Here is a 288358-nt window from a genome sequence, read left to right as displayed (position 1 = left end):
TTGCCAGCCTCTGATTTAGCACTGAAGTAGCTCCCACCTTATAAATCTCTCTGTTTATCTGCAAGTGCAGAGATAGAGAGGCATGATGGATACGTCTTAATACTATCTTTGTTGTTGCATATAGGTTTTAATTTAATTTTACGTTATATGGCATTTATTTTATCAGTTCCGATTAAACTAATTCTTCAAGGAACACAAGGAAGGTGACTGAAGGTGATCCAGGTAGTCTCCTGCAGTCTGGATCTGCATAGGCAACCTCTTCGAGCCAGCCACAACTGGAGCAGCCAGAGAATGGGATTAGAGGGAGAGCAGCGTCTTCAGTGCTCAGCATTGGGAAGGATTTAAAAACTAAGCGAAAGTAAAGGTAAAACTATAATCTAATTTTGAAAAATGAGGATTAAAGGTTCCATTACTCATGCTGTTTCCACTGTACATATGGAGGCAACAATATGTGATTTTGCTGGATAAAACTATAGGCCCCATGCAAAGCTGGCATGGTGCAAGTAAATCCCTACTGTGTTCGTAATGAGGGAAGGTTAGGATCATGCAGATGTGTGACTGTAAGCCGGTTTAGCATTCGAGCTGGCATAATAGGAAGAGATTGTTTCTTGACTTACTGGCAAGTCTGGATATTCACTACCATCTTGCAACAATAACAACAAAACCACCGGGAGACCGGCATGGCTCCACGCTGCATGTCCCTGCTTATCACCTTCTAATGCACAAATTGGGTGTCGGGGGGGGCTCCCCTCCTGGGGTGGTCCAGGCTTTCTGTCCTGTGGGGCCACTTTAATTTCATATATTTGGTAAACACCTGTTTTTACAGGGCTAGGACAATGTCTAGAAGCATGGAGAAATATATTGTTGATAATTTGTAAGTGGTCAGAGAAGTCTGCCATAGGACTCCAGAGACACCCCAGGGGCAAGGCTGCCTGCCCCATGGGCTTACAGTTTAAACTGGAGAATAAAACAGCCAGGGACACCGGTGTGGGAAGGTGAGGGGGACTTCCCTGCGGAACAAGGAGGTCACTTCACACATGGACAACTGGTTCATCCAACGTCCACGAAGTTTAGTGCAAAAGGAGCAGATGAAGCTAGCAGCAGCGAGCTATCCCAATGAAGGATACTTTGGAGACATGGGAGGAAAAGCTGCTTGAGGTTACCTGATGCACAGGGGCATCACTTCTTCTGCACCACTGAGGAGGGATGGCAGTTTCAGCTAATGGAAGCAGAGCCATAGAGAGGTGCGAGAGAAATTAGAGATGGAGCACCAGCTGCAAGAGGGACAGGAGGGAAGGCTGGCAAAAAAAGAGGGAGAATAGCAGGTGGTCTTGCAGGGGAAACAGAAAGCAAGAGCCAGGAATGGAGTGACAAGGGTAAGGAACATCTTTGCTGTGAGCCTATGTGGACTGCGTGGAGGTTGTAGCAAGGTGGGTGTTGGTCTCTCTTCCCAAGTAAAAAGTGACAGGCTGAGAGGAAATTGCCTCAGGTTGCACTGGGGAGGTTTAGATAGGATGTTAGGAAAAGTTTCTTCACTGAAAGGGTTGTCAAGCACTGGAACAGACTGCCCAGGGAAGTGGTGGAGTCTCCATGCCTGGAGGTAATTAAAAGACATGTAGATGGGGTGCTTTGGGACATGGTTTAATGGTGGACTTGGCAGTGCTAGGTTAACAGTTGGACTTGATGGTCTTAAATGTCTTTTCCAACCTGAATGATTCTATGATTCTGTGATTGAGGAGAGACCAGCAGACCCTAACTCTGAGCTATGAGCTGGTGCAGGGGCTGGGGGCATATGCAAAGGCAGAGCAAAAGCAAAGAAAATTATATATCATTCTAATTTGTAGCATATTCCTTGTTGTCTGGGAATACATAAGTTACGTGGGGACATACCTGTGGAGGTTACTGATATTAATTGTATTTTTACATTTTGCTGTCCCTTTCCCCCTTGCCCCCCGCCCCCCCAGATGCATACACACAAATTTCTATAGGTATAAATGTAACACTGACTTTTCATTATGGTTAGCAGTGTCGCTCGTCTCACATTGCCGTACTAACCATTTTCCATTCCATACCTCCCTTGATTCCCTGAACAGACAAAGAAGTTGAAATTTTCCAGAAGAAAAGGGTGGGGTCTCCAGAAGCATTTCTATGTTAGTCTATGTATTGGATCACCAAGAATTTCCTGAGGTATTACCTGTGGCTGAGTAGATCTGGCTGACCAAGGTTTGAAATTTAAGTCTCTTCATCATTGCTTTACTGCCGTTGTGATTTTTCTCACCTCTACATCCCAGTGTCTTCATCATGCCTGGGAGATAACTAAGCAGGGACACGTTCACCAATGCTGACCAGATAGGCAGAAAATGGATGATGGGCAGGGACCCAAGAAGATGAATCAGAAGAACCACTGTCCAACGCACACGTAGATCCCAGGTGATGGGTGAAGTGGGTCCACAGTAGTATTTTTGTTGCTCTATAAGAAACAATTAATTGTGAAAAAGTAAAAATCATACTGATAATGTACCTCTAACCTGAGGACAAAGCATATCAGAAACAATGACACGTTTACTTCTGTGAATGTACCTGTTCTTTATTGAACACGTTAGCATATTGAATGCTGTATGAAAAGACACAGTACTTGTTCCCCAGAGTTTATAATTTAAATTATAAAAACATTACAGTATCAGAAGGGGTGCCGGAATCAACTCATGCTATGATTCACTGCAGCAGCGTGTCGCCCGCAACGTTGCTGCCACGCTGCCTTTTCCCACAGGTTAAGGGAAAGCACCGAGGGAGATCCAAGTGCCAGTGCCCTCGATGAGAATTTTGCACTGACTTCAGTGGAGGTGGGATTTCATTTGGGGGCTGTTGCAATGCTCCTACCTGGTTCACTCATGTTCTGCATGTCTGCTTCATCCTCCGCTTAGAAAGGCATTTTCCTAATTTTCTTTTAACAATAGCCAGCGCAGGTAAGATTTTAGCCAAAATAAAATGTGTTGCTGTATTGGAGTAAATGGCCATACAGCACTGGGCTGAAAGATTATGTCAGGGTGACTACTTCATCACCAGTCACAGGAACACTTCGCTTTCCAGGTCTGCCACCCAAGCAGCTGTGCACTTGCTCTCCGTCACCCTCCCCAGCAGGCAGGAACCTGGGTGGGTCGACTGGCAGGGGGACAAGGCGTGCCCCAGGGCACCCAGGCTTGCCACAGGGCACACCAGCAGCTACACCAGGGCACGGTGCGGGGGACTCAAAAGATGGCACTCACTTCTATAGTACCATCCTCAAGGTACGAAGGTATGCTATGGGGTTTCCTCCTTTGAACTGGAGCCAGAAATTGTCACCGATTAAAACTATTTTGCCAATATAATGGAGGTTAAAGAAACCCAATTTTACCACTATTATGGATATTTAAAATGTCAGTTATGCCAATATGGGGAATATTTAAAAATTAGGAGTATTTTTGTAAACAAGGATTTTTGGATCCCCCTTGTTTAACCTCTCTTGAGACTTTAAGCTTCCTATTTTCCATTGTTCCTGAAAGCTATCATATCAGACAACCCTTTCTGATGGCATTTTTTCTTTTATCTTTCTTTTTTAATTAATAAAAGCTGAAATGTCTACATTAGTCTAGCATAAACATTTGGGCTCTGAAAAATAAATCTACATTTTTAATAGCTGATGGACAATACTAAGTGATCAACACCAATTTAAAATTCTTAGTAATAATAAATCCATAGTTTGCATTTCAAGAAATTCACTTGAGAAAGTCCAAACTGATAGCTACTTTCCATTTACTAAACAGGTAAATGCTGCCTTTAAAGCAATCATATTATTTTGCAGCATCAGCATAAACTGTTTTCAGCTAGTTCTTGTAAATGGCTAAGATTGTGTTTTCCTCCCCTTTCCTGCTGCAAAATGAACTAGCACAGATTATTTTACACCATTTAAATGGTGCTTAGGGCGTGCACACAAAGCATAAGTCATCCATATCGCTTTTGCCCACCACTGATCGCTGTATTTTCCCTTTAGTGGACAGACGTGTTACTCCCACTCCTCTAAGAGAAAGATTGTAGAGCCATCTCAGGGCTTATTACCCAACAGAGGTGTCACACAGGGGCACTGTCATTAATGACCCTGGCAGAGTTAAATGCAAGAAATCAGTGCTAAAGGGTATGTGGCCATACGAATCATTTCCAGAGGGTTTTTTTTCATACCACGGGATCTGAGCTTTCTCTATTTGACCAATTATTTGATGAGATTATTTTTGTGTGGCCGCCTGAAGCGATAAGAGATTGTTGCCTCTGAATCACAGATTCAAAGGTAGCCTAGGTGCTATCCTTTCAACAACCATTGTAAAATTAGTCAGCGATTTTAGTACCCTCTTCATTTTCACAAAATATTTAATCTAATGGTTGAAATTCTCACCAGATAAAGAAAGTGATGAAAGAGTGAACGAGTCTGTCCTGTGCCCTGGGTCTTCCTGCCTGGGAGAGGACCAGGTAGGTGCAACTGCACCTTGTGACAAAGAAAAGCAAGCCATGTATTTCAGTGACCCAAGAGAAGATGTGTACTGCAGCTGCCAGATGCTGCCTGCTCCTATTGTTCTTCCTGGCTCCGCTGCTTCAGGATGGGCTGCGATCGCTGCCTGCCCTCGCAGTGTGGCCTTTCATCCTGGTGTAGTTCCACCCTCGTGGAGCTGTCTGGAGGCTGTATTGCGGTGGACAAATTCAAAATTACATTGCTGGTTTAGTGGCTGTGTTGGGGAGATACAAAAGATATCCATCTCCAAGCCTATCTGTGTGGCAAGCAGCATGAACAATAAATTCAGAAAATGCCATATTTTGGACAACCAGTTTTGGTTTTTCACCAGTTCCCAAATGAAAAGGTTTAATGTTTTCTAAACCCTGATATTTTAATAAGGAATAATCTGTGGTGCCAGAACAATTCAGTTTTAGACTCATACATGTTTACTGCATATACTGTAAAGCCTCTGAAGATTTATACAATGATCAACTGCTTCAGCATCCTGAATCATTCCAGAGACAGATTGTCTGTATATAGGAGACCTTGAGGGAACAGAAAATGTAAGGAAGAAAGTGCAGTTGCTCTAACAAGCAAAAAAAACTTAAAATAAGGCATGGTCTTCAGTACTCAAAAGCATTTAAAAGAAAAGCTGACAATTTGCTGTACAAAGACATACTGACGAAGCAAGACAAGTCAGAGGAAAGGTAGCTGCCGTATAAAACAAGCCACGACAAACCTCTGCAGCATGGGAGGACCCAGACTGCAGGAGAGGACCCTTCACCCTCGTGCTCCTTCCTAACAACACGTGATCCGTGCATGGGCAGCATGGGCCCCTAAGAGAGCAGGGAGCAATTCTGCCTCTGGCGCTTCCCGCACAGGTTTGCCTCCTCCTTCCAACACAACCTCCTCCAAGGTCACACCTCCTTCAAGACACGGGGACCAGTGGTGGCTGTGACAGAGCCACGCTGCATCCAAACACCCCCAGGCTGAGGGTATGGCAGGGACACAGCAGGGGCACAGTATGTGTAGGCAGGGACAGAGCCAAAATGACAACTGTCTGTTTTTAAGAACAGCGGCAGTGCCTTGTATGGTCATTGGGACAAAGTTTGAAAGCAGCTCCTTGGTTCATCAGTAGCACAGCCATGCCTCACTCTCCCCCAGGCTTGTGTGGGCTGATCTGGGAGGGGGCACATGCACAGGGGATGGTTGGGCTTGTTCATGCCACCTGCTATAAATGCATTAGTAGTGAGATGCTGCAGCCTCAGTGTTTCAAAGATACCTAATTCTGGGTAGATTTTATTGACTTGAAGAAATTGGCTCCAGGCAGCTGGAGAAGAGTCTAAAATAATTCTTCATCATGCAGAAGCTTTTTAGAAGGAAAAGAAGAACTTTCAAGAGTCATCTTTGGGCAAATTCACAGGTCAGTCGAAGCAAGAATAAAATGCTCTTTGCAGATATCATGAGCCACCAGTCTGTGCCCACAACAGGTAGCATGCAACATCTTCCTCTGTGAGAGCCTGATCTGTGCATGGTCTTTTACCTGCGGGAAGTGAGTGCAGAGCATTTCCAAACAGTAGCATGGATGCTTCCACCAGCTCTGCACAGGGCTGAGCGTTTGGAGAGGGCTCTCAAACGTGCCTGAGCTGGCAGTTCTGGAGAAGCCCATGCAAAAGGAGTCTTAAAGTGGGCATAACAAGAAACAGTGTCCTTGTAATCATGCCTAATGTGGGCATCAAAAGTATATACCAGGGCCTCAGTGCAGCGAAGAATCAGACCTTTAAACTCACATGGAGTTTATGCCCTCCACAATTTTGCCGCCTGAAAAGATGAGAGTCTCATCCAAAAGACAGGAAAGTATAACATACCAAAAATGCAGCTAGCAGAAATCTGCAAGGAAATATTGGCTGAAGTAGACCACCTACCACTTTAACTTCTGCCTTTCCTGGGTCAGCAGAGTTAAATCTACTACCTTTTGTGTACTGTAAATGTAAGCAGTGAATCTAGTTTGTACCAGCTTCCCTGGCCCCAAAAGCTGACCCACTGTCTTTACTTTCAAAGGCAGAATTTATAAAGCCTGCATTGCAGTTCAGACTTGAGTTTGGGCTGACATTTGTCTCCTTCCCCAAATGAGTTGCCTGGTTACACTTCAAGCAGACTTCTGAAAGTATACAAATGTACTTCTTCTAAAACTGATAATCATCTTCAAGGGGGGAAGGCTTATATCCTGTTTTTGCTGATGAGAAGGGCCCCAGGCACCCTGATTTAAAAAATGATCTGACAAGGAGCGAAGACTCAAATGCTCCTTGACACATATACATCTGACACCTCAGATAATCAGCATAGTTTCATGGAATTAGCTGAAATTCCATCCTCACCCTCCACCCCACACTTGTCAACTTACAGCAGAAAACATGCTGAATAACAGTGCATCGCACCAGGGCTAGGCTTTTATTATATTTTCAGTCCAGAAAGAAAAAAACCCAGAGGTTCTTTTTTCATACTGTTTCCTTTCCATCAACAGAGCTATTCTTCCCTTGATGCCATATCAAATGTTTAAAAACTTTCCACTGTTAGGTTTTAAAAGCAGTACATGAACCCAAGGAAGGGAGAATGGGAAGAAGAGAACGTAAAATGGGGCTACCTGAGCTCAGTTTGCAAAGGAAGAAGCCTGACCAGGACCTCCGTGCTCCAGAGCTGGAAGCCCCAGTCTGCCTTTGGACAAACACCTTCACTTCCCACTGATTTCAGCGACGTCTGCATAGTGTAGGCATGGGAGAAATTGGGCCTATCTTGATTAAAAAACTATAGAGCTGTGCAAAATTTTGCCCATCAAAAAGAACCTATAGGATGTGTAAGTCATGTGAAAGCACATGGTTTGGAAAAAGAGCACTTCATAGCGTAGAGGAGTGCAATAAAGCCTTCCCCCGATCCCCTTACGTGAAGCATTTTTGCAACTGCTATGGTTACAAGATCCTTTCTTTATTCTCATCCTCTTTGATCTATCCAGTTCCTTTGATGCGAGTGATCAATCCCTGTGTCCTTCCTCCTAAGACTTTCAGAGAGTCTGTGCCCCACTCTCATGACTGCAGTCAGTGTCCCTGAGTGGGTGACTCATCTTCCTCTCCATCCTCCTACTGCTCCACCCATTGGCCAAATTTCCCAGAGTCTTTGCCCATGGCTGTCTCCTTGTTCCTTGGCAGGACACCTCTTAGGTGTCCTCACAAGTGACATCAATGGACAAATGACCTGCAATCCTCTCAGTCCTGCCCAGATCTGCTTGGGTTCCGAGGATGTTGGTGCAGGAGGAGAAGGGGGAGCTCTGAAAGGACTGGCGCAGAGGGTTTTGCTTTCATTCTTTCATCTCCATTTCAAACGTAGCACAACAAAACGTGATTTCCTTCACCTTTCCTGGCACAACTGTTTTTCTGGATGACCAGTATTACTGGTCCTGCTGTCCTATGCCTATCCATACCTATGTGCCTCCTGCCCCTTTTTCTATATGTCACAGTCCAGGGTAGGAACTCTCTTCTTCCATGCTTTTGTAGCCCCTGGAGGGGCCATGTCCCAGCCCATGCCTGGACCTCTCAGCTGTTCAGGTCAGGGCCATACTGCAGGTGAAGGGTTTGGATTTCTAGACATATTTTCCTTTCCATACTTTTTCTTTCAGCAGTGGGCTGTCGGTAACCTTTGAAGAGTGAAATCTTTACCCAGGCTCTGACTCTCTCCCGTCTTACTGCAGGTAGCTTTTCTACCAGCCTTCCAAGTTCTCACCTAAACTGAATCAAACACAGTTTCTTTTTCAGATTTTGCTTTAGCTCACAGAGATTTGAATTCAGGAATAAGTTAGCATCCCCATAATAAGACTAGAAGAATTTCAGCCCATGTTACGTTTTGGCTCCTCAGCTGAGGTCTCTGAGCAACCATGGTTTCCATCAGCTTCAAATGTGGATGCTCAGCAACTGTGGAGAAAAGTAGGTCACTAAATTCAATAAATTTCATTTGAAAAACTGATATAAAACTGTTCTTTTTAAAAATTTCCAGTAGTTTTTGCTTCTAAAAGGCTAAGTATACTTAAAAGGATGGTCTCTTCCCCCATATTTTAGAATTGCAGGTGCCACCAAACACCAAAAAGTGTGGATAGCTGGGACAGGGAAGACAGTGGGGGACTGATGCCTTTACAGGTTTGGCAAGGAAAGTGAAAAAGCCACAGTAAAAGGACATAAAATATGCTGTGAGTAGATAAGATATCTCACCAGCCTTACAGCATTCATAGATAAAGGGTTTGCAATCTAGGCTCATTGTATCCATGTGGGGAGCATTTTGTAAAAGCGCTGGCATCCAGCTACACACATTACCGCACAAGTGTTACTATTAATACTGTTAAGGCTTGTGTTTATTATTCTGGACCAAGGTAGCAACTGTGATAGCTGAGACTGCAAACAATGCACATTTTAACCCCTTTTTAATAATTTTTCACCATACTCATTTCAATACTTGGCTCCATGCCCACGCTGGACAAAAAAAGTGTTTCAGTCAGCCCATTACAGTAATTATTAAGTATAAGAGAGTTAATTTCAATGATTAAATATAAAATATATCTGTAAATGATGCAGCTGTCATCAATATTTTTAATGTACGTATAGTACATGTAATTTTGTGTGTTTACGTGTAACTGTCCATCTATTTTAAGGACTGTCCTGGGCTCGCTGCTGTTATAGAGTGTCTCTACCTTGTGGCATTTGGCATCACCTGGCATTTTATGGTAAAGAAAAGGCAAGGACATAGAAACTTTTATAAATAACAAATCCAGAAGACAGTTGCAGCCCCAGGACTGATTAATGTTCGCTGTGTGCTCTTGCAGGTAAGAGAGACCTGTCTTCTGTGTCCGGGGCAACTCCGTGCCAAGCAGAGGGCACGGCTGCAGCCCCAGCAGCGTGCACTGTACGGGGCGGGAGCGTGCTCAGCCTTGTAAGATTTATACAGTGATCGACGGCTTCAGCATCCTGAATTACTCTGGAGACGGTTTGTTAAGAAGGGGCCTTAGGGAGCGGAAAATAGAAGCAGGGAGTAGATTAACAGTTAAAGGAGGAATTGGTACAAGGCAACTTATAGGTGAAAATTCAGATCCTCTTCCAAATTTCCTAAAAGCTTGAGATGTTTGAGTCCAGGGCTTTGCTCTGGGCCTGTCTCTAAAACTGATTATCAAGTAAATCAGGCTCCTGTATGAAATCTCTCAAAATGTGTTAGGCACCATCAATCAAAAGGTGTATTCAGCTTTCCCCTGCTCAGTCCCTGCAGAGCTATTCTTAGCATGCTGTTGGAAGAAAGCAAAGGCAGAGAGATGCTCTTTTTTTCCCCCTCTGAACATGGTCCTGGTGAGATGGCTGCCCCACATGACAAATGCAGCCAATATCCCCTGTCTGTAAGCCAAGTTTCACAGTGTGTCATCGCCACCTCTGCCAAGGTGAGCAATTCCTGGTGTCTGGGACAGTCGGGTCAGTATCTGGTCCACACTCATCCACAGATATTTCTACCTCATTCGACTGTCAGAAGTTTCCTTCTCATTTCTGGAATATTGTTACCAGCCATGCCCTAAAATTTCATGAGGGAACTGCAGGCCAGCTCCTGCCTCCCCTTTCATGTACATTCAGCTCCACAGTGCACTAGAAGTAACATGAAAGCAGGGCAAATGGAGTCGCGTCCACCAGCGCTCCCCCCTCACACATACGGCTGTGAAGCAGGAGTTGGGAGTCGCTAGGTAGGAGTTTCAGATGCCCTTAACATTAGCAATCGTAGAAAACCTCAGTGTGTTGCTGCCAGCCCCTGAGCTGGGCCACAGCCACAGAGTTTTGCTGTGGCTCTTCTCCAAAACAAGCGCTTTATACTGGGCATCAGGGAACCTTGCTGACACACACACGAGAGCAGAGATATTTTGGTTATAGAACTGTTTTTCAAAACAATTTAAAGGATGTTTGCAGAACCAGGAGGAGATAAAAAGGCAGTAGAGCCTCACAGGAAAGAACGGGGGAGAAGGAGTGCTGGGAATTACCATACCTGGGCAGCAGCACTAAATCCATCCTCTCGGTCCTCCTTGCCATATCGCAGGATTTTATGTCAAGGTTTCCCACACTGATGTTAACCCTCAACCCACACATCGATGGCTGTCTCCCTGCTGGGACAGTTCAGAAGATACACTGCCAAATGAAGGCTTTCAGCAAAGAGCACCGTGGTGAAATCAGACTGACCTCAGAAATTTTCTTCCTTTTTTTTTATGATACAAAAATCTTGCATAAGGGTTACTGCATATTTTGCAATGCCAAGATGCATATCATCCACATATAGAGGTTACACAGGTGTCACTGGGAGAATGTATCCCTTCAAGAATCATTCCAATTAGTGACTTGAGCTTTCATTTAATTACACTCTTTAATGCACATCTTGGAATTACAGAGGTGGGTGTAATTTAATTAGCAAAAAAAAAAAAAAAAAAAGGACACGTTTATATTCCCTTAAAATATAGGTTACACTTAGGACATGACGGGGATGACACAGATTTTTCCCAGGAACCAGGTCCGTACGCCTTCACCTTGAGGCGTATTCAGACACAGCCCTGGGCATGAGAGCGTGAGCGTGGCTGGGGGCTGACAGCTGCTCATTAGGGTCTGCTGGGGGTCTCAGCCCGGCTCCTGGCGGACAGGTGGCCACATGACGAATGAAACCCCTCACAATTAGCACTAATTGACACTCCTGTGGCCGGTCTCCAATGAGAGGTCAGGGAGCGGGTGAGCTCGCAGGCTGAGCATCCCATCCTGGCAGCGAGGGCCTGGGGCAGGGCACCCTGCCACCGCCGCCACCGCCGCCGCCACCGCACTATCGCACGCAAGCACGAGACACAGCGCCAGTATTTTGACAGCCCTGGCATTCACCAGGGCCTCCTGCAGCCACTAACTCAAACTATCCTGGTTTTAGCTGTGCTGTGAATGCCTCAGCCTGGCCTCTTTCCTATACTGGCTCTAGGAATTTGCCTCATCCTCCCTCCTCCCTGCCCTTCATCCCCTCCCCACAGAGGTGCCAGCTTTCTGGGGAAGCAGGTGCAACAGTCTGAGTTTACTACCATCTCCCACCTTTAGTTTTTTTTTCATTTAGAAACATTTCCACATTAAAAATGTGCAGTAAACTGACCAGCTGCCACCCTTGATGCTTAATCCTCTCTAATCTGGTCTGGGAACACTGAAATGTACATCTTTAGCTTATTATGCAGCTTCCAAAAATAATTGAATGTAGCAAGAAGAGAGGGTAACAAGTGAGGAGAAAAGGAAACTAACCCCTCAGCTATTTATTTATCTTTTGCTAAGGGCTTGCATGGCATGCTCACGCCACCAAAAGCAATGTTCACCTCCTTAGAGGGCACACACACTGTTCAGGCTGTGGACTGAAAAATGGCCCCCATCCAACACAGGCCCTCTCCACCCAGGAAAGAGATAGCTCATGCCCCATAGACTTTGCAATCTAACAGCAAACAACATGGTCCTCAGGGACAGAATTAATTGGGAGTTTGGCTTTTATACTAGTTGGCTTGATTGACTTCATCTGAGGCCTCACAAAAGCAGTAAGTCTTTCAGAGGGGCTCCCTATAAATTTATGGCTCACAAGGCAGGAAAAAAAATCTCATGTAAATTATACCCTTTGAAAATGATCATGAGGTATCTAGATGGCCCAGGGGACTGGGGAGGAAGCCTCAAGTTTCATCTCTGGCTCATTTAGCGTAAGTAAGTAGCAATAACTCATTGTTATTCTCTTAAAGCAATGTAAAAGCTTAGGAAAAACAAGTTGGTTTATTGGTCTGCATATACCATGCCCAGTACCAAAATACCCAAATACATTGTTGTCTACAACGAGGTATCTATGAGCATTTTTTGCACATGAAGAACCAGCAGATCTCAGGACTGACTGGTGGGTAGCCACAGAGACAGACATAGATATTTTTGTGAAATGACGACTAGGAAACCCTGCTGTATGGGGAGTGATTGAAAGTATGTCTGGCAGTGCGACAGTGCCACTAGCACGTTGCTCCACGTTGAGCCTAGGTTCATCTGGACCCCCACCACCTAAGTCTTGCCTTCAACAGCCTCCATGGCTCCAGTCACAATTTCTAATTCAAACATCTAACGTGGCCTTTTCTTATGGTGCCAACAGCTTTTTCCCCAGCATACAGCTCTTCTTGACAGAAATATAAAGCCTTATCCTTTGGACAAAGGACTTCTCTCAGGATCTGACTGTCTAACCTGTATAAGAGAGAGTTCCTGGCTAAGGCATCTATAGAGACTGAAGCATTCAGTAAACTTCAGCTTTAAAAAATTCATTTTCCAGTCAGCTGTATCCCCCTTTTGTCTCAGCTCTGAGAAACATTGAGTCTTTGCTTTTACTTGGCCTGGGCCAAACCTTAAAAAAAAGCAATGCAGAAAGCTCTGGAGGTCAGGGTCCTCTCTCAGTTGTCTGCAAAACATCTAACAAAGTCATCAGTTCTTAACAAAGTGCAATATTAAGAGCATATTGTTTCACACATGCTGCTTATCATTTTCCACTTTGAAACAAGCAGCTACAAGCTTTTCTAGAGGGGCATTTTATTTCTAGCAAAGACAATCAACCTGGAAAAAGTGACTGATTGCTATAGTGCTAGTTTGCATTTCATGTCACCTTGCTTTCAAGATCTCATTAATTACATTATATTAATTAATTAATCCTGCTAGCACACCTGTTGTTAAGAATTATCCATACTTTATAGAGACACCATAAGAGGGCTATTAAGAGGATTGCTTAGGGTCTATATTAAAACTGGAAAACCTAGTCCAGTTTTATACTGGACCTAGATTATATCTCGGTAAATATATGCCCTCCCTCTGCCCTTTCCAGCTGTATCTGAAACTTCCTAACTTCTAAAAATAGAGGCAGTATCAAACAAGTCATGCTCTCCCTTCCCAGTATGCAGGAGAAAGCTTGGCTCATTTATGGGGCTGTACGTGTGCAAGAAAATTACTGCAGAACAGCAATAATTGTAAAAACCCCTTCATTTGCACTCCTTTTCTGTTCACCCCGGTTCAGGCAGACCGATGTGGCTGGCCCTTGACTTCTGCCTGGGGCTAAGGCAGAGCCAGTGCAGGTGGCTGAGCCCCCGCCGGAAGGTTGACTGGGTGACAGGTAGAGCTGGACCAGCCCCAGCCATAGGAATGGGCAGAAAGGGCAACCGGTGGAGGTGGCTAACAGCCAAGTCCTCACGCAGCCTTTCCTTTCTGCGGTGCGGAAGGTGGCGGCAGTGCTGGGGGTGCAGGGAGCTGGGTTGGGCTCCCTTTCTCCCAGCTCCCATGCTAGGGGTGGGCAATGGTGCAGAAGACCAGCCCGGCTGGCCAGAATGCTGCACTGTCCTCCTCCACCCATCCACCCGGCACAGCTCAGCTCTGCCCGTGCTCCAGGAAGCCCTGCTGTGGGCTACGGAACTTTGTGCCAGTCGTGTTTCTGCAGGAGTGCCATTTCATTCCTACGTGGGGTGTGACGCCGCAGCCAAGCATCGAGGTGAAGGGAACACAGGCCACTGTGTCCCAGCCTCTGCCTGATGGGGTGAATTACAGATTTCCTGGTAACTCCGGTCAGGGAGAAGTGGAACTTTCCAGGCAGTGCGTTGGGTAGCCAGCGATGTGCAGCCAAGTCCAAAACCCCTTTGGGCTATGGCCCACATTAATCTTGGAGTCTGTGTCCTCAAATAAGGGCCACACAGCCCTTTGCATGACTTCCTCACAAACCAAGCAACCAACACAGGAAAACCAAGGCTCTTTGCTGCTAGGCTGGGTGCTAAGGGTGTCCTCACATCTCGCGAACCTCAAAGAGCCCAGCTTCCCCTCCTTTCCTTATTTCTCCCTCCATCTCCCTTTGCTGCACACGAGGAGGGATTGGGTCACCCTGGGGCATTCCTGTTGCCCAAGTGGCTAGTCAGAGGCAGGACGGAGTTAAGGGGAGGCTAGTGCCAGCAAGCGTGGGCTGGGCATCACGTCCCCACATCCCCTTTCCTCTCCAGCAGTGTTTTAGCATCACTCTGATCCCAGCAACCAAGTACTTCCCAGAGAGTTAATTTGTGAAAAGAAATGGTATCGATTCAAGGGGTGTGCAGCAGTAATTCTGTTGTTCAGCTTCAGCTCCGTGCAATCACACTTCATTTTTAGTCTCCAAACAATAAATAAAGATAAAATGAGTGTTGGCTTAAACAGCATTTAACAGGCGTGAGTTCCCAAAGAGTGGCATGAAAGCAGGATCCATTGCTGCTTTTCCTTATGAGAATCAATAGGAAATGCTGAATGAGTTAAGAAAAGCAGGGAATAAAAAAAAAAATATTACTGTTAGAACAAGGGTCTCTCTGCGTCACTTGTGCTGTGTATCCGTGATCCTTTTGTGTCCTTTTTTTATCCTACCCTGGAATGGAATTAGCTTTCAGCCTTTTTTAAAAAAAAAAAAGAAAAAAAGAAAAAAAGAAAAAATTTGATCTTATTTAAATCAGCCCCTTAGCAGGTTGGCTGAATTCTTGAAAGCCTAACACAGCCTGCAGATGTCTGTCTGTGCAGCCACATGGCAGAACCAGGCTTTGGGGGTCCCCAGAGCATCACACAGGACCGGGAACTTCTTGGTACTGGTTCCAAAAATCCATATCCCTTTCCAGTTCATTACAAACGCCTATTGTTTGCCATATTTATCTGCCATCACTGCTGTTTGTTAGCAAATGGAAAAAGAAATGCCAGGACTAAATTTCAGCCTGCCCTTAGAATAGTGGAAAGGGGCTACAGGAATTGAATGACAGATGGTCTTTGAATGATATACAGAACCTCTGCCCCTGGGCCTGCTTTGGAGGAGCTGTTTTGGATTGTTGCTCAGAAGAGTGGGAGGTTGTTGTGTGATATGTGATTATTCCATAATAATTTTAATTATTTTGCCTGTTTTCAAACAATAGTCTCAGCCTTTTTTAATTTTTACACTCACTGAGTTGTGACACGAGCATTCTTTCCTCTGTGTTAGCAGGGATTAAAATCAAACCCTGTATCCCTTCCCATATTTTTTTTTTTTTTAAATAATCCATGTTTAAATAAATTACCTCAGCCTGGAAAAGTGAGTTACAGGGCATTCTCCTGACGTGCGTGGTGGAGAGAAAAGCGAAAGGCTGGGGAGTGGGGCTGGGGGGATGGGGAAGGCTTTATTGTGTTTTGCAGGATGAGATTGTCACCGTAACAAGTTTCAAGAAGAGGCTGCTCTTTAACTCCTCTTCCTCAGCGCGGAGAGTGCAGCTCTGGGAGCCTCATTTACATGCATATGGGTATCTGATTGGATCTGTTCAAAGGTACAGTAGGAGTCAGTCAGATTGCATATGATGTGCATATAAATGAAGTTCCCAAAGTGGGGTGTGATGCTTCGGGAGAGACAGGGAAAATATGCTGTCTCTGCTTCATCCAAAATCCAATAGAAACATGGGGATTATTTTTTTTTAACTGGCTTCAGATAAGCAAGAGTGCAAGCCAAAAAAAATACATATATATGTACATATATATATATTTATGTATATATTTCCTCCTCCCCACTTTCTGAATTTACATTTTAGACCAAACAGAGCTCATCACTGAAACCCCATAAATCGTCTTAGCTCTGCATTATCAGACCACATGTTGTTTGGATTACAGAACAACTGCACGCACATCCTTTGCATGGGGCAGAGGCACAGGGTTCAGCCTCTTCGCAGCGCATGCATCTCCCCTTTGGCACACCGGCAATGCCTGTGCCTCCATCCCTCTTCTGGCAAGCAGGGATCTGGGGAAAGCTGTTAGGTTTTGCTGGGTCTTGGTCTTTCTCTCAGTACAACAGACCCTGCTCAGCCAAAGCCACAGCTCCATGACTTTTTGGGTAACCACATGGGCACAGGAGCACGTGGCTTCAGCTGAGCTTTGCTTTTGGGTGCAGGTAGGAAGCACAGGGAGTGCAGGGGGCAGGTAGAACTGTTGGGTGAAAAATGCTGCTTAAAAGAAGGCTCAGTCCACCCTCAGCAGCTGGTGTGCTCCGAAAAGGGCAAGGTTTCTCAGAAAAATGAAGCAAAATAATATGCTAAAGGACAAAATGAAACATTTCCCCCAGTGGAATGATCACTAAAGAAAGCTACATTTTTGGGCAATGCTGAATTCAGGTAACGCTGCAGTGCTAAGCCAGGACAGGAAAAAGCACTGTGCCTACAAGCCAGGACCCCTTTGGTCTATGGGGCCTCCTGGACTACACAGTGTGGCAGAGGCTGGGATGGGACCTGGCAGCATGTGGGTGCACATCAGACCCTTGGGAGAGCTGCTTAGCCTCTTGCCACCCCATTCCTGCCTGCACAGCTGGGGTAGCAGGAGGGCCCTGCCTCCTCCCCCAAGCTGGCTGTGAGGAGGAATGCACGGAGGCCAGGAGATGCCATGGGGATGTAAAGATGGGTGCTTTCCTTGAGCATAACTCCTACCCCAAGATGCTGCACCCATGGGGCTGGGGAGGGGGTCTGGGGAGGTGATGCAAGCTGTAGATGGGGGGATCCTGCATCTCATCCAGGGGGGCATGCTCTATAATATCTGCAGTTTTATTTTCGTCAAATCTCAGACTGTCTCTCCACAGAGAGGTGCCTCACTTGTCATGCAGTTAACACCCAGTTGAAATTCAGATTACTCCCATCCCACCAGTGAGGAGAGCCTGGGAAGTGTAGTCTGCCTCCCTGGGGATACATGCTGATGGATGAAATCTAACCCGTCCCTACAGAGTACTCTTGTGCCACCGGTGCCAAAATGAGTAAGCATGTATCTACCCGTGGAGACAAAAATACTCTGTATTCCTGTCTCCTCAGCATTACAGGGAGACCAGAAGAAATAGCTTAGACAGTGATGAGGATGCTCTGGCAAACATCAAGAGTCCCTTGAAGCTAGGTGCGGTGGTTTCAAAACCTTAAAGCCACGATGCGCACCTCTAAGAGAAATGTTTCCAAAGCAATCTGAAAAACTGAACTTAAAAGCTCTGTCTTTTCCTTTTTTTTTTTTTTTTCTTTAACCTGCTGAGACTTGTATTCTGGTCTGGGTGTTTCTCATAAAACATTGGATGATATCAAACACTTCAAGCCATCATTAAAAGGAATTTACTGTACAGCTTTAGGGATACTACCAGACATAAAAGGAGCCAAGCAGAACACTGAGCACAGGTGAATACAACAGAGGGACATTTCCAGTTCTGCAGCTTAAAAAATATTTGTTTCTGCAACTTTGGGCTACTTCCTATTTGCAGTTCAGAATCCAAACAGCTTTGCTTTGCCTTTGCTTTAAAGCTGCACCTTGAACTCCTTTAGAAAGAACCTGTGACAAGCAGGGCAGGTATCAGGTCTTAACAACAGGGCTTAAACGCTGGTGTTTGCAGGGAAATACGAAGGAGAGTCACTGCTACAAGAGAGGACTCGCAGGCAGGAGCCCATTTCAATTTTTATCAGCAACCCAGATGATAAAATGAAATCTTGTAAAACTCAGCGATGACACGAAGATTGGTGGAGTGGTAAACAAGGAGAGCAGCTTATTGTTACAGGCTGACAGGAACTGCCTGGCTGAATGGTCACAAGCCAGCAACATGCATTTTAAGATAGCTGAATACTGTGTAATTCAGGTAATACATTGGGGATCTGAGAGTAGGCTCTGCCTGGAACCAAGGTGCCTCAGAAAAGGATTTAGAGCCCCTGAAGACAAGTGCCTCTACAGAAGGTCTCCCAGCAGTGGTATTGCAGAAGAGAGCAGTGTGGTCTTTGGATGCATAAGGGGGGATATCTGACAGGAATAACAAACTATCTTGTCTCTACAGTCCTAGATACTAATTCCATCTCTGGAGAAGTCCATTAACGGGTTCATGAACATACAAATGAAACATGAAGCAGGGCTGGGAAAGGATTTTCAAATTCTCCAACACAGGCACAACTCAAATGCTGAGCAAGAAGCAAGGCCAAGCGCTGGGACCCCAAGTCTGCACGTTAGATGTCAGGAGACTTTCTGAAGATAAGGAAGCATAAGGGTGTCCCATGCACAGGGGATTTATGCAGTTTAAAGGAGTCTTTTACCCCCTGAAAAACAGCCCTGAATCTAACTCATGGCACTAGCAATCAAAAAGTTACAGTGGCTTCTCAGCACCCTACTAGTGTTCACGGTGAACCTGGAGATCTCGCTGGCAAACCACCCACATGCCAAAACCCTCGGTCAGGTTGCTGATAACAATCCAATGTCATAGGCAATGAAGCACTGGGCAGAGGACCTCATCCTTAAATTTGCTTGAAGATAGGTTACTGTCTCGTATCTTTCCATGCCTCAATCAGGGAGCTATTTAGTCATTTGACCTCCCAAGGCACCTTTCAACCTGAATTATTCCATGGTTCCATCATGATACCTTATAAAAACTGAAGATCAAGTCACAGATCTCACCTCCAGAGTTTGCAGGGCTTTGCTGTCCATCGTCCTTGGGCGATCTTGAAGTTCCCAGCTGGATAACAACACTTACCACTGAAACACTGCAATTGCCTCTGTGAAACATGGAATAGCATGTAAAGAAAACATGAGTTTGGCCAGCTGGGGTTATTTTATAAACCCTTTTAGAAGGAAAAAAAAAAAGTACCTCTGGGAAATAATTGTTGTTCTTCATTCATTCATTATTTAAACCTTCAGAAAAAGCTTTGCAAATATTTATGTATGTTGTTCTTCGTTTAAAAAGTTCAACCATAAGATTCATATATGGTAAGGATTTTATCACTTCCTTGAATTGGCCAAATATAAGAGAGTCTATAAGGTGCGAATATAAGTGGTAGCTTAAGTCAAAATTCATATTAAAGTTTGGGATAGTTAAATACAGATGTAGCTCCCAGCATTGATAATAGCAACAATAATGATTAAGTTTACTTAAGAGGTTTTTCCCAGTCCATCATATCTAAGGTTTAGATTTTAGTGATGTGTAATGCTAATCCACATTGTTTAAATGCCTGCTGCCCTTCGAAGTATAATCCATCTGGAACTACGAGAAAAACAAGAATCGGTACCCAGTGGTGCTATTAATTATCCTTCATGGATTAAATGCTTCAATTTCACCGAGTTATCACCCTATAACACCCCTGCTCAGTAACTTTGCAGTATCTCTCCTCGCCCAAACAAGCTGAATCACATCAGTTTTGCATACTGCTGCTAACATAGTTCAGGGCATCGTCTACATAATGTTGTTACTGGGAGCCGGTGATTGAGAGAGCGCAAAATGTGTGTCCTGAGGGTTTCCACTGAAGGACTTAAATGGAATAGAAAGCCAGAGGTCCTGAGAGGTCTCCTGGTGAGGATTGTTTGCCATGCCTTTGAGCAGAGCCCTAAACTGCAAAAGCAGCAGAGTATTGGAATTTTTTTTTTCTGTTTAAGAAGCACAATCCTCTTGAAGTTCTTCAGCTCTGATTTTGAAACCATTTATTCTGGATGCCATAACAGCAGATTTAACTTCTTACTGCAATAATTTTATTAAACTTCACTGACATTTCACTGGGAGACCAGAGGAAACTAGTATTACTCAGACCATACCCTGGACTTGATCCTGAAGATCAAGTCAGTAGTGTGGTGGCTTGTGTAAAGACTCCAGACAAAGGTCCTTAGTGGAATTAATCAGTATTAAATGCACTAACATTTCTTGCAAGCATTTTGCATGTTTCCTTGTAAATCAATTCAGAAACAGCTGCAATGTCTGGGTGCTCCTGGCTCTGCTTTACTCTTTCTGATTCAGGAGGGGTGATGTGGGGACACATAGATCATGCTAGCAGAAAAGAAAGATCTTTTCCTAACGCTTTCCCAGGCATCCAGGGAGGCCTTCTTCTCTCCCTCTATCAGATCCCATCATCATCTCAGTTCTTAATTTCCTTGGCATACCCAAGCAGTGAGAGCTGGTACTGTGAGAAAATATGTTCTTCCTGAATACCGAACACCTCTATTTTTTTTCAGGAAGCCCTTTCCACCACAGACAAGGTACTGGAATGCTACACTGTGAGGGAGATTTAACTGCAGGCTTCAGGGTCCATCTTCTGCTCCCAACAGAACCTTTTTTCTTTAGTTTTTGCTATTTCAGATAGGACTGCTAAAGAGAGCTATCTTTTCCTAAGTGTTTGCAAAGTCATACATACATATATACACATAGAGATGGAAAAAATATACAAACAGCCTAATTTAATATAGCATATGTACTCTTCCTTTATGAAACTGTGCCCAGTCTGTATTTTAAAAATAAGCTTATTAATCAGTGTGCACATTAAAATAAAAAAAGTTAAAAGGTCAGTATCTACACATGGGTTCTTCAGCAATTCCAGGAAGCTACGAAATAAATGGAAACAGTCTTTTAATGCTTGCTAAGTACAGTATATATCCAGTTAATCAATTCAAAAATACAAAGCATATGGTTAAAATGCAGTTTTTGTTATTAAAAGGTACAAAAGTCTAGCTTCCAATACATATGAGTCACCTCCACTAGAAGCAGAAGTGGTCAGAAAATTTATGGCTTAGGTAAAGCCTGTTTTGACTGCAAATAACTGCAGGTGAAATCATACCGGGTTAAGTGAAATTTCTTTAAAAAATTAAAAAAAATCAGCATTTTGATGTAAGAATGTATTTTTAATATTAATATTTTGCTTTGTGTTTGAATTGCATTTAAATGCAAATATTTACTTACTGTATTATGTATTTACATGGTCAGAGCATGAACGTATATTTTAATTATTATATTCTTTTAATGGCAAATTGACATTTTAAAATGTCACATAAAAGCACAAATCAAAGAGGCTAGCTTAATACAATAAACAAGATATGTGACTGAGAACAGGTACTTTCAATTTTCTTCTGTTAGCCTAGAAATACTTAATTAAGCTGTTTTGGGGATTAATAAAACAGTTTTGAAACAGTTTATTAAAATACAGGCACAGAAGAGAGTCTGATCCAGCAAAAGGAATTTCAATCCCAGTTAAGTAGAAAAACTAGTGATTTCTGTCAAAACTTTACAACGTCACTCAATTCATGTGTTGATATGCTACTCAGTAAAGAGTATAAAAATTTGCAAAATACAAGTAAAATTCAGGAATTTATTTTTCAGAGTGGAAGGGCACAAAATTTGCAAAAGACACTTGAGGTAATTCCTGTTTCATGGAGAAATTAAAGATGTTTGACATGATTACAAGGAAGGCAAGGCAGTGATGGCCTATTACCCACAGCATATTGACGTATCATATTGTGAGTGGAAGAAAATCACTCAGAGTCCACCCCTGATTCCTGCCCCGGTGCTCAGCTGCTCTTGCTGGAAGAAAACTCTTCTTTGTGGTGTCCAGCCTACATCTCCGTGACTTCGCATCTGACCTCAGAAGGATACCCAGATCACTTTAATACCTTCCATTTATGCTTACTGTGCATTAAAACTGGCCTATGTCCTTACTTTTTATCTTCTTCAGATGAAACAAAGTTAATCCTGAAATTTTTCCTTCAGAGGTGGTGTTTGCTGGTGACCATTCCTGCTGCCCTTCCCTGGCCCCTCCAAGTGGCCCTTCTTGCTCTTGAATATATGGTACCCAACATTGGTCTCCAGTGCTGAGCACCATGCTATTTGAACATCTGCATACTAACATCCAATACATAGCTTTAACTATTCTTATATAACGCTGTGGATGTACATTCATCATTACAACCTCCAACTCTGTTGCTGCCAAACTGCTCCCTCGACAGTTATTCCCTTCCTTGGATTTCTGCAGTGAATTATGCTACTGAAGTGTAGGAGCTTGCATTTATCAAAATCTACCCCAATTTTGCAGACAAATTCCTCAAATTTTCAATATAATTCTGAATTCTAGCACCACCCACTAAAGCACTTAGAGTGTTTCGCAGTTTGGTATTTAAATCTGTCTTAGACTGTCCAAATCACAGAGGAAGGGCACTCAGTGCAGCCTTGCAGTTTGGCAGTGAAGAGTTGCCTGCTATTCTTTGGCCAGTTTTCCAGCTAGCTATCCACCCGTCTGACCATAGGTCATGTGTTCCAAATGTGCTCATGAGATTGACACATGAGACATGACATCTAGGAGTCAAGTTCTATCCCACATATCATTCTTCCTTCATCTATAAGGTCCGTCACCTATAAATCAGTTACCTTGGCTTGATGTATTTTATTCGTGACGAGGCCATTACTGGCTGTTGAGCATTTTTTTTTTTTTTTTCATTTTTATCTAGATGGTTACAAATTGCTGATCCATTGGCATGTATGTCCAAGAATTAAGTTAAAATTAGTCTAATTCCTGGGATCCTGCCTTCTTCTCTTTTTAAGAGAAGGCAGACCCCTAGGCTGTCATCACCCACTCTTCTGAAGCTGCGTAGCCCCTTCCCAAAGCTACGCTAATTTTCCAGCTCCTTCAGGCAGATCCCAAGCTACCCAAAGTCAAAGCTAACATGTCCAGCTGATTCAAAATGTCTCAACTTTCATATAAATTTCTTTCTTATTCTACCCAGAGTCCTCAGGCATTAGTTACTAGAATTAATTGTTTTAGCTGTTTCATTTAATCCTTCATGAAATACAAGGAAGTACCAAAAACTTTGCCCTTCTTAGCTTCCTCTTTGTTAGATTTTTTCCTCACCTTTGAAGACTGGACTGACACTTTTTCTGTTCTTCCTCTTACCAGTAGTATGTTTTCAGAATCTTGTATCTTTCATAATTAACTTTGCTTGCTGCACTTCCACTTAACTCAGTAAACACCTTGTAAAAGATCATTTTTATTTTAAGAGGCACACACAAAAGAAAAATGTAATTGCTTTCTGTAACAGAATCAAATAGAGGTTTTTCAAAGTTACCATGTCATTTAAATATCCCGGATCAGTAGTGACATGGTGAATGCCGATGCAAAACCACTTTCATATTACACCAGCATCATTCTGCCAGTAAATTTCCCCATGTAGACAAGTCCTTAGTAGTATTCCCCAATGTTCTCCCATTGTGAGTGACATTTCATAGAGCTGAGAGAATAACATTGAAATGACCCTAAACTGTGATAGAGTGTGGCAAAATTGTAAAAATGCAGAGGCTTTGAATACCAATTATTTTAGATTTTAAATACATCTTTCTCTTATTAATCTAGCGGAATTAGGGAGCTATTAAATACAGCAGACCAAACAAAAAGGAGCCAGGAACCATCGTGCAAAAAAATTATTCCAGTCAAGGCGAGATCACCAGGCTAACAAATCTCACCACAAAATACCTACAAGGTTACAGCTATTTGTACATATAGACCCTAGTCTTACTATTCCATGTGGTGATAAATGCTAAATATGCATATTTTTTTCTGGGAATTGGCCTTTAATAATCATCATAATCATATCTGGCTCTAAAAAGAGGGTAGTTTCTCCAGTCTTGCCAGCCTGTCACCCTTCTAGCTGACTTCTGTGTTTCCTGTGGCAAGCAGTGGCACTGTGGATGTCAAACTGTGCTTGGCAGCTTCACCAGGGAAGCTGGGAAGGGGTCTGAGAACATCGCCAGTCATCAGGCCTTTCCCCTCCAACAGCAACTGCAGAAGGCAAATAAACTTCGCTGAGGAGGCAGCAAGTCAAGACAAGCGTGTCTTTCTGTCAGGTGTCCTACAGGAGTTCTCCCTCAGCTGCGCTGAGGCAGATTGCGTTAGCTCCCATGTGTCGGTCATAGTCAGGATTACAGTAAAACCTCCCTCTTGCAACAAAATGGCCAAACTGTCACACCCTGCTCAATAAGTTCTCAGCAAATGATGCATATGTAGAGAGAGGAAGATCTTGGTCATAAATTAATTCTGCGTCAAAGGACATCACATCTTGAGGATCTGCTCACTGGCAAAACTTCCCAGTGCAAGGGCTTCTCCCCCAAAAACTGGAAATTTATGAAGGTAGGTGATAAGCAAATAGTAATAAGCAGGCCGTGTCCAGTTGGGTTTTGAATACCTCCAAGGATGGAGACTCCACAGCTTCTCTGGGCAGCCTGTGTCAGTGCTTGGTCACCCTCTGGTAAAAAAGTGTTTGCTGATGTTCAGAGGGAACCTCCTGTGTTTCAGTTTGTGTCCGTTGCCTCTGGTCCTGTCACTGGGTGCCACCAAAAAGAGACTGGCTTCTTTACACCATCCCTCCTTTACACTCTCCCTTCTTCACACTCTCCCTCTTATTCAGGCTGAACAGTCCCATCTCTAATTACTGTGTATAGAAAGCTCATCAACTTTAAATCACAGTCTTAAAAATAGGCTTAACTAGGCACTCACCTGGGAAGGGGCCTCTCCAGGATGCCTTTGAGCTACACCAGCAGACCACTACAGAGAGAACTCGGCTGCCATGGGCTCTGCAGTAGCTGTTGGGGGTTTAAATGGGAGGCTTGTAGGTGCAACCGTTTCCATCCAGCATGGTTTAGAAGTGGTAAAATTCCATTTGTTTGAAAGGTTTGTTGCTGTGCTTAATCATGTTCCTTGGTTGCTCTTTGATAATGCTTGTTTTGTTCTCACATCTGTTTTTGCATTATTTTAAAATGGGTGGGGGGAAGATATTTCTCAGAGAAAAAAATATATATATATTAGCAAAAGAGTTTCATGCAACTATAATTCCATTTAGATCACTGTCAGTGACAGGCGGAATTTACTTAAAGATATTTTCTGTGCTTTACGGTTACTCATTCATGCAAATAAAGATAGCCCTTGAAGCCAAGTCACCTTGCCCTCTCAATCATCCACCTTGCCCTCCAGAGCTCTGGGGGGAATGCTAAATTAAAATCTGTCTGCTCTGGCAGAGGTGGGTTTTTTGATATAAAGCCAGAATAATTATTCAGACATATGTTTACAGCTGCAAGGTTATATTTTGCTGAAGATTTTTTAAAGTGAAAATGTTACTTGGTTGCTAAAGGGGTTTCTGTTTAATCGCTGCGGAGGTATGGAAGACAGGGAAATTTGTGAATTTACCCTCTTTCATCTCGCTCCTTGCAGATTTTGTTTGTTTAGCTCACCTTTATTTTTAAATAACCTAAAATTTTGGAAGGTTGAAAACATTTCCAAGTCATAACATTTAAGGAGCTTCATGATATTTTTTGTGCGTAGAAACAAAGTTACGGTTTTCCCCCTTTCTTGGCCTTCTGTGATGACAACAAACACTGGTCAGACTGAAGTAAAAGACTACAGGAAAGTTGTGTTAGTTATGTTAAGAAGTGTTCAATGGAGGACTTCAAAGAATATTTAAAGTTGTTTTACGGCACTCAAAATTAGCTTAAAGGGTGACAAATGCAGATTGAGGAATGCCTAGCTGGAATTTACAAACTCTCCTGTAATGCAAAGAGATCCAGGCTTTAGTTTTTTAACTGTAGTGATCCTTGAAGCAACAAGAAGAACAGAAGAAACAGAAGGGGAAAATTCTCAAAAGGAAGACGTCTCTGTCTGTGATGTTTTAATGTCACTCACATTGCATAACCCTTGCAGGAACAGGTAATATAATACAGAATAAAATGTTCCTCAAATGTGGCAGGATTCCACTTCAGGTATTAAACTCTTGAGTAGTGATGCATCTAAAGAAACCGTCATAGGGCTACCTTAATGAAAGACCTGAAATACCTCCAGATGTTCATCCCCACTTTTTATTTAACCCATGTTTTATATAAGCTTGAGCTTTCAAATGATGCCTGTTGCCAACCAGGTCTGGCCATTTTGGCAGACTGTCCATTTCTACCTCAACAGCTAGAACACGCATGCAATGAATGAGGTACATAGTGCATCCAGATTTTTGTCCCTCTCTTTTGTTAGTGTGTTGCCTAGCTGCTCTAGGAAGAAAATCAGTTATAGTTAGATCAGTGGTTTTCAGCCGTTCACCTGCCTTGAGCTTTCCAGTGCCCTGGAAGCACTATCTCATGAATCTGCAAAGCCAGGAAGATGGTGGTTGTGAATGGTGAGGCTCTGAAAAAGTGGAGGTTGGAAACACTGGGAAAAGACTCGAGTCATAGTAAAAATTCAGAAAATTTGTCTTGTAGTAAAAGACTCCAGAATCTTATTTATACTATTTAAACAAAGAAAAAAATTACTTGAGAAGTGATTGACTGTTGTAAGCAGGCACCTTTATGAGGAAGTGATCTCTGCTGCTGCATGGCTTTTTGATTCAGCAGAAAAAGACATCGAGGAGTTAGAAGCCAAAGGTAGAGAAAAAACTACGAAGAGTTGGGTTTTTTTTAAAGGAGCATTATTAACACCTAAAATAATCATGGGGTGAAGTTTTGTGGATCCCTCAAAGCTTTCATTTCAGGACTGGATAGGTTTCTAAAGATGTAGGACCTACCTGGGTATAGACACCCGAGGGGACACTGGCTTCTGTCCTGAGGGAGGTCACACGAGGTGGTCACTGAGGTTCCTCTGGCCCTGCGGTCCCATGGAAACAGTCAGAGACACCAAGAAAATAGTTTCTAGTTATGAAGCTTGCAGGCAGAAAGAAATTACCTGGAGCCTACAAATCCTTACTTGCAGCCAAGAATCACTTCTAATAAAATAATTTAAATTAGCCCACACTTTATGGGGTGAGAATGAGCTGAAGGAGGAAAAAATTTGCAATTAATCCAGAGGTTTGCTTATTTATTTTCTTCACCTGCCTTTCTCATACTACATTATACATAGTGGTGTTGAAGCCTTTAGTGTAATCTAATAATCAGGAGAGTTTGGGAACAAATTTGTGTACACAGATAAACTTTTTCTGAGTTATAATCTCTAAGACTGGATAATTATATTACATTTTTGAGACACTTAGATCAACATTGTAACTGAGCCCGTTCCAAGACCTATCAGCTTTCATTAACACAGCCATTCATCCCTGCTTTAATCTTTCTTCTTAAACTAATCAAACTATGAATCAAAGAAAATGTCTGCGTCCATATGGCTTAAGTTTTACCAAAGTCTGATATTTAGCTCAGGGTCTGATTTACAAAAGCATCCTCCCGCCAGTCCAGATTTGTACATTAATTTCCAGGTAAGACACCTTTCTTAAAAAGACCGTATTTCATACTGGAATTTAACACTGAGTATAGAAAAAAGCATACTGACATTCAGTTCAAGGGCTTAATGAATCAAACCAGAATGATTCAGGCCTTATTAGCCCCAGTTATGTGTCATTTCATCTCACACAATCATTTTCCCCACCCATTTAATTTAATAATAATCTTTTGTCATGGTTATTTTTTTTAAGACTTAAGAATCAGGTGGACTGCCATTGAGGCCACTTCTCAATATAATTTTTTCTTCTTTAATGAATTGTCAAGATGCTTTCTAGTCTTTCTGAAAGCAGCTCATAAAAGGCGCTTTTCATTTTTAAAGGGGTAGGTTTCTGCTCTTTGTGGATCTTGCAGAGGGTTTGGCCTCCTGTTTAATGGAACAGCAGACATGTTAGATGAAGAAATTCCAACCTGTGGGTTGACTATTGGTCCCAGAATTGGCAGTCTCCTCTCATTCGCCTTCTGCCTCTGAAGTTCCCAAACATGGTGTTGAGTTGACCAACATTTACCAGTAGCATGATTTTTGAATGTCAGGAAAGGCTCATCTGCTCTCTGACACTTTCAAGGTATCTAAAATACCAAGGGTTCTGTTTCAATTGCGTCATGTTGAGAACAGGCAAGAAGCTAGGTTATCTGTAGCAATGCAGAGAGACAGGAGTCATCACCAGCCCTCCTGCATTTCAGGTCGGTGCTGCAGTCCTGTAAACAAGCGCTACTGTTGTTAAACAAAGATCTCTTCTCAGAAAAGTTATTTACAGCACATGCAAGTCCTCAGAGTTTACTTCCATCACATACATCAGAGGAACACTCATTTACAGAGAGTTCACTGAACTTCTAAGTACTATTCCTTGTGAGCATGTGTTGCTGAAAATAAAGGTGAAGGCAGAGGAATCAGGGAGTAGGGTTACACCAAGATGTACAGAGAACACTGAATCCTTGCCTCCCTTTGTGACCCACTCTGGGAATCAATCTTTGAAGTGGTGTTTGCTGTCAGCATGAGTGGCTAAGAGCCACATCCAATCCCTTTCCTCACTGAGAGTAACTCCTCACTCCCCGACTAGCCTTGCTGATGGAGAGGCAACAAAGTGTGGGAAATTTTTGGCTGTATAGCAACCTAAGGAGCTTGTGACTCTCCACGGTTCAAATAACTAAGCAAGGTGGCAAGTCCATTGCAATGATTGTATATGTACATGAGCTGATATATATGCCTGTCTACCTACATATATGGTATATATACGTATATGTGGAATTTACACTCTTATCAAATCCTACTGATAGGGTGGGATGATAAAAAGCAAGCAAGAATTTTTACAAATGGCCATTAAAAAAATATTCTGCACCAGCAGTAAGATTAAGAAAAGGGTCAGAACAAGTCATGATCTGCTATAAAACATCTCTAGTCCAAATCATGACAACTCTATGTAGAGCTACAGCTGTCTCTACAGCCAACCTTAAGTCCTCCACAAGCCACAAACTACAACACGAAACTCTTCACTGGATCCTGACAGCCATCCGGCTCCATCCCAAGGCTGAGTCCCTCTCCTGCAATGGGATTTACCTCCTTCCCAAAGGCCTCACACCCAGGATCTCTGTTGCCATCCCTCCATTCCCTCCCCCAGCCTTCTGCCACTGATGCCAGAGAAGACGAGAGAAGCTGGAGAACTTAGTGCCATGTAGGCAGCTGAGGTATGACCATGAGAAGACACGGGCCAGTGCAGGTGGCATTCATTTCACCGCTGTGCATTGGAAAGGCAGATTTTGGAGCTGTCTGATGTGTGAAGTTACTTTTCTCTTTCCCAGCACATCGCTATATGCTAGCAGGAGAGTTTTCATAGGTATCTGGAGAGAAAGACTCATGACTTTTTGCCATCTTCCTTAATACCACTGGAGGCTTTACTCTCCCTTTTTTGCAGGTAATAACTCCACCTTCTTCCACTGCAACTGGCACTACAGTGCTTGATAGAATTCTAAAACCATAGGTGACTCAAGTTAATATAATCCCTAGGGAATATGGGACTTGCTTGTAACAGGTGTTATTTAGCTTTTAAAGTTCCTGAAATTGCCCAGAAGTTAAGGAAAAGAGAAGAAATTTTAAGAAAATGTGTTCCAATACTTCTGGGGGTGGAAGGAAGGGAAAGATACTGAAACCAGTGTCATGTTGATAATGCTAAAACACTTAAATTTCAACATTTGAAGCTTCAGGTTAGCTTGTTATGGCAAAATTTTTCAGTCTTAGAAGCTAGGTAATATGCTTTAAATGTGGACTTAGTGCAATTAACCCTTTTCTTTGGAAGCCAAAAACACATAGTTGTTAGACACCTCCTGAAATCAGGTGAATGCATGTTTTTAGTACTTACAGATTCTAGTAGGGTCTTGGAGTTATAAGAGTCACAGTAACTCCTGCTTAATCACTCATGTCTTAAATAACTTTGCAAAGATGCCTCAGGTGGACCCCGTGGTCCTCAGAAGAAGATTAACAGGACCCAGATCTGACTTTTAAAGGTACATACACAATCTGGTGCTGCAAACAAAGTTAATACAAAACAGGTGTTAAACAGAGAATTCTGTCTTATCAAGTGATACAGTGGCAGTTAGTCTAAATCAGAATTGTAGCAGCCTTTGCAAAGGAAATATGTTTCCTACAGCAGACAGGAGAGACAACAGAATTTATGTTCTGCATTGATGAAGTCTACGTAAAGGAAACCATAACCAGTAGACCACGAATATATGGATGAATGAGACAAGACCTATTTTGAAGAGGAAATTGTCATAACTACGTAAGGAGACACAGATGGGCATTATAGTTGCCTCCAGTAACCAGGAGCAAATGGAAATTGCAAAATGTGTCTTCATTGTTTGATGAAGAGCCCTCCTGCCAGAGGCCGGATATGTGGTCTCCATACCAAAATGTTGCCCAGCCGACACGTTTCCCAAAGCCCACCCACGAGGATGAACGCTCAGTCAGCTTGCATTAATCAATGTCCCAGTATGCACCGGGCACTGGGAACATGCCTGTCTGGGTGGGACAGAAAGGGCCTTGCAACGGCATGACGGCGTTAAGTGGCTCACCGTCCCCCCCTGAGGCGGAGCAGGATTTTGCGATGATCCCAAGGAGACAGACACCATTTGCTCCTCAAAGACAAATTCACCCTGGATTCCTGCCCTCCACTTAGACCAAGGTAGGCGACCCAGCAAAACTCATTAAGCTTCTAGGCTGTGTTTATCTGCAGTCACGTGGAAGGATGACAAGAAAAATAATGGGAGCATAGCCAAGCTTTTTAATAACTAACACTGTTAGTACAAAACCCTGCCACTTAAAACTTTCAGTTAAAAGCCTACATTAAGCTTCTGGATGACACTTCTATTTTTCCTAATGAAACTTCTCATTCTTGTGTCCAGGACCATGCAGAAACATAAGTGCCTGGGGTATGTTGGTATGCACAAGCTCCCTTGTAACTTCTCCTCCTACAGCTCCGTTCCGTAGCAAGTCTTAGACAAGAAAAGTTTCTTCAACTTTTTCAGCATTTCTGTTACAGCACCTGGCCGAGCCAGCCTGATCACAGAGAAAGAAAGTGACAGTGTTCACTGCCTCATCTCCTTTCGTCTCTCCGCATGGTATAACCAGCCTGGATAACACTGGAAGCCACCAGTCTGGTGTGCATCGGTCTGATATGAACCTTTACTGATCATGTTTATCCAGCACCTACTCAGTTTGATCTGCATACTGAGCCACATGAAAGCTGTGAGGCAGAAAGTGCATTTCAAAAATGTGATTTTCCTTTCAGATAAATGCATTTTACTCAGAGCAAGCTGAATTCTAACCTCTCCCAGATTTTGCATTTAAAAATTGCTCTTGAAAGTTGAGCAGCTAAGCGTCCAAATCTATGGGGAAAGTTTCAGCGTCAGTCTGTAAGGCAGGAACTATCCTCTATCCATGCCCTGTACTTTCTGCTTCAGGTTTTGGCTAGTCTTGAATTTATTTATTTTTTACTGTTATAGTCAGGACAGTTTTGGATGCCCCCAAATGCCCAGAGGACTGCTGGTCAGTTCATATAACTGTAGATCCATCCCTAAAATTACCAGAAATAGAGAAGTTCTTTGTTTTCACTGAAGATACTTGTGGTTACTAAGCTGGACCTCGTTAATTGATGTTAGTTACATCAAAAGTTAAACTGATGACTGGGAGATGCCTGTCCAGCTGTCAGTGCCCAAAGGTGCTGCTATGGCTTACTAACCTGAAATGACTGCTGCTTTTGGGTTAATTTCCTCTATGTAGGACATGATGCTGCATGGGACTACATGGGGGCTTCCTTCAATATTGTAAGTGCAGTCTATAGCAAGACAAGATTTGTTTTTCCTGTGCTTTCTGTGATGTCCCTGTGTAACACTTCAAGGGCAAAGGAGAAATAGCTGCATCTATCAAAAACCATGAAGAGAATAAATGGTGTCAGGGAATCAAAAAGGGACCAAGAGCTAGGGAGGAAAATAAGGCTAGAGCAATAGCTACGCTGCAGTGTGCCAAGACCAAGACAGGAAAACAAGCTGAAACAAAAGCTGGGACAAACAGAGCAAGGAGCTGGGGATCAGAAACTAGCAGAGTGGTGGGCAGAGATTTGCAAGAAAAGACGTGTCAACAGTAACTGTGCATTACATTGTAGATATAGGCTTAAATATAAATACAAGTGGTTTGGGAAAATAAAGCCCAGGACCCACGCATTTCAAACTGGCCACCTGAAAGAAGTCTATTTGCAGCTCCTCCTTGCCTACACCCCTCATCTGTAAGACAGCAACAGCACTGTCACCATCACCACCCTCACTGAAGAGCCATGAAAACGAAACAAGGTTTCTGAAGCACCATGAAACCACAGTGGTGGACAATACAGCAAAACATCAAGAAAATTAACAACTTCTGCCTGCAGAGCTGAGTTTGAATAGTACATAGGGACCACACACAGAATAAGTCAAAAACAAAGGGCTGAAAAATTGCCTGCTAAGTAAGTATTGCCCCTTCCATGTACAGCATAAGGCCAGCCCCATGGGAAAAATATTATGCAAGGCTATGACTAAAGCTTGTTATGCAGGGGGTAAATTAAGGGCTAAATAGAAACTTGAACACTATTGATATATCTCCTCTGAGTGCTTGTCCACATAATAATTTCATTCAAAACATCTTTTAGTGTAATAGATACAAGGGCGGGAAACAAAATTATTCATAGCCACGTGAAGGTCCGGAGAAAAATTAAATACTTGTGCTTTTAGGTGGACTCTCAGATAAGTTCCCTTTGCATGGATTTCTCTGATTTCAGACCCTTTCTGTGAACTTTCCTTAAAAAAAAGAAATCCATAAATTTCTAGAAGCCAAAAGAAACAATTGGTTTGCTAAATTCAAGTTTCCTCCATTTTCTTTTTTATACATCCCCACAGCCAAAGGTAAGTAAATGTCTTTTTTCTGATAGTGTATGTGTAAAAGGTAAATGCAGCTGTTTGGGGACACTTTTTTTCATTCACCAGATTAATTTCTGAAGAACTTGTCTCAGAATTTCTACCCAAGTTCAGGTTTATAATTATGTGATCTCAGATCCTGAGGCATCCCAGCAAAACCTCCCAGGAGAGGAAGCCCAACATGTTTAGGATCCACGTCTCTATCTCTATATCCATGGATCTCTCTATCTCTCTCTCTCTATAAAAACATATGTATATATATGTACTATATATATGGACATACAATTATATTTGGATGTATTTGTATATACATATACACACACACATATATCTGGATATAACAAGTGACACACCAAAGAGCCAGAGAACAAAATATTGAGTCCCCTGTGCAATGCAGACCAAGCCTTAGTGTCTGGGGAAGCAGCAAGGAAAGGGAAACCCCTCGTGCGCTGATGTGGCTGCAGCCTCATCCCATCCCACCACTGGTGGAGGGTGCCTTGGCCGCTGCTGGGGCTCCCGGGGGAGCCAGCGGGGCTGGTGCTGGTGGGAGCAGCGGGACAGGAGCAGGACCAGGACTGGGATGGGGATGGGGGAGGCTATGGCTGGTGCCCTGGCAGTGGGGTCCCCAGCGATGCTGCAGGTATCCCCTGCTGCAACTCAAACTTCCCAGGCAAAGAGGGGCCGGGGGAGAGGAGGAGAGGCTTGGTTCCCCTATTAAATTTTATACATCCCTCCACTGTTTCTCAGGTTGCTTTCAGAATCAGAAAATCCAAGAAATATATTCACAGATGTTCCCTTGTTTATTTGTTGACTCTGTGTAATTTGTTTGCCCTAATTTGTTTTTGTCTGTCATGGGACTTCCCTTTTTAATTTCCCTTTCTCTGTTTACCACTCTTTGTGGAGCAGCGGTCTGTTAAGCTGTGAGAGGCACATGCCAAATTAAAAAAAAAAAAAAAAGGAAAAAAAAAAAGGCGCTGCAGATTGTTTTAAGCATTGGCTGCCCCTTTGGGCCTGAAGGCCTTGCTTGCAGCCTGCACCTGCTCCTCCTCCTCTTGAGACACGGGGCTCCTGATCTTTATCCCCTGCCTTTAAGCTGCCTGATTCCTATTATCCAAAGTCAAACAGCGTTCTCTACATTCACGCCTCCAGCACTTGGCATGAAATTAATAAGCCTGGCTGATATATTTCCCTGGAAGCCTGCCACTCTTTAACAGTGGTGTTAGATTAAAAATTTTGGCATGGTTAATGAACAGGGAAAAGCTGAAGCCAAAAGTTTCATGCAGCAATGCAAAGATTTGGGGGTTATGAAAAGAATACCAACTTTGCTCGCATTTTCTGAATGCCGTCCTAATTACAGGGTTAGATAACAGACACAACAAAATAGTCATGGCTAGAAGAAAGGATGTGTTCTCATCCTTCCCTCGCATTTGATTTTATCTGTAGCCTTTTCAATCGCATCCCATTCTGCTGCATTGTGTAACCTGAAACACAGCGGCGCTCAGTTGGGTTCAAAACTCTGCAGTTATCAGAATTAGCAATGAAAGGGGAGGCCAAACCCAGATACTGCCCTGTTCCCCCTCCCCAGGGCCTGGGAGCAGTACAGTCCTCCTTCAGCCTCTTCTGGAGACTGGGAACAGCCTCTCCCCTGGAAAGCAAAGTCCAGTGCAGATTGCAGGCAGCGGCAGCATTCACAAGTCATTTTGGCATTTGGGCATTTCAGATATTCATCCATTTCTGGTTTTAACGGATTTCATTTAGAGGATGCTGTCAGCATGGTTAGGTTTTTTTCCCTAGAAATAATAATGATCCTAAAAAGAAATGCCATGTGCTTAAGCATGTACACATGTATGTTACATAAATGCTTATGAATATAAATACTTGGGCATATGTATGTGTACGTGCACAATACAAGACATGCTATCTGAGTCTTTCAGGTGCAAGCCTTTTACCCAAATTCGTGTGACACACAGCATTCATTCACTGACTTTCTGTTCTCTTTGAAAAGAAATTATCTTAAAGTTTTGTCATAATAGCCTCTTTCTGCCTCCTGGTTACTACATCACAGCTATATTGGTACTACAAAAGCTATAAAAATACTCTTGAAACATGCAGTATGCCAAACTGAAAGAGACGGAAAAGAAGCTAGTGCTAAAGCATCCTTCACATGTCACCTATGGGTCTGATTTAGTGTTAGGAAGAACAGGAGTCCTGTCTCTTTCCCCAGCTGCCATAGGTCCCATAGCTGCAAAGTCATGGTGTCTTACTAGTGGCAGAAATGCTCCCCTCTCCGTTCCCTATAGGCTCTGGGCTGTGCTCCTGAAAATCCCCTAAAGTACCTTAGCAAGCAGCTGAACTGTATACAAGCAGCCATTCTCTAGTGCAAAGAGGCCAGCTCCAGGGAGATCTCCAGCAGTCATATCGCTCCTGAGAAGCTGTGCAACAGTGCTAATGGCAATGGAAAAGAACAACTTCTCCAGCAGAGTGTTCAGGGGAAACTTGGAGGGAAGGGGCCTTGTATTGCCTTATTATTGTCTTACCTACTTTTTTCTCATCTGCTTTCCCTCCCCTGCCCTTTTTTTCCTCTGTTAGAGAGATGTGTCACCATACCTTGACCAAAGCCATTTATCTCCTGGCTCTTCTGCTGCTCCCAACATCTTCTCTCATTGCCTCTTGCCTCCTGGGATGCATTTCTTTTCTGTCTGTCAAGGTTCCCTTTGAGGCCGTGTTTTCCTGGTCTTTTAATGTGAATTCCCTCCATCAAAATTTCCTTTCCCGTAGCCTGTAATGATTTCCAGCTGACTCAAAGGGACATCTCTTCCACATTAAAAAGTTTTGGCCATTCTGCTGCCATTGAGGCAGCCAAACACTTTTCCTTCTCCTTTGGAGAAATGGCCTGTCCTCAGTACTATTTTTCTGAAGTGAAACATGTCCCTGCCTTAAATTGTGAATATGAGGCACATTGATTGGGCTTTCTGTTAGCTGCTCGCCCACCACACTGTCTGGTTTTGCTCAGAAAGTGATGGTATCACACAGCAGCTAATGCATTAATGGCTAGCTTATACTACCACGTCAGCTGTGGCCTCGGCTGATATTGTAGAAAAGTGTGAAACGATAAGGAAATTGCTAATCTGAGTGATAGGGCATGGCTCTCTGTGCAGCTCCTACCTTTCACAGCTGCTCTTTACACATGCATGCCCTTGGACAGCTTCCCAGGCTGTCTCACTCCGAGGGTCTCCCATAACACTCCTCCTCTCCACCTAGGGTCAAGTCATCTTCTCCTATGCTAGCACCAACAGCTGGAGGCCAATGACATATGAAGTGCATGCCGAACATAATAAGAGTTTACAATGCTAATAACTTAAGCAGGCGACGTTTGACCGAGGCGTAAGTGTGACATGGCAAAACAGTGATATGGAAGTTTAGACAGCACAACTTGTCAGACTTCGCATCTTACATCCAGATGAAAGAGGGCATCTGCAAAACATGACCTTTCCTAAGCTGTCCTGCTTGACCTACCATCGAGCTGTTCCAGGAGTCAGGAGGGACAGACACATGGGGAGCTGATTAGACAGCGGGAGCTTTTGTTCCAGAGTTTTGAAATTTTGCTGAGAATCTAGAAACCATTTTTTCAATTGTCTGCCAAAACAAAAGCAATTTATAGGTTTTAATTGACAAGCAACAATTTCAAGGAAAAAGGCTTTTTTTTTTTTCCATTAAATTGCCAGTTTCCCATTTGAAGAAAAGAGGTTGGAAGAAAGTTTTTGACTAGTCCTTTCCACCAAGCATCACTTTCTTCATTCTGCAATCCTACTTTATGTGTCTCTTGTGCACCATTGAGCTCAATTTTTCCAGCCTACCTAACAGCACCAGGCACAGTGAGCTTCCCTGTACAGTTGGAGCAGGCTGTGTAGAAATGGTGTGCACCTCCATTAGATCATAAGCAAGGTAGCCCAAGCCATATGCTCCAAATATTGGCAAAGCTATGATGTTTTGAATGTCCACCACACCTGATGAGTTACACATGAGTTTATCATCAGTTAAACAGAATCAAAGTCAGTTGATTATGAGTTCACTGTGGATTAATCAGCATTGTCTGCTAGTACTAGAAATAGGAATTAGTCTATGTTATTACTGTGTGAAAAGCAGAAGACTGGTTTAAATATGTGCTAAATCATCATTTGGTATTACGCAGCTCCTGCCATTCTGGTCTCTCTATCCCATATAAGAATGGCAAAATCAAAAAAGATGTAGAGCACAATGATATTGCATCAACTACTGCTGGTAGAAACAATAATAATACAGAAATTATTTGTTTATGTGACATTTTGAAAAGAATGTGACAAAAATGCTAAATATTTCTCTGCATAATCTCACTACATAAGCTGTTTCTAACGTCTGAGTCAGCCACACTACGTGATACTGCAAACTCTTCAGATTACATGAAGTTTGAGAAGTGCGGATAAACACAAATGTTATAATTGCCAAAATAAAAGAGTGTTAAGGCAGGGAGAATCCAGCTTAAAGCCTGGCTTAAGAGACTGGATCCATCCTCCTTCTGAAACAGCTTCAGCGGAACACATTTAGAAATCTCCCTGTAAATCTTCATGGGTAGCTGTGTGTATTTCCTCCATTCTCAGCAGGCAGCCTGATGCCTTCATGGCTTGGAGCCTCCTCTTTATATTACTTCCCCCTCCCCTTGTATTATAGCTGACTAGAAACTTCCCCCCCCCCCTTGATATTTATTATTGTTTCTGTTGATGTATTATTGATTGTAAGGGAAAAATACACTTGTATTTAGACTGGGTTGCAGGAATAGTTGGTGTAGCAAAGAGTGGTTGGGACCCAGTTTGCAGTATTTTCCCAGTAGATGCTCTGAAGAGGGGTGTAGACTAGTGATAGCTGCAGCTTAACAGTCTGCAGAGACCTGTGATGTTAGTCCTCATTTCAGACCTGTTCTGCCACATTCGCTTGTCTGTTCCTACTGTTTACCCTGTCTTCACACTTCTTTCCCAAAGCCTGTGAAAGCAAATCCCAGGCCAATGCTGGCACATGATGGGGCACCAGCAGAACAACTGGTGCACGTCAACATTTGAGGTTGAATGAGCTGGGGAGGTAAACTCCAGTATAATATGGGGCTGTGCTGAGAAATGGGGCTGTGACATTATCTAGTGAATCAGGGAGGGGGTGCAGAAGAAATAGATACTATGTGAGAGAGGTGTACATATGTTTTGGAGACCCACACAAAAGAAAAGTCACAGAGACAATATTCTATAGAAGATATGCCAGAACTGGACCTAAGGACAACTGTCTGCTGTCATTCATTCCCCTGGCCTCTCCCAGATGGTGTCAGATAGTCAGAGGTCAGCTGTAAAGCAGCAAAGATCACAAACCCATGGCAAGGCAGGATCCTGAGGAGGTCACCTGCTCTTCAGCCACCTTCCCATCTCCTTATCTTCTGTATTTACAAGGGGTTGGTTTGACTACCGGTTCTGGTATTTCTCCAGAAACTCCCCAAATCTTCCTTTTGCCCCCAGTGTGTCTCACCAGATTATGATTGGATTGTACTAATTTCAAGATTTTCTCACAATATTTTTCCTAGCAGAGAGAGTGCCAGATACTTCCCATGAGACCTATTCGGCTGGTGCCACCTTCCAGGCAGCAGTGCAGGTGTGCACCACCACCTCTCCTGGTTCCCAGTCTGCATGATGCTCCTCACCACTGGTCACACACAGGTGCTGGGAGAAGCAGCACCAGCGTGGGGCATGAGGAGTGTGTCTCCTGCAGGGTCCTGCTCCCCTGGCCTGTGACCTGGCATATTTAGGGATACAGCTCTTGTATGATACTATGCATGTGACTGCATCCATCATGTGTTTCAATACGCCAGATTTCCACCGCAACAAGTGACCTAAGAAGTGTCATACTACATTCCACACTCGCCTAATTACTGAGATGTAACTACATCTCAGCAGCTCATATTTCCTGTCTTTCTGTGGGTTTTCTTCTCCTAATTTGCTTTTTTTCTTCTTTTTTTTTTTTAAGGCAGCAGATAGTTGTCAAACATGTTATCTGTGCAGATCAGTCCCAGTCAAAACTGGAGCACATCACTGGAGTTTTTCCCTGGGGGTTGCCTGGGAACTGTGCGCACTGCTCTGTGGCAAGCTCTCCCTTGCCCTGCAACTAGCAGAAAGATCTTAAACTACCCCAGGTGCCAGCTGCATCCTGCCAGATGGTCAGGGATTTTTCTTTTTTGGTTTCAAACTGACCCAGCAAAGATGGCACGCTCCCACCAACTCTACGTGACCCACCACAAAACTATGTCCTTATGCTCCGGCAGCTTCGTATGGCTGCTCTCCCATAAATGTGTTACTGTCGCTTTTTTGAGAGGTCTGGGAGGGGGATCAATCTTCATTAATTTGTGGAACAGGGACCTTGCTGTTATCAAATGATTAGTTTCCCTGGCACCTGGGAGCACGGTGCTACCTCCAGCCCTGGAAAACCCTGGTTCCAGGCACCAGAGGCACCTGGTGCAAAACTCTGTGCCACGGGCTCACATCTCGCCACACATTTGCTGGAACACCGAAGGCCAGATATGCTGAAGATGCCGTGCATTATCCTGGGGGCTCTGCTGACACCCTGCCAGAGTCAGGCTGGCAGGAGCTGCCGAGGCAGATGCTTGCCCACATCTCCCAGCAGAAGCGCAGCCGAGCAGTGACTATCCAGGAGAGGGGAAGAGGTACAAATAAATTCCTCAAAGTAAGAGCATGGTGTGCTTGTGAAATCTGATTCTTCCCTAATTATTTCACTTAGCACTCTTAATGTTGCCAATTATACAAGAGGGTGCAATTATTCATGCTATAGGAATTGCAACATGAGAGCAGGTCAGTGGACTTTTTATTATTAGATAAAGTTCATTTCTCCAGAAATATGCTCATGGGCCAGTCTGTGGCAACCGAATGAACTCTCACAGGAGAGATGAACCATTGCTAATTCTCTGCTGCTCTGTATGCCGAGCATATTTCACCATCCTCATCATCTTTAACACTATCAGCAAGGTAGCTTTTAAAAAAATCCGAAAGACCCTACAACAGATGCCTTCACAGTTCTCTGCCCTGGGAAGAATACAAAATTTTTAAAAAATAAAAGTAAAATAGGCACTGCTAACGTAGCATAGGAGAAGCTTAGTATAGACATACTGAAGTTAGTGTTATTGAATTGAATAGAGCAGAATAGGACAGAGCAGAACAGAGCAGAAGTTACTTTTTTGTCCAGATCAATTAGCTTATATTCTGGCAATTAGGAATAGTTAAAATTGATGATGCAGACAGCTACCTCTTTGAATCTTTTTATTTACAGGCATGTACACAAAGCCCTGTTTCCTGAGCAGGGCAGGAATCACGAGGAAAATTTCCTGAGTCCCAGCTCTACACCTCTTCTAGCCCACAGCCTTCCCAGGAAGCGAATTCTCTTCCTCTGTTTTGCAACATCATGTTTCCTGTCCTTTTCTTTCTGTCCCTTGGGTTTTCTTGGCTGTGTAGTTGGTTAAACTCTTCCTCTCCCTCCCCTAAATAAGTTAGTTTCTGATGAGGCTTACAAGCAATCTACATTTTATGCAACTGCTGTATCTATTTTGGTCCTGAATGATGTACAGGTGCTACATTCACCAGTTTTGATCAGGTTTCCCCTAATCTCCATCATAAAAATGCAGTAGCCAAATAACCAATGTTTGGTAATGTCCAGTGACAGATGCCTTGAAGAAAGATGCAAGAAGTCTTCATACATATAATTAAGGAGAAACATGCCCTTTGGAGGAACTGTCTGCTTAACCCCATCTCTTGAATGGCTTCTGTATTCACTGAGGCAAAAAGGTTTATATCCCTTTACATTTTTCATCACAACTAATGTGACTGTAGACTTCTTAGTTAACTGTAATTGCCCTAATAGCAAATGCCTAATCTGTTCTTAATCCTGTTAACCACTTGGAGTTCTATGATATCTAGCCAACATGAGTTTCACAAGTTTATTTTGCATTGTGTTAGAAAAGCATTTCTTTGGATTTTAAGTAGTAATAGCGCTTTTTAGTTTACATAGTCATTTCATCTGGCATTACCAGAAAGAATATGTGATCTATTTACTTTCTCCATTTTCAGTATTTTATATTCTGCCAATATGTTCCCACTTCCTTACCTTCTTTCCAAACTAAGCAGCCTTAGTCATTTCAACCGAAACACAGATGGAAGCACCTTCTATTTTTACAACCACCTCTGCTACCGAGATGGCAGCTTCTGCTTCACACTTCTTTTTGAGACAAAGGAAGCAGAACGCAGACCAGAATTCTGGATGATGTCATACTTTGTGATTTGTGTCTTCATAACATGTCAGATATGACTGTAACATGTTCGGTATTCAGCCCCATTCTTTGTATGGCCAAACCTTCAATCCTTTCACCTATGGCTGCATATTGATCAGCCACTTTCACTGAGCTCTTGGGCTACCCCAATTATTTTCTTAGTTATGCCGAACTGAGATCCCAAAAATATTTACGAGTAGTTTGAATTATTCCTTCCAATGAACTGTATTAGAAGGAATAATTTAAGCTACCTTCTATTCACTAAGAAGAGAAAACTTCACTTTCCACATCACAATCTATTAAGAAGTAGTTTATTTTAATTTTTTTAATCCTCATTTCAAAGCCCGACTGTCAACAACACGGTTTTTGGCATAAAGTCTTTTCTCAGGTCATTGAACGTTTTAGTTTTCAGCGGGTCCCCTGTACTTCTTACCTGAAGTTTACTCTCTGCCCAAGCTGACACGTCCACCCTCCTGCGATGGTTCTTGGCATAAAACAGAGCAGCTGATTTCTCTCCCTGTATATCATGAAACTTTACATTCAAACAAGGAAAAGTTTACAACCTGGGTCAGTAACACTTGACTGTGCATATACTTCCTGGATCTTTTTTAGGACTTTTAACTAGGAGCTATTTTTGCCATCCTTCTCCCAGGAAGACATACTTAAAACTAGTAGTTCGTTATGTCATTCATTTTGTTTTCTGTAAACACAAGGTCCAAAAATACATATTGAATCTGGTTTCCTTTGCTTTAAGCCTGGAGTAAAGTGATATAGAACAAATTCTAACATTGCCACCAAAGGAGAATAGGAAAGAGAGAGAGAAGCATGACCTGCTGATATAAGTAGGACTGAGTATGGCAAATCCTCTGCAGTAGGGGGAAGAATTTCTCTTTTTGGTTTTATAACCATAGACACCACAGGCAATGTCTTAAGCTATTTGTAATGGCATGTCTTAAGCCTGGCTCTTCCAGATTGTAAATTAGTTATAACTACACACATACAAGAGAAAAATGTGTAATTATGCTTGGACCCAAAGATCTTAACAATAAAATAATTCCACTGACCCATCTTCATGACAGCAATAGTGCAGCATAGGCAGTGTCAGAAGACAGGATATAATTATGTAACAAGGAAAGACCAAGATTTTGAAAGAGGGAATGAAATGCGGGAACCTGGTATGCTGACAACAGGATCCATCTGAGGAAGCAGAACTCTCCAGGGGGGATTCATTGCCACCTGTTGTAGGTGTCTGTCTGAGGATGTTATGAAATGCTCTCTGGGGATACCTGTTCTATACATTAGACTCCAAAGGGAGCCTTCATGATATAATTCCAGTGTGGATATCCAAGAGCCATAAGGGAACTAGCTTTGATTTAGACATCTAACTTTAAGACAGCTGAATTAGGTTTCCTTTTTTTTAATGCTACCTTCCCTTTCCAGAAGACAGAGAAGGAAAAGCTTGTGACCCCAGCACATAGTGACCCTGGACAGACACTGTGCAATGGACTCAAAGACGTGCTGAGCACAGCAGGAGACCACAGCATCTGGCATTGCAGTGGCCTAAACTTCAGCAGTAGCTTCGCCAGAGATGAGCTTGGCCACCTGCCTTTTTAGCTTTCCAGCTTATACATAGTTCTGCCTTCTGCTGTAAACCACAGGAAGACTCCAGCTAACAGCTCACCCCCCTGTATTCACAGCAAAGAATCAAAATTGCATGCAGACAGAAAAGAAAAAAAACAAACAAACCAAACCCCGGGATTTTCCCCATTACCCCATTAAACCCACACTGAAGACAAGAAAGGGAAACATGAGCAGCCACGAGAGGTACACTTACATGACTGGGTCCAGATGGATGTAATCTCACTCCAGGATGAAAAACAGAGAGCTGCATTACTGCGTGGATGTCCTTGTGCTAAAAACTTACCCCTATCCCTCCTCAGACCTTAGTTTCAATGCAGGAACCCTGGTGGGGATGGCAGTTGTGAACACCTGCTCGACAGAAATGAGTGTGAATTGCAGTACTGCTTGTTCAGCTCTTCAACTACATTAAGTGCCACTAAAACACTGCAAATGCTACATATATTATTCAACCATTAAAGGGGTAACGGGAACTGGCAATCATTATTGGCTTGGCCAGAGTCTGTGTCAGATTTGTTCTGGATGGAAATAAAAAGCATAGCTGTTACAAGTTGAGTAGGAAAACTTTATCATTAGTTCATATAATTGCCTCATAATATATAAGGACTGGTTTACCTCTCTGTGATTGGACTAGGGAAATAAGCTCATAATTCTCATAGCCAGTGCCACCAGCTTTACTATTGGCCATATACCTGCTGAAAAATCCAGCTCAAATTCTGCTCTGATAGAGACTCCACATAGACCTAGCACAGACAAAAGAGCTGGGTGGGATGTGAACTTTTGTGATAATGACAGGAAATGAGAAAAAACAGAAAACAAAATAAAGAAAGAAATCCACTCCTACCTTAAAAACACAACAACACAACCCTGTCAGTTTTTTTGCCGCTGGGATTCTTTTGCAGTCAGACTTCATCAACCATCCAGACCAAGGCTGTGCATCAGCACCTGCCTTCTTGCCACACAGGGCCAGCAGGCCCATAGTCACAGCTGGATGGGCAAAAGGTATTTAGACCAGAAGGTCCTACAGAACATCTGCTCCAGTGTCACCACACTGCCTAGCCCAGAAAACACTGTCTAAAATGTTATTGTGAGCACTAGCAGGGGCCAAAAGCCATTGCCTCTGCAGCATAAAAAGCCAGCAGGGGATATCCACCGGCACCTAAGACCATGCCTTTTCTGTAATTATATTAATAAATGAGAAAGTAATATAAGTGTTCAAAAGTTAGGAAATTACAAATTAATGTGGCCCTGAAGCTGTCTTGTGTGTAAATTTTACAGTACAGTCCTTAATTACCTTACTGCTGTTTCTTCCCTTTCTTTCAGTACCCAAGATATTGGGTACTGGAATTGCTGTTTTCTCCTTATAATTTACTACTGTAGCACTCAATCTTTCCTGTCAACCCCTTACATCAGTGTAGCTACACAGCCTCCAATGACTGTCCCACACTCATATACTAGATCTGCCACTTCCCAGAGCGTGAGGTTAACTGTAGATATGCAAGGTACCCCATCAGCAGGTTTGACAGCTGGATTTAATGCACTTGCACACAACCAAATAGGCCACATAATACTTCCTCTGAGCACACTCCATAAATCTGAGACTTCTGGGAGTGACTGCATGCACAGCACCAAGTCTTCAGTGGGGTATTGCCATCTCGAGGCACCTTTTCCCTCTCTGATTGTATAGGAGCAACCACATGGCTAACTTAAGCATTAGCTGTTTACAGTTAAGCAAGGCAAATAAGCACCCATGATGCCTGTTTTGTTGGATAGCCAGCATTTTTGCAGAAGCCACTGTGTTTGGGTCAATCTCCATGTATTTCATTTATTGCTGTGTGTTTTGCTACTCTGAGAACCAGGGGCTGAGTGACTCAGGGCAGACAGCCCTAGGAAGGGACCACAAAGGCGTGGCTACTTGTGAATACATGGTCATTTAAATTACTTGTTCAGTATCATCAAAAAACTCTGCCTGGGGCAAGATCCAGTTCTCTAGGATGCTATTAGCCAGCTAAACCACAGTGGTGTCTTTTTTCTCTACTTCAGTTTTCTGTTTTGTTCACTACTCACTCACCAACTTCTTCAAGGGCCACACTGTAGAGGCCCTGCAGGCAATAGTATCTCCCACTACCCAGTCCTGCCGCATCTCCTGCAACCCTCCCAGCTGTGCTCCAGGCTCTGGGGCAGCTCTCTGGGCCCTGATAACCCCATGATTTGAGGAAGGGCTAACTGAACAAAGAAGTTTACAGACTTCCTGGAGAACTTAACTTCCCTTCACTGGAAAAAGTGGAAAACAGGTTCACTGAATTCCATTAGAGTAAAAACAATGGCAAACAGGCTCACAAAGATCACTAGACAAAAGTTTTAAGTGCTCTTAAACTATATTTACAGAGGTCTTTGTCGCCTTTCCTAGAATTACATGTGTCACATGCCTATCTTTCTGAGGAGTAGGCAACATTTTAGGCAGGGTGCACTTTGATAAGCAAAGGAAAAAAAGATAAAAATGAGCCAGCTTTTTCAGGCTGGGCAGTACAAACATGGAGCTCACAAAGGTTTAAAAGAACCAAAATTTAGGGATGCAGTGAAGAAGCTCCAGGACTGACTGCACAGTAAGAAACTAATCTGACAGAGGAGGATCAGAGGGTCTACAGGATGAGGATGTTTTTCAATTTAGAATCAAAGGGAATGTTACAGAGGGGAGGAAGAAAAACTAGTAATGAGGGTAGCTTTTAGATATCACATCAGTACAAACAGCCCAGTTAAATCTGAGACTGTCCAGGTATCTAAATGAAAATTTAAAACAGCCCCCAGCACCAGAAACAAAGAACTGTGCCTGGAGCTCTGACCTGTCTCCAGCAAACAAACATCAGCACTTAAATACTGGGGAGCATAAACAAAAAACTGTTTTAAAAAAAAGGTTAAATGCAATCTTCACTTGAAATGGGATTGGATATATTCAAGATAACAGAAAACCTTATGCATTCTACTGTTCCTCTGCAGCTTTCACCTGTAAAGTTTATCATCAGGGTCTTGAGATGCATCTGTGACTGTTCAAGAACTCATAATAGTCAGCAGGGCCTATTTCTGCACAAGGACAGTCCTCAGAACCCTCTTCAGACGCGAAGACAAAGAGACTGCAAAGCACAAAGCTTTCATCAGCCTTATAAATTTGCTCCATTAAAATTGGGCTTATGTAGAGCAATCAGGTTTGGGAACACTTCGAAAAACTTTTTGAAGGCCCACTGGAAGCCAGGTAACATCACCTTTGCCAGAAGCTGAACAAGGGTTGACACTGCAGGTAAAAATACAGCATAAATTCTGTCAAATGTATCAGAATTCCACTGGCATGCAGCGGGGATGGTCTTGATCTACTGTTTTGACACTATAATTACCTGCTATCTGATTTATCCTCTACCCTTTATAAGATATGACAGTGTTCACTGATCAAACATAGCTTTTTTCTATCAAAAAGGGTCAAAACCTTTTGCTTTGTGAGTGAGTGCCTGACTAACCAGGCCTCTTTGTATTAGTATTCTGACGGTGGTCCAGCAGCAGAGTAGAGTGGAGGGGAGCAGTTGTTCTGGTCTGAGTCCACTTTGTGGTTTTTAGCCCCAAGCATTGCCTCCAGCCACTTGCACTTCCTTAAGAGGATTGTTTGCTAGTGATATTTTCTTGAAAAAAGCATCCACACAATGTGATGCTGTTGCCTTTGCTTAGGAAAATAAGAGAAGTTAATGACCAGCCATATGTCCAGGAGGGATTACTGATGTCATTAATATTTCTTGTTTATTTAGAGGCTTAAAAATAACAACAGCAACAAAAACAGACTTGTCTCAAAACTTCTTTGGTGCAGACTACCTGATCTTGGTCACCCCATGCCCCTCTCTCCCCTTCCACCACCTACTTCCACTGAGTAGCCTGGGAGAAGCATTTGGGTTTCAGCTCTACAGGCAACAGAAACAGCTCTCAGATCCAAAATGTTCCTTTGGGTTGACCCAGATAAATATTTTTTCAGCATTTCTGGTGAATTTAGGCTGCAGTTGGGGACATTTTTGGTAAAGACTAGATCACTGGGGGGAAGTCATTGTCAAAAAATATCTCCTGTGAGGGGAAGTCATGATGGGGAGACTTTGTGTCCTGGTGCTGAAGGCATTGGTGGAGGTTGGGGTGTGATGGTGTAGGGACAGCTGCCCTTCTGTGAGATCAGAGAGCTGAATTGAAACCTCTACTGTTTACAGCAGTGCCCTAAATCCCCAGTGGTCCCTCTTGGCCTTCATTGCCTCTCAGTGGGGGACGCTGTTTTGGGAGGGAAATTGAGTCTGGACCTGCAATCCATTTTCTTTGTCCTCCTCCTGAACCTACAGGCATTGTGCTGGGGACTGTGAAGAGTATATCCCTGCCTCATACGTCTTTGTGGGCCCACAGAGCACTTATGCAAAGCAGAACAGCTTCTGCAAAAGAAGCATCACTCCAGACCACACAGCAGTCCAGTGGAAAACACTTGAGTCTGGATCCGGTTTGAACTAGAGGAGGAATTTGAAGTATCATCTCCCACAGTCCTGACTGTCCCAACTCAGTTGAGAAGATTTGGTGTGTAACTGAACAATTTATAGGTAATACTCAAATAGAAAAGGGTTAAAAGTCATTATGGATTGGGACTGCAAGTCAAAATTAATGTCCTGCTCTGGAAATAACTTGTCATTTCTATTTACTACTTCTTTCCACCTTCACTTGACACAGGCCTACCAGCCATAGGCAATAATTCCCCTTCCATGTGGCAAAAAAACTGGTTCTTATGGGAGAAAATTCAGTACTCTTTCGATGGAAACTGTCTAGGTATGTTTCAGGTGGGACCTTTATGCACTGCAGCAAGTTTCCGTCATTCTACACAGTACTATCTCTCTACGTCCTTACATATGTTCCCCCAACATAACAGCACTCAATGTGAATACTTCAAAAATATCTACTGTAGGCATTCATATGTCTCTGTCTCAGGACATGGGAAATGCACAGTTTCCAGTGGAATTTTCCTTACAAGAGAAAACAATGAGAGAGTATCATTCCTGCTTTATAAACGGGGAATGTGGAGGCCAAGTGGGCTGCCAAGATCTCACAGCAAGGAGCTCAGTTTTTGGAACTGGTTGTTGATATGCTGGTGAAAGCTCCAGATATTAAAAGTATCAAAAAATTATTTTAAAATAAATGTTTACTTATTGGTAGGCAGGTAGGTCACAAGGAACCAACTGACAGTATGCAATATTCAATATTTGAAACAGCTGAAATGGTCACCACCTCCACGCTGCATCTGCTGCTCGGAGGAGTAACACCAACAAGCATCTCAGCAGATGCAGTTTCTCAGTTCCTTCCTGTTGTTACAAAAGTCGTTTAGAACCTACTTTACAGGAAGATGCTTTTGTCAACAAACTTATTGTCCCAAATATTGAGGAAACCAACAGAAAATGGAACACGAATCTAGTAACAGAAATGCTCTCCCTGCTTCCCCCAAAAATGAGTTACTGGTGGGCTGTGCGTGTGCTTGCACACACACGCCGCTGTCGAGAATGAGCCTGGAGGCTTAGTTTGATGTAGGTGAATAGTGAAAGCAACGCAAGTATGGAGGAATCCTGCTTCTTGAAGTTTACATGCAATTTTGGATGTACCATAATACAAGCCTTCATCTGAAAGAAATGTGTTGAAACCCAAGGCTGGTAGCAGACCTGGGAGGCCGTAGTCCTACGCAAAATAAGCCAGATTTGTAAATCCGTGTAAAACCACTGGGAGAGAAATCAAATATGTACCTACACAGCAAGTCCAATCCATTCACAGTGGGCATGTGGAGTCTGACCCAGCAAGCATCAGGCTGGCCAAATAGAGATTTTCATCAGTCACCCCGTTGTTTCTCATCTGCTCGTCATGGTTAAGGGTCAGGCTCCTATTGCTTTTCCAGTGCCATCTGAGCATCCTCTCCTATCTGCATGGGCACGCTGAAACTTGCATCGGGAACTGGTGCCCAGCCAACCTGGCAGAGGAAATGATGGGTCAATAACCTACTGGTATGCATCTGGCCAGTATATTTATACACTATCTATTACATGGAGTCAAAATTACTTCAGTACACTTCACAGAGCTCCTACCTGGTCAGCTACTAGGGGATGTTCTTCTCTAATTAGCTTATGGAGCTTGTACTTGGGGAAATGTGAGGTTTGCCTCCGCTGTGACCTTTTTCTGCAATGCCTCAACACAAAGGCTGGCTACTCTACTGCAAAAATCCAAAAGCTCCAAAATGCTTGAGAGGTGATACCACTCAAATACAGAGACCCTCTCCCCAGCATCAAAACGTTACAGAATCAGGCCCTTGACAGCGATTCGTAGGGACTTTTGTCCCCACTTTTCGATAGGGAAACCGAGGCACGGCAAGCGTGGGTGACTAGCACAAGGTCATACACATCAGTGGGAGTTCTGGGAATAAAGCCCAGAAGCTTCTGGCATATTGAGACACAGGCATATATTTCATACCGCCTTGGCAGGCTGCGGATGCTCTCCTCTCCTCCCCGCACTCAGTGTACCACAGAAACAGCCTTTGTTCTCCCTAACTTGCTTCCAAATGTTTCAAACATCACTTCTGCTGTGAACTATAAAACTCGTATTCAGTCTCTATGGAGTGCTTGTCCAGCCAGTATGTTGCTGTTTCTGCTTGCTGCTAGGCTGGACTTCCTTTGATCCTGAGTATTTGCCAACTTCTATACCTTTGATCGGGGTATGGGGTCAGTCTGGAGAGCTTGTCCTGATGTTTTTATTTGGTTTTGTCCATCCCAGAGACCCTCTGGCCACTAACACTGATCACGAGGAGACCTGTTTTCATTTGTTTTTACAAAAAATGTTTAGTTCTGATTATAGTTGCAACTGCTACCCCTTGCTAGCTTAGCAAAAGCTACAGCAAAAAGATAGACCAGTCCGTTAGCAAACCACAGGAGGGTCTAGCGCTATAATTTTGTTATTCAACTGCTTGTTGGCTGAAACCTGTGCTGAACGTGGGTCAGGTCTTTCAATGAAGAAGGAAGAATTTGACGTGCATCTAGGACAACTTGTGAACACCACAGATAGTCACTAAACTGTTTGTGGGCTCTCTGTTATTTTTTTTTCTTAGAAGGAAGTCCTGACCTTGAAAGTTGTGTAAACACGGGAGTTGTACAAACACGTTTCCGCTGCTCCCCTCTTGCCCTGCGTGCAGTACCAAGGATGGTATCACACGCTCTCCACACACTGATGATAAGCTGAACTAACAAGAATATGAGGAAAATGTGCCAAACCCACAGAGGGAAATGAGAATCAAATCCCCTTTCTCGCATCAGCGTCAGATTTTTATTTCTTGACAAGATAGGGGCTTGGTGAAAGGGAAACGAAACGATTAAAAACCAGATAAAAACTAGAAGGAAACTGCATATCCAAGTCATCCACTGCCCTCCCGTGGCTGCGTGTAAAGCACCTCCAAAGCACTTGGCAGCGGAGGAGGGCCTCATCTTCAAGCCCATTCAAATACATTTGCCAAATTAGTAGATTGTCTTTATGTTGTCTTTCCCCAACAGTTAATGCTTGGCTGTTGGCTGAGAGATCGTTTTTAACTTAAATAGTGGTAGAATATTAATTAAAAAAAAAAAGAAGGTATGTTATGTGTATAATTTAAAAACCATGGGAAAGTATAATGTGTTAATGCTTCTCTACAATTTTTAGAAAAATATAATACTGCGTTCTTGTGACAAATTCAATAAAAACTCTTGCTATAATAGTATTACCCTCCGAGATTAACGCTATATTTTTCCTTAATAAAACGCAAGAGTCATGGAAAAATTCCTGGATCAGGCACAAATAAGATTACACGGCCTTACTCATTTTCCCGTGCTGTTGCCAAAGGGGCAGGATTGGGATTGTCGAGTGCGTTGGAAGTGTTATTTTACAGCTTTTGATCCAGCAGCATTTCTGGCATGTGGTGTATTTGGTGTCAACACATGTATGATTGCCGTTTAAGAGATGTTCAACAATCCTAAATCAAAAATTGACTACATTTTTCTGAATTTCTGCTGTTTGCCTGAGCTATTTCCCACTTTTGCCAATCAGTAATCTACAAATTGCTAAATTACTGCCACACCGCCAACACAGTGCAGGTGTGTCATGTTCCTATGAAAATAACGGGAAGATGTGCTGTCAGCACAGAGGTGAGTGCTGAAGGTCAGATGGAGGACAGGTTGCCAACAGAGGCGGTGTCAGTGAACAACCTGGTTTAGTTGAAGATGTCCCTACTCACTGCAGGGGGGTTGGACTAGATGACCTTTAAAGGTCCCTTCCATCCTAAACCATTCTATGATTCTAAGATGTGATAATTAAGGGCCAGCTTCTCTACTGCGGATGTCCCCGCCGTGGCAGGGTGGCTGGCAGCTGCCCCAAGCAGCGGGAGGGGAATCTGGTGGGGGGCTGTCCCGCGCTGCCTAAACCCACTGTGGCCACCCTGTGAGCTGTTGTGAGGAAACCCCTAAGCAAGGGGATGGAGAGGGAATTTTGAAGAATGTACAAGCCTTTCTATTTAAATATGGCCCCACAGTAAGTAGCCAACACAGAGGAAGAAGGAAGGGCCCTGGTTTCCTCTCTGCCAGAACACAGAAGAGATGTCTGAGTAGGTGACGCATAGCAAAGCCTGGAGGCATTTGTTTCAGCACAATGTAGCATCTCCAGAAAGCAAGTATGCTTGGACAGCTATGTCCACACACCACAAAAGGAAGAGTAGGTGGTCAGGAACTCAGAAAAAGAGAAATTAAAGAGGCAGATTTGTCATCGCAGGGGGATCCAGGAGTCATCTGAGCACGCCAGCAACACTGCATTACCACCACATACCCACCAAGGCAAGCACAGAAGAGGTGTCTGCAGGGGAATGATTCAGGATGCAACAGGGACCTTCCCTGCAGCTGACAGCAACCAATCATCAATGAGGACTCTACAAAAGGAGAAGAAAGGGGCACGAACAACAGAATTATGTACGTTTCCCTGATGTATAAATGCAGCAAGATTAGATGGGATGTCCTGTAAAATCAACAACAGTGCCACACAGGCAACCCCTTGAAGAAAAATGTCAGGGTCTTTTTTGCAGTTTCTTGCAGAAGATCTCTTCAAAGTCTCTTTCAGTTTTCCCCAGGAAAGAAACAGGAATATTTACGGTTGAAACATTCATTGCTGGATTGTCCCCTAGTGAGATGGCAGACTGCACAAACAGGAGGGGGCACATCATCGCACACGGGAGCAGCCGGCTCTGCTGGAGGCTCGTCAGAACAACCTGGAGGAGGTTGAACTGCAGAAGCAAAGTGAAAGCGAATAATATAGAAACCCAACTTCAGTCCTCCACAAAGATGTTTTGCTGAATGCAAAGTGGAGGATTTGTTGCTACTTCCTCATATATGGCTGCCAATGGTGAAGTTACCAAGTAGGAAGCACTAAATGTTTTAGAAGCATGGCATGTCTGCATTAGATGATGTAATTGTGTCGCTGAAAGTTCGTGGCATGACTTACTCAGCTTGAATGTTAAACTGACTGACTATACCTTGTTTAGGATAGGGAGGTTAAAGGAGGGGAAGGATCAGCACTTTAAATTACAAACATTGTTCTCTCATTTAGAGTTCTGGATAAACAAAACCTAATGGTATTTTAAATATGTACAGAACAAAATGCTGACTAAACTAGGCCAGAAGGGGGGCATCTGAGGGGTCTGACATCTCTGGTGTCAGTCAATCACTCATATCTATTTCATTTCATTCAGATGTCAAAGAGAAAAAATACTTACTTACTAACAAAGCTTCATTTGCTTATGTTTGCAGTGGCCTGATGACATGAGCTACCCTCAACTCCAGTACGGAGGCAAATAGGGCTTAGATTACAGTTAAAAACAGCACTTCTGTTTGACAGAGATTACACACAGAGCGAGAATGAAAAACCAGCTAAACAGGGACTGTGTTGGGCCTTTCCTTATTCAGGGCATTGTTATATCAGATCAAAATCAGGGTGATTGACGCCTAAGTTGTCATTTTAACCCCAGCACAGAAGTTTGGGGATGCGCAATTAACAACTGGCCCTGGTGCCTCCCAGCAGCAGGGAATCAGATAAGGGGCATGGTGTGAGGCTGCTGCTTGGGCCACAGCTGCCTCAGACTTGTTTCTCTAAAAAGATTTTTATTTTAAAGCATCCTTCTGTATTGAATCTGTATGGAAACAGGAAAGTTTAATAAGACCTGTAAGCAGAAATGCTGCAGGACGACTCGTTCTGCTTCAACATTTTTTGCCTCATTGAGTGGCATGGTGCGTAAGGAAAGGCTGCCGCGCAGGGCACCATCCAGCAGGCTGCAGGGAAGTACTCAAGCCAAAATAAATGACTTGTGTCTTCTCCAAGTCATTCCAGCCATGTTTTGGCATCTGTGAAATTTAATCATCAAAGTTTGTAATCGGGGCTGTACAAATGATGATTTTATAAACACATTTACCTAAACGTTAAGATTTCATTTGTAATTTCCTTTCTCACCCGTTTCTTCTCCCTCTTCCCATCTCCTCAGCCACCAAAAGACAGTAGAATATAAGATTGTCCTTAGAGCTGAGAAACTGTTTAATTTAGATGATGAATGAACCTCTTTCAATTCAATGTGACAAGTATGCACTTATATTTGTGCAAGTAAATGTTGTCACAGAATCTACTAATGTTTATTCCTGGTGCTAAAAAAAAAAAACTCAAACAGCAGCAGCAAATCCAGAAGTTTCTCACCTTATTAGCACGGAAAATGCTGGATTTTAAGATGATCTCTTAGAAGCTGTTCTGAAGCCTTCAAGATGCCACCGAGTCTAGGACCCTGCTTTTATACTGGTAAAAGTTTATCACAAAATCTACCTGGTTTCTTTGCCAGCATTAACTATTTTAAGAAATGGACTGAACCATCACTGAAATAAAGCATGATGTTTCATGTAGACTTTGTGAACGGGAACCTGCCCACTGCAGCCCCTAGATCTCTACTGTCAGGTATCATCGTGTTAAATATGATGGAGACACCCTCCCGTGGACCTTGTCCCTCTTCCTCCCCGTAAAGTTTTAAAATTCTTCTAGGTAGACTTTTAAATCATTACATATCAAGAATTAGGTTTGCATTTGTAAAATGATTGCTCGTCTTCTGCATCCTCCTCCTCTCAATATCTTCTGGTTTACCCCATTTGTTTAAATGTTTGCTCTTTTTTGCCCACAAGCCGCAGCTATTTGCCAGCATGCATCACATATATGGTCCTTCCTGACATTTTCCTGATGCTGCCTGGATCAGGCAATGGGTGTTTCCAAAGCTCTTTGGAATCTATCTACTGATTAAAAAAAAGTATAATAGACAAGGCAAATCATTACTAAGTACTTGAATTTTATTCTTCTTGTTAGCCAGCTCCAAAAACATGGAGAGATTAGTTAGCAATCATACCATTCGTTCTTGTTTGTCATATTTTTAGGCTCATTGTAGAAGTACTAATATTTTCATGGCTTTCACTAAAAGATTGAAGACTTCTTTCACAGCTTATCTAAGGGATTTGATATTGTGAACCATTTCATTAAGCAGGCTTTAAAAAGATTGCCATTCACTCTGATTCCCCAAGTGGGTTCCAGATTTATCCACAGCTATAGAATTGGTATATAAGGTTTAGCTACTTTTTTCCCCCTCTTCAGTTAAGGTTTGCTTTTGGCCTCACAGCAGAAAGCAAATAAATTAACTAATAGTTACAGCAGCTAGAAATTCTTCATATCATCCTCAAAATTCTACAACCCCTTGGTATTCTGCAGGGGTTTGGTAGCTGGTTATGAGCTACAATGAAATCCAGGCACTTCCCAACTCACGTTTGTTAGGACATGTACATTAAAGTAAATTAAATCCTCTGGATTATTTTAATGGGAATAGCAGGGCTGGCATTGGCTTTCAGAAGATAGCTGGGACAATATTTACTATTCAGATCGTACTAAGCCTGAGAACGCAGAATAGATACAGTCCCACCTTTACAATGTGTAACTGTACTTTACAGCTGAAATATTATAGGAAAGTTGTCCGAAGCTGTAAGAGGAAAATCTTGGGCTGTTCACAGCCTGCACAACAACTCAGGAGAAAGGAGGCACAGACTTCACCCCCTTCTTTTTCAGGAGTAAAAGATGTACACATTTGGGAGCCAACTGCCTTCATGGTGATGCTTTCTTCATCAGCAAACCTTCGCATTTTCCCCTTCTGAATCATTGTGTGACAATGAATCACTGATGATCTTCAGCGATGGGACCAAAAATAGGGCTGGGTGCAGAGAAAGGTAGGGGGAACCTTTCCTATGCTCAGCCCCGGGTCTCCCCAGTGACAGCGAGCATGTCACCCCACCTCCAAGCACTTCGGATCCTCCTGGGAGCAATCACCTTTCCCCACCCCACTGGCTATTTCTGTGACGCTGTATTCACAGGTTAAAAAGGATGCCGAGAAGCTATGATGACGAGCCGCGTTAGCATACGGTGAAGTTTGCACGCTGAGTCACTGCATGTGAAATCACAGCAACTTCTCTGTGCATAGATGTAGTTGACAAATCAAAGTTTCTTATTAGATAATAAATGTGCTTCAGGTGGCTCCCAAACGAATGCTGCCTTTGAAACGATGCCAAAGCATGGCCCAGTGTTAAAGCCTGGGCAGAGAAAACTAAGCTCCTTTCATTATTGTCTAAGGGCAGCACATCCTCAGCTCCAGCAGATTATGCTGTGAAGGACAGAAAAAGGGCCGCTGCCTGGTGACAGCCCATGTCTCCTCTCTCCAAATTTTATTACTTCTGTGTCACATTTCTCCTTTAAATCATTTCCTTCCTGTTTTGACAAACAAGGCTCTATTTTAGACCCCCTTCTTCCATCCTAGAGTAATCAGCACTTCCCTAAGACCCTCCAACCCACATAAAGTGCATCTGCTAAGAACATCTTTGATGCCTATGGCTTGTTTATATCTTTCCGTTCTTTGAGTCCATCCACTGGCTCTTCCTATACCAAATTCCAGTTTCTCACACTTAGTTCCAAGGCTCTTGACAACTCTTTCTATCTTGTCTATTACTGCTTCTCAACAGGGATGTTGTGAAAATAAACTTGTTAGTATTTTTGAAGCATCCAGAAACCATGGTAATGACTGCCACAGAGAAGCTCATGAGGAAATTAATCATTCTGTTGCCATTGTAGGGCTTGAATCCTGCGCAGTAAATAAGGCTTGGGGGTCACACTTCAAATGAAATCACCACCAGCTCATCATTAATTCACTAGTCTCTACCCCCTGCACCAGATGAGGCAGAGGTCTTGAGGAAAACAAAAAATAGTACGAGACTGAAAGAACTGAAATCTGCAGCTCAATACTTACACAAAAAGAGGTGGCATTAAAACTATACAGGCAATTGAACTCCAACCCTGGAGGGCTCAACATTACAGCCGAAGTCGCCTTGAATGACTTCTTGTGTCTGCAGTGCTTCCCAGAAAAAGTATCAAAATAGAGGTGATGGCTGGGCTTTCAGGTTAAGACATAAACATTTTAGGGTGGGATTCATTTTAGGATTAATAGGTGTTAATTTTGATGTCTGACTGTAGGGTACACTTGTGAGCTAAATGTTTGGCTTCCATTATCACCCTCAGAGAGCTGGGCCATACAGTCAGCAAAGCAGAAGCAGTTCAGCTCACCCAAGAGCAGACGCTTCTGCTCCACAGAGGAGCCCGGAGGCTGCGCGGACCACTCTGAGCAGATCTCCACAGATAACAACAATGCAGACACCTAGAGATGCCTAGCAAGTTCTTAATATGAAATCAAACGCACATGGCCAGATCCAGAGCCAAATACTGAAACAACAGCCACTTGCCTGTCTTTCTCTTCTCACTGCTGATGCACCATTATTTTTCCGGGATTGTAAACCTTACGGTAGGCAGTCTGAGCCTCTGAAGAACATTGCATGGAAGGATTCACGCTGGTCCCAACCACAATGTAAACATTGAATAATATTATTTGCAACACTACCATCACTTTCTTCCATTTTCCCTTTAAAGTGGTTATGCAGGGTGGATTCAGTTGTCAAAACACAGGTGTTTAGCCATCAGTTCAGATGCCTTCAGATAGCCTACCTGGCCTCCGGCTGCAGCTCCTGGTCTCAGGTCTCCCCCAGATCCTGCCAGGCTGCTCTGCACTAGATGCCCCAGGGCATCTCAGGAGATACTGGGCACATACTGTGGGCAACTGAACCCCAGTCCCACAACAGACATCAGCGTCGGGACAGAGGCTTCTAATCAGCTGCTATTAACAATTTCACTGGAAAACGAGGAATATTAGACTTATAGAATGGTTTGGGTTTGAAGGGACCTCTAAAGGTCATCTAGCCCAACCCCCTGAAATGAGCAGGGACAATATTCGCACCCAGGATCTGGGTGATAGCTGAACAGCCTTTCAGGAAATGTAATTGTGCGGTTCCCTTATCGGTCCCTTATCCTGGGGCATTCTCCAACCACTCACCTCCATCTCCTCACATGGAAAACACAGCCCCCCCCCCTTTTCAGCAGTGCCCACCAGTAACCACCAGTTACTATCATTGACCAAATTCCCACTGGCAGGGCTGCAGTAAGCAGCTGCATGCACCCGCGTGGCCCAGAAGTACCGTGCAATGTCCAGAATATTTCTCACATGCCATAATTTAAAGTTTTTGGGACAGGGGATAAACAGAGTTTGTGAGTATTTCACCAAGACAGAAATTCAGTGGAACAAAGAGAGACCTGACCTTGACAGGGCTCTCAGTTTTGGCTGCCAGCTCTTCTGAGCTTGCAATATTTAATGATTCAAGTCCTGTATTTCAACCTAGGTACATGTTTCTGACCTCCATGTTTATTAAACACATTGACATTTCTAGCCTTTGTGGAGAAAGTCTATAAACATCAACCTCACCAGCCATAAAACTGTAAGGCAATGAAATGAGCTAAAAATCTATTCAAGAATGGTACAAGGTTGGGCGTGACTTGTCATTTTTAATGCTCAAGTGGGTGAAATGCACCTACCTGTCCCCTTCAAGACACAAATCTGGGTAAATAGCCCATAAATTTTGCCCTTACATTCCCCCATCCCTCAGCCAGCACTCTGGGGCCCTGCCCCGATCCTCACTGGAGGGAAAGTGTCCCCTGCCGTGGGCTGCGTCTCTGGCAGGAGGGACAGGAGAGCAGGACCTGCAAAAGCAAGAGCAACGGGCAGGCCCGGCACTTGCAGGGTTTCCCACGGCACCAACGGCAGGCATCGGCCATCTGAACACCCACCTGCGGTCTGTGCTCCCCACTGCGGGCGCCTGACACGTCCTGAAGAGAAAGGGGAAACGTCAGCTCTGAATGTAAGCGCAGGGTGTGGTTACGCACCCACCCAGCAGGTTTTTATTAAACATAGATGTTTGTCCCTGCACCACTGACATCATCACTTATGAAGTGGGATTTGACGCCAAGCCTCTGCAAGGTCTGAAGGGAACTATGTATAGTCTCGCACCTTTACCACCTGCCCGCTGCTGCCCTGTATTTCTCCCAGCAAGATCACGTACCCTGTCACGCAGTCCCTATGCTGTGTTTGGGGCAGCACGCTAAGTCCGGCTAAGGACTTACTTTTGCAGAAAAATTTCCAAAATATCATACAATGAAACTAGACTGAACAGTGCTTTGGGCAAAGATCTTAAAGTTTACGCACTCCTCAGAGTCCCCTTCTCAGGATTATTTATTTTCACGCTGGTAGCATTAACCACAACATAAAGAGAGAGGAGCAGGGACCCTTCCTCATGCCCAAGTTTAAGTGCAGCCCTTCCTGTGCTGGCCACTGAAATCCTTCCTGCAGTACCAAGGGGAGAGATGGGCAGCGACAGAGGGACGCCATCCAAATAATGCTGGTGGCTGAAGTATCTGCCTGGGGAGATGTGGGTTAACTCAGTGTCCGTTAAAGTTTCATGCACTCCCCGCTCTCACACTGAAGAGAACACCATTAGTTCTCAGCTCTACAGAAAGCAAAGACGTTCAGAATAAGGACATCAACCAGAAAAGTATTTTAGATCCATTAGTTATAATTTACACACCAATGACATAACGGCATAAAGACAAAATATACAGATTTTCTCATATATATATACATGGATCAACACAGTGCACAATTTAAAGTTATGTTACAATTAAGTGTACAATTTTAAATATGGCTTTATAAACTAGTAGTAATAACAGTGCTAAAATAACATATGTCTCATGTAAGTTCATAGACAAACAACATAATATAGCTACAGCATTGAAGTCCTCATTTAGCAATGTGTTGCTTCATTTTGTTAGTTAAACCTCGTACACCGCAGCTGGCTGGATATATCCCTCCCCCCGCACCCATCCACATACACTTTATTCTTGCTGGATTGCACACCCCAATGGTTAAAACTTTGGGGCTTGCATTCTTCAAGTATCCTGAAAAATAAAATCTGTACATTCGAGGAAAGATTAGTTGTAAGAACAAACTAAGGAGGGGAGAGCACAGGCTAATATAGTGCCCAGTGAGAGTATCAACACAACCAGTGAGGCTTAAAAAAGCACTGGTTTAGAGAGCTTAGAAAAACAAAGGGTCACATTATCTTTGCCTTACTGCCCCAAATAAGGTAAATTTTTAGGTGAGGATAATTAGAATAAGAGTGGTGAATTCTGGGTCACTTGGAAGCTTGGTCAGAAACTCTGGCCCTGCTGAGCAAATGGCACTTTTGTCAGCGACTTCAGAGGGGGCGGGATTTTATTTCATTTTGCATTCAACTGCAAAAGTTGAATGCCTTTTGGAAGCATATGCTCCGTTTCAGCTTCAGTTTGTTGAGCTGAATGTGGAAATCACTAGATGAAATCCCACAATCCTTTTTATGCACGAGGCAGACTAAACGCCCATAACTATCTCCCCTGGCCTTAAAAACCTGCAAGTGGGGCAACCAGGACACGGTACTAACAGTTTCACATGCAGTGACACATGGAACGGTTTCACCAACTGGGCTTCCTGTGCCTCACACAGGCATCCCATTTCTTTTCCAAACTCCCCAGGGAGCTGCTGAAACCTCTGCTGCGAAGCACTTTGCATTAGGGTACTTCCATAGGGAAGGAACACAAGAGAAGCCCTCCCAGATGGCCACCAAAGGGAGGATTGCCCAAAGACAGAGCTGATTTGTGTTTCAATGCCTCTCTACCAAGGCAAAGCCGTAAAGACTAGGATCGCTGGCCTAAAAATTAAATCCCTGCTCCTACCAGAGACCCATGCAATACAGGGAGATGGAGAACACCTTCCCTCAACAGGGCACCAGCTGGATGCGATGGCCCACGCTCACCAGTAAGCTCAAAGCTGTGCTTGCTGCAATGCTCTGCAAAGGGGTCAAATCCAAACACATCCTTGTCCTTGCCCTTCTTCACCAGGATGCAGACAACTCTGCAGTGCAGGCATGGATGACAACACGCTGGCAGCCTCACCGAGCCACAGCTGCCGAAAGGACTCCCTCCGCCGTCAACCTAGCACTAGCGCATTCCCGAAGCACAGCACAACACACATGGACACTTGTAGCGCTAATCAACCGCTGAAAACCACCGCCATCATTCAAAGGTACCTCTAATCCTCTTGGCCCATGGGATTAGACACTGCTGCTTGGGTGCTCCTCCAGATCACGGCCACTGACACGTATGGCACAACTCACACCTACACAATCTATATCCATTTCCACGCTCCAGCTACTGGGCCGTCCAATGCAATTCTGCATTTAGAGAGCATAATTTGCTTTATTTCGATCACACGCCTAATACATAATTTTGCAGTACCTGGAGATGGGGGAGAGGGCTAGGCTAAATAGCTGCTTGTCAGAAAACAGATTCAAATTCTTATTCAAACATCTAAGGACAAGACCCACTTGAATTCATCCTCTGCCACAGAAATTTCACTTGGTGAGCTGCCCTGCATAAATCTGCACATAACATACTTTTCCAGCAGGCAATATTTTGTAAGGCTTAGTATCTGACAGCTACAGCCCCTTCAATGAAAACAGTATGAAACTGTCATGATTACTTGAGCAGACATCACTGACAAAAGGAAATTTGTGCCTGAACTGTTGCTGCAGAATTATTTCAGGCAATATTTTTTCAAAGAGAATATAGATCTGGAGGGACATTGCCAAGGTTTTAAAGATCAAAATGTGTGACTTGCAGTGTTATAATTGGATGGGAACAGTCCTCCAGATCTGAAACATCGGCTTTGGTTTGGTTTTTAAATCAAGCACCATATTTGTAGGATTTCTGCAGGACCTATACATCCTGGCGTCTGTTTCCCCCACTCGGTAACAGTGAGCTCTGCTGACAGAGCCAATGAGTCCGACAGGGGTAAACAAATCCCTTCTGACATGACAGAGTGTTACACAGTCAAACACTGCAATTCACATGAGAAAACAACAGACTGCTTCAAATCTAACTCTGCTGGAAATGCAGGGCTTGCTTTAAACTCCCATTTGCCAAACGAAGAGCAGACCAATTATCTGTTCTCTCAAAGCAGCACTACGGAAACAAAGGCAGCGCTCGGCCTTTGGCAGTACTGAAGGAAAAGTAACCGGGAGGAACCCAGCGCTGCCTCCTCACCTGGGCGAGGGGTCGCGCTCCAGCTCGTGAGCAGGGCAGGGCTCCTGCCCGGCTGCTGAAATGGCACTTGCCGGGCCCCAGGTTCAGCCCGTGTCCTCCTGCAGCGACCTGCCGCTCAGCACCTCCCCGCACCCCACCTGCTGCCTCCTCCCCAGACCGTCCAAGGCCCCCTGCCCTATTTTGGGAGGGGACGGCAGCATGGAGGAGCCCCAAGCTAGCTTCCCTCCTGCCAGGGCCATGTACCACTGTCTACTCGAAACCAGCCCAGGGCTGTGGCTGGGACCACAACCAGGTTTGGCACTGGCCACTGTGATGCCCTCAGAGACCTCACGGACATCTGACTCCTGCAACCAGGATCCCTGAACCCTTCCTAACATCACCCCACCATGAGCATCCGGTCGCAGCGGCAGGACCCCAGTCAGGGAAACACCTTATGTGGTCCGTGTCACCTCAGACATGACATGATGGCATCCATCGCCCTCCAGCTCCGGCTTGAAGCGGCCATCCCAGCCGAGCAATCAGCACCCCACAACTGTCCCAGGTTTCACCACTGCAGAGACACCTCATGTCCCTGACCCCCATCAGCAGCACAGCCAGGACCTCCAGCATCCCTACAACAGACTTGCTTGCAAGTTTGATCAGTGAGGGAGAAAAACAAAAACAAAACAAAAATAAACAAACAAAAAAAAAACCCAAAAGAAAAAAAACCACAAGAGGAAATAAAGATGCTCTCCAACTATTTTCAGTTCTGTATAGTCCCTCAGCACGAACAAAAAATAGAGGTCAGTGGGGTGGAAGAGGAGATGACAAAATACTCTAGGACTAAGAAAAAGTTGCTCTGTAGGAAGAAATTTGGAAAGTCAAAAAAATCTGTTCTGGTTTTTGGGTTTTGGTTTGTTTTTGTGTTGGTTGGTTTTTTTTTAAAAAAAAAAACAACTTGTCTTCTCCTTCCCCATGCAAACCAAAATTAATTAAAACTTTTTCACAGATGTTAAAAAGCTATTTTATTTTCAAACATCCCCACCCTACCCCGAACACTGTACCAAGACCACCTCCCAAAAGAAAAAAGCTTGGATTAAATCCTTTTAAACAGGTCTAACAGTCAGTATCTGTTTCTGGAAGGAATAAATAAACCCAAGGATTTCCTACCAAACCTGGACAAAATACTACACCTATAAATTCCTAAAGAGATGCTGTTTCCTAATTTCACCTCTAGTTTGAAACACAGCCAAACACAGAAATGCAGAGTAGCCGTCAAGACGAGAAAGCCAACTAACTTCTCCCAACTAACTTCTCCTCTGAAGTAACCCGAGTAGTCCCTCAGAAAGGGAAGGCATGCGACAAGCTGCATAATACATTCACCTCACTGACTAACACCCTGGAAAACCTCAGCCAACAGCAAAAAGCCGCTTTCCATTCTGCAGCTCCTTCCAATCCTTTCTTCTTCACCCTCTCCAGGGGCAAAGCCCATTATCTGGCCAGTCAGGGCGAGGTTCAGCCATGATGATTCACCCCAAAAGCAAAAATCGCTGGGTGCAAATGTAACCGTGGCCTTGTGTGGCACTTACATCCTCGGCACAGGTACCCATGCTGCGGTGCGGCAGCACTGGCTCCACCCGCCGTGCCGGCAGCTCCAGGTGCTGGCGGGAGAATAGGGCCGTGGCACGACACTGGCTGTGCACTGCATCGGCATCTCCCGTCTCCACACCCAGCCACAGAAAATCCAAATCTGGCTGCGCACACGTGGGAGGCTAAAATGACATCTTTGACTTCCAGTTAACCCACATTTCGGCGTGTCGCAAGGGCTGCTGTCATGGACTGACCTGTCAGCCCACCGAAATTATAAAGGTGACAGTGTCTGCTGAACTCAGGTTGGTCTTCTAATAGCTGTGACTCACGGCTGGGACTCATCTGCTGTCAGCAGAAGCCTCCATACCTGCAAGCACACACCCCCAACACTGAAAAGATGGAGGAAGCACAGTCTTCAAACATGCATGGGTAAATGAATGAGAACATCTCCATCAGAACTTAAAACACACAAACATTTTTAAAGAGGATGCCTTTTATCCAGAATAACAGTACCTACATCTTTGCAGAGAGCATCTGCCCTGACTTGGCAATTAAGTTTCACAGGCATTTCAGGGCATCATCTCTGTGCTTTCAAGTCCAAGACTTATCTTACTCTGCCCTATTGCTGTGCTTAGTTTCCTGAGATGGGTCAGAAGTAACTGGATGATACCTTCTTCCTTCTCCGTTTTGGTTCACTTTGCAGATGATACTTGGCCACAACAACAGACACCATCGACGTGGCTCCAAGGACCTGCCTAGTGAACTGAGGAAACAGGTGCAAATTCACACCCATCTCGGACCACACCAAACTTGTCAGCTCTCACTGCAGCGGCTCCCATGCATGGAAAGACCTGGGAACCCACTGCAGACGTGTCCCTCTGCCTTCAGAGCCACACCTAGCTCAGTGTTTCCCCAGAGCAAGTGCTCTCCTCTGCAGGAGACACTCTGTGATCCAAGAAAGAGAGGTATTCTTTGAAAGCTGGAGTTATTTCAAGCTCCAGACTGTTAGGACTACCAACAATTAACATCCTAAAGCAGCTGTCTGCCCTGTTTGCTCCCGGAACGTATGGCACAACCAAATACATTATAAAAATTTTGCTGAGGGATCCTGATTCACCTAACTGTAACTCACTGAGAAAGTAATAATTAAAATATTTTTAAACAGGTCACCACCAAAGTCTGCAGGCAAATACCTGATTTTATGTGCATGTTTACCACAGCTGACTGTATGTTCTATATGCTTTAGTATCTACTTAAAACCAACTAGTCATGGCCAAGCAACACTGATGTACATGCTTACCTTCAAACCAGTGAGTAAATCAAATAGATTCATTCTTACCTCTAGCCTTCATTTAGGCAGATATGAACACGAAGCACGTCAGCACCTGTGCAATCATTCTGAATTTGGGGTTCCAGATTCATGGATGGGCTAGTAAAGGTGCCTTATAATCAATTCTGGTCACTCTTTCAGCACCTGGAAATCCCCACAGACAGCAGCGCTGACACAGCTGTCCTATCTCAGCTGCCTCCTGTGCACCGGCTTTAGGGATTGTTTAAGTGCTCAGCACCCATTGAAGCACCTTCCTTAGGCAGCTCTAAAGCATTTGATTGCCTGGGCCAACATCTTGCATTTACAATGCATCCCATGCCTAGAAATACCCCAAATTGCTTTGCAAGCTTCACCGGTTTGATGTGCCGGTTGGTAAAAAGCACAAAGCATCCACTGCTGAGATGTACCAGACTTTTAGTAACAAATACCAATTCTTTAGCCTGGCCTAGCCATAGCTACCAGTGGCAGGAAGTAAAAACATAATAATTCAAAAACACAGAATAAATTTAGATGCCTGAGGCAGGCTTTGGCCAACACATATTCCAGATGAGTGTTTGCGAGATTATACATTAAAACTGACATTTCCCTTCTGAATAAAAGTACTCTAGAGTAGCAATTTCAATCTTCTGCGAAGAACAAGAAACACTAAAAAGCTCCTTTCTGCAGGAATGTGTTTTCTTCCTGCCTTCCTTGACTGTCTCAGAAAGAACTAGTAGCAGTTCTTTCCTGCAGACACTGCAATAACATATGCACCCAGAGTACAGGTAGCTATCAACTAAAATCCCCCCGAAACTCTGCCAAATCATTACAGCATCAATAATTTTCTTTCGTGGGAGAAGGTGTGCCGGTCATGCCTCTTCCATTTTTGTCCTCAACCCATTCCTGTAAATATAAGATATCAACACAAACCAGCTCTGGCAAATGCTCCACTTCCCGGAGGTCTGTCCCACCTCGTTGCAGGACTTGGTTTTGAATGCAAACAGAAATGTAGATTGAAAGGTCCTGTTGCCCTCTGGACCTCCAGTTTGCCCATATGTGGTTTAAATAACTGTTTACTTTGGTCCCACCTAAACAGTTACACAAAATGAAATAAGGTTCAAATAGTCCAGGTAGCATGTGACAGCTGAGTCAAGCACAATGGTCTCTTCCAAAGTAGTATAAACCTCTTCCTGACCTGGAGGAGAAAATAAATCGGACTGATCCCAAGAAACAGCCTGTCTGCAAAATGGGAGATGCTTGTATGCATCACTTGCATTGTTCATGATCTCTGTAGTCATCCATGTCCACATCCGAATCAAAGAGGGAGTGTCCAGTGTAATCTGTGTCAGGGGTCTGAGAAATACTGTTCCCTTCCTCATCAAATGTTTCTGTCCTTGAATAAAAACTGAAGTCCTGCAAAGGGGAGTAAGTCTTGCTTGCTTCGCTGCTTTCCTCAGATTCATAGAGGGTATTATCATCATCATGGTGCCATTCTGGCCAAAATTTCCTCCTTATTCTTTCACAATACATAGCAAGGTTAATCAGTTCACCTGCAACACAGCACAACAGACTCCGGTAAATACATCCAGTCAATAATGCTCTAATTCACCTGCTGCTGCAGAAACATGTTAGCACTGTTTGGAAACAAATTGTGCAGGTTCTTTCCGAAGAGGTCTCAAAATTCCAAGATCCCATCAACCCTCTTAGCAGCTCTGTTTGTAACTTTCACGTAACTTAAAACATGTATTATTAACCTACATAGAACATGAAGGGTTACACTGGGATGAACATAAACACATGTAGCAAAATAACTATCCAAATTCAGCTTCTACAGAAATAAATCAAGAAAAGATATTAATATTTTAAGTTTTTCCTAGTAGAATTCTTGCTTATTTTACAGAAACCTTGTTTCTAAAGACAGAATTTGATCCTACAACTACTCTATACACGTATTAAAATACAGTGAATTTGGGTTTCCCACCACCAGATGGCAGCATTGTCTGCAAGATAAATAGGTAAATTCACATTTTAAAGTTTTTACATGGCCACTGGCTCACCCCTCATATTCCTAGCCTGAGTACCTTATGCCTTATGTTTACACATACATGTATGCTTAGAGAAGAAATTACAAAAAAACTCCGAAGAACAAAGAAACAATAGCATATTAAAGGGAATGTGCATGTGAAACTTGCAGTCACAACAGCATGAGCAGGTGGATGGGTACAGAGAATCATCCATACTCCTTGGGTATTTGCATGTATTACCATCTATTTAATTTTGTTAGAGACAAACTAGTTCAACAAACATAGTATTCCTTTTTGAAAGCCATGGACTCTGCAGAATTTTATCCATGATTCTCCAGACATCAAAGGAAAGAACAGTACAGACAATACTTATGACCTCATCTCAAGAGCTTTTTCCTCAGTTTTAATGAGTAAGTCTGTGCCTCCAAACTATTGCTTTAATAGCTCTCTCTTGCAGTGTAGATCAGTAGGTCAGATTAATTGGTTTTACACCTATTTCACATCCTTTTCCTCCTTAGCTCTTCTCATTTTTCATACTATGTGGTTTTATTCTAAAAAGGGATGCAAAGATACTTTCACATGGCTACACCACCCCACAAGAAAAAAAAGAAAAGAAAAAAAGTGTGGAGAGGAGGGGTACGTTGTTTCCAATTCATGTAAAAACAGTGACTCCAAAGTCAGGCTGGGCTTTCTGCTTGCCCAGCATCTTCAATAACAGCAAAGACTGTAATTTCAGTGGGACAATAGCACTTGTAGTTCTACCATCAACGAAACTACTCAGTTCAGCAGAATTTGGCTCATGGCCACACTTCTGCCTTCTCATACTTTACCCAGCGTTCATCACTTAGAGGCATTCAATCTTTCCTATGTTAAACAGGGAAAAGATCAAGTACAGGAATAGAAACAATTACCATGTAGAACATTAAAGAGAAAACAAACAAGAATTTTAAGGGAAGACAACATTACAGGATACAAATGTTACATCAAAGGCAAGAACAGTCTGTGATGCAGCTGAAGTGCTGCTGCAGTCTTCAAATGTCCTAACAAGGTGCTCCAAGTTCAAACACAGCAAATGCCTCCAAGAGTTTTGCATCAGAGATCGCTTAAGCTTTCTTACCTTTGATTAGTCTCTCTGGTCGGGTCCCTGGTAGTGTCCACATTGCCTGTGCCAGATGCCCGAAGACGGTGGCATCAACAGTGGAAACATTTGGTCCCATAATGTACTTCTTGTCACCTGTAAATACAACGGTAAACATTTCTCAACTGGGTGTCACTTCTCCGCAATTAAAAAAATTCCCTACTTATATCTTTAGTGTATTTTTTTTACTGACATCGTTTAGCTGAAGAGGTTCACTCGTTCAAAGACAGGGATTCAATGTTGAAAATGGTTCAAAAGTTGTTGCTAGGGTTCAGCAGGTGAAATCTATTACCGCAGCTTAACCTGTGCTCACCACTTCCATAACTGGGCCAATTACAGAGCCACCACTGGCCAAGTAACCTCCTCCGCTCGCCACAGCTGGCAGCACATACACACTGCACTAGTTCTGCTGAATTTAAGATCTTCTCTGCAGCCAGCAGGTGCCCAGAAGCATGATTTTCTCCCTTGGTGCAAAGCCAAAATCATTCAACCATGGTTCAAAATCATGAATTATGCACCTGCTGAAAGAAGCTGGTCACCCTGTATCTCTCGTGCGTGCAGATCCAGTCTCAGGTTACTCATCTGATCACACAAACGAAGAAAGTCGTACCCAAAGCTTTGTCTCCCACCACTTGTTCAGGCTGAAACTGACACACCAGTCAGACTGGCAGCAACTGCTCAGAAACGGTCTGCATCTCCAGGAAGAAGACACAGCCATAAGCTGGGTCAGAGGAGGGACATGTCTGCTCCACATCACTATTCTGCTTACCTCTCTGGGCACCCCAATGCCATGATGGTCCTAAGCGGCCACCACAGCACAAACAGATGGATAACTACCTAAGATAGGGAAGAAAATCACGTTTCAAAACCACTGTTTGCAAAGAAACACCCAATATGAACTTGTTTACTCCTCACAGGCACAAGACCTGGAGCAAAGACAGCACATAGGGCACGCAGGTGAAACACGCAGTATTGCAGAGGTCAGGTTAGATGGTTGCACTGTCCCTGCCTCAGCCCAAAGCGCTATAAACTCTGTGAAATGTGGTACATAATTGAATTCTCCAAATCCAGTTATCCCATCTCCCCAGGACATTCTTCACCTGCCCAATATAAACTGCCTATAATTCAGCAGGTTATTAAATGTTAGGGTTATTGAGTGAGTATAGAAGGACTGTCCAGCAGTAAAATGCATCAAATTCCAGAGTACGGTACAATGAATGCTGTCATCCCCCTGTACTATAGAGTAGCAAAGCAGTGCTCAAGTATAACCAGTAACAATAACCTCCTCTAGCCTGTCAGACATAATTTTAACATGGACCTAACTCCCTCCAGCTCTTTCATGGCCACATCAATCTACTGTTTGAAAACTACGTACAGGGTAAATGTTGTGTCTTTTCAGTATTTATGCGATGCCTGGCATTCCTCCATCTCAAACATAGCTCAAAAATTGGTCCCCAAATCACAGTTATATGCCAACACTAGGAATTTAGCACCACACAACCAGGTCTGAGACTCAATCCGTAACAATGTTGTGCTGGGAATTAATACTGCCATTTCCATCTTACTACAACTAAAGCAGCAAGTGCTGAACCACCCCACTCCTTTACCAACAGAGGAAACCTGGCACACCACCTGCACCTTCAGGTGCGAGGAAAACAAAGGGGAAGAGGAGGAAATACAGGTGTGGCTCCACAAAACTGTAAATCTGTTTTTAGGTCACCCTGCACTGCATAATACAGGCTCCATGCACATTTCCTTCTATCAGTTCCAGGCTGTTCCCAAAAATTCCTGTGTAACATTTTTCTAGAAGACTTTCTGACAGACCAGATTATCTCTCAGTGTCCAGTTTAATGCCAGATCACACAGTGCCTGCTGCCATAGTGCTAATCATCTCAAACACCTCGCTGCATCCCCTGGCTAATCCAACAGAAACATAATCACCTGGTCACACGACTTGTATCAAATTTGTACTGCCCAGGGATTTGACATTACACAGCTCCACCATTTATTAATGCATGCTCCAGAGGGTTAAAAAGCAGCTACTTCAGCACTGGCTCAAGAAACCCTGGAGAGAGACAGATCTGTGAGACACAGGGCCGGCAGGAAACCTGCACCCTTCCACAGCAGCACGTACAGCCCACGCAGGCTGCTGCAGGGCTTTTCAACCAGCATTAGAGGCTCACGTTCAGGTTAGTCCCACCTCTGTGTTTCAGCTCTGAGCACCCCTGCCCTCCACAAAACATCAAATCCTTTTCAAAAGCCAGTTCAGGCAGCTGCTGCCCTGCAACTCCCTGCTCAAAATCCCCATTTACCCAAAAGCCTGAGGCAGGCAGACAGCTGAGAGGGCACCAACAGATTTATGGGCACTGCTCACTCACTTGCATCTTTTAAATGATTACCAAAACATATTTTTTTAATATATCGCTAGTTCGTGTGCCCAGTTCTCCCCACTTCCTTACACTACTACCAGGCAGTAGGAAACTACTACAGCACAAGGGAATAACATTTGTGGTTTAAAGACTGCAGGACAGAGAGCAAGATGATACCAATGGGGCAGGCTGATCCATCACTGGAGGATTAGTTCCAATTTCCACATTTATAGAAGATCTGGAGGAGTCTGTCAGGGAAACCAGGTACATGGGAGAAGGAAAAATTATTCTCAGAAATGAAAAAGGAAGGAAAAAAAGCACCTAAGATGTGACTGAGAATGTCAAAATGAGTGTCACAAGACCTGGCAGCTGCCAAGTTATAATTCTCTGGAAGCAGCTCTTGGAATTTAAAAGTTATTCTTGTTCCCATGTGAATGGTCTCCATGAAAAAATGGGGAGCATTAAATTAACCTGATACGCCTGATGACTGACAGCTATAGTTTAGTATGTGCAGCTATTCTGCATGATAGGCATCCTTTTTAAGCTCCTAAAATTGCCCTCTAATTAACAGCCAAAATCTTAACTGCTTCCTCTTCTGGGAAAATACATGGGCACATATTTGTGGAGGGGAATCTCACAAAGATTTTTGTGCAGGCAATAGGCTGACTGCCTTCTCCTTCCCCCTGCGAAAGAGGAGAGTCTCCAAGTCAGGCTGGAAGTCCTCATCCCGCCTCCTGTCCCCATCCCAGGTTACTACCCGGAGGCCACAGTTACTAGACCCAACCATAAACAGCTGGCTGGGGAAAACCTGAGAATGTTGGCACTAATGATAAATCAAGGCAATTGTAGAGAAGCAGACAAACAAAACAATAATCAAAAGGGCAAATATAATGATTCATGTAACTGCACTGACTAATCTGACATCTGTATCAGAGGGGAAAATGAAAAAACATATAATATTCAGCTGGTAATGTAGTAAAATAGCAGGAATACAGCAGATGCCCATTGAGGATTTTTGAAGCATACAAGGCACAACATTGTTATAATTAATCTGGAAGTAAAAATAAAGCCCCTGCTGGTAACATATGTATCACACAATTAAAAAAAATATATATATAGTAAAGAAAATACCTTATCCTTGAGGTTTTCCTGTGTTTTTTTCCCACCAGAAACAAAAGTAAGAGATTGGTTACAGCGTTTACCTTCACAAGATGACGACCCAGGCCACCCAGGGAGGGAGGAAGAACTAGGAACATCTGCCTGCAGGCTGGAATCGGACAAACTCCAATTTGAAACAAACCAGATTTTGAACAGATTTTGACGGTGATTGACATCTACCACCAATTACTAATGAAAGTGGTGGCGCCTCCACCTGCTGAAATCTCGTAATTACAACTGGATACCTTATAGAAAGACACGCCAGAAAAAAAGACACAGGCCTCAAGACAGCAACCAAGCAGTCCGATTCACAGACATCTGCCTAGATAATTTAATGATCCTTTGAACCCAAAACTTCACAAATCTGAGTGTCATTATAGGCTCCAGAAACAGAAGGATGCTGACTTCAAATAAGCAAACCGAGAGACTTTTACAGGTACTCAGGAACATGTTTCAATTTCCTCTTGAAGGCTACCTCTACTCTTGGCAGACAGGGATGACTTTAGCATAGACATATCCACTGCTGCTCCATTCAGCCTGCCAGCATTGTCTAGCCAGAACCAGGAGGCTCTACTGAGCTCGCAAGTCACAGGCTGAACTTGCTCCAGCTCCAGTCCCAACCCCATTCCTCTCTGCGACGTACACGGAGCCACGCAGTGCCAACCTCAAAGCTACAGCAACAGTAGTCCCACAGTTGAGAGCACCTTGAGCTTTTCTGTTAATAAACAAAAAGCAGCATGAGAAAGCGTTGACGGAAGAGGAGCTGTCAACAAACCTCCACCCTGCCCATTGTTCCCATGCATCACGTGTCTTTTTTTCCACCTTGCTCCCAGTCCAGTAACTCAGCAGGTTTATTTCAGAAAACAAAGTTACAGAAAACTCTACACAGCCCCACCTAGATCCCCTGCAAATATCTTCCTTTCCAAAACACCTTGAAAGTCCAGAAGCGTCTCCCTTCTTTCTCAGCAAGATTCAGTTTCTGCCTTCTGTGGGCTCTTTGCTCCCTCTATCCACTCCACACTTATCTATTTAGAGCATGTGCAACATGTCCTCCCCCAGAGCACAGGGCAGGGAAGCGTCCCTCCTGCCCTCCCCTCAGCCACATCTTCAAAGAGACAATAGCAGGGAACAAAGCTGCCACACAGGTACCACCTCTCTCGGTTTTCTGCACAAGAGACACAAGCTCAAGAGAAGTGACAATCTGCCCCAAACCAACTCCTCAAAATACAAATTTGACACAGAAGCACAATACAGCTAGCTCTCAAGATGAGAAGCACAGTGTAGATGGCTTCAGTGCAGATTCCAGCCTGAGCTACACAACAGAAATGAGGCTGATGTGGTTCTAGCTAAGTGAGGTCAACCTTAAGGCTAACCCTATGGGATCCACCCATAACAACCAAGTAGCCTAAAACCACCTACTTTGACAACACAGACCCATCTCCTACTGGTGGCTTTGAATAAAGCTGCTAACACCAGCCAAATACAACAAAGTCCTGCTCATCAAAATAACATCTGCAAAGGGTTTTCGAATGGCAGCCTCATAACAATCTATTAAACAGCCATGAGTCCCATGAAGAAAAAATGAGATACACACAACCCCAAATATAACTAAAAGGTTTCATTTGCAGAACTAAACAATAAATTTTCCTAAATTCACACAGCAAAATACTCTTCCAAAATTGCAGGCCACATTCTGCTCCTCTGGATACCCACACCCAGCACTCAAAAAAGAAAGCCGCTTACCCATCTAGGCACACAATTTGGTAGCAAACAGCGGTGAAAGAAACAACCACCCCTGCCAGAGCAAGGATGGCACTGAATGACAGCAGCAGTGCGGACTCTACCTACTGACAAAATGAGATTATTTGTGTACACGATCAAACTGCCAAGAAGTACTCGCAGTCGATTTCATCCTGCAGACAGCGGGCTGTGAACAAACAGAAAGTGCGTAACTCAGTGTACATTACCCAGGAGGCCTGCTAGAGTCCGCATGTCCTTCTCCATCAGCGTGTACATCTCCTCTTCTGAGAAGCGGCCAATGCCATGGCCGTACATTTCCCGCTTCACAATCCCTTTGGTCAGATGGCAGAGGATCCACTTCAGCAAATCGCTGAAGGGGCCAAAAAGTGAAACCATCTTTTGCGTCTCGTGAAGATTTTCCACCCACTGGCAATAAGCTAAAGTCCTAGAAGGATGCAAAAATAAGTTATAGCAGTGCAATACCCAGACAGCCCATCGCCACCCTGCAAACACTTGCACAAACGTTAGGCAGCAAGCTTTCTTAATGCTGAGTGTTCACTGCTCTGATGCAGAGGTAGTTTCCAGTAAGGACTAGACCCTGATGCAACTCAGAGTGACTGCAGAGAAAACTGACTTTGCAATACTTACACTGACTGCCCAGAGCTTATTCTCTCAGTAAATCATGGCTCACTTCAAATGAAAATGAGATTCACCTTGAAATAGAAAACATAAGCTACAGAATTCTGCTAAACTCGCCTAACAAAACACAGTGCCAAAAGGATTTATTAGCTAAAGATGACTGACTGCACAGACCTGGGGTAAACAACAACAGAACAGCCCAATCTTTCCCACTTTCTCCTTGCTTTCTGTACTGCTGAAACTTAGCCAAGCAGTAACTTTGCCCCAACATAATTACTGTAGCAGTCATTTTTCAGAAGATCTCTGCTCTCCTCAGAAGCTAAAATGACACAATCTTTTAAAAACAAAATTCAAAAACGAAGGCATGGTGGTTATGGCTACTTTTCTCCCATATTTTTTCCTCTCTTCAAAATGTTGATTTTATGAGAGACATTTCTAAAGGACTCTGTTGTATTTCGGGCTGTACTTCAGCTTTATTGAATGGCAAACACATTATTTTGAAAGGTCTTTTTATAAAAATTTGTCTTACCAGATGACATTTTTGTTTCCTACATAAATTTTTGTTCTTTACTAATATTTTAGGCAAATAAAAAATTGATTTGTTGATGTTGCCACTCAGGAAACTTACGAAAAATGAAACATTAGCTTTTTTAATATCTAGCATCTTCCAACATTACAAAGAAACCAAAAAGACTATATGACTTTTGTCACCAACAAGGGATGTTGGAAAAAGGTCTAAAGACACTTCAAAATAGACATGACAAACATATGAAGCAACAGGGTCTCAGAAGCACTGGGAGTTGATACCCATATTCCATTGTGTTTGTACCAATTTCCAAACCGAAAAACCTAAAAGTGGATTTACATATTTGAGATCATATGAAAATGTGCTCATGGAGACATGATGAACTAGTGAACCTAGACTGAAAAGCGGAAATATGAAAATTTGCACATTCATGTATGCCATTATATTTAACTTATTATATTTAATATTAACTTAATAAAATGTTTCCATCTCCAGTATGATCAGAGCTCAATTTTTTTTTTAGTTTGGTATATGACTTCAATTTTAGCATTGTACATATTTTTAACTGCACACTATTTCTTCAGTGCTGATATGGATTGCCTAATTCAAGAAAGAAAAAATAAAACCAAGAAAGCAGTACCTCCTGGAGAACTCCTGTGCATTTTTTCTTTAAATGTACATTCTATCAAACTCTTGCACGTCATGAACAGAAGTTTAATTCAGCAGTACCATCAGAAAACAACAGGGTTACACCATGAAAATATTCTAATCCTTAAGCTTCTGCAGATTCTTTACTTGAATTACTAATCACATGTGGTAAAAGGAGAATGTTTGCCATAACAGCTGAAAATAAAATCCACTTACAGCTCAAATTTAGAATGCTCCCAGCAAAGCAGGTAAAAGGCATTTTAATTCTATCAAAAATTGTCTACTGCAGGATGCCTTCTGCTCAAATTGACTTAATTAAAATCAATAATAGTGAGGCATGTGCAGGTTTTGCTGCAAATGCATGAGGAGTGAAGAACAAAAATGCACCTGCTATATTTCTGATGGCTTTTATCCTCAACAGGTTTCTGCACAACCTCTTGCACTGTATTAATACAAAAGCATCCCGCTGATGTTTCACATACTTCAGCACCACTCTTCGATCGGGGGTGTTCTGCACAATCCTTGTTTTTCAAAATGGGTGGATCAGCTCAAGTCATTGGGCTGGTTTCAGCACAGCAGAGTGTGAAACAAAGCCAGATTAAGCGAGAGGCACCAGCACAAAAGGGGGAATGTGAAGCCAGCAAGTACAGGAGTAAACAGCTACTGAAACTCCAGAGCATTAACTTTGGCTAGAAGAGGTGATGGAAGACTGCCTTGCTCCAGGAACAAAGCTAAAACAGGATTTAAGAAGGATGGAAAGAAGACTGGGTTGAAAGCATCAGGGCTCTCCATAGAGCAGAACATTTCGGTAGTTGTGTTTCACAGGCCTGGGAAAGGACCCTTCTGACAGCTCTGAATGGGAAGAAAAACTCTGGTCTTGATGCCAACACTAGAAATAATTACAAATACTATCTATATCTGTAAGTTATTATTTATTACTTGGCTAAGCTAAGAAAAACCTGCTCTCAGAGCACTGTTGTGTGTCTCACTGCTACGACCCACCTTCCCCAGCATGGACCTGACCAGCTTCACCCAGCAACTCTGCAACACAACTTAATTGCTTTAGGAGAAAAGGCCTGGCCACAAACAGGGACAAGAAAAAGAAGCCAAAACAAACCAGAAAAAGAAGAGAGGAGACCCTGCATTTTTTTAAAAGTCACCCCAGTCACAAAAGACTAACTCAGCCCTATTGACTTGCCATCACCACTGTTCACTCCAACCACACCAGCAAGCTGGCACTGCATGAAGACTGGTCAACCACATCCAGGATGGCTTTAATCTCATGAGACACAATGAACAAGGTTTCCCACAAAGCTAATTAGCCTATACTTCAAAGCAAAAATACATTTCCCTAGCACTCGCTTGCTCTGGGCAGGTCTTTGGGTCTGGAAGAGGCAGGGATCAGATGAAGTGTTCAACGATCAGGACAGCAACGCAGGAAGAGCAGAACTGCACAGGATTTAGGTAATCCTGCTTAGGCTAAACTGTCAAGCACTATCTTAGACATCTGCTTGTCACTTTGAATGACTAAAGTTGTCACAGGTCCCAAATCTCAAATTTACATGGGCAATGAAGGCAGCTAGATACCACATAACAAACCACAGTTTACTCCTAAAATGTTATGGTTCTGAGCACACAAAAGCAAAGAAAAAAGCAGGCTCAGATCCAGACACAGTTAAAAGCACTTTTAAAACAGGTTTTACAAGCACTTTATTAAAATAATTCTATTCAAAGGTTCATTAATCTGTGCTTCCTATCAAAACATGCTCCTCTGCATTTAATCCCACCCATCATTACTAGAGTATGATCAACATTACAAAAGGTTAGAAAATGGCAGATATTGGGTAGTCTACATAACCTACATAACCTACTTCAGCATAACTATACATTTTAATCTACAGTTAGTATTTATAGGGTGACATAATTATTTTAAATATTGGCATAAACTGAGCATTTTGGGAAACATTAACATTCTCATTTGTGCCAGCACATCTGTACAAATCTTAGCATATAAATAAAACAATAATGCAATAAAGAGCAATGCAGAGAGGGTGAAGCAAATCTGAAGTCTAAATGTAACAGCAGCTTTGGCCTCAATACATAAATCAGCAGAGGAGATGGAGAAAATGACTCATCCACAGCGGCTTGCCTGATTATCCCCAAACTGTCTGAACATCAAGGCAAGGGGGAGGTATTCACGAGGACATGAACTGGGACTTATTTTTCCTATCTGAACCTGTGCAGAGTGGAATTTCTTGATATACTGAAGGATTATAAGAATACATTCCACAATCAGCTGTAGAAACCCCACCTGCTCTGGGCCACCCCAGAGCAATGGGCTTTTAAGCTGCCAGTGGCATTCAAGCCTCATCATTTTTAACAGCAGGAGAGACGTCGCTCTTATAATTGGCTTGATGTATTTGAACATATTTGTATTACAAATATCTCGTGTTTAATAAATGGCAAGTCTGAATACCAACCAAAGTCAGATTCATTTGTATTCTCGTACCATGCTTTTCCTGTACTTCAAACACTCATCGCATACATGATGTTTACATGGTATTCTTGAAAGACAAAGCAAGAAATTAGTTAAATGTGTGTGTGTATATATACATACGCACACACTTATGAACCACTAAGGTCGCATTTGACAATACAGCTAAACCAATCTAACGGGTTGATTTGGTTAAGCTGCATATTCAAGGCTTTAGGTTCTCACTAAGCACATTAGTGTCACCAACCTGAGATCCCTCTCCTGAGATTAAAGTGCCAAAAGGTACCTCACAGTGGCTGCTAGCTACCCAGACACCAGGAGCTGCCTGGTTTGAACACTGGCAGTGCTGCCAAGCCCAGTGTGCCAGCCCTAGAAGGACGTGAGAATCTGACATCCTCCAGCCTGTCTTAGACAGAGGTTCAATCCCATGAACATGCTACAGATACACCAAAAACTCAACACATCCTGAAGATGGCTGTGGGTCCCTGTTGGTTTCTGAGGGCCCGCAGGTCGCTGCAGGCAGTGGAGGTGACCCAGGGCAAGCCTTTGGCAGACGGCAGAGATCTGCACCAGATCGAGGACCTGGGGCGAGAGCCACAAAAATCAGTCCACTCCCACCTCTTCCCTGCTGATTCAGCCCAACACCCATTCAGATTAGCAAGCTTTTTTTCTTTTGCTCTTTTAAACATAGCAAAAGTCTAATAGTTATGGCATTCTATTAGGTTCTATTCTATGCTATTAGGTTGGATATTAGGAAAAGGTTCTTCATATAGAGGGTGGTGGAGCACTGGAACAGGCATCTCAAGGAGGCAGTCACAGCACCAAGCCTCACGATATTCAAGAAGCACTTGGACAATGCCCTCAGATACATGGTGTGAATTTTGGGGTTGTTCTGTACAAGGACAGGAGCTGGACTTGATGATCCTCGTGGGTCCCTTCCAGCTCATGACGTTCTATGATTCTATGATTCTCCGGGAACAGGAGCTCCAGTGCCAGCTCCAAATCGGTCTTGTGCACCTCAGAGATACACTCTAATCCCAGCACTAAAATAGGTAGGCTCGCACACTTGCTGTCTTTCTGCCTGATCCCTGCCAGGCATCGCAGCCTGGGGCAGAGGCAGGGTGTCTAGAGGCCGAGGTTCACAACTGCCCTGCATTACCCTCAACTCCAGCCAGAGCAGCAATTTCCACCTGTAAGAGGCACTAATTGGTGAAGACGAGCAATTACCTCGACAAAAGTAAAACGGTTCAGCAGCAGATGCTGTGTACCCACCAGGATTAGCTCCATCCAGAGACAGCACACCACAGGATGCACTTTGCCTTTTTGTTCAATAAATGTACTACAGTATTACTTATTTATGATGAAGCTACTTTGCATGCTGCTGGCAGTGAAACAGTATGAATCACATCTTACGTCACTGCTTTGGAGGTTTGATTTTATAAACCTTATTTTGCAGAAAGGCAAGCACTGTTACAAATCCCTCACTGTGGGACTTGAGAATACCATGAACAAACCCTAAGGTTCTGCTGGGAAGTGGACAGGTTCAAGGACCTGACAGGTGTGAAGGGATTCAACAACCACAGATGCAATGCTGTCAGAGAGAAAGGCAGCCCTGCATAGCTAAAGCCTGATTTTATTTTAGTGTAACTACAGGATGGTCAAAGTTGTTATCCAGGAATTACAACAGTACAGCTGTGACCCCTCATAGCTCAGGCTTTGCCTAGTACAGAGAACTAGCATGGTGTAACCTCACCTACACAGCCAGCCACAGGGACATACAGTAAGACTTACAGTTGTGTGTTTTACTACAGTACAGCAAAAATACATGCCTTACGGAAACTCAACTGTGTGACTGAAGAGGAAAAGCAACAGGGATATACAGCTAGGCATGCACATCTCTATTCTTACTCGGTCTTAGCTTCGTGCACCCATTTCAGTGCCCGATTTTGCCCCCTTGTCATGCTCAGCAGTGCCAACTCAGCTCAGAGGAAGCGTGGATGGACAGACAACAGCTTCACAGAGGAAAGTCCGGTTTGTAATTGAGACACAACAGTGGTATAACTTTTTCATCAGCAATGTCACATTTAAAGCAGTTAAGTCTACAGACCACAAAACAACCAACACTAAGGCAAGGAGATGGAGCATTTAGGGGATTAAAAGGCCTCATCTTCCCTTTGGCAGCTATAATAATCAAGGGGGGTAAAACCAACAACAACAACAAAGTTATATTTGCAGGCTACTTAAGTGAGATTTTTGAGGCTCTGACACTGCAGATGGGTATAATTAGTGAAGGTCACACTTCTTGGAAGGCAGGGATTACATTTCTAAACTACATCATTTAAATCTGCCCACTGAATGCTGAAATCGTTCCCAGGAAACACTAAAAAAATCATTTGAAGAACCGTATGTACACATGTTGCTGCTCATCTTCAATCTCAAGGTGAAAGAAAAAGCAGGTAAATGCATTCTATTTAAATCACACATTGTTTTGAAGAAAAAAAACTCAACTTGAATGCAAGACTTGGCACAGCAAGGACTTAAACACATGCCAGAAAGCAAACTATTGTGGAAAAGCCTTGTGCCTGCAGAGGCAGCCAATGCAGCAGCATCCAAGATGCCACATCCACCTGGCATCTATGAATCCAGACTGGAAAGGGGACTTAAAAAGGACTGAAATGTAAAGTGGGGGGGAAATCACAGGTATTATTTTCAAAGATGTGAATAAAATGCATAGAGTGCCATCAAGGTTATATTTATCTTTTCCATTCTTTTACATACTTCAGCTTCTCGGGATACCGTGACTAATACTGTATCCTATCAACTGGCAGTGTTGTCACCAGTATATATTAGCAGGAGTATAGTGTGTTACAGGAAAGGCAATAATCCATATTGTAATCGCACACACAGATAATTAAAATCTATAACTGTAAGAACACAATATTCCGGATTCACTATGAACACTGGATTTGTTCCCCTGCACCCCCCAAACCACAAATGTGAATCAGCAGTCTCTTTTTTTTGTTCTTTATTAACAAGGCTGTTTCTACGCAGAGGTCATATGAAACAGGACAGAGGAAGAGCCCACTGCTGCTCCCTTCTGCAAAGCTGCAGGCAAAGGGCCTGGCTCCTTTACCTTGTTTACACAGCATGACAACTTTTCAGGGGAATTACCCCCAGCTTATACTAGCGTACCCAGAAAGAAGCAGCAGTTTTCTAGGGTGAAGAGTTGTGAAATTACTAACTGGGTACACAAGCTTTCTGCAAGAGAAAATAAGCATTCACATCCAGGCACGAGCACAGGGGCAGATCTGACAGCACAAGAACACAGACAGCTCTGCCATGCAAGCTTACCAGTAGAAGTGTTCCTCCACCATTTTTGTCACGGCTCTGGAAACAGCTCTTTCATGCGGACCAAGGTGTTTATTTAAATTCACTCCCAGTTTCTCTTCCAAAAAGTCAATAATGAACTCAGTGCCAGATACCTTCTTGTGATTGTATTCAATCCAAGGCATTTTCCCTTGAGGGGAAAGTTTTCCATCAAAATAGTTCTAAGAAAAAAAAGCAAGTAAACAAAACAAACACACAGACAAAAAAGGCCCTTTAGGTTCTGTTTCAATGAGAATAAAGCTTTTAAAGTATTCTTCTGTGTTTCAAGGCAACATTATCCAACAAACTTTTTCTTTTTTAATTAAGACTCTAGACTAGGGGTAGCTGACGAATGAGAGCAACAGCTTTACTATTTCCGGGTCCTGCAAGGTGTTATACCCTTTTATATTGGATGTCACATGATGCAATATTAGTTAAGTACCCAGGTTATTTAAGGGGTTGGAGATGCTCAAATCTTCCAGAAGACTAGTTTTGTTATTCTAAACAAGTTTTTAATCACAGGACCAACACCTAAATTTGGCTCTTGAACAGAGCAGCGCTTGTAAAGTTAAAAGTACTTTTTAAAGATTAATCCACTACCTATCCCAGATAGCTGCATTACCTCCAAGGATAAAACACACACAATCACAAGCGTATAACAAAAGGCAGATCATCCCTTCACTCAGCAGAAGGGAAATCTGCCTTTACATATGCTTCTGCAACTTCATAACTTAGGAATCTCATACATTTACAGACACACTTGTTACAATTGGGTCTCCAAGAGCCCAGCACCAGTGCATGACTGAACACTGGTATTATCTGCTCAGCGTAGCACTCATGCACAAGTAGCAATATATCTTCCCTATTTAACAGCTGGAGAAGGTGAAACACAGAGATTAGAGAACGTATGTCACATCTGACAAACACAAGAGGAATGGCTGGCTTTCAAAACATGGTCAAACATTTGAGTGCAATTCTCTCTTACTTCTGAAGGCACAGGCACAAGCCAGAACCTTCTTCCTTTCTTGTGATTCCCATCCTCATGTCCTGTTATTTAATTAATTAAAAATCCTAGCTCAGAAAGCCGAACCATAAAGGCTCACAATAAAGGCTCTGCACTCAGTCTCTGTCAGTCACTCTAGGCATTTTGGGATCCAGCTCCTAATTGCTGGAGGGTTAGGGTTAGCATTCTGGACTGACCTGTTTGGGTCTCAAGTATTTACCCTTCTTGAATCCACTAAAGATGGATTCAGGTCCTCTTGCAGCAAGAGGTGTACACCACAACATGCCTCCAGCCCAGTCTGAGAGCACAGTGTCCCGGCCACTGCTCAAAATGTGCAATGCACTATGAACGCGTGGCCATTCCCGGAGGCTCTTCCCTTGTGGATGGAAACAGATGGAACGGGTAACGCTGCTGCGAAAACAATGCCTTCTGGCTGTAGCCTTTTCTGGGATTTCTGCCCAGACAAATAGCATGGTAGGGACACCAGATTCTATAACGTCTTATCTGCTACATCCCTGTGTGGGTGAATAAAACAACTGAATCCACCCCACTTGCACATGTGGGTGACATGGGGGTTATTACTCTGGCCCATGGGAGAAACTCTAGAACTGCTCAACACCTGAAACTGAAAGGAGAGCACTGCCCCATCCTTCCACTTTCCAGAGCATTCCTTCACCAAAAAGGCTCTTGGAGCACTCTGACTGGCTGATAGGTTCCTATAATTTTTCATTATGAATTTACTACAGAATCATACGCTTTTTCTGGAGCTCCATAACGTGTCTATAGGGCACTGAGCACAGCTGGTTTATCTTTGTTAAGCACTTTCAGTATGAAACTTCCCTTCTTGTGCACAAATACTCGTGTTTTTGTGGAAGATACTAGATGTGTTTATTACATATTGCAATTCCATATCATCTAAAACCCAGGAAAAAACCCGATTTCTTATTATTCAACTGCACTTTTCTTCAAGCATATATATAAAATATATATAAATACATTGTGTAAAAACTTGTTAGTACTGCATGAATATTACACTCTCAAAAACACAAACGAGAGCTAAAGTTCTTACAGAAAAGTTTGTTTACCTAAACTTTGAAAAGCCTTCTCAGGATTTTCATGTTGCATTCCATATAGTTTATCAAACAAAATATAAAACATCTTTCAATGACCTGAGAAAACCTCAGTCCCTTGACAAATCCATTATACTGTTTTTGTATCCACTGTTCTCAAATAGGTATTTTTAGGCTTGAAACCTCGGTATCCTTATGGCTGCTACTAATTGCCATCAAATATTTATTGATTTTCCACTTAAAAATTGTTCCAGCTGCAAAGCAGGGAAAAGCTATGGTATTATTGTTTAAAAAAAAAACAAACAAAACCAAGCAAACAAAATATCCCTTCATACCTCATAGTACATTTAACTGAACTGCAGCCTGCAAAGCAACAATAACAAGAGCTCGCCAGAACCTCATTTATAGAGGAATTTATAAACAGAATGGTATAGGGCACTTCTGGGGTAATTTTACAGTACCATCCAGAAGAAATTACATTCCCCATCTTCAATTACTGCTGCTTGTGCTTTTACTTTTACTCATGTCTCTTCCCAAGGAGGCTACCATCTTCACATACCTGTCATGAAAACAGCACGTTTCTGCTGTGCTAATTACTTATCAGATTAAATAAACACTCAGATCTTCATATTCATGAGGGAATCAAGAAATACCCAAAAGATCTCCATAAACACCCAGAATGGGTTCTTTCAAAGCAAGCTTTACCAAGAAAAGCATCAAACATTTTGAAAAAAACCAGCTAATTACTATGGCACCTTAGCTGGGATGGAGCTGCCCAAATTATTTTTGATGGAGAACTTGCACCTAGAAAGGCAGCTTTAAGAAAACCTAAGCACATTACAAGAGCACATCTGTTGGGAGAAATTCACGTGAGAGTAGTCAGAATGCATCACCCAGTTCCACTTCTCGCATGTCATTAAAGCATGTTGTATAACACACAGCCCATTATTCAATAGTCTGATGCGCTGTAATAAACACAAGGAATCAAAAGAGTAAAAGCAGTCTGACCACCCCGCTGCCTCTTCTTCACCCCGTTTCACCACGCTCCCTTCAAAGCATCCCCTCCCCAGGAAGAGGATGACCACAGCAAGTCTCCAGATGCGAGCGCCGGCACTAGCTGCCACCTGGTGTGCCATTGCTTCTCCATCGCAGCCCCCACCATGGTGTGGGGAAGCAAGGTGTTTCCTCCTGCGTCGCCTACACACCCACCCTGCTGCCCGCCGGGGGGCCATCCAATACCTCCGTCACCTACAGCGTCCCATAGGTAACACAGCCACAATGGAACAACATAAAACTCTCTCGGTCGTCCAACTACAGGAAACTTCATAACTCCAGCTGAGAACAGTGCTGCCCGCTGACTCTCCTCTCGCTACCTCCTGCTCCCCTACTGCTTAATCCCAGGGCGGCATCCATACCTTCCTCCATCCATCGGAGCTGAACACAGCACCATACTCCTAATACAAGGACAGAAACTGCATCTGCCTCTTCTGGGGAAAAGTAGCTGCATCCTCAGCTCATAAGCTTAACTCCACCAAACTTACCTTTAAAACTCTACATAGAGTCAGTAACCCCAGAAACACCTTAAACCTGTGTAAGCTGGCACAGCAAAAAGCAGCAACCTGGCATTCCCAGTACCCACAAGACCCATTCCTGCTCCGCAGCATGGCACATGGACCATGTGGGGAACGGAGCAGGATTAAAACCAAATAAACTTAACCTTCACGGCTCCAACTAGGCCAGCTCTGGCCCAGCCTGATCTGCCACAGAAAAGCACATGCAGGAAGGGACACAGGGAGCTGCTGAAGGTAGGATTGTTGCTTTTGGGGGTCTTGTTGACCTACGCCAGTTTGTGTGCTCACAGCTAGCAAGCAGCGATAGAGGGAGATGCAACACCAAAAAGCAACGCTGACAGTACAGAAAATAGAGAGGAGAGAATAATCCCCCTGGAAATCCCTCTCTCTCCAAAAAGCTGGGTGACTCACTTCTACCCAGCATTAGCTGTCCAAACAACTTCATCCTGAATCACAAATGCGCGGCATTATCTTTCAGAAGTGACCATATCCTGTCACAACGATCTCCTCTACTGCAGCTTTCTTGAACTACTCTCTACCAGAGCAAGTTTGATCACTGCAAACCTCTGAACGGCATCAACTGCCATTAAAAAGAAAACAGATCTCACCAAAATAGTTTTCCCTTCGAACATGCAACTTCTACCCAAATCCGTCTGGGTGGAGAAGCAATGTGCGCTAAGTCCTCCTGCTCCAATGGCATGTTCAAGCTTCAGTACCCTGCACGTTCTGTAAACCTAAGTGAGGAAAATATATCCCACAGGATGGAAATCTCCTTCTAATGTTCTAAAGTACCTGATTCAAAGACCATTAAACCTCAAGACAATGAACACTAAACTCAGGCTTTTAAAAACTTCGGCAAAATGTACTAATTAGGTTTTCTTTCACTTCCAATGTAAAGGAGTTTAATCGCATATGAAGATGAATGAATATCAACCACAAACGTGTAAAAAAAACCAAGAGACATAATATGGTTGATTTTCCTCTGTAAAACACCAGACATAAACAAAACATTCTTCCTGACACCTTGGTAGGCAGCATTAAGTGACTTGAACCCACATGGGGTGAGCATGCAACTTACTTTGTTTCAAAGAGGCTGAGCTGTGGATAAGATGCCAAATTTACATCACTTGGGACAAAAAAAAAAAAAGAAGAGAAAACAAGGAGAGACATTTTTCTACCGAAGATGCTTGTTGTATTTATCGCCATTGTTGTATCATCTTAAATGCACTCAATGCTTTTACACAAACAGAAGAGAATCTTGTCCCATGTTTCAAGGAGCTCACATGCCGTACAGCCTGCAACACCGCAACAAGGCACATGCCAGACTCGCGACATCACGACTAAGCCTTGATGCTAACAGGCAGGACTGTTAGATTCAGATTTCTGCTCTCCCAGCTTTCATTCACCGGAGTAGCTTGAGCTCCATCCCCTGCGGGAAGAGGGCACAGGATGCACCCAGCCACAATTAAGAAGCAGTATTCATGACTTCTAAAAGCAATCTTGTCTCCCTTTACTAGAGGGGAAACACTGGATATGGGAGGTGAAGCAAAAGGCAAGCACGTCTTCCCAGGAGGGCTCCAGGGAGAAACCCTCCAAGAAAATAAGGAGCTGCAGCTGCCTAATCTTGATTTCTTTAGCATGGGGAAATTCAAAGACCAGATAATGTTACGCTTTAGTTTTGGAGTGTTATTTAGCATTATATAAACTCCAGACTACTCTCCCACTTCACCATTTCCAGCCAAGTTAGCTTCTAACATTCATTTAGCTTTGCCAGTTAAATCTAGAGCTGTTCTAGACCAATGTTATTTAAGTGTTATCTTTAAAGGTTATACACCAAATTTAACTGGAGGCATAAGTGCCGGTGTACCCACCTAGTTGTAGGCGTATGTTTACATCTCCCTGGACGAGACAGACTGAGGGGGCGGGGAGAGAGGGTGCCTGTTTGGCATTTCATGAAATTACAGCAAGTGGCAACATAAAGGAAAGCCACACAAAGTACCTGGTAGGGTAAATCAGCCATCCTCAAGTAAGTTTCCATTTTCAGACAGAACGGAGATAAACTTGGAACACCATTACTAGGCCTTGAAAACTGATGCAGTATGATAGCATCCTTTGAGTCAAGCTCTTGCTCTTTCCTGTCAAAAACAAAACAGAATTAAAAAAAAAACAAACAAACAAAAAAAAAAAAACCAAAAAGCCGAACAGGCACGTGACACATCAGTACATTAAACGGACAAAGGAGAAATCCGGGCCGAGGCAACGCACGCATCCTCCCTTAATGGACCACTGCAGGTTTTTGATTCACCGGATCCGGAGCCAGCGGGAGGCACTCGGGCGGCCGTGGCGGGCGGCAGGCTGCAGGCTGGCCTCCCCCTGCACCAGGGACAGCCGAGGGCTGCTGGCACGGCCACAGCCAGCGCCGGCGCTGCCACCCCCGCGGCCGCCCTGGGCCACCTGTGGAGGCCAGCGCAGGGCACCCCTCCGGGGCCACCTCCCGCAACGCTGCAACGGGGAAACGGGGTGGGGGGAAAGGGTAGAAAAAGAAGGGGAAACGGCAGAAACGCGCTGAAGCAGGGAAACGAACCCCCAGGCCTCAGCGCCCTCTCCTCAGGTAAAGCGCCTCCAAGCGCCGCCTCAGCCCCGCGGCGGGAGCGCCGTGCGCTACCAGCGGGGCCCCTCAGCGGCCAGCGCCCGGCCCGGCCGCCGCTCCCCTCACCGCCGCAGCCTCACCGTATGGCCAGCAGCTCGTGGAGCAGGTAGGCGGCGGCGGCCAGCAGGGCGCCGCCCGTCAGGTACAGCGTCTTCTTCCACCATGAGTCGGAGCCCAGCGCCGCCATGGTGCCGCCCGCGCCCCCGCCCGCCAGCGGGAAGGCGACGATCTCGCCCCCATAGAGGGCGGGCGGCGGCTCCTCGGGCCCCGCGCACCACCCCAGCGACAGGCTGCGGTTGCGGCTCAGGTCCGCCACGCAGGAGCGGGGCGCCGCCAGGCCCACCCCCCACAGCATGCTGCGCCCGGGCCCCGCATCCCCCGCAGCGCCACCGAGCCCGCCGCCCGTCCCCTCCGCCCCGGCCCGCCCTGCCCGGCCCTGCCCAGCCGCGGCGGCGGGGAGGGCCGCGCCGCGCCGCGCCGCGCCGGGCGGCTCCGGCGGCTCCCTCAGCCGTCGCCGCGCGGCTGCGCAAGGCGGCGGGGAGGGGATCGGAGGGGCCGGGCCTGCCCTTGCGGAGGGGCCCCCGCGTCCCCCCCGCCGGGCCCGGGGCGGGAGGGGTGCGCGGAGGGGCCCCGCGCCGCGGCTCGGCAAGCGTCCTCCAGAATTGGGGCTGGATAGGCGTGCTGCCCACCGCGCTCCACGCCTCGGGGTTTGCGTGTAAGCCGGTCCTGTCAGAATGCCCGTGCTCTGCTGCTGCGAGCATCGCTGCGCCGTTTTTTACGGGGCGATTGAGGCCTCGTGTTTTACCCCGTATTTGGGACAAAAGATGCCAAGCCGCCATCACGGCCCAGTGCCTGGCCGCAGCGCAGCGTGACCACACGCATCCCTGAACAGCCGACCGCCCGTCGGTGGCGATTTTCTCTGTATTTTCTGTGATGCTCGATGAGGTGACTGAGGAGAGCACCTTTACAGGCGGAAAGGTGCAGAGGAAGAGGAGCAGTGTGACCCTAAAGCAAATCCCTCAAGATGTACCTGGTGCTGAGGGTCCCCGTGCTCCCTTGCCTGTGGCCTCCCTCCCGCAGCAGGAGCCCTCGGTGCCCCACGACAGTGTGAGCGGGACTGCATGTTATATTCTGCCAAATATCCACAGCTCTGCACGTCACACCGACTCTAAAATGCTAACAGCGCCCTTTGTTTTCTGATGAATACCACTGTCCAAACACTCAGTCCTTCATTAAATGCTGTGGTGCGTACACAGCTGCGCCAAAAAGCTCCCGCAGGTTAAATGTTTTATTATGCCATCAGGGGCAATAGAAGTGACACAGTTGTTCCTGCAAATGGAGCAACCTTCTTTGTCCAGTAGGGGATAAATTGGGTCTATGACCAGGGCTTTGTAGATGTTTTACCTCATGGATTGGCACAGATTAGACAAAGGAGGAAGATGAGGAATCGGAGAGCCCTGAGTGAAGTTGACTTCTCCAAGTGCCAGCAGTGGCCAGCTGCACGGGCGTGCAGCATCAGTGAGAGCAATGGTCTCTGCCTCCTGACAGCACTTACCAGGCAGGCTGCTGTGCTCTGACACTTCCCCACAGTAGCTCCTTGCAGCATCTTGTTTTATTCCCCACTTTTAACTTGTTGTTTATGGGTATTCAGTAAGCACAGGCTACAGCACAAGAGCCCTGTGTTTGATACATAGCATGTGTTTGATGCTGTGCTGATACCCTGCTTGCAGGAATTAATGGGATCAGAGAGATCCCAGGGACCCAGTAAATCTTGTTCCACAAACAGGTTGCTCTCTCCAAAGCCTGCTGCGCTCCTTTGCCCTCATCCTTAGCAAGGTGATGGCTGAGCACCTTCTTCACAGATTTGGGCCACTCCATGCTACAGATAATGCACAGGTAATGAAGTAAAAGTGGAGAGCGAGAGCAGCAGCCACTTCATGCCACAGCTGATTATTTGCAGCATGAGGTTTTGTTAAATTCTTGTGACAGGGCAGTGAAGACAAAGAAAAGCCCTTTTTTTCTCTGCTACAGCACCTGCAAATCTCAGGCTGAAGATTTGTTTCAAGTGGCAGGCAGCCTAATAAATCTGGACAGTCACAGCCTGGTAGCTGGTCTCTGCTTTTGCTACTCCACGGGATTTGCTTGCTGTGCTACAGATAAGAGGGATCCAGTTACAGATGCGATCTAAACTTCTGCAAGGGCAGAGAAAGGAAGGTCCTGGGCATCCACATCCCAGGTGCTGTCACAGGTTGACTTTCAGAGGCAAACGAGCTATCCTAAAACCTGCATTTTGAATCAGTGGCCAGCGTAAGTGGGGAAGACCTGTGAGAGAGGGGACAGATGGAAGGAGGGAGTAAATCATTCACCTTCCAGTGCTGCCCCAGACCAGGTGGGCAAACCTGGTGTTTTGAAGGAAGCATTACTGCATTTTATGCTCCGAAAGTCAATCCTGTGTTTTGGTAGTCCCAACTTGTGCCTTTGCTGGCATTAAGATGCTGTACAGAAGCAAGGGAGACTATAAGGCAAACTGATTGCCCCAGGATTATTAGAGCGGTACTCTGGTCAGATGTTTAGCGTTTGTTTGACAAGAATTCTGCCACCTCCTTTTGGAGAAGGACCTTACGCTGTGTTACTCCCGTTCTGGGTGTGGTGTTGCCCAGAGGCTGCAAGGGTCCAGCTCACAGCGATGCCTCCCAGGACACAGCATGGGAAGCCTCAGCAGCAAAGCCCTTGTGCCTCGTGGTGTGTCAGATACAGATCTCTGCAGACACCCCAGCAGCCTTGCCATCCCGCTCATAAAACAGATTTTAAGAGGTTGGTTATGACCTGCATGGCACTGACTAGACTCGAGCGTTTAAAAGGTGCAGGTCAGAATGGTAGCCAGAGTTTAACACCAGCAAACAAAGAACATGGATAAAACACAAGTTCTGTATGCTTGTGCCTGTCCCAGACACTTGACTAGCTAGCGGTGCGCTGCCAGCCTCTTTTCCTCTCGTTTCCAAAATCTCCTGGCAGTGGGTACTGAATCCATTTGGCTTGACAGTTTGGTAGCCAAGCTTACCTGTGGGCAAAACAGCAGAGCGTGTCCTCAGCCTGCCTTTTCCATGGGTGTGGAAGAAGGCAGTGTCCATGCCTCCAGGGAAGGTGCACAGCCTCGCAAGGCAGCACTGTTGCCTGTAACCAGTGACTTCTATTAGAGAGGCTTGTTAGACAGCAGAAGTGCCGAGGAACCCAAGCCACAGCACTTTGTCCGGCGGTGAGTATTGCTTTCTGCTTCTGTGCATCACAGGTGCTGCAGTCTTGGACTGGTTCCTCGCTTTTCCCACCTTCGCCTCAAAGAGGCTCACAGGTGGTGCCCGCCCGACTGACAGCCACCTCACTCCCTCGCTCAGGGAGGGTGGGAATCCAGCTCTGCATCTTTGCTAAATTACCACTTTTCATTTTTTGGAGTGGGGAAAATAAGAGCTAACAGTGATACACCCACACGCCTGTCTGGCTGCAAACACACACCGAGCACGGCACAGTCTGGAACAGTCATCCTTCAGATACATTGCGCAGAGCAAAACAAGATCTAATACGTTAAAGTACACTTTTATCTGTAAACTGTTCTAGTGCAGCTGCCGGAAGGAAGAGAGAATAACAGAATAAAATAAGTAGATTTGTCCAGTTAACAAATCTAAATTTTTCTTCCGAAGTCTGCAGTTTGATTTGGGGGCAGGGAGGCACTAATAAACTCATTAGTGTTACTAGATTCTGTATGTTGGCATAAAAACTCTTGTTCCTCATTACATTAATCTTTTTTTTTTTTCCTGTGAAGTCTTTGCATCTCTTTAAAAAAGCCTGCAGTTTGCATGCCGTGCTGCCCACAGAGCTGGCGGTGGGTGTCGAAACTGCTGTCCGAGCCCGGCGGTTGCAATGGGTCTTTGCGGAGTCTCACTGCAGAAGCTGTCCCGTCTGTATTTCGGCTGAGAACTAATTAAACATTTTAAAAATCAGGGCTCTTGCCAAATGTGTCACCCCAAGTTCTGCTTTCCCGTACTGCTGCTAACTGGGTTTGATCAGTTTGAAATCTCCCCTGGGACTTCAAGAAATAGGGCTACCCATTTCCTGCTCATCTCCCGTGCCGGTATCACCCGTGGCGCCTACTTGCTGCCCTCGTTCTTCCATGTGGCCAGACTCTGGGCAGCGCAAAGCTTTTAACAGCTCTGTTAAACGGTACAGGTTGTTTTTATGTGTTGCTCTGCCTGTAACAAAAGCGCCTCACCATGCCCATGCATGGTTACTGGCTGGCCCCAGCCAAAGTCCCCAGCCCTACCCTGCTCAGGTAGGGCACTCGCTTCGTGTGCTGGCAGGGCATCCTCTGGAGGTACAGAAAAACTTTCCTCCTCTGAAATAGCCCAAACTTACTGAGCCCTTGCCTGCGGAAGACGTAATTTAATAGGGTTTTGTGGTGAGGGCTGAGTTTATGAGAGGGTGGAAAAAGGCATTCTCATTGCCAGAAGGCTCTCCAAGATCCTTCTGCAATAATCGCTGACTGCTGCCAGGACTGGTTTTGTTGTAATATTAATGATCACTCTGGGCAGCTTGAGTTTTGTATACATGTCTTCTTAATTATTCAGATAAAAATAGCCAATGTAAAGCTGCAAAATGGTCATGCTGCATTTCAGTTTGGATTTAGAAAAGGGGTTAGTGATAACTTTAATGACATACAAAGGTACAAATACATAGGAAATGCAAAACATCCAAACTGCTCCTTTTGTGCTATATCTAAATCCACACTAAGTGCAATTCCAGCAGCTCCCCAGAGTTTACCTTGCACTTTCTGGTAAACAAAGCCACTTTCTGAGGTGACACATACCCCGAGACTGCCCCAAATGATGTAAATAACTCAGCGTTCCTTGTTTTTACCAGAAAAAATGGCTTTGCTTGAAGCCTCCTGCTTTCTGCAGGTGGAAATACTCAGGCTGGCAGCTTGCTGCTAAGTTGGTCACATCCATAAGTTATTAATACAGAGCCAGATAAATGGAAAAAGATACTCAGCTGACAGACCTACAGCCTCACGATGCTTTAATTCTTTTTATTTTATTACAAGCTTTTTGGATGACTGACAACTCTCATAATGTCATGGGGACAGTTACATGCTTTTATAGTGAGATCTTTCATGTAAAATTTGCTTGATAGAACAGCGTTGGGAACCAGCCACAGATTGCTTGCCATAGCCCAATGCAGTGGATCCCAGTCTTTGCCTGTTTGTAAATGCTCTCCCTCTCCCATTTACAGCATCCTCTGATCAGAAGAATTAAGATTTGCAGTGACTTGGTTGGTGTTCATATTTGATTTATAATAGAGATACATGAAGCTTTTGCAGATTTCCTTAAACAGATTTCCTTTCCTTACCGTATTTACTCTTTTCAAAAGATGCATGCAGTCTTCAGATATAGCACTGTTAAGTAAGAGGTGTCTTTTCTGGGAAAACAAGTTGTTTAATGCATCTGCCTTAGATTAGCTCGCAGCTAGCCTAAGGTGGTAGAAAGAGATAAAAGCACTAGCTGCTGCAGACCCTGTAAAACAGGGTGATGTACCATTAGCAAGCACGCACCCTGTCGATCCAGGGCAATAGGACCACAAAATGTGAAGAGGAGATCATTCCAGTGCAACACATTTGTCTGCAAATCCCCTCCCAGCTGAAGGCAGTGGGAGGAGAAGGAGAAGGAATGCAGGGAGGAGGAGAGCCCCTTCCAAAGGACGGGCCCCTGAGGCCAAGGCCATGCTTTCATCGTGTGAGATCTCTGGAAATGAAGAGGGATGGGAGAGACAGTGGCAGAGCCGATGGCCTGCTATATGCAGCCTCTGAGAAGGCGAACTGATGAGCACCATAGTAGATAGCAGGATTTTGGTTTATTGTGAATTTGGTTCTGGAAAAAGGTGCTAGTGAAGTGGTGCTGCAGACAGAAGCTTTTTTCTTATCTACAGGTAGGATTCAATAAGGGGGAGATGCTCAACCCTCATGGGAATGCTGTCCTGCCTAGACAGGCCATTTGAAGTTTCTTCCATTACACGCCATGAAGTCCTGCAGCCCATGTAGCTTCCTCCCTTTCTCATCCTTCCCTGGGACATCTTCTCACCTGACTACAGCTTCAGAAACTTTGGCATCTAGGGTCATCTGGGGAGTCTCATGCTTCCTCTGGAGAAGGAAAAAACTAGGTGTCTCCAGAGTACTTTGTCAGCAGCCATAGCAGGGTGAGCCAGATCTCATCAGAGACCTTTTGTTGGTAGCTTTGGCAGGACTTTTCTTACTATGGTGTACTGAGAAATGCTGTTCTGGTGATTCAAAATTCAGAGAGTCGTTTTTCCTGGCTGCAGAGCAGAGGCCTCTGGGCAAACCCGTGTTCAGGGAACCGGCCCATGTTCAAAAGCTTTGCACTCTCAAGGAGTTAGATGGTCTTGCTATCAGGATTGGGAGGGGTGAGGAGCAGGGTAATGAACACAGGGGCACCCATCTTTGACACTGAAAGGAAAACTGGTAGCGCTTTGTTTAGAAAGAGCAACATTGGGTTTTACTGGTTTTTAACATCCCTGGGTGCGGGCAGAGGCACAACACTCAGCGTTCCTGCGGCAGTGGCAGGCACTCAGTGGCTGTGGAGTCAGGACCTCCTCAGTTACGGCCGGGACACGGGGCAGGGAGCACCCTTAAGGGCAGATCCCTAAGGGCTCTGGGGTAGCCAGGTCCCATTAGCTTTGTAAAGCATTAATTTCAAGGTGGATCAAGGGAGGTGAGGTGCCGAGCTGCTGCTTCTCCAACAGCGGGAAGGCAAAGCTGGGAATTGAAGCCCGAGTGTCAGTGCTGGGGCTAAGCTTCATCAGAGGGCATTCAGGGTGAATCTGCTAACTTAAGGTTATTTATGCGAGCTGGATACATTCTTCTGAGGCCTCCTTTTTACTGTATGTTTTGTTTACCTCAGTTTTTATATGTCTCCAGGTTGTGCGTGTTTATTCTAATTCAGGAAAATAAACACCAGATCTTTTTCTGTAGCTTCTATTATTGCAAGTCTTTATAATACAACTACTGTACAAGGCCTTATTAGCAGTTTAATCTCCAAGTTGTTTCAGGGTGGTTTTTTTGTTTGTTTGTTGTTTTGGGTTTTTTTAAGTTAACACATCTCATGAGGACACAACAATGGTTTCAGGGTTATTAATGGAACACTAATGGTCTTCACAATCCTTTTAAGCAGAAAGCAATTTTATTTTCTAGAAAAAAAAATGAATATTGATTGTATCTCTGGAGTGACTCCATGTAAGAATAAAAGCACAGTAAAATGCAGAACAAAGTATACATCCTGAATTCGTAATGGACTGAGAGGTGGCTGTGCAATTAATGCATGTGTAAGTCAAGACAGGTCAGGTGATTTTTACATCCTAGGTGAAATCACAGTCCTTTTGGCTACAATAAAACATGACATCATTTTATATTGCTTCAGGAGAATGGGACACATTGCCAATACAAATAAAGTCTACTGTTAGCACAAACGTTAAATGACTAGAACTTTATCTTATAACCTGGAAGCTGTGTTTCCCCATATAACCAGGGGAAATACAGGCTGATTTTTATCACAAAAGCATCGTCTGAAAATAATGTTCTTTTTATTCAAATTTATAGTACTGTTCAATCTAAGCAGAATCAATTGATTTTAAAAGGGCTATAAAAGCAGTGTTCTACTTTCCATTTGAGAAGGGGCTGCAAAAAAATATGCAGTTATGATGGCAAGACAGTGCATTACCTAAAAAGAACTATTCTTCAGTCACTTATCATGAAGGAGGAGACAAAGCAACAAAATTCACCCTGATCAGAAAAACAGGATTATTCTGAAACAGCACAGAACCGAATAAACCACAAAGTCTGCATTAGAGGTCCTGAAGGATGATTGTACACCAAGCGTTACTGCTCCCTCACAGGCTCAGCAAAGCCCAGCAGAGGCAGTAAGAGAGAAGCGGTGCTGTGGAGCATTTTGAGAACTTCAAAGGGTGGGGAAGAGAAATTATGCAGTTGGGCTTCCGCATTTTTCCTCTTTTACAAATTAATGTTAGTAATTTTATTAAATAAATGCTGAGTCCAGTCAACAGGGTTGCAGTTTTAGGATACAAGTTGTTCCTTCCTGTGGGCATCTTGGGACAGATAGTGAAGAAGTTTGCTATAGCTTATGCTCCTGATTGATAAAAGGTTGTTAAATGCAAAGAAGTACAATGGGAATACATCTGCAAGCAGTAGGGTGAGAGATCCTCTACACAAATGTGAGGAGCACCACGAATGAGGGAGCTGGCAGCTACCCATGAGTACTAAGTCATCAATGTTCAGTCTGACATGAGGGGAGCCCACCTTTCCTTTGCAGGACGTCGGTGAGGGTGTAGGCATTTGGAATGAGGCACTGGAGGTGAACATGCAAAAACAAGTGGGAGGCTGCAAATACCTGAACTTTTGCTTCCATGTGACACAGAGCCGCTCTTCCAACCATCAGTAGTTCCTCTCTGAAGGCACGCTTGAACCTGACTGCCCTGTATACCATTATTTCACATTTCTCATCTCCATTGGAAGCACATTTATCTTCCAGGCATTGGTCTTCTTCCTTCTACAACTTCTGGCTTTTCAATGCTGTCCCCCATTCCAGGTACTCCTGGGTGCCTCTCAAATCCCTGCAACTACAGTAACAACACTGATGTGATGACTCATGTTCTGTCTCACTACTGCTCCAATCTGCTTCATCAGGCTGGCTAATTACAGAAACCGAGCCTTTTGCCTTCTGAACCTCTAGACTGCATGCAATTATTCCTTTCAAACATTTTTAGAAGCGTGTGGCAAATAAGTTTGGGTTTTTTTAAAGCTGAGATTTCAACACAGTGAAAGAAGTTGAGAAGCCGTTTTCAGAAAAACTTTCCACAAGATAGCCTTTATTCTTATCTCCACTCACAGCCACTACACATTTCTGTTCCTACTACTTCCTCCCTCCTCTTTTCCATTCCCTAGAAACCCGACACAGGGTGACCATGTAAACGTATGTAAAGAAATTGTAAAGTTCTGTAAAAATGGCCATGCAATGTGACTAGACCACCAGGGAAGAATGGGCAGTGAGATGCTGTAAAGAGACATCATGGGAACTTCAAGTTCTGTTTTTATTTAAAAAGGAAATTAAATGCAAATCTGCTCTGAGACACTCCTACTACTCAAATTGGGCTTGAGTGCAATTAGTGTTTCAATTATTATCTGAAAGTGCCATTCCACAAGACAGGGTGAGCCAACCTGTTTGGCCCCTACCCTCTCCCTGGCCATGTGCTCCCACTGCTCACCTCCTGGCTGGCACTAGTCCTTGACAGTGGGGAAAATTCAGCTCCCTGAACAGCACAACCACCACCAGCACCCCAAGGGGAAAAAAAAAAAAGTGGGAAAGAAAGAAAAAAGAAGGGAGGAAGTGGAAAAAAAAAGATTTACAACTCAGACAAGCAGCAGTCTCAGCAAAGGGGGTGGGACTGGGGCCGTGTGGACCGATGGGGGAGATAAGGCAACATGATGAGCCACATCAGAGCTGAACAGCTGAGACCACCCAGAACGATGTAGTTTGCCCTGTTGGATTTTTTGGCCAGATCAGCTCCTTGCTCCAGTTTGTTGTGTTGCAGAAACAAATGTCTGGGAACAGCAGATTCAAGAGTCTACAACCACAAATAAACACAGAGGCTGAAGATAAGTCCCAGTTATGACTTTTTCACAATCTTAAGGCAAGAATCAGCTCCTGCCTCAACCCTAGTCCCAGGTGCGTGCCTGGTGCTCTAACATTACTTTTTTTCACTCCTACCACCACTGTTCCTGTAAGCATCAAAGCTATGGCTCCGTACTCACAAACAACTTGCAACAGGAAAGCCAAAGATTTGCAAATTTATTTGACTTAAATTCTGTCCATTTCAATAGCACCTATTAAATTTCCACAGCTAACCGAGCTAAGAGAAGCGTGATGTCTCTATTAGTTTCCTATGCACACATTTTAAGAAAAAAGTTTCTGCAGCATGAATACGTAGTACACATTCAATGCACAGTACTGAATTTGATTAGACTTTGTCAGATGCACATTTATGAATAATGCAAGGATTTTTTTAAAAATCAGCTAAAAAGCAAAGTGTAGGATATTATTGCAATATTTGATAACTCACTAAAATGATCTCTAATTCAATCATTTATTTTTTAGCTTTTGTTTTAACCAGAGGGATGAAATACAGCCAGAATAGCTAGGATGCTCCACCAGGAGAGGAAAACTGAGGATGGAACACGTTGGGACATCTGGAGACATGCCATGAGTACAGGGACGTGTTCAAGCAGTCCCCACGCCTCTGCCCACCCCGCTCACTGAACTCTCCTAGGTTGACAGGGCTCCTGTACACCCTCAGGAGCAAAAGGTCAGGTGCTTGAGAGAAAGTTTTTGTCAAAAACAGGGGTATCCACGGACAACCAGGTCCATGTGCTTGTTGCCTAAGTGCCAGCCATTGCTGATGAGGTATGTGAGCCTTTTAGTGAGCCTGGGTGGAGAACCCAAGCATCATCAAAGGCTGTCTGTGCTATGTGCAATAGAAATAGGAGTGAAAAAACCAGTTCCCCCCCAGGTGGCTCACAGTTTAATGAAAAAATACAAGCAAGTGGGAAGAAAGGAAAAGTTGAGAAAGCCAAGAGAACAGCTAGTTACACAAACATCTGGATTTAGGACTTTTAAAGCAAATAAAAATCAGCTGTTCTATCCCAGTTTTATCAACCTGTGTTTTCACCTGACAGGTCTCCAAACAAATAGGTGAAGGGGGGACTGTCCCCCTTGGTAGATGTTTCTAGTGGGCTAATCCAGGAATCTGTCCGGGCCTCGGTGCTTTTCATATACTGTTTCTTTCAATTAACTGTTGGTAAAATTTGAAACCAAACAGTCATACAGTTGGCATGGGGAGCTCACCCACGTGTTAGGAACAAAGACCGCTGGTAATCTGCTCTGGCTCCACATTTTTCCCCAGCGTCACTCCTCTCCTGAACGCTACGCGCCGCTTTGCATGCCTGACCAACGGAGCAGAGACTCCTGTGCAAAAGAACAGCAGGCAGAAGCAGAATGACAGCGTTCTTCCTGCAGACAGCGTCAGTGACGCCGTTGCTGAAACACTGCATCCATTTCCACTGTCATGCTTCAAACATGATGTTTACCACAAAATTTTGTTTGAACTCAGAAACTTGCGCTGTAGTGGTAACAGCTGTAGCGATAATCTCAGTGCACTTATCTTAAAGAAAATGAAGGGGTGACTTGATTCAAAACTACACATTTACAAGACAGGCCGCTGATAACAGGGAGGTCAACCTAAAAAATGAAGATGCTAAGGCATCACTGGCTGGGATCTGAGGTTAGGCCACTTCAGCTGATGAACTTTTGAACAATTTACTTACAACTCTTTACGTGAGGATGACTCTTCTTCCCAAAGCCAAGCTACAGCCCAAAGAGATACTATAAAGCAGAATTTACTGTCATAGAAGTGATCATGCTAGATAACCCTTTTCAGTCTTAATGCCTATGAATTACTATTATTTCCATTACAAATGAACAATATTCTTCTGTGCATCATCAGATTCAGCCTGAAACCTGGATCCCAAAGCAACGTGCAGATGTAGCAAAGCAGCAAGAATGCAAATGTGCAATACAGTAATATAAGCCCACCAAACCTCTACAGCAGAAATGCACAATTAAAAAACAAAACAAAACACCCAGAAGTTTCATTTTCAAACTTAGAAAATCAGACCCAGCCCACCTCTCTACCTCTATATAAGCTTAGAGGATGAGACGAGAGAAGGAAAAAGAGGCAGCCATGAACACACACAAGGCATTTTATTTAGAAACTCCTGTTTCATTGTGGATCAACACTTTTCCTTAACCTGGCACTAGGACTTTAAGACCGAGCAGGTATGGCACTTCAATTTTAGGACTGACAGCTAATGTGTCATTTTTCTAGCATAAAGCTCTGGTTGCTTAGTAAAATTTTACCTGTAATTTGACTTCCCTTTATTTGGGTAGAGGGAGAAAGTTGAGGCAATAGGTACAGCTACAGGTACCTTTGTGGTGAAGAGGCTTCTGACAGCTGAGGCACTCTGGTCTAGGAGACTCTGCTTCCACTGCAGTTAGCTCACATCAACTGTAGAAATAGCATGACCCGACGGAAAGGTTTGCTACTTTGGTTTTTTTTAATCCTCTCAGGGAGAGGCATAATATAAAAACAAGTGTTTGTGGGTTTTAAGTGTTTCGTGTATTTAACTGACACAGTCGAGTAACTTAAATATCTAAGGCATTTTATTTATCATACATTGCTGTGTTTATAAACTAATTCTATATTTAAGCTATTATTCTGTGGAGATCTGAGTTTTCCTGGTAGGACTGAAAAAGCCATCACATAAAAGAGCTTCCTCCAAGCTCCTGACAGAATAATTTGCATTTTCCTGTCCAACAATTTGGAACTACTTTCTTATAAAAATACTTACTCTTTAAAAGCTTTGCTCATTTCAGTCTGAAATGATTCCCGAGATAATGGGCACTTGTTTATTTTCTGAGACTGCCCTAAAATATTTGGCCAAAAATAGCATAAGCATTATTAATGCAAACAGCAAGCTTGTTGTTAAAAAAGGTTTTATTATGTCCATCTGGGTAAAACCTTCTTTTCTGTTCCTGGTGGCAGTCCATCACCACACGTCTCCAACAGTCACATGGCAGCACCAGCTGTGGCCGAGGACTGCTCCCTTTCCATCTCTGACAGGGCGCCTGTTGGGCTTGACTGTCCCTGAGCCACGGATTTCACAGCGTGCATTGCATAGTTCACGCTTGTGCTTTCCATCCAGCTCCACGACCCTGAGAGGGGATTATACAACATCCCATTCACAGTCTTGACTGAAAAGCCATCTAGAAAAGAAAGAAGGCATAAAACAACAGATGTTCTTACATATTGTAAGTCACTGCAACATCAAACCCTTTAGAACAGCAAGGATGAAACGCGTTTCTTCCTCCGAGCTGGGGAGCAGTGATTCACAAGCTGGCCTTTGTCAGACACCACCACAAGCAGTGGCAACAGACGCCACTGGCGGCAGCAGGTCCCGCAACTGGCACCAGCAGCGATAGCTCTGCGCCAGGCCACGTACCATTAGCACACTGTACAGTGAACCACTGCGAGCAGTATGCTAGAAACCTCAAACCTCACAGCACCACGTCTGGGTGACTGGTAACGTTTTCTGTAGGTGGAGACATGCTTCAGACTAACATCGCACACTTCAAAATGAAAATCTAAGCACGTCTTTGGAAGGATTCTGCAGATTCCCCTTAGGAATGGGAAATACAAGAAAGAGGCAGAAGAACGCCATCAAGGACTCAGCGCAAGCGAAGAGTGATTTAGCACTCCCTGCTGAGCAGCTCTCAGTTCACTGCATGGCTCTGCCGTGTCCCAGCAGGATACAGGAGGGAAGGCAGAAAACAAACACCTCATCAAAACATATCACTCCACTGCACTTGCTTCTCCTTTGGAAGGGAGTGGGAAGAACCACCAGCACGTGAATGGGTATTAGTCATGTGCCTTACTGCATCACTGCGAAGTGCCAGGAGAAGACCTCGCCAAGAGAATAGCTCCGCTCATACTTCGGCTTCTTTACCGTGAACGAAAGCAAAGTGAAATATTCCGTGAAAGGGTTTTAAAACATCTGCAGGGAAGGAGGGCAATGGGCAGGACTTTTCCCAGCTCAGCACTTTGACTATTTTAAAAGCAATCAAACCAGGGCAATTTAATTATTTCTTCAAATCAGTATCATACTGACTAATGAATTTGTAGTAGGTTTCATCTTCACAGTTTTGAAGAAATATTTTAGTAACATAACATGAATAAAGAACACGGAGCAGCAACCAAAAATAAAAACGCCTTCTCCCGAGGAGATGATCACAAACAACGCAGTAGCAGCAGCTAAGCTCTGGAGTGCCAATGCAGTTATTCTCTCAAACCTGACCTAGAGGATGTGAACCAACTCAGGGCGTACATTCTGCCACCAGAAAGGGATGGAAAACCTTGGCATTTTCACTTAGGCTATCGAACAGTGGGGCGCCTGAAATGGGGATTTTGTTTGCGTAATTTCTGCATTCTTAGGACTCCACTTAGTTTATTTACTTTATACAAAAGCCAGTAAGCAGTAGTGTCTTTAAACCAGAAATGATACTCATAATATATGACTGGTAACTCAAATAGGAAAGGCTGTGTGTTGTCGTTAACACTCACCCTACCTGTCTTATCCCCTTGCCATTTCTACAGGGAGCATCTGAATCTCTCTCTGCATTCCCATCATCTGGCCTGGAACTTACTTGATTCCAGGAGGCGCTGCAGCTCTTCAGGGGGAACAAACTTCTCCCACTCGTGGGTTCCTTCCGGTACAATGCCTAGGATTTTTTCCGCAACCACAATTCCCAGGACATAGGACAACTGCGTTTTATTGATTGTAGTAATGAATAAAGAACCTTCAGGCTGATTAAAAGATTACAACGTTCAATTAGAATAATATTTAATTTTTTTAAAATTGTAAATTTAATCACGTTAAAGTACATAATTTGCTATTTACAGGTCTACGTGCTCCTCGTAACATATTCGTAACAGTCAACATAATCGAAGTCTTGGATGGTCTGATAACCATTTCCTTGCCCAAAAAACATCTAACAAAGTCACTTATCATGTAACATTGCCCGGGAAATGGATAAGTAAAAAGGTATATACAATACCTCTTGTAAAAAGAAACACTTTTTAAAATTCAAACCAAAGTGAACTGTGCAATACTGCCTAATTTTTGAGACTGCTGAATGCCATGCTGCTTCTAATGATTACAGGGTCAAAAAACAAAGCCAGAAATTAATTTTAAGTACTTAAGAGACTGTTTGGTAGAAATAAAGGATAATTTCTATGTCCCCAGCAGGCTGAAAATTAGTTAAGTGTTCCATTCAAATAGTCTATATTCCTTCTGATGACCAGAAAGATAAATCAAAAGATTAAAGGAAAGCTGCTGCTTGTGTACTGGGCCTACCATCCTTCTTTCCGAATGAAAAAATATTGAGAGGAATAAAACAACACCTGATTATCTCCAGGCGTCACTATGACCCTTTAAAAGCAATCCAGGAGCACATCTGATGTGATGCTAGAGCTGGAACAGAATCTTGTGAGTCAGAAACATCATTACAGTCAGTGTCAGTGCTGGGTGAGCCATCGCCATCCATCAACAGCAGCACTGCCACGTTTTCTCTCACCTAGGTGAAATCAGATGCAGCCAGATTTCTTAAGGTCTTCATGCAAAGCAACACTGCAATGCTAGGTAATGCCATTAACACTTTTTTAAGGCAGCGCCGGGGAAATAAACTTCCTCTAACTTTAGTTACTGAAACTGGGAAGAAGTACTTGCATCACAGAGGGGAACGGAAGGCATCTCTGGAGCATGGTTTAGACTTCAAGGTGGAGAAATGAATGCAAAAACTCTTTTACCTTTAACACCTGAGAGCAACACTTGATAAACGTTTCAAGGTCAGCCACGTGCTCCACTACTTCAGAAGCTACGATTACATCAAAGGTTTCCATACACTCTTCCACAATCTCCTCCAGTGAACTGGACCTGTACTGTATTCTCTTGGCCAGGACCGGATCAAATGACTTATGTTGATCTGCTGTTCTAATGTTGTCCTCCAGAGGATCAATTCCAGTAACCGAAGCTCCCAGTCTACCTAGAGGCTAATAATACAGAGTATAATTTATTCTCTGCATGAAAACAATTTACTTAAAGGTGCCTGCAACTTTGCAGCATACCTACACAATGCAGAAAACCTCTATCAGAGAAGACGACAAACAACAGTAAATGATGAGCTTTAGTCCAGCAGTTTTATTTGAAATGTTTATTAAAGCAAAGAAAATTCTATACTGGAATATAGACATTTAAATTGTCTTTTAGCATAAATTGTTCTGAATCCATTTTGTTACACCAAATAAAGATCTCCTCCACTACTACCCTCCAACAGAAGAAAAACAAAGGGGGAAAATCAACACAGTAGTTAAAGGGGGAGACAACGCGTATTTAATTACTGTCATTACTTTCTTCAACGTCCACCTGTAATGGTAAATCCTCATATCTTTTTAATGGTTACTTAATATACAATTATCTCTGGGAGTTTCTCACTGCTGAGAACTAAACACTAATGTTTACTAGGATAGCATCAGGCTTGGCTGTCACTCAAGTTTCTCCAGTGTCTCCTTACTCATGGGTTAGCACCTCAGCCATCACCTCTTTTGAAACTGAAACAGACTACAGAACATGACCACAGGTATGTTATTCCAACCTGAAATTCACCGGTTGTTCAGCCTGAGAAGGTGAGGCAGCACACCAGTTGGAGAGCAGGCTCTTGCAAAACTACAGGATTTGGCTCAGAATAAAAGAAGAAAAGATGAAGTTCCCAGAGCAACTCAGGCAGACCTGTAATCCTAAATTTGCAAGCCACCCCTTGTCTATTGATGGGATACAGAATTGTTCAGAGCCAGTGCGGCCACATGGTTCCACCACAAATAGTTACTTCTCAGTCCCAGGTTTGTGTAGACTCCTCGGGAAGCAGCTGTAACATCAGGCCCCACACCAGGGGAATGTCTCCTGACAGAGAGGAGGCATGCCTCTGGTGTTTGACATTATTCCATCGTTCTCCCATGAGATCAAAGCAAAGGTGAGAATCCCCACCCCTATATAAAAAACTGAGGATAAGCAGCTCAGAGAAATGAATGTTTAATTAACAGGTTTAGTAAATGAAAATACTTCTTTGGTAACAAGGATTTTCATGATTAAAGTATTCTTGCCTAGGCTCCAAATTAAAAAAAAAAAAAGGCAGAGCAGGGTCAGGGAGGGGAAGAGAAAAAAAGTTGTCACACCAGGAGGGCCCAGAAGAAAGCTAGAAGACTTTTACATCATTCTTCCCCTCTCCTTTTCTTTACAGTGTTTGAAATCTTATTTTTCTGATGAACCCCAAAATTTTAGAATTTCTCATTACCAATTCCCTCCCTTTCTGTAAACTAATATATCACACAAGAGAAAAGCTCCTCCTCAGAGAATGATAAATCAAACCGTGTAACAGTAAAACATTTCAAGAACTTTGCACGCTTTCTAACAAGAGAAACCGGAGCACCGTGTTTCTTACCTCACTTAGCAGTCCACCGCCACAGCCAACATCGAGAATCTTTACTCCAGAAAGTGGGTTTCCCAGATGATAATTACTACTCATGTTCAAGAGAGTATCTCTGAAAGAAAAGGGACGTGATTAAGGGCAAACATGCAAGGTGGTTTAATAGATGCAATAAGCAGTTATCTGCAGTACTGATTATTGTTTTATGCAGAAATAGTACATATGTTTTTAAAAATCTCTTCAAAAATCATACCTAATAAACGGCACTCTAATATCATTCATAGAATGAAGGGCTGAATATTCTCCTTCTTCATCCCACCACTTATGCGCGAGGAGCTGGAATTTTTTCATTTCCTTTGAATCCACTGATGAGTGTGAAGTGCTGAAAAGTCTCTTCACGGTGAGCCTAAATAATGAAAGCTGAATGTCATGAAACTAATACCAATATTTCATGCCAGCTGAAATATGGGAAGAACAAATTCTGCATCAGAAAATGAAAAAAAAACCAACAAAACTCATGTTCTGTTAGAGATTCTAGTTACACTTGATTAAAAACAAACAGCTGTTTGTATGCACTGCATAACGTACCTTCCAAAACAGATGACTGCACATCTGTAATTTTTAAGTTATTAATTAGTAAAACAAAAATAGGACACATCAAACATTTAAACATTTGTGAGCGTGTGACGCTGTCACTAAAATTAAGTTGTTATAGAAAATGATAGTCCTTGTCACACAGGATTATTTTAGATACAGTACTTACATGCTGCTTTTTATTTCCCTCAGAGAGACAGGCAGAGCACTACTGGATTTCAGCTGTATTTCCCAGCTGTAGCTCTGAAGGGCACCTCTCAGGCCTGACTGAAACGACAGATCAGCATGGTCATCTGCATAAATAAAAGAAAGGCAACCGAATGGAAAACATCTGCTTTATGAGAGCTCACAGGCAAAAAAAGCCCTAGTTTAGCAATACAGCTCTAGAACGACAATACTAACTGGGCGAATCTTTACCCATTTGCTCACTATTGTACTTAGGGAGCGCGTGGGGATTAAACAAAAGAGCGTACGCTAGCTCACCATCCCAGTGCTCCTCAAAATATGTACAATGACATTGTTCAGAGCCTGAATGAACTTTTGATGTGGCTGAAATGCTTCAGTTAGCGGGAATTTCACCAAAACGTTTGCTCTGACCACAAGCTGTGCCTACGCACTGACATCATTACAGTTACCAACGCAGGGCTCCCATTCCCGTTTCATCACATACTGGGGTCAGAAACAGCCGTCGGCCCACTCGTTCCGTATCAGAGGAGTCGGTAAGCAGACACAGGCACAGCCTCGCAGAGGGCGCGGCGGCAGGCCGAGGGCACCACCTTCACGCCCGCGCCCCCGCCGGCTGGGCCAGCGCAGGCCCAGCACCCTCGCTCCCGGCCCAGCCGCTGCCGGGTCGCCAAGAGCCCCCGAAGCACAGCGATTGCCCCCGGAGCAGCGGCCCCTGAAGGTGATTTTAGGCCGCGGTGAGACACGGAGGGATCTGCAGGCACCTCTGGGGATACCAGCACCCTGCAGGGCTGCGCGGGCGCCGAAGGGGGTGCCTGGGGGAAAGACGGCTCCCGGGGCAGAGCTCTGTCGGGCGTGCGGAGCCCGCCACGGCCTGTCGCACGGGGCCTGACGGGCTGGGGTGAGGCGGGCTCGCCCTTAGGCTGGCTCAGCGTTAGGCCGGCTCACGGAGCAGTTTTAGCAGCAGGACCGCGGTGCAGCCGGGTGGGAAGGGCCCCGCTCCGCTGCGGGAGAAGAGCGGCTCCGTCGCTCCCGCCGGGCGCCCGCCAGTCCGGGGGCGGCGGAGGGCAGGCCGCAGCCGGGACGCCGTGCTCAGGCCGGCCGGGGCGGGGACACGCACACACGGAGACACACACACACACACGCCGCCAGAAAGAACCGCCGGGTCGGAGCTCACCGCCCGCCGCCCCCAGCAGCGCGGCCGCCGCCCGCCGGCGCCCCAGGGCGCGGGTGAGAGCCCGGGCCGCCGCCCCGCCGCCGCCGCCCCACATCGTCCCGGCCGCCGCCGCGCTGGCCCCGCTCCGCCCCGCTCCCGGCGCCGGGCGTGCGGCGGCCACACGGTGCCGGCCGCCTCTCGGGGCGGGCGCCGGGGAAGGTTGGTTCCGCCCGGCGCCGGGGCCCGGCCCGGCCCTCAGGGCCCGCCGGCGGCGGCCTCGCAGCCCGGCCGTGCTCGCTGGCGGCCGCGGTACCGGCCCGGGTCTCCCGCAGTCCTCCCGGGCGGCTGCGGGGCTTCACCGCGGCGGCAGCCGGCAGCAAGCCTCCCTCCCCTGGCCGCCCACCCGCTTCGGATATTTTATAAAATCTATTTATCGATATTTATTATTAAAATTTTATGAATATTTGTTTTCTAAAATGCAGGGGAAGCAAAACAAAACGCTGGGCAGACCACTGCAAGCCCTTCTCAAGCTTGTTTTTTTTTTTTAAAATTGCAGCTTGGGTGGTACAAGAAGCAAGAAACCCCACTTTATTTACCTTTCCCTTCACGGCACTGCAGACACCGCAGGCCTGGTGCCTTTCCCTCTCGCAAGGTGCCAGCCCGACCGTCCCGTCGGCACATCGTGGCACCTGTCACCGTGGCTGCACCTGGAAGCTCTGCTGAAACCCAACACAGTGATTTTATTCAAGTTTATGCCCCCTTACTCTTGTGTGTGGGCCTGATCCTTGTGTGTCTTGGAACAAGGGGACACTCCTTTAGCAGAGGCTCAGTTGGATGGCACAGGGATTAGCTGTAAGCTTTCCGCATCTTTTATTACCAAATTACACAATGGATGTGCAGGGGAGAGCCCAAATTACAAGACCTCTGGGGGAGAAGCAATACCCAACAGCCTGCACTGCACATCCGTGGCATGGAGCAGAGCTCTTGGGCCCCCAGGGTGGCCGGGATCGAGGCAAACTCCTGAGCACTGGCTCTCGGGAGCCATCCAGGCTGGTTTGCTGCCTCCTGCAGATTGCCACACCACAGCTTGCAGGAAAAGTCCAGGCTGCGGCCCAGGAGACACAAGGCTGCCTTCCCCCCTCCCTCGGCCGGGCTGCTCCGGGACCTGAACTGAGGTGCAGCTGGGGGTTTGAATCCACACGCCAGTGTGAGGAGCAGCTCTGGTAGTTCAGAGCTGACAGACACAGGAAGCTCTTCTTCCCCTCCCTTCCCCCTTGGCAGGCTTTGGCATTTTCAGATCCTCACAGGGTGCTAGTTTAACACGCTTAAATGGTAACAAACTAAGCCAGTTTTTAAAAGGAATTGTTTTCTGACACTTTTTTGAGTCACACGTCTCATGAGAAAGTCCCACGAAAACCAAAGCTGGCTGGAAGGGAGCGGTGCAGAGCATGGCAGGCGTAAGCCATGGAGGCAGCAGCTGGCAGCACTTCCTTACTTTCCGGGAAGATGATGGCAGCGGCTGGGTTCCCTGCCCGCCCGTGCAGACGCTGGCATCCGCAGGCGGGAGGCACGGCCTGCACAAAGCCGGGGCAGGAGCACCCTCCAGGCAGCAGGAGGTCAGAAGTAGTATAACCAGCCATGGTTGGACTCACTCTTCCCTCCTGTCTATTGCCAGTCTGTTTTATTAACTGACCTTGCTGGGTGCTACAACCCTCGCTGCTTGAAATCTGCCCATTTACACATCTCCTGTAAATACAGTATAACTCATCTAGTAGTTAAAACTTAGATTATTTTAAAAAAATAAAGCTAAATAAGGACTACTGAAATGTCTCGAAGCTTATCTCAGCAGCAATTAAATATATGGCAAACCTGCTTGGTGTGTACGTGCACCACTTCTCTTCACCTACCTTCCATTCCGCATAGCTCATGGCTTATGGGTCATCAATAACACCTCAGAGCTACTGAAACAATAGAGCTCAAAGAAATCCTTTATGCTAAGACACATAACTAAGTCTTCCTTCGAAGTGTGCTTCTGCTTATTATGCAAATTAATTCATTACTTTTCATTTCTTTTGCAAAGCAAAAACAAGATCTGGAGAGAGCGAGCCAATCCTTATGTTGCCATTGCTTTTATATTTGTGATTTTTAAAAACTGAGTAACAAGCAATTAAATGCATGCACACTGGCAAGTACTTAACAGGATAAGCTGGTTTTAACTAGACGTAGCTATTCCATTTTTCTATTATTAAACAGAGACTTCAGGAGCAGCCTGGCCTCTTGACCTCCCCCACAAGACAGGGCCTCAAAGACACAAATAACAACAGATTGTTTTTTTTTTTCCCCCAAACCAGTTGTTACACCATACTTGAAAAAGTGTTTAGTTGCTCAGCCTTTATGGAGTATTTCACCCAGCTACGCTTTTTTGGCCGATCCCTGGCCACAGCCGGTTCCTGTTCTTAGATGGCCTAACGGGTACCTTGGGGTACGTATTCACACTGGTTGTGCTGTATCCATCTTCAAAACAATTTGCATGGAAATAATTTTTCACTTGATTCCACACCACCCCTTATTAATTAAAAAAATTGTTCACAGGAACTGCCTCCGAATATCATGTTGCTGCGTGACATTCAAAACTCTACGTCTTGCTCTCCGGCAGTGCGCTGAAATATTTCTGCGGTGTTGGTTTTCAAATGTAAAAGAATAGAGCAACAACCCAATTTAGATTTTTCCAAAATTATACATTCCCACTTTTTTTATATATTTGCACCTTCTAAGATGATGTCAGATGTATGGAATTAAAGACTGGGTGTTAGGTTAGCCTTTACCATTGAAAAATACTCATAAGGGAGTTACTAAAACACAAAGTCTAACGTACGTGAAGCTGACATAGTACCGATGTATTTTTCATTACTGGTGTGCTGAGTATGCTGTTCAGTAAGATTCCTGAAACAGTTAAATACAGAGATCGTATGCTCTTTTTATTGGCATACAGTCACTACCCATATAAGTGCATTTGTGTCAAAAAAATAATTTTCATATTTACAGGAAGTGACAGAATTCCAGTTGTTGGCAGAGTATATAAAGCTTTTCATACACAATCTTTTTTATTATTAGACAGAGAATATAAAATCTGAACTGAAAAATCAAATTCATTGCATCATGGAAACTGTATTCCTCAAGAGCTTTTCTTAAACTTAATTCTAGTTTCCTTCTCTCAAAAGTCATCCTTCTAAGACATCTGAACTGTTAATGCTACCTACTTGTCAAAAAACCCTCGCTTTTTCCAAGAGCCAGTAGCGTACTGAGATTGGATCAATACATCGTTATTTATATCCGTACCAATGCAAGTAAAATCAGCGCGTTGCAAATTATGCCTTATTTTGCTAACAGGTATGACTGCTTACTCTAGGTAAAAGGAGGGGGGGTATGTTATTTGTAACTGTTTAACTCATTACTTATCTGTAACAGTGTTTTGATAAACATGCATGTATTCCTCAGCCATTAGCTTGCTTAATAAATGTACAGTTAAAATGTGATTCTTTGCGCTCAAGCAGTTTACTTCTGCATCTAATTTATGAAAAAAATTACACTGGCGAAAGTGCTGCATAGCTGAATTCTAATTTTAGTTACATGGATTAATCTGTTCACGAAGACATGCTTTGCAAGTTGCCTGTACTAGTGTGGGTTGTTTTTTTTCTGAGAAGATACAGCCATCAAAGAGATCTTGCTTTGATGTTAAGCCTTTTATCTTTTTCACAATCCATATCGTACCAGACCTTCTGGGGACAGACCTCCTGTCTTTTCCTGAATTAATGTTGTTCTGTAACAGTCGCTGGCCTACGGTTGCGTATTGTTGGTGGTTTTGGTTTTTAACTAGTATTATTTCACACTCTTACTACTAACAGCAATCGTTCAGCTCCTGAAGGAGGAGGTAGTCAGTGACCTCTTTCTCTTTATGGTAATATTAAAACCAAAAATTTAGTTACATTGCTCTCTAATCAATGCATTAGCTTTACAGGAATCACAATTCTCGTAACACTAACAAAAATAACCAGCTTTAATGTTTACTACACATCTAATGCATGTGCCAAAATGTAAAGTTAAGCTATTGTCAGTTTTCTAATGTGCACTGAGTGCCATTTATAAATATATTCCATAAAACACCTAAAATACTGAGTCTTGTTCCTGTAATATCCCTGAACATCCAGAAAGTTCTCTCTGAAAACTGGGTGAGGAATATAGTTCCAGAGCTTAACACTGTCACACAAGATCCGTTAGTCGCACACATTCCTAGTGGGCTTCAGTCTGTTTACGTATAGCTTGTATTACAAAGACCCATATTTTACACACACAGCATATATTACTTGCTTGTCCAAATAAAAAGGTTATTAAAAATCCGTTACACATATCTAAAGAAAAAATAAGATGTCTTGTCTTTGTTCTTCCACACCCCCCCAATAGATTAATCTCATCATGTCCGTGGACTACATATTTTGACAAGTGTCTTACGTTAAAATCTTTTTCAAGTACTTCAAAAATTTGTTATACCGAAAAAAGCTGCCTTTTTCTTTTTTTAAAAAGTACTTTCTACAATTTAACACAAAATTCAGGTGCAAGAATTTTAAACAAAAAATGAACTAAAGAGCTTTATTGACATCACAGTACATTCAATAGTAATTTTAAGAACATTACAGCTGAAAGAGAATGGCCTGTTTTATATTCTTAATAAGCACTACCGTTCTTGAAAAAATGTAATACAAAGAAATCCTATTAGGTATTTAATTCTGAGCAGCATTTGGAAAAAATACACCTATTTACAGATAAAAAAAGGATTCTGGTTTCACCTACATAGCCACAATGTGCCTCTATAATGAGACAAGCCTTTTATAACTCATGGAATTTTTAAACGTCATAGCACTGGTGCCATGAATTCCTCAGCGTTTACGACGAAGAGGAGTCGCTGATCTGAAAAATAAAGGAAAAAGGAGGAAAAAGTTAGTTGGAAAAAATAAAAGACCCCCAAACCCACACACACTTCAGGCTTAGTAATTAATAGTTTTACAAGATCTTCCAAAGTTACTTTTGCCTAAGACAAAAAATTTAATAAATACCATACTTTATTAAAAAAAAAGTTCATATGCCGTACACATGAAGACGAATATCAAAAAATAAAAAAAAAAAGTCAGACAAAATACTTAAAAAGTGTACTACCTTGATCGTGACTTAGACTTGTGTTTGCGGCTTGCCTTCTTACCAGACCTTTGAGATTTCTCCATGGAGCATGACCGAATATGCTTCGATTTCTTAGCCTTCTTTTCTTTACTGCTTCCTGGTGACTCAGAACTACTCCTCGCACTAGATTCGGAGCCTGACCGTTTTTTGCTATCTTTGGTAGAAATTTTTTTGCTTTCTTGTCTGGAATCCTGTCTTATTATTTTCACACATATTGAATCACTGCGAGAGAAAGTTCTTTCACTGTCTCTTTTTCTCTTTAATCTACTGTCGTCGTGATTGCCAGCCTTACTTTCTTTTTCCTCTTTTTTGGGCTTATCTTTTCTTTTTTCCTGATCTCTCTCCCTTTCTCTGTTCTTTTTTCTGTCTTTATCTACACCTCCGCCCTGCTCCTTCTTCCTTTCTTGATCTTTACCCTCACTTTTATGTTTGTGCCTATTTCCAGTAGGGCTTCTACGCTGGTCTTCAGTTTTACGTCTATCCCTGCTTCTGCTGCGGCTCGCACGGTTAGCTCGCCTGTCTCTTGAACGGCTACTACTTCTACGTCTATCCCAGCTTCTCTCTCTCGAAGGACTCTGATTTCTTCGCCTCTCCCCTCTTTCAGCACTGCGATTTCTACTAGATCTTCTCCGTTCCCTTATTTTCTCCCGGCTCCTGCTCCTCTCTCTCCTATTTCTGTGGGAGTAACTCCTGCTTCTGCTGCGCCTAACTTTATGTGAAGGGGTCCTACTGCGGCTGTGTCTCTTCTTCCTTTTAGGAGAGGAAGAACGCGAAGAGCTGCGACTACTACCTGAGCTAGTGCTATAGGATGAACTAGATACAGTGCTGCTACTGCTACTGCTTCTGCTATTGCTGCTAGTGCTACCACTGCTAGAGCTTCCTGACCCACTCCTTTCTGTCCTCTCTTTACCCTCTTTTTTGAGTTCTGTATCGGGTGCGATTGCATTTGGAGATCTTTTCTTTTCATGAACCATATCAGCTTCAAGTTCTTTTGCCTCCTGTGATGCCGAGTTACTGTTTTGTTCTTTGTTGATAAATTCATTCACATCTTTCGAAACTTTTTCATTTTGTAGCTTTTCTTCTGGGGGGGGAAAAAAAAGTATACAAAAGAAAAACGTAATTAATTTGGAGTAACATGTCAATAATTTCCATACTGTTACTTTTGGCAAAACCAAGTTTCCAAGTGCCTTTCTTAATACTTGTAATTAATACACTGTCTGCCATCATACCAACTACCCACCAAACAGTTTGTTATTTTCTTTTTTTATAATTCTAGAAAAGGTGTCCTTGTGGTTTAGGAAAAGTGTACAACCCAGACACTTTTAGAAGACAAATTAAAAATACATTTCTGAAGGTAACATAATGAGTATCTGGACAATATTTTCATACAGCAAAATAAAGAAATTCAGACCCTCAGAGCATTTTCCAGAGGTTTCCAACTTTAAAAAGGTATTACTTATTTCTGTTCAACCTAGGATCCTCTGCATCACTGCCCAAATTTATCTCCCCTTCCCATTTTAAACTGAACCCAGAATAAGTAACTGACATACATTTTTAGCCAAAAAATGTCCTTTTGATGTGGGCCATCAATTCCTGAATTAACTTAGGGAATAAAGCTGCATCCGGAAACCCCGAGTGATCCAAATGGCAACTGATGGTCAAATCTAACCCAGAAAACAATTCCATCTGGTGCCCGAGTTATTAGGTAATCTAGGCAGAAGCCAGTGTATGTTAAAAGATGCTGTACTGCATATTAGAAATCCTCTGCCCTTCCTAAACGGCACTACAAATGAGACTCTGCATTTAGTATTCTTTGGTATTTTGGATGTATAGAATTAGTTTCTTTACTCTATATTTCTGTAAATAGCTCCCCACAGAGATGTCCCCAGACTGACATCTGGCTTCCTGCACTAGGAAGACAGAGGTCATAGGCCACCACTCAGTCGCTCTCCATACGGCTATCCTTTTATACATAAATCTTAAAACACTCAGAGAGAGGCAGGAATATTAAGGAAACCAAGAGTTTAGCTAGTTCAGCCTTTTATTAAGGGATCCACATGTCTTATCTGTAGGCCTTTAAAATCAAAAGGAGGAAATCATCCATCTTAAAATAAGAAAGAAGTATGCTATTGTAATAGCACTTTCTTTCTCCTCCAGCTTATGAACTTGGATCACGACTTCTTACACCAGTGTATTCATCTGTTGATCTAGACTGCTCTTCAGCAGGGCAAGGTGACTGTGATACCCTTTTGTCCTACATTGTGGGTACAAAAGGACAAACCTTACCTTGTATGGAGAAGCAGAAGTAAGTCACAGGGGGTTTGGAGGGTTGTTTTTTTTTTTGGTTGGTTGGTTTCTTTGGTTGTGTGGTTTGTTTTGTTTGTTTGTTTTTAAATCAAGACTGCCACCTTATCAGAGGCTAAGTGTGAACTGACCGGGTTCAATAATCTTTCCCCAGTATTAGGTATAAAAATCCAGTTATGACGATGCAGCATACAGAAACAAACCTCAGCTACAACTGAGAACAGCAGGTTCAAAGAAGCTGCAGTCTCCCACTGTATGTTCTGAACAGCGCACTGCTCAAGATTATGTAACAGAAAAGCAAGTTTTTCAGATGACGTGAAATGTGCTTGATAGAGTATAGAACGTTAGGGAATCAAGTTTATATAAACTGCAGTCTGGTGCAGAAAGGTGAAATTTATCCCCTAGTCACAACTGAGATACTAATAGTTTTTTAAAAATACATTATTCACACACATGCATTTTTATGAAGCAATACTACCACTTATATAGTACAATATCTATAGCATATAGCTATATATGCATCTTGTCTGCTCTTTTAACACTGAAATAGAATAGTTTATGGAAAACACTACATGGATATTTTATTACTAGAAAGAAAAGAAGCAAGCCCCATTTTGATCAAGTAGTTCAAACACTTTTTGTTAAAACGTTTTAACTGAAGAACATTATTTCTAAATTTGGCTTCATATTTTTTGGCTTAAAATGGGTTTTCTCTCCCACCAATCTACATACACTAAGTAGTAAACTCCATATACAGGAGCACAGTAAGAAGACATCACATGATTTACCTTCTAGCTGTTTTTCTAGTAGTAGTTGCTGTTCTCTCTCTTTTCTCCAAAATGCTTCCTGTTTTTGCCTGATTCTGTGTCGTAATTCCTCATCATCAGTATCAGATGATTCAGAGCCTCTGTCACTCCTCTCATCTTCACTGTCTCCTGATCCATAACCACCCAGTCCACCTGCGTGCATAAAGTCCAGTCTATCACGAGGAAAGATTAAGCTTTGTTCTTAATATTTCTGTGAGGCAAAGAGGAGAGTAACATTGCCCCTCCTTCACTTCCTCTTCTCTGAAGAAGTCACTTTTATTCTGGTAAGTTTGGCCAATGTTGTTTGACTGGTGTGATCAAGGCCCCCATATCTGCATTGATGCTCACTGTCTGGTTCTACTCCTTCTGGAACAGCTCGTCTATTTTCGGCAAGCAACCACTGTGATCATGGTACTTTTTCCATTGTATGGAAGGGCAAAAAAGCTCCCTGTGGAGATCGTAACAGTGCCTGCCTCTGTATCAGCAACTGGACAGAAAACGCCTGGGACCTTTCCCAGAAGACATCTCTGAAATGACTTCAGCCGCCTCCATAGTCCAAGGCTACAGAAATTCTGAATGCCATATCAATTTTTCTATATTGATTTAGAAAACACTGCACTTGAACAGGTACGGAGTTGGAACAGAAATGGACCTTCTTCTCCCCTAGAGATATTATAACTACTGGACTGATAAAGTCAATTTGAACATCTGACATGGAGATATTTTACTTTCTTTCAGTCTGAGGTTCTTACGACCTTTATTGAGTTAGCTTTAAAACGTGTGAATACTTGTGATGATAACGTTCAATCTAATTCATCGGAATTCCATGTAACGAAAACATAACTGATCACTGACACTGCTGTAGTATGTTTTAGATGATAAAAAGCACATTGGGAAAGATCTTTTGCTGTTGTGTCTCAAGCTGGAATTTCAATCTCTTTTTCCTGTGTAGTTTCTGGTAATACATGATATGGGAGCCTCTGTGCTTATGTAGCTTTTCAATAAAATATAATTCCAAAGATTATGATATTTTTATTTACAGACTTCCACATTAGTCTTCTACCAATTTTCCTTTCTTGTTTGGATGCATCAAAATAGGAGAAAAATGTAAAACAGTATTCTCTGAAGACTGCAGTGTGCTTCTGGAACAATCATACTTTGAAAAGTATCTTTATCTACAGTTTTTATGTATTTTCAAAATTAGGGCAAGATTCTCATACACTAACTCACACTGACTAGTCCTTTACTCCAAAAACCATCCCACTTATATCAGTAGGATCACCTGTGGAACAAACAAAGGTGCTGATAATGATAAAGTTATCAGAAAGTGACCCATACTCCTGGGCAATTAAAATCTAGTTTCAAAATGCAGTTTCTAGAAATGCAAGGCAAGAGTGAAACTCCCCTTTAAGCCCTCTCAAAAATAAGGAACATACTTACCGAGTCCAGTGAGGGAAGCCAGTGCACTGGACTGTGCCAGCTGTTTTGCAGGAGCTTTGTATCACATCAACAACAGGAACAACATGTTAACACAAATAGCCACGATTTCATAGTCATGAGTCTATGGTATTGTTAAATCTACTACTATTGCTGTTCTTTGGAGGGAGAGAAGAAACATTAAAAACGCATCATCCATTTAAAACCAATTCTAGATTTTCTGACCACGAAGATTTAGAATTTAACTGCAAATTAACAGTGAACAGAAAAAAACAAATATATACTCATAAACCACTTTCCAAGTTACAGCATTTGCACATAATTGTCAAGTTTCAGTAGTTATATATTTAGATTAACTCAGTTATGTTTAAAAAAATCTGTTACATAAGTACAATACATGTTAATAGTGAAAGCAAATGAATTACTAACTGAGGTCTCAAAGTTCGTCTCTTTTCACTTCTGAACAGCTAAGAACTTGAGATAAAGATGATAGCATTAAGAAACAGCTACAACTCAAGAACCACTGACACACAGGTACCATTTTAACTAAATAAATGAACTGTATGAAAGAAATGGAGTAACTGAAGTAATTCACAATACACTGCACAGGACAACAGTACATGATTACTGGATTTGAACTCTACCAAGTTGGATGCATTATACTGGAATTGTTCTTGGGGGATAACTATGGAGGTTAAATGTTCTAGAGACATGCAAATATAGAATATTCACAGAAGAAACTTAAAAAAAATAAACAAAAAAAAGAACTGGCGTACCTTTAGTTGCTTTACGGTGAACATCTTTGGCCACGTAATAAATTTCTTCATTTGTGACATCTAAGAGAATCTCTGTCAGCAGCATTTTTGTCAGCATCATCTGAAGAACATTGTACATACAATTTAAGGCCAAAACCTCTTGAATAAATGCTACATTCAAATTATATGCATAGAGCTTCACTTCTTTTGATGGCTATGAAAGTACTCTCCTGCACATTTTATTTAATGATTTCTTTCAACAGACATGACTTGAAAACATTAAGTCTGAAGTTGTTTAAATTTGACCTGATTTCAAAACTTTCAGAACAGTTGTATTTTGACTGTGAACTGTTTCCACATGTATTACACACAGATATCCAGGGCACTGATTCCTAATGTCAAAGATGATACAACAAATGAATATGTGTATCAGAAATGTACTTAGACTGATCCCATTTATTCTTTTTAAAAATAAAGACCACGTTTCTGTCTGGTATGCTGCCTCATTGACCCCAATACTGCAAAAATCATCAGAGGTTACTTAAATAGGGATTTTATTATTACATATTTACTACAAAAATTGCAACGTTGGTAGCTAGTTCTCCAAGCTGCTCAGTCTGGCCATGTGCTTTACAAAAATACATTCATGAAACTTTCTAGAATTCAGGGCCTTCATTAACAAGGTTTCAGTTGTACAATTAGCATACAACTATGGTTTAAAAGTACAAGGTTTCTGCAGACACAGTGAAACTGTTGCTGATCTAGGACTTAGGTTTGTAGCACTTCCTTGCAAGAATACCTTTCTTCAGTTCCCTTTCACAGGAACTGAGGTTGAAGTATAGATTTCAGATGGATGCATTTAATCATTAGAAGTTTTCAGTAATTTGGCAAGATAAGCCACACCATAGAATTAATAATGATCAATGTAAAGATTACAGTCATTACATTCTTTCGCTATCGTGCTAAATGTGAGTTACATAACTTATATCCTTGTCTATGGGAGAAAGATAGCATTATAAAGATAAATGCAAATATAACCCTGCTTTACTGTATGGTATGTACTATGCCTCTAGTGACAGTACCAGGCAGAGAAAAATCGTTTTACTTTGCTATGCTGGAAAACTATGAGCAAACAGACAGAAATACTTAGTGAGAACTATATTATTAATACCATTTGATACTCCTTTTCTTCTTCTGTCATTTCTGGTTCACTTTGCTCCTCTTGAGGAGCCGGGGATGGACTCCTGCTGATTTTCCCAACGCTTACAGCTTCTGTGTTTTCAGCATCTTCATCTTCCTCATCACTATCCTACAAGAACAGCATCATACATTTCAGAAAGAACTTAGATATAAATCTCATTAGTTTCTATTTATGATAGTCAACTTGATTTACTCTGTACTGAAACCTGTATTACAGTTATAAAACTCTTATTTCTTTTCTCCCCTCCTAATAAACATGCAGGTACCTCTCTATCCACAGGAGATTAAGTAAACACATAGTTGTCAGTTTAATGCAGACAGGGACTCCGAAATGCAAACAAATGAGAACTGCTAAAGTGAAGGCAACACGAGGCTTCCTAAATGGGCTCAGTTTAACAAACACAGGTATCTGAATTTGTTCAGCTACTGATTTAGAATTCAAACCTGCAAAGACCATGTATGCTCCCAAAATACAGAAGATTAAAAAAAGCCCAATTTCAACGTTTCTTTGCCACTCCAGATCAAACAATATACTTTTACCTCTCAGACATTAACAACTTCAAAACACCAAGTAAATATCAACAAAGCAGCAGTTTAACTTTACGTTAAGCAACAGAAATAAAGAGTTAACCAGGAATACAGTCTCTCTTTTAAAGAGACCAACAAGTTGATACCTTTCAGAAAATACAAACCTGACCAAAAAGCAAACCTTTCTACTTACAAATTTACTTTTCTGAGGTAACCGTGGGCCATCCCCTTCTTCAGCCTCCTCGCTTTCCTTTTTTTCTTTTTTAGACATCTGTGAACGTTGCTGCTCCATCCTCTCTTTTTCTAATTTTTTCTGTTTTTCTCGTTCCATCTTTTCCAGGCCCTCACGAATCCAGGCAGGTAGAGTTCTCCGCTTCACAGCATCTATATAAGCAAGGTTTACAGTTCTGTAAGATGAAAAAACCTTCCCCCGCAAAAGAAAAAAAAAGAAAAAAAAAAACAAACAACAAACCAAAACCAAGAACAAAAGAAACAAACCCTCCACCCCAATCCAAACAAGCCTCACATCTGGTTACGGGGAAAAAAACATTTACAATAGCTTTTTCTTTCCCTTCTTATTTACTTCATTTAAAAAAGAGTCTTCAAATTCTGCAATTCTTTTCAAAACACAGCTTTTATGTTTTTTCATTAAGGAGTGGTTAACATGTACCAATCTGTGGAGGCTCCTGCTTCACAGGCATCGCAATAGGTGAACGCTGTCGGTCTCTGAATGAGGGTCTTTCCCTTCGATTTTGAGGAGGTGCAGGAGGTGCTGGTGGACCTGGTGGCCCTGGTGGTCCTGGCTGCCAATAAGGTGGATGAAATCCACCTTGAGGTGGACCAAAAGCAGCCCCATGCTGAAAGAGTAATGCAGTTTATTTTTCTTCACATGCAACACTAAATACAGCATGTGCGCAAGTCGGTTTACAGAAATCCATGCAAGTAGGAATCCATGATTTCTAGGCTACTGAGATCTCTCAATCTCTTTTTCTGTGGTCCCCAAGAAACAAGTTTTCCTTAAATATTTAATGAGTAAACTTCGATTTAAGCAGAGATACTAACGAAGCTGAAAGGAGGGCTTCAGCCAATCTCCTTTCATATTGTGCTAAACAGGAAGCCCTATAATCACCATCTATCTCCAGCAGTTCCTTGCCAGCTTATCATCACAGCATGCAGTTAAACTAAGAGTATACAAAATTAAGGTTTACAAGTCTAGCTATGTTAGCAGTCTTTCCTTGTTACTACAACATGAGGACAAAAATGAAAAGTTCATTTTGTTACAAAAGAATTTTGCACTGTGCACTTCCCAGTAATCATTTGCGGATGTTACTAGTATGGCTGATGAAAATATTAAATGCATAAATATGCAAGTTTAATACAGACCCTGGGTTCTGAGCAAGCTGTATACAATCCAAAAGTCACAAGACTTGAGGCACATATCAGGGTTTTTTTGTTTTAGTATTTGCTGCCCAGAAATGTCTAATTAAACTATTTAAGAAGAAAGTGTTTAGGAAGAAAGCTGTAGCATCAATTTTTTTTTATTATATCCTATTGACTATCTATTTAAGTCACTAGTGGTAGAAGCACTCCTACACCACAATTTCAGGGCAAGCATTCCTCTGTTATTCACTGCAAAACAAGTCGTCTGTAGTACTTTGAGAAATTAATTTTAAGAGTTGGTCCCACAATAATAAAGGAAGGAAATTACAATAAACTAGCGTACTTGAAAATATTGGTTCACTTCCTAACAATATTGCTGAACAAGAGAATTTAGTAATAGAGAAAAGTAGGCCAGAAGACAGAAACACATTTCTGCCCATCTTCCCTCGGGTTTGTTTATAAACAGGAGGTAGGGGTTTTAACAGGTTCAGTTTGTCATTTATATCATGAGAAAAACACTGAAAAATAGGGGCAAGATTCAAAACTTGTGTTCAAAGATTTGTGCAATGGCCTCTGCTATTATTAGCGCTAAAACCACCTACAGATTTATTATGCTCTGCAACTTATGTCAGAATGAAGAAAAAATTGGATGTGGATTTTTTAGAAATACCATTGTTTATTCAAAGAATCACAGTAGATAGATATGGAAAAGATCAATGGATCGTCCAGTCTATCTCCCTGCAAATACAGGACCGTTCCCTACGGTACATTATTTAAGTATATACTTCTGAACTTCCACACCCCCCCCCCTTTCTTCATTTTGGTTTTTGTTTTTGTTGTTGTTTGGGGTTTTTTTTTAAACACAAAACTACATAATGTTAGTTTATATACTGGAACACAGTGATTCATTTTAATATTGCAGAAAACAGCCATTTCTCATTACTAGTAAAGAAAAAAAAAAACCTTTGGCCTCAGAACAGAACTGAAACTCTAAAGTCTCTTCTGTAAAATATTTAGTAAAAATGTATCTTAGCAGATAACAGATTCTGTAGATGTTTGTAGAACTGAAGAATGAAAGTCGCCGCTAGATGATAATAGAGGAACACATCCACGGAAGGGACTCTGCGCGTCTACAATATTAAAGCAACAAATATGTTTCACCTGATAGTCAAACTGGTTCACTGGCCCCATTGCAAAGTTATCGGGAGGTCCCCCAAAGTTGTGATTGTTCTGGTTAAATATATGCCTGTTGTCAGGAGCAAATTCCCCACTGTCCTGACTGTTGCTGTCTTCAGATGGAGGAACAATTTCCATTTGACCTGGGGTTGGAGCCATCCACTGCTGATCTGGAGGTGGGTGAGGGGGTTGGTGAGGCATTCCCCATTCTGTTTAGGATTTAGAATACAGTTCAATACCAAGTTAGCACAATTTATATGAATCACCACTCAATGTTCTTGTATTTATCACAAGGTTCCTCAAAGCAACACGGATGATGAAGTTATGATGACTCATTAATCTACAGACTGTATTAGACTGTCTCAATAATTTCATCAACTGAATGAAGGAAATACAAATAGCTGTAGCTGAACTAAAGCATGGGGGAGAGGCAGAACTGGAAGGACACAGACACTGTATATTTGTTTTTATAAATTTCCAGTGATATTGAGTCCACCATAGCACTTACAAATCGTATAAACTGTTGAAGACCTGCTCCTACTTTTTTATTTCTATGTTGTTTTCCCTTTCAAAGTAATAAGCTATTTTATTGCTTTGCATAACAGACTTAAAAGACCTATTATGGGAAGCAAATGGTTTTGTGAGCAGCAGAACCACTGAAACCTGATTTCCAGTGTCTTTTGTCTTGACAATGGATGATTCCCTGAATTCTCCAATATCTAGCAGAGGCCCCAGCATAAGGTAGAGTCGTAAGCCCTCAAATATAAGTTACAACTGGCTAACAGAGTGAAAAGGGTTAAAGGAACAAATTAATAGTTTATGTGACCATAAGCTTTGTCTTCTTAGGAAATCAGTCTAAAAATTATGTCCACTCTACAGATATTTATAGACTGTGACAGAGCTACCTTGTACCTTTCACCAGTAACAGAATTAATACCTAGCCTCTCAGGTTAACTCCTACCTTCCATCCCGTCCTTTAGTAATTCTTTCAATTTTTATAATTTTTACTGTCCTACCCAACTGCATCATAACTGGATCCATTACTGTAGCAACCAGAAAGGGTTAACACAGGTTTTCTACTTGGTTGTTCCTTTTTTTTTAATATGTTCAAAGATTGTATCACCCCTTTCACTCTGTCATCCTGGCAGGTCACATTCAGCTGATTAATGAAATCTTTTTCCAGAGTCAATACTCCTAAAGTATTCTAAGGGACAGAATCCTTTTATCCTTTAAGTACAGCTTACAAGAGTTACTGTTCATAAATGTATGCGTTAACGTTTGACACTACTTAAATGCCCAGTTTACTTCAAGTCAACTGACTTGAAAGCTTGCAAGATGCATACAACAGATGCTGTCTTCACTCGTGGAACATGAATCCCTTCAAAATTAATTGTCTGCTAGCTATGCAGTTGGTTTTCAGATTGCCATTTTGCTTCTTTATTAGTAGCGCGTAAAGGACTTTTGGATCCAAACAGAAACTTAGAAAGATATGGAAAAAGATGAAGCTTTGTAGAAAGAGAGTAAGTATGTGAAGGGAACTTTGGCTAGCCATGCATGCTACAATTCAGTTTGTCTGCTGTGACTATTTCTACATATTAAGAATAACATTGCCTAAATTAAGGGAAGCTGGGCCATATCTGCATCAGCATGGTCTTCATCGGTGTCCCCAAAACCCAGGAAAACAACATATTCTTTCAATGATATACCCAGTGATAACAAAATGCATTGGCACGTTGTTTCCTGTGTTACAGGAAAGAGGTGTTATGTTATTCTCACTCCTAGATCTAAGACGTTTTCTTGTTCTCCTTTTTCTGGGTGAGCTTGGGCACCTAACAATTATAATTATCAGTGAAATGTCTTCCTCACTTTTACCATTCTATTCGCAAAAACTACCACTTAAGGTATTATGCTCTTTCACCTCGCAGACAAAAAAGCATAGGAGGAAGAACTCGCCACGACAGGATCATACGAAAAACAAAGTTGTCCAATAATGACATAGTATCTCTGTGAAAACCTCTACTTACGGTACAGAAAAACAGCTATAGCACACTCTATGCACTGGGACATAGTAAAGTTAAAATTCTTACATGCGGGTACAATAACTTATAGTCCAGGGCTGCTAGGGGAAATTTAAGTGAAACCTGATGACTACTTCCCCATTTGTTATGCACACGTAGAACCGCCAATGACCCTTTAAGCTTACTTTTATTAAACACTGCACTTAAATTTGAATAGTCACAGTGAAAATTGGAGGCGTTATTTTTTCAGTCATTAACAGAATCAAGCATGAAGTGCAGTTTTCACCAAGACAACAGAAGGCATGCACGCAGGCTTACTAAATACCTTGCTCCCACATTTCAAATCGCATTATAGTGTGGTGACAAAACAAACCTTTCAGAAAACAACTACAGAAATAATCTTAGCAGAAAATACCCAACCTCTACCCCATGTTTACTGCCAGTGCTGTTTTATGAAGTTTTCTTTTTAAAATTAATTTTTGGCCAAAAAGAAGTTTTGAGGAAGTTATAAAGAACTGAAAATAATCAATACTAACAGAACCATTTGACCAACTTTAAACTTACAGCAACTTAGGTATCTGATTGTCACCTGCATAAGTCAAAAAGGGCAAATACTAAGTACAAGAAACGTAATAAAAATGTTTTACATATAGAATTTCGCTCATCAAGATTTTAAGACACCTAAAGCCAGCACCTGCCAGTTATATTGTGAACTTATTCTACATGTCAAGATCATGCCAGAAGCAGGTATTACACTACAGTAGAGGGCAAAGGATGCTCTTTAATCCTGAAGCATCCTGATGCTTTCAGTGCTGCTGTTCCTAGTGCAGTGGGATAAGCAACAAAACACATATAAGATCCACGGAAATAAATATATAACTGCAGTTCACACTTTACCTCTCTACAACATTCAGGGACAGAACAAATCTCTTCCATATGTATGGAATTGTATACACCAAATTATTTTATCTAGATTACTGAGCTGTGTTATCAGACCTTTGCATCTGTACTGTTACCCATTTTGTAGAACACCTGACTGGAAAGCAGCAGCTGTGATACTCAGTTATTTAGTTGATGCTACTGGTAGTTATGCATCTTGAAACCTGAGGGACAGGGCATATTCACACTCAAAAATGTCTGGCAAATGTAAAGTTTCATTACATGGGGGGGAGGGGAAGAAAAAGAATGAATGGGAAGGGAAACACACCTGGCTGCCACATTCTGTTGAAGTTGGGATCCCCCTGAAAATTATTATGGTTGTTTGGACCAGACTCTATTCCTGAAATATCCTGTCCATTTGGCATCATTCCTTGCTGTTCCACTACACTCTGTTGCCCTGAGGCTTCTCGCTGAGCAATCCATGCTTGAGCTAATGCAGCCCAGTCAATCTGGCCTAAAATAAACAAAGGAAATTTAAAAGGTTAGTATTCACATGTCCGAAGTTTAACACTGTTTCTCAGTTATGTGTCTCATTGCTCAAGAGAAGCAGGCAACATTTACCTTCAGCAAGTACCATGAGCACCATCAAAACTTTATTCACAGTGTACCGTAAAACAAACAAAGCAATTGTCAAAGTGTACACACTTGCTGAAGTAGAGTTTCTCTGCATATGTACAAAATGCCACGAGGCAGATTATTTTAGGTTCACATTAGCACTGAATGGGTGGTAGTAATACACTTTTTCATAAGTGAACTAATTTTGATATCAGAAAATCTGTATAGCCTTCAATTCTAAATTCATGAATATTCAAGTGTAAGAAGGATACATGGTTAAAAAATGCATTTTGCAATGTATACTGTTTGTATAGCCCCTGAGTTCTGGAATGCTATTGTATGTTACAGTTCTCTATCTCCCCTTTTTTTCCTTTACTACCATTCCTACAGGTAAGTAAATAAATTGCACTCTCAGATGAGGACACTAGTATGTCTTCTGCTCATTATCAAGTCAGGAAATCTCGCTAGGGAAGTTAAAGAAATTGAAGCGACAGAAAGCAATGTAAAACCAGTGTGCCTGATCACTCTGACAGAGTATTACACATCTCCACTCTTTATCCATTTCTGTGTTTCTCTTAATACTTTGAATTGTTGTCACCTCACTCTCAATTTAAGGTATATTATGTTCTATTGTTTAAAATGTTTTGGGGTTTTTTTTGGTGGGGAAAGAAATCTATACCAGAGATCATGATCATCACTGCTGTAACCTAAAACAAATATCATACTAATCTTCCAGTGAGAGTTTTTCTGTATATATATCTGCATTAGTATTTCTGCCACACAGGCACTGAATAAAAAGCAGATTTTCTCAAATAAGTGATATAGTTTGGCTGAAGAACTGACAGCGATAGAGATTCTGCAAAAGTACACGAGGTCTAAATGTTGATCTGTATGACTGATAAAATGTTGATAGTTTGTCCCGGATAACTCAGGTTGCTTGCCTGTATTCTGCATGCTAAATATTAACTATGTCAAAACGTTTTGAATCTACATATGTTTTCTATTTTTTCTAGCTGTTCAGAAAAGCATCATAAATGTATCAACTGGAGAACAGCTACAAAAAAATAACTATCAGTCATGCTGTGTAACAAAGATTCAAAAACTCAAATGACAATAGATTAAAAATAAATTAATCCACAAAGCTTTCTATATACTTACTTGGATCTTGCTGGTGCTGAAATGACTGCATCCACTGCTGTTGGTTCAAAGGCCATTGCTGCCAAGGTTGTCCACCTTGATCCCACATCTTTTAAGTCTTTATATAGTCTATATTTCAACTAAAAATAATAGTTGTATGTTTAAATAGACGCCCATGAAATATCACATAACTGAAACTTACATAACTGCAGATATAGTTAAGCCTTGCAAAGCAAGCTGAAGCAATGCTGGCTTAATATTTTAAGCTGGAGGAAATGGTTCATCCTTTAGAGTAATATCTGAAAATATTACTGTAAGATTTCAGAAGCCTAGTATGCTTTCTCTGTATTTTCACAAAAAAAAAATTAACTACAAAATGACATTCAAGGAGAAATATGACAACTCTGTAAGACAAGAACTCATCTGACAATAAATGCATTTAAATTAAGTTAAAATATAAAAGGCATTACTTAAATTATATCCTTGCCTGTTTCTTAGGGAAAAGATGTGTATTTTTCTATACAAGTGTCATGCAAGTCTGTTAAGCAAGACAAAGGAAAGTCACTGAATGGTAAGACACATCGTTAACGATTGCACTGGAGAACTGCACAGGTACAAGATAGTGTCCACATGCATTTTAGGCATTGTACAGGCTCATTATAATCTCTAAATAGTATATGCCTTTAAATCTGAGAAAGAAAAAAGTGTCACTGCATAACTGCACATTTACCACATGGTCCCTTAAAATGACGACAAACATTTTTTGGTGCCATGCTGGATATCCTCACTGTGCAGGCAGCAGCAGCTCTAGGACCTGATGGTGTGGGAGCTCCACAGCCTGCTTTAAGTGAAGCTCCAGGGTCAGCTTTGCAAGAATTCAGTGAGGCACAGCAGCCTACCAGGTAGGTATGTCTACAATGGCATACGTTCCTTCCGGTCACTTGTACCTCCTGCGTACACATAACCTGCTACACACAGAGGACCAGAGAGAGGCCACCCATGCTGCTCCAAACAGCTTTTCCAAAAACAAAGCCTGGGCACAGTTTGGGGACCGCTTCACTCCAGGAACCGTTCCCAATGCCAGTATGAGTAAGACTGCACCAAGCGCAACTCCCTCTGCCCTTTCCAGTCTGTTAACAACTTCAACAGGCTTTCCACCCTCAGTGAATATATCCTCATGCCATTCAACACACAATCCCTGATTTCATGCTATAAAAGCATCACCCATGTAGGCTGCTTCAGAGACTCCGAAGTTAAAAAGAAACAGAGAAAAATTCGTACCCTGAGGTCACAGGAGTAGCACACGAGACCTAGCCAATGCTCGCAGCCAAGTGCACTACAGCATAGACGAACACAGCCTGTCCGCTTCAGAGGAAGCTAGCTCAGAGCAGCTGGTGCCACTCGGGTGGGCAGCCAGGAACATAACCCCAACCATTCTTACTGAGCAGGACGCACACAGCCCCACAGACAGAGACGGCTTTTGGCAGACGCAAGAAGAGCAATTAGAGTGGATCCTGCTTGCAAAGGAAATCTCGTGCCTAGTGCTTAGACATGATAATAATAAATAATTGCGTGACTGCAAGGAAGACAGCATCACACTACAAAAATGCACAACAAGAAGCTGTACATAACATTGTGGGGTGTTTGGTCATGCAGAGGTGAATGCAAACTCATATTTTACATATTTCTGTCAAATTTTATTTTTAATCTGAAAAACAAAGATCGCCTTTGAGACCGCTTACATTCAAGCAACTACAAAAACTACACTTGTATGGCTCAGAAAAATTCAGTTGCAAATGCATTTTTGAGAGCTTTAAAGAAGACCAGATCAACTTTGGGAACAAGGGGGAGTATTGGGCAAAACTTGCTTTTCTACTTTCACAATCTTTTCTTGCCAAATTATTTCGGTTTTTTTCCTTTTCCATTATATCTTTATGATATTCAAACTTTTAGTAGGTGAAGACAGTGTCCTTTTTTTTGTGTTTTGTTTCGGTTTTTTTAAACATTTTGATCTGTACCTTGGAAGTCAACTTTCTTACACCAGTTGCATGTAAAAAAGTAGCTAACACAATTAACCAGACACTTAAGCTGGCCCTGCCACTCCTAGCTCTCTGAGTACTCATATATACATATTTCATACACAAAGTATGAAAAAGTAATTTCTCATACTATTTTCACCCTAAAGTAAGAAAAAAGTAACTTTCTTCATCTCCTCAATTCATCTTTCCATCCAGAATCCAAATTCTTTCAACTGTCAAAATAAACTTGTTTTGACCCTTAAAACAAAGTTGTAATAATTGTGGTTCAAGATAACCACTAGCCTTCAAAATACTGCACAGCCTCACAGTGCCACTCCCTTTTTTTCCAGCTGTTAAATCACACTAGCAATGATAAAAATGTATTTCAGTAATTCTGGTACAACTTTTTTACCTAAATACATAACACTTTAGAAAAAGTTTTGGAAATGTCACTAAAATAAACTTAGCAAAAGATTTAGAAGATTAAAATTTTCCACCAATAATGTAAAAGGCAAGTTTGCATATAATTGAATGCCAAAAAAATCATCATTTTTCAAACAGTTAAAGAAATTGTCTATTTTTCTTATGGAAGTGAAGCAATATTAAGAGTACCTCTACAAATTCAACTGAACTGGAACCTCCTATGCACATTTTTTACTTGATTGGATCAGATGAAATTTAGTTTTATTGGATCATCTATACCTCTGTCCTAAAAATCTTGAACATTCAGGAGTCTTTTTTACATGCTCCAGCTAACACAATTAGCTTGTAATAAACTTTTGTACCTGTTAAAACACTTACCAGTTATCTCTTTCTCAAGGGTTCTGCACTGAACAGGATGTTTAGTATTCTAGTCTTTTTTTATCTTTATTCTTGCACAATGGACAAACTGAAGCACTAGTTTGGAGCATTAAGAAGGTCAAAGGTAACATATTCCTCCAAATCTCCTCTGTATAACCTGCCCCCAAGATAGCAACTATCTTATTATTTTACAAGGTGTTCAAAGCAATTAATTCAATCTTTTTTTTTTTTTTTTTTGGGGGGGGGGGGGGGGTGTGAGGGTTAGGGGGGGTGAGGTAAACTATTCTGCAGCTATATCAACTGGCATCTGAAAAGATGACCAAGAGATACAGAAGACAGACAGGGACTTTAGGCAGCAGTAGCACTCATTCCGCTTCTGGCTTCCCTTCAGCAAGTTACCATGCCCTGGGCTGCTGAGGCCAAGTCCACGCTCCTAAGGGAAGCAGCACCAAAGGACTCCACCATCTCCCCATTAGAGAGCAGCACTGACCCAGGCTACCTAGCGCTCCTCCAAGCACGTCTGAGGTGTCAGCACAGACCTGGGACCCAGCAGGCAGCTGGGACGTGTCTGTTCTGGTTTGGAAGGTCAGAGACTTTCCTTCAGTGCCAGCTGGCTCCAGGGCCAGAGAAGAAAACAGCCGGGTTTTAGTTGTTAGCATACCTAGCTGCTTCTCTACCTCCCTGCAATATAATATGGCCTAGAGTCTTCAACTTTCCCAGACAGATTATTTCACCTTATTATTGCTATTTTGGGAAGAGAAATCAGGTGGGGAAGTGCAAAGCAAGAGGTCAAGACATGGAGTTGATTTCTATTTCGATGCATGACAGTATGACAAGACAGCAACAACTGTAAAACTTTGAAGAACTTCAACATTTGGTTAAATCAATTTATGCCATACAGAGCAGAGCAGGCTGATTTAAAATCACTGTCATTTGAAACTGCTAATTTTAGTTTGTGAACTGTATTTGAAAGCTTTTAATTCTGTATTGCATTTGTACTTTCAACGTTTTCCTGAGGAAATGCTGTTTTTCACAGGTTGGCAACTACAAAACATGCTGGCTTTCAAGTACATTGATTTGTTACCAAATTTAGTGTAAAGTCTTTCTTTACTAATCAGAAATATGTACTACACAAATACCTAAGCAATTACATCACTTTATGCATCTGTATATGTACACACAAAAGCCCTTTTTCAAATATAATGTGAAAACTGGCCAAAACTATTTCAAGTTTTCTATTTATTTCAACTCACCTCATTGTTGTGCTATTTTTTGGACAGAAACAGGAATTGGATAAGGAAGGAACAAAACTAGCATCTTAGAATGTTTATAAAACTAACATTAAGATATACTGGCTAAAAGAGAAGGCCACATGTACTCAAATTCTTTTAGTATTGAAAAGTAAATTATGTATTTTAATATGCAGTATTCAAAGTTAGTGAACAGAAGAGGTTTGTTCTAAGGTCTCCTTCTCTATGGTGACCTGAAACAGCAGGACACCATCACTTCCTGAGAAACAAGATTTCCCTGCTTTTTTGCTCCCCGCTTGGTTTTGTGTACTTTTTCCAAGTTTTCACTAACCAGTACCTGGTAAACAAGAAAAAGGTACTTGATGAAAAGTCTGACTTACTACAGGGAGGCTGCAAGCATTTAAAGGTGGTTTGTTGTCTTCACAAACTGTTTTGCTGAGCACTGCAGTGTTTAATGGTAACATCTGCTTTTAAGTTTCAGAGGCAAACTGGCTTTAGCTCTTCCTTTTACATTATATTCTAAAAGATAACTAAATAAATCTTACATGCACACATCTATTAAATTACATGCATGTAGGCTGTTTGTTGTTACTCCTTTATATAAAAGTAACGTAACTTCCTATACTGCTTGTGAAACTTTACCAAGAGGAGTATAACTTTTCAACAGAATCTCAGTATTGTCCCATCAGACATCATTGCCATTTTCCTTTCTAGCGATACTATTTTAAAGACATCAAAAATAAAAACAAACTGAGGCAAGTCTCACTATAATGAACAAGCCAGATGTGAGAGTTAGCAAAATAACACTTTCGAACCTCAGTGCCATAAACTGGAGAGGGCACAAACTACTTCTAAAAGAACTCACAAAACACAGCGAAGAAAATGTAGCCCGTTCTCAGTAATTTTGAATTTACTGCAAAGGATTCCCCCCCAATACTGAGGGTGGGGAAAAAACCCTACCCCAAGCCCAAACCCAACAAACAATGCCTCTCCCCCACCAAATCAGTAATATAAAGGCTTGAAACAGCTCAAACCTCTTGTACTAATGTACGTGACAATAAGCAAACATTATTTTCCTGAGACACATCAAGTAGTAAGAATGGAGAAAAGAGAATGAAAGTCCTCTCCCACCTAATTAAAATCTCCATTGCCAAAACTAGCTTAGGATGCTGCCACACAAATTATGTGTTTTAATTTCTTACAAAATTCCCAAATCAGCATCACCTGAAAGAAAGGTTTCACCTAACAAAACAGAAGGTCTAAGCCTACTTCCCACTAGTGACACAAGGCCAAACACCCAACAGGGCATCCAAATCACAGTGAAACAAGCTCCATCTTCCACTGAGGCGGGGGGGGAGATCAATACTGGCTAAAATCTACTAAATTCAAACATTAGCAAGACACTCACTAACAGAGGGGTACCTCAACTGAAAAGTCATTAAGACACTCTGGTTCTGATGTCACCAGTGCATACAACAGGTTTTGAAAAGCAAACAGGTTCAAAGAATAGATTGATTTTACAGGTACCTACTTGCAAAAGAAAATGCAGATACTACCCTCCTTCATGATGATGGGATAAGGTTCTTTTAACTTAGCTGCTCTACTCTCCAATTCAACTGGATACAGCCCTTCTGCTTTCTCACTCTCTGGCAAACACCAATAAACAAAAGAACATTTATTGGTGCTTCAAGAGCTATTCCCTGATGTCAGATCACAGAACAGGAACCTGAATCTATTAAAAATCTGTTTACCAATGAAGAAACAGAAGCCAATTCAGGATTCTTTTTGGTTTATACAGAACACAATCACATGACAAGAACACACCATCAATTCACATTTAATTTGTTACATGTACTTAACAGATTAGCAAAATTTTGAGATATCGCATTAACTTTTCATAGAGTTTTTAAGAGCAAACATGTTCTGAAATATGTTCTGTTGTACATTTAAAAGAAGTTTCCTATTCAAAGGCTGGACCTACTGGAACTTTATTCAAAGGCAGGATCTGCTGAAGTTTTATTATAGCAAATTCCTGGTACTAAAACATGCTACCTCTGGTGAACACTCCCTGGCTGGCGATAAAAGCTGACATAGTGGCAAAGACAGGACTTACCTTCATCCCCAGGAAACCGCAACCTCTGAGAGCCAACAGCAACCCGCAAAATTTATAAAGTTTATGTCAAACTCTATTATACTTTAGTATTTTACCCAACAAAAAGCTAGATTAAGATAGAAAAATACAAGATATTTTAAAAGGTACCTTTCCAGTCCTCTCCTCGACTGTGATGCGCATCTCAGCTATAAATTACACCTCAGTGTTAACCTGTTCTTTTAGTAAAAAAGGCATCTCCTTCAACCTGCCTATTTGTCTGCAAAATACAATATTTTCTGATACAGTTGTATGATGTGTCTAGACACACCACACACACTGAAAAGCATACAGTTAGAAGCTACTTACCATTAACCAGAGTTTTGAGTGTTAATTCATACGCGCACCTTTAACTCTGGGAGGCTCCCCCCACAAAACAGTTACCTTGAAGCAAATTAGACTCTCACACTGATGGGAACACCACCCTGTCAAGTAGAAGATGGTTTCCTGATGGTTTCCCAACAGCACAGTGCTTGGTGAAGGCCCCCATAGTTGGCTGCCCACTGATGTCAAAGATAGGCCCATTTTTTGGACAAGGCCACCAACAGAACTTGCGCTCTAACAGACTCGCTCAGATTCCTCAAACAACTCTATCTTGACAGTTTCACAGCGTAAGCTCATAAAATCTGTTGTCCTGTTCAACAGCGCTTGTGCAGGGGTAGCTACGCTGGGACCTCTCAACAATGGAGGGGAGCAATCTTTGGGAGTGAGGCTCAGTCTTGTGAATGTCAAAAGACATTTTGTCATCCTGGAGACGCCATCTTCCTTACATGCCTTATGACGTTGGCTGCAGCAGAACTGAAAATTATCAAGAAATTTCCCCTGGAAAGATAAGCAAGACCTGCCCCTAAATAAAATTCAGTAGAGCTAATGGATAATCTGAATTGCTCCAGTTCATGCAGGTAGTCCAAGAAAAGAAGCACAGGGACTTACAAAGTTAGCTCAGCTCCAGAAGAGCATGAGGAAGGTAACTAACCATACCTCACCAGCCAGATGAGTACATCTAGCAGACTCCTTTTTGCCCCTTCTAAGAACCTCCCATCATTGTGACAACATGCTTCTCCCCAACAACACTATGCAGAACACCTTACACATCAACAGCTTCTGCAGAAGAAGGGACCTGGAGATTCTGAACGGCTTGTCCCAGGAAATTCATGGAAGTAAAATAGCTTGGCAATGAAAAACAACTATTCTTTGGAAGATGAAATTAAATAAGATATTTGTTAGAAGCAAGATTACCTCAACTCCAAGAAATCAGGAGATAGCCTAGGACTCAGGCTGTCCCTAGGAGGAAAGTAGCAGGCACCTTCTGCTGTGTCATGAGCCGAAGAGATCAAGGTTAGGAACTCCTACATCAGACATCAACATCATTTGACCAGATCTCCAGGACGCAATCTGGCAGTCTGCTTTATTCAACCCTGTAGACAGGTAGACAAATGACAGATGATTCTGGAGCCTACAGAACCACAGCCAATAATAAAGCGCTTCCCAATACAGAAGAGAAGCTCTGTTGCATCACCTTTCCGATAATGTTACTCATCATCCCTGGACAACAGGTCCATATGTGGCGTGAGATGGCCTGACAAGTTTTACTTGCAATCTGAGCTCTTATACACAGCTGCAGAAGTTTTTCTGGTGACTAAAGACCTTGTCTTGCAGGCCTTCCAAACAGACATTGCATCTCAGAAAAGAAGTACCCATTAACTAAATAAACAAAGAAGCTGAAACAGCAGGCCGTCATGCCTACTTTGAGAATCCCTAGTCTTTGGACCCCAGGGTTTAAAGACAACACGCTCTTCTTGATATTCCATTCACAGGTCAGATAATCCAGGTAAAAAACCAGATGTTCCATCTCCTCTAACATAACCTGCCATAGTAGCCATGAGTTTTTGCCTATCTTTAGGTCGAGTATCACAGAATCACAGAATATCCTGAGCTGGAAGGGACCTGCGAGGATCATCGAGTCCAACTCCTGTCCCTGCACTGGACAACCCCAAATTTACACCATATCTCTGACAGTGATGTCCAACTGCTTCTTGAATACAGTTAGGCTTGGTGCTGTGACTGCCTCCCTGGGGAGCCTGTCCCAGTGCTCCACCACCCCTTGCGTGAAGAACCTTTTCCTAATACCCAACCTAAACCTCCCCTAGCACATCTCCCTGCCATTCCCTTGGGTCCCATCATTGGTTACCAGAGTAGCTGAAGGGAAGGACCGCAAGAGGTAGGAGTCCTGTTTGCAATAAACTGCAAGTACTGTTTTTGAAACAAATTAATATTAAATAATCAGTGTCATTAGCTAGGCAATCTTTTGGCACGAGGGCAAGACAACACAAGCAGCAAAGGTACATCAGTCTCTGATGCTCTTTGTGGAATCCCTGGGCCGCAGGGAGTCATCTATGTCACACCTTGAGAAGGATCTCAAAAATACCACATACTCTGTGAGCAGAGCTTCTCTGCTCCGTATAGGCCTAGGCTCTGGAGATGGACCTAAAGGAAAATGGAGAGGTCTCAGAAGCAGAGGTCTTTGAAATCAACAGTCTGATCTGTTCATCTTTTGTGTGAGTGCCTTGTTCTAATGTAAGGTCTTTTCCTTTCATTCAAGGTAGTTGATATTGACGCTGTGAAGTTTTAGCACAGTGACTGAAAGTTTACGGTGAATTTCCGTGATTAATTTTGTGGAACTGTTCAATTGCAAACAGGAGAAATCTAACCATACATTCACAACCCCTGGAACAAAGCAGTTAGTAGAAAGACAGTAATCAGAACAATGCCACCAAGAGTTCAAGCTGAACAGTGTTGCTTGACAGCCAGTTTCCCACCCTCCCCGCGCCTTCTTCCAGCTATGCTATTGCTTCACCAGGGTCATGATAGCACAGACACCACCAATGAGGCTGGAAGGACTAGTGGATAAATACTCTAGGGATACAACCCCAACAGTTCACATGTTTCTCCCAATGAATTACAAAGAGCAATGCATCCATGGTATTATCAACATCCATCCAAGCTAGAGTCCAAACTCAGTAAAGGACACAGACTCTATAAACTCCAAGAATATCTATGTCATTGTGCTCCAAACACATTAGAAGGAAACATAAACTGATCACTTCTTCCATGGCTGTGACACTGGAATAAAGAATGTTTTACTGTGTACAGATTCTTACAACAGGTGTGACTGAAAAGAGATACAAAGGTAAAATGGCCTTGCACATCTAGAGGAGCCCCTCCACCAAGAAGAAAAACTTAATGCAGAAAGGGCACCACAAGAATCACCATCTGATGGTCTTGATGTGGGAGACCCAGGTAAGTCAGAACCCCTCTGCAGCTGAAAAGATCTGGGAGTATGGAAAAGCACTGCACCCTACGCACCCGTGTAGGAATGAACTCTAGGAGTTGCTGCAGACACACATTCACTCAGCATCAGAACTAATGCATACCATCACTCGGACAAAAACATAACAGCTTCCATTTTATTTGGGAAAACAAATATTTATTACTATATTATGCTCAGCTGCTGATTAGAAAATGAAACATTTATGGGATGAGTTAAGTTTGTAATAAATCAGAAAAAAAAGTTAAAATAACTATCTTGACTGCTACTCTGTTTCACCCATCCCACTTTTAGTTGGCCAAAGACTTCTCTACATCACCTAGGGCATCACCCTAAGTTGTTGTAGGTATTTAATGCCCAGATACTGTGCACCTTTTCCTCTTCCTGAGAACCAGAAGCTACAGCAAGGTGCCTGCTGAGATCTGTTAGCAAGATGTCCAGCCAAAAAATGTGTAAAATTCCTCCAGCCTATTTACAGTTGTGTATCACTAGAATGCTGGAAGTCAACTTCAGATACTCCACTGCATTTGTTTTAACATCAGAACTATTCTTTCTCAGATTGAAGAATAGAGGTTTTCCAACTGCATAACCAAGATCCAAAATTCAGAACCAGAAAAAGAACAGCTTGTTCAGTATCTACAAAATTTTCCAGAACCTGGTTCACACGTCAGCATGTCTGGCTAATATTTACAGTGCTACCAAGATGAAGTAGGCTGAACAAAGGCCAAATTAAAAAAAAAAAAAAGTGCTATGAAAACTTCTTCCGTGAGTCATTCAAGCAGTGTAGCTTCCAAGGTCTGTTATTTTAAACTTAAATCCACCTATCTACTGAGCTGAAGCCAATCCTTTTAAACGAAAAGGACCAGATATTGGCAACTCAGGTATCATTTACTTATTTTTTGTATTTTGGAGACATAATGACAAACACATGCTTTGATTATCATAAAACATCAAAACCACTGCTAAAACATTCACTGTCACAGAAACATTATAGTAACTTAAGTAGTTTGAGTCAAAACTCTGTTGCGTTTGGGGGAAAAAAAAAAGAGTATGATCTGATTATTTTTTGCATATATTGTTCCACTAGAAGACCTGATGCTAGATTTTTAATTAGCCGTGTAACTTTTTTTTTTTTCTAACTGTCCATCTGCAACTTCCTCCCTGATGAACATGCTCTGTACAAAAAATAAACAGTACCAATAGCTAAAAAAACAACTATTGCTTACTGCTTGTGAGCAGATATTAACCTCAATGATAAACACAGTTATCACTTAAGGAAGAGAGATCACCTAGTGATGAAAGTAAGAATGTTTACTAAAACCTACCCACAGTATTATTTATTGCCAAAGGCAGACTTATGATTATCATGTATCTTAGTCATGAAAAGAAGGGAGTCTGGACGCTCCTGTCTCCATAGTATCTTTACATAATCCTGTACCCAACTGAAAAAATCAAACATGGTTAAGACTCCTCTCTACCACTACAGGTTATATGGTGAGTTGTCCACTAAAAACTTGAGGAACTGGACTAAATTTGTCATCTCTTAAGCCCTGCAATACCTCGGAGTCCAAAAGTGGAGAAACCACTCTTTCAGAGCAGGAGTTTGCACGTCACATGTGACAAAGACAATACAGGAAATCTTGTAATGGCATAATAGCATAGATGGCACAAGGTTTGCTGCTGCCTCAGGCAAATTAAAATTCAGTAGCTTGTCCTCTGATTTGTCAATGAATTGTCAGTCATGCTATCGATGTGTCCCTCAACAAAGCCAAGGCTCCCACTTCCTCCCATGTTCTACAACTGGGGGAGCCGCTGCATCCCTCACCTCTGCGAGAGGCACCATCTCTCAACACAGTCCAACTTCAGAATTCAAAAGGGATTTCTTACTCCTACACACAATACAGCTATTCAGCTGGACCACAGCGTTATTTGTCACCCTGTCTTTGTAAAATTATGTTTGAGTATCATCTGATGGTAGAGATGCCTTATGCTTTGAACACTACCATTCTTCATCTTTAAAAGGTGGCTGACCTTGTGCCTTAAAACAAATCCTTGCTTCTTGTATCTCACACCTTTCAATGAAGATTGTCAGCATACAAACATTGACAGGTATGACTGCAAGAGAAGGAACAAAGGACCGCCAAGGTGGGTGAATACTCTGTATAATCATTTGCTTCAGAAGCTTAGTAAATTTCAGCTGGGGCAGCACATCACAGAATCATCCAATGGTTTGTGCTGGAAACAACCTTCAAAGACCATCTAGTCCAACCCTGCCATGGGCAGGGACATCTTTCTTTAAATCAGGTTGCTCAAAGCCCCATCCAACCTCCTCTTGAATGCTTCCAACAATGGGGCATCCACAACTTCTCTGGGAAACCTGTCCCAGTGTCTCACCACCCTCATTGTAAAGCATTTCTTCCTTATGTCCAGCCTAAGGCTACCATCTTTCAGTTTAAAACTGTTGCCCCTTGTCCTGTTACTACAGACCCCGGTAACAGGTCTTTCTCCATCTTTCTAATAAACCCCCTTTATATACTGAAAGGCCACAATAAGGTCATCCCACAGCCTTTTCTTCTCCAGGCTGAACCACCCCAAGTCTCCCAGCCTTTCTTCAGAAGAGCGGTGTTCCAGCCCTCTGACCATATTTGTGGCCCCATCCTAACTGTAAAGCCTAGCACATCTTGTCCAAGTTTAGTTCAACACTGAACTTTGTGGGATTGTCCAGTAAAGTACTGAGAGTCTGTGTGGATAAGCGCTTAATGCAAAAACGCTTGCAAACTTGTGGTCTGTTTAAGGATCGATTTAGAAACATACAGCATTTGCCAAACTACTGCACCGGGTTCAGGTATCTTACAAACATTACTGCGTGTGATGATATTGTTAATTTTAGTTCTCTGGAGCCCTCCAGTGGAACGAACTCAGGAGAATAGCCACGAAACCCATGAAACAGCACAAATACTCCAAAGACGTTTTATCTGGAGGAGCCAGGCTGTTGACACGGTCAACTACCAAACCCTGCTGCACGTGTTGCACCTTCCTAACTACGTTACCAGCTAAACAAGCCCACACTTTCCCCTACGCGTCGAGGGGCGTTATTTACGAGTAGCTTTCCTTCGGCCGAGCCGGGCCGGCTGCGCGCCCTCCCCATCCCCCCCCGCCGGCCCGCTTACATGCGCCCGGCACCGGCCGCTCCCGCTCGCCCCGCAGGGCCGGCAGCCCCCACGGCGGCTTCAGCTTCGGCCCCGCGCCCCCGGCTCGGTCCCGGGCCCTGGGGCATGCGCGCTGCCGGCTACTGGGGCGCGTCCCCGCCAGCCACCGGCGACCCCCGGCCGGGCGGCGGCGCATGCGCGCTGGGCGGGACGGGGTCCCGAGGGCTCCCCGCCGCCGGCCGCCCCTCTCGTGTGCGCGCCCCCCCTCCCGCGCATGCGCGGCGGGACACCCGGGCGGCGGGGGAGGGTGCACAGCTCGAGTCTTCCCTTCTCGTCTAGGCCGCCGGGCTCCGTTCAGGGCGGGGCAGCGCCGCCGGCTCCTCACGCCCGGCGAGGTGCACCCCCAACGCCTCCCGGCTCGGCTGGGTTCGGTTCAGCTGAGGGAGGAGGAGGAGGAGGAGCAGGGGGAAGATCGGGTCAGCTTGACAGCCGACAGCCGCCGGCCCCCGGGAGCGCTGGCGAGCGCATCCTGCCCCGCTACTTACACTCTCCCCCGCCTCCCGCCGCAGGAGCTGCCACTGCTACCGCTCGGCGGCCGCTTTCTCCCCTCTTTCGCTCCTCGTCTTGACGAACAAGACAATATGGCGCCTACTGGCGCTCACCCGGAAGTAAAACGCGTCACGGTGTTGACCCTTGCCTGCCACACGCGAACGCCTCTCGCCGCCATCTTTGCTAAGGGCGGGCAGGCGGGACGTGCCTCCCTCCCTCGCCGTAAAGCGGTCTGCCGCGGGCAACGCCCCGTCGCCGCCATCTTTACTGTGGGCAGCCACACAAGTTCCTGTCGCCCGCCGCTCTCCACGGCGGCAGCCGGGAGGGGGGAGGGAGGCGGAGCCGCGCTCCCGCCAGCCTCCGCCTGTGCGGGCAGAGAAACAAGAGACCTCGCTGGAGGCACCGCCCCACCCCGCCGGCCGCCGTGGGGGGGCCCTCCCTCGTTCCCCATCACCACCTCAGCCAGGCCGCCCTGGCGCCTCCCGCGGCTGGGAGCGGTGGGAAGGAACCGGGATTCACCTTCCCGCCTTAGTGTGAGGAGACCCCTGGGAAGCCCGTCAGCTCCGCGGCCCCCACGGGTAACTGCCGGTCCGGTTGGAGCGTGTGATCCGCGCTTCGCGGGCGAGGGTGGGGTCTGCGTGAAGGAGGACGTAGAGTTGCTTCATTAAGTGGATGTAACTGGGCGCTGATACTGCGTTGAAGAATGTAAGTAACTTCCACGTTGCACAGCTGCAGGGCGTCAGCGTTCCGAGCAAGTCGGGTCAGTCTGTGCATCTCTGGCGCGTCTGTGGAGCAGGACGATTCTTTTAGTTTATTCAGAATATCCGAATTAACTTTTACCTTACCATGAGATTTACCGTTAAATAATCATTGCATTTTAATGCATGAAGATAAACCAGAATGATCCTTGGTAAATAGCTCTTCTTGTATCGGCATCGGGGCTGATTCTGTAGGCAAGGGCTTAGGGGTTGCACTGCTCTCTGTGGAACGGAGGTTTTCATTAGCTAGCACATTACTCACCGCTGTGATCACTGCCTCCCCTTCCTTCATTGTCATCTGATGTAAATGCCTAAAGCATCCACAGTCTCTTTGATCACTGGATAAAGTAACATTAATACCCATGTGGAGTAACAGAATCAATTAACTTGTATGAATTTATAGGAAATCAAAAGCTCCAAGAAACCTGTGCTGTGCTTCATGTAATGATTCCATTGTAAGATTTGTTGGTGCCACTTACTCTACATAGTACTGTTAATTGAAGTGTTCTAGTCTTTTCCCTCTTTGGTCACAAGGAAAGCTGGACCGAGAATGCTTTCCGTGGGCAGAAGTGTTCTGGAAGTTTTCATCCTGTCCAGCATCGGCTCACGCACAGCTGGAACCCTGGAGTGGCCCTTCTCGATGGGCAAGCTTAAAGCTACTAGTGAAAACTGGGGACGTGAGGGGGACCCGTTCTTGGTCGTAATCTTAACACAGAATTGCAGAACTTGGTTCTTAAAATGGGAACAAGCTGTCTCTTAATCAATGACCGCTGCTGCAGATGGTAAGGTGGGAGGAAGTAAGTGGTGCAGTTCAAGTGTTCAAGGATACGGACCCATCTCTGGGTAGCTCTTGCGAGTGCAGCGAAGTTGTGACACAAGATGAAAGGAAAAAATATTCTCTCTTTAGCTGGGAAAAAAGCGGAAGCTTTGTGAACTCCACTGTACAACATACAGCTTATATTTAAACAATATAGTTTTCCAAATGGTTGGATGTTTTATTTATACATTTGTCCAATAATATATAACACAGGCAAAATGACAAAATTAATAGAGGACAAATGGCAGCTTTATTCTGAGAAGCTTGTTGAGGCACTTAGGATAGATTGGAAAACTGATCAGACCTTTGTTTTTTTAAATACAGTCTGTGCTTAAGGCCTTGTTTACTTAGTAATATTTGGAATTAGAAATCTACAAATAAAGTGTACAATGTATCAGTACTGTAGTAAAATTCTACAAATATTTGTTATTGAAATACCTGCAGAGTAGAGTATTAGTTCAAACAGATGAAAAAATGTAAATTAATGAAAACGAGATGAAACTTATAACATGCTTGATTTATTGCTCACAAGCATTTAGGGCTTAGCCACAGGTTTTTTTTGATTACTCAGATCATCTTTTGTACAAGTGCAAGCACATATTAACATATCAGGGATTATCCCTGCGCATAAATGAGAATCGGAACCCAGCTTTGGGAAATGGCTAAATAGGGAACGGCTGCCATCGACAGGGTGGCTTCATTAGAGTTCGCTGTAACAATCCCCAGGTTATGCAGCTCAAAACAAAAAAACTAATCTAGCAAAGCAATGAGGTAAGTGTTAAAAATCACAAACCTACTCAAAATAAATGCTTTTCCGTTTTCTTTTAAAAGCGGTACTGCACCTTTGTATGTTGTACTAGAAAAATACTGGAAGCTGCCACAGATGTAAGAAACATTCTTTACACTTAAAAAATAGTTTTTCTACTAATATCAATGAAGACAGAAGTATTTATAACTTTTATATAAATGGAACATATACCAAGTAGTCTTAAAGCAGTTACAATGCATTGCAATTGTTTTATTATAACAATTCACTTGAACTTTTTATATCACGTTGTGCAAAGGAAGTGTTTTGATTTGCACTAAGAGACTGCTGTCTGAAAATACATTTTATATTCTCAGTTTACAAAAAAAAATAGATTTTGAACCATTTTGAATAATCACTTTCCCACTGTTACTGCAGTTTATTTATACACCAACAGGAGAGGTACAAACAGCTAAAACAGCTAGCAAAATTACATCCTAATACATGGTAAATAGATACAGAAACAAATATAATCCATTCTAAAATAAATAGACTGAAATGGTTCTACTGAAAATCAGTGACATCTCTTTCACATAGATATACAAATCTTTATACAAATGCATAAATGTGTACAGGGCAAAGCAAAAAAGTTTCTACCTGATGAGAACAGAGGAATACAACACTTTTGTTTAATGAGGGCTGCTGTGAAGCTGTTTTGTGAAGTATGCTACCACTTTTTAATTAAAATTGGATTTGCCAATTTTTGCTAATGTAAGAGTTGTATTCAAACACTTTCTTTGTTCCCATTTTAATACATCTTAAAGTTTCTCCTCAAGAAATGGTTCCTTTCCAAATCTTAGTTTGCTACCAATATGTTCAAGTAAGATTTTTATAATGGATTGAGAACATAGATGCATTAATGTCATGTCCCTATATGATTCAGTTTGTGTTACTACAAAAAGGAAGTCTGAGGAGAAGCAAATGGTGAACTTAAGACATTTCAGCCTTTTAATGAATTTATACACCACTCTCACCTGCTACCACTTGAAATCCATACGCAAGAGCACTTCCATCTGTGCTCTCTTTGTATCAATGGAGTAGGGAAGGAAGGTTTGGCAGACTGTGTGGATTCCATTTTCTAAACAAAGATGATGACAGTGTGTACATTTTGGGCAGAGAAGTTTTGGGTTTGTTTCTTTTTCCTTCACCACTAAGTATTTGTAGCCCTGTCTTAGGAGAACAGACTTATACAAACATTATGTCTGCGCATGTATTGATGTAGATATGTTAGTATGATAAATCCTCTCCCCATCGCTTTTTGCCATATCTAGCATAAATGGTGTATGCATCCAAAGATAACAAGGCTTTTTTTCTGAGGAGAAGGAAGTTACAAATCTGGACTAACTCCATAGCTGATACAGCCATCTTTGCTGATGCCTCTGCTCTGGGGAAACTTTTGTAGGTGGTTCCAGTTGCCCATATGCAAATCAAGTACTTCACATAAATTAGGTTTACTTACTGAAGAGTGAGGAACTATTTACTTTACTTTCTTCCTCACTGTTTTAAAGGCACCGTCTTGTGATAGCAGAGAGCTGTTCAGGAGTCACAGCTTTTCTCAGATACCTGTATGGCAATCTGTAGGTAGAAACAGCATGGTGGTAGGAAGAGGCAAGGACTGTAGCTGCAGTAGCTCTTCCAGCAAGAGTTTTACTAGTTCATGGAATGCAGGTGATGGGACTGGGAAACATTATGTTATGGTTAAGGATCAATGACAAAAAAGATATTGACACAGAGGCTTGTGGAGACCCTGAAAACACAAAGAACAGACGGGGCTGATGAAGAAAACGGTGCCCTTGTGAGAAGAGAAGGGTGGTACCGAGAGAGAGCCATGTCTAAGCTATTCCACAGGAAGAAGCAGGCTACTGCGCTTTCTCAGAGTTGGGGGGGAACCACAAAGGGACGGTGTAGCTCTGTGAAGAGTGGATGCTCTAGGCCTGAAGAGATTTTTGGTCAGGTAACAGAAGATATTTTAAAGAGAGTCTTAAACTTTAGAGCCCTTCAGTTAAATTCTGAAAACACATAGCTTTTCCATAGCGTGCATGCATCTGGCAGTTGCAGGAAACTACAGGTTCCTAGGCTTCGCAAATAGCCTGTAGAATCATGTGTAACGTTCTAGCACATACAGGATGTACACCCGTTTTTCTGGAATGCTCTGACCTTCTCTTGCAATTCCTGGTCAGGAACCATAACAAGTCTTCAGTATGAATATCTATGTGTAAATTCACTTGCTTTGGAGCCAAATTTTGCCACCAATAAAAAAACCCAACCTAAAACCCTCTGTCTTAAAGGATATGCTAAGTGTGACTTGCATTTAAAACTGTGTATGACAGCTTGCGTTAGTCATCATTTCTTCATTCTAAAAACATAACTTCACTTGTTACCCTCATTTTTAGAGAATGTTTCCTTCTGTAACATTTTCATACCTGTTCCTCACTCAGAATGTACCGGAGTTGCTGCTAACACTGGTGTTTATTTCAACTCAGGAAGCCTCATCCAGGAGCAACAGTAATGGCTCTATCGGGTAAAGCCGTTGGCTTTTTTTCATGCCATTTCCTCTTCACGTTCCACAAAATACCTTAATAGTAAGGAAAAGTTCCCTGGCTGTTAATGAGGAGATAATGCTGCCAGCATCTTTCATGGCATCCTAGTCAGTATGTCCCCTTGGGAAGATTTCAGCAGTCCAAACAGTGTGTGAACTCCGGTTAAAGAGAAGTGAAGACCACCTCAGGAGTTTCCTGAAAATAGCATTAAAAATAACAGGTTAAGAACCTTGTTCCATTTCTTTCCTAGTTTTGTACTCTAGGGAGGTAGTTCTAGGCTAAAGAGTAGGAGATTAATATAGGTACTTAAGTTCAGTGGTTTTACAGAAGTCAGCAAAACTAGGAACTTCTGGCGTCTTATCTAGTCAGTGTGTCTGCTTTAAGGTGGATGAAGTACACTCCATTTGCGGTCTCCAAGCAAGATTGTGTCAGACAAGTGAAAGTTGGTTGGTATTTGCTGTGACTCTTGCCCAGAACTACCTTTCAGTTTTGATCACCTATATACAAACAGGGGGAAGGTGTGGGTAGGTGGATGAGGTAGAGGAGAACTAACTCTAGTCTAAACATTACTTCTCTTTTCCTTTCTTTCTCAGTGTAGACTCAGGTTAAGATGTGTTTAGCTGGAATACAGATGGCTAGAGCTGACTGCTTGGTTTCTTCGAGTTTTAATACTTTTGGGTAGACTAAACCAATTTTAATCTGTGGAGGGAAAAAATTATTGCGTTGGCCAAAATGCATCACCTAATTTTGACCTGAACAGAGGAGTTTTCCTCTGGAAAAGAAAACGGTGTGTGACCAGGGGCTCACTCTGTTATGACAATCAGTTGTATGGCCTAACAATCCTTAATGCCTGCACAAGTACATACAAGTCATGCGGCTATAAAATACGCCTCAGCAGCTTGAGCAAATGCAACTATGGCAGGTTTTGCTATTTTCTTATGCAAAAGAGTTAAGGCAGGTGGGATGAAGCTCTGAAACAGAACTAGAGAATAGGAAAGTCGTGCAAGTAAGTATGACAACACGTGATAGAGATAGTAATAGGGACAGCATGTTTTTCTCACCAAAAAAACATGTCCATGAATGAAAACAGCAAGCAGAACTAAACCTAGTATTTTCTCTACCAAAGAGCAAGTTGGACAGGATGGAACTGTTACAGAAGGAATTTGTATTTAAGTAACTGCTTATTAAATAAATTAATTACCACCTAGCTTCAAAGTAGTCATCAGATTTTGACCTTAAAATGTATCTATTACTCTCTGGGATGGAAATGAGAAATTACCAAAAGAAGTAACAATTCAAAACAGGGCAGTCAAACAGGATAGAGAAACAAGTTCTGCCAGTAGGACACCCGCTGCCCTCCACTGATGACACAGGGAAGTCCAGACATGTATCAGAGGCCAAAAGTCATCATTTACTGTCCAGCTCACGCACGCAGTGGAAAAATAATGCATAGTTTATTACTCCTGTGAGAAAAGCATTCAGGAACAGATAAACAAATTCATGTTTAGAAACAGAAGTAACAGAATTATGCAGTTACTCAAGCCCCATACATATTCATACACAAGCTTATATGCTGTACATTGTTGTAATTACGAAGTTCAAAATTTACTAAATACAGAAGTCTTTGCAGTTTTCTTTCCTAGTAGGTAAAATGACAATATACATTGATGCATTTATGGTGTGCATATATTTAGTTATATATATACACGCACGTGTGTGTATATATATATCTTTCTATCAGAGGATATGTATATGCACACCAAGTATGTATTTATATTAAACCAGGAGTACATTGCTATACCAGCGCCAGCTGGAGACAGCTGGAAGGGTACTGGGTATCTGAGGATTCACTGTCACTTTGTAGAAGCCGTATTTTTCCCAATCTATTCCCAGCTCTATCAGGAAAGTGCACTGCGGCATTACCCAGAAACAGCTGCCATTACTCCATTCTGGAAGTACTGTGCTTCCACTACGTGTGGAAGCAACACAATTTGACAGGTTCTTGTTTGCAGAAATCTTAACAGCTGACATCTAACCCAGTGACAGGAAGGTTCTGGACTGGATCACAGAAAGTTGAAATACTTTATATTGTTACTGTACACCAGCAAATCCAGGCACTTAACACTATCAATATTTTTATTGTCAACTGCTCTAGAACTATAAGTGAAAGCTTATCTTCACTAACATCAAGAACAAACTTTCCACAGACCTCAGTAGGATAGGACATCGTCTTGCACTCTAACAGTACTGTATTTTAACAAATCCAGGAATTTTAAATGTTTGGCAAAGTGCATACTTTAAAAGAACCATTCAGATATTTATAATAGCTTGACTGAACTTCAGGGTCAATATATGATAAATTCTCTACAAGATAAAGGCACAGTACTTATAGGTACTTTTACCACTGCAGCTTTAAATAAGATAAAGTAAATAACCACTACTATCTTTTAAATTAAACTGTTGAGAATTATAGTGATAATCTTTCATAGAAAAGTAGATAAGCTTGTGCATTTAGTACTCTTGATTCTGGAACCATCTGAACATGGGCATCACTAACATACACCCACTGTCCTCCTGATGCTCCCACGGCTTCTTTTAAACCTGAAATGCAAAAACAAAAGAAGTTTTTTCTTGTCTTTCACGTCACCATCAAACAAATACAGTGGATATTTCAGAAAGCAAGAGAGGCTTCTAACCCACAAGAGTTACTTATGAATTAGATGCAGTCCAGTATTTGAAGTTTGAAATTTACATGTCAAAGAGGTACTTGCAAGAGAAATTGGGGGAAGACAATGCTTACAAATGTACAGTGCCATTGCTTTTTTCATACTTTTGGAAAAAGCCTAAGACATTTCAAGTAAAGCTTACTGAGTTCTAACAGTAAGTTATACTAGCACATAACCAGTTCTGACAGAAAAAAATCATATTTCAAAAGCTGACCAGTGTGAAATTAAGAATGCAAAAAGATCTAATCTGTTGTAATAATCATTGCAAGAGAAGCATAAGACTGAGGTAGACTTCCATTTCAAAAATAATATTAAAAAATTGTCCTTCTGGGAAATGAGCTTCAGATGCAAAGTGACAGGACAGACAGGACAGTGCTTGGTTCTCACTCCCCCCATGAAGGGAAACAGTAAATACATTTACCTTACTCTGACACTCAACATTCTTGCCTCTGCAAATTATTCACTAACAGATGCTGTCCTAGAATCTTATTTCATTCTACATATCCAAAACATATTAATAAGAACTATTGTGCTGTTCTCAAAATACCAACAGAAACCCGAGAGCAAACCTAGTATCCTCCATGAAAAAGTTTCTTGCTGTTCACATTAAACCAGAGGATTCCAGATTTTTAAGCATTAAAAAATTTCCAATCCTAACATAGGTAAAATGCTCAAATATATGGAAAATTTAATTTCAGTTGTCATGGATTTGGCTCTTGTACTAGAACATTTTTCAAATACCAAATATGCCAAATAGTTAATTTTATGCAGCACAACTGTTCATCTGGACATATTTTGACTAGGAAAGAGAGGAGAGTGTTCTATCAGTTCTATGTTTAATAACTGAGCCAGAATTCCATCATTCACTCAGCTCTGTGTGGGGTTAATGCAGAAGTAGGTCATGTACTGGGTGTAACAGGAAGAAAAGAGAATTTATCTATGTGGCCCTAAAATAACAGAATATTCTGAGCTAAAACAATTACTGGCTATAAATCCCCTTAAGGATAAGGAGCTGTAGCCAGTAGTTGCTTTTGATTTTACTCACAGAGAAAGGAGGCTCTGTTTGTACATACCCAGAACATTTTTAGTGGAAGAAATGTGCTCTAGTAATTTCTTGGAGGGTGTCCTGACTTTCACATATGCAGCATAATGACCACCTCTCATTGACCCACTGTGCTCCACTATTCCGTACAGACTATATAGCACTCTTGCACCGTCCGTAACATTCTGCACTCCCAGAAACACAGAAAACAAAGATAAGTTATGTCACAATGAGTTTTACAGCTACTTTAACTAGCTGTCAGCCCTATTACTTTAAAAGAAGCAAGCAGACATCTACAGCATTTCCAAGGTGAAATACATCTATTAAAAATACTCAATAGCCTATTAATTGAATTTGGTTACCATGGAAGCAGCAATACTTGTCCTTAATGCTGTTAGAGACACTGCCACCATCAGGGCACCATAGCCTAACTCATACTAGTTAACATCCGTGATAGTCTTGATATATGAATGGAATTTCAATCAGTTACAATGCTGATCTTGGGACACTATTTGAAAACATTCACTCTCTAGGAAAGGAAGGAATAAAAACCATCATCATCATCAGTCCGGTTTAACTTGCGCTCAGGACAACAACTGTTGAAGTACAACAAAAACAGAGATTTGAAATGTGTACCTTGCAAGATGCAGAACAAAATGGTGCTAAGTCTAAAACCAGTGGGAAATCCACATGCCTATTTACTTTTCGTAGACTCAAACCAGCCTTCAAAAGAAAAGAAAAAAAAGACCGTAAAATAAGTATTTTTACTAGGAAGGCTTTTTATAGCTAAGGTGTTATTATTAAACTATTAAAGTAAACCAAAACCAAGAATAAGATTGTAACCAATTTAAATGATCTTTGTTATGTTTTCAATACAGTGCCTGCTACATATAAGCAAGATGGACACGCAAGAGGTTTCCCTGGCTACATCTGAATGGCTAAATGCCCTCTGAAGGTATTAGACAGCCAAAAAAACATGTTTCGAATAGTGGTTCTACCAGTTCTCCATATAAAAAGCAAATACCGGTATGCACGACAACACTTAAAGAACTGCTTGTCAGCCAGTGGGGCAGAGGAATATACAAAGAGGTTTTGGCCTTTTACCTGGTGGAATCTTTTCAGATGGAGGATAAGAATAGCAGGAACTGAAGAAATCAGCAGCTGTTTCCGAGCATTTGTATAGATACCTTCCATCTTCTTTTCTGTATTTATGAATATCAAAATAATTTGTAAAGTGAAGGCAGGCACACAGAATTTAAGTATTTTTTAAACATCTGACAGGATAGATCTACGTTACAGTGATTTTGTACATGGTATATAAAATGCAAGGGAGATTTTTTTGAGTAACAGAAAAATATTTTCTCATTTTTCTGGTTTTTAATAAAAATAATCTGCCAAATCTGAGCATTATTTTAGCCCGTCCTGTGCAAATGAGACCAAAAGTTGGAAGCATGTACACTGTCTAGGTCAGCTTGCACACTGAGATACCTATGTTGTCTGTTACTTCAGCACCCAACTTTCCTGTTAAAACCATATCACCTGAAATAAATGGATGATCACTGGAACACGAAACAGAAGGCCCAGGTCTCTCTATTTACACTAATGTCTTGACCACTAAGAGATTAATTTTCCATTCTTCACTTCTTTCTGAATGACTGCATACTTTGTGCTTATTTAAGAGAAAGGTTGGGGGGGGGGTGTCTACTTCAGGATACCTCATCACCTGCTGGCTTGAGCACACAGGACCGGGCTACGTGGACTCCAGTCCCCCTGTGGTACAGAGGGAGTTGAACCCGGGGCTCCTACCAAAAGTAGCTCAGTGGTTAGCTACGCAGGAAAAGGGAGCACACCACCAGCATTTTTTTTGCTGAAAAAAATAATTTACTGGTTTTACACATATCCAAAGGAAAATATTTCATTTAAGGCAGAAAGGAGCATTTAATGTACAAGTAGGTAACTTCTTAAATCTTTTGTTTTAGAAGGAAGAAAATTAATAATGATTAGTTGTGACTGACTTTCCTTTTCTATTTTTCACTGTGCCCATGGCACCAAAATATTATTTATATAGCACTTACTCTCAGTCCAATAATGAGAAATAATTTATTATAAAATAGCATTTATCTCTCCAGAGATTTATAAATGCACAGGAAACAGGCAATCTTTTGTTACTCTAAGACCTCCCTTTATATTTTGTTTACAATTAATCAGAAGAGCTTAATTTTTTTATCCTTCTGAATTACTATACATCAAAAAAACCCTCCAGTCTTTTAAAAAAGTTTATTTTTCATTACATTTAAATTATTTCTCATTATATTTGAATTGTTTTTCATATTCAGTGACCCCCAATAGTCTGCTTGGGCTATACAAAGATGGAGGAAAACATTGTCACAAGAAGTTCTCTCTCATCTCCATTCTTACAAGTCTTTCTAAGTTTTTTTCCCCCTCTTCATTACAAGTGTCTTTTTTTGCCCTTCTTACATAGCTAATTGCATTACTTCCCTGAGTATGTAAGTTGCTAGAGCATTTGTTTCAAAGCTTCTACGATTGTAAAGAACAGAAACAGCAGCAAAGATTAATATCGAACGATGAGCCTATTCAGTTTATAGTAACCTTTAAATTGCTTATCTTGGATAAAATAAAGAAAAGATGAAAAATAAATTCTAAGGTAATAGCTACGATTAAGTTGTAGTATAAAATGTAGTGATGCTGCCTTCACGGGATGAAGTTGTTACAAGCAAGTTCTGCTTGAGGAGACATTTTCTATTTAGCCACGAGGGGGAGGCCCATGCTGAAGCAATGAAAAAGCAGCAAGTGCCTGGGTTTTGAGAGGCAATTTTGTGGTGTCCAGACAGAAGCACTTCACCTGTGGAGTTGGTTTTCTTCTGATACTTCTGCATCCTCTCTGTGCAGCTCTCACATAAAAGCTTGTTGTTGCCCATTAGGAGCTCTACAGAGGTGAACTGGTAAAGGCAGGACTGAACAGAGCATTCCTTTGAGCTAGTTATGTAGCTTTGGGAAAGCGTCTGGAAAGCATTTTGAGGGTTTTGGGATAGCGGGGATTTGTCTACTGAGAACATGGAATTATTCGATAAACCTAATGCTGGATCCCCACGGCTCGATTTTTTATCTTCATTTATAATACCACAGAGGCTGAGTTTGGATATGGCACTGGAAATCATCTCATCGTTGCCGTCACTTGGTTTGTTGTGTGGCATTTTAACATTTATGTGGTTGACGTGCAAACCAGACATGTTGCTGGATGGGCTGATGGCTGTTTGCTTAGAAGCACTTTCGCTTTCCGAGGCTTCGCTGTCTGCATCAAAGCTGCTTTCAGAGCGGCTGGCTTCCTTCTCGCTGCCGTCCGTCTGACTTCCATTTACAGCGGAGTCAGCGGTTGTGTCTTTGGAGTACGGGACACCAGAGCTACCTTCCAGCTCAAGCTTTCTGGTTTTTTCCTGCATGATAACAGGACTTTTTTCATCTTCATTAGAGGAAGCTTTTCTGGCAAGCCGTCTCTCCTGGTTCAGTTGATTCTGTAAGTTATGGCATTATTATTTCAGTGAGATAGGGGAGAAGAAAACAGATCTATGATCTAACATAGCTTTTGAAACATGACAAATTCAAAGCAAATTAAATTTATTATTTGATATTTTCCATCTCTCACATGTTCAAGCTAGTTGATCTCCTTAAGATCTTCTTAAACCAATTTAGGATTAGAAACCTACACCCCAGTCAGCTAAGAACATTATACTTACTGAGAGATCAATACTTCCCACAACTAATTACATTCACTTTGTGACAGCTGTGGATGGCACATCTGAAGTGGTATTCACTTAATCTAACTTAAGCTTCTAAAAGGTTCTCAAGTTTAAGCTAGTCCCCCAGCCTCCCATCAGAGGCCTTAGCTGATGAGCAGCTCCAAAAGAAAATTCAACTCACCTTTGTAGGTATTTGCCTTAGAATTAAATAAAGCGTGCTGCCACAAAAGACTACTGCTATAGATTAAAACAAAACAAAAAAAACCCCAACCCGCCGAACTTAAAACGACCATAAGTTTAAGTGATTTATAAGTGTTTATGATTATTTTCTTTCTTTTGTTTGACTTCTTTCCAAAAGCAGTGAGCACATTTCCTTCCCTTTGCTTTTCCTGTATTTGAGTTGGATCAAAATTCCAGTGATGCCAGTGGGAATCCTTCCATTAACTTCAACGGTTTGAGTTTTAGGCCTTTTCTCCTGTAACAGTCAGTGCCTGCACCTTCTTTCCATTCTTTCCTTTGTTTCTACCACATGTCCTTTTGCTACTTCTGTCTCATTCTCTTCTCCTATCAGTTGTTTATATGGTTATTCTGTTATATTTTTTCTTCACATGTATTTAGTGTGTTAGGACCTGTTTCAGGAGAGTATTTATGGTCCCCAAGAGGGCACAGACCCTTCTAGTAGGGCTCACTCAGACACAAGGTAAAAGAATCTAAAACTCTCTTGACCTCCTAACATATAGCCTAGGCATATTCCTAAAATAAGGCTTGAAATTCCTGCCATTAATAAGAAATACCTTTAAAACACACAAAGTGACACACAGCACAAGTTAAGCTCACATCAATGCTTTTACAGAACAAACTACAGAAACTAACTTTCACACATGGCTTCCATTACAGGGAACCTGAGAGGGAAGTACCCTTCTGCACACCTGGTCATGTGCCTAAGCTGCAGCAAAGGTGTAATTTTAGACATGGCCTTCTGTTTATTTCTCACTGACTGTCTTTAGGTAGCTTCTCATCTGGTAGAGAGGGTTTCTGGTCTGGGTTTGTTTTGGATCCCACTCCAGGTCATGGGTACCAAAATGTTAGGCCTGACTTGCAGGCACTGAACTTTATTTACTCCCCATTTCAGGAGAAATGCCTAACAACCAGTGTTCAGGTACTCCATTGCCTACAAAACCACCCACAGGACACCTCACATTTTCACAAGTAAACTTACAAACTGATGAAGTCACAGAACATCAACAAACACTGAGTGAATTCAACAATTGTTTGTTTTGCATTAGAAGTTTTACTGCAGAACCAATATATTACACTGGAAATCATTCCAAAAAAGTCTAAAATAATGATAAATACATGGCTGAAAAGATGGAAGAGGAGCAGAGAATCACAAAGCCTCACCAATTAGACAGACATACTTCATAGGTCACTTTATACATTCTTACTGGAAGTGGAGCTATTGCTACCTCTACAGACATATTGCTTCTCTATTTTCTATATTGCTTCCTCTAATGTCTGTGTAATCTAGTTTATTGAATCCACACTATATTTTATTTTCTTAATTTTGAAAACATTTCAGTAATTGTGTTTTATGTATCAGTATTAACACTATTATTAAGATTCTACTTGGTCACACAAGTCTATATGCATGATAAGGCTTATTAAAGAATAATGACAGTATATGACTTATTGTGACATTATATGACAATAACAACAAGGAGAGCCTTTGTCACATTTCATTAACAATAATATACATGCATAGTAGTTATTACATATTTCTTTTAATCTGCAAACACTAATACATAGAAATAATCAGTTCTGTTAGGCTGGCATATTTGCAAAACCCTTTTGCCACCATCAGAACGAACTGTATGAGGAGGCTGCACTGGAGACGGGCTGAACCAAGCCCCCCAGCTCTCAGGCTGCTGAAAGCCAAGCGGATCATGGAAACCATGCTCTCGGTCTCCAAGAGTCTCTGCTGGTTGTGCTACTTTTGTTGTATGCACTGCCAGCTAATCCCTCGGATGGCGGTAACGCAGACTTGCCTGCTTTCTTAGCCAGCATTACGGTTCTTGTGATTGCAACCAGAAACAAACTACGAGGACACCAAAAGAAAAGCAGTCAACAAAACCAAAAGCAACATGAACTGAAACTAACTGGCAGATTATTTTTTTCCCTTACAGATGAAACCCTGTAACTGAAAACTAAATGGTTCCCAACGACTGTAATTTCTCACAATTCTAATAATGACCTAACTATTTTAAAACAAGTCTATCTCAGCTACATGCGTACAACACTCCCCCCCCCCCCCCCATTGATAGGTGTCAAAATTCCCACCCCTGCAACCCTAGAAACTTCAGAATAAACTCAAGATGACTGGTTAGTGCGAGTAAGTTCTTACCTTATCTTTTGTTAAAGCATGTTTCTTGACAATTTTGGGTTGATTATTCAGTGTAGTGATAGGAGAACAGTTACACTGACCAAGATCTGCCTCTTGTACACTTTTACCTTTACCTGTTCTTCCCAAAGGCACAGGTTTTGCAACCTAAGAAATTACACAGGAAATTAGGAAAGGAAATATGCCAATTTTGTATTCTTTTGCAACCTACAGAAAAGATGAACGTAGGTGGGATTTTTCCTTTACTTTAGAAAATAGAAACCTACATAAATCCAATTAACTGGCCCTTGAATTGTGGTGTAAGACTACTTTCTGATTTTATTTATCATAAACTCACTGTCAACATTTTCAAAAGATCAACTGAGGTCCACAAGAAATAGGAATGATACAAAATTCCTGTACAGAATACATACCAAATAATCTGTTCTAGTACTGTATAAGCACATGAGTAGCTGCATGAGATGTGAATTTACCAAAGGGGACATAGCTCCCCGTAAATCAGTCTCTGGCACAGCCTACCACCTTATGACGTGACGAAGGAGCTGCCGCGCATCCCCATCCCATTAATGGCAGCAGCGTATCTACACTATGAAGGAAAGAGATGACCATAAAGTAATGCACATCCTCAAGTAAGTGCAGCAGCTGCTAAAAGCCACCGCATCTCTCTCAAACAGAACCCATGAAGTTCCCATGCTGCACGTGTGAGCCAGGAAGCACCGGGGTTCAGATACTCAAATGTTCTGAAAGCTTTAACTCCCACAGACATGTACACTGTCTGCAGTAACAGAGACGAAGAATTTATTATTAACAAAACTGGTGTTTGGAAACAAGTATATTTTATACAGGATTAGGTATTACATTAAATACTCTCCCTTAAATATACATTAATATATGGGGGATGGGGGAAGAACCACTCCAAACGCACCCACACAGCTCTCAAATGAAACCCTAAGTCCCGCAAAACCAGAGAAAGTGCCTTCAAAGGAGCACATTTCCTCTGCAGCTAATGGCGGCATTCTGTGACCTACTTATGCCAAAACCACCAGAATAAATATAGTCAGAGTCTATCCATTTTTACACTCATCACTTCAGTCCAAAGGGACTCAGTTGTCTAGATGCAAACCAATAGGCTAGAACTGAATTTTCTGGACCTTCAAAAAAGGTCTATAATCGTTCTGTTCACATAAGTATATATTAAAAATACTACTAAATGAAACTAATCTCAGGCCTACATTACTGTAAATTACAATGGTCACTTGTTCAAAGTTTGGACTGATTTTAAAATATAGGTACTTATGACATTGCAATGTCTCTCTATATACGTATGTATATGTATATATATAAAATGAACACACAGTATGACAGTACATATATTTATGGACAAGCATATATTTTAGACTTGAAATCCAAACTGTGTATATATATAACCATCTTCATAAATATATGTAAAAAACAATCCACTGGAAGCAATCGTTATTTATTACATGTTCTGTTTCTTACCCTCTCCTCTATTATAGGAAGTGAAAGATCAATGAAAGGTTCTTTTACTGTTGAAATCTTGAAGAGAAAGAGAAAATGCACATTAAATGCAAAGAACAATATATGAGTTGAGCACATAGCTCCCATTTTAAATCAAATTATCAGAAAGTTTACGAAAAGCTAATTAGTTACAAGATGTATCAAACTACAATGAAGAACTTCCAAAAAACATTTTTCCTTTTTTTAAAAAAAAATTTTTATTTTGAGTTAGGTCCAATTTTCTTTCTAACACTGCACAAAATTTCAGCATACAGATGTAAAAGGCAAGGCCATTCATCTGGGCATTAACTGGACCTAGGAGCAGTGTGGTACTCAGTTTCTCTGAGCTCCAGACAGACTTTCAAGTCATGCGGGCCTTCTAGATGGTACAGTTCTGGAGAAAGCTAATTTTTAGAGTTTCCTGATCCTGGACACTTTTGCGCTGGCATTTGACCTCGTACACTGTTAAGCAGCAAGGACTGGTTAATGACAGTTAGATGACAGTTTCTAACCTGATGCTCTCAGAAAATATTAAGTCAGGCTTATTGGTTACAGCCAAAAGCTTTATTAGAAATTTTCACGCCACAACATACACTTGTAATTGTTAAAATAAATCCAGTTACTGGGGAAAAGGGGACTGAAAAAAAAAACAACCAACCTTCTTTTCTTTACTGGAGTTTTATTTTGCCATATAAAGTCTAAACTGAAACTGGAAATATCTGGCAAATCATACCTAGAGACATTCTCTCTCCGCACCTCCCATCTGCCTTTATGGCTAGACTATCCCTTCCAACCCTGTGTTTAAGCTCTCTCCTTTGCCATTCTCAAATTGCTTCCAAAACTGACTTATCCTACCTCTGGAGAGACTGGGAAAAACAAGGCCTTAAAAAACCATAAAAATCACGTTGTACATCTAAGTTACTGAAGACAGTCGTACCCTCAGTTACTGTATCATTGCCCTTCTCATGTATTTGTGACCCTATCTTCCACCTGCAACATCTGGTATGGACTGTAGGCTTATTTTTACCTGTTGTGCAAGGGACTCCGCGTGCTTCAGGTTCCAGTAAAGAAATAAATGAGATCAAACCTATTGTAACTATGAGGACAGACTGCCTGATGAGCGATGTTCAAACAGGGGTTTCCCTAAAGAGTGAGTTTGCATGAACAAACATGAGTCAAAAATATCTTGGCCAATGCAGGCGAAGGAAAGCGAACACTAAACTCTTCCTCAAAGGGCTACAGATAGCGAAGTGTTGAGTCCCATGCAGGCAGAACATAGAAATCCCGCAAAAATAAATGAGACACACAAAACACATACAGCCTCTATTTTGTATATAGTCGAAGTTCTTCATTGGTACTAGTAGCACATTGAAGTGTAATCTGCACATCACACACAGGGAAGTTTACCTGGCACTGCAGGACTGTGCTTAATTATTCAGACTGATTGATTTACTTAATCTCTATAATATGAAATATAAAGTTTTAAACCAAACACAAATGTAACATTTAATTAGAAAAGTCATGCAAATAAGATTTTTTTCTCTTCCAAAGTTAAAGAAAATGATAAGGATCATGGAAAGCGTTTATGATGACATGTCAGTAATATTAATTATGAAAGGATTATGCTGTTCGTTAGCATTATTACATTAATTATCAAAAATACTTCAAGAAACAAAAAAGTAATTTTAGCATTTCCCCACTCATACTAATTCAAAGTACATAATTCCCAATTTTCAGGTGTATCTCAGAAGAGCAGGCAGGAGGATTTACATTTTAAGATAGGTAGGTGTTTTTAAAAATGTCAAATTAAATTGGGGTGTAACACAGATTATTATAGAATTTGGAACCTCCAGCCTTAAGTTAGATGTAAAATCAAGCGCAGTACTTGAATCCTTTTTTAATTTGAAGGACCCCTCTTCTTAGGTTTGGGAGGATAATGCTTTTAAGAAGGAATAAATAATTTTAAATGAGAAACTTTCAATAAAGTCTTGTTTTTTACAAACAAACAAACAAGTATAAAATTGGCAATACAATTTTATACTTTCAAGACAACGTAATCAAACCAGTATGTGATCTATTCCACATCAAACCAAATTCCAGAATACCTACATTTTCACATTCCTCACACATGACAGTGCTAGTCAATTCACCAACAAAGATCCTATCTATGAAGTTCATCTTCACACCCTCTCTTCCATATGCTGAAAAAACATTGCCTTTTTTAAATGTGAAAAATAACAGTTCCAATGCCACACTATAAGTACAACAAAATTCTTTCTAAGATTTATCGTGAAAGCATAATTTTAAACATATTCAAAACGTTTTGAACACAACACAATAATTAATACATCATATACTGTATATCTCAACATTTAAAAATATTTTAGTGATACGATTCCCTTTTATCCTTCCCTTCCCCACCTACTATAACAGAATAATAATACTGTATCTCTCAAGAGGAAGACTTTTGAAGAAAATCTCAGTTTTCTTCTGAATACATAATATTGTATTGCCTTGATATAGACACTAGGGTTGCAGACAGGTCGTTACCCTTTCTAAATGGTTTTTGAAACTATAAAACTCTAAAAAATGCGACAAAAGCCTGTTCTAAAATGTCTCCATGCCTTAACTGTTACAGATTTGGGAAGAGTGACTTTCCATTAAATCATTATTAAGACTTTAATTAAAGCAAAATCCCCAAAATTAGAACTTTTGCATAAATACACACATACAAAAATTGATTTAAAAACTCGTTTTGAAAAAACATGCCTTCTTTTGAAACGGCTTCCTATCTTGGCCTTGTTATCATATTTAGAGTGCGCGCGGTATCAGTCGGCTGACAGAAACCAGCTTTATTTATGGAAAGTGGCCTCTCTGAGTGATACAATAACTGTGACTATAAAACAAACCTGAAGGTGCAGCAATCTGTTTTAGGAAACAAAATTAAATTCTACCTATCATTACAAGAGGCATTACTAATACAGAGGAAGGCTTTATCCTGCATAGAAAGATGCAAGTCAGCACAGACTAAGCCCTCTGTCCTTTAGATACACACTAGGTGGCACTAGAATAATACATAATGAAAGTCTTGCAGCTACCGTACTTCAGGACTGCTGTTTGCAACAGTTTTGAAGAAAATGGTATTTAAAAACTTGTGCAGTTTTAAAAGTATTCAATAAAGAGTTGCATACCTTTGACTTTTCTTCTAGTTTCTTCATCTGCTGTCTTAGTAGTTGGATTATTAAATGCTTTTAAGATACCAGTTTGTATACGCTATAATTAAAAGCAAACAAACAAAACATTTAACAAATATTTTAAGTGCAAACATTCTAAAAACTATTAATATATGACTAGATTTTATCTACTCTTGTTTTCATAACATAAGCATAACTTAATATTTCAAAACTACTCATGTCATTCACCAACAGTATCAAAGCTACATGAGCTTAACTTTAGTAGGTAACCGTCCCAAAACTTCCTCGCCTTAAAAAGGGAGCCACTGTAGAGCATTTGAGAGGTTATCAAGAAACTATTCAATTTGCAGTGAACAAATACTTCCCATTTCTTCCACTGCTGGGGCAGGGGGGAATGCTGAAGAAAAATGGACTGTTATGAATTGACTAGTTTGCAAAACACTTGAAGGCAGCTAAGTATCTTTCAATAGCCAGACTTCGGTTACTGCATTTGGGCAGGTTTTTATTGCTTCTGTTTACTTTCTAACACTGCACACTTCAAAGTTATGTTAGAAACCTTAGGAGAGAGACAAAACTTTTTATGCATCCATATATATGTCATCAGTATCTGCTCAAACAATCCCAAAAATTACATTTTTGAAAGAAGAATCAGAAAGGATCAAATTCATACAGGTGAGCTGTAGCTACACCTCAAAACAGGGGTGCTTCCCCTGCTGTTTCTCAGCTGCCCCGGGATCAGGAGTTGCTGTATTCCTGGCAGCAGAACTGCACCAGCTGGTACGAAAGGTGGCTCAGCCCGACCTCCAACATGCTGTGGAGCGGGAAGCCGGAGGCTGCATCAGGTCTGCGGCCAGAGAATGCTGCAGCGCGTGTGACACGTGTTTCCCTTTTTCCTGTGGCTCTCTAATGCAGTGGCTCTCTAATGCCCAAACTCTAGTAACATGTACGAGTGTCTCACGTTGGTGCACAAATGACATTTACGATTACACGTGTCACTGAAGTCACACTTGGAGCAAAGTACCATTCTAGCGACAAACAGTGATACCAAACCTGCTGCAAGTAACTCAAACCCTATGTCCTAACAGGAAAAGAATAATAAGTAACTCTTGCTTGCAGGCAGCAAATAACACTTTCAAGCCATATATTATAAAAGTTACGAGGACAGACAGCGTTGGAGCTTCGGTTTCCAGTTCAGGCACCCATCAGACCAAGTCACACTCCTACCTGATGAGTATGTGACCTGGCTTGTGAATTAACTCCCGCTGCCCCGAGCTCAGCTTTGTTCATCTTAAAGCCAACAATATACTAAAAGGACTAATCAATAGGTAATTCATGAAGTTGAGCACCATAAATGGGTTTAGGGCCATAAGCAACCCTTTTGTTGGGATTAGCGCGTTGAACCATTTATTTAGGTCAAAGAAAGACATAGTCTTTGAATGGGCAGGGCGCTGCCGACAATGGCAGCAGACATTAATCAATTAGCAGCAGGGTTCAGTCACTTCAGGCCCCGGTGTGAAACCATCTCCAGCCCACATTGCTGGAAACGGCAGACACTATGTCATCTTTATTGTAGTATCGACAAGCTTTTATCTTCAAAAACCCCACTTGCCTACATACACACTTTCTAACTTTTCTTAATGTGGACAGGGAAAATTTCAACGCTGGTGTTGGAAAGCCTAAAAACACAAAACCACAAGGAAGAGGGAAAAGTGGAATGCAGTCTTTCTTAGTTCCCGTAACTAGTGCCATGTTATATATCATAGGTATTTGTCATCAAAACTCTTAGGGTTTAAAAAAAATTATTTCTAGTAGGGATAGGGAAGCAGGGACGGCCACGTTCATCTCTGTCTCAGGTGGATGGCAAAGCAGCTGGCTGCCCTTTCAGCAGGGGTGTTCCCTCTTCTGAGAGTAAAGTTTAAAAGCGGCGTGAAAGAGCACGGCTAGCGGCTGCAGCCCCTGCGACGGGATTCTGGTGGCAGGCACGTTGCTGCGGGCTGTCCCCAGCCAGAGCCCGCGTGGTGGGGAGGCCACAGGGCCAGCTGCCGGCTCCCGCGGCAGGAGAGCTGCTCCTGCTTGTGTCCGGCCGGCACGGCGGCCGGCACTCACCGTGGGCCTGACATTCGCCATTTGTCACGCCAGTTACAGGCCCGAAACACAGGATAATAAAAAAAAACCACCAAACCAAAAACTGAGAGCTTTTACTAGTACCGTCCCTTGCAGCGCAGTCTGAGATGATGCAGATGTGTTTGCAGTAATGCACCATTAGGGCAGCAGAGGGGTGTAATTGCAGGGCAGGGTGGGACTGACCTCTCCCTGCCTGGTGATGGGGCGGCAGAAACACTCTACTGCCCGAGAAGTCACTTAAAATTCTCACTGTCTTCCATTACTCTTCTGTGGTAGCTACTGTAGCTGTCACCGCTAACAAAACGATTTAAAAGACAAATACAAACGTGGGTTATCGTAATGATAGCGTGCTCACTGGTGAAACAGGAGGCTGACTCGAGGGGAAAGCGCAGTCACCCAGCGGAGAAGCTTAGCTGTTATAATTCTGCTTTCGGTGGATCCTCATTTGCGAAGCAAATACAGTTTCAGTGTTTTATGACATGAAAATCAGCAAGTAACAAAATAAAGTTCCCCTCTACTGCAAAAACATAACAATCAGTTTTTCACTGAAGTCAGTTGCTTCTGTTTTGTGCCCCATTCACCACCTAATTTTGTGACAATGTCATGGTTTAGCTGTTTTTCCCTGTAATTTAGTTCTGGTTGTGATCAAGTGTAGTGCTGACAAGACCAACATAAATTAATATTCTGGTAGGACGGGGATTCAATTCAGCACTACTCCAGTGCCAGGAACTGGAAGCAGATGCAGCTTTATATCTCATCTCCAAGATAATTCAGCTCGGGATCATGACATTCATCGTAATACTAAGTGAGAGGAAAGAGTCAATACAAGATTTAAGGACCTCCTTTTGACGAGACTTAGAAAACGCTATTTGCCAAAATATCATCTGAAAAGAACGTTCGCAGACTAAGTCAGGCAGATGAAATCAGGTATGGTCAAAATAGTTCAAGCAAGCAAACACTCACTTCCTTGAATGCAACAATGCAGGAGGCAGAAGAAACAAAGGAAAAGAAACATGAGAAGAACCACACAGGGACATTTCTAATATAACACAACTCGTTATACACTTAGCATACTTAGATGTAGATTTTAAATCATGAAAAGCAGGACCTTATTTATAAAACAAGTAGCTCTTCACACTTTCAAAAAATACAAGAAACTTTGCAAGATTTTATTTGTCCTTTTTTTTTTTATTGAACTAGATTTCAATTAAAATGATGGGCAGACCCACAGCTAGGAGCTGCTAATTTCTGTCCCAAAGCTTTATAATGCCCTTTGCCAGCTCGATCCAAAGTTCTACTTTCTTGACTCCTCAGAAGTCCTTTTATTGTCCTTTTATTTTTTTAATAAAGGCAAGCAATTCAGATTCCTAAAGTTATCATGATCCACTTACCATACTCTTTCCACTGCTGACTGAAACTTTTATTCCAATCAGCAATTTTAACATATGAACATGAATATAATTAAATCCTCTTTCAAAAAAAGTCATTATTTTTCTCAGGACAACAAAAACAGCCACTCCTGCTCAATTAAGTACATCTTTAGAACACTGGGAACACGAAGAACGCTGAAGCAATGACTAGTAGTTTACCATACAGTCAAGTAAGTTCTTTAAAAACACACACAAAAACATTACCTTTGTTTCTTCAATCCTCATCGCATCCAACAGATAGTGCAGAAGCTCCTGGCTGTCCTGCTGCTGGAACCCTTTAAATCGAGGAGCCCTACAAAAGAAGCGGTAAGGAATTTATATGTACCTTGGGGGGTTCTTAATGAGACAGTGCCTACATCAGACTCTTGTTGGATGCCAGGGGTACAGTAGGTGCAATCCCTGTGGGACCTAATGGGGCTTTGGGAAGCTCCTGGTGTGGCTGCAAGTACAGCAACAAGGCTGCACTTCCACCTGGATAGCATTTTGACCCTGACTAAAACACAGTTTTGCCAGTGGAGTTTCACCCATGCTAGCAGCGCTTTGCTGACAGACTACAGCAGTGCTTCTTTATGTCCCCATGTCATGGAGGAGAGGGAAAGATTTTCAAAGTGCTCAACCTCCCCCCTGCTGTCTCACCCTTCCCTCTACCAAGAAGAAATCTCAGACGTGCATAAACCAGTCCGTAGATAGGAAACCAGAAACAGCACTATGTAACAGCACTGAACTGAAAAAAAAGGTGATCTTGAAATGGAAGGGAAGTCTCAAGGCTGTGCATCAAACAAACAAGAACTGCAGGTCAGAATTGAAACGAGAATTTCTTAACTTCTTAAACAGAAGTAGACATAAACACCTCTTCCAAATGGCTCTACAGTCAATCAGTCCAGTAATCTGCATCCTACTAAGCTGAGTGAATAGTCAGTAAGATGGCAAACACATTAAAAATAAGTAATATCACATAGCATATGAATTTCAAATGCTATTAAAGAAACATAAAACTGTAATAATATGATATTCTGATACACATATTTTACACTGTATTCAATCAGTTTTTATTTATGCTAAATTTCTCCAATTAATATTACAGATATTGGAGATAAATGTTCTGGACATACGATTTCCATTCTAAGAGTGTTTCTAATGGGAAAAGCCAGTGTTTGGAGCAGGTTTTCCTGGTTGGAAGAGTTAATCCTCTTAGGTTATCGGGTAAGACTTATACTTGATTCACAGATCCTTTAAAAGGACCTTTTAGCATCATGAATTGTCAACCCACACCATATCCACATCCAAACTTCTCTCCTACAGTCTAACAAACTGCAATATTTCACATCTGAAATTCATATTAAAACATGCAGTATTACCAGAAGCAAACAAAACACAGCTTCATACCTAAAATGCAGAGAGCCTGAAACCAGTGAGACAATCTCTTCACAGTTCTTTTCACTGAGACAATATATTTGAATCCAGATTCCAAAAACTATCAGGTTTGCAAAGGCAGGCAATAAATCGGCTACACATTATCCAGTTTTTTCCCCCCAAAGCTGCCTATGGGAATTGTATACCCAATTGGTTTTCTTAGAGCAAAAAAAAACTTGAGATGACAGAGGTTGAAATTTCACAAGTCTTCTGCACTAATTCAAAGGAACCTTCCTGATTCACCCATCATAACAGCCAAGTATATCAAGTATTTTGCTCCCACTGCATGTTGAATACAAAAACATTAAAAATTCTAGCTTGCTTGCAATTTCTGAGTGCACCAAAACAAGTTATCTGGACAACGCATGGAAGAACATAAAGTATCCACACTGTTACTGTGATATTGCTGTGTTTCCTATCACCATTAGTTTACTTTAGTAATGTGGATAGCAAGCATTAAAAAGAAAATCCTGATACAATGCTCTTTTCTCATGCTATCCAAGTTTAGAAGGCAGGATAGCGTGGTCCATCTCATCAGAACTTTATAACCAAGTCTCATTTCCATGCCATGTCCGTAAGCATGGGTGGCAGACAGGCCAGCCGCAGGCCCACCAGAATGGGTTCCTGCATGGCAGCCCCCCGCGGGGATTTCCCTGGCCATCCCCAAAACGGCGGTGAGCAGCATCTCAGGCTGAGCCCGTGAAGTGGTCTGCAGGAGAAAGCCACGAGGCCGCAGCGCTCCAGCTGTGGTTTTGTTTATGAGGTGAGTGGTAAGTGCTGCCTGTAGAACAGTGCGCCTCGGCCCTTCTTTTTACAATAAAACTGAATGAAGGAGGGTCTTTTTGTTTTGTTTTTTGAGATCCTCACAGCCAAAAACCATTGTGGTGGCAACAGAAAAATATACTGCTTCTGCATAAATAACATCATCACTAGCTTTTGGATGTGTGATACTGAATGATTGTTAAATTCCCAGATTACAAGCCCACCTTCTAGAATAACATACATTGGCTACTCGGGTTAAACAGAGATCTAAATCACCAAAGACTGCAACAGCTTCTTAAAAAAAAACAAAAACAAGTGCGTACTTCCAAGCTTTTCATCTCTAGAAACTAAAAATCTTGAAGTAAAGGGTCTACATGCCTTGGAAAACACACATCTGGTGTCGCCCTTGTCCTGCCAGACTACATCGTCCCTTGAGCTGTCCTCCTCCGTGGTGTCTGGCCACAGCACCAGCAGAGACGAGCCAGCTTGAAAGTCAGCCCAAGGACACAGAAGGGACACTGGCACTGGCTGAGTTTGTACCATTAACTCTTTACTAGGCAGGACAAACACCGAAGGCTCCACAGGAAAGGCAATTCTCATAAAAAGACCACCAGCAGCATCTGCATGAGCCTCATAAACCAGAAGAGGGAAAACCTGTTTCAGGCTACGCTACCATTCACACCAGTGATGTTTTAAGCCAACTGCACAGGGGTAACATTGCATCTCTTCATAAGCCAAGCATTCAGTAGTCTCAATCACTGCTATTCAAAAGCTTTTGTTCTACTCACAGCATCTCAACATACTCTAAATATCATATTTTGCAAGCACAGCTTACACAGAAATTACAAAATACACTTGTGAATATGTGGACAGATCAGATCCTTAGGGTGTTATCCTTACTCAGATAACCATAGCTAGAAGGTTTCTCATAAATAATTTGGATCTCCAGCTTCTTGCAACACCAAATGAGACTTAGTAAATATTCACTATTAACATACTTCTATTCACATTAACTCTAACTGGCCAAACCGTGCCTGTCTTTCCAGACAAGTCACCCTTTAGATCTTTAATTAAAAAGTCTTGGACCAATTAATCTAAAATGGGATTGGGGGGGGGGGGGGTGTTGCATTGCCAGTAATGCCACCAAACGGCAGCTGTGGCTCTCGCTGCACAATGGGAAGAGCACAAGCAGATGTAGCCATGTGCACCCTTCCAAAATCTAGCACAGGAGACAACTTAGCTGAGCAGGGCTCAAAGAGGAATTTTATCAAACTGGCAGAGCAGCCAGAAGAACCAACCGCTTATTCGGTTACCCAATTTCATTAAGCACATGTTGAGCCAGTTTTCATTTTCAACCTCAGATTGCGTGCTCTGGCTAACCAGTGCATCGAGCTGTAAACACGTATCGGTATTTTCTCAAGGCACAATGATCTTACTTGCCCAGCCATGCCCTTCAGCTGTTCTAGGGTTCCTGAAGGTGAGTTATTGCAGCTGCTCAGGTTTGCTTCAGAGATTTGTGCTCGTGGACAGGAGAAATTAAAGGCGATCAGAAAACGCATCAGATGTGCAACGTGCCTACAACAGTAAAACTTAAAAGCCAGGCAAGGTGTTATGCCAAATTAGGGCACAGCAGCCCTGGGCTACAGGCAGGGCAGTGATACGGAGGCCTCAGTTCTGAACCGCTTGCTGGAGGCACTTTGGGTGTAACTGGAGAAGGATCTAAGGTGACGAGGCATCTACGGTCAGTGTCTAAAATTAAGTAGAATAAATCTGGACCTGCATATGCAAAACAACGTGTTCACATTTACAAATATGATACTTTCTCATTCATGCTTCCTATATACTTTTTGAGACAAAGTTGACAATATCCCTAGTTAAAAATTATTTCATGATGCTGCTCAATTATGAGGCTTACTATAAAATCTGGAATCAGCAGAGTCGGTGATTTATTTCTTTTAGCATTCTTTCTAAAGCCAAGGGGTTTTGTTTTGGTTTTTTGGCACGTGCAGGTCAACCTAAAAATTAATTTCAAATTAAAAAAAAACCAATAAATTCAAACTTGAATTACTGCTCTTAAAAAAAAAAACAACACATTTTTGTTTAGTATTACAAAAATTCAGGGTTTTTCTTCTATTAATATTAAATGTTTTATTTCCAATCAATTTGATTATAAAAACCAAATGCATTTTGAAAAACACTAGGCCCTTATTTTGGATCCAAAAAAGCACTCAATATACATTAAAAAAAAAACAACCCATATGTACCTGCATGCATGTGTTTACAGGAACGTGAACACACATTTTCACTTTTCAATTTTCTAAAACAGTTTCTCATTGTTTCTTTCACGGAATGACCAGGCGTCTCAATGAATCTTTTTTTTTTTTACCCCAGATGCTGAAATCAGTTCAATTCTGAGAAATCTAGTTAGCTAGCCACAGTATTATCATTAATTTTATTTATGAGAAATTTCTTGTTTTCCTGAGACAGTGAGAATCGGTGAGGATATTCAGCCTATCTCCTTCAATATATGCACATTAATGGCTCCAGTGTATAGCGAGAAAAAAAAAATCTTGCATTTACACAACCTGGATCCTGGTTCTAATAGGATTTTTATAATATTTATTATATATAATATAATAAAGCAAGAGGCATTACAGTAAAAAGAAATAAAAACAAGTAATTACTTGACAAAGTAGCAAGCAAAAACTCCATCACTGTTACAGGAGGCTTTTTTTATCGCAGGCGCACCTCACAGAGCTGGATCTCCAACGCAAATCAGAAAAAAGCCCCACGCGTACCTTTCAGTACTGTTTATGGTTTGCAGTGTAACCTCCCACTGATGAACAGACAATAATCATTTCAGATGAAAATTAATATACTAAATGGTATCTCAAGGGAAAATAGTTTACCCGCATGTTCCACACCGTTTTATTAGCTTAAGTGAAAGGAGGAAAAAATAAACTCAGCCACGGCAGTTTTTGATTTCTCTTAGTCTTTCATTTTACTAGCACACCGTGCATCTATGACTACAAGATTATTCGGGCTTCTCTGTGCTTGTACTAAATCCTCTTCTAACCTTACACAGATCTCCATGCTTGAATTTTAATGGAAACAAGGATGATGGGAATGTAACAGCTACCACTTTAAAAGTGAAGTGTCAGGGAAAGTGACTCGTAAAGATGCTATGTAAGGTTGAGTCATTTACCTGGACTGACAAAGGATGTCATTGGTAACACTGCTTAACACCTAGTCCATCTGTCATTCATGTACCTAGCATGCTATGCAATGCTGTATATAATTCTAAATATCTGGTATTCTGTGGAAAAACATTTCAGATTAGCGCATTTGTTTTTGGAGGGAGGCCACAAAATAAAGCCAAAAAGCAACAATAAAAAAAGAGGAGGGAGGGAATTTCACATCACACAATGCATTTACTGGAAACTTTCTACACTTATAAACCAGTATTATGGGGAAGAAATAAAAAAAAAAGAGAGAAGAATTAATCCATGCTGATACACCGAAATCTGACAACTAAAAGATGTGCACTCTCGTCTCCTTGAAAATATGCTTCAAGCGAGATCCTTGGCAAAAGTGAGGGACTAGAAGATGGTTGGTTGAGTTGACCGCTCACAGATGTGCTGACATATGGAAGCCAGTGCCAATGCGATACAACCTGTTGTACAGTGTCAGCAGGATAATGACAGAACAGGTTGAACTCCTGCTAATGGCCATAAGTGGTGAAGGACAACTGTGACATCTACGTGCATACTACTTATCTAGCTTCTTGCTACTCTTCTGCAGACCAGCTATAATTGCTTGACTGTCAGTTAAAGAAATATATTTTCATAAAGATCTACTAGAATGTTTTAATAACCAAAACTATATAATAACATAAAATTTTAAAGGGAATAAAACCCCAGTCCTCTAAGCATTAATACTTTTAATTGCTATCTTATATTCATTTGAGGAAAATTAAGCTAACCTTCAAAAGCAAAGTCAGGGTACAATTACAAAGCCAAGGTCATTCAACCATACTGCACAGAACTGCCATACCTTTACTGTCTCTAATAAAAATCCTCTCCAAAATCATCCTTTCAATAATTACTATTTTTAAGCAGCAGATATCCTAATACCTTGGAAAATTTCAGAAACAATATTAAGTGCTTGGAAATAGAAAACAGAACATACTATTTGATTTTTTTCCAGTAATGCAAAATGCAGAGGAACCCCTTTAATACTGCAGTACCTATAGAGAAGCAAAGTAAGATGTTTACTTAATGTTAGCCTGCGAGAAAAAATCTGCAATGACATCAGTCTCTCAAGACTGATCAGTTACCAGTGAAAGTTACAAAAAAGCATATAAAGGGCCATTTTATAAAAGTTTCCACAATTCCACAATTCTTTCCACAAAGACTTAACTTTCTCAGTGATACAATAAAATATCTATTCACTGGGATTATAGAAGAGCTAGAAGGAAAAGTTTTGTCTTCCTAAAGCAATCATTCTCGTTAGTGATCCCAAGTTACATGCAGCACTATGGTAGAAAAAAAAAAGCAAAATCCTACAGTGTGAATAATCCCCATGATTCATCTTATCTCAAACCTGCCCCACAGACAGAAGAGTTCTGCTACCACGAGGTGCTTGGTAGGAAAAAACCCAACCAAATACAGGCTTGTCCCCACATGTAACTCTAGTAAATAACAACAGACATGCCTGTCCTGTCTCGATGACATGGATAGACAGGACTTAGCTCTCCTTTGGACATGCTGGCTGATTTCTTTAATCTTTATCTGCCTCACCTTCCCCAAAGAGAGGAAATGAGGCACCATCACTTTCTTGCAGTGCACCAGATCTCTGGTACATGAGCAAAAAGCACTTGTTAGAAGTAGCTCTGAATGGATGTAATAGCTGACGTGCTACAACAGAGCCATTTCCCACTTGACCATCAGGGAGAAAATACAGCTCTTTCTTACCAAGTAACAGATATACCTGTCGGGGGAAATTTCTTCCTGACTACCAGCTGGTAGCCAAGTGAAAGCCTTTATGCAAGAGGCCGTGTCCCTGTTAAAAAAAGTTGTCTCTTTATATGGATGACTAATTCTTCTTTCTTTCTTTAAGTCCTCCTAATGTTTTCAACGATGCTTTGTGACAGCAAGTTTCACAGGTTAGCTCTATAGAATGTTAAAAAAAAAAAGACTTTTTTTCCCCTGGCTCTAAATCTGTTGCCTTTCAGTTCCACAGACAGCTCCTTGAACTCTTATGAGGGCAGTTAAATAAGCACAGCTAATTTATCTTCTATCATTTACTGTCTTGTCTTGCTGTCATGCATACTTTTCATGTCCTCTCCTGTCTAAACTCCCAATATTCAAGTCCCTCCTGACATGAAGGCTTCCTATTTTTGTTACCTCTCCCTAAAGCTCCAAGCTGACTTTATCTTACAATGCTCTATTCTGATCAACTGGAACACTGCTACTGAGGGCACACCTCCGCTGTACCTAACGAAATTGTTTTCCTCCTTCATTATACCTACAAACATTGCTTACATAGTTCACCAATACCACACACATTGCAAATGCTTGTGTTGTCCAAAATGCTGCAAAGAACTTCCTTCTGAGTGGAAGAAGTGAACACAAAACTGAGGAACAAGTGCAAGTGATTCCTGCCAAGGCATGCTACTTATATAGGCATTTAATCTATTTTGCACCTATAAACCTCATTCATTCAGCTTTGTTAACTTTTTCCTAAAATTAAGGAAACTCTGACAAAGTTACCTGAAATAAGGATGTGCAATCTCTCAACTGCTGCAGTCAGAGAGCTCTTGAACATGACGCAGCACCATCAGCAAGGCATGTGGAGGCACGACAGGGACCCAAAATAATCCTTCACAACCGGTTAAGGAAACATCAACCATGTGTTCTACTGCTATTATGTATAAATGGTGAAAGTCAAATGGGAAAAATAAAAGAGTTCTCTAAGAGATTTTTCACTGCAGCAATATTATTTTAGAAGAAAAGGCTCAAAAAGACTCCTAATCAATGAGAAAAATCCTGTTTCCTTGACCCCTTAAATCTTACACAACGTTACCTCAGTTTCCCTTAGCATTTGCTCTCGGAAGTGATAAATGTGGAATGCTCCAAGCATTGTTTAGGTTTCCCTCCAAAACTAACTGCCTACGATCTCTGTTCTGTCTGCTCCACATACGCCTCTGTCTTAAGTTCCACTTTCTGCCCCTGAGAAGGAAGGATGAATACTCCCTGGGGAGGGAAGAGCTATGTGCATTTTGTGACCACCAATAAAATCTTTGTTAGGCAAATATTTTTTTTTCCTGCATGTTAATGTAGCAATATAATATCCCTATAAATAAATATTTGGTGGAGGTTTGAAGCAGCTAAATTCTGTAACTACTTTCAGGACTCATCACTTATATAGTGCAACATTTACTTGCTACACAAAGCTAAGCTTTCTTCCACCATTAAAATGATTCAAACACAACAAATAAAGGAAATAAATTTTATGTCCTCTTAATACATCAGTGTTGCATTAGTCACTAAGTCTCCAGATAAGTCAGAAGTCTGCAGTCCTGATATTCAGCATAGTGGAAAACCAACAGAAGGGCCCCGTAGCTATGCTTACAATCTGTCCTCGCAAAACATCTGACAGCTGCAACACTAACAAAATTAACAGTGGATGAATTAGTACCAGACGCTAAACAGTTGCTATAGAAAGACTCATCCGTTTCTTTTCTTCCTCTCCCCTTCTTCAACCTGGCTACCCCACCACTTGATAAAATTAACACTCAGTATCATTTTTTTCTTTTGTTATTTAATAAAAAAGCATCACAAATACCCTTTCACACACAAGATGATAAACTTCACGCCGTCATCTCCCTAGACTCTTAAAGACACAGTCTGCAGTTGAAAGGACTGTGTCCCAGTTCTCTTATTGCTTTTGAGCAGCAAACATGCACCCACTTGCAGAGTTTCTCACTTGCAGGTTTTGGGATCCCACGCAGAGCCATGACAGAGCTGCAGCTGAACAAGGCAGCGCCTGCCCCCTTTCTTTACAGGCTCTCTGCCCATACCTAGCTGTATTTCTACTCGCCTGCGCCTGCTCCTTTTTTGCGCTTCCTTCCTTCCCTGCCTTTTTGGGTCTTCTTCCACTGAGCACTTTTCAATTTTTCGGTAAGGATGCCCAGTTCAAATGTGAGCATTCAAACTCACACTGCAACATCTGAAGCAGGTCCTGTAGTCCTACAAGAACATCAGAAAAAGCAACTCTGGACATCAAATTCAGAAGTGTTACTCCAGCACTGAACTGGATATGAGAGCAAGTGTCAGGTGTTAAATTATACAGCTACTTCATTATATTTTGTATCAACTGATCTAACATGAAAATATGTCACCATTCAGCTAGGAGATTAAGAACAACAAAAAAGAAACACCCAAACTCATCAATACCAAGTTAATAAAAATTTTTCTATATATTTTTAATATATAATCCAATTGTGTCATCAGGGAAAAGTAACCATTTTTAAAGAACCAGCCTTCTGCTACAAATGAGAAAAATGTTATCAGGAGACTGCTGTGTTACTTTTTGGCTAGATAGCGTACTATAACAGTCCTGACAAGTAGATAGATATCTAAGTACATAAAGAACTGCAGCATACCATCACCTACTGACAGCTTCAGCATTTCAACCATTCATGTTTGTAAGAAGCCCAGCAGGATTTGGAAGTGACTATACTAAGTATTAAGTAAAACATCTATATTCTGCATGGCCACTCAGTGTGCATGCCCCTGTTTTGCAAGCTACAACCAACTACTCAAAATAATGCCATGGTAAAGACTGGGGCTGGGAAGACAATTCCTGGGACACTGAGTCCACCTCTTGGTACCACAGGCAAGTACATCCTATACTATCTGTACAATCTGCTTCATAAATTCTTTACCTAAGAAAGGTATGATCATATACTGTAGACTGGGACTGAGACAGCAAGATCTGTGATGGGGAAAGAATAAATAAAACAAAAACAAAAAACCAACCCAAAAAAAGCCAGTGAGGTTGCAATTGGAGTTAGCAAACTTTTAGGTAAAATATATAAAACCAAAACATTATTATTAAAAGTCCTGCCCCATGTCCTTCTCCCCAGTAGTTAACTGACCTGTCTTTCTCTGACACATCTCCCTGATATATGAACATATTTTTTAGTTCTTCCTTTTACACATTCATCCTGCCACCTCTTTAGGAAAGATGCTGTTTGACATTTATTTGTTAAGTAAAAAGAGTTTGTGCTAATGCACAAGTAGTGGATGCCTTTAAGATTACTTCATTAACACAACTTCCTGGTAGGATTCAAAAAGCAGTTCACAGAGAAAGCTACAGCAACGCAGGCTTCTTCCTAGCTGGGACTCCTGCAATCTTGCCGTGCCCACGTTTTCATTTCAGCTTTGCTAAAGAGTAGAAAGCCAACTTTAAAAGATTAAAAAAGGCTTTTTTAAAACTACATGACAGGAAACTGCATTCATACTGTTTAAGTTAATATATAGTAAATGTATTCCATTTGCAAAGACAAAGATTTCCCATTCTCCTACTTCCACCACTCCAGACTGCTGAATTTGCTGAAATTTTCCCTTTCTTCTTTCTTGCTTACATAACCATCAATAACAAAATAATCAAAAGACTAAAACCTTCTGTGATACCTGTGCAGCCACTTACTGCCCCTGAACACTCATTTCTTGTTAACAGGATGTGGCTGACACTTTTATTATTGATACTAGAGCTAGTAAAGGATTTATATCTAAGTTGTGCTCTGCAAGACTAACAAAAGTAAGAAGTAGGGATGAAGGCAAGAGATGGCAGAAGCTGTCATGTCTAAACAGCAAAAGTCCGTTGCCCACATTAAACTATGCTTCAGTTTTAGCTGGTAGTTAAAGTATATGCCCATCTTTAAGACCAAAAAAACAACAAAAAGAACAAGATATCTGATATTTAATACCGATATATTGTGTAGACATCACTTGATGACTATACAAACACACACACAGAGCAGATACAAAATAGGAATCACTTCAGAAATACAATGCCATCTGAAGTGTACTGCATCATGATTGTTTTACAAAGAGTTTGTTAAGGTGGGCTTCAAAACATGTTTGCATCATCTTTTCCCTTCTATCTTTAATACTTACAGAGAAAAACCTACTATTCCTATTTAATTGTTGCCCTCCCATTTCTCAACCAAATTTTGTTCTTATAATCACATTTGAGTCCGACCTGAAACAGGAGGAGGAGTGAGGAAACAGCGTATTTTTCTTCCCTATATGTTTTTCTTCCAGGTAGATAAACAGAGAACACTGCTATTTCACTCAAAATCACTATGAGGACCCTGTATACATATTTCCTTTTACAGCTCAAAAGAATCAAAAGGAAGTCAAGTACATTAGAAAAAATACATTAAGTTTCTGAAGTTGAATTTTGAGGATAAAGAAAAAGTAATAACTGATTTCTTTATCAGAATTAAATTGTCCCTGCTCTAGTCTAAAAGCTTTTGTTTCTTTATACAATATTTTAAACCCATGCTTGCACAGTGAGGTTGCCCTGGAACACCATGGCAGGAGGCTGCAACTTTCCTCCTAACTCTCTTGCTGCAGAACACTTAAAATTCCGTACAATAATATTGTAGCAAATAAATTAACATGCATTATTAATCATTTTAAACGTGAGATTCAGCTATACCATCATCCAGTTACTCTGCTTCTACACCTTTTACTTGTAAAGTCAACATTTAAATATTTGTGTCAACTTTTAAATAGGTCTTCTACAGGTGTTTTAAAAAGCAAGATTGTTTGCATCATAATTGAAGGCACCTACAAAGCACCACTGTAAACATTTTCCACATCAAGACACAGGAGTTTCTTTAGGGCTTGTAAGCTCTTTGCAATCTGGAGCCATATGCCATTTCAGTACTGCTTCAAGTCCTCACTTGTTAGACCCTTTTTAATTTTGAATTGATGCCAAGATCAGACATCATAGCAGAGGTCTCCCATTTAAAAGCTTAACCTTTTTTTTCCAGAATCCTTACATACACTTTGCAGTATTAGCACAGCTTTATGCTAACATAACAAAACCTGATAGGTAGTTCTACTTTCCCCAGTTTTACCATGCCTTCTTCTGCCTCCTCACATTCAGCTCAAAGCCCATTGAAAGACAGCGGTTATGGACTGGGCCATACATTTCATGAAGAGCAGGTACAACCCTGGAGTGCAACAAGGAGCCCTGCAACTTTAAAGCACGTAGACGACATTTTCTGGGCTGCCCAGTAAAAACCGAACAGCACCTTAGAAAGGACAACAGACATGGCACACTTAGAAACATATAACTGGAAATTAAAAATAAATAAACAAGTAAAAGATACTGACAATACATACTTTTGACAAAGCTGGCTGAACAACACTTTGGGAGAAAGAGGACCTTTTCCAGCCTCCCTCATGCTGTGAAGGAACAGGAACATGGCTGAAGTCAAGGGTCCCGGGCTGGAGAGGTTTACCACCAAAGGATCCTTCAAAGCAAAGGTAAATTGCACATCAGATTTCAAAGTTAATGAAACACACAAGTTCTTTCAAGTTAGTACATTTATGGCAAAGAACAATGTAACTTTCAGTCTTAGTGTTTTGTTTGGTATTGTTTTTTAAATGTTGATGTCACTACGTGATTGCAATAGTTGAAGAGAAAGCTTATTATTTAAGAGTAATAGCTGCAAAGCCAAACATTTCTGTGGAGCAAATTGGTCAGTAACCAAAAGTTTTGGAAACAGGCATGTCAACAAGCCAGTCTGAGTCTCACAAAAACAGACTGCCTCTTGTACTACCCGCCTTACTCTTACTCCCACATGCACCAAAATTCAGTTGGAGAGACAATGCGGGCGACCTCCTCCACGGGTGAGCACGAGACAGACCTCCGTGCCACTCTGTCTACTCAACCTTAGGGAAGGGGTGGCCAGCTTCTCTGACCTGTGAGTCGCATGCCAAAATTTCCACACATCTGACAGCCACAGAAACACACCCTGTCCCTCCAGGAACCAAGTACCCAGAAAGTATGAGCAGTGGTTCACAGCAGGGGTTGACAGCAGACCCCACAGGTCTGCTGTGTTGGTGGGGGACAGGTACTGGGTACATCCCACAGGGCCCATCCTGGTGTGAGATTCACCCCAGCCAGCAGGTCCTGGGGCTGGAAGGAGCTGGCCAGCAGCCACCCCAGGCAGTCTGAGAGCAGGAGACACTCCTGCACGGCTTACATGCCATGTGTGCCTCAACAGCTCTCCCTAACGTACTCCCAGGTTCATATATGACCACAATCTTTCCTATTGGCTGGCCTGACTCTCACAAAAACAGATTACAACTGCTGGACAAATGATTAGAGAGGCTGTCTCATCCAGAAAGCAGATCCACACAAAACATAAGCACTATGGACACACACAAACATAAAGTATTTGCGTTATATACATTGTTAAAAGCTGGGAAAACGCCCTTTACCAAGCAGGAAGCCGGGAGCTTCTACATTACTACTATTAGACTACTGCAGACCTCTAATCCTGACATACAAGGACAAGGACCAGAAAACATAGTCTTTGCTCTGAAGATCTTATTTACATTGTAAGCATTGTCATTAAACAAAAATCAAATCTTTCAGCCTTATGGCTCTGCAAGTTTCGCATTGAGCATAAGCCAATGTACCACTGGCTTTCTACGCCTCTGAACACAAACAAGCTCCAGACCTCCATTGTGGCTCAGGATAACTTAATGAAACATGTTGCTGCTGAGAACTGCCACTGGAGGAAATATAGTCAGCAATACAGTGAATTTCACACTGTTCTTGCCCGGAGAAGCTATGAACATAGAGAAATCTTCATCATTTCAGAGGTATCTGAAACAGAATCCCAGACCTCAGCCCTCACTACCACCAGAAAGCTTCCAATGAACAGCAGGGGAAAAAAAAAAAAAGAATAAAAAATCCTCTGTAAACTGCTTTCTCTAGCTAGCAGAGGGAAAGGGGTATTATCTTGATTGCCAACAATGTATTATGAAAACCCAAGTCTCTAAGACATGACTGGGAACAGCAGCATATTCTTTTGATGATAACCACAAGAGTGTCTTTCCCACGTGCCTGCTATGGGCTTGAGGACAAGAAATTTGGTCCTCACTGAAATTTTACTTCTCTCAGTTTAATCCTCTCGCACATGAAGCATATAACAAATTTTACACACCCTACCAATAAAGCACTGGGACAGACTGAAATAAAACATTTCATGAACACTTCTAGAGCCAAATATACTATTTCCTGTATTATAAATGCATACTGAAGAAATGAAATAAGAAGCAACAATAAGTCAGCCACTCTTTCTTCAAGTCAGGCGTTATTTGCTACTTCAGTGTCACAAAGTGTGAAAGGAAGTGGTTATTCCTCCTCCTCCAGGGCTGAATAATTAGTTTTGTAAAAAAAGGGTGTTCACAGATATCATAAACCGGCTAAACAATTAAAAGGCAAAAGAAACGTGAGAGTAAGAGTGTGTCTTTGATGGAGATGCACTTTCCCGTCCTCCAGATTCTTCCCACATTTCCCCAAATTTGTATTTCTCACTGCATACTTACCAATTGGGAATCTGAAGTGTGACAGATTTTTAACTTTGTTCCTTTCTCCTTCATCTCATACATCAGTTCATTTAGTATGTGAGTCTGTGCCAAGTTCTTAAAGAAAAAAAATAAACCCAAGAAATACATGCTGATCTTTCCATTATACATTTTTCTTTAGTTATAAATTCTTGCTTCAGGGATAGACAAAAATCAGATATATTTCATTATGTACAACTGAGATTTAAAAAGCAGAAGCACTAGAAAAAGCAGGTATTACCCTTGTAACAGCCAAGATCATTGATCTCAGGCTGTTTCTACAATTGTGTCTACTGATGTTTCTGTAATTCCACAATAGTTTCCTAGTAATAACATTGTTGCTTTTTTTGAACAACAGGATTAGTAGTTGGTTTTTTTTTATGGCGAGGACATTAGTATCAGAAATTATTTGTTTTATTTTAAACTCTGCGGTCCCCCTCACCGTGCCCCAAGAAGCCCCAAGGGCTCTGGCACACTGAAAAGTGAAAAGCATTCACTTTTCAGAGAGAAACCAACTCAACATACCTCAGCTTTGTTTTTTATTTTTGGTTAACTATGACTGCAGATCACTAAGGTTTCTACAGTGCCCTAAGTACAGAGCACAATTACTAGTAGTTCTACTCCTTACAAATTTACTCTTTGTATGCTGAGTTTTGTAATCACCACCACAAACATAAGGTAAAGAGTGCCAGTTCAGAACAGCTTCATGCAGTTTTCTCTCATTTGCTCCCTCCTGTCTGCAGACATACAGATGTGTCTGCTCGACTGACAAGCAATAGGATGTTCCAATATAAAACCCACTAAGGCTGCTGCTTTTCTGAGGATGTTGGATTAGTTGTACGTTCAACATCAGTAAAAGTGAATTAATATAGCTCATTCCTCTTATTCTGGTCAGAAAAAACCCACAATCAATAAAAGTACTTCTATAACTGTATCCATTGCAGGGGCTTAAAATCATCACAATGCACTGTGCGGACATTTATGTTATGCATAAAGTACCACTTTTCACACCCACCAGTATGGTAAATACTGTGCATTACTCATGACTGCCTAATGCTGAACTACAAATAAAACCATATGCTAGAGTACAACCCACACACATATGCAGTGTGTAAAACACTTGACATTTTCATTTGTCTCATTACTGTGAAAAACGCTACTGATCCAAGAATGTTTTTTTGTTACAACAGGAAATACTGCTTGGATAGCAAGGATCAAAAAGAATTGGAGAAAGACCTTCAGAAAGCAGAATTAACTTGTAACAGAACCTTTTCTGAAGCCCACAGTTTATACACATTAAGTGTTTCTGAAACCTACAAAGAGAAAGCTGTATATCTTTCTACCTTACCTGCATGACAGCATTAAAAAAGCACGTATTTCCTAAATTATTTATTCCTTTGACTGGAACAGATGCACCATTACCAGAACCTTTTCCTTTCAGTATTTCACTTGTTTCACTGTGCTCTTCACGGAGTCGTATGATTTTTGATGAACCTATAATTAAACTATAGATTAACATTACTATATAATTGCAGAGTTTAATCAATTCAGTCCTTCCATGGATTATGTTTATAATTTTTAACATACAGGAAAAGATACCTCAATGGTTAACGCAGTTAAAAACTGTTTTATATAGTCTTTAAAAAAAAAAAAAAAAAGATATATCAGCAGTTAGACCCCTGGAAAAAAAATCCCCCCAACAACTACAGATATCCAGCAAAATCTTCCACAACAAGTACATTGTCCCGTAAGACTGTAATTTCTTCAATTACCCAAGCAATAAATAAAGTAAAACTGGCTCTGTTAGTTCATTAGCAATAGGCACTTTAGATGTACGTTCATTAGACACACTAGCAACACCACACAAAGGCTGCTTTTTGGTGCACTTGAAAAGAGGTAACCAAAAGTTACCACCTGAATGCTGCAAGTCTTTATCAATTATCGCACTTTGTTTGAATTGCCTTGTACAACTCGGTCAACAGCCGAATCAGAACTGTTATCAATTTCCCCAAACGCTACATTTGCTCCTTCACCCACCTCCCTGAGGAACTGTTAACACAACCCAAACACATACAATGCTGCTGTTTGAATTTTATATAACAAAAACATTGATACAACTGCAATGGAATACGCTACCAGTATAATGTCCATGTATTTCCTTATTTCACTCATTATTTAAATAGATGAGGTGCAGCAAAGTTAGACAGTCATTAACTTGTAGCCTAGAGGTAATGGCAAGACTTGAGATAATATTTAGCCTTGAATTCTACTAGCAACTTTCATATTGTCATGGTTGCAGGACTAAATATGAACATTACTGACATCTGCAGTGTCTTAAATATTGATTAACAATGCATGTCAATGTAAACGAGTTATGGACTTAATAGATGCCAAGAACTGTGATGCTGCAATCTCTGTCTTGACATATGAATTCATGTATCTGTTCTAATGAGTTTCACATTGAAGTCTCATTAAAGTGTTCTTGAGAAATAACTAGCAGACCTATTTACATTAATGAAATGCTCTTTTATGTACACTCCTAGGTAGTTTCTTGCTTAGATGATGAAAAAATATAATTAAACAAAAAAGGAGTCATTAAAGTATCTACTGTCTCTGGCAATGAGCTTCTGACATAGTCTGCTTGTACCCTACAGTACCATCAAGGCATAATTATTTTTCCAGATTGTATCAGAGTTAGTCAAAATGCAGTTAGAGGTGCTTTGCTGTTTAAAAACATTTTTACATGTTCTTGGTAATATTGCTTACACAGCTTTAAAATATTCTCCTTCCCCCGATGTGGAAAATCAAGACAGTACAAGGACAAACTAAGAGATCAAGACCTCCTTGAAAAAGCAGGCAACGCAACAAATGACAAATAGCTTGGGAGCTGCTCACACCCCGAAACAGTCACAGTTTTATGGGCTACAGGCAGCAACGCCTTTTCTTTGACATGCTTACAAGGGGCACACTACAGTGCCTGAGACTTGTCCACCCACACAGAGCTTCAAAAGAATCATAGCAGAAGAACTGAAGTTCTAAGGGCCTGCAACTTAAAGGCACTGCTCACTCTCAGAAATTCAGTAAGTGGAGATTTCCTCCCCTCAGAAAAGTGTGCCATACAGAGAAGTGCCGGGGAGAAGAGATGGTTAAAAAGGAAGGAAAAAAAAAAAAGCCAAAATTGTGTAAATAATTTGTGTATTAGTGTACCACAGTTGTTGCATTTATCCATCGGCATTCAAAAACATCTGGGACAGCATCTTAAAGTAAACAATGTTCACAAGGCCATCTGGACAAAACTGCAGGCAAAAATTAAAGCATAAGCATATGGAAAAGCAGATTTTTCTCTTCCCTTTAGCAGTACAGGATGACAAATGTCAAACCTAGATCTGTCCACGCTTCACTGTGCTATGCTTTGCAGCACCACCTGGCTCTCCTTGCACAGCCACCAAATATGGACAGCACTGCCACAGCGGACCGTATCTGCAGGGCAAACTCGATAAAAGCATTTCACTTCATGGTTAAATGGCAGCTTCACACAAGTAGCAAGGTTCCATTTGCTAAACCTTACATATAAATTATTTAAGGGAGGGAAACCAAAGCCAAAGCATCCAGCTTTGCGATAAGAGCTGGATGAATAAGCAATTATAAAACACAATAAATGAGAACCAGACATCCAATTGCCACAAAGCTGGATAATTAGTATAGGGATAAGGAGAAGTAGTAGTAAATAAAGAAAAGCCCTGTATGTTGTTACTGAAGTCTAGGAAATTCCTTTCATCCAGAGGGTTTTAATTACTGCCTCTTGATTTTTTAACAGATTTTACAAACACTATCCACGTGACATTTTACTAGGAGTTTTGTATCTGTGAAAAAGTCTTGACAGAAGAGTGCTGCTTTGCCATTACAAACATTATCTGCTGCCTCGCTTGTTCCACGCAGATATTTTTAAGGACATATACAGAGCCAGAGGAGGGACAGCAGTTTTTAATTTAACTCTACTCAGTGTCCCCAGTTCAGTGATACATGACAGACAGGCCTGAAGCTGAATGTTTAGTTGACATGCGAAGGGTTGGTCAGTCTTAATAGAAGATGCTGGTAATGACTGTGATAGCTAATACTTCTACAGATTGGGGCTGGAGGGTCCTTCTGCAAGATTAACCCAAGGCTACAAGCATGTTATTAATCAAAAGGGTAATATGTAATTTTTTAAAGTGAATTTGCACTGGAATGTTTCATGGACTCTTGCCAACACAATCTTGCAATCCTGTAATGTTTTAACAGGGGTGCTTTTGGATATGAAAAATGACTTTTATGCCAGTATAGACACAACAAGGACCCCAGCAGAAGGATTCCATCGACATGGCTGTCTGCTGCTGCCCATGAGGGCCTTCTGCTCCTGGCCAAACACTATTTTGAGAAAATAAGTACACCAAGCCATCCGGCTGCATGCTGTAATACCTGCTATAAAGGACCTCGTTAATGTTAACAACAGCAGGGCAAGTGAAAAGCACAAAAGGAATTAAATTTGTAGATTTATTTCATTCTCTAGTTCTCCATTACATTTTTACAGAGTTGACATGGTGCCCCTCAACCTCTCTGCCCTTCTCAGGCACTGTGGACATCAGCCCCAGGCAGATACGTCAGCGTCTCTGATGGAGACTGTTCTGGGGCTCACACATTCAGACTACACCTCTCTGTCAGACTCCTGCTGCAGTTTTGCTGTAGAGGTGGCCTTTCTATTCCAGTCACACAGGGAAAACTCTCACCCAAGTTGTGCCTTGATCACCACAACCTTCTTTTCCCTCAACAAAGCATATCTGGTTGCAGAGACACCCTACCAGAGCGCTCTGCCAAGACCTGTTGCCCAGCTCTCCACCTGACTCATTACACTCTACTGACCCCCTCTTCCCTGGCACCAGTTTGGTGCCTGCCGCTGGTCCCACCATGATGTCCACCTCCAGCGCTCACTCCTTTGGCTCTCATACAGCTGCATTTGTGCTTAGGCACAGCCTTCATGTTCAGCAAAGCTTCCCCATGTCACCCTGTGCTCCCCCATGCTAGCAATCCTCCTTCCCACCAGACCCAGAGGAAAGAGGACAGCAGTCAGAGTTGGCTCCTCTGCTACAGCTCTTGCTTGCAATGCACTCTTGTCTTGTCACTCTTTTCTTCAGCTTTTCTTTACCTACTTGTGCTCACCTGCAGTCTTGGCTCGCAAGCTCTCTGGAGGCCGTCAACATCGTTTTGTCCCACAGCTACACAGCACTGGCCTCGTGGGTATGTGACTTAACATTCCTAAGCCCAACATTAACATGGACAATGATTCGGTCCATGAATCAGAGCAAGTCACAGGTGCTGACACGTCCTCTTGCAAAAGACGTTCAGAAAACTTATCACAGGCTTCCTATCACTTTGTTTTGTATTTCAAATACTTGCAAGTGCACATAGACTTCTGTACCGCCCTTGCTGAAACTGAGCTGTGCCTGGGGGTGCAGATGGTATGCAAGCAAGAAGATAAATGACATCCAATTTTTCTTTCAGCTGGAGGAATAAGCATTTTTGCTCATCTTTTCAATGCAACTTTTTTTTTTAATTAAAAATGAGCGTTCCAGGAATATGCACTTTTATTCCAAGGTCAAGCCTTTTCTATTGAATACAACACTGGTACTTCAGTCGAAGGTCTTCACAGTAAAAGCAAGGTTAATAGATTGCCTTTCTTTTACCAAGTTCTCATCATGCTGTATTATGAAATGCCACTAAATTGTCTGGCACACCTTTTTATTCAAAAAATTTAATTTTTTTTTTCAACACTGTACAACAATGGGAATCTAACCCTTAGAAAAACAGCATGGTTCTCTTCTGAAATGGTCACTAGCTCTACGTTTTAAAAGCCCGATTTCCCTCACAGTGTTACAATCCTATCACATTAAATACTACAAACTGCAATTTTATTTTTCTCATTCTGCCAGAATGTTACAAACTAAAAAGCACATCTGCAGAGTGTGAAAAAGCAAGCTTTTGACTTGCAAGTACGTACATGGACATGAAAGGGAAGAACCCATGGATAAAAATGACATAATGTCTAAAAAATTTTTGCCAATGATTCGGTTTTCATTTCCTTGCAACATGTGTAATTAACAGCAGCCCCTAAGAAGTAAGTAAACTTGAAAGAAAATTTATGACCGATAACAGAAATGTCATTTTGCTGAAGTGTATCTCAGATTTGGAGAATCAACATGTTCTGCTTTATTTTGCTAGTTAATTTTCTTTTTAAGCAGCTAGAATGGACTTGTATGACTTCAAGCTCCAAATTACATATAGTGAAAATCAGTTATGGAAGAATAAAATTATTTTTGTCAGTGCAATCCTTTGTCAACTCCTAATATCCACAGACAAATACAAATCCGAAAAGTTATTCACCAGACTATTTGTTTTCCATACAAGTTAACACCTATTACTTGTACTGTAAAATGATATGTTTTTAATCTTTGTTTTACATCAGTTATATCCATTAAAATAGAAATCAAGTTTCTAACTTTCACCTACTGGCAAATCTGGGCACATGAACTTACTAGCAAAATCTCATTCCTCTGCTTGACCTTCCCAACAATAAATTTAACTACAAGATTTGAAAATAAATATTATTCCTTCCCATTCTGTTGCCACACAAACCAATTTAATTAACTGCTCTATTAAAAAAAATTGAGTGTGCAACCTTATGTCTCCACCAACATCTAATTTGGCTTTTGTAAAGGAAAATACACATAATATTCACTTTCAAGACTGCAAAACAATTTATTTTCTCCAGCAAATGAGCAGAGACGCAGATTGCAATGTCTCAGCATGGTTTCTGTGTACTACATGTGCATTATGTCCATGTGAAGCTCACAAGTGTGCCACACGGACAATACTGCACCTGCCTTTCTGTGAAAATCATCATGGCCTGCTAACCTTTTCCACAAAACAAATTTCTGGGTGGTACACCCTAGAAAGCAATCTTGCTTTATACTTCCATCTTGTGCCCAACATGACCTCTTAACCAAACAGACTCCTTTAAAAAAAAAAAAAAGAGGTGAAAAAAAAAGGCAGACATTGCTGGGTACAAGAAACCATAGGATCAGATGCGAAAATCACACAGCTGCAAGCATTCTTTTGGGAACCCAGCACTGGGATTTATCTCAATCGCTTAATGTAATTACAAAACTCAGTCATGTAGTAGTAATGTAATTTGCACATTTTTACAGCTGAAGTGAAGTTGAATCTTTATGAGAGGCTGAGTGAAAAGCAGGGATCCTGCTGCCACACTATTCCACCACATTAGTACCAAATGACAAGCATTTTGCTTTTGTTTATTTTCCAAGATGCATTAATTAGGAAATCTATATAACCCTCCCTTACATGTTTAAGCTGATTACTTTATCTTTAAATGACTCCTGCACTTTTGTAACCAAAAAAAAAAAAACCTAGCAGCCCTCATCTGTTACTTATATCCATGTTCCTACTGCATTTCTGCAGAAATTTCTACACAATGCCCTTTGAATTTTAATAATGCACCATGCCAACCAGTTGTTACAACAGAAAGAAATTCAGACGTAAGATGAATTGTTGTTACAGTGCCACATTCTGATATGAAAATTAAGTATCTTCACTTTGGCTGCTTTTTAAGGAAGAAACAGAAACGAAATGAGGAAAAAAGAACGACTGATTTTTAAGTGGGAAATATGAATTATTAATTTCCAGTTCTACTCTAGTTGTTTCTGAGAAGTTATTTTTCACTTAATTAAAATTAGTTTATTTTTATTATGGGTGAATATGCAAAATAAATTTTTAAAAAGTAAGCAACTCAGAATTTAAAGGATGACAGTTACACTGAAAATATCACTGTTAAATGAAATAAAATGCTACACTTAAAAAATAAAAGATAACTTGTCAACAGTAGAATTAATTTTCACTGTTATACTTTATGACCTTTGTTTTGTAGGCAAGAACATGAATTACACTTTGATTTCAGATATTTTTTTTAATCCTTAAATCCTTAAAGGCAGTCTAACTTTGAAAAAAAAATCTTAAGTTACATTTCTTTAGGGGAAGTACCAAGTGTGTCAGCCCAAGTATTTGACATAAAACAGAAAAGGCATTGCTGTTACATTGATCAAAGTGAAACAAGAATGCCAGTCCTGCTTGGGAATTCCCTCTCACACATACCACTTACTTATCAATACACGGCTGTTTCCCAGCCTCTTCCAGCAAGCAGCCTGGCCCAAAGCAACAGGCCATGCCAGGCAAACAGCTTTTTCCTCTTTTCCTTGCCACTTAAGAAAACCCAACAAATCATCTTTGGGCCAACGTACCCAGAGCTCTCAAGAACAGGATCCAAACTGCCCAGCACAGCCATGCTCTCTGCCACGTGGAGAGGGTCACTGACTTCTGCTTTTAAAACGTTACTGGAAGTACACACTCATGCTTGCTTTTTGCATGAAAACAGGCTTGCACGTGAGCCTTAGCCCCTTCCCAGCATGGAGCAGGAGACATGACAGCCCTGCAGGAGCAACCTCCACACGCTGAGACCTCCTGCTGCCGAGGCAGCCACGCTGCAAGGCTTGCGCATGACTTCCTTAGCTTTGAAGGACGCCAGCACGTCTATTCGCTCGCTCACAATCAGGCACATTCGTGAACTGGAAGGATGAAGCGTAACTGTGCAGACCAGTAACACAGTCTAAGACACTGGGAAATCAGTCCATCACCAATTTAAAACTGCCCTGTACATCCCACCACCTTGCAGGAGGACCCTTGTGCTGCCCACAACACGCCACTCGCCTGACGTCACCATTGGTGCCCAACTCCACCTTTTACGTCACTGTCGTGAACCTCCTTTTGCAAGGCACCAAAGCAAGCAGGGCCAACTCAGTGCACTGCTACCACAAAATGCACGACCACAAACTGAAGCTGGATGAGAGCTAGTCTTTCATTTCAATGCCTGCTTTCAGAAACTGAAGGGAAAACTAGTTTAACTAAAATAAGGGGAAAAAAGAAAAAAAAAAGGAAAAAAAAAAGGTTTATGCCCTAAACAGAAACAATACAATTTTGTTTCCAGTTATAGAAAAGAGTTTCCAGTTTTATCAGGCAAATACTTAAATGAAATTATGCGTTTTCAAAACAGAGTATCAATATGAAACACAAATACATATGCAGCAGAAATATATTCTGACCTGCTCCACTATACATACCTAATTTTTAAAAAATCCCGGGCCTAGTTTAAGCTTACTTTTCCTGAGTTAGTTTGGAATTTTGATTGCTTAATTCAAGAGATTTCACAAAAAACTTCTAAGCACCACACTGAAAACTTTAGATAATTTGAAGATTTATAAATCAAGAATCTAAACATGAAGCACAGAGTCATATCATTCTGAAATTCTTAACCAGCAGTACAAAACCAGAATGAAACTGTTTCCATTAAATTAACTGAAACAAACATTACAGCATTTTCATCTGCAAGCAAGCTATAACACCCATTTATTATACGTAAACTTGAAACTGAGGCTGTGAACAGAAGTGAAATCACATACTATATTTTCACTGCTCCAAGGAAAAAAATGCAAAAAGTAGCAATCAATTTATTACAAATGAGTAATTTAACATACCACTTGTGACTAGATCAAAATATAAAATATGTGCTTCTGAGTGGCCCTTCATTTTTCTTCTCCTCAAAAAATATGTAACACCTCTTAAAACCAGTAGGATTTATGTGCATGCAGCTAGAGGAATACCTAGTGTAATTCAGTAAGGCAATTCTTTTCCATTCTTACTTCTAACCAGTTGATTACCTCTGCTAATAACTGCAACCAATTGTTTCAAAAGTTTAAGCAAGCTGATTTTTTGTGAAGAAAATCTGGAATCCAATGCACTCTTTAAGTCACAAGCCAGAAATGCTGCTGAGTGTGTTACAGTAGGGATGAATAACATCAATATTATCAAGAGCAGACCGTTGAGGGCCACACGTACAAAGTTTTATCTACTGTTACATATATTGAGAAGACCTACTAGGCTCCTAACATAAGGAAATAATTTAATGCTCTTTTCTATTAATAGCAGTGAGCATTCTATCAATTAAAGCCCAATAACATAAATGAACAGAAAGCATTATATCCAACAACAGAGTACTAGAAGATCCACTTAAACAATTTTAATTAGCTGTAAAAAACAAATTTAAATCAGAAACAAATCTAAGATGTGACACATCCATACTAGGAAAACTCAATTATTTTATGCTTCTATATAGTTTTTATGCATTAATTTATATGGCATCTTATTTAAGGTAACATCTTCTCTGCAATAAACTTTCTTCATTAAAGACAAAATTTGGAAAAACTGTCCTATAATGCCAAAAATGTTTTTAAAATGTAATCATACTGTAAAAAAAAAAAAAGAAATTATGTTTTCACAGGCATCACTTGCCCTAGTAATTGTGCAATTACAAACTGTATTATACTCATGTCGTACATAGTTTTTCAACTGTACATTTAACATGACTCAAAATCTGAAATGCTCATTTTTAGACACAGTACATTACAGACATCTACAGATAAAGCTATTTGTGTAAACTTACTTGGTTCAGCCCTGGAACCATGTTTCTGAAGGAAGTCAACTATCTGAGCCAAAACCTTTTTGTTGCAATGTGTTGACAGCTCTTCATCACACTCGTAACACCTAAACAAAAGAAGAAATGAACTGGAATTCAGGACATCTGGATGCACCTCCCATCTCTAACAAACCTCTTTAACAACCTTATGTAAATTACTTAAGCTCTAGGTTACAATTTTTCATACTAAAAAAAGGAATAAAATTTAATTCCCTCATCCCATATACGCTCTTCTATAGATCAGCCCCATTTCACTGAGATAGTTACAGATTTAAATAATCAGTTTACAGTCCTGCGAATAATCACACACAAACAAGCAGGAAGGACAAACTCCTATAACCAGCCAACTCTCTACAGAGCAAAATGGACTCAAACTTCTATCTTGGTATTGATTTGTGATCCCTCTGAGAATCCTAAGAACCAAGTCATTTTCCCTCCAGAAAGCCTGCCTTCCCTCTACATAAAGTATTCATTTTATCTGTCAGAATCATTCCTTTACCATGAGAAGACGCTGCTTTAAGTTATGAGTAGTTCTTATACGCAAGCATACGCGAACACCTGCATACTCACTCTTACCATATGATCCATGTGCTGAGGTTGATAACAATGCAATGAGGTTCTGCGCGTGCTGTTTGGAAGTGTTTCAGAGAATGCTGGCCTTCCGAGTTCTTACTACATCCCTAGAAATAGAAACATCAACACAGTAAAGGAAAGAAAGGGAAGTAGGAAGACACTATATTATTAGTAAATAAACTGCAAAAACTTTACTTTTCAAAATTAGACAGATAGCTATAGTGCCCTAAATACTCATTTAGCTTTCTCAAGGATTGAGAGCGTTTAATATTCTTTATAATCCAGTATTATAAAGATATCAATAAACTTTTTTTATTTAAATAAACACATTTTCTTTTTACTAATAAAGGAAAACCAATGACAACACAAAACTAAAATCTTATCTTTTCTGTTTGGAAAAATCAGTTAAAAGTATAGAAAATCATTAAGTTTGTCTTAACTTAATAGAAATAATTCCCAGCTTTTGAATAAGTATTGAACAAGTATCAATAGACATTCAATTATGCCATTCACAAAAGTAAGAATTCTCAAAAAAAAATGTTAATTAAATGACTATGTAGCATTTTAGACCACAGAGGATCAAGGAAAGGACAGCATAGGTAACCCTCACTGTTGAAGAATGCCAAGTGCATTCCAGACAGCAAATACAGAAGGCACATAAATTGGTTTTGTACTAAAAAGCAACTCAGAACACACCATTTATGTACAGCAACTTCAAGGGAAAGCATTTGCAGTTTTTCAAGTATCTATAGAGTGGGACTTAGAAGATTCAGGACCGGTCTCTGAACCAGTTTCGGAGGCTATTAACAGCATAAACATGAAAAAGCACACAGATTTACCTCCTTTTAAAAGCCCACCTTAACCACAATTTTTCAGAGACAAGCTATGTGAGTCCTCCTCAGATCCATTTAACTACCTTCTGAAGCGCGCTAGCAGCACAGTTCTTTGTAAAATTAAACCTGTTCAGATAACACTGGTAGGAGCTGGCTTCTGTCCTTACTATAGCGAGACCTACTGAAAGTCTAAGAAAACTGTGAAATGCTTTGTTGAGGCAACTATTAGCTGAACCAAGCGTGACACGACCTGTAAACCGAATTGTTCTGTATCAGGCTTTACTCCACCCACAGGACAGAAACCTACACAAACCCTTGGGGTCAGAACCTGCCATTTTAAACTCTGAGGCTATGGTTTGACGTCATAACTGATCCAATCTACTGGCTAGCTGGCTCAAAAAACAGTATTCTCACTCCTGCACAGTCCTTTCTCCCTGGTTTCAATCAAATCTAGCAATTGAACGTCAATACTTCAAGTTGATTCAGCAACATACATATCCATTTTTTCATTCACTTGTATTTGCAGGATCTTCTCCCAGATGAGCTAGCTGAACGGATGCATTTTGCAACCACACAGTTCCTGGAGCCAATTCTCCGTAAGTGGCAACAGCATGCAGACAAAGAACAGAGAAAAGGCAGGAGCATCACTTACTACTTGTGATGCTGAACCGCACCATAACACATGAAGCTAACCCAAAACACTGCTGAAAACCAGACAAGAAGAATATAAGGTCACATCCCACTCCATTGAAGCAGCTGAAGCATGGACTCTCACAACTAAGCAGTTACATCACACTCTTTCACTGAAGGTTCCATACTGGTCATAGCCTTTAGAAAAATCAGGGCCTATCCACCTCTATGAATTTCCAACGTATGCTTACCTGAGAGCCACATTTGAGACACAGACATATGTCCGAAGGTGCCACAGGCTCACCATCACTTATCCGCCTCTCCTTCAGACATTCTGCACATATTGACCAAACGCTTTGAGCCACTGCTCTCTTCACCTGATGCACATCCACTGCTTGGCTCACGTGCTGGCAGGTTAAGCCTAGAGAACATGACACATACTCACTTTCATCCATTAAAAATAAAACCTATGAAAGGGAGCACGTGTACACTAAAGGGGCAGTCTTCAATGAATTCAGCATTAGGAAAAAAAGGGCAAAGAACTAAAATAGGAAAAATCAGTCAGCTGCTCCCCATATACTGAATTTTATGAAGCACCCATTTCAGTCTTTCTATAATGAAAATCTTTTCAAGTCAATAAACAGGACCTCTTAAAAACAGATAAACTATTTTGTACAAAAGTACAAGGACTATTTCTGTACTAAATTCATTCCCCTGGGGTTTTTTGGTGGGAGGGTATCAACAGAAAATACTACACAAATCTATTTTTGCATATAACAACACAGGCAGTTGACCTCCTTTCCCATCCATAAAGACAGATTTCCAAATATCCATGCATCCTTAATACAACTGCCCATTCTGAACATGAATATCCACCACCATCTTTCTAGTAACAGGGAGCCCACAACAGGACACAGTACTCCAGATGCTGAAAAGATGGGAAGAATCACGTACCTTGGCCTGCACTCTAGGTACTACAGTCCAGCACACAGGTACAAGCCACACCACTTGCTTTTATTCAGCGTGTGCACTATGACCCCCAGGACCTCTTCTGCAAAGCTGCTTTCAAGCCACTGATTCCCACCCTGTGATTGCAAGTGGTTATTTTGGCCCAGGTGCCAAACTTGCCACTTGCCTTTGTTGAACTCCGTGAAGGTTCTGCCAGCCCTATTCTCCAGCCGGTCTAGTCACTTCGAATGGCAGACTAGCTGCTCTCCTCAATTTGTCGTCATGAAGATGACAGACCATAGCCTCACAATGACATCAGCCAGCTCTCTCAGCACCTTCGGATGCATCCCATCTGATCCTACAGACTTCTGCATGCCTAGTTTGCTTAACGACTCAGGGCTTAAGGCTCAGGAGCCAAGGAGGACCGAGCACAGAGCTTACATGTGAAGACAGAGGCAAAGGAAAGATTGAGCTCCTCAGCCTTTCTCCATGTCCCTAGGTCCCCTGCCCCCTCAAGCAGCAGGTCTGCACTCACCTTCACCTTCATTTTACTGTCACAGTATCCATACAAGCCCATCTTACTCTTCACACTCCTCATCAGATTCCACTCTGAGCCTGGTTTACCTAATCCCACTCCTGCACACTCAGGGCTCCCGCAAGGGCAGCCCAAACCTGCTTCCACCCTCTCTGCCCCTCCTTTTGCCTCTGAGCTCAGTCGGAAACTTCCCATTCAGCCAGGCAGCCTCCTGCCATGCATGTTTGACCTTCCACACACTGGAAAGGACCATTCTCCTGCTCTGAAGAGGCTGTCGTTGGAGATCAACCAACTCTCCAGCCCTTCAGGGCAGTCATGTGGTGTAACAACCGATCATGTCATAAACACCTAACTGGGGATATTTCCGCTAGAAATCCAAAAAAGAAAAGTATTTCATGGTACTGCTGATTTGTGGTTTTCATCAGTCAGTACAGAAGTTATTAGCCCTCATCCTCAGAGCTAAACATCACCTAACATATTTACCTGAAATATCATCTGAAGAGTCTTCATCCTGCGGCCTGTTAGGCCTTTTGCTTCTCTTTGGTTTCTCAGGGTTGGCTCTTGATGGATCTTTCACCCGCATCTGTTACTTACTGGGAAAGAGAAACAGGGGTTGCTTTATTGTCTAAGCGCTTTATCAAATGTAGTGAGTTTGAACTCTAAAAGCATGAGATCAAATCATACGTTCAAACCTCACAAACACAGTTTTAGGCTTTGTCTAATGTCAGCTATTGTGTAACAAGGAGTATGAACGTGTCAGGAATTAACTCTTACGAATGCAGCAAGATCAGTTAGTTATATTACATGTTATAAATTGTATCTGTAGCTACAGGGGACACACACTTCCAGGCAGTAGTGTTAAATATTTGAGATACCGAGATTTTCTTTACTTTTGTTGTTGTAAATTACTACAGAGCTCCAGCCATACCTTACCAGAAAAAGATTATTAAAATAAAAGCTTCTTTTCCTTAACATATCTCCCTTAGGAAAGGTTTCTGTCGTCACTTACCCTTGCACATTCCCTAAAAGCTTTTGTGCCATTTCAAACACTTTAATAAAATACAAAGTATTCCAAATCTCATGAAAGCATTCTGTCCTACAAGTGAGGCTAGAACTGGAGTGCGAGCTGACCCCTCTATTAAATATCAGAGAACCCATACAGATGAAATCTCTCATAGGAAATTTGGGTCATTAATCAAGGAGTCCTATAAGAAACAGAATTAAAGAATAAGTATTTGCCACTAAACTTTAAAAAAAAATCCTCAGAGATTTCAGCACACCAGTCATTTAAGCAAAACCCACATGTGAATTCATTGAAGGAGTGTAGCTGTGCATCGCACAAACAGCTTCTGAGGCTTAGTTTACATGTTGTGTTTTAATGATGTGCTTCATAAAAACAAATTTATGTTTTTGTATACAGAGCATACGAATAAGAGTCAAATATTCATACATTGCAAACCTGTGAGCCATTCTGTTTTGGAAAAAATGGCATCTTGTTGTGTACCACATACAAGTTAATAACAACACCTGAGCTACCAGTACCAAACATTTTCAACGGTGCTACCTGATTTATGGATAGGAAACCTCTAAAATGCCTTACATTTGGGAATAGCAAAAGATATATATTTGCTACAGATCAAGTATATAAGTTTGCCAAAGTTTAAAAAGTTTGTCTATCTAAGTTTTTATATCTTCTCTGTATATGCATTTAGACCTTTGTACTACTGAAGCTCTGTGAGACACGGGAATTGACCTGTATATTGAACTCAATATTCCCTCTCCTTTCTTATTAAGCCAAACAAGAGAACAGTCATCAATACTGATATTAGAACACCACCTCACTGGTATCTGAACAGCCCTCACCGAAGCGAAGCAGGCAATCAGTACCTCAGAGCTTCTGTTCCAGGCTCCTACAGAGCTGGACAGACATCCCTGCACATGCCACACATACTGTTAGTGCTGGAAGTTTTCTGCATGAACGTATCAATTAGAGGTTTACTTTGGACAAGTCAAATTTCTGTAGAGTATAAAGAAACCTCTACTCTCTGCTTCCTTGCATCAATGGCTTCATGTCTCCTCAACCTTTCAAAGTGCACTTCATTTTTTCCAGATTGCTACATTTACATAGCAATCAGTTTATGCCACATTAAATACCATGATGTTCTTAAATTATAGATTTCAAAACTTCCTGTACTTAAGGGTATAAAGCTTCAAATGTTTTGACATGCAAGTGAACAACACCACTGAATTAATCTTTGCTGATTTTCTAGGTTCGTAATTCATGTTCATACAGTAAGAAAGATTCAAATATTCAACAAATTTTAGCTTGCCTAACATACATCAACAGCCACACATCACAGCATCTTTAGAACTGGCAAAGGTGCTTCAGACCCAAACTTCACCTGCGTATTTCTGCCTTGACATCTTATCGTATTTATCCAAGGCTGATGTGAAACTACTCATCGCCACTTGTCGTGCTGCGACTTAACTGAGCACAAGATTCACTGAGATATTCATGAAGCAGTAAGGCCAATACAGCTCCTGTTAGAAAACCCATGATTTTACACAAAATTATGTAAAGAGTCAATAGCAAAGACAGCAAAAATGTCCTCCCTAAAGGAACGCAGTTGTGTTTAGCTTATTCAACATTGACACAAACGATCTACGAGTTCACTTCAGCATAACAATTTTTATGTCTTTGGACAGATTATGTAAGACTGTCCAAAGCACAGATTTCACCCAAATGAAAGTCATGTTCATATCAGTAGATTTTGAGAGCTTGGATAACTTCATGAAGTGACAATCATGGGCCCAACCAGATGAAACTCAAGCAAGTCATTACCACCTGTGAAATTCTGTGTCCCATAGGCCAGGTGATATGATCCGGATTGGGGCATGCACAGCCCACCACTCAACCTACTGCCTAGCATCCTTCAGGGCAGGTAGACAGCTGGTACCAACAATGACTGAAAACATGCATTTCTAGCCCAGCACAATCAACCTGGCATTAGAAATTAATGCTGGCGTAAGAAGCTGGCATTCACACTGCAGGTTTGGGAACCCAGTGAGCAACCCGGAGACTTTTCAGTTTTCTTTCAGTAAGAGCAGGCAGAACAAAAGGTAACACGGACCATTAGATTAATCAGTTTTCATGAACACACATATAGACAGGCATCCATCAGACAATGTTTACTGACCTGTGAGCTCTTGGAAAAGCCACAGCATATCAAGGACCTAGACAGCCAGGGTTTGTGCCTCATTTTGAAAAGCATATAAGTGGGATAAAAGAGTAAGAGCAACAAACTACTCAGCAAGCATCTACAATGCAAGTAGCGCAGTATATATGCAGTACTCTTTGCCCTTTTCCAATATATTTGGGGACAGAAAACATTACAAGTAAAAGATTTCATTTAACAATTAAAAACATGATCAGAATTTCAAAATCAAAATATTTATAACAGGAATTTGATTATTATATTTAATAGAGATAAACAAGGAAGAAACCTAAGGTGCTTCAGAAATTACTCAGGAATATTTCAGTTTACGGGAAATAAAAGATTGTGATTTTATTGGAATGAAAACCCTGAACAAACATAGACCCAAGAAAGGATAAAATAGAGCTAAGACTGTAAGATAAGCAAGAGAGAAATTCTCTAGGTTTCTGTTGACCATAGGCACAAGGCATTTAGGACAAGCAGGCAGAGGAGAAATTAACAATTCTCACATAATGAACATGATACACCGTAGATTAAAAACTGTGGCAATGTTCCCATGATTTCCCTCTTTCCAAACCATTCTCCTATTTTTTAGTATGTTCAATTAATAATTTGTGGCTACAGCCACCAACTGTGGAGTGTCCTAAAGGAGACAGGTCTCTCTCTTCCCCTGTGTAGAATGAATCCTTGCTTGGAAGTTTCTTTTTGTGATGGAAAAACAAATACGTTAAGTTTTTCATTTTGTATGCCCAAAACCAATTCACAGTGTAAATGATACTTGACTAATGAATCTGAAAAAAATCAAAAAACCCTGATTTTTTGTAGCAGGAAAAGCTCAGCTCAGAGGTTATGTTAGCTCTACCCTGATCTCTACTTGGCACTCAGCAAAAATCTTAAGTAGAAATTATGCAGTTTCACAGAGAAAAAAAAAAAACTAAAAATAGAAAGAGCTAAATCTCTTCCTTTTGAGCAATTATTTCACAGAAAACTAAGAACTAATCCTTGCCAAACGTGTTCAGATTCTTTGAGCTCAGCATACAAGGGTTTGCAATGTAATCATTATCACTTGCCATTCTCAGTTTACTTTTTACTTCTTAAAAGACTCCTAATGCCTGTCTGCCTACAAAAAGCTGGTGAAGATCAAAAGCTCCTCATTACAACTGCTCGTTTCCACCTTTCTAGAAAGAACAGCCACTTCAAAGACAGCAGAATGATCTGCCTACCTAATTTTAAAAGTTTCACATTTGATAAAGTGCCAAAAATCAATGTGCTAAATTTGTTAAGTTAAATCTAAGGTATGCCTAGCCTATTTTACGTGTGAGGCATGCCTGAAATAGTCTGTATATAAACAGCATTAATATTTCTAATACTATGTACCCTCTTCATAAAGTATATATTTAGAAACTAAAAAGAGCTAGATGTAAAGTCTAAAATAAATAATTGTTATTTTTTAAATTTTATATTTTGCTGGAACTCAGTAGAGCTAGGACCAATAAAAAATACAAGGCTAGTGTGAACTAGAATTCACTTCTCTTTTGGGGAAGGAAAGAAAAACAACAACAAACAAAACTCAAACCAAAACCAAACAGGTCACTCCACAGCATCTTTTTGCAAGAGAGGTGGAGGAGCAAACCATGTCTTCACTGTCTAGACTCACCAAAACCCTACTCCCGTCTTATCACCTTGCACTCCTTAGAGGTTGAGTCCATCTTCCTACAATGTCTACAGCTCACTTGCTAAATTTTGAAATGTGCCACCTCAGTGACTTTTCCCGTGCTGTAGCTTCACTGTCATGCTTATAAGAAACCCGAACCAGATCACCCATGTTTTAGAGAAATAACCTGCTGTGCCAACTACTACCATATCACTGCTTCCTTCTGCCAAGATCCACTTTTTCCCTCCTTTTATCATTAGGGTGCCAGCTCTTTCAGGCAAGTGCTACATTTTCATTCTTAACTGTGTAATACCAATCACAGCATCTTTTCTGATTCTTGATTAACCAGGACGATTACACTTGCATTACTAGAATGCAAACAAGATAAAAATGGTGTAATAACCACCAGCCCATCTAAGCATACTTACCCTATGAAATACAGACAAGTGAGTCTACAGATAGTCTCTAGGTACTCTTTTGGATACGGGCAAAACAGTCCCAGTTGTATCAGTTACAGACAAGTAACTGTGAAACATTATTGTTAATTATTTCATCAGTGAGCATCTGAATTCAAGGAAGCTGGGGCAAATACATTTACCTTGATCTCTCAATCTGAAGTATACTAAATTCCAGCTGTCTCACCACTTGCAGCCAAACTTTCAACACAAATTTATACCATTTTATGTTGCTAATGCAAAAAAAAACCCTGCATCACACTGAAAAGGCATAGCACGCACTGCATACAGTGAAAAATTAGCACTTTCATGTAACTTAACAGAACTGTCCTGCTATCAACAGCGGCCTAGCACCAAAGCAAGGGGCTGAGGAACAGCGCAGATAGGCAGATTAAGTCCAAAGGCCAAGATGCTCCGTAGCACATCTGTGAAGGGTCTTTATGAGCTTCCAGGTAACTGTCAGAGTACAGAAAGAAGAGCCTTGTATGGGTCAGTAATGCCAGATCCTCTGCAGAACTGCTACATGTTTTGATAGAAGCTGCAAGTTGATATATTTTGGACGTCTGTTCTGAGCATTACCTGTGGCATTTTGGCTTGCTTGCCGCTAGATCAGATGTCACCCAATCAGAGCAAGAAGTGCATCCATCACGGTTAGCAACCAGGCAGTGTCACCCATCAGTGGGCCAGGAGGCTCAGCGCTCTGACAGCCACCGAAACCTTTGCGGCAAACAAGCCCCCACTGCCTGCTAGAGCAGTAAAAGGACCAGAACTGCTGACTGGTAGTGGCAGCAACACTTCTTCCCCTGGAAAATGTCATCTGAAATTCTGGAAGTGTCATCTCCAAGATTTCCTAGCCCAAAGGCACATCACACATCCTACACCATCACTGGAGCTCAAACGCCAATCCTGACATTATATTGCAGTCCTAAAAGGGTGAGACACTGATGTACTTTTTGCGCAAGGAGTGACACAGAGCCTTCGGACCACTGGATGCAACTTTCCAAGTGACAGTAAAAATCCCACAGGATTTCCCACTTTTATTAATCCTTTTTATCCAGCCGCCCATGCTAAACATGGTCGGTCAACGTTCGCGTTTGCATCCTGCACAATCCCTCTCAGATTTCCTACTGAAACCCACTTGCCACAGGAAAATTACTTCTAAGAGTGAACAGAAACCAGATGTGTCCAGAAAGAAGAGTGAAAAGACCATGTAACTGGGTTTATGACTAAAGTAAATCAAAGGATTAGGTGGGTAAAAGGAGTAGTATTTTGATGACACATTTTTGCTAGTATCTTACAGCAAAGGTCCTAGGGAAAATTTCAGGGATACCTGTCAATATCCAACCTCACAAAGCAAACTGCAGCTTTTGCTTATGTACTCTATCCCACTTTAAATGTATTTTTTAAAAAAATATGTACACACCAAGATGAAAAAACATCTGGGTAGATGCATTCATGCTCTAACACAGATTTTCCTACAAATTCACTCTTTAAAAAGCAAAACACTTAAGCACCATAAAAAGAGGCATGGCTTATAACTAATGATGTTGGCCCACAAGTGAAAACTTTGTATGTGAAAAAGCAGTCAGAGGACACATCTGACATTATGTACTCACGTGATATGAACACCAGTGTAACAGCGCCATCACCACAGAAAATCTGAGGGCGGAACAACTGAAACAGCTGGAGAACAACCAGTGAACTCACAGTATCTTGGGAGGATAACCACATGAACAAGAACTGGGAAAGAAGTGGTCCAAGATGTTATAAGAGAACATGAAGGACAATATGAGCAAAGGCTGAACTTCAGAGAAATGCTAATTCTGTGAACTCAAAAAAAAAAAACAAAAAACGAACAACTGCGGTTGCAGCACCGTGTGTGAGATGGCAGGCTGAAGCCCACACAAGCTAATACGTTAAGCTGAGACTCGTGTTGTTCCCCTGCCTGAAGGGCTGCATCGGAGCAGGTGAACGAAGACAACGGCTGCGCGTAACTTCCCATCTGCTCTGGAAGGGTGTTGTGGGAGTCAGCTAAAACCGTAAATGACTATGGAAAACTAGTTTGAGCTCTCTGAAAGTCAAAGTCTTGCCACCAAGAGCAAAAAATTTCATTCCATTTTCTTCCTCCACAAAACTGCCCCACTTTGTTTTGATGTCATATGTAAAGTAGAACAACTTGTCCTTGATCTACGACTGATGCTCACAGCAGGACCCGTGAGACGCTAGTTGCACTTCTGTGAATCTCACAGAAACAAAACTACAGAGCGCCAGTTCTTCAATATTTCATGAAGAAACCTGACAAAATATTTACAACCGTAGTACACGGCAGAGCACTTTCACAAAGGCATGTTCCGCTATCAATCTGGCACATATTCATGCTGCTATTATGTTTCCATTTAAAAATCTGGAAGATGAGAGCGGAAAGAATTCTTTAAACATGACTCTGCTTTATATGTCTGCATGAGAGGGTTATTTAATCGAATTGGGAAATACTTGTAGCTAAAGACAACACACAACAAGAATACAGTGCTACTCCTGGAGTTACTGCCATCTGCTTCTATGTTCTTGACATCTTACTTTATTCTTCTGCATCTGTGTTTAATATACCATTGTGCGCATCCAGTTTAACCATGTGAGTAGCAACATATCTATACCAAGGGCATGATGAAGTCCTAAAGCAAAGGATATCAACAGCGAAAGACCAAACAAAGTTCTGAAAAAAAAACCAGGAATCGGAGAACCAGAATATTAACTCCAACACAAGGCGCAGAGTTGCAGTTATGGATCTAAAATACCATGTCTCCGATTAACAGAGAGGATCGTCACCAGGCTGTCGTCTCATCACCAGGCACGTACCGGCCTGCATTCGCTGCAAACTAAACTTCAGGTAGCGGAGCGCCAGGGCCGCGGCCACACGCACCACCTGCTAAAACACTTGGTGTGGGGAGCCGGCAGCCTGCGCTCCAGCGGCCGCGCAGCAGTGGCAGCAGGCCGGCGGTGGCATTACCAGGCCGGCATATGCCACGCTGTCGGAGCGGGGCAGAAATAATCACGCCAGCCTCGTGACACGGAGCCATGAGACCATTCTGTAACTGCAATCGCCTGCTAACTTGCCTAATGCAAAGCGAACGGAGCTTATGTTCAAACCCGACCAAAGGCGATGCTACCGACTCTAATTTAGCAGACCGAGAAACTTACTGCAGGTCACGGAGACGGAACAGTGCTGCTATTTTCATGTCACGGTGGGGTTAACCTGTTTCAGGCCGACAGCGGACGGTCGGCACCAGCAGCCGATCCCCGGCTACCCGAAACGCGCCCACGCCAGCCGTGCTGGGCCACCGGCTCAGGGGAGCGGGGTAGCCGCGCCGGACAGGGCAGCGCCGGGCAGGGTAGAGCAGGGCAGGGCTGCTCCGGCCGCCCCCGGGACGCGACTCGGCAGGCCGCGGGCTCGGCCGCCGCCGTAGCGGGGCGGATAGCCCCGGCCCGGCCCGGCCAGCCCCGGCCCAGCTAGGCTAGGCTCGGCTCGGCTCGGCTAGGCTCGGCCCTCCGCTGCTCCCCCGGCTCGGGTCCGCCCGCCGCGTCCCCCGCGCCCCCCGACCTGGGCCGGCGGCCTCCCTCCCTCCCTCCCCCTCCCTCCCTCCCTCCCCTCCCGGCCCCGAGCGCCCCGCACTCACGGAGCGGCGGGCAGCAGGCAGACAGGCAGGCGGGCGCGGCGTCAGGAAGCGGCGGAGGAAGCTGGGCCGCAGCCAGGGCCGCTCCGCTCCGCTCCGCCCGGCGCGGCCCGCCCCCGCCCCCGGCCGCACCGCGCCGCTCCCCGCTAGAGCCTCAGCCCGGACGGCTCCCCGCGCGCCCCGGGGCGGTGGGCGGGCTGTCCCCGGCGCCCTGCGGGCCGGGGCGGGCAGCGTGGAGGGCGGGTGGCGCCGGTGCGAGGGCATAGTGCGGCTCCCGGGCGGGCGGGTCGGTGGGGAAGTGCTGCTCCGAGCTGCCCGGCCGGGCCCGCTGAGCAGCGGCAGGCCTGGCCGCAGGGCACCGGGGGAATCCAGGTGAAGAAGGGAAGGGTGTGCGAAGGAAGGGAGACGCGATGGGCTTACCTGGATTTGGCGGGGTCTTGCTGAAAGACCCGACGATACTGCACTGCATGCGGGGGCAAGCTAATGGGTTGCCTGCACACAAGGGTGCGGGTAGTCATACCCAGAGGTTACACAGAAGGGTCCGGGCCCTGCGTGGATTTTCAAGGTAGCCACCGTGAGAGGGACGGGACGGAGACCAGAATGAAAGGTGTACATCCCATCTGAGGGATGGGCAGAGTAAAGGGTGTCCAGCACGTGAGGGAGGAGCTAGGAGAAACTGGGATTGAGATTAAACCTGGCATGAGACTGGACAGTAAGGGGGGCTTTAATTGGACATAAGGCAGATCTGAATTAAGGACTGAGAGATAGCGGTTTTATTGGAATAAGATTATCCAGCGGTAAGGCATAGAGAAAACGGGCCAGAAGGCTGTGCTGCCATTCAGTGAGACCTGGACAGGCTAGAGAGCTGGGCCAAGGGGAAACTCATGAAATTCAACAAAAGCAAGTGCAAGGTCCTGCACCTGGGAGGAACAACCCCATGAACCAGTACAGGTTGGGACTGACCTGCTGGAAAGCAGCTCTGTTGAGAAGGACATTGGAGTGCTGGTGGACAGCAAGCTGACCATGAGCCAGCAATGTGCCCTTGTGGCTAAGAAGGCCAACGGTATCCTGGGATGCATTAAGAGAAGTGTGGCCAGCAGGTTGAGAGAGGTTATCCTCCCCCTGTGTTCTGCCCTACTGTGTGCAGTTTTGGGCCCCCAGGTCAAGAGGGACAGGGAACTATGGGAAAGAGTCCAGCAGAGAGCTACCAAGATGATTGGGGGACTGGAGCATCTCCCTTTTGAGGAAAGGCTGAGAGACCTGAGTTTGTTCAGCCTGGAGAAGAGAAGACTGAGGGGGGATCTTTTCAATGCTTATAAATAGCTAAAGGGTAGGCGTCAAGAGGATGGGACTGGACTCTTCTCAGTGGTGCCCAATGCCAGGACAAGGGGCAGTGGGCATGAGTTGGAACACAGGAAGTTCCACCTCAATGTGAGGAAAAACTTCTTTCCTGTGAGGGTGCCAGAGCTCTGGAACAGGCTGCCCAGAGAGGCTGTGGAGTCTCCTTCCCTGGCGATGTTCAAAACCCGCCTGGATGCGTTCCTGTGCCCCCTGCTCTAGGTGTCTCTGCTGAAGCAGGGGGTTGGACACGGTGATCTCCTGAGGTCCCTTCCAACCCCAACCATTCTGTGATTCTGTGAAAGGGTGAAGTTGCTGTGGCACCTTTCAAAAATCAAGGGGGAGGCAAACAAAAGAGGTGGAAAAGATGAAGCGAGAACATGTTCCCCAAAGAAAATGGTTTGAATTCTGTGCAGAGAGTGAGGACAGCAGCCTTTATGCATAGGTTCCCGTTGTGTCAGAAAAAATGGGATATAAATTTGAGTTGCATGTTAGGAAAACAGATGTGTCGCAGAAATCAGCCAGGTCCCCAGCTTTCCTCCAGAACCACTCAACAATGCAAAAGCTGATCTGAAGAAAGCCAATGTTGAGATTGAATTGTGTCTGGGGTTTGGTAATGACAGAAAATGAAGGGTCAAGGGCAAAGAAGAAAGAAACACGAAGAGCATCAGCAGTCAGAGGCATGAAAGAAAGAAAAGAGAAAGCAGAGAGGGAAGGCCAAAAGCAAGTAGTATAGCACAGTGAAGAACACTATCGGAAGGCTGAAAAGTTTGTGGGGGAAAAAAACCCAGATGACAGTCAGAAAAAGAAGATGCAGTAACAAAAAAATCAGAAAGGCAGTAAGACTTGATGAAAGCCTAGATCCATGAACCATTTCTTCGATCAACAAAGGCTTCAGTCAAATGAGAAGATGAGGTAAATTATACTTCAAAAGAGAATTTCTAGAAGTGGTGTATTCTACCTGTACCTTGTTGAAAATGGAAAACGCATAAAACTTCAACTCATATATAGATATACTGCTTCAAAGAGACAATTTGCAAATGCCTGTTGAGGAGGCCATATGGAGAGGCTGCCAGAAGGGCAGCTAGTGAACCAGTTATATGTGCCAGGTTCAATTTGTCACACTTTATAGTACCAAGAAATATTTTGTTCTCATTTTGAGAAGGAAAACTCTCTTTAGTAAAGATTCGACAACATACTCCTCACAATGCATCTTCTACAAAGTGGAAAGATTCAGCATGCCTGCCTTTAAGGACTGGAACTGCTGGTATGTAATATAGCTACAAAGGTATGTAATAAATACAGAGTACTGATTTAAAACATGTTGAACAGAGCGACCCTCCTTTCTCCACTTAAAACACATCTTGGCCATCAGTACTTGGGGCTGTAAGACTGACAGCTTTCGAAACCAAAGCGTATCGAAACTAGAGATGCGGTTATTACCCTTGGATCACAGCTCCTGGGGCTGTAAGGGGACAGTGGCAAGGGTGAGAGCAGTGCAGGCCAGTGCTAAAATCACCTTTTCACAAGTGTAACGCTGAGCGGGGTTTTTCTGGAATTACTTTGGATTCGGCACAAAATTCCTCATTCCTGTTCAGACTCCCAGCCATTGGTACTTTAAGGCTTCTCAACAGCTTGGCTCAGTTGTGGAGATTACCTGGCCCAGGGAAAGCAGCAGTTGCTGGATGTACCAAAATGGAGGGCAGCAGCCGCCTAACCCAGCCGGCAGCCTGGTGCTGGCAGGTGCCGTGAGGGCAGCGGGCAGCTCGCCTATGGCTTACCCACCCCAACCCCTCAGTGTTTTATAACTCTGACGAAATCCAGGCCTTCCCTGAACCAGGGGGATGCCCTCGCTGGCCACACGCAATGCCAAGATGTAAGCTCATCGGATGCGAACATGCAAATATTTTAATGGCATCGAGTTATAAATGGCTGGAAATCAGAGGGATTCACAAGGGGAAGGAAAAAAAAAACCCAAACCCCAAACTGACTGTTTTTAACCCAGCCTGACAACCCTGGCGGTGCTCCCCGAGCAGGCCAGCGCCGCACCGCGGCCTCCGGGCCCCTGCTTTAAGGAGAAGGCGGCACCTCCCGGGGAGGCGGCAGGGGCGGGAGGCGGGCGGAGAGGGCCCGGCTCGGGCCGGCCCAGCGACCGCCATTTTGGGAGGCGGGCTGATGGGGTCCGGCGGCTGGGGCTGGTGGCGGGCGGCGCGGGTCCTGCGGGCGGCCGGCGGCGGCTGGTGGCGGCCGGCGGCGCCAGGTGAGGCGGGGAGGCGGGCGGAGTAAGGGTTGCCGGCGTGGCTGTTAGGCGTTATTAGGGGCGACGGCCTCCCCCGAGAGGTTGGGGGCTTCTGCTGGGCTGACGGGCTGCACCGCTCTCTGCCTCCTACCTGCCAGGTCCTGGGGCGGTGGGTGCCACCGGCCGCCACCTCTGCGCTGGTGGGCTGCCAAGCCTTTCCTACCAAGAGCTCAAAGACTTGAAGAAGACCAATGTCCTCCACATAGACGTGCGGGAGAGGTGGGAGATCGACAGGTTTGGAAAAATCCCAGCATCCATCAACATACCCTGTAAGTTATTAATGCTGCTATGTGGAGACATTGGGTGTTCCCCTTTGCTTGATGGTCAAGTCTGCGGACAAGTGGTGGCGACTTGAGCAAAGAGGAGCTGTGCTAGACAGCTGCTAGTATGGTGTGAGGCTAAACTCTTCCTCCAGAGAAATCAGCAGGCCTCCAGTGTGAGCCTGTTTGTAGATGAAGAATAAACAAGATGTTTTTCTTCTGTGTTTCCCAGTGGGTGAATTAGTGGAAGCTCTACAAATGGACCCAACGGAGTTCAAGAAGCAGTACAATGAAAAGATGCCATCCAAGTCAGACCCTGTGGTTTTCTCCTGTTTGGCAGGAACAAGAAGTAAACAAGCACTCGGTTTTGCCACTTCCTTGGGTTTCAGCAGGTATGATCTGTGCATGTAAGGACAGGATTACTGTGGCCTCCCCCATGAAGCAGAACTTGTACTTAGCTTCTTGTGGGCAAGGGTAGAAATTCAAATGTGGAATATAAACAAAACTACTGATATTAGACACCTCCTCTTGTCTCCAAAGAGCCTTGAAAGGCACCATTGGGTGTTCCAGCAAAGTGAGGTGTGAAACAATTCCTCAGCGGCTCTGCACATGTGCTGCAGGTGACACCATCTGCTACAAGACCATGCTGGTACTGGAGGGCCCTTCTGCCCCTTAGGGCTCCCTCACCGAGACGTTGCTTCCTGATACAGCTTCATAAGCACTAGCCCTGAGACACAGGATGATTGGAAGGGTGGAGAACTGCTCACTTCGGTAGAAGTACAATCTTATATTAGTTTTATGAAGCCACACCCTTTGCTAAATTGCACTTCTACCTGTACAGTTCACTGTTGACAAAGTATGCCTTCACTGTCAGTAAAGCAGTGGATTATTTGCCAAGAATAAAGCAGTGAAGGTAATAGCTAAAAAGACAATGAGATTAAAAGCAAAAGCAGCATTTGGTTGGCAGAATTGTTACACCCTTACCAGAAGGTGCCTCGTTCGCTTGAAGACTGCAGATAGAATTTTAAAAATGGGGTGTTTGCTCATGTTTTCACTGAACTGCAATTTACAAACTGGAATATGCCTGCTAATTCTAGTCAGAAGTATGGAACCACATTCTTGTTTTATAAATACATTGTTTTAATAAGCACAAAATATCCTCCATTACCATTTCGTGCTGCCTAATTGAAGGAGCCGGTATTGTTTTGCAAAGTGGGTTTTTGTTTTCCAGAGTTTAGTTTTGTGCAGGCTTATGTCAGAGCTCTAGAGAGCATGTAGGTTTGCAAGGAAGTAAAGATCAGTGTGCTGCATTTATCTGATGACCTCTGAAGTAACAGACATAGTAACATGTATATCTCCCACTGCAGTGAGTCTGTTCTCTCTTTTTTAAAAAAAAAAGTGGCAAACTGTCATTGATCTGGCTGCTGCTACTTGGTTTATGTTTGATCTCCAGCATTGTGTCATTTAGAAGAAAAGAGTTACAGAACACACTGCATGGAAGCAGGCAGTATTAGAGTACAAAGAATGTTGATCTGGCTCATTGAAGCTAGGTACAAGTGTGTTCAATGGCAGAGAATTTCTGCATCAGATTTTTTTCTCTGCTTTTCTTGGTTTGGGTTGGGTTTGGGGTTTTTTTTTGGCTGTGTCCTCTTAGATACCTTTTTGAAGAAGAGACCTTTTTTAACATCGTATCTTCTTCATATTTTCAGAGTTCAGCAATATTCTGGTGGCTTTGAGGATTGGGTAAAACATGAACCTCCAGAGAAAAAATGAAGATGACTACCCCAACTCTTTCCCCATCAAGGCTCCGGGAGGGTCGGTGGGTTTTAGCATTCAAACTACGTGCATTCCACTCCCAGAATACAGCCCACTCCAGTTTTCTTGTGTAAATGGACATTCACCTTCAAATAGCTGTGCAAATCAATTGCTTGGTTTAAATCATATCTGAAGATTATGACATGAACAAAGGATGTTAAATTTATTCAACCTTTACTGGGCTATGTTTTTTGGTGAAATTATGTGAAGAGGACCTAAGTGCTTATTGCATTTACTAAGATTTTTGTGTGATGTAGTTTATGACTGTTTAATGATGATATGACAAATAAAATTATCATTTCCCAAATAACTATGCTGGGTAGTTTGTTTAGAATAGGTAAACTGCAGATATACTAATGGAATTGGGGTAACTGCCCTAAGCACAGACTTACACTTCTTGTGTAGCTGGAGATTTAAAACAGTTGCTGTCTGATTGGAGAGTACAATTTTTTAGGTTTGTACTATGTGATTGTAAGGCCAAAACTTAACTACTTGTCAGAAAATACAAAGGGAAACTGACCTGATGCTAGAATACTCACTGTTCAAAATGTCGTGTGATTCCTTAATGTAAAAGTATATCCATTTTTATAGGCAGATCTGCTTCTGAGCACAAAATGCTATAGTGCTCAGTCAACAAATTCTCTCCCCATAGCAGCTCAGTATCAAGTGAGAACTTGCCTATATTTCAAGTTGTTATTACAGAGATGTCATCATTTTAGGCTGGAAAATTTGAGGTGTCCAAGGAACTCCCTTAACGTTTATGTACGTTAATTTGCATGTCTTAGACTTTATAGGTGGGGAGGGGATGGGTCAGTTTGTTTTTTAAAGTCTAGGACTGACCCATCCCCTCCCCACCTATAAATTTGCAGAGACATAATTTTAAGGATTTTTTTGTTTGTGCTTTAATACTGTTAGCAGTTCAGGGGAGCTAGCAAAAGTTAATTGCTTTGGCCTCTAGAAATGTTAAGTCCTAGCACAGAAGTTCAGGACCCTGCAGGATGTCTGGAAAAAGGAATTAAAATTTCTGGTTCTGCTCTGTTGGTATTGCAGACAATATGCACTCACCCTACAGCTCTTCCATTCTGACAGCACAGTCTGCATGGGAAGAGGACCTAAAAATGTACCCTCTCAAGTTTAGAGAACAGAAAAGAAAAAGTAACTAATCTTACTAGGTTTTAATTTCTAAGAAGTCCTGCAGTCTCTCTGCAGCCAGAGATGGTGGACAGCATCTCTGCTGTCCACCAACACCTGGGAGTGCTGGTGGACAGCAAGTTGACCCTGAGCCAGCAACGTGCCCTTGTGACCAAGAAGGCCAACAGTATCCTGGGATGCATTAAGAGAAGTGTGGCCAGCAGGTTGAGAGAGGTTATCCTCCCCCTCTATTCCACCCTAGTGAGACCACATTTGGAGTGCTGTGTGCAGTTTTGGGCTCCCCAGGTCAAGAGGGACAAGGAACTATGGGAAAGAGTCCAGCAGAGAGCTACAAAGGTGATCAGGGGACTGGAGCATCTCCCTTTTGAGGAAAGGCTGAGAGACCTGGGTTTGTTTAGCCTGGAGAAGAGAAGACTGAGGGGGGATCTTTTCAATGCTTATAAATAGCTAAAGGGTAGGCGTCAAGAGGATGGGACTGGACTCTTCTCAGTGGTGCCCAATGCCAGGACAAGGGGCAGTGGGCATGAGTTGGAACACAGGAAGTTCCACCTCAATGTGAGGAAAAACTTCTTTCCTGTGAGGGTGCCAGAGCTCTGGAACAGGCTGCCCAGAGAGGCTGTGGAGTCTCCTTCCCTGGCGATGTTCAAAACCCACCTGGATGCGTTCCTGTGCCCCCTGCTCTAGGTGTCTCTGCTCAAGCAGGGGCGTTGGACGAGAGGATCTCTAGAGGTCCCTTCCAACCCCTGCCATTCTGTGATTCTGTGATTTGTTTCTAGAGAACTCCCATAGCTGGCACAGCCAGCTGTGTTCACTGTGCTTCCCTGACTGTGTATCTTGGGGGTTTCTATTCTCTTGTCTTTGCTAATAATTAGAGACCCTGTAGTATATCTGTCATAATAGTAATTAGTGCATTTTTATTCGAAGTATCATTGACTTTTTAGCTGTCTTAATGCTATACTTTATTTCCAAAATACTGGTTTGTTTAACTGATGAATTAATGGGAATAAGATGAAATTAAAATGCCACGATGAGTATGGGTGTTACCCTATTGTAGTCAATTGCTCTGCAATTCTCACTATCTTACTCTTGTAAAGGTCTTTTTCAGACCGCATCAGGAGTAACAGATGCCAAGAGTTGTGTTGGATTTAGCCAAATTCTATGATCTATTAATTTTGCCTGTTTAACATGACCTAGACTACCAGTTTCACAATGCTGTGGGCACACAGTCAAAGGGGCAACTGAAGCCCACTATTGGCTGTGTTGTGCCAGGCCTCACGAGGACTAACAATGCCTTTTGATCTAGATCATTAAGGTCAGAGTGTATATAAAATTTGAGACACACTGAAAATATTTAGCTAGATATGTAATTAATCATGTCTAGCTGTACTGACCAAGCCACCAAATTTCAGCTACAGATGAACAAAGCAAGGAGATCTAATCAACTAACCTTAGTCACAATTTAGTCCTACGTGGCCAATGCTTTCTTTTGTGGCTATGTTAAAGTTTGTTGGGAATACCTACAACTACATAGCCACAAAAAATGAACAACAGTTACATTGAGTCACACCAAGATCTGTCTAGCCCATTATTTTCTGTTTGGCAGCAAGTGGTAATAAACAGCTGAGGAAGCATATAAAACGGACAAGTATATAGTGATACAATCCCCAGACTACTCTCATTTACAACTCAGAGTGCTTTGATACTTCCTTTATGCTTTGCATGTCTTGATAGATTTGGGTATTTGTAAATTTTCAACACAAACTCCCAGCAGTCACAGCAGGCTGCGTTGGGTTTAACAATGCATTGTGAGAGGAAGCCTTTCCCTTTGCTGCTTCTCAACTGGCCATGTATTGTTTTCATTGGATGCTCCTGCTGCTTCTGACAAAGTGATGAACAGTTGTCACCTCATTGGTCTTCACACCACTCATGATTCTTTTAGACCTCTGCTATCTTTTCTGAGCTGAAGAGATGTGGTTTTCTTTTTTAATAGGAAAAGTACTGCATACCTCTTTTTTTATTTTCATTAGGTTTTATTAGTCTTGATAGATTTTTTGCAAGGTGTTTCTCAAACTATTTGTAGCTTGTCAAAGTTAGTGATCCTTTCTGTGTGTTCCTCTGTATCTTCCTTACATGGATGTGACTTGCTTTTCAAATGATGCTTTTTGAGTTCACTAGCTTGTCTGATCCAGTTCAGTTTGCTTCCCTTTTAGATTCTTCCTTAGGCCTTTTTGGCATAGATGGCCTGTGTTCGCTTTGACACTCCGCTGTCACCTGTAACCATATCATCTGTAAGGACTTACAGCTACCTCCCTTTTAATGAGATGCCTCATTTTTATGCATTTTTCTCCTTCGAAATGAAGCACAGTAAAGGTGTTTTTTCCTGTCTGGTTGGTAGCAAAGCTGTTAAATTCACATTATGTTCTGTTTCCTGTTGTTCCAATTTACATCTTTTTGTATCCGTCGTCACTGAATCCAGTTCCTTTGACTGCACTTTATTGCCTTTCACTGTTTACACTGGAATCAGAGCTGGTAAAACTATCCTCACCTCCTCAGTAGAGAAATGACTTAAGATACTTCTTGATGGTAAACAGAAGTGCCTGATACTTTAGCTCTGAGGTTTAGGTCACATAGGTAATTTAGGTGTCAAGTGAAGTCTGCAAAGGCTCTTGAGCATCAAGAAAACTTTTAATCACTCCAGCCAGAATTCTTCATTAATAGTGTGAAATCCCTAATTTCAAAACACTAAGCTTTCTTAGCAGATTTTGTGGTATATGTAAGACGACTGATGTTTACCCTAAAGAACAGCTCCTTGTTAAAAACTCCACACAGTGGTCAAGTTGCATTGATTTATTTCTACTCCCCAAGTCCACGTTACAAATAGCACATTTTAGACTTCAGGAAACAAAGGCAAATAGCCAAATCCCACTTCATCAATCAAGTGCCTATAAAAGGTATGGATCAAATGACAACAAAAGTAGCATAGACCAAAATGTATATATTTTCTATCTTGCCAAAGTGGTTTGGTCTTGTTTACCTAATGTTTTCCAAAAATAATGTGAACAGAAATAAATGCTAGTAGCCTAATAGGCTACATACAAACACACTTCAATTATATTTCACTGAATGACCAGCCGATGACAAAGATGGGCACTTGTAAAAATGGGGGATGTTTTCATGGGCTGTTTTTTTTTTTGAACCAAGACGCATCACAGCGCAAGGGTTTCCAAGAATTTCTCTCCAATATTTCTGACCAGTGTAATGTGTTGCTTCAGAAAGAAAAAAAGCACTTTATTTTATCATTCCATTTTTATGCTTGGGCAAGTCAGCATTATCTTTCAAAATGAAGCTGTACAGAGTTATCTAAAAATCAAGAAATTTGATTTAGGCCAATTCCTGACTTCAGTGGGATATCTGCCTGAGTAAGGAACACAGGATATGGCCTTCTGTTTGAAGGAATCTCATTTTCTCCAGCACATAGTTAACCAAGGAATCCCTTTTCAGTTATTCTAAAGAGTTGCTCCTAACATCACAATTAAAATTAGCCAGTATGAAGGTCACTGAAAGCTTGATCCTCTTAAATAAACTCCTTAATGAACCACACAAATTCACACCAACAGTGAAGGCAGAATAACAGTGTATCTTTTGTACAAAAAAAAAACCACCATAAAAATAGTGATCATATCCAATTTTTACTTGATTGTGAAATACTCCGATTGTACTAAACAGTAAGTTTACTTGAAAAAAGTTGCGCTTTTTGACTTCCTAACACTTGAAATGTTTAAGAAAACTGCAGAATCACTATACATATTGCACTCCTCTGGTAAGCTGGGCTACTACGCTTCATGGCAAAAACATCCAAGTACATCTACTGAGTAAAACTGCTTTTTTCTAATCCAATAAAGGAACTAATTTCTTTCCTGCAGCTTTCATTAAAAACTGTAACAATATTCTTTGCAGGCTCTTCTAGGCTTTGTTTCTGAAGGACTGCCATGTTACTTGTTACAAAATCTGTATTTATTTTTTTAAAAATGAACAAAACTCAAGGTAATGAACAGATTTAACATACAGAGCACTATCTTCCTTCAGTCACAAAATGAAGACAACACAAGCCATTAATAGTTACGCTTAGGCTTCAGGTTACCGTCGCTTTAAAAATAGTTCACTTCAATGGCAAGTTACAATTTTCTCAAAGCAAACAAAACCAACAACAATTTGTTTCAAGTGGATAGTGTTAATCTTTTGAGGCTTGGTTTAACCTTTGATTCCTTACAGTGAAAAATCTTAGTACATTTGCTCCAGCGTCAGAGAAAATGATGCAGTTTTAGAGAAAAAGCTTTCAAAATGCTTGACACAAACAAGCTATTTATTCTTAGAGTTCTTTGTCAAAGATGTTACTAAAACCTTCTGTCCACTTCATGAACACAGGAAAGATCCGAGGATGTCTTGAGTCAAAGTGGTCCATAAAGAAATTCTTTGGAATGTCTTAAGATTGGCTATAACTAGAGTTCTGGCTACCATTTGGACCCTGTTCTCCTTCACTGCTTGGAAGAGAAAAAAAAAAACAAAAAATCACATGTCTTCAAAAAGAAGCATCATATTACACTGTCTTTTTTAATTAAAAAAAATAGAGTATTCTGAAAGCAGTAAAAACCTTTTGAAGGAAAACACTTCAACATATGCACGAACAGGTTAAGATATTCTGCTCATTTTCACAGAAAATGCAAAGGTTATTCTCGGCATGCATAAATAACTTCAGTGTATTTATTTGAATAATTATTTCAATATATCCCCATGCAGCTGCCTGCTGAATCTACTTCTGAAGTCAACGTCTTGAAGTTCACATTACATAAGCACGGGCACAGGAATTTGCCTGTCCAGATTCCGAACAGTGATATTTATTCACGGTAATCAAATACAACATCAAGCAGGCCCAGTTCCAACGAATGTGGCCCAGCCACAGAGCCTCCCACCGCGGTTCCTTACATTTACTAAGCTGTACTGATCCCGTTCAAATCACATTAACGCTGTCCATAAAACAACAAATGTTCTGCTTCTCACTAGCTCCTTAACAGTCAGACTGGCTGTTTGTAATAGAAAGATCTGCACCGTAAAACATCAGCTATACCTCAAATTAAACATTTACTCATTCTTAAGACAGTAGTCCAGTTTTTCCATATGAAAGGTGAATTAAGGAAGTACAGTACCTGTTTGGAGGCGGTTTTGGTTTAGGCATTTTACTAAGAATAGTAGCCATCTCTTTCCTCTCATCAAAGTTCTTCCACTGCTCGTACAGCTTCAGAATAACCCTGATTATTTCTAAAATCTGATTAGAAAGAAAAGAGATCCTAAGGTCAGACACAATAGTGATTTTATCTTTGTCACAGTCAGTTTGAGTGTGTAATTAATTAAACATGCCCCAAACTGAAATTAAGCAGCACAGTTTTCATACTATAAACAGAGCTGTCTCACATTTAATCAGGTCTGGCCATCAACCATTTCTATAATTAGGGTTTTTTATTTAATTGTGAATGGAAGCTTGAACAGAATACTTTCCCTCCCATTCAACTGTATATACCACTCCCCTGCAAGCTAAATAGCTTTTTATTAATTTATTTGCAACTACTGCCACAGCTTATAACTATGCTACTGGGAAAATATGGACACCCGGCAGCACGATTGCAGCTAGATGACCATGGATAACCAATACAGCAACTGATGATTATCAATGTTCTATGCACTTCAGAGGCACAGTGTAGGATCAAAAAAAAGCCCAAAACTACAAAACATTGGTCTGAATTCTTTCCTTCCAAAAAATAAAGAGCCAAGGAGTGACTAAATACTTCTTATTCTTACTATATTCTTGTATATTTTTATTGTATTCTTATATACATATAATAAGAATTGTAGAACTTTCATGTTCCACATCTTGAAGCATAAGCATTCTCTACCAGTTTGGAAATTTTCTATCTGCTGTACCACAACTACCTTAATTTCCTATTAAATTTCTAGTGCAATATTCGATATAAAAGGTGGATAATGCTTGCTTCATAATTTGTTTCATCATCCTCTAAATTAATAAAGTAGATTTCTTTCTTCTTTTTAATACATTAACTTTGATTAAGTGCTAGAATGATACAGATCCTTGAAACAAAAGGCATAGTTGGCTAAGAGCTCCATGGTGTTAATGTAAAAAAATCAAGCTTAAATTTTATCACTGGCATGAGAACCAAGACACAAACATTCAAACATGTTCAGTAGCATTCAGTAACGTTATCTGTCAAATATAGGTTAGCTCTCCTCTGCTGCCAATTTACTACCACCCTGCTTTTACATTCATGATAGCATAATTCACAGAGCTCAATGCTGCACAGCATTCACACTGCGCTTAAACATGAATCCTGGAATACAAATACAATGTGGGAAAAAGGGCAATACCAAGGGCACAGCGAGCAATGTCTCATCTCATCCACAATATGCTATTTAATTCCAGACACTCAGTTTCTAAAAAGATAGACTGAAAAATATGTGCAGTGGAACAGTGTGATAAGGAGTGTAAGTACTGATTTGGCTTGCTTGCTGGATCTAAACAAAGGTTAAAGAAGGTTAAAAAAGTAAAAGGAACTCGTGAAGGTGAAGAACATTATTGGTATGATAACAACTGCAGCTTGGAACCTGATAAGTGTATGAAGAGGATTATTTGACACAGAATTTGCAATAGCAGGGAACTCAACTGAATGATCTTGGCGTCCCCATGTTTAACAGTGACTGAAGTCATGGTCCTGGTCATCCTGAAAGTGTCAAGAATGTTTTAGACTCTGCTTTACTACGTACATTCATAGGGAGAAAATGAGAACAGTATGTAGGCACGACGCTGAAAGGCAAATCAGAAAAATCCCATGCACTGGAATTTAAAAGTCAAACTCATGCTGGCAATCTTGAAGGATGGAAAACACTGGGAATTCTTTTTCTGGCAAAAAATACAACAGATACTGGTTTTATATTTCCATCTGAAAAATGGCAATACCAGCAACACTTTATGCAATGGTTCTGTCTTGACTTTCAGAGCAGAGTGATAATAAAATGACCTGAAATTGTTTCCCTCCCCGAGAGATCTACCTAATTTCAACAGCGCCTAACATATGATTACTGAATGAAGTACAAACCAGTACCATAGACACATAAGAGAGTAGGTTTATAACCATAACTACCATTTCTGGTCAGTCCGTAACAGACGGAGGAAATGAAAAACAGAGTACCTTTTCCATGTCAACAGATAGCTCAGCAAACCATTGCCTTGCATCCTTCTGCTGGACAACACAGGCCACGTGTAGGCAAGCTGCAAAGATCAGGTGACATGGATATTGAACAGAGATCCACCATTCATACAGATAGAAACATTCTATTTTTTATAACCACTATACAGTTCAATAGAGAAAACTCAGGATTATTATCTGATTTTTCTTCAAGACTTTTTAAGTTGCAAGGCTTCAGTTTGCATTTTGTACAGTACTGACAGTGAAGCACCTTATGAGGGCACTCTAAGGAGTGCCTTTTGATGGGACAGTGCACAGAATACATCCATTTAAACATGACAAGAGACATTACTTGTGTTGCTTACCTAGAGCTATCATGAAAGGAGGGTACAGCAGACAAAGATCAGTTCTATATGTGTCATTCACTATCCTCCTGTGCAAAAAAGAACTTATAAGTATCGTTCTATTCACCTTTAGACTATATGACTTCAAAAACTGCTGTCAGTTTATACTTTGTCAGCTTCCCACAAGGTAGAAGCAGTGAGGCTGCAGGGCAAAACAGCAAGGGAAGAGAACTCTTGCCTTGTAAACATCTCAAAGCCTTTCATTTTTTTCCTTGTAGTCACAGCATAAGTTTATCTGGAAGCACTATTATAATACCATAAATGTCTTTCTGCACAGGATGTTGACATATACCATAAAATAATTATCCCTGTTTCACAAGTAAGTAAGGGCACGCATAAAAGTAGTAATTTTACTGTCTTTCTGTATTTAAGAACCAGTTCAAGAATAAGAGTTCTGCTAACACAGCTAAAAACACCTATATACTGCTCCTACCTCCTGTGACAAAATACAACACAAGGCCAATGTTGACAGAAAAAGATTACCTCTACTCATAGTCACCATTCAGTAGCATAAAACACTGTGCTATTAGAGCTAGTCTAAAATAAAAATTAGACCACTGCAAAGTAAAATCATTACAGAGTTAATGACAGAACAAGCTAAGTCAGGGATGTTATACCCACACAGGTTAACTAGGACACCCTTTGTATTCAAATGTGGCTAAGCCTGCTTTTGCTTAACCACCTTTGAAGCATAACTGTTCAACACTTGTTTTCTTGCTGAAAGGAGGCACTGTTGTTACTCATTGTCTTCATTACCATGCGAGAGGTAGCAGCATGTCTTCTTGGCCCATATCTTGCACATATTGGAGCAAAGGTCTATAAGGATGATATACTATCAAACAGCAGTCCTAGGAAAAATGTCAACGGGATAAGAGTTAAGTAACAATGCAGAATGTGTTGCCAGTTCATATTAAAAACATTGGGTTTACAAGTCAATTACTGATTTGTTTTAAAACTAGCATTCTGACACCTAACCCTGCTTTAATGAGGGCAGTGCTCTCTCTAGAATACCATTACATAGCATGGTTGCCAGTCTGTCAATGTCCTTCCCCCAAGAGACAGAGAAAGCCACATCTGCAGCACACTGAAACCTCATTTGCTTACAAACCCGTAATTCCCACTTGGAAATACAGAACACTGCCAGAAAACAGTCTGTCACTAAATACCATACATGGAAAACATGCCAAAATAATTCACACTGGTTTGGAAAAGAAAGAAAGAAAGAAAGAAAGAAAAGAAAAAAATCCACTGCTCTCAAATCCCCTCTTTTCAGGCTCAGGTTGGTGTAAACAAGGAACAACGCTCTTGCTGAAAGCAGCCAACTGTATGGGTACTACAGGGAAAAGGTGCATCAAGTTACTTGTGCGGAACACCGCAGTGAGACACAGTTATTACACATACTATATATTGCATAGCGTATTGGAAAAATAAGTTAATCCCCAAAACATAACTTCTTGTAAATGCAGTTACTTGCAATACAATTCCAGTATACAAAATTCAAGAGTTACTGCCATGTACAGCAGAGGCATCAAGGAATAAATCTAAATAAGATATCTAAAATAGGGTTGAAACAACTGTAGGCACAAAAAAAACCTTTGATCTGACCTCCTCCGTGTCCCGCTCCCAAAATATATCCTTTCTCAGTTGCTGCCTAACTCCCTAGGCTCCTTCCTGGTTTCTCCTTTTCTCTGCACTTGAGCAGAACTACTCTAGTAGAACAAGCTCTGTGCCTAACCCATCCAAGACCAACCAATACGCACAAATTAGGCACCACTTTACAGAAACCAGGCACCACTTTACAGAAACCAGGCACCACTTTACCTAAGCCTCCTAAGAAGCCTGGGCTGCATCCTTTCAGCTGCCCTAGAAAACACAACAATGGGACAGCAACCCCCAGACAAAGCAGGTACAGCTCTTTTCTTTGAAAGTGCCTGGAAGAAACTGTCGTGTTGTGCTCCTTTCATCCAACAGCCTAATAGTTACAGCACCACCTCAGAAAATGGGAGGCCCTGAACTCAGTTCCTCCCTCACAGGATTAAAACCCACCTCACTTCCTAGAATATTACTTTAATTATCAGGTTAGAGACTAGGCTGAAGTGGGATACTACCCACACCTTCTCCTGAAGCTGAAGCATATATGTATAGCTCCAGATTCTTTCAGGCATGAAGAGGAGGGCATAGAAAGAATACAAGTCTCCATGCTCTTGACCGGCCATTCATCTGGGGAAATAAGGACACTGACAGCCTAGTCCCTGCATCAGGACCTACATACAGTTACCTTTCTTTTTAAAAAGAGAAGCAGTCTGGAAACAGAACTTATGCTTTATGCTTCCCAACAGTGCTTTAACCACTAGGTTGCACAGCCATGCACACTCTTCCTGTCCCCACTGCTCCTGCAATCTGCCCTCTTTCTGTTGAGAAGTCCAGCTTCAACGCAAGGAGGTGAGAGTGCCCTCAGCCTAGATGACAGCATGGTAATTACAGCATTCTGCTGAAAATGTAAATGTTAGACCTGCATGGACATCATACTAAAATCGGGGGGGGGGGGGGGGGGGGGGGGGCGAAGACAGCATAATGCATACTTCATAGCACAAAATATTCAGCAGTAAAAAGTACACTAAGGCAACAGTAAAACAAAAACAAAAAAAGGCAAACCACCAAAAAACCCCACCTACCATTAATTCTAAGAGATAGAATTCACATTCTAGTATCTGCAAAGAAGTAAAATCACAGTTAAAGGCAGCATGTTTCAGACAGCAGAAAGAATTAACTGGCATGCAGTTTAACATCATGAATGCACTGGAATTCTCAACACGTTTCCAACAGTCCTAAATGCCTTTCATCTGAAACTACAAAACCAAACAAAAATCCAACTATTATTAGCCATTGCCTTACCACCATTATAACTTAACTCCAGTCATAATAACAATGCATTTAAACATTTTGGATCAAGTTTACTATGAAAGACTACTTCATTGGCAGTACTTGTCTGATTTGTTTCAATACCTGGCAGCAGCAAATTTTTCCCAGTGTACAAACACTTAACAGCAACAGAGAAGTCCTTTTGTAGAATTAGAGCCTCTTCATCAGGCCACTAACATGCCAAATGGCCTTTTAAAGTATCTTCAAAAATTTATGAAAAATTTAATTTCATATGAAATATTCTGTCCAACTGTAGCAATTACATCAGCTCTCATCATCAGCTATCATAGAGATAGGGATTTCAAGGATAAGACTGGACTGCTTTGGCTATAGCAAAGCAATACTCCAAAATATATTTCCATTTGCCTTTATCTGTAAAACAGAAGTCCAGTTTTATTGCAAGATCTTCAGTATCTTATGTTCCGATATATCATTTGGCTTTCTAGATTGGGTGAAAATCAAACCAACAAAAAAGTAGTATTTGTCACAGTCAATCTAAAAATACTTGCAACAGTTTGACTTTCAAAATACTACGCTATAGGTCAAAATTGGTTTCAAGAAAAAGTACAAAATTTCTCAGAACTGTGACTGAGAATGACTCAAAAATCACTGGTAAATCTATATTTTAAATAATAAATGAAAATTCTTTTCCAAAAGTCATTACATTTTTACAGGCAAAAATAAAACTGCTTTCTGTAAGCCAACTGCTCCTATGCGCAAGCTTGGAAGCATCCCAGGTGCAAGGACTATTTACCTTCCCTGGAGCAACGTATTTGTAAACAAGAACATTCAAAAAAAGCTAAATCTCTTATCACCATACTGTACAAAAATTACTAGTTCAGTCACCCAGTCGCATCACTTCTCTTTATAGCAATCCTGTCAACAATTTAAGGAAAGGAGGTAATATAAGATTTATTACTTTTAAAGGTAACTTTCCCAATAATCTAGCCAAAACTAATTACAAGCAACCTGACATATGAGTATGAAAATTATTTCTTAGAAAAGACAGGATTTCCTGCTAATAATTATTCATCTTTTAACTTATTTGATCAAGTTGTATTTTGAACGGCATACTTACATGGTTCATCCTATAAGGAAACTCCTTTGGAAAGGCGTACGAAAACCTAGTTTTCACTACAGTAAAGAGAAATCAGTATGTTAGAAGTGATGTAATTACTTCTTTCCCTTTCTATTAATTAATCTGTATTCAGCCCTTCAAATCCATTTGGCAGCACAACCGCTTGCAGTACAAAAGGTTTGTATTTGACAGAAAAAGGTTCAGTTATAATATTTAAGATCCTGAAAGGGAAACAGAAAGACACTTGAAACCCAGATTTGCACAGGTACTCAGCCAGACACTTGTCTGCTGCTTTGGGCACTATTAGATCTTCTGGTTAACCACCAACTAGCTTATGGGCACCTAACTTTCCACAAGTTATCATTCATAGAGCTGTCTACCCACCGATGTCACTCCAAAGCTAGTGATCTCTTCAGGACCTCAGTTCCAACACTAAATCCAAATGGAATCTTCACATGGGGTTTTTTACATAGGCTTGATCCTTCAACATGCAAGATTTTAAATCACCTAATGAAGTCTTACAAAAGCAAGACCGAGGGCAGGGTGAGGGAGCTCAGCCAAGAGATCTTAAGTCCACAATGTAAAGATTTTGGATATGAAGAAACAGGCTCAAGTTCAAAGCAAGAAGTCAATGCTCCACACTGCAGATCAATGTCCTAGCCACTGGATTATCAGACATTCCAAGGGTGCTTCCCTCCTTGACAGAGACACCTGAACATCTGCTTAGGCATGTGATATGATTCAAGACACTTGCCTCCAAGACAATGTTCAAGTGTATCCTCAGTTTTCCAGCTCATGATGATCCCTGGCTTATGATGATCCCTAGTTATCCTCACACATTTTACAAGGAAAACAGGTGCAAATAGTGCACTGTTAAGAATTACGTTAAGTTGCAAAAGCAGAGTGATCTCATATTAGAATGCTGAGCAAAGAAAAACTTAAGTACACTTGAGGATGTGGATTTGAGATTTGTACAAGTGAAACATTTAAAAAACCTATTTTCAGTGTCCCTGTCCTCCAAAGAAGACAAGTAACATTTAACATCCTGGAAGCGGACAATATTTCTTATATTAATGACAGACAGTATATTATGAATTGATACTACTTCCAGAAAATCAGTATGCCATTCACTTTGATGAAAAGATAGTGTCAGTCCTCTGGACTAAAGACTTCAACATTTAGACCCATGGTGGACTTTGCTAGAAAATTTGCTGTAGTAAAGTAAGACGAAGCTATTGGTTGGAAGTTTTAACTATTTCAAGAAAGAAAAGAATTAATAAAACAGGTCTCTCAAGAAGCATGCAAACTGAAGAGACACATAGTAAAAAAAAAAAAAGTATGTTGAGGGGGAAGATAAGGAAACAAAACATTTTTCCCACAAAGCAAGCTACAGACACAACCATATGGAGTAGTCCTTTTAGTGAGCTGTGGAAACAGAGAGAAAAGCGTTTGAAGAGGTTGCCGGAAACCAACCTGAAATTATCTTCTTTACAAAGGAAGCATGTGTCACTAACTTCAGATTTCTACTTAACTAAAAGCAAACAAACCTTTTCAACTGACCACTATTACAGTAGTCACCCCTTTTGTTAGCTTTCTTTTACTTGCCTTCCCTCATCTTTTTTTGCCTTTTGTATGAAGACCTCCAAAAAAATTGCTGTGTGCTACTGAAGCAACTCTGGTAATAGAAGAGCAGGTAGAATAAAAGACATAAACCCTAGGAGAAAGCCTGGTGCTATTTGTCCCTACTTATTGCAGAGTACTTATCGGGGCAAGCAGGGCTTCTAGGTCTGAAGAAAGAACTGTGGGGGAAATCTTCTGTAGGATTCTGAGACTTGGGATTTTCAGAAACAGCACAGCTCAGGACTAGAAGTCCAAGTAAAATTAGCTACTGCATATTTACCAAAATCCATCTAACTTTCTCACTGATGCATCAAAACTGCCACATATCTGTGCTTTGAGAGGCTACTGATGTAAAAATAGCAACTCTTATTGCTAAATCCAGCCTGTACTGTTCTGTTGATCTGTAAATACTGGTCTTGGTCACGTTGGCACTGAAGACGTGTTTCAGTTCCTGGTGGTGGAACTGTCATACAGCCAGCCCCATGGACTGATACACTTACTGCATGTGGAGACTACAGATGCAGCCGGTCACCTGTCCCCGAAACAGCTAAGAGGCATTTTGAAAGCACTGACCTACATTTTGAAGGGCACAGCCAGGAATTGCCTACTGAGAGCAGCTGGACCTTCTGGGTCAAATTATAGCATTCAGCTAAGGAAACCATCACTAAGACCTTGAAGGATGGGATGCAAGCTACAAGAACTGGGAAATATAAGGCAAGTGGGAAAGAGAGAATTAAGTAATTACAGTGTGATTTTATTGCATTTTTTGTGAACAATATATAGGTTATAAAATGTCTTTTTTAGAAATAAATATCGTGTGCAAAGACTAATTTTATGATGGGGGAAAAAAAGGATTAAAAAGTTAGAAGGTATACAGCCTACCAAAAATTCTGAAAATGGGTACTTCTATGGAGCCATACCTTTTATAAATCAGACAAAGCCCTAAGTTTCCAATTCTACCTTTGAGTAGCTCAGAAGTCAATTTACTACTCGAGAATGTTTATAAACCTCAGTAGTTTAATTATGTTACTTTGGTTTTATTTATGCTTGATGTAAGTTCCAACCAGAATCGGAACAAAACTAATACTAAAGACCCTTTTGTTTCCATATTTAGAAACAGAAGTTATCTATTCTAAATGGCTTTAACTGGCTCCTAGCACTCAACATGCAAGGCCCACCCCAACTTGACAAAAGGTACCTTTTAAAAACGAGCAAACAACAAAAACCCATAAAGAAAATGTCTGATCTCCCTGTAGAGATACCCAACTACAGTATAATGAAAATCACTGATACTTACATACAGAAGTAGCAGCAGAAATCAACCTTGTATTTGAAACAACACCAAATTCCTGAAGAAAAAGAATGGTAAATGAGGTTGAACCACCAGAAACACCACATACTCGCAGTTATCAAATTAAAATAATGGCTTCTTACTAAACTGGGCTTCTTTATGCAGGTTTTTTTTTCCCCCCCCACCCCTTTTTCTTTCCTCCTTTTTGTTTTTTTCTTAAGGTGAACAGGGTAAACTCTTAGGTAAAGAGTTTTCCTCACTGATTAGTTACTTTGCTGTTCGAGTTCTGAGGAATAGTAAATATTTATGAAAGGTACTAAAGCCACAAAAGCTCAGCTGGCTAACACTCTACACAAAATAGACAAGAGGGCTTCAAGAAGGTATGTTCTTTTTCCTTAAGCTGCTTGGAGAGAAAACTGCCTTTAGAAACCTGTCATTAACTACCTTTTTTAATTATGCTTCCATGAAGCCTTAGCTCCTCTGCTGAGATAGTCAGCAAGCTGAAAATTTTCAGTATACAGTGCTCTTTCAGAGAAGTGTATTGCTGAATCATTACTGCTATAGATGCCCTCTAGAGTTACAGAAGCTCTAGCATAGGGAAGGCTGCACAGACTTCTAGTATTTGTTCTAAAATATATGGTATGTCTGTATATATATACACACTCTATGCCTGAACTTTCTTAAAAGCTTAATTAACAGGTTGATAAAATAATACTCTCTCCAGTACTCTGCGTCTTTCTCCTTTCCTTCTTTTCTTCCAAACACTGGGAGGTACCACAGTATTTGTACAGACAACAGTATCACATGTAGGCCCTGGTTTAGTATGACTGCTCCTACCATCCACTAGGTACTTGAGTTTCTCCTGTAAAATTCATTAGTACTGACATATCACAAATTGGCCAATTTGATTGTTTTCCATTACACAGACACTTCTCAAACAGCTGGAAAACTTGCGTTACAGAGGACTGAGAGCAGTGCCCAGCTGATGCTAACTCTTGGCCACATTCAGCGTGGACTTCTAACGGTGGAGGTGTGGAGCCTTCCCACCACTGCCCTTAATGGGTCAGTTCCTTATGATAATTTCTCAAAGACAGCATGTGAGCTACAACATACTTTTCATTCAAGTAATGAAAGCGTGGTAAACTCTGAGGATCCCTCACTATATGAAAGGGAAAAGGGTGATTAGGAAAAAATTTCAAATTATGTTTTAAAGTTTGAGTAAACAGAAATAAGGAAAAAAAAACACCACCAGAAAGGAGACATTGCGCAATTTAAGATGTAGTGTATGTAGATACGTAAACACTGTATCACAGCGAAACAGCCATTTAAGATACTCCATCTAAATTTTCAGAGACCCTTCAGGATTAGTAATCCAGAGAAAACTGTAAAAGATCAAATACTAAATGATACGTTTGAAGGCCTTCTCCATCTCCTTTTCTTAAATTGCTATAGAATCCGTACAAAAAGAGAAGGTTTCAACCCCCAAAGCATGAAGAACGACAAAAAATTTAAGTCCTAAGCTTTTTCTCCCTCTCATACATCACATAATTTTACATTAAAAAATTGTAATACTTCATACCTCTACTTTGGATGCCAAAAACACACACGTAGGAGCCATTAATACTGGATCTATACTTTTTAGGGAATATCTGAAATGTTATAACAAAATTACAATATGTTGTTTCATACACGTAGAACGATTAATCTATTAAGAGCACCACACTTCCTTTTGAAAAAGCAAAGCTTAAGTTAACTTTATTCGCATAAAAGCTTTACACTATCCAGAAAACAAAAGTGGCACTGTTTTTAAAAACAGAACTGCATTTTAAAAGGGCTACCAAAATGTGCCTAGCAAATGTTTTATTCTTGTACCATCATAGTAAACAGTCCTACCTGGCATAGAATCTCTTGAAGTAGACTGTAGCAGTGGCAATAACTTGTTGTCTTAATTTAAGATGTTCACCTAAAGCCTGGATAACTTAAAAAAAGATGAACAAAAGCTTGAGTTGAGTTTTTACAACAATTTGACACCAAACAGCAAAGGATCTCAAAACATGACTAGTGCTGGAGATTCTAAGGAGCAGCAGCACAGTCTTCTCCCTCAGTTCAGATACGTTGGTCTGGTGAGATGACGTGTGCTGTAAACCTACAGACCTGCAGGTGAAGAAGCAGCATTGCATCCTGAAGCTTGTGAACACCTTCAAAAAGGGAAAGGTAGCTTGACTTCATTGTGTACAAAGTGAGCATAACCTTTAAGAAGATCATAATATGAACCTCAGAAGGGTAAAGCTTGGGTATTCCATTTTAGAGCAAAACAAATTTAAACACTTAAAATATAAGTCTATGGCTTTTCCATGCCATGCAAAATGGATGGGTTTTTTTTCAAATAACTAGAGCTGCCAACACAAACATGGTCATTAAATTTGGCAGAGGCAGCAGGTGTTAAAAAAATGACATATTTAGTCTAGGGAGAGGGGGTGGGAGACCAGAGGATGCAGTCAGCTGCTCCATCACAGTGGTCCTCTGCCAGTTGGCCAGGAAACAACCCTGGTGGCATCTGTGCAGGTAGCTCTTGTTTGGCCTCCCAGGCAAAGGAAAGGTGCCAAAGCAAATTAGATGCATCAAGCTGGGATTAAGAGCAGGGGTTGGATATAGAGAATGACACAGTCAAACATAAGGTTGTTACTTGTTATTTTTCCCGTACTTCTTCACAGTCATTATCCTGGGCAAGGCTCAGCTGTAGTAAGACTCCCTCTTCTTTTTTTCCTCCCTCACCAGAAATGTCCAAAACAATAATTTAACATACACTTAATTCTATATTTAAAATATGTACAGCAAGATCAAGACGGCGACCACTGATGGGAAAAGCAAACAATTCTGTTATCAGTCATCACTAAAATCTTAGTCTCCAGTTAAGCACACAAGTCCATGTGGAATTCCCCACTATCCCTTGGGAATAGTCAGGGTAAACCCTACTCTCACTTTTAATGAGCATCACAGTATTTTAAAACATGCAAATGCCAAGGACACTCTTGGCTAGAAAAGGGCTGAACATAGGAGGAACAGAGAAAAACACCCTTAACAGCACTGATGATTGGCAACTTCCCCCCCAAAAAAAAGGTAACTAATTTGTCAACATGATTACCCAAAACAACATTAAGTCCCTATCCATGTCATATCACTCTTTTCCTAAAGAGAAGACTGCCAAATTGAGAGGAGCTTGCCAGCGACAGTAGGACAAGCAATACTGCCAGAAAGGAGGTTATGTCCAGTACGCGTGTCTGTACAAATATTAAAATATTTATCAGCATATCTTGGGAGGTTTGAAAAGATTTTTCCCTTTGATTTGACCATGGGGCTACAAAGCTGTCCTACTACTAGGGCATCAGAAAAATTCAAATATTCAGCTAAACAGAATTCTCCAAATATGTTTCTCACTCCCATGGGATTTCCAGGGACGGTTAGGCCATCTGCTGTCAGAGTAAAATCAAGTGTGGTTTATGGAAAAAAATGGACAAGAGCCTAGAGAGGCTTAATGAAATGGAAGCTTGTATATGCTGGGAAAAAGTCCAATACTAGTAATTAATTTTTTAAATATTTTAAAAGAAACAGATTATTTGTTCCCTTATGTTTATAAAGTAATCTGTTTCAGTGGTTTTTTTTAAACAAAAATTGTTTTAAATCTGAATATCTTGAGTAGCCTGTAAAACAAACATTACAGGTCCTGCCCTGAACCAGAAAGGGAAATCAGTTAATGCACTTTTTGATCAAAAAAACCTCTATCACAACTTGGTGATCCAAACAGAGAAATCAACATCAATTTCCTTTTTTGAACTATTTTAGAAGATGATAGTTTTCCTTCTCTGTGGTATTAATATTCTGAGTAGCTGCACTGGGCCATACAATCAGTTGGTGATCTACTGCACTTGTTTTCCAATTAGGAGGCAGCAGGAAACTGCCTCTCTCCAGGCAATTTTTTGGTTGCTTTAGGGAACAACCACCTCCCAGGCAGACACATGATGAATCTGACAAGCCATGGCCAAGACTCATATCCCTACCCACGTAACACAGGAGGTGCAAAGAGGGGAAGGCTCTACAAACCCAAAGCTGGGTCCCTGTTCAGAGGCAGGCGATCATACAACACACATCACGGTTTGAACACGGCAAGTTCTGCCTGAGCATCCACCAGTACAGAGCAGCCCCCGACTGTCCTCCCCATGAAGGTGCCTCTCTTTGCCACAGAAGGGGTGAAAGCCCAGCACTGCTCTTTCCTCCAGGGTAAGCTGTGCTCGTAGTGCACAAGACAGATGCTGACAGACACACACTGTACCTTCAGGGGAGTCAAGGAATCCCAAGGAAAAGGAGCCTGAGAACCACAAATTGAAGCCACCTTGTCTACTTTGTAAATCTTTCTTTACTCAAGAAAAATGCTGAGGTGAAACATTTAAAAAAGCATATTTCATAATTCAAATTACTACTAGTGAAAATGAGCATAGAAATACAGTTTTAGAAATATAAGCACCCTGTTTTCTCTTTTTGCATTATGCAGCTATGACACTTTGTTTTAACCTCAAGGAATTTCAGTAATCGATTGGATACATAAATCATTGCTAGCTTGATTTCCTGCTGCCGTATAAGCGATAGCACAGATGTATCCACAGCAATCAGATTTGCAGCACACGCAATCATTATAAAAATAGCTAAGCTAAGAGAGAAGCTGGGATAAGTATCTTTCACAGAGATCATTCCAGCAGTAACACAAGATCTGCCAGCAGCCTTGGAAAAGGCACTTAACTTCTCTGTCTCAAGTCTGGCCAGAGAGCTGAAAAAATAAGCATTCTGTACTTTAAAGGACTGCTGTGAAAAATACTTAAAAATCTACCTGCAAACAAATTACTACTTAGTAATATCCTTTACTTAGGAAGATTTTTTTTTAAATACTGAACTGCACAGAAAAGAGTTTAAGTGCCTGCGTAATTTGATATGCGCCAGTGCCACCACTCATGGTTAAATGCTTTGCAGGATCAAGTAAGTCTTAGGTAACTTCACAGACAAGCCCCAAACACTCTGGGAGAACAGGCTGCCTGCCAAAAGCTCTCAGAAACTTGTAGTCAATTTGAGAGCCACACGGTGCTGGGGAATCAGTCACAAGGCAAGACACAGGCTGTGGTGCAGCACTTACGTTTCAGAGAACGTAACTGAACACAAGTAACCAGTTTCAAGATTTGCTGTTTTATAGGACTGCACAGATCAGCCAAAATACTTACCACGGCCTAAGAGCCCACCAAAAGCCCAGCCTAAATACTAATGCTTGCCAACGAGCCTTTCGTTAGCAAGCTTAGCAGCTTCTGCTTGCTTCTCCTCCTCTTCTGTTTTCGGAGCAAACTTCTTGAACACAAGAAAGTGTACTATGTTTTATCCCATCACAGGTTAAAAGATTGTATACGCAGCTCATTTGCCTGTAAGTTCTAAAATTGTGTCACTACAACTAACGATGTTATCAATATTCCAGTTCTTTGTTAAAATAGGTGTAGGTAACCTCACAATGAAAACATGACATACTCTAAACAATTGAAATGTGCATTTAGATGCAGCAGATACTGTACAGATTTTGTGGCAGAAATAAAAATAGAACAGTTTTACCATTAGTAAAAAATATCTGTAGTTTCCAATATTCTTCTTCAGTCAGAAATTTCAAGTCTTTCTGGCGTTCCTTCAACAGATCTTGTTTATCCAAAATCCATTGTAAACTAAAGGGAGGGAAAATTGTTTCAGCAATTCTTTGCCAGCGTTGTATTGAGTGACTTCTGTACAGACTACAGGATGGGGCTAGCGACCTTTAACCAAACCGCGTACGATCTTCTCAAGCAAACGTTGGCCAGGGTTTGCAAAGTTAGACATCTGGAAGAAACCCACGAACGAGCAGGGACTAAGATCAGCCTTTACCTACAGCACACTAAAGCTGCTGCGGAGCATTTAGGCACCGCCTGTTACCAGGAGGGCTCTCGCTGCCCGTCCTAGGCCACGGCCACCCGCGTAAGCCCGCAGGCCCCCGCAGAAGGTGCCTTCCTACCGCGCACCCGCGGCCGCCCCACCGCCGGGGTTACACGGAGCCACCCCGGGGGCTACGGCCGCCCGGGACGGCGGCACCGCGGCCACCGCCGCCCCTCCCGGAGAGCCCCAACACTTCGGTCGCCGGGGCGAAGCGAGGCCGCCCGGCACGGCAGCGGGAGATGGGGCGGTTCCCGCCAGCGCCCCGCGGTGAGCAGGCCCCACCGCCGGGCGACGCAGCGCAGGGCCGCCGCGCTCCCCCCGGCCCCGCCGGGCCTCCCGGCACAGCCGTGCCCGCCGCCCCAGCAATGAATGGACAAAGCGCCGCGGCGGCGCCCGGGCCCGCCGCCCGCCCCCCCCCGCGGCCGCGGCACCCACTAGTGCGAGCTCTGCCAGAAGTTCCCGGCCATGGGGAGGAGAGGAGAGGAGGAGGGGAGGGAGGGGAGGCGCCCGGGCCCGCGATGCCCCGGCCCCGCCGCGCCAGCGCCTCCGCCCCCGCGCCGGCAGCAGGAAGGAGGCGGCCGCCGCCGCCGCCCCGCGCCCGTTGCCGCCGCCGCCGGCCGGCAACACGCGGCACTGGGAACCGTTCCCCCGCGCGCGGGTTCCGCCGGGCACCGCCGCGGCCCGGCTGGCGGCAGCCGCCATCGGTCCGGTGGGGCGGCACTGCTGCGGCGCCCTGGCACGGCCACCTTCCGCTCCACCGGGTTGCTCAAAGCCCCGTGCAGCCTGGCCTTGAACGCTTCCAGTGGTGGGGCATCCACAGCTTCTCTGGGAAACCTGCCCCAGTGTCTCACCGCCCCCACCGCGAGAACTTCCTTCCTTATGTCTGATCTAAACTTGCCCTCTTTCAGAGTAAAACCACTTCTGCCTAAATTCGGTACCAGTCTGCTCCCAGTGAGGTCCCCGTTGGGAGCACAGACTAGTAGCCCCAGTAATACCACTTACTTGCCTTGCACTGTCACCACCTCACCTGAATTTCCCATTACCATACCCATTCCCAAAGTTTCAGGGCTCATCTTGCTCCATGCTGGAATTTTTCTCATTGGAGAGAGCCTCTGGAGGTAATTTTAGGTTTAAGAGGAAGAACCTGGGCCTATACCCTTTGCGGCTTTATTTTCATGCCCTTTCCTGTTGTGGCATATGAAATGCTCACAGCTCTCAACTTCTGAGTGGGATCTGAGATGGGTTCATCCATATGCTGCTGGGAAGGGTGCGTTGAGGCAGGAGCCATGGCTTCCGTACCCACACTGCTGTGGGGATGGTGCAGCGGTCCTGTCAGGGTGAGCGGGGAGGGAGGGATGGTGCCTTCATTTCTTCAAGCAGCACTGTCACCAGGGGAAAAACACCTGAGTTTTGCAGCAAGATCGGTAAAAAAGGAGAGATATAAAAAAATCTGAAGGAGCCTAGCTGAATACTCGCCATCGCCTCCCAGGTGAGCAAGCCTGCCTGGTGTTTGGCAGGGCTGGGAGTGCACAGCCACCAAGAAAGAACCCAGCGCCATGCCTGACACCGTTACAGGCCAAGTATCCCACATTCCCATCACACACTGACTAAAACCCCGCTCTGTATTTGAGGAGGGTGCTCATTAATGCTGTTTGGCAGCATGTAGTAGTGCCTGGCGGCCCTGGGGGGCTAACATGGGGTCCTGGGCCATGGGCAGGGTGAAGGGAGTGTTGGGGGGTGGGCAGGGACAGCCAGGGCTGTGGGTGCCCTCGGGGCCCTGGCACATGGACCTGGTATATGGTGTGCCAGCATGGATGCAGTAAAAGGGACGTCTTTGTTTCACAGACTCACAGAATGGTAGGGGTTGGAAGGGACCTCTGAAGATCATCTTGTCCAACGCCCCTGCTTGAGCAGGGGGCACAGGAACACATCCAGGTGGGTTTTGAACATCGCCAGGGAGGGAGGCTCCACAACCTCTCTGGGCAGCCTGTTCCAGAGCTCTGGCACCCTCACAGGAAAGGTTTTCCTCATATTGAGGTGGAACTTCCTGTGTTCCAACTTGTGCCCATTGCCCCTTGTCCAGGCATTGGGGACCACTGAAAAGAGCCCGGTCCCACCCTCTTAATACCCACCCTTTCATGAGATTTAATATTTCACCCAAGCATGTTTGCATTAAAGCTGCTATCTAAATCATTAGGGATTGCACTTTATTGCCTCACCTTCCCAGGATGGTTTCCTAATGTGCTAATTAACCAAGAATGTAAGGTTAAATTCTTGGGGTCTTGAAGGCAAGCTCTACCCATGTTCACTGGTGCCAGAAGTTATGTTCATCTCTTCCTCTCCCCTGTCCTTATGTAAAATCAGTGGATTGAGTAAGTCAGTCGCAGGAGTGTTGCCCATTTCCACACCTTCTACTGCAAAATCAACAGGCTGATTTTATTCATTCCAATGCATGAACCTAATCAGAGGTTACCTCTAATGAGGGCCCTGCTGTGGCAGAACCTAGGTCAGCGGTTTATTTCCTTCCCCACCCAGAGGCATACGTGTGGTCTTACACCCGGATAAGTGTATCTATGTGTCCCTCCTACAGTCCCAGTTTTCAGGCCTGAATGTGGGTCGAAGGGGAAAGGCTGCCTGGACACAAGACAGACAGAAATACAGAGAGCAGCTGGCAGCAGCTATGTGAAAGCTGCATCCCTCATGGCCTCCCCATTCCACCATGAACTCAGGCTGGGGTTCAGACCCAACTCTGCACCCACAAAAGTCAGCAGATTTTCTGTCAGCAATCATGGTGGCAGCAAGAAGCACTCGCACAGGGAAGATCCTTGGCGAGGTGAAGTAACTCCTGGTTTATCCTGCTGGCAAGGTTGCGCTTGGTGCTAATGGCTGGCAAGACCTATGAGCACATGAGGACTATTTTTTCATGGTCTGGCAAAACCTATTTGTTCTGAAATTTAAGTATACCTTGTCCATCCACACAGAGCATGGCATGTGAAAAGCAGCCTGCTTGCCTCTTAGGGGTTCTCCTCACAGTGGGCAAACTCTCTCCATCCCTGTCCACCACTTAAAACATCTCCCTCAGCTCCATCAGCCTGAACTGAGAGGCTGTCTGCCAAGCCAGAAGTAAATATCCTGCAAGGCAGCCAACACCACCATCACCCATAAGCAAGGGTCGGTTCCATTCAGCAAAACTTAACACAGGAACTTTCTACATATTAAATGAGCAAATCATTGCGAATATAATTAATGTAGGTCTAGGTATCTCTTGGGATATTCATATATTCATATTTATATGAACATATTTGGCATTGTGTTAGGCAAAGATGAGCCTAGAGGTATGCAGGTCTATATACATATACATATACATATACATATACATATACATATACATATACATATACATATACATATACATATACATATACATGTACGTGTACGTGTACGTGTACGTGTACGTGTACATGTACATACACGTGTTTGTGTAGAGGAACCTGAATGATGTCTTGATGTTGTCATGACAGAGATGGTCTGTGAAAGTCCCTCCCTGTCCCTGCAGCATACAAGGGGTGCTTAGTTTGGGCTTTGCCTTGAAACTGGCAGGGCCTGGGGACTGGAAGCAATAAACCAAGAATTTCTGGGTGGCAGGAGCAGCGAGAAGCACCCAATGGTTGTCCTTAGACTGACCAAGTACCCATGAAAGGCATTTCAGACCCAGTCCCGCAGGACTCTGCAGTGATCCGTTGCTGATGGTGTAGCTAAGATGCCAGCGATGCATGAGGAGCTATGAAGAGGAGAGGGAAGATGCATAGGATAAGATGGAGACAGCAGTGTTTCTAAATGGCTTTTCTGGTGGAAGGAGACACATTTCTTGACGTGTCACAGGGAGTCTGGGCTTGAGACCCTGTTTATAAGTAAGAATGTGAGGGTGAGGGGTAAGGTAAGGAAGAAAAAAATTGCATACCCTGGCTGTGTTTCCTTTACTTCTCCCTTCTCAGTGTGAGGAGGCATGATGGAGGCCACAGGATGAGTCCTGTAGGACTTCTGTGCAGGCTCTCTGACCTGACACCTTTCTCCAAAAAGCCATCCAGACCTTGCAGAACTTGCTGAGCATGTGAGAACTCAGAGGCAAAAATCCTTATTTCACTATTTCAGTGCCACAAAGAGGGGAAGCAGATCGCCAGCACATGCTTTTGGATCACAGCCACCCACAACAGCATCACACCCAGCTTAGCACGGCACCCAGGAGCCAGCAGAGAGAGAAGCTGCTGTACAACAGAGAAGCCTGTCATTGCCTCACTGAACATACTAGAGCAACCAAAATAGCAGCAGAATTCATGCTGCTGCTTGTCACATCAAGCAGGCATCTCTTTGTCTCACCATCCTTCTCTACCTGCCCCCTTGCCATTTTCTTGCTCTGCTTTGGTACCTGTGTTTTGTTACCTCATGTTGGCAATTTGTGTTTCTGCATGCTGCACTGTGGCAGGAAATAGTAGGGACTGGGCAGGGGACTTATAGCTATGATAAATACCATTGCTCCACTGCACAGTGGGCATGGGGGACAACTCTGCTTGCCTTGTACCTGGCACAGCAGGGGCTGTCTCACACTGCTGGAATGGGAGCACCTGGCACCGCAGGGTCTGGCCGGCCCCGCTCCCAGGCTGTCATCTTCTCAGCAGGGCAGGCCTCATGTTGCATGACTCCATTTCACAGCACAGCAGCAGACCACACCAGTACCAGAGCTGTGGAGGAGTAAACCCTCCTGTTGCCCAACAAAGAGACATCCTGCCATGCTGTGTGGCACCCCGGGGGCTCCCAGTGCTTCAGGGGGTCCATCCCAGCTCTGCAGCATCCCCTGCACAAAGGGGCAAGGGATTGGGGCATGCTGAGGATGCCATTGCCAGGCCAGGAGTCCCGTGGCTGGTGTGGAGCTGTGGGGCCACGTAACATGGCATAGGGCAGATTGATGGCTGTGTGCATTTTCCTGTGTTTCTTGGAGGATGTGGATGCCACTGCGGCTCCATCTCCCTGGAGGCCCAGCTGGGAGGTGCTCTCCTGGGCAGGGGCATGGCGGGGGGCAGACAGGGCAGAGCTTTCTCCCCTTGACGTTGCTTTGCAGCCCTTCTTTTCCTGGAGCTGTGCGGAGGATCGCTTTATTTACCACGTCCTCTCTGTGTATTTCTGTCAAAACAGGCAAACGAAGATTTTATGAAACAGATGTGCGGTGCTGCTGTGTGTGCCGATGTCTCCTGCTCAGCCTTGGACCTGGATGCTGCTCTGAGGGACATCCAGATATAGGATGAAAAAATCACAGCCGAGAACCTGCAGGTAAAATTATACTTTGTCGTGTTTGTGGGATGAAATTATCTGTCAGCTCTCGCTGATCTCTTCCCCCTCTGCCCCCCTAATAAAACCCATCACAGACATATTGAATACACTTAGTAGTCCATCGCTAGATCTAAATATACACAGGATAGTTGGATAGATTCTTTTATTTTTTTAACAAAATAAATGCTTCTTCCAACTGACATTATAAATTGCATTTAAAATGATGGAAGGATTATGCACGTTCAGTTTTTTGTTCATGGATCCTCCTCCACAATCCCAAATACAGTATTTCCTTTAGTCCTTTCCCTTAGTTGCACACAAAAAATAGTCTCTACTAATACTCTCAGGTTTTTTACATGTTTACATATTCATCTAATAACTGAAAACAGTATGTATCATCTCTCAGATCTGACAATAAACATTCCTGTTTTCCCTCTTCTGTTTAATATCCCCTCTGGAAATGAATGAGCGGTACAAAACCAGATTTCCTGACTTTAATCAAGCTTCTACAAAACATGCCGAGAATGTGAGACATTTCAAGGAAGGAACAGGGAAAAGAAGTGTAAGTGGAATTGAAAACCCCTTCCAGCTTATGTTATGTCACTTCTAATGGAAGCCTTTGTTATGATTTCACTCAGCTGGGTAATGTGACAGTTGTCTGATATTTTTCCCAATAATGGTGGTCTTCTAGGCTATATACTGCAATGAGGGGGGTGGGTTGGATGAGTGGTGACTCTGGATGTGACCCCATGTCAAACCAGTAGGAAGTATCCACAGATAATGTTTATCCACAAATAATGTTCATACATATGAAATAAAAATCCAGCTGCTCAGCAGCACATATCCGAACATAAAGATCCTGTTGTTCTTGACTGACAATTTCAGGGGGAAAGGATTTACATTGGAGAATTTTTTATTTGAAGCACGCTCACCGCCCCTCCCAATGCACACACACAAAAGAAGACTCTTGCAAAGTCAACCATTTAATATTTCACGTAAAAGACATCCACGATAATTTCATTAGATGAGGGAAAGGCTTCAGAATAATGACAGTTCAGTTTACAACACGAGGATAAACGAGAAGAGACGGAGGCATTGTTAAAACCATCAGCTCTCTTGTGAGAACTCCTTGGCGAGGGTAGCTGGTTCAGAAAGATGCTCTCAGCCCCCTCCTACCAACCTGCGCTTAAAATAATTTTTTAAAATCGCCAGCGTTCCCACAGACTAGCCTGTTATTTCAAAGGGGTTTGCTTTCTGGGTCACACACGCTCTGGCATTTAACCCCACCTCCTCTCAGTAAAACATACACAGCAGGAGCATATGCAGGATGGAGTATCAAATCAGTGTTATGTTGGTTTGATTTTTTTTTTTTTTTTTGCTCTGGTCAGCTGGAAATGTATCTTCCGCCCCGACGGCTCAGGGCTTCCGTGCGGGGAGTGTCCGAAACCCCGCGTGTGGGGTCGGATCCTTAGCAGCACACCCGGTCCAGGCTGAGACGGGGTTTAAACTGTCCTTCAAGCCTTGGGAGCCAGGAGATCAACCTGCAGCCCAGACACCGCGTCGCCCGCCACTCACACGGGGCGTGTGTCACATCAGGGGAGGACTTTCCTTCCTGGAAAGACCAAGTTCCCAGGGTGAAATGCAGCCCCCTCGAAAGACTGTTTTACGGATTGACCCCCTTCTCCCCCCGCCCAGATCCCAGCGCTAGGCACAGTCACGGCTTCCCCCTTCCCCGTGTTGGTGCTGCAAAGGGAGGGTGGCTCCGCTGGGGACCCCGGCGGGGACTGGAGGAGAGGACTGAAGGTCTGAGGTAACCTGCACCTCGCAGAGAGAGTTTACCTCTCTCTTACCTCTTCGCAAACGTTGACTTAAACAAGCGTTAGGCCGTTGTGGGCGACGAAAGGCGTCCTGAGAACTCAGGAGGCTGCCCAAGGCTGCCGCCCAGCCCAGGGTACGAGCCCTCCCTACCTCCCCCGCACCCCTGGGTGCCTCGGAGGACCACTCCGCGCCCTAAACACCTTCTGGAGAAAGCGAGTCTGCCCCGAAGGTGTAGGTGTTTGCGCTAAGCTCTTGCCCCCCTCCGGAGGAAAGGATGCTGCCGCAAAATGGGAACGGCCCGCGGCGGCCCCGCAGGACACCGGGGATGCTCCGATGCTACCCCAAGCTTGCACAGGGGCTGTCGCCACCTCCTCAGGACCTCTCCTTCCTTTCTTTCTATTCCTCCAGGTTTTCACTCAAAAACCTGCGTTTCCCCAGCCGAGAGCAGCTCCTCCGCCTTCAGCCCGAGCCGCCCGCGTTTGCAAACCTGTTGTGTCGCTTTTATTAACTCGGATAAAATTAGGAACATTTATTTTCTTGCTTGACTCAGTCCCGTGGACCCTCGGGAGCCGGGTTTTTTGCACGACTTCCCGAAGGTACCGGGTAACCTTGAAGCAACCCGGAGGGTGGAAGGGGGGCTGCGGCTCCCCGGGGCGCACGGCGGAGCCTGGCCCGAGGAGAAAGCACCCCACCACCCCACCCCCTTTTCCCTGAGAAACCCCTGACATTACCGGAGAGAAATGAGCGGAAAACAGAGGAGCGAGTTAATTAGTTGCATCTTCGCTGGCTCACGCTTGAGAGACGCTTTTCCGAGGGGAGGCTTCGCTGCCTCGCTCTATCTAGTAGCAAACGGTTTCTCTCCAATCCAGAAGCTCAAGGGGGGGGGGGGGGGGGGGGGGCGGGGAGCGGTCTGAAAGTGTAGAAGTGAGGGAAAACTATATAACCGAGGAGAGAAAAATATATCAGTGCCGCGTTGTATATTTCCGTGCCTGTATTCCCCCGGCCAGGTTCCATATATGTCCGTACACACGCACACGCGTAGGTGCATCTTTTCCACCCGGTTTTGGGGGCTCCCAAAGGGAGTTTGAGAAAATGCCGTCTTCTTACCGCCCCCACCACCACCACCCCCGAGGGCACCCCCAGCCGCTCCCCACGCCGCTGCGGGTCCGGTCCGAGGGGAGCAGACAGGGGCAGACGGGAGCTCTGGGAATTGAGGGACACAGAGAGCGGGGCTCGCTGTGACCACTGGCATGGCGGGGCGGGGGAAAAGAGCTTCAGGTGGGCCGTGATCAAAATCCAGGGATTTCCCCTCCTGGGAACTTATCCCACGGGACAGGCGTATTTTTGCTCCCTCGGAATTAAAAGACAAAAAAAACACCACAACCAAAAACCAGTCTTGTTTGGGTTTGGGGTTTGTTTGGTTGGTTTTTTCTTTGCAAGGTAAAGCACTACTGGCAAATCTCAGCACACCGGCTGCCCAGGCTGTAGGAGGGGGCCGCCCTTTCTCAAATAAAGGCTGTCAGGGCTGCGGTGTCTTCCTCTGGAGCGGGCAGGGCAGCGGCGCCCAGCCCGCAAGCCTGGGGGGGGCGGCCGGCTTGGGGCGGCGTTGGGAGCCAAGTACCGGGGGGTGTGGGCACCTCGGGGACTGGCCCGGGTTTCATATTCCCGAGGAAAAGCCTCCTGAATGGTCGAAAGTCGAACGTTCCCTCCATATGGGGTTATGTTTGTAGAGGGTCCGATCCTGCACCTGTCCGAGGGCAGTTTCGGTACGTGGGGGTGAGCCCTGAAGGCCGGGGCACTGCTCTGGCTAACGGGGGCTGCCGAAAACCTCTTGTCAGCGGTAGCTGAATGTGCACGTTCAGTTTTTGCTTCACATACATCGGGGCATGGGTTTAAACACAATGGTGGCAAGTCACCTTTCTCAGGCAGAAATACCTATACGGTGGGCATCGTAATTTAACTTTAAAACCAGTGACTCGGAAGGAGGAGTTAGTTTGAGCCTGATATTTTGAGCGCAGCTTAATTCAAACCCGATTTTAAGAAGGGTTCATGCCACAAATAATGTAAGGAGGTCAGCTTATTAAAAAGACACACACATCCCTCTGCCAAATACCAAGCCATGATGGAAATATTGAGAGGTAAATAGGATTTTTCCTTCTAGTTGGGGAAGAGTTAACCCTTCTGTACGTGTGCGCCCGAAGTGTGCCCTTATTTTTCCGTGGGAGAGACAGAGAGTGAGACAGAAACTCTGAGGTTAATCTGTCTTCTTCTTCTAAACGCATATTTGAATATTTAGACTGAAAGATGATGACACTGGAGAAGCTGAGGGCAGCGGTCCACAGGCGAACGGGCAAAAATGCCGCATAATTTTATTTAGATTTTATTTTGATAACACAAACAATGAATAGAAAGAACAACATTACATCTACAGCCTGTAACGAAAAATTATTTCCGACAGATGACACCTACAAGTTTATTTGGTTTCATAACTCCGAAGCTGTCAAGAATGGTGCATATTTCAGCATCAGAATATACAATGCAGAAACAAAGAGAAGGAAAAGGGCTGTACTTCGTGGTGCACTTTAAGATAAGTCCTAGATAAGGTGGCTTTAACCTCCATTGTTCTGCATAGCTAAACCAAACACGTTCTTGTTTCGAATATCTTTACTAGGTTATGGGGGAAAAAAAAGAAAAAGAAAAAAAAAAACAACCAAGAAAAAAGAAGTCAAGTCACAGGAACCAGAGGAAGACCTTTCAGTTTGTCAAATTCATTAATTAGAGAGCTGCACATACTAGAAGAAGATGCGTTTTCTTGTCCTGCCTTCCGCCCCCACTAACAAATTTCACCATGAGCGAATGTTTACCAGAGTGTAACGAACAGTTTCTGATGGCCGCATTTTCTTGCTAAAGTTCTATTTTTTCCCCCTTCTTGCTGATAGTGGTATCTTGAAAAGCCTAAAATGCTGAAACCCTTTACAACATTACATGCGCTCATTAGGAAGTCAGCTCTCTTACAGCCCTTGCTCCCGCTTGCTGGCAAAACCTATCTCCTTCTCCATGTACATCGCGACCAGCCAGCCAGCAAGCTCTGCCTTGCTCCCTGGTGCCACTGCAGAGACACGTCTTCCTTCCAGCAGCTACCATTTTTTCATGCCTTCCTCTCTTCCGTGCCAGTGATTTGTTTCCCTGCCTCTCCTCAGATCAAGTCCTGGATTCCTCGGGAGCCTGAGAGGCGAAGTCGCCACCGTTTCCACCTCCCGAACCGAGGGCATCCGCAGCGGGAGCGGGTCGGAGCCTCCCTCCCCCGGCTCCCCGCTCCCACCCCGGCACCGACGGCACTTGCTTCTCCCGAGGTCCTCGGCGTGGCCCCAGGAGCCACCCCTCCGTAAGCTCCAGCAACGTCGCTGCTGTTACGGTGCTCTAACGCTGCCCCTCGGGAGAAGACCTACAGAAATTAAGTGCCTCGTTTTACAGCTGCAACTCTTCTGTAAACACAGGGCTGCCTTGAAAAGAGACGAGCCCCCCTGTAAGCTCCTGAGGAAAACGCAGCACATTTACCCTGTGTTTAAAGATTTTTTCGCCTTGAGCTGAGCTGAGCACGGCGGAGCGGTCCTCTGAGGAGGAGGAGGAGGGGAGCTCTGCGGGGTGCGCGCTCTGCCTGCATGCCCTGGCTTCCTCTGTCGCTGCACAATTTCATCCCTGGAAGAGATTCAGGGTCGGGCTCGGATCTATCAAGCTGTCAGGACGGAGAGAGACTATCTGTGGAAACGCTCAGAGAAAGGGGGCTCCCACTGTGTTAGAAAACCCCAAACAATTAAAGTGCCGGCTGAAATTAGAAGTCAAAGCTAGCTTGCCTGCCTAGAGGTGGAATGACCATGTGGTTTAAGTGATATAATTCCTGTCTTTGTAAAGCCCGACTTAGAGGGGGCTCACATCAGGATATAGCTTTATGGATTGGGTTCCCGGGGATATTTTTGTTGCTGGAGCACGGGGAGGGATAGAGGGAAGCACCGTCTGCTTCTTCACCCCACTGCTCCCCACAGCACAGGGACAACTCAGTTCCTCAGCGCCACGCAGACCTTTGCAGATGCTTCCTAGCACGTGGGTCCGGTATATGTTCGGTAACCTTCGGCTCTGTATGTAGAGTATGTTTCCATATGTCCATGAGACTTTTCCATAACTCACAGCCCTGTCTCTCAGGGACGGCCGGGGAGGAGAGGATGGGCCTTCCTCCCTGCGCTCCTGTCACGAAACCCATGGAAAAAAAAGGATGGCAGTGACTCTAGCACACCGACTTATAAATAAATCTGTACGTGCTTGTATATGCAGAGACATACCCGGGCGCATATGTACGGACACACAGGCAAACGCGCATCCCTCCCGCCTCTGAGGCGCCTATGGATATACGCCTGATAGGTATGGATGCTGCAGCTGTAGGCAGCTGAGAGCAGCTCTGCCTTCAACCCGAGGAGGAGCCGCCTCCCGGGCAGCGGGGCCTCCCGGGCACCCCTTGCGAAGGCACCGCTGGGGCGACGGGGAGGCAGTCCCCTCTCCCCTCTTCTCCCCTCGGGCTGGGGCAGGGGCAGAGATTTGGCTCCCGGGGGCGGGGTCAAACACGGGGCGCCCGGGCAGGGCTGCGCTGGCAAACCCGTCGCGTTCCCCCCCCGGAAAGCGGGGGCAGCGCTGCCAGCCGGCCCGACCCCCGCACACCGCCACGCACGACCGTGCCCGCCGCTCCCTTTGTCGGCGGTGCGGGAGGGGCGCTGAGGGAGGGCCCCGCCTCGCCCTGCCCTGCCCGGGCAGTGCGGGGTTCGCCCTGCTCGGGCTCTGTCACTCTCCTCTAAACCAGATCTTCCTGGTACCGTGGACGGCTTGCGTGGGCAAACCCACGCTGGAGAATGGACCTCAGTCCTCGATCTGAGGCTTCAGCAGCGTTCGCTCTTAAGAGTCACACCGCTTCTTCCCAGGCCAGCCGGACGCTCCCATGTCGCCTCCCGAGCCCAATCCAGCGCTGGGAAGGGGTCACCGTGCCCGGGACATTGGGCACGCTTCGCCTTGGGTCAGCCCCACGTCCTTTCCCCGCCCGGCCAGACCCACGGAGCGTGGGGAGGTGCCCACACAAGCCAGTGGCGTTACCGCCTCCCCGTGGGGCGCGGGCAGGGGGCTTCCCACCGCCACCGACCAGCCCGCGAGCCGTGCCGGGGGATTTCCCTGGCGGAGGGGACACCTGGCTCCGTATGGCCGGCCTCCCCGAGGCTGCCGTGCCCTCCCGGAGGCCCCGCCGGGGCTGTGGAGCCCGTGGGAACGGCGTGTCCCCCCACCCCCACCCCACACGGAGACGTGCCTCCAGCTGCGCAGGGGCTTGGCGGGGAGGCGGGCACGAAACCGCCCCGTCGGGGAGATGGGTGCTTTGCAGGGTTGCGCAGAGGGGACGAAAGCAGCAGACGGTCACCAGCCCTCGGTCACCTCGCTGGGACAAAGTAGCCTCGGCAAACAAAGACCCTGATAGCAGCGCAGGCTCTCCTCTGTCTGATAACGATGGCATTAAACATCGTCTTTCTGATAACCGACAGCAGAGTTTAAAAATCACTAACCTAAATAATACATTTCCCACCGTGTTTTGTGTTGCCGCATCCAGACGACCTCACACCCGGATTAGTCACGGTGTGAAGGCCAGGCCTGAGCTTTGAACGTCGCGGCTGCACAAGGGCAGAGCCTCCACCGGCGGGACGCTTCACCCTGCCAGGGCCAGCTGCGCACATCTGGCACGCGGACGGACAGACGGGCAGACGGGGGGATGGATGGATATGGGCTTTGGGTTAAACGCTTCATAGACTCAAAGAGTGGTTTGGGTTGGGAGGGGTCTTTAAAGATCAGCTAGTCCAAGCCCCGGCCGTGGGCTTGGGCCCGGCTCAGGGAGTACAGCCCCCGGCCAGCCTCCGCCGCGGCGGGGAGGCCTTTCCAAAAACCTCATTTCACTGATGCCGGTGCTAGGCTGGGCAGGGAGCGGCGTCTGCTGCGACTCACATCCCCCCTCCCTCCTTCCCTGCCTCCCTGCTTCCTTCCCTTGCTCCCCGCCAGGGAGCCTGTTCCTTAGGCTAGAAACACCCAGGAAAGTTTCCCCCTGGGGTTTTTCATTCTCATCCCATATAACCCCCAGCGTTTCTAAGCTCGAATACAAGCTGGGCGTGACAGAGCCGAGCCTTGCTTCCCTTCCCACCGCAGGGAAACCCGGCGCCAGGTCCGCCTCCCGCCGCCTCGCCAGGTCCCGCTGCTGCCCGTCGCTGCCCGTCGCTGCCCCCGGCAATTGCCGTGCCGGCAGCCCCGCGGAGGGACATTAGTGCGGTCATTTTCTGCGCCTCCTTTATTTCCTCAGTTTCTCCCTGAAATCTTTATAAATCCCCCTTTTCCAGGGGGAGTGTCCAGGCGGGTGGAAGTCTGAGCACAATGAAACCTGAGAATTTCTGTCACTCTCTGCATATGGTCCCAAGTGCTTTAATCCCAATTAGGGGCGGCTGACACACGGTCCTATTCATCCCAATCAGCTCTTGAATACATTTGCCTAGAAATGAACTTCACAAATAGACTCTCTCCTAAATGTGCCCAACAGCAAGGAAAATCGAATTGAGGCAGGGGCTCATTCTGAGGCGATCGAGGGAGAAAAGGTATGAATTTATAAGGTACACCGAAACATTGCAATTCAGCAACAAGTTTACTGACTTTTATTTGCACCATGTCAACCGAAAGAACCAAGAGATACGGTGGGGGCTGCGGGAGGGGGAGAATCCGGTTAAAAGGCAACTTTAGACAGACTTTGAATACTTTATGCGGCAAGTTTCGCCTCCAATTGAAGCTGGGCTAAAAGGAAAAAAAAAATCTCAGCCCCTACGCTGGAATTTTTAACGAGCACAAAACGTGTTTGAATCCGATCTGGGCTGACGCTCGCGATTAACAATACGAATACCAAGTCGAGCTCCTGTCATCTGCCCGGGTTCCCATAGAACCTGAATTACTATTCAAAAGCTGCTTTAATATCCCACCCGCATCTCGTCTGCACCGTACAGCTGGTTGGGAGCCGCCGGCCCGGGCCGCGACCGCCCGGCCCCGCCAATCGGCCCCGCCCGCCCGCAGCACCGGGCACCGAGCACCGGGCACCGAGCACTGGGCACCGGCACCGGCAGCGCCGTGGCGGGGTGGCGGCGGCGGGGCGGGGGGTGGAGGGGTGGGGTGGGGGCGCGGGAATGGATGTGGTGAGAAGGAACAGAAGGGAGGACAGGGTGGTAAGGGGAAAGGGACTTCAGAGAGAGTGTCTGAAAGAGGGAAAGTGGGCGAAAACGAGGGAGATTCGAAGAAATTGTAAAAAAGAGAGGGGGAAGGCAGGAGGGGAGGCTGGGAAGAGAAAAAGAGAGGAGAGGAGAGGAGGGGAGAGGAGAGGAGAGGAGAGGAGAGGAGAGGAGAGGAGAGGAGAGGAGAAGAAAGGAGAAGAGAGGAGAGGAGAGGAGAAAGGGAGAGGAAAGGAAAAGAAAGGGAAAAAGGAAAGGAAAAAGGAAAGGAAAAAGAAAAGAAGATAAAAGAAAAGAAGATAAAAGAAAAGAAGAGAAGACAAAAGAAAAGAAAAGGAAAGAAAAGAAAAGGAAAGAAAAGAAAAGAAAAGGAAAGAAAAGGAAAGAAAAGGAAAGAAAAGGAAAGAAAAGAAAAGAAAAGAAAAGAAAAGAAAAGAAAAGAAAAGAAAAGAAAAGAAAAGAAAAGAAAAGAAAAGAAAAGAAAAGAAAAGAAAAGAAAAGAAAAGAAAAGAAAAGAAAAGAAAAGAAAAGAAAAGAAAAGAAAAAAGGAAAGAAAAGAAGCGTTCAGACCGTATTGAACCTCTTCGGCTGGTTTAAAGGGGGTGTCCATGTTTCGGGGTCTCGGCAAGCCTCCCCACCGCCTCCGCCCTCCGCCCGCTTCCGCCGCCCCATGCCCTTGCGGCGGCGGAGCCCCGGAGCGGAGCGGGGAGCCCCGGGCCGCCCGGACCCGCAGCCCCGGGGCAAGGCCGCCTCGGCAGGGCAAAGGCATTTCGGAAAAAGGTCACCCCGGGAGCCGCCGGCTGGGCCGCCCCGCCGGAGCAGGGCCCGCTGAATGAACTTGCAGCATTTTGTTCCAGCCCCGGCTGCGGTGCTCGGCGGCATAAAGAGCCGGGCCCCGCACGCCGGCATTCATGCTGGTCTGAATGTGGTGTTGAACCGTCTCTGTGCCGGAGCGGCTTGATGGTTTGAATGGAGCTCCCTGGTGGGACATTGCTCTCTGCAACTGTGCCTCTTTGGATGACTGTTGTTCCTTAACATTCATGCCTCATTATGGGGCAACCTGTTAAATCAGGGAGAACAGTGTGCCAAAGTGTTACTCAGGGGCACGGGCAGTTCAGCGGTGGGCATAAATAAGGGCCGCCGAGGAAAATAACTTTCATCGCATCCCTGGGCAAAAGTGATCTCGCTTTAATGGTGCCTCTAGTAGCCCGGTTTAAGTATATAAAGAGCGATAGTGGAATGTTTTGATTGAGTCTAAACATTGTCTTTGAATAAAGCTGAAACCATGTAATTAATGTGTCTTTTTAATAAGGGACAATACGGTCGTTCAAGCTATTTAATTTCATTTAATTTTCCATCCCATTTGCTCCAAAGGCTGCTTTTACTTTTAACACCCGGCCTTTCATGCTGCATCTTGCTCCAGTGGGCACATTAGATCGGTTTCACCCTTCCTTTTTAGGGAAGGAAAAATAAAAGAAAATGTGGTTCCTTTCCTCTTTTGTGGACAATTTATTTCACTTGGGGAACTTCAACTTTGAGCCACAGGACAGAATAAAAATTGGAGAACTGGTGTGAATGCTTCCAGAGCAAGGGCTTTTCTTTTCTGAGTGGATGGGAACCAGCCACAATCGGCTATATTAATAAATAACTTTCCTCACAGTCGGCCTTTACATGGTCCTATTGATAAAATTGTTCGCGTGTCGTTCACGCTTTTTGACTCATTAAGGCCTGGGAGGGAGCGGCTCCCGAGGCGGAGCAGTAGGGTACCTTGCTCGCCTTAAAAGCCCTCTCTCCACCTCTGCGGCTCCCGGAATTTCAACCCGGGCTCATCCTCGAGTGGCCAGGCCAGAGGTTACAGGGACATGTTCATGGCTTAAATTTATTGCCCTCAACTTCTTGTTTATCCTTTTTTCCCCATTCAGGCCGCTGATCAAAGGGGTCATCTTCAGTTCCCCACATCCTCTCCACACACCCACACCCCCTCCCCGGCTTCCCGGCCTTGAAGTGACAAAGATTGTCCCCAGCCCCGCTCCCGGGACGGTCCCTTCCACCGCACCCCGGGGAGATGCGATCGATGACCATTGATGCTGCTGGGGGCAGGCGCGACATTTATCTCCTCTGCGCGCCACCCTCTATCATTGCTACAAACACACCCACGGCCCACGCGGGTGGGGTGCCGGCCAGCGGCCCCCAGGAGCAGGCGGCGGCAGCGAACCGGTCCCGGGGATCCCGGGGGAACCGGGGGACCAGGGGGTGCCGGAAGAGCGGGCGGCGTGGGCGAATGTCACGGCGGCAGAGGCGGTGACTTGCCAGGCTGAGCTTAAATCGCCCTCCCGGCGCGGTGCCGGGCGGGGAGAGGGTAAAAAGGGTCTTTGCCAACTCCTGAGAGAAGCCAGTTCAAAATCTCTCTCCGTCGCCCCTGCGCGTCCCTGTGGCCCTTGCTCCCACGGTCCCACGCGTGCCGGCGGCAAACAAATCCCGAGTAAAGCCCCACTAACGATCACATCGAAAGCGACGTGCCAAGGTTTATCTTGCAGAAAGCGGGGTTACTTGAGAAGAGCCCGCCCGGTTACCTGGCACCTATCGACAGGCGCATCTCTAAGCGCAGCTTGTTGTTGTTTTTGTTTTTTTTCTTTTGAAATATATTAGGTCTGACTATTAGAAAAGCGTCAGGGGAAAAAAAAAAAAAAAAAAAAAGAGCTCCATATCTGCAATTGCTTCTGAAAGCAATGGATAAAATCCTGCACGTGCAACTTCACCGCAGGAGAAAGGTTCAGAAATCTTTTCGGAGGGTTGCGAGGTATGGAGCAGAGAAAACCTGCTAGCGGGAATTAGACAGGACTACAGAAGCCAAAGTGGGAAACTGAGTTTGTTACTGCACTCTTTGGTAAGACAGGCACATCTGGAGTCTTGCATGTGCGTAAGAAAAGAGTCGCACACCTTTCCTTTTCAGCTCCTGGAAAAATCTTGGGACGTTTACCCAGCCTGAATTGTAAAGTGGTTTAATCCTAGTGCCTCGTTGTGTCTTAATTAAAATATTTATGCGGAGAGGAGGGACTCTGTTCGAATCGCTTCGTTCTGGCTTTATTTACGGTCGCTTTTTGTAGGTTCCACCTCCGAAAGCAGTGTCGGTGCAAGGGATTTTGCGTGCGGGAGAGGAACCTGTGGATGTATTAAGAGAGGAATCCAGCAGCACTCTGGTCTCTAGACATCTGTGTTATCTGCTGGCCGTGCCTCTCTGTTTCCTGGTGGCTCTATGTCTCTATTTCCTCCTGCCTCTATTTCTTAATCCCACGAACTGCAGACACGGCTTCCCCGGCGCTCCCAGATGCAGCGGTTTGTGTTTTACAGGGGCTACGGCGGCTCATATTTTGTGCCATTCATCCTCCTTGAGGATCAAAGCTCTTCTGAACAGATTACTGGCCTGAAACCAACCCACTGAAATGGTAATATGGTCGTTCTTTAAAAAAAAAAAAAAAGTGTAGGTATTTTCTGGTGTTTTCCCATCAAGTACCTGCCCAATTTCTGTATGGCACACGCCGGGAATCAATAGAAGTTAACAAGTCCTCAAAACATTCCCCATCTCTTTGTTTAATCTCCTTTACAATAAAGCCAAAGGAAGAGAATTAAAAATCTTTGAAGTATATTAAACCTCAAAAGGCTCAGCCAAGTAGACTTAAAATAGTCACTTATTTTCCAAAACTGGTTTGTCGAGGAACAATAAAAGGAAGTAAAATTTATGGAGAAATTATACAGTGGATTTGTCACTTAAAATATCGTAACTGTCTCGGGGACAATACCCCATGCTGAGGATTAATGGTCCCTCCAGACCTTTGATTCACCAGCGCCTTTTCTTTGCCCTTGACAAATTGGATTTTTAGGAATGGGAAGGTCGCCTGGCCCATTGTCTGCCAGCCTTTCACTCCGCCTGATTATGCAGGAGGGTTAGGGAAAGGCTCCATGTGACCCTCTTGGATGGGACTCCGCAGCTGCTCGAGGAGCCAAACTCTCTCACCAAACTCTGCGCCCCAGAGCATCCCCCTGCCAAGGGGTACCCCTCCTTGCTCCCGTTGAAAAGCCGGCGCCCGCAACACCGCCGCGTCACTCTGCGGGCGGAGATACGCCTGTGCTCATCCTCCCCGCCGCCAGCCCCTCTCACTCCGGCCCCCTTTAAGTAGTTGGGGTTCCCGAGCGCTCGCACCCAGAGGCAGCGATGCAAACCAGCCGGGCTCCGGCCATCAGCGTGAGCGCCGAGAGCTGCATCCCGGCGGGGCTGCGCCTGGGCCCCGTGCCGGGCATCTTCAAACTGGGCAAGTACCTGTCAGACCGCAGGGAGCCAGGACCCAAAAAAAAGGTATTTTCCTACGGTCTCTCCTGCACCGCTGGACCTCGCTCTCTTTCGTTGACTCGGGGGAAGCCGGCTTGGGAGAAGAGCCTGCTCTACCCCCCCGCCCCCCCCTCCGCCCTTCTCTCTTCGATCCTCCCTTCTTAGAGCGAGCCAGGAAAGGAAAGGGAAGCGTTTCCAGAGCGTCCCGAGATGTCTCCTCGTGTCTTTGCCAGGAAAGCCTGCCCGCCCGTGCCCGCTCCCCCCGCACCCCCGCGCCGGGGCCCCGCTATCCCGGCCGGCCTCCGCGGCGAGGCCAGGGGCATCGGGGGCTCTCCCGGAGGAGAGGAGTCGCCCCCGCCTTGGACTCAGACGTGCTGAAAGCGCCGCCGCCGCTGCCCCCTGCCCGGTGCCGGCCCGTGCCGCCCGGTGCCCGGTGCCGGAGGGCGCTGATCCCGCCGCCCGGCCCCCGCCCCGCCGGGCTCCTCTCACTCGGGCATTGCACCTTCCCCGGCAGGGTCAGGACGTGCCACGGCTGGCTCCTGGAGCCCCGGCGAGAGGGGGGCGTGCGGCTCTCACAGCCCCCCGGTTTTGTCCGGGGAAGGAGCAGGGGGAGAGGCAGAGGCACCGATTTATTTCTGCGTTTGGCTCGAGTTTGTGCTCCCCGCCCTCCATCCCCTTCCTCGGCCGCGGGTCCGGCGGGTCCTTTGGCCGGGGCCGGAGGGGGAGTGCGGGGCGAGCGGGCCGGGGCTCCTCCGGGGGGCGGCGGCGGGGCGGGGGTCGCAGGTGCCGGGGCAGCACAGCGCCCGGCGGAGCGCAGCTCGGCCTCTCCGTAAACTGGCTCCTGGCCCCGGAGCCGCAAACAACCCGCAGAGCCGGAGCGGGAGGGCGGGCTGGCTACCGGCGCCGGGGTCGGTGGATGTCCGAGCTGGGAAGGAGCGAGGAGGAAGCGGTGAAGGGTGCTCGCCCCGTCCATCAGGCTCTTCAGGGGGGCTGCGGATGAGAGCCTTCTTCCACCCCCCGGGCAGCCGCGGCTCACGCGTTCCGCTCGGATTTTTAATGCCCTTTAATTGTTTTTAAACGCTCTGCCAGCCCACTCAAATTTATTTCTCATCTGGCTCCCTTGGTTTCTCGCTTTAGACTGCTTTGTTCCGATGACTTTTATTGCACGGTCATTCAGGGAATGGGCACTTCATTTTCTCTTTGTATGGGCAAGCAGATTATGAAGTATGGGGCTACAGAGACTTTGTAGCTAAGCAGAATCCTCTCCCCTTCCTCCCTCCCCGTCTCCCAACAAGTCACCTATGTCGCAATTGTTTTGCACGGACTCAGAGGCTGCACAGACCCTTCCAAAAATATATATTAAAAAAAAAAAGCATCTTACCTGCGCATTTAATATAGCGTTAAGGTAAATGAGGCAGCTGCGACTGAATAACGTGCCTTTGGGCCAGTGCGACCCAAGGGAAAAATCCCATTTCCCCTGGCAGTGCTGCAGGTCCCCTCCGGGCCCGGGTTCTTCCATCCTCACCCCCGTCGAGCAGCACCCCCCTCCAGGCCAGCCGCAGCTCTCCCAAGGCCCCTGCGAATCGAGGAAGGTCCTACCCAAAGGTGGGTGAGGATGGAAGAGGCAAACCGAGATGCTGTGGTGGCTGCTTCCGAGCCGCGGTGCCCAGGCACCCGCCCGGTGTGTGAAGGCAGAGCGGGCAGGCAGGCAGGCAGCGGGACGGGTAAGCTTTTTGCCTTCTTTCTGCTTCGCCTCGCGTGGAAGTGACAGCGGTGCCGCCTGTCTTCCAGGTGCGGATGGTGAGAGGGGAGTTAGTGGATGAAGCCGGGAGCTCAGCTCTGGAGTGGATAGGGTTAATCCGGGCTGCCCGAAACTCCCAAGAGCAGACACTGGAGGCTGTTGCGGATCTGCCAGGAGGACAGGTACCCCACTCGCGGCTCCGGGCCGGCCTGGCACCGCTCTCGGCCACCTGCCTCCCCTCTCAAGCCTCCTGAAGAAGTTTCCTTTCTCCCCCTCCCAGATTTTCTACCGGGCGCTGCGAGATGTCCAGCCGGGAGAGGAGCTCACCGTCTGGTACTCCAACCCCCTGGCGCAGTGGTTTGACATCCCCGTCACGGCCACCCCGACGCACGACGAGAAAGGTACAGATGCGGGCATTCATTGCAGAGCAAGCAAATTAAATGGAACAAAACAACCCCTCTTTAACTGACACATTTGACGGGAGCTCAAACTGCGGTAGGCAAACGTGGGCCCTTCAAATCCGTGCCCTCAGAAAAATTAATGCCAGCACAGCTGCAGTGACTTCCAACCCGCCACCCTTTAAACTAAGACTCCATCTGCTTATATTTAAAGGGTGATCTATTAACTCGGTAGCGTATGGAAAGGCCCCCGTGCCTCGAGTCGTTCCGTCATCGGCACAGTTTAATGATCTTTTGATAGGCAAATGGGGTTTCTATGAAACAGAGCTAGTGTTGTTATGCGAGACAGCGATTTGGCTTCGTATGTTTCCAAAATACCGTTTCCACCTTGCGTGTTCCTCGGTCGGAGCTTCAGAGCCTCTTTTCGGGTTATCTTACGGATGGATTCAGATAGCCGAGTCAAAGCGGGTAGTGGGCAGTGCCTATAAATTAGGGTGCATTAGGTAAATATTAAGTCGGCGTCAAATCGCACTCAGATAAGGATATCTGAGGATATGGGAAAGGGAAAGAAACCCCTCCGGGACCGCTTGTTTCAATCAGCAAGCTGGTTCTCGGCTGTAATTACACTGATCCTAACAAAAATGGTAAGGTGGCAGCACTTAAAACGGGGGAAAAGAAGACGAACCCCCTCAGCCTTCATCCGTCGGGCTGCTCCGGCGGCGGGCGCAGGCTCCCGTTGACCCCTGGGCCCTCTCGCTGCTCCGGGCCCGGCGGGCGGAGGCCGGTTCCCGGCGCTCCCCGGGACGGCGGCGGCGGCTTGGCGGGACCTGCGGGCACTGGCTCACCTGGGGCTGAGCCCCGCGGCGAGGGGACCCCACCGGCTCCTGCCCCAGGCAAGAAGATCCTTCATCCCGGCGGTGTCCCTGGGAAGGAAGCAAGGGCACGATCCGGGGAGAGTCTGAGCCTTCTCCACCCGTCAAGGCTGGCTGCTCCGCGGTGTAACCGGGATCCGGCCGGAGGGGTGACGGCCGAAACACCGGGCGCTGGCTCCTCACCTCCCATCCCACTCGTGCGATGCGCAAGAGCCCAAATCCCTCCTTGTACTAAAACTGTACCCGGAATGGAAACTCTTGGTCACGTCTCTGTCCCCCCATCCCCCCACCTGCCCCGCCCCGAGGGCAGTGAGGGTCTGGGGCTGCGGAGGGTCACCCCCTCGAAAAGTCCGGCTCCGGCGAAGGTTCGGCTGCAGGAAGGAGGACAGGGTGCTGGGTTCTGCTCCCCTCAGCCCAGCAGCAGCCCTTGCCTGCGGATGGGCACCGGTGCTGCTCGGAGAAACGAGAACAAGAAAGGCTCCGCCGACCCCACAGGTTCCAGACTTAATTGATACGGACTCAGAATAACTGTGTCAAAACGCTGAAGCGCCCTTCTTTTAAGGATAGTACTCTGAAAAACAAAAAACAGGGCGGAAGAAATTCAAGGAGCTTTTTTAAAGAAAACAGAACAAAAAAACCCCTTTGGAAATCTTCTGTGTTTGATCCCATTTATTTGGGTTTACCTTGATGAGAAAGGGGTGGTTTTCGTTTTGGTTTTTTTTCTTTTTTTTTTTTTTTTTCCCCCCGACCGATGATCGGTGGACTGGGGCTGAGCCTGGGACAGCGCCGCGCCGGGCTCGGTGGCGCTCGGGAAGCAGCCGGTCCCGGCCGCCCGGCCGGGCTTTTGCTGGGGACAACCGGGGCCAAAGCCCGCCGCTGTAGATACCCGCGAAGGCAAATGGAGGCGGCAGGAGGGACCCACACGCCTTTCGGTCCGCACCGCTCCTTTTCCCATTTCCCAAGGCACGGCGGTGGGACCGCGGCCGTGGTTCCGCCTCCCGCGGTCCCCGCCCCACCCGGGCCCGGGCAGGCACGCTCCCGCTTCCCACCCTCCTTGACGGGGCGAAAAATCACGTCCAACGACTTCGTAACGCTGCACGGCCTGGGACCGCCGCTCCACGGCAAGCGAGGAAGGGCTGCTCACGACGGCAAGGACACGGGCGACGAGACACACGCCACAGCGCTGGATCCTTCCACGCGAGTTCGCAGCCGCGTTTCCCACGGCGAACGAAGACTTCATGTTTCACCTGCGGCGGCCACCGGCTGGTCCCCGGCCCAAACAAGGCACTAAAAGCCCTCTCGGGAAGCTGGTGGAGGCCAGTGTGTCCACCTCGGTGCCCCGCCATCCCCGGTGGCTTGTACTCCACCTCACCCCCATGGTCCCCCAGAGGACCCCCCGAAACCTGAGGAGCTGGTCCCGGTCCTGGAGCGGCCTCTCGTTCCTGTGTGGCACTTGGCTTTGTCTCCTATAGAGTTTCAGGAGTGAGGGTCGGCTGGTGGGGGCGGTGGGGGTGGCAGAGGCTCGGGGGGTGGGGGGGCCAGGGGCTTCTGGAACCTCTGGTCGGTGTATTGTAGTGACTGGGATGAACGAGAGAGAGAGGGATAGACATAGGCAGAAAAGAGAAGAAAGGAGAGAAGGGAGAGGGGAAGTGGAAAAAGGGGAGAAGAGAGTTAGAACGAAAAGGGAAAAAAGGAAAGAAGAAGAAAGGAGGAAGGGACGGAGGGAGGGAGAGAGGAAGGAAGGAAGAGGGAGAGAGAAAGAAGGAAAATATTTTTTTTTTTTTTTTTTAAAAAAGGAAGATAAAGGTAACCAGACGGACAGGTTGCCCTCAGAGGCAGCGTTTCACCGTCGAGGCTGGGGAGATGTTTCTCCCTGGGAGGACACTTCTGGCAAGCAAGGCCAGGAAGGGGGAAAGCGAAGCCGGTGCGGCCGCGGTGAGGGCAGTCGCTACAGCCGCGGCGACCGAGGTCTGTTCCGCTTGAGAGAAGCCGAAATGTTTAGGGGAGGGGGCACAAAGGGCATTGTCCTCTGAAAGGGAACGATTACATATGGCCCATACATATCGGATATTGTCTCGCCGCGTAATGAGGGGCTCACGATCATTAGATTGGCCTTTGTTCGGTGCAGTCGACTCCCTGACATACGCTACCTCCTCTGCAAACGCCAGCAGATGGGCCCCCCGACAGACGACTCGCGGCAGCAGCTGCTCCCCCCCGGCGCCACGTCCGCGGGAGCGCAGCCCGCACCCCGCACCGCACCGCACCGCGGGCCGGGGGGCAGGGGGGGCGGGCCGGGGCGGCGGGGAGGCGCGGGGAGGGATGAGCGGCCGCCGCTGACGGGCCCCTCCGCTTGCCTCCGCAGGGGAGGAGCGGTACATCTGCTGGTACTGCTGGAGGACCTTCAAGTACCCCAACAGCCTCAAGGCCCACGTCCACTTCCACTGCGCGCTGAGCCACGGCCGGCCCTTCCTCCACCACGACCACGGCCGGCCCGCCGCTGCCACGGCCTTCGGCCTCCCCGCCAAGGAGCCGCCGGCCGCCGCGCTGCGCGGCCACCCACCGCCCGGCTGCGGCCCGCGGGACGCCGTCAAACGGGAGGCCGCCGCCGCCGCCTCGCCGCCGCTCGCCAAGCCGGGGCTGCCCAAGAGGGCGGCGGGCAAGGAGGAGCAGGAGCGCGCCCTGGACATGAGCGTGGGGGCCGCCCGCGGGCCGGGCCCGCTGCTGGGGCCGGCGGGCGGCAACGGGCTGGCGCTCTGCCCCGGGGCGCGCTCGGCCTTCCGCCCCGCCGGGCCGCTGCGGGACGAGGCGCGGGGCGCCGCCACCCTCGGCTTCTCCAAGCTGCTGGGGGGGCTGAAGGCGGGACGCGCCGCCGCCGAGGCGCCGCCCAAGTGCGGGGCGCTGCCGGGCGAGGCCGGCCCCCCCCCTCCGGCAGCGGCGGCGGCGGCGGCGGCGGCGGCGGCGGCGGCGGCGGGGCTGGCGTGCGGCGGCGGGCTGCGCGCCTTCCCGCTGCTCTCGCCCCTGGAGGAGGCCTCGGCTTTCCGTCAGGTGGAGCGGGGGCTGCCCGCCGGCGCCCTGCCGCCCGCCCGCTACCCGCCGCTGCCCGCCGGCGCGCTGGAGCGCTTCGCCCTGCCGCCCTTCGAGGGGCTGAAGGCGTACGCGGGGGAGTGCGGGCTGCCGGTCATGCCGCTCACCGTCTACAACGGGGAGCTGCTCTACGGCGCCGCGCCCTACTACCCGCTGAAGCTGCACCTCGGCGGCCTCCTCAAGTACCCCGAGTCGGTGTCGTACTTCGGGGGGCCGGCGGCGGGGCTGCACGCCGCCGAGCTGGGCTCGCTGGCCAGCATCGACCGGGAGATCGCCATGCACACGCAGCAGCTCTCCGAGCTGGCGGCCGAGAAGGGCCGGGGGCGGCTGGAGGCGCTGCCGGCGGGGGCGGCGGGGGCGGCCGGCGGGAAGCCCAAGACCGGGCACCTCTGCCTTTACTGCGGGAAGCTGTACTCCCGCAAGTACGGGCTGAAGATCCACATGCGGACTCACACCGGCTACAAGCCGCTCAAGTGCAAGGTCTGCCTGCGGCCCTTCGGGGACCCCAGCAACCTCAACAAGCACATCCGCCTGCACGCCGAGGGCAACACGCCCTACCGCTGCGAGTACTGCGGGAAGGTGCTGGTGCGGCGCCGCGACCTGGAGCGGCACGTCAAGTCCCGGCACCCGGGGCAGAGCCTCGGCAAGGCGGCCGAGGACAAGAGTGACTCTGGCTACGCGCACCCCGAGCAGGAGCAAAAGACTGACAACGAGAGCGACGTGGACGTCTGCTTCACCGACGACCAGAGCGACCCGGAGAGCGGCAGCAGGAACCGCGAGCAGTGATGCGGGAGCCGGCCGGGGCGGGGCGGGGGGCGGCCGCAGACCCCCCCCTCCTCCCACTTACTCTGAGCTCCGGGTGGTCCCACGGGAGGCCGTGTGGCGGGGGGGCGCGGGTGGCAGGCGCCCGCGGGGCGGCCACGAGTGCGCGCCCGTCGCGGGCGTCCCCGGGCTCCCGCCGCTGCAGCCGCGGTGCCGGGAGATGGCGGGGGGACGGACGGACGGACACGAAACCCTGGCGGGCCCGGGATCCCACCGGCGAGGCACCGCTTCCCCAAGGGGGCCCGTATTTCGGTGGCCATATTTTTTTATTGTACCTTTGTGTCGGAGAAATTGTGCCTTTTGGAAACGAGTTTTTTTTTTCTATGTGCTCTCCCGTCACTTGTTCCAGCGGCCCGAGCCGCGGGGCCCAGCAGCAGCCCCCGGGTCTGCAAGCGCTTCTGTACGCTTTATTTGACACCTCAGACATGCTTTCTCGGGTCCTAATAAAGCAATACCAACGGCTTTTTTTTTTTTTTTTGGAAAGAAAGAAAAAAAAGGCAACAAAAAGCCACACTTGCAGCACTGAAGAGGTTCGCGTATGCTAACAGGTGCACCATTTGATCAAGTTGCAATTATTTATAACAGATAATATTTGAGTAACAAATGTAAAATAAATATTGAAAAGCATGAATCTAAAAGCACGAACTATATAATTTTAAAGGAAATACACTCTCTGTTTGGTAGAATACAAATGTGGTGTATGTTTGTTTTCTAATGAATGATGTACAGTGGATACAGTATTTTGGTCTCGGTTCCAGTTTGTCATGCCATTTTTAAAAAAGATAAAAAAAGAATAAAGTTACTGACAAACTACTGTTTGTCCAGTTGCTCGCTGAAGGGCTGTCAGCAGGATCTCTTGTGTCTCCACGGCGCTTCTGAGGATCGGCAGCTCGGCCCAGATCCCTGGGCTGTATTGGGGGTCTTTGGGTCAAGCTCTACAGAATTTGCCCCTGAATATTTCGTCTGAGTATTTTCCTTCTCTCACTCAGCAAAACAAAGCAGCAAAACCCAGACAAAATCCATTGCGTTCTTCTCTATGCCTACGACTTTTGGAAATAACACTTTTTTTTTTTTTTTTTTTTCCACCACAGGGCCAGAGCCGAGATGTTAAAGGCTGAACATTATCAGCCTGCATTACCTGTTTGTGTTCTGTCCAACGCGCCCCTTTTCGAAGGCTCTTCTCTAGGATCGTTGTTGCTTTTATCTAAGGGAAAAACCTCCTTCTACTGTTGGCCTGAGACGCGTTCAACTTCAAAAAGCTTGTCAAGAAATACCTGTTTCCTCTTGCAAACCCTCCCGGTCACCTCGCGAAAGGCTGCAAGGCTGCCCATAGCGACCCGCCGGCTGCGCGGGTCGCCCCATCACCCCACTCAAGCCCGAGCTGGTGTTTTCCGTGGGAGCTTGCGCTGGGGCAGACGGAGGGGGCAGGGGGGAGCCCCGCTTTTTGATTTTGCGTAGCTCACAACCCTGAAGCAGGTGGTAAATCGCTTCGATAGATGCGGACGGTTAGAAGGCCCTATTTCAGTCCCGGGTGTAGGTGACGCAATGTAAAATACAAAGAAATTACTTCCCGCAGCTGAGAGAATCTCCGATACAAAACTGATCCTCCGTTTGCTCACTTAAACTTAAAGGTAATAGGACGAATAGGATTAAAGGTAGTAGAGCTAAAGGTAAAGCTTGACGGCAATAGGAAATGGGAATCAAATGCCAGGCTTGGATTTCCTTTAAAGGTTTGATTTAGACTCAAAAGCTGGAGGATTTAGCATTTTTTGTTTGTTTGTTTTCGGTCTGGGCTAGCGCAGTAAGCACCCACTGACTCGCTTCGCTTGTATCCCAGGACGCAAGTTGCGTTTCTGTCATGAAAGTAAATGGCAAAGGTCCCTCCTGCCGCAAGCGGGATCTTGTCGATCTGCCGGTGCAGTCGAAAACCCTGCTGTCACGCACAGCACCGGCAGCCGGAGCCGCCATCCGCTCGGCCGGCTCTGGATTTCCATATTTATCTGTTGCCTTCCCGAAGGCAGGCGCCCACCGCGGAGCTGCTGCCGGCAGAGGGGCGCCAGGGGCTCCCCGCCGTCCGGGCAAAGGGCAGAAAATAAAACTGTGATAAAGCTGCAGTTATTTATACGCCAGTGAAAATTGTGGGTTTTGATTAGAAGCGTCCCACCGAATGGCAATACTTGGGCCACCTTGACAAAAGAAGGGACTCCGGGCGGGCAATTGGTGTGAATTAACGGTCTGGAGATCTAAAAATTGATGCGGGCTTTGAGTGCAGAAATAAAATACAAACCAAATTAAGTATAACCAACGGCAGACAATCAAAGCTGAGAACACCACTCCCCCCCAAAAAAAACCCAAAACCAAAAAACCCAACCCAAAACCCAAACAACACCCCGCCACGTTTTGCCTTTTTTTTTTTCTTTTCTCCCCCCCCCCCCGCCTTTTTTTTTTTAAGCTGCTGTGCAGCGGCTCACTCGAACTACAAAATACCGGGGGAGACACCGGGAGAAATTCTGTCACATTCCAGTTTCAGGGCGCCGCCCCTGCCACGGCCGCAGCGCAGACGCGCACCCCAGCACGGAGCCCACCGCCTCCGCGGGCCCGCCCCGGTGACCGGAGCTTTCCCGCCGCCGCTGCCCACCCCCAGCAGCCGCCCGCCCTCCCCGCCGCCCCGGGCGGCTCTGCCGGGCCCGGTGGGACCGGGCGGGGGGAGCGGGCGCGGGGTGCGGGTCCTGCGCGGGGGCACCGCGCTCGGCTGCGGCGCAATATCTGCCGGCGGTGCGATGGGCTGCGGCAGCCCGCTCCTGGGAAGAGAGGGCTGGTTACTATTATTGTAAAAAATTTTCTTGTGTATTTTATTTTATTAAATTTTATTTATTTTATTTAATTTTATTTTATTCGTTTTTATTTTATTTTATTTTATTTTATTTTATTTTATTTTATTTTATTTTATTTTATTTTATTTTATTTTATTTTATTTTATTTTATTTTATTCATTTTTAATTTAAATTTAAATTTTATTTTTAAAATTTCTATTCTATTCTATTCTATTCTATTCTATTCTATTCTATTCTATTCTATTCTAATTATTTTACTTCCTTTTACTTTACTTTATTTTACTTTATTTATTCAGTTTGGTTTTATTTTATTCAATTTGGTTTTAATTTGTTTTATTCTCCAGCTTGGGCCAGGGACGAGGCGACAACGTTCTCCCGAAACGTCCCTGACCTGGGCAGCGGCGGAAGGCCGGGCTGCAGCAGCTCGGGCAAGAAGCAGGCGCGGAGCAGGAGCAGCAGCCGCCGCGCCGGGGCTCCGGCACGGCCCCGGCACCGCGCAGGGCTCGCCCTTCCCCCGCCCGTCCGGGACCCCCCTCGCGGCCGGGGCCCGGACGGGCGGGGGGTCCCGGGGCGGAGGCGGGTCCCGGGGCGGGGGCCCCGTCGCCGCCGGCCTCCCCCGCGCCCTCCCGCAGCAGGGGCCCGGGCCGCCGGCGCGGACGCTGATTGGCTGAGCTCTCGGGCGGCCCCCGCCCCTATTGGCCAGCCCGAGACCCGCGCCGCCGCCCCGGGTCGCCGGCGGGGCCGGGGCGGTGCGGGGGGCTGCGGGGAGCGGCGGGCGGTGCGGGGCGGGGGGGCCCGGGACCGTCCTCCCGTGGGCGCGGCGGGTTCGCCTGTGGCCTGGTGGGCTGCAGCTCGCGGGGTCCTTAAGTTTGGGTCTGAAAGGAGATGGATAAACCTGAGGGTCGTAGGTTAGGCGCTGAGCTGATCGCAAGCCCGGCCTTGGCACAGTATGCTCTGGATTTTGCGTTCTGAGCATCTCTAGGTCTACCATCGCTGATGGCTGGCCGCCGTAGTGACTACCATTCACAACTTGGAAAAAACCAAAAAAGAACAACCACCAGATTTAGTTTCTGAATTTGTAATTATTGATGGCTGCCATAAAGCCAGTGAGTCCTCTGCATTTTACCATATGGAGAAAATATTTAACCACATTTACGGGAAAAAAAAGCTTTCTAGATGAGAAAAGCATACTGTTTTGATCCATGTGAAGTGGAAAGCATAGGCAGAAAGAATGGTGGTGAGGCTGAAGAAAAATTATGTCCGTTAACTATTACTCGTTGAGAGGTTTGTTTGCTCAAGGGCCATAGAGACAAGATTTTGCTATTTTATTTTCTATGGGAGAACTCCGTTTTTTTGAGTAAAGTTGAACAGAGAATAATGAATAACTGCATTTTGTGAGTGAAGAATAAGACTATTTGCTTGCTGGAAGTCAAAAGCAAAGAAGAATACATTATTAGAGACTAGACTAAACTAGTGAATGACCAAGCTGTAGGCAGGGTCTTACAGACCAGGGATCTAGGTCTTACTCCTCTAAACTCACTGAGTGGGTTTAAACACAAGACCTGAGTTGACAGGTTTAAAGAACCCATCAAATTACCTGATTCTGCAAAGGTGTTGAATACCTGCTCTTCCCAGTGAAGCTACTGGGACTGATCTTTGCCAAGCTCTCTGACATATAGGTAAGATGGATGCAGTCTGCTGTAATACAAATGAGTTTGGGTTTTGGACTGGGTGCTAGTACAAGACTCAGGCAGGATTTGATCACTTCTGAGCAAGGCAATGTCTCTATATTCTTAAAGGAATATAGTTTCAAAGATTTTTGCATTAAGCTCATATTTTAAATTCACCCATGCACAGATGTGATCTGATCAGAAACGTCTGCTACAGGTATGAAAACATGCATGTTCTTAAGGGTCCTTTTCTCAGTCCACAACTCTGATGTGGCAAAGAAATGATTTATTGATTCAGAAAAGCCTATGAATTTATTTCTGTGCATTCAGGCTGAAAATATTTCTAGGAGACTATTTTTCTATTTTCACTATAAGTTGTGTGCTTGGAAGTGCACTTTGAAAGAGTGGCTGTATTTGTAAGTTGAGCTTTCTATAAAAAACAAAAAAGAAAAAAAAGAAAAGACTCCCCAGACCTGCACCTGATGAAGTGAGGAGCAAGCCTTGGATTCAAACTTCCAATGTGACAAGGGGACACGGGGATGGGAGAAAATCTAACTGCACTTGACTTCAGGTCACAGAATGGTGAAAGTCAAGGATTGTTTCTGATCTTTTTGTTTTCCTCAAAACTGTCTGAAAAGAATGATTTAAAACTTGACTGTAAGCAGTTACTTTCTGAATTATCACCTGAAGGTAAAGAGCAGCATGCCAAGGTCGGGCTTAAGCTCACTGGAGTTCATTGGACCATAGCAGATAAAATCTAGGAGCAACAAAATGCTTTCAGGTATATTCAAAGTCAATCCAATGAGGAATGATTCCCTACAGCATGTCGGATGTTATAAACTTGTATTTTACAAGAAACAGGAGAAAGAAGTTTCTAAGCAACTAAAAAAAACCAAAACGTAGCTGAAGAAGTGGATCACTAGATCTGAGGTGTGTATTCAGCTATGTTTAGAGCTGATATTCTGAAATATTATGGAAAACTATGACCGAAGTTCGCAAGGCTTTTCTGTAGACTTGCAGCTGGGTGTGGTTTTTTGATGTTTAATGTTTCAAAATTTTTTATCTGTTCTGCTTTGGAATGTATTATCCCATTTCAAGGCTTGCATTTATATTCTTCTTTTAGAAATTGTAGACTGCTTGCTCTTGAGGAGAGTCATTTGGCACCAGGTGATTTGAAGCCCCAATCTGAAATGGAGAAAACGTGATTTAGAAAAAGAACATCAGTAAAGTAAGGCTCAGAGTTCTAAGGAATAATTCATAGCTTTTTTTTTTTTTTTTTTTTTTTTTGCTGTTTGCATCACTTTAGCCTCGTTTCAGAGGAATAAACAGTTGCATGGGGAAAACATGAGGAAGAATGGGCAGTGGTGACTGCTTTGTGGTTTGTGAAACCTGCTGGTGAGTCAGAGCTGCTGGAGCCTGTCTTCACCATTGGAGCATATGACTGGTTCTTATAGCATGAGTGATTTTTTTTAATCTCTATTGAGAAAACTGGAGTGCCAAATATACATTTCAGCTCTGAGTCCCATGTGTCTGTGTAGAACTTCCATTTTTCAATTTTCCAGTACTCTATGCAGTAGCTCACCAAAAGAAATGATCAAAAAAGAAGACAGTGTATTTTTTTTAGTACATTTATTGAAAAATCAAAGAGGCTGGATACTCTGGGGTTTTCAGAGGTGCTTCACCAAGGATTTTGCTAGTCACAGCACAGGGCTAAAGCATCCTGTTGAGAATGCACATTTGCAGCTAAGCAGCAACTTAAAATGGTGTCCCAATAGCTATGCAGCTGACGGTTGGCTTATGGTTTGTGCTCTTTATGCGTTGAGGGAGCCCCTCCTTGTAGAAATAAGCAAAATAGACATTTTTTTTTTGGTTGAAACAAAGGACTCTGGGGACCATCTTCAGCCTTTGGTCTGAGTTCAGGCAGGATTCTGGTTGGGGTGTGCAGCACCCCGTGGCCCACAGTGATAGCTGTCTTTGGGTCAGTGCCCATAAGGAAAACTACTTCAGCTTTCCACAGGCCAGAAATCAGTGCATCACTACTCTTAAATTTTGTGGGCTATTTTCCTTTTTTTCCTTTCTGTTTCCCTTTGTTTTGTGTTGCTGACAGCCAGCTTGCTAAGAAAAATGCCTTTTGGGCAAAGCAGAGGAAGGAAGCAAAATAATTTTTTCAATGCTTTAGTGGGAGAAACTTCAGAAACTGTAAACAAGTTTGTTATATTAAATGGTTTCAGTGGTTCTGTAACAGACTGTGTGTTAAAGTCAAATGAGGCAGCTTAGCTATTGAAGAAATGAAGGAGTTTTAAGTTCCTGAATGAGATAATTTTAGTGTCACATGGAGCAACAAAGTTGCTTAAGATTAATTTTCTGAGGCAGCGTCTATTAATTTTAGAATATGCCTCTATGCTTTGCCACAATCTTCCCAAAACTTTAAGAAGAGATAGAGACACTTAGAAGTTCAGGAATATATATATATTTATTTTTAAATTGAGTAATAAATAGGAAAGAACTTTCGTTCCTGAATGAAATCTGTTGGGAATAGTATTTCATGCTTTTGTCATAGCTAATGAAAAAAAAAAGATCTCTTGTAAGGGTATATATAAAATGGTTGAAAAATATAATTAGTAATTTAAAACACTATATGATGATGCAGAGAATTATTTGTCTCAGTTATTAAATCCAATGGTTAGCTTAAATTAAAAGATTTTATCTATAAAACATAATCCTTATCTCTGATTATATACCTGTCTTCCACAAAGGTCTGATTCACCACACTTCAAATGAGACCTTCCTGCCTCTTGCTTTCAATGTAGTGTTTTGGAAATAAATGAATTTTAATGTGGTGCAGAAACTAATAGTAAATGATAATCCATAGTTAGAAGGGTTTCCTCAAACAGTTCTTTTCAAATGCTCATTATATTTAAAGTCAAGTTACACATTTGTAAAAACAGGAATACATTTCACTGGTTAAGATGTACCATGTAAGAAAAGAAACAGATCCTTTTTTGCTTTTAAAATGCCTTCCTCTTTTACGCAGCAGATGGTGCTAGATTGTGAATATATGTCAATTTGATTTATTTATAGTCTAAAGAATATATGATGAAAGACATGGCATGTACAATGTTCAAATAGACTACATAGCAAAGTGATCTTCATAAGCTCATTTGTTCTGGCACAGTCTTCTGTGGTGTGCTTGCTTTTCCTGATGTCTCCTCTGCACCCTTCCAAGACTTTCAGAATTGCTTCTATCTATCGTGCTTACAAAAGATGCCAAAACTAACAAGGAAATGAGTGACAGAATTACAGTCAGGAAATTTTCCTGATCAGTGTGTGTTAACAATGCTGGATTTAGCTTTGGCAGGTACGGCCATGCTACTAAAAAGACAAGCCAGACTCCAGCTGCCTACAAATCCTGTCTACCCTTTTGGGGTGTGACAGGACCCTTTCTAGAGTGGACTCTCGAGTGAATTTGTCAGCCATATGCTGGCTGTATGATGCATTTCCATGAAAAAGAGGTATTTGGGCATCCACAGAAAGGTGCATGTTTAGACCTTCACTCAGACTGCCTTTCAATAGGTCTTTGGGCTTAATCTAAAGTGCCTATTTGCAGCCTGGCACCTAATGTTGCTAGAGGTAAAAAAGCTGCAGAAGTGACCATACACAACTGTCAAAGCATAGGATGCCGCGTGGCTTCTACTGTTATCCTGCCCTCGTGCTCTCCTGCCCACATCCAGCATGAGACTTTGTTAGAGTACAGTCAGCTCTAGTCACCTCATCTGTATCTCAGCATAATTAAATTTGTTGGCTGAAACCAAGTCAAGGAGCTCGGTGTCTGACTCTTGAGGAATTACAACGGACATTTGGTGCGTAACCTTTTGGGGCTCTTTTGAAAATTCCAGATGCAATAGTTTGCAAAATAGGCTGATTTGTCCCTTGATGGTAAGAACCTTTGTTAGAGTCTGTTAGCTTAGATCCTGGAAAGCATAGATCAAGAGAGTCGCAAATTTATAGCTCATTTCCCTTATCCAAGACCTAGAAGATGAAAGTGGCAGTGTCACCACAGCCTTTCCAGAGGCCTTTTCTGGAATGGAGAAATATACTTTTGGGATCCTTCATCAGGTGCTAATTAGTCAACAGAGAAAAAAGCCTGCTCAAACACTGAGGAAAAGTAGGATATATTTGCAAAGACATTCTCAGAGATCACCCCAGAAGGCATGTCCTGTGATCAGTGCTGTTTTCTGGTGGTCAGTGCATTGGTAAGTATGAAGAACTAAATTAGTGGTCTGGTAAAGTAAAAACTAGCGAGGTTTTGCAAAAAGTGACAGAATTGTTTAATCCTATCAAAGAGGTTACTAAAGCAACCACAGGAAGTTTAATCACCGAACTGCAGTTAATGTCAGTACATCCAGGTGTTGCTGAAATTCCTCAGAAGTGAGGCCTCCATCACAATAATGGCATAATTATTTAGTGACTCTGCAGATGGGGAAAACAATGTAAAGAACAGTCCTAAGTCTTGGATCACCTGAGTCATTCTCTTAGAAAGACAATTAAAATGTAACCCAAATTAATATCTTATTAAGGCTTTTAAATATCATTCCCTCAGTGTGAATGTTTATGGAGAAATCTCTTGTATTTTAGCTTTCCACATACAGTTCAAGCCCCCTGTTCTTTCCTTCAAGGGCTTGTGCAAATTAGCTCCCATCTGTCTGTCTTTTTCAGTCTTCTAGCCCATTTCTTGCCTGCCTTGCCCGGCTCAAGCTGCCCCCTTTTCCTACTCCCCACATCCAGTTTCTTTTCTAGCAGTCTTTTTTTTTTAAATTTCGCAAGTTGCTAGATAAAAGCCTTATGGGACCACAGAGGTCTTGTTTTCCCTAGTAGAGAAGGTTAAAGTGTAAAAAGAAAGAAATCATCAAGAATAATGTGCCAGTTCTGCATGCTCTGTATGGACCTTGGCCAAATACTGAGGATGAACTATATGTAAGTAACAATTCTATTTGGTAAAATAAAAAATGCTTAACTGCGCAACTCTTTAGTAGAGTTTAAGTTAAGGTAGCTTTTCAGTAGAGTTACCTCTTTCAAAGAAGCCAAGCCAGTTGTAGTCCTCACTTGAGTTACTAGGTCAAGTTTTAAGTCCTGAGGAGCAGGATATATTCATTTGGGTCCTTTGTATTGCTAATACACAGATAGACCTTCTTAACCAAAGTCAGCTTCCACTTGCCCCCTTTTGTCTCTTTCCAAAACCACTTTTTATACCACAGTTTTCATGCCAGATGATCTCTTTCTACATTGTATATTGCAAAACATTCCAGAAAGTCCAATGACACTAATGTCATTGAGCATTTTGCTCTGGCATTCGATAGGATTGAGTAGGGACCCATATTGGACTCTCCAGATTTCTAAACATTGTTTAAACAATTTAACACTGCTTCTACAAAATTGTTATATACCAACAAGAATTTCACGACAATCACGACTGCAATAACCACCTTTCTGTTCTGAGTCTGGTTTTCTCAGATGCCTTCAAAATTAGCCTACCGAGGAAGATCCAAGTGTGCACAATAATGAAGATTTTTACGTTTGAATGATTAATTTTCAGTTCTGTTCCTCTGCAGCTCCCAGCTTTGCTTTACACCCATTCCTGCTCCTACCCATAAGTGATGCCCATTCTCCTTTGTAGGTTCAGTTAGAAAAAAGAGCCCAAAGGTCTTAGGAAAAGTTTGAGGAAGGTGATTTTTTTCAGGGTTTTTGTGTAAGAGGGCAGCTTGACTGAGGTTGTTGTAACAGTTTTTTCTGTGCTGCCTAGGCAGTTAGTCCTCAGTTTTAATGGCTCAGAAGGAGACATCTGGATTTTGTGGGATCTCTCCTTTGAGAGACGTCTCTGGACATTGCTGTCTTTCCCCGAGTCTCCTGCCCTCAGCTCAGTGGATTAATTCTGACTCTGTAGGTGGCTGTTTCAGGGTGTTTGAAATGAGAGGCAGATCACTTCCTATGAAATGAGTTAGATCATCATGAGGTATTAAGGTGGTGTTAAGAGGGCCTGCTCTTTGCCTGTGATCTCTTTGATTGGGAATTATGATCAGACTACAGTAGAGGTTTCTGACAAAAATAAAATACATCTTATTTGTTGACATGTGTCTTATGTCTTGAATCAGTGCCCTGGGAAAGGACCTTAGCTTCAGGATTCAACCAAACATACACTAATCAGAGAAGGCCTCTGATTCCCCACCAGCCTTGGCCATGTCCCTGGGTAACAGCGAGAGCTACTGATGCTGAGCCAGGCTCGTGGGCTGCCTTTGAGGACAGGGAGCCCAGGCTTGAGGACACATGCTAGGGACATGACAAATGAACACCATGAGATGTGACAGTGTGCTGCAACCCTGCAGGAGCCTCCTGCATTGGTATGAGCTGGTCCTACGGAGCAAATATTTGCTGCTCTGTATATCGTGCCAATAATTCAAAGCATGGGAAGAGCACAGAAAAGGCTGATAACCCACTGAACTGTCCTGTTTCCGATGGTTCTCTTTCCTAGCCCCTGGTTTATAACAAAATGTAATGACATATCTGTTATAAAGGCTGCGAGGCATTCACATGGTACAGCAACGACTATGGAAGGCCCAGGAGAAGGAGGCTTGCCAAGTGTGCAGTGAGACCTCACAGGACAGGTGGGACGTGTTTGGGGCAGTATGGATGTGACTGGGAGCCTCCAAAAGTGCCATGCAGTGTGGATGGAGACTGATGATTTAGCCCTGGATGTGCTCACAGGGACAGCTCAAATTAACAACCTCATAACAATATTGAAGTGACCAACAGGATTTAACTTCTGGTGTACTTTCATCCTGCAAGTAAGTGCTCCATTTCCCCAAACTCTTACAAATGGTATCTTTCTGAGATTTTATTTTACCTTACCACAGTAAGGAGGGATTTCTTGACTTCTCCATTATCTCAGTTTTATCTGTCTGTGTTCAACACAACTTAGTCATGTTTACACAGACTTTCACCTTAATGTCAGGTACTGTCTCAATTTGTTCACCAGATACCTAGTTTTGCAATCTACAGGCTCCTCAGGGTAACCTTTTCCCTGCCTTTGCCTTTCAATTCCCTGTACCATTATTTATATTCCCTTTAAAGCTTACAGTCTGGTTCTGCAACCTTTAGAAATCTAGATGAGAATCATCTAATGGTTACTTTTTCAATTTTGTGTTTCTGATCCTTATTATAAGCGGATTTTGAGTTAATGTTGCCACAGGCATTACAATACTGCATGCCTGACTCAACAATCTCAAGCGTATTAAATAGTAAAAAGAAATCACCAGTTTGAGATTTTTTTAAAAATAAAATTGTGTCTTTTAGAAGTATCTCTTTTCGAGGATCTCATATTTTTTGAGTTTCTTTAGCACAATCTAATAACTGCATTCTACCTCCACTGCATTGAAGACTATTGAAAGTCTAGCATCTCTGAGCAAACAATAGAAAAATATTAGAAAAAAACACCTTTTGAACACTGCTAAGTCTGCATGATCAGCTGTTCTTTTCTTGTTATTCACCTCTTTCTGCTGTTTTTCTTCTAGATTGAATCCTCTGGCTTTACTTTCACTCCTGCAACCAGGAAATGTTCTTTGGTAGTCAGACAGGAGCGGTGTAAACCAGAGCTCATAATTATGAGGTGGGCTCACCCAGAGCAGCAGGCTCTGAGGCTGACATGAGGGGCTCCTGTGCTCAGTGTAGCAGATGCTGGGCTGTGGGAAGCTGGGCTGTGGGAAGCTGGGCTGGCATAGTAGCTTAGTGCTGAATGTGGGAAATAACCCTCCCAGAAGCAGCATTCACTGCCCTCATCACTCCTGTCCTTCTCCTGTCCAACAGGAGAAGCAAGCTTGATCCTTCATGGTGGTTCCCTGGCTCTCCCATCCCAGGTCCTTTCCATAGAAGGAAGACCCTAGCCTTGGGTCCTGTTCTTGATGGGGAACAATTCAGCTGTTTTTGCTATAAGTAATCATGGGATCATTCAGGAGGCCATCCAGCCCAATGTCCTGATCACAACAGGGTCAATGCAGGGTTGTTCAGGCCAGGTTGCTCAGGGCTTGGGAGACTTGGTAAATGCAGTGGAGCTGTGGCCGATCATAGTTAAAAGAATGAGAAAAGAATGTCTTGTTTATCTTCATATTAGAAAGGCATCTGACACCATCTCCTACAACACTCTCATTGACAAACTGATGAAGAATGAACTAGATAAAAGGAAAACCTTCTGAACTGACGGTCTCAAAAGGTTGTGATCAGCAACTTGAAGCCCAGCTGGAGGCCAGTCACTAGCAGTGTGCTCCAGGGGTCAATACTGGGGCCGATAATGTTCATCAATAACATCTTCATTAATTACCTGAATGATGGGGTAGACTGCATCATCAGCAAGTTTGGGTGTAACTGGGAGGAGTGATTATAGACCAGATGGTTGTGTTGCACTTCAGAAGGATCTTGGCAGGCTCAAGAAACCATTTGAGAGGAGTCTCGTGAAGTTCAAGGAAATGAAATGCCAGGTTCTGCCACTGGGAAGGAATAACTCCATGCACCACTACCTGCTGGGGACCAGTTGTCTGAAAAGCAGCTTCACAGGAGGTGACTTGGGAGTCCTGGTGGACAAGTTGAACATGATCCAGCAGTGTGCCCTCACAGCAAAGATGGCCATCAGTCTTCTGGGCTGGATTAGGCAGAGCATCACCAGCAGGGAGGTGATCCTTCTTCTTTACTCAGCCCTGATGAGACACATCTGGTGTGCTGGGTCCAGGTCTGGGCCTCCCAGTGCAAGAGAGACGGGGAATTACTGCAGTGAGTCCAGTAAATCCAAGATTAAGAAACTGGAGCATCTGGCATACAAGTACAGGCTAAAAGAGCTGGGGTTGTTCAGCCTGGAGAAGCAAAGGCTCATGAGGATCTGATCAATGTGTACATAAACCTGATGGGAGTGAGTGAAGAAGGCAAAGCCAGGCTCTTTGTAGTGGTGCCCAGTGACAGGAGATGAGGCAATGGGCACAAACTGAAACAGGAAATGGAGTGATCGTGCAAAGTTGCACTCTGAACACTGATCGGAAAACTGCAGTCTGGCAGTTAGGCTCCAGGGCAGGAATCAGCATTTTTCAAAGACAGCCATAACCCCATATTTCATATTCACACACACATTCTTTTGTTTATGATTTGCCACCTTTTATATTTCATTTTTCCTGTGACTTATTTATTGTATCCAGGCTCCACTTTCATAATACTTCCCTCTCTCTCTCTCTCTCTCCTGTACTCACTGAGAAGTGACTTGTGTCAAATAGCAAGTGCCAGGTATTGCTTATACCAGCTAAAGAAGACTAGTAAATACTTCAGTGCAAAACCAGACATGTAAATAAGATGCATTTTGTGATCAAACAAAGAAAAAGACATTAATTGGTAAATTAATGTGGTGTTTGATGTCTACCCAGTGAAAGGGTCTTACTGAAGAACCTGTGAGGTCCATACAAACCTGTGAATACTTTTTCAGGTACTCATGTGATATTGTAATATTTAGTATACATATAATATAATTTGAGCAATGAGTTGTGATTTTTTTCTTACTAACAGACTGACAATTCACAGGACTGACTTCTGTGCACTACAGCAAATACTGGGGATGTAGTCACAGGCAAATTTAAGCTGCTATTATGAGTTTTAAAATATGAGATTAAAACTATTCTGATATGTCACTAGGATGTACGTAATTTTACTCCAAGGTTTTGGTGACATTACAAATAAGCAATAGTATCACAGAAGGTATTCAAACACTACATATAATCACAAAAGAAAGGGCAGGGTAACAAAATTGTGCTAAATCAGGATGTTTGACAACTAGGCAGGAAGAAGCCACTCTCAGACAATAGTCTGGGTCAGCTAAGGACAGAGCCTCTTCCCATCGTCAGTGGAGTAAGTGGGGATGTGAAATTTGCAAGGAGTCGGAAGAATTATAATATGTCAAAAAAACTTATTTGCTATAATAAAAAACCTCACCCTGCATTCTTTAAAAATGCAAACTTTTAAAAACAAAAAAGGCCTTGTCTTGAAAATTAGGTATCTTGCTCACCCCCTCACCCCAGTAGTGAAGCCTTCATTTCTTGTCATCAGCTCAGATCTAACCTGTAGCTTCCTGCTTCAGCTTCCTGCTAGAGCTTCCTGTAGTTTCCACCCCTGGGAGGGACCCCTCAGCAGGCAGAAGCTTCTGGTGGGCAGAGCGTGGGCTGGGGGAAAGGAGCTGTGAGTCTGATGGACTGCCATTGGGCCCACGCAATGGGTTTCTGTCTGCTCTCCTACATTTTGAGTTATGTTATTTTTTTCTTTGGAGCCTTCTGCTGCTGTTGCGGCCCAGAGTAGCTCAGGGCAGCAAGAATCTGCTGGAAATGCTGACACCAGAGCCCCAGGGCTATCGTGGAGATGTGAGTTGTTTCACCTTCTGCCAATAGAAAACGTCCTGGAGGACTGGAAATTTTCTTCTGCATTTCTTGTGCTTTCTGATTGTTCCCTTCAGATAAATGAAGTTTCTGGTGGACTGGGTGATGACGTGATGGTATTCATGCATCTGATTCCAGTTCTCCTTCTCCCTCAAAATACAGAGAAGTCTTTCTCTGCTCTTTGTTCTCTGTATCACTCCTTTTGTTCCTCTATATTAATAATATTTAGTATGCATTTTCAGCCTCCAAGACATTAGAAGTTGCTCACCATGGTGAGCTATATAATCTAACTTAGCTGTCTAAAAGCTACCTAGGCTGTAGTTCAGGGAGATATAAATATCTCCTAAGAGATGGTGATTCTTCATGTTCATATTCTTTCACTAAGACATTGCTTACACTCAAACATTTCAGGTTTGCACATGTGAATGAATGCTTGACTAAGTGTCATGAATAACATTTATTTCACAGTGGACTGACATTTTCTGGAAAAGAAGAGTAGTGACAGCAGGGAGCTGTTCTGGTTCTTCTAGGAGTTTTTGTGATCTTTCTACATCTCATTTTAGGCTTGCTGCTGGAGGTCAGTAGTCAGTAGACATTTTCTGAACAAATGAGAAACTGAGAAAAATTGAGAGCTTGAAATAACGTGTCAGAGGTAATAGGGATAATTTATTTCTTGATAGTAGAAAGATAGAAATTGATCCTTTTTCAACACTGAAAAAAGTTCAGTTTGCGGTTTTCAAGAGAAGATTTTTTTTCCTGCCACTTGCTTCATGCTGAACAACCAGTTCTAATAAGGAACTTTCAGTATTTGCATCTTTATGATTATTTCAGAAACACTAGCTCATTTGTTCTTAATAATGTTACTGAAAAATACCAGTAATTATATAATGGCTGTAGAAATCACATTTTAGGTAAATGAAGAGAGAAATTATTTTTTTTTATTATAACTCTCCAATTTATATGTAATTACCAGCTATAAAAGAACCTTCCTGGTATGCATAATGACTATCTTTTGTCCTTGCATGAAAAGTCGAGGTGTTTTCATTCAAGGTTTTGTTCTCTTCAGCTTATTCCTGGCTGGTTGGGGAGACAGAGGCAGCTGTTTTTATGAGAAGTCACACAGCCCTACCCCAGACTATTGAAAGTGTTAGTTTGAAAACCAGCTGGGTGAATTCTTAGTCTGTCAAGCCCAGGCCACAGAAACAAGAATCCTGGGCAAGCTAGTTGAAATGTGCCATTGTTAAAAAGGAGCTGTTCCTGATGTTGTTTCTGAATGTTAATAGAAACTAGCAATTATTAATTACCTGTAACTGCTGTGATTTAAGAGTAATACAATAGAAAACATGCAGAGAACATAAAGTGACGCACGTTGTTTTTCCCATTACTTTGGGCTCCACTGGAGATTTGATGCTGTACCGTCTTTTGGGTAAGTATACATAAAATTCTAGAAGGAAAAGGTGCAGGACTACTCTTGGTGTCTCAGTTGTTACGATTATTAACTCCAAGCCACAGCAGAATTTGTAATCGGAATGAAATATACTTTTGGGTTTTAGACAGAAGGAAAAAGATTACTATCTGTGTAACAGCACAGTCACCTTTCTCATAGAAGTGTGTCAGTTAATTGACAGGAGAGGATGATACTTTTGGCCTTGGTATTTTGTTTGGACCAGAGGAGTATTGCTAGAGACAGAAAATGTAGGGAAGAGGTGGTTGCTATAGATGATACAGTCATGGACTGCACCAAGTCTGTAATTACTGGGACAGAAGGAAAATGATGGATGTAAACCTTGTGGAGACATGAGAGCTGGTGCTTGACAGCAGCCTGGATATGCAGTCCCAAGGTGGAAGATCCTCCGCTGATTGAACCTGAATAACAGTCTTCTGCAGCAATTTTATATTCTTTACCCATAGCTTTACTATCACTTCCGTGATGGCATGATATTATAGGTACAGCAGATGACTGGTACAAAAAAGACACCTGCATCTGTTGGCCTGTCAGGAATCTAACGGCAACTGAGATGAAGTGGCTGCAGAATTTACTACACGTAGACCTGGAAGAAACATCGCTGTCAAGAATGCCCTGTATTCTCCTTCAAAAAATAGGGAACTGGACAGACGTTTTTCAGGCTTCAGTGCCTGTCACAGTTTTGATTCTGTTTTGGCAGAAATGTTCCCAAGAAGGCAGCAAGAGGGAAAAAAAGGTCTTGCTGCAGTGTTATTTTTTTCAAAATTTTAAATAACTCATGTTTTTAATTAGGAGCATTGGTGAGTGAATAATTCTGAAGCTGGACTTGGCTCTTCTGTGGTCCTCTTGAAAATTTCATGGGATTTGGGCTCTGAAAATTACCCTTTGACTTAAATAATCTTTGTTTTGGGCTGTGTGCTTTTTGAACAGTAAGCAGTCCGGACAGTGATAGGTCTGTGCTTTGCCAGCGCAGATTTCTTGTGTTATGGCTGGCCAGAAATGAGTAGGTGCAAGAAAGTGGAATTTCAGTTGCATAAGCAGCAATACATTCTGGACGTTATAATACCGAATATCTGTTTTTGGGTCCTGAACTGTCTTCATACAGGTATGGATTTATAGATTTTGAACTTCTGTTTCAAGGCATTTTTCCAAAAGATTAAATCTAGTCCCAGATCTGAAACACTGTGGTCTGAAAGGTGGAATGAAACGTTTTGTGGCAGCATGATGGGTAAGAGTCTGGTTCCCCATGGATTTGTATGCTCTTCCTTTCTCTGAACATCGCAATGCTCTCATTTCCCCCACATCATTTTTACTTTCATTCTTATTCCCTAAACTTCTTTATGATGCCTTCTGCATGTCTCCTGTCATCCCACTTTCCATCAGCAGAGGCAAACTGCCCATGCAGAGGTGTCTACCCCAGGGGAGCCAAGTCACACTCTGGTCTTCCCTGACTGCTTTGCCTAAACCTCTGCTGACGGTAGTGAGAACCAGCCATAAGTACATACCCACGTGCTCATACCTCCATGTACGTCTCTCAGTCTGGAGCTGAGTCTTTCCAGCAGCTAAAATGAGCTAACATTAGAGGGAAAGTTAAACGAGTAACCACGTGAGTGGAATGGTGGTTCCTTGTAACCATGGGTCCACATTTACATTTTGCTGCAAAAACAGTCCCCGCTTCGGACAGCTCCTTTTAGCTCCAAAGTGGGTTCAGCGAGGAAACACAAGTTAGTGCAAGGGTCTGACATGTACTTGGCAAAGGCATTTTATGTGGAATCAATTTTGTAAGGTATGGAAGTACATCAGCTGATGGTACTGGGTTGCTTGTTCTGCTGCTAATGAAATCATCTTTGTTCAGGTTAGAGCTAAAAACCATTTCATCAAAACATATGGGCAAACAGGCCTGTTGTATCAGATATTATAATAAGAATCACTAAATCTTTAACAATCCTACTTCATACTTAATTAAAAATCTCTCCTGTGTTCAGCAATCCTCATGTTTTATTCAGTTTTTGCTTAAGAAAGTGGACTATGATACGATCAGGGGATTTATAAGATGTAATTGATTCCTAGTGATAACGTGTATTTACCTAGCAAGTAGCAGAATTTTCTCCTTCCAAATGAACTACTTCTATTATGTTGATAAATGTGTGAAGATAATTATTTGAGGTAACAATGCTTTGCTATGACTGAACTTGTGACATCAAAAATGCCACTCAACTTCAATTGGAAAATACCCTTAACATTTTCATTTACTTGGTTGCAAAATTCAGCGTAAATCCAATTGCCTCCTGCCCATTCTTGAAAAGATCTGGCAATGTTTTAGAAGCTTTTGAAGCAATCCCATTGTAGTGGTTCAAACTTAAAGAGTATTTATGCCAAGATGAGTTACATTTTTTACTTTATTTTGAGAAAATTTGACAACTATCTTCACTGAGTACTGCTAGATGTGTTGTGTTATGGTGATTTTCTAACTGTGGACAAAGATTTTTATGTGTTCAAGGGAAATCATACTGCATTTCATCTCAGTTTTTTTGCACCCACTTTAGAGAAGACTGATTCCAGCTTATGTCACAAAAACATTCATCAGTTTCTGTAAGTTTTCTTAATCATTATCTACAGGAAGATTAACAGGATATTGCAATATGTGGTACCAGCTTTTGCATGCCTGCTGTGATTGTGCTTTGCTATGAAAGCACCAAGAAATTTGACTGGAGAAATTCCATGGGTCAAAACAGGGACAGGAAAATCATTCTGGATAAATCTCACACTTGTATGACATCTCCAGGTATATTACAGAGCATTTTATCTATTCGGTGACTCCTTAAGCTCTACTTCCTAAAAATAGAAAAAAATGACTCTTTGTTGCTTTCTTTTAGCCCCTCTGTAGTCTCCTTGCAGAAAAATTTGTTTACCTTAAAGGACTTGTGGCCATTTTCGTTAAGGAGCACATACGTATATATTTTTCGGAAGAACCTTAATGAGACAAAGCTAATGAAGAAAGCCAAAGAAACTTAAGTATTATTCTTGTCTTTTCAGTGCTGAGTTCTAGGAGTTCTTTCTCTTGCACTACAAGCTTCATGCTCTTAACTGGAAGTTTCACTAGTTAGGAAATATACAGAAAAGGTTTTTTGTGAAGGAAGAAGCTATATGTGTGAGGCTCAGTTTGGTCTTATGGTGGGTCTTAGCCTGAGGAAGATATTCTTTCTTAAGAGCGTGCAACGGTCAGTCTAGGAGGCAATGTTTGAGTGGATCACAGTTTGGCTTTTCGTAGCCTTGAGGAGTCCAAAAACTCACCAGTTTCCTAGTGGATGCATCACACTGTTGTGATGGATGGTCCAGACAAGACAGGCTCTCCCTAGTGTTTTTCTGTTCTTAGCACTGTCAGCTCCATCTTGCTTATATTTATACCCCTTGCTTTTCAATTACATGCAAGGTATGGAGAAAGCTGCAGAATGGTGTGGTTAATACACAATATAAAAGTGGTAACATGTGAATGCGTGCGTTTTCTGCCTACTGTAACAGACTGTTGTCTCACCATCTCCCTCAGAGGCTTCATATCGATGCTGCTGCACATGAAAGAGAGCGCCCTGTCCTGAAGGAGCCTGCAGGTGTTGCCACTGTAGCCTGTAATGACCCTCTGTGCTGAATGTGAGCAGGAAACATGATGACTTCTTTATTCCACCCTGAAGTCTTTGGAGATGGGGCAGAAATATTTGGTTATCACCAAACACCAAAACACCAGAACACCAAAACACATCTGAATAGGGTTAAAATAACACTTTCTTTTTATCCCACAGAGATACTTGCATTATTGACCATCAATAGCAAGTAAATGGTGAATTTAACACACAGTAACTCATGCTAAAGCCTACAGGTAAATGACTGTCTTATTTGTAATAAATGGCTTTCTATTTAACATACTGGAGTTGTTCCAAGGACATCTTTTCATAGGAGAAGCAGATGTAGATGAAGTTTTGCACAATTTAGGCTCTATTTTTTTTACAAAACATTTAATTAGCAGGCATGAACGCAGCCAGGCACTTGAAATGGCACTAAAACAATTGTTTGATATTAAACAGCACACACATTCAACTTGTGAATGCAGTTATATTGAAAAGCTTGAAAATATCAACAAATTGTGGTGTTTTTAAAAAAGAAGTTTTAATTTTCTTCCAAGGTTTTTTCTTACAGAAGTTGAAAGCTGGGGGGGGGAATAAAGTTCAAATGAACACAAAAAAAAAAAATAAAAGAAAAGGAAAGAAAGAGAAAAGATTGTTTCTCTAAATGCCAAGAGCTTATGAATGCTTCTTTCACAGATCAGAAAAGGAATTGTGACCCATATTCTAAATGCTGTATTAAACTGCTGTGCTCTTACCTGGAAAAGTTTGCTCACTTCATTGTGGGAGAGTTGGGCTCTGGATGATCTTGTTAAAAATTTGAGTACAACAAAAGAACCTAAAAAGTATTTGAAGCGAGAGGTTGGTAAAAAGAACAAGGAAACTCAGCTTTACAGTGATTTTTGCAAGTGGCTGGGTGCCTAGGGCCAGTTCCAACAGAGGATTGCAAAAGCAACTGCTAGCTTTTCTGAACTGTACTATTGATTCCATTGAGAGCACCTGAATGATTAAGACACGAGCATGTCCCAAAGAGTCTTGATGCTCTGGGATAAAGCTCAAAGTGTCCTTTGAAGGCACTTGTTTATAGCACCCTGAGATGTAGCATTCTGGATGAATCAGGGCATGCATAATTCAGAAGAAAGCCTTGATTGCATCACCTAAAAATATTGACTTCATAGTTTTCTACCATCTTTTCATCAGTCTTTGTCTGGAGTACTCTTATATCCACATACCCTTTATAGACATCATTAATCATCACGAAAATGACAACACACAGATGACTACATAAAAAATATCACAAACCTACTCCCACAGAATCAAAGTTTTTCCAAAATATGGTGAAAATTTTGTAATTTGCAGCTGAGATCTCAGGCGACGTTGTGAGGGCCATAGATTTGCTCTGGAAAAGCTTATGAAACTAAAGAGCACCACTCACCTTTAAAGAATATCTCTGGATGAATAAGTTGTGTTTCTAACTGTGCCACTTGTTGACAACATAGAAAGCACACTTCCCTTAACTCATATATTCCTAGTAATCATGTACCATCATATACAGGATTTCTACAGAAAGTCTTTTACAGAATTACAGCCTGTACTATGAGAAGACTATGTCCTGAAATCCATTTTCCCAACGCGTCCTCTGTTGTCTTTGGCACATCTCCTAATCTCACCAAGCCTGTATTCAAGAACAAATCAACAAGTACTGAATGAATCTGTCCACGGCAGAACCATGTGATCCAAAACAAGAAATATGTGTGTACAAAATTCCATTACTGCCATAGTAAATGTATTTCACAAGGGAATCACCAGAATCCAGGAGTGTATTGCTCATATAGCATTCCCAAGCAATATATCAAATACTTTTACAGAAATTAATCGCAACAAACAGGAATTAACTAACACAGATTGCTGAGAAACACCTAGTGACCAAGAGAACACTTTCATGAAACAGCAGTTGCGTCTTTCACATTTTAGTCCTGATTTTCAAGGAAGACATATACATTTCCTTCAAAACAGAAGTCTGGAATTTTTTTTTTCTGCTGGATTCGGGGCATCATAGACATGATAAAAATATAGGACAAGTTAATATTGCAACTTACAGAGTTGGAAAGAATGAAACAGCTGGAAAGAATGATAACTCAGTGTGCATGTAATTCTAGAAACTCAAAGAGCAAAGACAGCTTGAGAACTATTTGTATGAGTTTAACATAATCCTTCTAACCAGTTAGGCAAGTAGACAGGCAATGGGAGTGAGAGGGGAATGTTATCAAGAGGAAAGAAAATGAACTTGATGATAGCCTCTGTGTGACAGTCTCTTGGATATGGAAGTAGATAGTTAACTTGCCACTTGTGAAAGATTAGTGTTAGGCAGCTTATGGGTAAGATTATAAATGCCGTATAAAACATGCCTCTTTCCTGTTATCTTTGTAAATAACCATACAATAGAAAGAGGAAACAGACAAAAAAGAATCCCATATATCCCATCTAATAGCAGAACTATATTTTAGACCAAATGAATAGTATAATTAGTATTTTAGGTAGTAGAGATGAAAAGTTGAGATAAAAACAAAGAAGGAAAGCAGGATCTTCAATTTCAACTGCATATTTTAAAAAAACTGCTAGTGAGCTGTTCTTTCTAGGTTCTACTTTTATAATGTGCACATATACAACCATAGACTGGTTGTGGCCATGCATGGAAGGGGTGGTGGGAGGCACCAGCCCTGAATCACAGTGTGGAGGAGAGCACAGCAGAGTCTGTGTGAAACCACACAGCGTGGGATTTTCAAAACAAAGCACTCATGTGGCAAAATAAAGGATTTAGAAGAGAATAGTTCATGCACATATTATAGTGAGAAATTAGCATATGTAGTGCCATTTTCACACTCAACCCATGGGTTTTAGAGAGAGCCAATTATTGCCAGCACCTGCTTTGGATAGCAGTTTTGTTTCAGCTGGCCAAGAGGTCATGCAAATGAGTCAGAAAACTTATGATTCCCTTTATGCAGCCTGGCCCAATGAGATGGTGGTTGCCCGCCAGCTAAGGTGAGGGATGGAGCAGAAGAGTTCTGGAGAGGCCATTGGGGATGCTTGGGAGTGCATGGCATAGGGGAATGAGGAAATGTCAGTGCGATCTGCTCAGCCTGGAGAAGACAGCTCCACAGTCAGGGTAGAGTGTTCACTTGCAGGTGGAGGCAGCAATACCCCACTCAGTCTCCAGATGAGGATTTTTCTTCCACACCTCTTATCTGCTAATTTGAAATATAGCTGTACCAGGGGGTTGTGCAGCTTAGTTCTGGACACTGCCAGAGCACTGCTACATCAGCCTGACCTGTGCTTTTACCCGCCTTAATCCCACTTAAGCTGCTGGCTCACATTCAGGCTGTTCATTTCTTATAGTGCAGTAGGTTGGTGTTGTGTAGAAGCTGTTCCTGAAATGGTGCCTCCTGCCGACTTCAGCAAGAGTGGGGCTGCTTATTAAAAGTGACCTTTGCATGTGGCTTTATTTTCACTTCCACAGCATCTGAACTCTGACTAAACCTTAGTCATATTCACCTGAGTAAGAACGTTTCAGCATAGAAGATTCAGCTAGTGTCACTCAAGGCACTTCTTTTGTTCTTGGTCAAATTTTTCCTGTTGCAGGATTTAGGATTGCAAAGGTTTCCAGCAGGAAAGAAAAGGTAATTGTTGTAGTCCCCCTGCCCTCAAAAAAACCAAGACTGCAAATGGGCAATGAGGGAGTAACAACATCCTGATTACAGGAGAAATGTCTTTTGAAATTATAAAGTGGAAAAGATTGGCGATGTCTGCACCGGTACACCAAACAGGACCAGGGTATACAGCCAGCTGCTGTGTTGCAACCATACGTACTGTATTTTTAGTGTGGCCCATGGCATAGCTGTTCTCTTGCTCCAGACAATCAGTGATGGGCAACGACGTTTCATGCTGAGAAGCCTGCTGTGAATCACCCCGGCAGCCTCGCTCAGTCTGAGCAGACCCTGACAGCCATTGTCACACTGGGCTACTGGGGAGACACAGGGAAGACTGGGGACCATCAAATATGGAAGAGTTCCTTTACCTGCAAAGGAGAAGGAGGCAATATGTGCAAGGTGGTGCCTGAAGGCTGGTGTACCTTATAATGTCACAACATGTATTTGTTCATGTTCAAATACATACCAGTTCATTAGTTACCTTGAATATTTCCTGCATACTGTAGCTAAGTTTTGGACAGATATTGCCATTTTAAAGTTGCTGTGCTGCTTAACCCCCTTCATTAACTAACCTTGCTCTGTTCTACCTGAGGTCAATAACTCCATATTCCACAGGAAAGTTGATTTGTCAAATAATTTAATCACCTCTTTCTATAATGATAGAATAAAATTGGCAGAGGAAGCTTATTATCAATCTGGGGTACTGGTAAGCAGTAATTATGTGTAATGAGGCTTTTGTCTTCCAGCATCCTGAAGATCATCTTGAACTCCTGCTTATGCTTCAGCAAAGGGACTGTCATGTTGTATTTTCCTTTAACATTTTCCCCACTCCGTGAAAAGAAATTATAGGTTGTTATATGGAAGCTCATTTGAAGCCTCAATTTTCTTGAGTATCCTGCTCTTGTGGGGAGTACCAGGTGTGCTCAGAGACTGTGGCCTTCAGGTTCAAACTCAACTGGCATTCTACAAGTCTTTGATTTTTTTCTCCCTTCTGCTGAAGAGGCAGTGGTTGTCTTGACAGCAGGAACAAAGCTTCATCCTTGTACTTTGATATGTAGCAAGGTTAAAATAAAACCAAAATAGGCTTTCGAGAAAGTGAGTATTTTTTAAGACAAAGGTTGAAGTAAAGGGTCTTGTGCTGATAAGATATATTAAAAATTATTGATTGTATTCAGTGCATTTTATTGCATTCTCACTGTAGCACGTGAAGATGCCACCCATAAAAATGTATGCTCTGCAAGGTGATTTGTGAGGTGTAACACACCCTGAATTCCAAATGATGTTATGCTCTCAGAATCATATCCCAAAGGAAGATAGAAAAGCACTCAACAAATTAGTTTTGCTGAAGAGGTACAAATACTGAAAAATAACATGATTGTATTAAAGCCACTAAAAGTAGTCCTGGAGTGCTGAAGAGACAAAACAAGCTATTGAAAGAGAAAATAAGCATTTTGCCTTTCTCTGTATCTTAGAAGTTTCTACATCAATGATTTCTATAATGTTGGCCAGATTTGCAGGGACTCACGTTCAGCTATTCGGTATTGATAAGAAGGTCAACATAACATTGTAGGAAGCATTAAAAAAACAGTTTATGACATTGGAATTTTGAACTCTTTAACAGAAATGTAACATGACCTACTGTTTTCTCAAGTTAAAACATATCTGACTCTACGTTGAAGCTGTATTTGTATATAAAAACTTTTGGTGAAGGCAGAAGTTGTATATTCATCAAGTTCATTTGGCACTATGAAGTCTTGTTGCCATACTGTATATAAATTATAATTTTCTACTTTACATAGTTGTATACATTTCTGAGTAATTCTTTTGGTAACTGTATCTTCCCTTGGCCCCCCGCCCCTCCCACTATTGTGGGCATTTCAGGAAAATAAAAACACAGTAAGTGAACTAACAGTGAAAAGCACTACCCAAGAAGCTCGTACACCTCTCAGGTAAATCACTGTGAGAATAAAAATAATATGTCTGTATTAGACTAATTTCTCTATCATGCAGCTGAAAAGAAAATTCAAGAGGTAGAAGTCCATATTCACATTCAGATCTGCATCTGTTAGTACTCAGTTAACAGCTTCTCCATTATTTATGTAGTTCTATTACATATACAGGGACTGTACCAAGTGATATCTTAGAACCTGATCATCTTTATATTACATCAAGTTTCAATTGCTATGACCTGTATGTGATCTGTAAAAAGATATTTGCTTCACAAGAAAGAATATTAGCATTAACTTCTAGTGCAACAAACTTGCATTTAATATTAGTTCCTCTAAAAATAGCAAAAATGATGTAATGGAGTCACAAATACTGACAGTTGCTGCAATATTGGCAGAGATTAGTAGCTAAATGTTAGAGAAAACTGGTTGTGTTTTGCAGAAGGTCATAAGCAGATGAGGTTAAACAGGGAAAAGCTTTGTTCCAAGCTGAAAATAACAAATAGCTGTAGCAGTGTCAAGTAGCTGAAACTGTCAGTCCCTCCATTTGAGATGACCGTGGGAGGTCAGTGCACTCCTGCAGGGGAGATCCATAGTGGCCAGTCACCAAACCTCCTCTCATTGATGGTGAGGCACTGGTGTTCACTGGAGCAGTGAATGGTGGGAAAGGCTTGTGAGAGCAGCCGGCGATGATGAAATGAAGGAGGACTGACTAACACTACCCTGAATGTTGTCCAGCTGCATATATCAAAACATAGCATGACAGAGAGCTCAGAAGCACCAAATTAACACCAACTCACTTTCTAATGAAATAGAAGGATATTTTCTAACCTTTCTGATGGCCACAGGGAAATAGGAAAGACCCACAGATTTCTGCCAGAAGCATCGAACGCAATGCCGGTGTCTTGCCATACCTGTATCTTTGGATGGCTTTTCTTGTAATAGGGGAAATCATTATTGACAGGCAAAGATGAGTGTGTTCCATGGCTGTGCCAGGGAGCCGCAAGTTTAAGAACGTGGCTCCAACCAAACTGCCCTCTTTGTAAGACCAGTCGTGAAGCTATAGGTCCGAGATGCTACTTCTGAACGTGACAAAACCAAAAACCGCTGTGAAAGATTACTTTTAACATTTTCACTGGAGTATTAGCTAGATAGTTTTTTAGCTAGCGACGTTTTTATATATGTATATATGAAAAAAGCAAAATCTTTACCAATGGTTCTCAAAAAGTGGTACAAAAATACAATATAAAACCACAGCCTCCAGTATAAGACTCGCAGTTACAGCAGAAGTTTCTAGAACATAAAATCCAAGACAAGCTACTGTGTGAGTGGTAAGAAAGTGAGGTATGGTCCAGTTGAGCAGGGGGACCATACTGCTAGCTAGCTAGCTAATTAATTATTAGCTAATTAATGTGCCAGCTAGCAGGGTAATTACAGCAAAATGTGAGAAAATGCTTCCTCAAAATGTGAGTTTATTAATCTAAGTGGAAGCTGAAGCCGAAAGACACAGTGCAACTAAAAGGAAGAATGATTTTTAATGGCTGTTGTAGAATAAATAAAGAGGTTATGAATTGCAAAGGAGCATCTGACATTTCTGAGTAGCTAATGTTAGAAAAGTTCTGCCTAGGGAGACAAAATTCTTGCAGGGAATTTAAAGTCACAGATGATATTTCTGGTTCACCTGTTTTATAAAATAACATTTAACTAATTTCTTGCTAGATGATTCCTAGACCACTAAAACCACAGGATGTTACTGAAAATGAATTGAGTCTGATGATCATATAAAATACTACCATCTCTACAATCATAAGAATAAAACTTTTAAGTGGCATTGCTGATAGCACAGAATTCTTGGTTCTTAGAAATTCAGTGACCAGATACTGCAGATTTACATTCTCGCTGTGTAAGAAGAGATTTGCAACACATTATACTGTGAAATGTAGCGCTACACAGACCTGAATCCAGCTCTGTTTGTGTCAGCAACTTTGCCATCGCTGGCAGTTTTCTGCTTATTTGCAAACTGCTCAAAGCAGCTGGTGCTTGACTTTATGGGAGGAATGTGGAGATGAGCCCACCATGCAACATTACCCATTTTTTCATATATACTTTCCTTTTTATACCTACTGGAAGGCTTGCATGCTTACAAATAGATTTTAATAGCACATTTAAATTGAAAATGAAAATGAAAGGCTTACAGTATTATCTTGAGCCTCACTAGAGCAGCATTTTCCCATGCATGCCTCTGTACTGATGGGTCTCTGTTCTACCTTGAATGTTAGGAAACTTGCCAGCCAGATTCATGGCCTTTCTTCATTTATTTGCCACACAGGCCAAAGTAAAAGGACAAATAGGAAAGGTGGCTCTTTAGATCCCTTGCTGATCTTCTGTTAAGACGAAATGAGCATGCAGACAAATACAAACTTAATGTGTATTTAGAAATCAGCATACTGGATGTGCAATGCCTTAGAAGGAAGGTTATATCTTAGAATCCAATCCATTTATCACCTGCTGAAACAAGTGTAACTGCTTAGTAGAAACTAGGTTATCTTCTATTAAATGGAATTTCAGTTAATAACTGTAGCTTCATCAGTGCAGTATATAATTTATTTTCATTAGGCTCTATCAGTCTCCTGGGAGACAAGGTTTTAAGGAAATTCAGCAGTTGTAGGATCAGCCATCAATTTTTTTTCCTGACCTGTATTTTTAGACCTGTAATTTATATTATTTCAAGCAGTTTCTCTTTATGTGCCCTCTTTGTAACTGCATATAATTATCTTAAAGAACACTAAGAGGAAATATCAGAAATCAGAACATATTATGAGTCTCTTGCATGGTCCAGAGAGAACTGGGTCACAATACTACAGTACAGCTTTTTCTCATAGATGGTCTTGTATATTTTCCATGTAATTATTTGAAAACCCACAACACTAATTTAATGTATTAGTAACCAAAAGCTAATTTGGTTTACACTAATACATAATTAATGACTAAAGATCAAGGCCAGATAACCTGCTTAGAGAGGTACAATTACACAAAAATATTAATATACATAAGAACATGTCTGTGGATACTCTTCATCCGCTAACAAAATGTACTAAGGCTCTGGATTCAGGTGTAATGCCAGTAGCAGCCAGAATCTAGAATTATTGGCACATATTTCATCAAAGTAGTAAAATGGTGCAGGTATTCATATAAGGTTTATGACTAAGATTTTTGTTCCTCTGAAGAAGTACTTACTACAGCAAAAAGCATACTGCCTGCTTCTGCAAAAGATGTTTTTAAAGATGCCAACCATGGGACACTGACCTGCGGGGGACTCATCAGGTCTGATGCTGACACAAATCGTTATCTTGGTGGGAGGGCAGTGGGTGCGGCTCTCAGAGCTCAGAGCATGAGCCTCCCGCTGCTGCGCTGCATGGGGCTGGGCTGGGAGACCAGCTGTGCCCATGCTGCCAGCTGTGCCCGTGCTCCCAGCTGTGGCTGTGCTTTAGGGTAGTGGGTGGCTGAAACCACAACTCTTTCCCTCTGTTAGCCTCATGGGCTGCCTGTCCCTGGGATGCTGGGATGAGGGCTGTTTTAAAACTGTTTTATGGAGTGCCTCGCATTCCCCTCTAGGGTCAGACCCTTGAAGTGGTTATTTTCACTTCTTCGACCTGGCCTTTTTGCTTGGGCATTGCCTGCTGCTAAATACCCAGTGTTACCTTACTGTCCTCCTTTAACATTCTTGAGCCATAAGAGCTTAACTCAGGTGGTAACTTGTTCAGCATTGGCTGACTTGTAGGGTGACTTCTAAAGCCCCTGCCAGCAGCAAGACACCACACTGAACGAGGCTGCTGGCGAACAGCGTGTCGGAGCTTTAGCCCATCTCTCCATCTGCTTGTCGGACCTTTCCTTGGGCAAAGTGTGCCAAATGCAGCTCTTTCTGTAGCTCAGCAGTAGATGGCTGAGCCATTGCCTTTACTTCCACCACTTGGCACCGAGTTACGCCACAACTGCGGCACTCCCATGACAGGTTTGCTTTAATTGCTTCCAGTGCAGTATAATAAGCACGTATATGAATAAGTGAACAGTTGCCATTTGGCATCAATCTTTATTTTAAGTTTTTTTTTTTTGTCTGTATTCTCTTGCTAGACATGAGGACAGGCAGGCAGGCATCTTCTCTGCTCCTCTATAACTGGCACTGGAGGCTAGCTCGCCTGTGAAAGAGTTATTTTCACTAAAGCTCTGAAAAAGTGATAATGGGCCAAATTGTCTCCCCTTTCCCACTTGTAAGAAGTGATAATAACTCCATTGGAAACAAAATAGTTATTGTGGCTGCAGGTGGATGTAAGAGGAGGGATGCTGAGGCTCTTCATCTGTCCCTATGGAAGCACTAATGGATGTTTGATTTACTCCGAACAAACAAGGAAAGACAAAATGAGGGGAAATGCTTTAACTTGATTGCTGTTTTGGATGTATATTAGTGATACAGCGTGCAATACACGTTTTCCTTAGGAGTGAACGTGCCTGCCATCCACACCTGGGAGCAAGTGGAACACACCTGGTGGAATCAAGGATGAAGCTATGTGTAGGACACTATCCAAAGTACCCTATTGCAGATTGAATGCAGGGTACCTCCAGAAGAAAGAGAGCAAATAATTTCCAAGATCGCCTAAGCATGTGCTTTTAACATGTGTGCAAGGTGTTGTACAAGGCAGTCCATAATGGCTTGGCAGGCTCAGTGCTGAACAATTGAAGAAGTCCTTGTCAGATGGTGCCACAGAGGACTCCTGCTTGCCGCCGGCAGGCAGACAAGGTGTGCCAGGCCTTCCTGCTAGCAAGGAAGGGTAAGATACTTTTATGCACAACCAACAGGCTGGTTAACCTTTGCAGGGAATGGGTGGAAAGTTTTGCCAGAGGTCATCCTACTTTGTGGAACATGTGGAGATCACCTGCCAGCTGAGACGTGCAGGGCTCCCCAGACATTTAACAAGGGGATATAACAGTACCTGGGGGCAGACTGGGGGCAACATCTATCTAGGTATCTGTGCCTGAGGTAGTTGCAATAAGCTCCCTTTGTAACTGATGGACAGAGAAATAGGCACTCTTAGCATATAATCCTCTGACCTATTGTCTATTTTAAGGTGAGATATAATTTAGAAGTGCCCATTCGTTGCTGTGGGTTATACAGTTTGGATGACTAGCTGGGATGTGGATATTTAAAGATGTAGAGGTCTCAGGTTAGAGGATGTGAAACCATGCTAAGGTGCCTAATTGCATTCCTCTATGATTTTTCTTCATTTTTAGTCCCCCTGTAAATTCTAGCTCTATGCTATGGGACTGATATGTAATCAGGGTTTTTGTGGGCCTCCAGTTACACTGCAGCCCCTCTGTACCTATTTCTTAGCTGACACCCCCCAGGTTCTCGAAGTGCTAGGGGACCACATGAGGAACAAACCAGCAAACCTATCCACCCTGCCCAACATACGTTAGGGAGAACTCTGCTCATTCTCAGCCAAACCTCCCCCATTACCCCAAAAGGCTGTCAGCATGCAATGTCCATGAGAGATGATAACTCCAGGAGTTTCTGCTATCAATCCCAGCAAATGAAACCACTGATTCTGGCACACAGCAAAGCCCCAGCTGGTAAGGAGAGGCTTAAATACCATTCCTTATATCTGGAGGGGCTTTACCTGAGCCTCACTGAGCAGCCACAAGAATAGACACAGTCTCTTCCTGTTACTCATTTCTCTTCCCACCACCCAATAAGATCACTTGGGGAGAAAAGAGGCAGGAAGCGTGTGTGTGTGTGTCTTTTCCGCAGAAGGACCTCCCCCTCGTTCTGCATATGAGGCCTTGGGATGTGAATGTGACAAGCCTAATTTTCCTTTGTGCTGTTAAAGATTACTGCGTTGCTCAAAAATTGTGGCGTGTAAAAATGAATGTGTTCATTGTGAACTACACTGGACACATATTTCTTTAACCATTACATCTCCCATATCTGTATGAAAATCGTTAATAGAAAAAGGCTTTGCAATTATACAGCTACTTTCTCTGTGAGTGTTCTTGTGTTCTTGAAAAACTTTGCTAATTTCTCAGTGGTATATTTGTAAGAAAAAGAATAGAACAGAAGACTTTTAGCTGGAGCCTATTATGTGTTTTTCCATCTGTTTGTGGTGAACCAGAAAGAGCTATGTGTTAGGTCTTGCCTTATGGCAAATCCTGATCTGCAGTTGCTGTTTTCCCACACTTACTTAAGCTTCTCTGCACATCCCCGCACACAAAGCAGATGCCGGTGCCACAACAGGCCTGAGAGCCTCCTTCTGAGCGCGAGAGACTGTTACACAGCCAGGTCCTTAGGACTAGCCTCCAGCAAAGCCAACCAACCAAACAAAAAAAGCTGCTTACCATTGACATCAGATGATCTGAAACTGGTTTATCGATTGAAAAGGCAAAAAACCCATCTGAGATCATCAGTTGTCTGCTGCAGTCCTTCTGGGCTCAGTAGCCTCTTTGGTGAAAGGTTTTGGGAAAGAAAAATAACTGCAGAAAGTGCACAGTATTTTTCCTATTTTTGAGTCCCTAGTTTTCAAGAATGTATCAAAAAGCAGCAGTGCTGAGGGGACCTCACAAAGAATAAATATTTTCTCTTTTAAAAAGGATGAGAGGATAAACAAGCCATAAAGTGTATCTTTCTCCGCAGTGATGGTGATTGTTCCCTCTCCCCAGGGTTGAAATCTTGCCATATTAAAATAATTGGGAGTATGCCATTAATGTCAATAGGGCCAGGATTTCACCCCTTTTATTCAGACCTGGACTTTCTTTTGGCAATTGGCCCCATCTCAAACTTTCCTCCAGGGAGCCATTCTCTTTGCATTATATCCCAATCCCCATCCAGTGCTACAAACTGTCTATTAGAACTGGACAGACTACTGACAAGAAACAATGACGTTGATAAATATGTTGTTAAAAGACTAAAATAATCTTTGAATTCTCCTTTTTTTTCTTTTTTTTTTCTCCCCCTCCCCTACAGTATTTGAAGATTTTCTGTAGCCATTTGGTAGCTTTTGAGTGTGAGGTGGTTGAAATTATTTTCACATGCAACATTATGAAAATAAAACTCATGGTTTGTGTATGGAGTTACTCTTACCTATAGAAAATTACACTCCAGTTATTCAGAAACAGTGCCTTTTTATATCAATAATCTACCATACTAGATTAATTACTGTATTTTTAATAACAGGTGTGAAACTTGTTTTTCTTATGTGTTGTAATTGTGAAGTAAGTTGCAGAACTTCATATTCATTCACAAATACATATGAATTTAAAAAGTAATTGATTTTGCTTTTTATCTTTCACACACAGATTTTTGGGTCAAATTCTACTTCCATTGTTTCAGCAATTAAACTAAAAATGACTTCTGCTTTTTTATCTCTCTTTTGTAAAAAAAGTTTAACATCTATATTACTACACATTTTTTTGCATTTTATATCTGAGGTAACCAAATCAATAGTTGCTAAGAAGTGTTTTACCAAAAAAAACTTAAGCTCTTTTATCTCTATCAATTAATCTACATAATGCACTCTTTAAAGACCTAATTTTGGCCTCAATGTAATCTGCAGCAAAATCTGTATTTATTTATTTCATGGTGCAGGATCATGTATGGGTATCTACACGCACCCTTGCAAGAGTCTACTGAAAGGGCTTCGTGGGTCAGCTTTTCATTTCAAATTGGGCTACCCATATCTGTGAATGGATGTTAATGTAATCTGGCAATTTAATCTTCTCTTTCCCTCTTTAGAGGCCTACTCTTAGGCTTAAAAATCCACTGAGTAAAAAATACACGGCTCAAATGATAATTTAAAAAATATCTATAGATTCTTGAATATTTGTTTTTCAAATTTATCAGTTGCTTGATGCTGTTGTTACAGTATAAAATCTTTCCAGTCTCTGCTTTAAAGTATAGATATAAGGAGGAAACAGTGACAAACATCTTGCCTTTGTGACAACATTATTAAAAGTCTAGCAGGGGTCTGGATCTACAGCCCTGAGAATTTATTTTGTACCAAAAGCTCTTTGAATACATAATGAATACTCACAAATGAGAACCTATTCAGACGGTGTGCTATTGAGTCAAGTTCATCAAAGTTAAAGTAGCATATATTTTCTGAAAGCTGTAGATGATTACACACTGGTCTAACTTCAATGAGTTCTGATAATCATAATTTCCTGCCATAGAGTTAATTAAATTATGTTCTGCCTTGGGTTCCTTTTCTTATACCAGTACAATTGGAAAATACTCTATTACGTTGCATTTCTGCCCAGCAGATTCTACTTAAAAGAAACCAACACAACAACTGCATTTGTTAGATAGAAGTAAAATACTTCTGGTTTGTGTCTACTGATTCCTTTAATGTATTCATCCTAAACTGCACCTGCCAAAAATGGTTGAGGGCAGGCATCTCCTGACCTATAAGGAGCAGGGACAGACAGTGATGGACAGCAGCCTGCCTTATCTCTTGGGGGAGCTTTGGGGGATCCCCCTCCCTAGCATGTGAGCCATGTTGCAGCGAAAGCCACCCAGGAGGCAAGACAGAGGGAAGGACACAGCCTTCGCTCCTGCTGAGGCTGGTGGGAGGCCATCCCTGCTGCAAAAGAAGGGCATGGGGCAGCGCAGCAGCGCTGGCGAGGGCAGAGAGGCTCAGCACCTTGCTGAGATGCTGCCACTCTCCAGCATCATGAGCGTCCAGGGCTTAAACTTCCAGCTCAGGTTTAGTGCAGGGACTGAGGTTATTCACTGCTTTTGTGTGGCAGACTTTAAACTGTTCTCGTATCTGCAGCAAAGCTGGGGAACTCCTACTTTTGAGGATTCATATATCTCATTTATGAACAGTGCTGCACCCTACATTTTCATCATTTGAGGGAAGAAGGTTTAGAAGAATATTCTATTTATCTTTATCACCAGGTTAATGAAAAGAATTCTTAGTCTAACTCATGTGGCTGGGAAAAGTTGGTACAGTGATTTAATGGAGAAATCAATTTCATGAGGTTGCCATAATTGTATTTGATGTATTATTTGACAATTATTTAATCTCATTCTCCAAGCCCAGTGAAATATACTGCTTTTTAGATTTTAATTCAGAGGAATAATGCCAGAGAATCTCTGAGTCTATGTCTGAAGTTATTTTCAATCTCACAGCCCAGGGAAAAAACTGAGCTCAAATTTTAGGTAAAAGCTTGCCATATTTTTTGTCCCAGATTAATGTTATTGATCCTTATTAATTTGAAAAAGTCTTGAAGACATTTTTTTGCACCTTTGTGATTCTAACACAAAACCTCAAACAGATGGGGAGAGCAGATTTCCTCGAGTGCACTTGTCTGTAGGGTTTTTGCTATTACCAGAGGTTCACTAGAAATTATTTTAAGGTTACTTGCCTCTAATTGTATTATTCTTTTGTTACTATGATAAGCAACATGTACTGTTAGGTTTTTTTAAATCAAAAGCTGATTCTATCTCCTGTTACATAGTTTTCAGGAAACAATAAACAAATTACATCAGAATTTGCTGTGATAACAGAAAGTAATCTTGATGTGGCGTTTTGTGGTAGCAATAATGACTTTTCTTTTGTTAG

The 288358-nt window shown here is 43.2% G+C and overlaps 7 protein-coding genes across 22 annotated transcripts; 2 read left to right on the top strand and 5 right to left on the bottom strand.

The window, feature by feature from the left end:
- Nucleotides 1-65768: 65768 nt before the first annotated feature.
- On the bottom strand, nt 65769-87400 carry FAXC (failed axon connections homolog, metaxin like GST domain containing). The gene is made up of 6 exons (XM_064447564.1): nt 87076-87400; nt 86345-86480; nt 80687-80883; nt 73256-73473; nt 67741-67857; nt 65769-66149 (listed from the first exon to the last, which is right to left on the bottom strand). Exons 1-6 carry the CDS (start codon nt 87348-87350, stop codon nt 65866-65868), a joined length of 1227 nt encoding a protein of 408 aa, XP_064303634.1. The 5' UTR covers nt 87351-87400; the 3' UTR covers nt 65769-65865.
- Nucleotides 87401-98867: 11467 nt separating this feature from the next.
- Nucleotides 98868-106402, bottom strand: COQ3 (coenzyme Q3, methyltransferase). 5 transcript variants are annotated; one of them, XM_064447586.1, is made up of 7 exons: nt 106175-106402; nt 104984-105081; nt 104474-104626; nt 104236-104335; nt 102548-102790; nt 101386-101545; nt 98868-99948 (listed from the first exon to the last, which is right to left on the bottom strand). In XM_064447586.1, coding segments are annotated over exons 2-7 (855 nt in total). In that variant the 5' UTR covers nt 104986-105081; nt 106175-106402; the 3' UTR covers nt 98868-99751. The 5 variants fall into 5 exon arrangements, with proteins under 5 accessions (XP_064303656.1, XP_064303652.1, XP_064303653.1 ...); XM_064447582.1 differs by having other exon boundaries at nt 104984-105107; nt 106175-106334; XM_064447583.1 differs by having other exon boundaries at nt 104984-105077; nt 106175-106334.
- A 4370-nt stretch (nt 106403-110772) lies between these two features.
- PNISR (PNN interacting serine and arginine rich protein) lies at nt 110773-138973 on the bottom strand. 3 transcript variants are annotated; one of them, XM_064447565.1, is made up of 13 exons: nt 138861-138968; nt 133078-133256; nt 125642-125760; nt 124197-124382; nt 120957-121180; nt 119086-119272; nt 118609-118799; nt 117859-117996; nt 116709-116808; nt 115936-115989; nt 114478-114648; nt 111365-112466; nt 110773-111118 (listed from the first exon to the last, which is right to left on the bottom strand). In XM_064447565.1, the coding sequence occupies exons 3-13, from the start codon at nt 125727-125729 to the stop codon at nt 111088-111090; spliced, it is 2472 nt and encodes an 823-aa protein (XP_064303635.1). In that variant the 5' UTR covers nt 125730-125760; nt 133078-133256; nt 138861-138968; the 3' UTR covers nt 110773-111087. The 3 variants fall into 3 exon arrangements, with proteins under 3 accessions (XP_064303635.1, XP_064303636.1, XP_064303637.1); XM_064447566.1 differs by lacking the exon at nt 138861-138968 and adding an exon at nt 138337-138355; XM_064447567.1 differs by lacking the exon at nt 133078-133256 and having other exon boundaries at nt 138861-138973.
- Nucleotides 138974-141432: 2459 nt separating this feature from the next.
- USP45 (ubiquitin specific peptidase 45) lies at nt 141433-200581 on the bottom strand. 9 transcript variants are annotated; one of them, XM_064447569.1, is made up of 18 exons: nt 200382-200581; nt 191450-191559; nt 189735-189904; nt 188024-188127; nt 187415-187515; nt 178160-178305; nt 176794-176889; nt 174574-174704; nt 162179-162266; nt 158418-158499; nt 157336-157427; nt 155209-155265; nt 153712-153855; nt 150416-151085; nt 148657-148754; nt 148189-148275; nt 147584-147737; nt 141433-146385 (listed from the first exon to the last, which is right to left on the bottom strand). In XM_064447569.1, exons 2-18 carry the CDS (start codon nt 191547-191549, stop codon nt 146252-146254), a joined length of 2454 nt encoding a protein of 817 aa, XP_064303639.1. In that variant the 5' UTR covers nt 191550-191559; nt 200382-200581; the 3' UTR covers nt 141433-146251. The 9 variants fall into 9 exon arrangements, with proteins under 9 accessions (XP_064303639.1, XP_064303638.1, XP_064303640.1 ...); XM_064447568.1 differs by lacking the exon at nt 200382-200581 and adding an exon at nt 199965-200167; XM_064447570.1 differs by lacking the exon at nt 200382-200581 and adding an exon at nt 199489-199818.
- A 2855-nt stretch (nt 200582-203436) lies between these two features.
- On the top strand, nt 203437-205984 carry TSTD3 (thiosulfate sulfurtransferase like domain containing 3). The gene is made up of 4 exons (XM_064447563.1): nt 203437-203559; nt 203697-203867; nt 204091-204250; nt 205568-205984. The coding sequence occupies exons 1-4, from the start codon at nt 203475-203477 to the stop codon at nt 205629-205631; spliced, it is 480 nt and encodes a 159-aa protein (XP_064303633.1). The 5' UTR covers nt 203437-203474; the 3' UTR covers nt 205632-205984.
- Nucleotides 205985-209657: 3673 nt separating this feature from the next.
- Nucleotides 209658-227973, bottom strand: CCNC (cyclin C). 2 transcript variants are annotated; one of them, XM_064447561.1, is made up of 12 exons: nt 227823-227973; nt 227037-227143; nt 223287-223371; nt 222973-223042; nt 221400-221451; nt 218483-218538; nt 217158-217193; nt 215239-215330; nt 214444-214511; nt 214082-214161; nt 212030-212148; nt 209658-211366 (listed from the first exon to the last, which is right to left on the bottom strand). In XM_064447561.1, exons 1-12 carry the CDS (start codon nt 227852-227854, stop codon nt 211309-211311), a joined length of 855 nt encoding a protein of 284 aa, XP_064303631.1. In that variant the 5' UTR covers nt 227855-227973; the 3' UTR covers nt 209658-211308. The 2 variants fall into 2 exon arrangements, with proteins under 2 accessions (XP_064303631.1, XP_064303632.1); XM_064447562.1 differs by having other exon boundaries at nt 209658-211363; nt 227823-227972.
- Nucleotides 227974-246026: 18053 nt separating this feature from the next.
- On the top strand, nt 246027-253021 carry PRDM13 (PR/SET domain 13). Its single transcript, XM_064448562.1, has 4 exons — nt 246027-246167; nt 247932-248063; nt 248162-248282; nt 251514-253021. The coding sequence occupies exons 1-4, from the start codon at nt 246027-246029 to the stop codon at nt 253019-253021; spliced, it is 1902 nt and encodes a 633-aa protein (XP_064304632.1).
- Nucleotides 253022-288358: the final 35337 nt, after the last annotated feature.

This window comes from Phalacrocorax carbo, chromosome 3 (assembly GCF_963921805.1).
Source record: "Phalacrocorax carbo chromosome 3, bPhaCar2.1, whole genome shotgun sequence".
Classification (NCBI taxonomy): domain Eukaryota; kingdom Metazoa; phylum Chordata; class Aves; order Suliformes; family Phalacrocoracidae; genus Phalacrocorax; species Phalacrocorax carbo.
The sequence above is the reverse complement of the archived record's forward strand: the minus strand, read 5'-3'. Positions and strand labels throughout refer to the sequence as shown.

Coding starts and splice junctions, on each gene's coding strand:
- FAXC (XM_064447564.1), bottom strand. CDS start 87,350: ATGCTGTGGGGGGTGGGCCTGGCGGCGCCCCGCTCCTGCGTGGCGGAC. Junction 86,481..87,075: donor CACGAGCTGCTGGCCATACG/GTGAGGCTGCGG, acceptor TGTTTTTGACAG/GAAAGAGCAAGAGCTTGACT. Junction 67,858..73,255: donor GACTCTAGCAGGCCTCCTGG/GTAATGTACACT, acceptor TTGTATTTACAG/GTGACAAGAAGTACATTATG.
- COQ3 (XM_064447582.1), bottom strand. CDS start 106,268: ATGTGGGGCGGCGGCGGCGGGGCGGCGGCCCGGGCTCTCACCCGCGCC. Junction 105,108..106,174: donor GCTGCTGGGGGCGGCGGGCG/GTGAGCTCCGAC, acceptor TTATTTATGCAG/ATGACCATGCTGATCTGTCG. Junction 104,627..104,983: donor AGGGAAATAAAAAGCAGCAT/GTAAGTACTGTA, acceptor TTCATTATTTAG/GCTCACCGTGAAGAGACTTT.
- PNISR (XM_064447567.1), bottom strand. CDS start 125,729: ATGTGGGATCAAGGTGGACAACCTTGGCAGCAATGGCCTTTGAACCAA. Junction 119,273..120,956: donor TGAACCAGTTTGACTATCAG/GTGAAACATATT, acceptor TTACTCTTTCAG/CATGGGGCTGCTTTTGGTCC. Junction 114,649..115,935: donor GGCTTCCCTCACTGGACTCG/GTAAGTATGTTC, acceptor TTATGCACGCAG/GTGGACTGGGTGGTTATGGA.
- USP45 (XM_064447569.1), bottom strand. CDS start 191,549: ATGCGGGTGAAAGATCCATCAAGAGCCAACCCTGAGAAACCAAAGAGA. Junction 189,905..191,449: donor CTCTTCAGATGATATTTCAG/GTAAATATGTTA, acceptor CATGTTCTCTAG/GCTTAACCTGCCAGCACGTG. Junction 148,276..148,656: donor ATCTGAAAAGATTCCACCAG/GTAAAAGGCCAA, acceptor TTTCTTTTGAAG/GCTGGTTTGAGTCTACGAAA.
- TSTD3 (XM_064447563.1), top strand. CDS start 203,475: ATGGGGTCCGGCGGCTGGGGCTGGTGGCGGGCGGCGCGGGTCCTGCGG. Junction 203,560..203,696: donor GTGGCGGCCGGCGGCGCCAG/GTGAGGCGGGGA, acceptor CCTACCTGCCAG/GTCCTGGGGCGGTGGGTGCC. Junction 204,251..205,567: donor ACTTCCTTGGGTTTCAGCAG/GTATGATCTGTG, acceptor TCATATTTTCAG/AGTTCAGCAATATTCTGGTG.
- CCNC (XM_064447561.1), bottom strand. CDS start 227,854: ATGGCCGGGAACTTCTGGCAGAGCTCGCACTA. Junction 214,512..215,238: donor ATGCTGCTACCTCTCGCATG/GTAATGAAGACA, acceptor TTTTTTGCACAG/GAGGATAGTGAATGACACAT. Junction 214,162..214,443: donor TCCTTTCATGATAGCTCTAG/GTAAGCAACACA, acceptor TGATCTTTGCAG/CTTGCCTACACGTGGCCTGT.
- PRDM13 (XM_064448562.1), top strand. CDS start 246,027: ATGCAAACCAGCCGGGCTCCGGCCATCAGCGTGAGCGCCGAGAGCTGC. Junction 246,168..247,931: donor AGCCAGGACCCAAAAAAAAG/GTATTTTCCTAC, acceptor CCTGTCTTCCAG/GTGCGGATGGTGAGAGGGGA. Junction 248,064..248,161: donor CGGATCTGCCAGGAGGACAG/GTACCCCACTCG, acceptor TCCCCCTCCCAG/ATTTTCTACCGGGCGCTGCG.